Consider the following 288,358-nt stretch of genomic DNA (forward strand, 5'->3'; position numbering starts at 1 on the left):
GTAGTGGTCGTATAAACATATGAGTTTACCTACACTCACGTATGAGTGAGTGTAGGTTGTCCAGGGAGCTGGTTTTGAGACTTGCTAAGTTAGTTAGCCATCTTGGGCAGGCCAGTAAAGTTTGGGTGTCTCTGCAGTTTGTTTCCCTTAGTTTTATACTTTGCACAGCAACTTGGTTTTGTGTGAGATGGCTGCTTTTGTTTTGGTCATTTTGGTGATGTGTGGCTGTAATTAACATTTTGTGTGCAGTAACTTGTAGTTTGTGACCTTTGGTTGTGGTAATTGTACTCCACTGGTGTAAGCTGACAACATTCGTGTGTAGTGGTGACTACAGAGTGACACCTTTTGTGTGGTGGTTGTTGCAGTCAACTTTTGGTGTGGTGACTCAGGTGTTACTGCTTTAGTGTACTTAATTACAGTTAGTGTGTTTGGGATGGAGTCACTCCACAGATCAGTGGATCTTGAGTGGTGGGTGTGGCTTCCCAGTTTGTCCAGTCACTTTGTTTCTGGGTTACTATCTCCATTACAGTAACATGTGGTTGGAGACCACAAGGTGTCCATTTTGTGTTGTGGTAGTGGCAGTTCACTTGTGTTGGATCTATGTGTGCTGCTGTTAGTGGATGGCAGAAATTCTGTAGTTTAACTACTCGTTGTGACCCTTTCGTTTTGTGGCTGTTGCCCTCCACTGTTGTGTTGGTCGCCTGTTGCTGTTTTGTGGTGAGTGTTACCACAGTAATTATGTGTTTGGTTTTAGTGGGAGTGGCACCCACTGATTTTGGTCCTGTACAAAAGATGAAGTGTCATTTTTATGTAGATTGTGGGTGGGGGGGTGGGGGGGTTATAAACTGTGTGTGTGTGTGTGTGTGTGTGTGTGTGTGTGTGTGTGTGTGTGTGTGTGTGTGTGTGTGTGTGTGTGTGTGCCGTGCCCTCTGTGCTTAAATACTCTCTGTGCTTTAATTGCCCCTCTGTTACCTGAGTGTGTGGGTTAGGGCAAGAAGTACAGCAAGATGAGACACACAAGGGTGAAACTTCAAAGTAAAACAGGAAACAGAAACAAACAGACACAGAACCATGACACCTTTAAAAATGCTTCACTGCTGGTGGTGCTTGGGGGATGGGAAGAGGGGAGTCTCATTTTCATGTTGCGGCAGGTTTTCCCCCTGGTCGTAATAAATATTATACAAAAAGTCACAAAAATTTTGAGTTTTGCTGCAAAAAAGTCCACTTGTTCACAGGTCATACATAAAGAAAAGAACAAAAATAATAAACCTCACTATTCATAGTGAAGTGCAGAATGTCAGTTTTGTTTTGTATCTAATGTCCAACAGACACTTGCCTTCCAAAAACTAGAGTCCAGATGAGTCATTTCTAACAACTTCTCTGACCATTTGACTCGACATTCCTTCACTGCAGTCAGGATCAAAGAAAAAGGGGAGCGGGGCTGGTGACAAGTTATAAACCAAACTAAAGTGTCTTAAATAATCAAAGTAGTCGTAAGTCTTTGAAAACTACAAACCTCCAGAACAGTTTCAATGCTCTTTGGCATAATTTCTGTATGTCTTTAAACTTTATCACTCTATAGTCTCTATGTATGAGTAAAATAATCAAAAACATATTTAGTATTGATGTAATATAACTGCTAAAAAAAATTTATATGGTGTCAGATAAATCATACATTGTTTTGATTGAGCTTATTGAAAAATCATCTCTCTACCTCTGTTACATAGGTGATGGTGCAACCCTCGAAATTCCTGAATTCACTTTGTTTGAAGGAGACTTGGTGATTCTGCGCTGTAAGCATCGTACTTCAAGTAACATGATGACAGCTGCCTTTTACAAAGATGGATCACCTCTTCAAGACAGAAAGAATCTGTCATTTAGAAAAGGAGAAATGACCATTTATCATCTGTCAGTGTCAGATGAGGGCTGGTACAAGTGTGAGTTTGATGATGGGACAGAATCTGCAGACAGTTTGCTGAGAGTGAAAGGTAAGAAGCTGTCTCACTGTGATGAAAAAACATTATTATTGTTTTCAATGCTGCACCAAGAATCCAAAGAACAGGTCACAAAATCTCTAAACATCAAACATTCACTTATTAGCTTTTCTAAGCTTTCAGTTGCATTTCACTGTCTTCATCCAGTCGAGTTTTTTGTCTTCTTGCAGTAGATTCTACATGAAGTATTCACGATTCTCTTAAAATACTATCAAGTACTGAACAACAAGTTAAGCTTTCATCTGCCTTCAACTAACCGATCAATAAACAGCCTGACAGTCCTCAAAGTCAAGCAGCTCTTGTCACAAGAATCCTGGTGGCTGAGAGGCTGATTGCCTGATTGAATTATTTCAGATATTGGGTACACGTACTATCAGCCTTTTACTACTAGTGGTCCCTAGAAATGTGTTTGGTATTGAAACATATTTATCTTGATGTGAACAACTTTCCTCTGTTTTCTTGTGTTTTCTGTACTTGCAGCTGTTTGTGGGGTCAAAACTGTTCAACTAATCAGTTCATTGAAACAATAAGTGTTTTCATTGTGTTATGTAAAAATGATAACATGATGAATAACATTTTTGATGGCATGTCCATAACAGTAATTTCCTTGTTTTATTGTTTTTCTAAACCAAACAGCAGGTAGACGTACAGTCACACTGACAGCAGACAGGACAGTCATACCACCGGGAGGCAGTGTGACACTGACATGTGCTGTGGAGGATCCTGATGGCTTCAAATATCAGTGGATCAGACAGAAGACAGACTCTTCTGGAAAAACTTCTCTTCAGCCTGTTAAAGAATCAAACAGAGTTATCTCACAAGGAGGCACATACACCTGCAGAGGATGGAGAAGTGAATCAGATGTCATCACACCTGATAGTAATGCAGTCGTTATTGAGGAAACTGGTGAGTTTAGTATTTTCTAATGGAATAAACAACCTACAGTCTTTATGTTCTTAAACAATGTGCACAGTGTGAAGGGAAAGTGATTGTTAGTCATGTTAGCCCAGTACCTCTCACTTTACTGACAAAAATGTTTAAATATCCTTCATCAGGTCAAGAATGGGCTACTGGTTTGACCTCCTTCAATTTGTTAACAGAAACAAAGAGTTGAGGATGCTTCCTTTATGCTGTTCAGTTTAATTAATCAATATCTGGAATCAGGATATTGTTCATGAGGAAAAGTTTACACAGTACTGCTGCTAATACTGTAGTTGTGAACAAGAGGAAGTGGAGGTGGCTGAGAAAACACACAATCAGCATGTTGTGCTGGGAGTTAACATTAATGTTATTAATGCCAAAATCACTACATGGTTTTATTTTGAGCAGATTTTAATTGGAACAAACTTTAAATCCTAATGTTATAAAGGCCTTTTACCAAACAGTTTTTAAAAAAAATGTAGAATCCAGCCTGCATGATGAACTAGATATTAGACACAAGACTAACAAAGAGGGATAATGAAAATGTTCTTCCATATTGATGTGGTCAAAACAGTCTAGTGTCTGTACTAAATGCATCCTGTGAAAGGTTATTAACTGATAAAGCTAAACATATTGTTTGATGTCGATTAACCTTTTTGTCATTTTTACATTTTTGTCATTATCAAACTTATCCCAGGCTGAGGGACACCACTGGTTGTTGTGTATAATTTGGACACATGAAGCAGTCAGTGTGATCGCTGTGAACAGAAATACTGTGGTGGCACTTCTGCGTAATGCTGATGGATACATGGACTTTCTCTGTCCACTCACTGCTGAAGGACAACGTGAATGGAGCAATTAATAAGTGCTTTCCAACCTCCATCTCAGACACATACAACTTGTTTTCTGTGCCAGAATTATGCAGGCCGTGACTCACTGTTCACTGTAGAGAACCATTGATGAGAAGGCTGATAATACACAGTATTCCACTTGTGACACTAACAGCTGATTAGTGCCAAGTATGACATATTCCTCCCCAAAAGAAACCTGACAGTCATGTTACATAATCTGCTAACCTGTACTTGTAATAGATGCATCTTGTGTTCAGAGTGCAGAGAGCAATTAAAACTCCCCTGGAGGAACATGGATGACTTTCATCTTATTCAGGACATGAGTAGTGGTGCACTTCAGCCTCTTGTGGTCAAAATGAGTATTAGAGAAAGAAACACTTCGAAAAATGAGCCTTAATTTCCTCTTTTCACAGACACAGAAAAAAAAAAATCCATCCTGAAAAATGTTTTCACTCCTACTCAAACATGAAAAGAAAACTACATTTTACAACTCACACCATATAAAAAAATGTTTCACTTGCCTTTTGCACGGCTTCTGTACATTTTCTGTTTCCTTACTGTGAATTCTTAAACTTTAACAGATCCAAACAAGGCTGTTGTGACTCTGCAGCCAAACTGGTCTGAAATATACAGAGGAGAGACGATCACTCTCAGATGTGAGATCAAAGATGGAGGAGACACTGAGTGGGAGTATGAATGGAAAACAACCAACTCAGAAAAACCTTCAAATCAAAATGAACACAGAATAAGATTTGCTACTGAATCCCACAGTGGAGACTACAGGTGTAAGGGCAGAAAGAAAAGTGAAGAGTCTTCAACAGATTGGAGTGATCCCATCAAACTGACAGTATCACACAGTAAGTCACATCACATTTCTTTCAAAGTGAAGATTATACAGCTCATTAAAAGGCTGTTTTGGTTCAAATATATATTTAAAGTAAATCTTCAGTATGTACTGATTGTGCAGAATGTATTTGATCCACTATCAATACATGTTTTCATTCTGAAAATAATTTTCCAGCACCACCCCGGCCTGTCCTCACTGTGTCTCCATCATGGCTGAGTGCTGGAGCCTCAGTAACTCTGAGCTGCAGTGTTGAAGATCAATCTGCAGGATGGAGGTTCTACTGGTATAAGACTGTTCCTGATATATCAAACTACTATTACAGCTATGAGCTGCTACCTGGCAGCAGCAGTGGGACTGAACAGGATTCCTACATTGTTCATGGACAGACACACACAGCAGGATATATGTGCAGAGCTGGAAGAGGAGATCCAGTGTTGTACACTGATTGCAGTAAACCTAAGTTTGTCTGGTCTGCAGGTCAGTTTGTTTCTATCTCTTAAGAAACAGATGTTATATCAGCTCTGTTCATCTTTTTCCTAAATGATGATAAACATACAGTATCTTGAAAAAAAGAATATTAATTTACTGTGGTCTGATGAGCTTGTCTCTCTCACTACGTCAAGCTAAACTTCATGCTTTCCACCTTACAAAGCTAAAGACTATTTGAATTGAGACATTTTATATCTGAAGATCTCTGTGCTCTGTTCGACCTCTTATCACATGTTGTTTTTCAGATTTTCACTCATCAGTGTCTCTCACAGTGAGTCCTGACAGAGCTCAACACTTCACCTCTGACTCTGTCTCACTGAGCTGTGAGGGAAACTCTACTAAGTGGAGAGTGAAGTGGTTATCAGCTTACAACAGATACCCGTCAGACTGCACCATCTGGGGGACAATGACTGGATCTACATGCAAACCAAGGACTTACGGGCGCAGTGATGCAGTGTTCTGGTGTGAGTCTGGATCAGGAGAGTTCAGCAACGCAGTCAACATCACTATACAGGGTATGATTTCACTACATTACACTTTTTTTACATATCAATTAATTGATTAATTAATTTGGAGAAAAAAAATAATATTAATTTAAAATACATTAATAATTATTTAAAATAAACAGTCCATTGTGTGTTGAGAACAGTACACTGACATTTTAAGAGTTTTGCTCGTTAGCTGGCTTAATGATATCTTAAGTAATTAATTGTTTTCAATTAATAAAAATAGTTAAGTATTCATTTAAACTGTGATTTTAAACCTGTACTACACGTTAGCAGTGCCAACTTCACCTCACTATGATGAGGACTGGATGCAGTATACAGCAGGTTTGTGTAGGTTTATGGGTCATCTGTACTTCAGTTTTTATGTCAGTGAACATGTTTAAAGGTCCAGTGTGTAGGATTTAGTGGCCTCTAGCAGTGAGGTTTCACATTCAACCAACTGAATACCCCTCTCCCCACTTTTGGTTTCCAAGTGAGTCGGAGAAAACTAGAAACATAAAAACATGAAGGTCCTCTCTAGAGCCAGTGTTTGTTTTGTTCATTGTGATCTACTGTAGAAATATGGAGGTGTCACATGGCAGACTTAATGGAGGAGGACCTGCTGTCTGTACAAATAAAAGACTCATTCTTAGGTGAAAGATAACATTCTTAATTCAGGTGATTGTGCACTCATTTAAACATTATGTATATTATATCTTCCATTTCTGCCAATAGATCCCCCTAAATCCTACACACTGGACCTTTAAAGCACTGTGTGGTTTGTAGGACCCTGTTGACACCTGTTGTTTATTTGGTAAAAGGTGACTTGTACAGTAGGAGACTCAAGGTGTTTGATAAAACATCAGATTTTATGATCACTCTGTTAAATCAGTGAGCAATAAGCAGAAGAAAAACCCAGTATGTATCTTTTCTCATCTCTCTACATCCACTCATTCTCAAGTTCCTCGACCAGCTGATCTCTGACTGAAACCTCGTATTCTTTGACTGTTTAGCAGATGAAGATATGATCCTGCTGAGTCCTGCCCGTCCTGTGACTGAGGGAGAGTCTGTTAGTCTGAGCTGCAAATTAAGAAACCAAACATTTGGCTCCAGTGTGTTTTTCTATCACAATGAGAAACTGATTCAAAATGACAGCAGATGGGAGTTAAATATCTCTGCAGTGTCAAAGTCAGATGAAGGATTCTACAAGTGTCAACACTCAGGACAAGAGTCAGCACAGAGCTGGATGTCAGTTCAGGGTGAGTAGGATTAAAATAATTATTCCATTTTCTTTTATATGTGAACTGTTTCTGTCTGAGAAAGAAGTTTAGCTGAATACTGAACCAAATTCAAAGTAGTTTTAGTTTCAGACACCTTCACCTGTTGGTTTCCGTTGACTCTGATTAAAGCACTTTGTAAATTCAGTTTTAGAAACATGTTCATTAATAGTTAATATTTACTATTTATTACAGCAGTGTCCAGGCCTGAAAGCTCTCCATTTCCTGTACTGTTGATTGTTGGGCTGGTTTGTGGACTCGTTCTTGTTCTTCCTCTGCTCGTGTTGTTTTGCTACAAAGCGTCCAAGGGTGAGATCTTCTTCTTCTATTATTAAATGTTTTTTTAATTATTCAAATACACACACATACTCTGATCTCATGAGATAGAATAGCAGTATAACAACCATCTAACAACAAATGTCTTTTTCACAGATTCATGCTTTGTCAGGTAGGTGCAACACTCTCTCATCTCATTTTGAACATAACATCAACACATGTTTATGTTCCTATTTAAATGTATTGTATCTGATATATGTTGTAGACCAGTCCAGCCTGAGAGCGCCAACGCAGATCATGTGGTCTACGAGAATGATAATTACTCTGCTCTTCTCCATGGTAAGCAGTTAAACTAATCTTTATTTTTTACATATAATATTTTAAGTAATCTAAAAAAATCTTAGTTTGTTTAATAAGTATTGGAAACGAACCTTGACTTGATTTTCATTTCTCTGTAGGTGATGTTTGTCTCTATGAAACAGTCAGTGGCTGTCAAGAAGCTGAACATGGTACAGTTTATACCTTTTTATTTAACATGGAGCTGTTAGAAATATGAGACAATTTAATTTAACTGTAAATGACTTGTTGACAATCCTTGAGCGTATTTATTTGTCTGAATGACATATTTTAGACTGAGTTACACATCTAACAACAAATGTCTTTTTCACAGATTCAGTCTTTGTCAGGTAGGTGCAACACTCTCTCATCTCATTTTAAACATAACATCAACACATGTTTATGTTCCTATTTAAATGTATTGTATCTGATATGTGTTGTAGACCAGTCCAGCCGGAGAGCGCCAACGCAAATCATGTGGACTACGAGAATGATCATTACTCCTCTCTTCTCCATGGTAAGCAGTTAAACTAATATTATAAGTCTAATCTTACATATTTATACAGTGGGGTCCAAAAGTCTGAGGCCATTGAAAATCTCTAATATCACGTAAACCAGGAAATAATCAGAAAATGCTAAGAAAGTGTGAGTCTTAGCATCAAATCATTTCCAGACTCAAGGTTTCTAAAGGGGCAGTGCATGTAACAATATAAACTATAAAACACTTCACAGAAACTGGATCAGTTGTATCCAAAGACAGACCCAAAGTGGCCACACCATCAGAAGATCAAAAAATCAAGTTTGTTCCCTGAAAGATAGAAAAGCAACTTCATCACAGATACAGAATTTGATAAATACACAAGAATCCAATCAGGTGAAGTCTGTCAAAGGAAAGCTGTCTTGTAGTTGTCTCGAGGACGATTAGCCGTTCCTAAACCACTTCTTAGTTGGTGAAGCAAGACGAAAGACTGGAGGTGGGTTAAGAAATACCAGAATTCTTCAAAGAATCGACTTTTAACTCAAATTGTTCAGCTGATATTCCATCCATCCATCCATCCATTATCTGCCGCTTATCCGGAGCCGGGTCGCGGGGGCAGCTGCCTGAGCAGGGATACCCAGACTTCCCTCTCCCCGGACACTTCCTCCAGCTCCTCCGGATCCCAAGGCGTTCCCAGGCCAGCCGGGCGACATAGTCACTCCAGCGTGTCCTGGGTCTTCCTCGGGGTCTCCTCCTCCCGGTGGGGCATGCCTGGAACACCTCCCGAGGGAGGCGTCCAGGGGGCATCCGATACAGATGCCCGAGCCACCTCAGCTGACTCCTCTTGATGTGGAGGAGCAGCGGTTCTACTCCGAGCTCCTCCCGTGTGACAGAGCTCCTCACCCTATCTCTAAGGGAGCGCCCTGCCACCCTGCGGAGGAAACTCATTTCGGCCGCTTGTATCCGGGATCTTATTCTTTCGGTCATGACCCAAAGTTCATGACCATAGGTGAGGGTAGGAACATAGACTGACCGGTAAATCGAGAGCTTCGCCTTTCGGCTCAGCTCTCTCTTCACCACGACTGACCGATACAACGACCGCATTACTGCGGCCGCCGCACCGATCCGCCTGTCAATCTCACGCTCCATCCTTCCCTCACTCGTGAACAAGACCCCGAGATACTTAAACTCCTCCACTTGAGGCAGGAACTCTCCCCCAACCTGGAGGGAACAAGCCACCTTTTTCCGGTCGAGAACCATGGCCTCAGACTTGGAGGTGCTGATTCTCATCCCAGCTGCTTCACACTCGGCTGCAAACCGCCCCAGGACATGCTGAAGGTCCCGGCTCGAAGGAGCCAACAAGACAACATCATCTGCGAAAAGCAGGGATGAAATCCGGTGGCTCCCGAACCAGATCCCCTCCGGCCCATGACTGCGCCTAGAAATTCCGTCCATAAAAATAATGAACAGAACCGGTGACAAAGGGCAGCCCTGCCGGAGTCCAACATGTACTGGAAACAGGTCTGACTTACTGCCGGCAATGCGAATCAAGCTCCTGCTCCGGTCGTACAGGGACCGTACAGCCCTTAGTAGAGGGCCCTCGACCCCGTACTCCCGAAGCACCCCCCACAGAATGCCACGAGGGACACGGTCGAATGCCTTCTCCAAGTCCACAAAACACATGTGGACTGGTTGGGCAAACTCCCATGAACCCTCCAGCACCCTGCTGAGGGTATAGAGCTGGTCCAGTGTTCCACGGCCAGGACGAAAACCGCATTGTTCCTCCTGAATCCAATGTTCGACTATCGGCTGAATTCTCCTCTCCAGTACCCTGGAATAGACTTTACCAGGGAGGCTGAGGAGTGTGATCCCCCCCAGAATTTCCTCGAGGCCGACCGGTAGTCCTTCTCCATGGCCTCCCCGAACTTTTCCCAGACCCGAGTCTTTGCTTCCGCGACCGCCCGTGCTGCAGCACGCTTGGCCTGCCGGTACCCGTCAGCTGCCTCAGGAGTCCCCCGAGCCAGCCAGGCTCGATAGGACTCCTTCTTCAGCTTGACAGCATCCCTTACTGTCGGTGTCCACCACTGAGTTCGGGGATTGCCGCCACGACAGGCACCGGAGACCTTACGGCCACAGCTCCGAACAGCCGCGTCAACAATGGAGGCGGAGAACAAGGCCCATTCAGACTCAATGTCCCCAGCCTCCCTCGGGATCTGGTCAAAGCTCTCCCGGAGGTGGGAGTTGTAGACCTCCCCGACAGAGGGTTCCACCAGACATTCCCAGCAGACCCTCACAGTACGTTTGGGTCTGCCAAGTCTGTCCAGCTTCCTCCCCTGCCAGCGAAACCAACTCACCACCAGGTGGTGATCAGTTGACAGCTCAGCCCCTCTCTTTACCCGAGTGTCCAAGACATACGGCCGGAGGTCAGATGACACGACCACAAAGTCGATCATCGACCTCCGGCCTAGGGTGTCCTGGTGCCATGTGCACTGATGAACACCCTTATGCTTGAACATGGTGTTCGTTATGGACAAACTGTGACTGGCACAGAAGTCCAACAACAGAACACCACTCGGGTTCAGATCAGGGAGGCCGTTCCTCCCAATCACACCCCTCCAGGCAACACTGTTGCTGCCTATGTGAGCGTTGAAGTCCCCCAGCAGAACGATGGAGTCCCCAGTTGGAGCACTCTCCAGTACCCCTCCCAGGGACTCCAAGAAGGCCGGGTACTCTGCACTGCCGTTTGGCCCATAGGCCGAAACAACAGTGAGAGACCTATCCCCGACCCGGAGGCGCAGGGAAACGACCCTCTCGTTCACCGGGGAAAACTCCAACACATGGCGGCTGAGCTGGGGAGCTATGAGCAAGCCCACACCAGCTCGCCGCCTCTCACCGCGGGCAACTCCAGAGTAGAAGAGAGTCCAGCCTCTCTCAAGGAGTTGGGTTCCAGAGCCCAGACCGTGCGTGGAGGAGAGCCCGACTATCTCTAGCCGGTAGCGCTCAACCTCCCGCACCAGTTCAGGCAGCTGATATTATCATCTGCAATAAAAAATATTATTACATTCAAAACAAATGCAAAATAGAGTTGTCGCGTGGTCTCAGTCTTTTTGACTCTATAAACACATTTTAAATGATCAAAACAATCTGAGGAGTCACATGATTCATTTGTTGTTTACAGTTAAAGTGGTTAAATTAACCTTGACTTGATTTTCATTTCTCTGTAGGTGATGTTTGTCTCTATGACACAATCAGAGGCCGTCAAGAAGCTGAACATGGTACAGTTTATACCTTTTTATTTAACATGGAGCTGTTAGAAAAACTGAAATAGGACAATTAACTATAAATGGCTCATTAACAATTCTTTAAGTAAAAAAATATTTACATTTCAAATTAATCCAATGATGGATTAACATATTATTTTATTGATTGTAAAGAATCCTGACATAAACCTCAATCTCTTTTTGTTGACTTTGCTTTTTCTTTCAGGTCAATAAAGAAATCTGTATCAACTGAACCAATGGAGCGGACGACAACATGAAAAACTACATCTGTGTACTTTCACAGCTTTCATGTGATCACTGTGTGCAGCTGTGCTGTCCAAATAACAAACATTATTTGGTAAAGTGAATCTAATAGCAGGTCATTTAAAATAAATGTATCATATGGTTTTAATCTTCTGTTGTATTTGGTATAAATAGTTTAGATTATCACATATAATAATTGAAATGTTTTGTTGTTTACGTCCGGTATGTTCTGACACCTTTGTTGTTGTTGTTTGTTGTTGCAAAGAACAAATATTATGTGTCGACACTCGGTACGAGGTGATTGTGCAACTTTAAAGTCAGCATCTTTTGTAGTTTTTGATTAAATCGAGTTAAACATTTATAACATTTAATGTATTTTATGTGAAAAAAATCCTGTTACACAAAGAAGCTTTCTTCTGTCATTTTAAAAATGGCTTGATATTCTCTATATTTTATGTTTTGTTATATATATATATGTATATTTTTAAAAGGTCGTTGAACATTTTATGCATCAATAAACTTGTTCCAGCAATAAGCTGTCAGCAGTGTTCCTCATAGATTTAGAGGGGAAAAGGAATATAACTGTAGTTACTTCAGTTTGAAAAGTCTCATCATATTTGTGTCACTACTCACTCTTCATAATGTGTATTAGAGTCAAGCCCATTCAGGCATATGTTGTACTGCATGTCAATTATCTTAGTGTCTCAACATGATGTAGAGATGATGCCTTGACATTGGAAGCCAACAGAACTTTATGTGCTTGTGCCGGTAGGGGTCAGCATTCAACAGCTAAGCCTAAATCTATTTACATTTTTTACATAACTTGTAGTTACATAGCAATGGCAGATAGCAGTAATACCACTGTGCTGATGTTATATGACAGTTGCTTCAAATAAGTGGGGGGTTCAAAAATAGACTGCTCTGATTATCTGACTGTGTTCTGGTTGGACTAAGTTTCCTGCAGCTTCAGAGTGAAACTAGTTGTTTATGTTGTTTACCTTCCAGATTTCTCTCTTATGTATTGATATTTGTTTGAAGCATTAGAATTAAATCATAAAGACAGCTGCAGATGTTTCCCTACTCTCCACAGGAGTTTGCTCTGAAGTTTTCTTTATGTTTAAATGTAACTACATGATTTTATTTGACGTATTATTTTTTACCACTATAACGTATAATGCCAAATTAACAAGAAGGCACAAATAGTTAAGAATGTGTTGTAGACCAAGTGTATACAGTTCTTCTAAACGTAACAAGTCCCAAAATTGAGTGTTTTCTTAATGGAGTCTGGTGACTTTCTCCACGGACCACAGTTTATATTTGAAATGTTTACCGTGAAAATGTCATATTCTTAATTAGATTTGGTGTAAATGATGAAACGACGAATTTACAAGAAAGCATCAATGACTTAGACTGTGTCGTAGCTGTTTCACAAAGTTTGTTAAGTTTCTCCTCATGAACCAATACTTAAAATCACATGATTTGTAAAGGGAGTCTGGTGGTATTGTCCTTACTAGTCACTTCCCCTTTAACGTTGTCCAAAGCCGTGACTTTCACCCACAGATTGAAGGACTCAGGTGGGAACTGCTCCTGCTCTTCTCCTCTGCTGGCATGGAGGGGGAGATTGAGCGGGCTCCGGGCGCCCTCTGCTGGTCAAGGTTCTCCACGACCAGGTAAGAGCAGGGTCACACAGATGGAGGTGAACTTAAACTCTGAACAAACCATCCATGAAGTGGGAGATTATTGATGGAAAGCAGATTAAAGACAGTGACAGTTGTTCTGCTTGAAAAAAAAGGTGAAACACTTGAACTGTCTCAGTAATAAAACAGAGCTGTGCAGTGGGTTAGTGGAGCTGTCTGTGAGAAATGATTAACTTCATAAGAAGTGCAGTTCTTTTCCTGGATTAGACACATTCGCCAAGTTCATTGTTACACATGATTAAAACATTCAGGTGTCAAATGATAAAATGAGTTGGAAAAGTCCCTCAAGACTGAGGATGTTAAAAGAAAAATAACATTTATCAAATATTAAGAAAAAAAGAGGGATTTTCACAAGACACACAGGAGTTGGACAGTAAAAATTTATGTTTTCGCATCATATAAAACAGTCATATTTCATGTTTAAACACAGAGTTATAAAGTGCTTCACAGAGTCAGAAGTGATTTGCAGAAGATACAAATTCAGTTTGGTTTGAGAGATAATTTAAAAACGATACAAACAAAGACAAATAAATATGTGAACAAAAGGTTCCAGTTTCAAGGGGTTGCCTGCTGTCAGACACATTCACATATACATGTATGATCACTTTATTAAATATGAAATATATACAAACACTGACCACTACAGTGTACTTAGAATAATATGCAATAAAGTGAATGTTAGCAGATAAAAGTGCATGTATGGAGCACAAGCTTGTTTCAGTGCAGTTTGAGAAACAAGTTACAGAAACTTGTTAGAAATCATTAAAAACACGTTTGGCCACGGCGCTTCAGGTTTGAAGAGAGACTAATAATTTATCGATCCTGTTTGTGTCATGGATCACACATTTGATGTTTGTCAGGTTAACAGATAATGTTTAAGCCAATAAAATCTCAGTTTGTCATCAAACTAATGAAATATCAGACTGTTAAAATACGTCATCATGGACACTTTTCTTAATTCCTCCACTGTACTTTTGTTTGTTAGACAGACAGTGAATAAATACCATGTAACAAACAACCAACACAAGTACCACTGCTGCTGTCAGTCCCAGTCCACAGTAGAGGCCGATCATTTCCCAACTGACCATGTTGGGTCTCTCAGGTGTGTCTGTGTTGGGTTTCTCAGGTTCTGGCCAATCCCTCGCTGCTGTAAAGAGAGCAAACAACAGAACAGCTGAAGTTGTGACATATTTCTCGGATACTGTGAGAATGAAGTGAAGGATTGTGGATTGTGGTCGTCCTCAATACTTTTCTTCAGGTTCTTATTGATCCAAAAAAGCTGCTGAAATGAACTTGTTAATAAAGTTCTACTAACTTACCAGAGACGATGAGCCAACATTCACCAAAGTCCACACCATAGTTTGTCCTCACATCACACAGGTACCGGCCTGAGTCCTCAGTCCTGAGTCTGGACACATTAAGTCTGAGTCGTCCGTCTCTGATGACATCTTTGTCCCACTGGACTCGTCCTACAAACTGTTGATCTCGAGACTCTGGGACCACAACACCTCCACGTAGTTCAAACAGGACTGAGACTTTATGATCAGTTTTCATCTCACAGAAGGTAAAAAGGGACTTGGGAGAAGTATCAGTTGTGGTTGGGAACATCCATTCCAGTGTGATGTTGTGGTTCTCCTCTGCCTGATAGGAGGTCTGTGCCACATTCACTACAAATGTTCCTGTTGAGGAGACAGAGAGGGAAAGTGAGGAGCACTGACAACTTCAACATGGCAGCCTTTAAACTCCATCTACAAATGTTTCTGTGGACAGTTTAGTGACGTCTCAGAGCTGCAGAGGCTCATCAACATCAACTGTTTGCTCACATGTGGGCTACTTTAACTGATTCATTGAATCACGGTGTAATAAAGTGAAGCTGTAAACTAACCACAGACACAGTTGAGGCTGATGAGCAGCAGGATCCTGCAGATCATCTTCTTCCTGTGAGAGGAGACAGAGGTGAAGAGTCATGTGATCACAGTTCAGTCCTCACATGTACCACAACAGACATCTACAGTCTAAACAGAGTCAGTCAATAACATCCCTATAGTATAATAATAATAATGTCCCTCATACAGTTGACTGATTCTTGATGACTTCAACAAACACGGTTACTTACAGAGAGGAGCTGCTGAAGTCTTTGGTCAATTAAGAAAGAAATCATGAATAGCGGGTCGAGTAAGGTCAACTGGGTTAGGGGAGCTCTGTCTGTCTGTCAGAGATCGCTGTTACTGACTGGCTTTTATATGCCTGTGTTAACAGGCATCAGCTTTCATCCGATATGTCCAAGGCTATTTGCAGCCACACTCTTGTCACCTGATTCAGAATACTTTGTCAGTTACATTTTCTATTTTAGTCATCACAGACAGCTCCACTAACCCACTGCACAGCTCTGTTTTAATACTGAGACAGATCAAGTGTTTCACCTTTTCTCAAGCAGAACAACTCTCACTGTCTTAAATCAGCTTTCCATCAATAATCTCCCACTTCATGGATGGTTTGTTCGGGGTTTAAAGTTCACCTCCATGTGTGTGACCCTGCTCCTACCTGGTCCTGGAGAACTTTGACCAGCAGAGGGCGCCCTGAGCCCGCTCAATCCCCCCCCTCCATCACAGCAGAGGAGAAGAGCAGGAGTAGGATACTATCACCAGACTCCCTTGAAAATTTGCGTGATTTTAAGAGGTGGCGCATGAGGAGAAAGTTAAAGAAAACTTTGTGAAACAGCTACGACACATTTTACATCGCTGATACCTTCTTGTAAATTCAGCATTAAATACAAAACATCAAGATTTTTATTTCTTTGAAAAAATGCGTCATTTTTGCCTCATCGCTGTCAAAGCCTGTCTGCTTCTGTGTCTGAAGAGTTTCTTACTTCTCAGCAGCTGTACCTCAAGATTTACACCCCATGTATTAAAGAATGAAACATATTTACGGTAAACATGTCAAATTTTACAAATACAGTAAACTAACTACAATAAACTGCTTCTCGTGGTCCGTGGAGTAAGTCACCAGACTCCATTAGAAAAACACTCAATTTTGGGTCTTGTAGCGTTGAGGGGAACTGTACAAACTTGTGAAACGCTATCTACACCATATTCTTAACTATCTGGGCCTCCTTGTTAATTCGGCTAACGTTATAGTGGTAAAAAAAATAATAGGTCAAATAAAATCATGTAGTTACATTTAAACATAAAGAAAGCTTAAAATCAAACTTCTTTCCATCAGGAGAAAAGTGGAGTGTTTCCCATCATGCACTGTGTTCTGTGGAGAGGAGAGAGAAACATCTGCAGCTGTCTTTAAGATTTTATTCTGATGCTTCAAATACATATCGATATATGCGAGAGGACGCTGGGTGGGAAGCAAACAACTTCACTCTGACCATGCGCAGAAACAACACAGTCAGTAGACCTCCCTGAATGAGACAGGAATACCTCCCATCATCATCAAACTGGGTGGATGGTAAGTTTGACTTTGGTTCGTCTTCAGAAGCAACGTTCGTGCTGTGGCAAAGCCTGTTTTCTTGTAATATGTCTATAAACGTCTGGAGATATTGAAACTATCTCTCTCTAAGTAATCACGTTTGTTGGTGTCAGATGAATCAGTCAGCTGTAAGAGGGACATCTACCAGAAACATCATTTCCTCTTGAATAAATCTTGTGTGTGAGACGATTGTATTGATGGAACAAAACAGAGTCAGTGTTGATATTTACCTCCACCTTCATCTACATGAACAACAACATGAGCTTGTTTGTGTTTATTTGCAGTTGTTTTCTCGTGACTTTATATGGAGACACTGTTTAAATGTATTTCTAATGTATCAGTGTTACATTTGAGTTTTATACATCAGCTTCAATCTTTAAAGAAATACTAAATAAACACTGACGTCATGCTATGTGCAGCAGACTAGAGTAATTTCTGTTTTTCACCACTAGATGGCGCCATTGTTGCTCCCGGAGGTGTCCACATACATTTGGGTACTTTTGGGGGTGTTTTTATTATGAAGTTAAATGATTTTCTGTTTTCTTCGTTTAATTTGTTGAACCGCAGAGCTGCTGATGTGTTTTTACTGAGTCACCATCAAAGCTGTTGGACAGCAGGACAATAAAGACAAAGGAGTATTGTAAAGACTAAAGACAGGCTGTAGATGTCTGTTGTGGTACATGTGAGGACTGAACTGTGATCACATGACTCTTCACCTCTGTCTCCTCTCACAGGGAGAAGATGATCTGCAGGATCCTGTTGCTCATCAGCCTCAACTGTGTCTGTGGTTAGTTTACAGCTTCACTTTATTACACCGTGATTCAATGAATCAGTTAAAGTAGCCACATGTGAGCAAACAGTTGATGTTGATGAGCCTCTGCAGCTCTGAGACGTCACTAAACTGTCCACAGAAACATGTGTAGATGGAGTTTAAAGGCTGCCATGTTGAAGTTGTCAGTGTGTCTGCTCCTCACTTTCCCTCTCTGTCTCCTCAACAGGAACATTTGTAGTGAATGTGGCACAGACCTCCTATCAGGCAGAGGAGAACCACAACATCACACTGGAATGGATGTTCCCAACCACAACTCACACTTCTCCCAAGTCCCTTTTTACCTTCTGTGAGATGAAAACTGATCATAAAGTCTCAGTCCTGTTTGAACTACGTGGAGGTGTTGTGGTCCCAGAGTCTCGAGATCAACAGTTTGTAGGACGAGTCCAGTGGGACAAAGACGTCATCAGAGACGGACGACTCAGACTTAATGTGTCCAGACTCAGGACCGAGGACTCAGGCCGGTACCTGTGTGATGTGAGGACAAACTATGGTGTGGACTTTGGTGAATGTTGGCTCAATGTCTCTGGTGAGTTAGTAGAACTTTATTAACAAGTTCATTTCAGCAGCTTTTTTGGATCAATAAGAACCTGAAGAAAAGTATTGAGGACGACCACAATCCACAATCCTTCACTTCATTCTCACAGTATCCGAGAAATATGTCACAACTTCAGCTGTTCTGTTGTTTGGTCTCTTTACAGCAGCGAGGGATTGGCCAGAACCTGAGAGACCCAACACAGACACACCTGAGAGACCCAACAGGGTCAGTTGGGGAATGATCGGCCTCTACTGTGGACTGGGACTGACAGCAGCAGTGGTCGTTATGTGGTTCGTTCGTCGCCTTTTATGTGGTCACTGTGTGTCTGCTGAGTCCAGTGAAGGACCACAGGTAATAGCTTTATCAACACTGTAAATGTGACCGTTAAAACACATCCTGCCTTCATGTTGTTCAGTACGTGTCCATGATATAAGAGTCAGAGGAGATAAACAATAATGGAGTTGATGGAGGAAACGTTGTTCTTTACCTTTATGTTGTCCTTTATTTTGACAGGACGTCTCATCAAACTCTGTCACTTATTACACAGATCTGAAATCTGCTCTATGTTCACTTTACTAAAATAATGCTGAGAAACTCGACCTCGTACACCATGTGTATGTTACAACTGTATATATGTATTTATACTTTTCATTTCTCTACATGATGTATTTATCCATAATAAAATATGACATTATGATTCATGTCATCTCTCCTGTACTGGACCCCTGCAGGATGTCATGAAGCTTCAGCTGAACTGATCTGCCTGTTCTCATGTGTTGTATGATGTTACAGGACACACAGGAAGTGATGTCTTTATTTATTTTATCTTCATCTTCATCTTCTGATGAACATTGTTACAATGCACTGCCTTAAGTGCCTTAAATAAACAACTGTGGTTTCACTCTGAGCCTGCGCTGGAAACTTTACACCACAACAAACTCAGGTAGTCAGACCAGTGCGGGTGCGAAGTCCCTACTAATAAGATTTGTGGAACAGTTCCAAGCTGGCTGTTTCCCTCATTGGTGTAATAAGATAAGCTGAAGACTTGTGGATGAGGATGGGGAGGTGTGCAACAGAAAGGTGTCGCCAAAAGGAAATGACCTAGACCGGCAGCTGAGAATGTTTGTATAGTCAGTACTTGAAATAATTTCTCTCTTCTTGATGGTTATTCCATACAAATTGTCAGGGGCGACGACTTAGACATGTTACAAACCCAACATTAAGGTGTGTCTCCACTGTCGGCTCAGATAAACTCCCTCTCTGACAGAGAACACACTTGTATCGCAGATCACTGTTTTCTGTCCTCTCAACAGTTTCGTCCGCAAATGACCAAAGACTCACGAGTTCATCTGTGTGAGTAATCTGTTTATTGAAGTCGTATTAATCAGTCAGCTGTATGAGTGACATTCTACCAGAAATTACAGAAATAACGATGTCTATGCTGTGCAAGTATTTCATATACAGGAATTATTATGTATGACAGCATGATTGATAGATAGATACAAAAAAAACAACTATAAACCAAAGACCACACTCTACATACAGTATATGAAATCTAAATTAAAGTGAACATATTCACTGATGCTAAGCTTACAAAAGAGCACATGTGAAACAAAAGTACGGAGGATAAAACAATCAAAGATCATTCATTCATTCACCTTCAATCATCACAATGAAGCACTGTTACTCTGGGAGGTAGCACGGAAGAATATTAGTGTAACATTGAGATTAAATTTATACATAATACATCCATGATTTGAACTTGGTGTCCAGGCAGAGATTCATGAGGATAGTTAAACATCAGTTATATTGTCTCTCTGTCTACAATCTCAAGGTGTTGATAATGTTACAAATGGTGCTGACATTATAACACAGAAGTGAGTAATGCAGCAATTAGTATTGTTCTTATTTAAAGTCGTTAACAGAGATGAGGTATGCTGTACGGTCAGTGACGAGGACTTGTTTGACACTCAGACCAAAATGACTTGAGTCACATGTCTGGCAAGAGTTAAGGGAGGTAATGCCTCTCACTGAAATGACAAAAACTGAGTTTGACTGAGGTACTGGAGGCCTGGTCACATCAGAATTCTTTACAAAACAAATTAGGAAATTCAAATGAAATCACTCTGATTCATTTACAAGTAAATCATTTCAAAATACTCACAATAGGCTCAACTTTGGTGACTTCTGACACACCAGTTTTCACCTTTGATCAACAGTAAAACTGTTTTGACGGTGCTGCCGACTTTTGATGAAACAGACGGCCAGAAAGTCTAACGTAGAGGTAGTTATTGTACCTTTGTAGCTGTGTTGCACATCTGTTTTACCCTACTCTATCAAAGTATAAATGGCTAAGGTATTCCTAATAAACAGATTACACATAATAGCAACAGCAGCTTGAGAAGAAGAGGTAAACGGACTCTATTACATTAATATCAACTTGGTGAGGTAGCAAGGCCAAATACTTTGTTTGCATAGGATGTCACGTCATTCCGTAGCTAATGGCGCAAACTGCAGATGGAAGGCAGGAAGTGATTTATGATTCATAATGAGACATGTAGTGATACACAAGGTTCCTCTTTAAATACTTAATAGGCCATATTAACACATCTGACCCTGACATCAGGTTTAGGGTGCAAGGCTTGAATGCTGGAATAATGTAATGCTGCTGTTTTCTAGGTTGAAAGTTGTATACACGTAGGTAATGACAAAATGTTACCATTTCACCGCTTTGCAATTGATAAGGTGACGGGGAGTGAAAATCTAGAGGGACATCGGGCCATATTTCAATGTAAAACAGCATATTTGATAAACATTAGCTTTCATTAGAAAACAGATCATGTTGGCAATTAAAACCACTTCCTAGCTAATGTGACTAGGAAGTGGTTGAATGCTAACGTTAGCTAATGGGCTATCATATATGTTGTTTTATTTTGAAATATGGCCTGATGTCCCTCTAGATTTTCACTAATCATCATCTTTTCTGTTGCTGATCAATTCAGGAAGTGCTGAAATAATAACGATTCGTCAGATCTCCTGTGTTTATACGACAACATTACCTAACGTAAGCATTCAACTACTTCATAGATTACATTATTGTTTGATTAAAACCAGTGTGGTTCACTTTCAGGCTTAAATAAATCTGTCCGAGATGTGTGCGTTGATGTTTTAGAATTAATTCACGACTTTCCTGTCATATCGTGAAACACTATCAGACAGCAATGTTAACTAGGAAGTGGTTGAATTGCTAACATTAGCTGTTGTCTAACGGAAGCTAACGGTTAAAAAATATGTTGTTTTATCTTGAAATATTGCCTGATGTCTCTCTGGATTTTTACCATACATTGTCTTCAATGTCTCAAAACTGTTTCCTTACTTTGTAATGTTAAAGTTATTGTTTTTTTTTTCTTTCATTTGTGGAGTTTGGGCCACTGTAAATGAACAATAAGAACACATAAGAACAGTAGCTTTCCTATATCCTATCCATTCTGCTTTTCACTTCCGCTCCACATCTGAAATTCACGTCATTGGAATCACGTGACTGTAAATAACAAACATAGACCAACTATTGTGGTCTCATTTCTTCAAGTAGATTGACTGAGGTATAACACTAGCTTCATAATGACAAATCGAGTTCACTCTTCTGTGCATGAGGTATTTAAAGAATAAAAATTAGGGATGCATGATAAATTATTGGCCTGAATTTATCAACTATTAATTGTGTCTGTGAAAATATAGCCAATAATACGAAAAGTTGTTTTGTGATCTGCAAATTAACAGAGAAGAAGAAGGAAGATGAGGAGAAGAAGCAGAGGAAGAAGAGGAACGCTCTTTTCACGCTCAAACGGCTGCTAACAGGTTGTTAACTTCTTTCTAAAATAGAAAAATGTGAAATTATGGGTTGTTTTATCAGTATAAACAATCCATATCATGCATCCCCAAACAAAAAATAAATCACATTACTTCCCAGGTGTTCTCCTCGTTACAGTACGTATAAAAATCACATTATAACGTGTTTGAAAATCAAGTAAAGTGCAAGTGCTGCTTTTACTGCTGTAAACAAACCAAAACCTGTATAGAGTCCGATCCTTCCCCGGCTCACTGGGTTTGATGTCTCATTTACTGGTTGATTGCTGGCAGCTGTGAAGAGATTTAACAAATATTAGCCACTGTCTACAGATTTATGTTAACAGAAAATGAAGAATTATAATTATACACGTTTTTAGATTTAAATTATGATTGCATTAATATGTGAGCATGACCTTAATGTTGTGGCTGGTAAAGATGGGGCTAATTCTAATTACTTTATATACTTGAGTATAGAGTAGCTTAATCAAGAATAATATATCATAATTTGGTAATTGATTATAGAGAGCTGAAGCCACTCTCCTTCTGGTGGACCCCATGGGACCTTATTTCATGAAAACTTTGTATGTTAGTGAATAAAGAGAGACAAATAATTTATTGATTCTGTTTGAATTGTGTCATGAAACACACACACGATGTTTAAAAGATATTTTCTAAGACAATAAAATCTCAGTTTGTCATCAAACTAATGAAATATCAGACTGTGAAAATACGTCATTGCAAAGACGACACAGCCAACAGTGTCGTTAGTGACGTTGTCTCCTAACTTAAACTTTGTAGGGCTGCTCCTGTATATTAGCAGCTCGCAGAACTGAACCAGAACCAACTCTCCTTTCACATAACTGCAGTTGTCAATATGAGCAGATTTATTGTGATTTTTCATCTTTTTACGACCTTGTGGTGTTGGTGACGTGCGTTGAGTGAGACGATGTAGTTCACTGAGCGCTTTAACATAAAACTACATGAGATTTTACTTTAATTACAACAAACTGAGACTTTATTGACTTAAAAAAAAGTAGCACTCCACAAACTGGCAGCTACCAAGACTGTTGATGCTGATGACACACAGACACCACGTGATACCAATAGCGTTACTATTGGCTGACAAACCATGTTAGAAACCAACCATTTTTTCTTTTTCTTTTTTACCATTTGAAACAAGTCTCCAACTACTTCAGTTGTTTAGGAGAATGCTGCAACATTGTTTTTGCTGTGAAGCTCCAGAAATGTTTTGTGGAAACTTGACCTGACTTTCCATCAGCATGGAGGGAGGAGATAACTTTAGCTTTTAGTAATCAGACACCCATGATGCAGGTGTTAAATTAAATCAACACATTTACACTGTGGGTAATGCCGGGATCAGACTACATGGTATTTATGTCGTTCACAATGGTCACCATGTCAGATTAAGCAATAAAGTGGTATAAATTCTTGCCATATCTTGGTTGGAAGACTGGCAACGTGAGTTCATAGGTCATCGTTGAGGCGGGACAGGACGGTCTTGTGCTCAGACACAAACAAGAAAAAGAAAAAACATTGTGGACCCGTTCCTGGGTCTCACGAAGAGTGAACAGTGTGGCTTGTCTGTCCTTCAGAGAGAACTTGAGGTAAGTTAATGAACGTGTACATGTCAAAATCATTACATTACTGACAGCAGGGATGCTGCTGTCCCGACGTTCATAATCAGGCCCACGACCAGATCATGTTAAAATCTGCCTGAATTCGGGTCGTCTGATCCCGGCATAAGGGGAACAACAGTGGGGCTTTACTAATTTGTGTAACTAATAATGCAGTGGCCCTGGTATAACTGGGTTAATATCAATGTACATGATTGTGAAAACAACATACAACTTGTCAGTGATGTCATCTTACCTGTAACATTGAGGTTACATGCCTTGTGGTCAGAATCTTTATTGATGGCAACAATACACTGATAGGTGCCTGTGTCATTGAGCCTCAGATCCGTAAGTAGATATTCAATCCGTCCTTTCTTGGCGAGCTCTGGATCACACCACGCTCGACCTCTGTAGTGTTCATCTTGATATGGTTCGACGTCAGGTGGGCTGTTGTAGAGGAAAACTGTCCTTTGTTGGTTCACGCTCCAAATACGTATATGCAGTGAGGCAGAAGACATGTCAGTATTGACAGGGAAGAGCCATGTCAGCGTGATGTTACTGTGTTCCACTACCTCCCAGTCCTCCCTGGTCACATTCACAGTGAATGGCCTCTTACCTGCAGGGGTGAAAGGACAAAACACAAACACTGAGTGAAGGAACTTACACAAGAATTAAAGCTGCGCGTTATCAGTACGTTGATTAGCAGTTACTTTAGCAACAAGTAAAGCTATCTGTCCCAAGCTGCTTCCGAGACATGACCCGGTTTCACCTGAATCACTGGATGGAGTTATAGGGCCGCAAAGCGCAGCGCACTAGTGCGTTTAGGGCGTGTACATGTCCATTTTGCTTGTTAAATGGTGGAAAATCTGGGCGCAAAGAGGTGGTACTTAGACTCTGAATTTGTCATGGGTGTGTTTTGGGCGAAAAATAAATCAAACCAATCCAAGTAACGTCTCCCTGTAAGAGCCAGGTGTGCCAGGACTCGTCTTCAGTGAGGGACATGTGTGTGATCCTCGGCTGCTGGACCCTCTGCCCCGCTGTTTCACAACAACTCTGTTTGACTGCATATGAAGAAATAAACTGATGTTAAACTGAGGAGGAGGAGAAGCTGCTGCGTCCCTCTGTGTGGGCGCAGATCTAAGTCGGTGGATCAGGCGGGACGGATGATAAAAAGTATCATCCTGATCAATAACGGTGGGGTGACGGGAGAAATACGTCCTTAATGAGGAAAATATTAATGACATCACTTGCAGCGATCCTCCAGCAGCAGAAACAATATGTGTATTTGTACATTAATGTGAGGAACAGATAATAAACTTCATTGATTATTTAAAACTCCTTACGCGTTTCTTTCTGAGAGTTTATAACTACAGCTTTTAGTTTTGTTGATTAAATGAGCCACAATGTGTTACAGTGACATGACTGTGTTCAATGAAATGCTTAAAATAACTGAGAGCAGCCTCTCAAATCATAAAATCAGAGTGTATGAATGGTGTGAAGCTGCCTGTGTAGGCACATCTAACGTGTCCTCAAATAGCAGAAAACAGACTGTGCTTTGACTTTGACCAGTAGCAACAGTAAATAATCAGATACGATGAACGGCTACTCACCCACTGCGAGAGAGAAGAGGGTCACAGTTATCAAGAGCGGAGCCGTCCCGACTGGCATCTTTCATCGGGCCGACCTAAAGTGGGAAACAGAACATGATGCATCATTATTGAACTCATTCAGAGGGCCCTAGGATTTTAGAAATACTGAGGTCACCCATCAATCCAGAACATTTTGAAGACTATAAATCTATAATTCTAATTCTCTGCATTTTGAAAGCACCAATAATCACTTAGGAAATCATCACAGTGCCAGCACATAGATAAAAACTGAACTCAAATTAAGACAGAAGACAAATAAGAAGATAGGTAACAAATATGGTCAAATTTGACTTAAATGTATTAAACGTATCTAAACTTATCTCTATGCTAAAATAATTGATTAACATGGGTAACGCTTATTTAAACTATCCTTAATAAATGGTCAATTTATGGTTAGTTAGATAATTTCACTGTGTTTCAATGAAATGGTAAAGGTTAAAAACATCAGTTGCACCTCTCTAATGGCCATCCAAATAATGTTTATAAATGAACTACACAGTATTTATTAACCATTTACACAGTATTATGAACATCAATTGCAACTTTCCAATACACAATTGCTAATAAAAAGTTTATAAAGCATTTCATTGCTTGTTAACAGTGAAATAACTATTAACTACAGTTAATAACTATTAATTTTAATTTGCCATTTTTATTATGTCTAATTGTTTATTTTAATGAAATGATATTTAAAAAGTGTTACCAAATGTCACACACACTGTATGTAAGATATCAAAGACCCGAGAAATACCGAGGACATGAGCTCAGTTTCTTGAATGCTAGCTCGGCTCTGGGCTCAGGGGTGAGAAAAAAAAAAAGTTTTTTGTTTTTCATTATGCACTTCAAGGAAAAAGTGGAAATGTTCGAGAAAAAAGTTGAAATACAATACACGTCTTCTAAAATTGGGTGTTTTTCGAGTTTTCGATACGCGCTGTTTGGTTCAGTCTCAAATGGTCGACTCTAATCTTGAAATATCAAGTTTATAGTGATTAAGTGCGTGATGGAAAAGGGGGGAAAAAACGAGAAAAAACTTCCTCATTTTTCTTTCTCACCCCTGGCACTTCTCTTCCGTACCCGACCTCCCGACTATTTGCAAACACGTGTTACATAGTAAAGTTTACCTGAAGGACGTCGATGTGTTTCTTTGTTGTCTGCAGATTTCTCCCTCCTCTCTTCTGTCGCTGAAACGCTTCCAGTCACTACAGTCTGAGGAACATTACTGAGGAGACAGAGGTCCAGTTTGTTCTTCCTTTCTTGTTACATGCATGAGGACTGAGAGCAGAGATTTAAACTACTTTTTGAAACTAATCTGGAGGCCGCAAATCTAATTTATGAGCCGGTGGCGTTGGTTAAAATCCCCACATATCCTACCGACTGGTTGGTTTCGTTTTCACTGTCGCTCCTCAGTCTTCTCACTGTAAATATAACTTCCTTTTACACCACATCTCTTGTCCTCTGTCTCGACTGCGATGGTTAAATTTAGCAAAAGGCGACAACACATGCTCTTTCATTCCTTCACTCCATGGTTCACTTTGTCAACTGCGCACTCTTTTCACAGGAAGACTGTGAAGTGGGGAAGTGACAGGAGGATCACGTGACAAACAATATAACGATCACATTTTTAATCTCACTGTGTTTGTTTTGTTTCATATTTAATTTAAATAACTTGTTTTGAAGTACTTGATCTAATTGTTGTGTCTGTGTGGTTGTGTGTGGGTGGGTGTGTTTGAAACTCATGGACTCGTACCACGCACTGAAGTAAATTTACGGCATCATCACCAGACTCCCTTAACAATCAGGTGATTTTAAGAGTTGTCACATCGTGAGGAGAAACTTTAAAAACTTTGTGAAACGGCTACAATAAATTCTGAATCATTGGTGCCTTCTTGTAAATTCGGCATTAAATACAAAACATTCAGATGTTTCTTTCCCTGTAAAAAAAAAGTTCTCTTTTTTAAAGTGCATCCTGTCTGCTTCTGTGTCTGAAGTGTTTTATTACCTCCCAGCAGCTGTTTGAACTCACATTTTCAACTTATTTCATCATTCACACCAAATTGATTGAAAAGAATATAACATATTGATGGTAAACATGGAAAATTTAACATATCTAGTGAACACTAACAAGAGCTGCTTCTTTGGGGGAAAAAGACTCACCAGACTCCATTAAAAGATGCTCAATTTTAAGACTTGTTGCGTTAGGAGAAACTGTATACATTTCGTGAAGCTCTGTCTATAACACATTCTTAACTATCTAGGCCAACTTGTTAATTCGGCAAACATTATACATAAAGTTTTTCCTTTCTTTGTGTAGAAAACGTATTTGTTTTTTCCCAGTGCAATGACCTCATTTGAAACTGCTACTTCCTGCACTGTGGACCAATGTTACACATTTTAATGTGAACCTGGGTTGCTTTACACATTTAAAACTCATGTATTTCTTCTTTGCTTTTACAGAAACAGTTAAATGTTGTGCAGAGCCTCAGATGAAGACAGTGATGATGGCTGAGGACACTGGAGCCTGTGGTGACGGCTCCATTACACAACTCCCTTTTACAGTGCTGTGAGAGGGGTCTTTACATGAGAAGAATCATCTGATTCAGATGAGTAATTTTCTTCTTTCCAAACAGATGGAGTCCACTCGGCCTCCTGCTTAGGAAACTTTACGCTCAAGGAAATGTCTGTGAGGATGATTTCATACGAGACGGTCTTCATATAACCTCTCACTCAATCGTCTGCATATGACTGTTTCACCGTTCAACTTCACCAAACGTGACTGTAGGCTACATTAGCTTTTCTAGATTGACTGTACTATGCGTCATCATGACCTCGCAATTATACTGATCTGACTACTTCTTGACTGTGTTCTGGTGTAAAGCTTCCTGTTCAGGTTCATGATGGCAAACGCTCCACTTTTCTCCTGATCGAAAGAAGTTTGATCTGAAGTTTTCTTTATGTTTAAATGTAACTACATGATTTTATTTAAATGCTTAGGCGATCTGAGGGGGGATGAGGGAGGATGCCATCCCCCTTGTTAGCAAAATTACCAAAAAGCATCCCCCTTGTTAACCTGCCATCACTCTCCATCCGCTAGTAGGAGATAGTGTGTTACAATTCACAGGCGGCCGCGATCAGCTCCGGCTCACAGTGGAGTCAAGCCGTGCACGGCTTCATGTTTATTTTTTATTTTGTTTATTTCATGTTTATTTTCAGTAATGTTCAAGTTTTTTCAGAGATGAGTTTTTTCTTTAATATCAATAGTAAGTTTGCTGTTTATGTTGCTGTTTAATGTTACTTTTTGTAAGTGTTTTTAGTGTGTCTGTTCAGAACATGGTGGCTTATGTTATGTTGATAATTGTCACTTTTGTGCTGGTTTATAGTTTAACCATTAGTGAGGTAGCTGTTACATTTCCTGACACCAGCTGTTTTATCCCCTTTTGAAGTGCACTCTGCTGGGCAAACTATGTCATAACATCAATTTAAAATTACCCCAAGCATGTTTTTCTGCATTATAGTTTTTAAATGTAAGGTTTTCATATCAGTGCAGGTTGGACAATGTACACACCGATACTGATATATCTGTGATAGGCTAATATCGGCCGATAAAATCAGCCTACCGATAAATCGGTCGGGCTCTACTTTTTTGCACAATGTTCATTGTGTGTCCTTCAGGGAATTTAGATGGTAAAAAATTCCAAGGGGTCATGTAACTTAAAATGACCTTGCTTGTAGTGTATTGTGAGAAACATGAGAAAACCCTGCCTGAATAAACTCAGTCCACTGCATACAATTTAAAGTTGTATTTACTCATTACTTTAATACAGTTATGAAAAGACAACTGTAGTAGGGAGAGAAGGAAGATGACTGGATGAAATGGAGTTGTAGAATCAGAAATGTCACAGTTATGGTTAAGGCGTCCTGCAACAATGTCCTTTGGGAGGTGTACATAGGTGTGTCGGGGCAGGGTGGTGCTCCCATTGGGCCATCCCCCCGGTTAAAAATTAACAAATCACCTACTGGTTAAGTCCCAGGATGCCAAGTCAAGGTTACCTGTGAGCCTCATTCTCAAAAAGTTGTAGTCCGCTCTAAGTAATAACAACTTTGTGAACTTCTCTGATTTTAAACTTTTCATGTTCTTTGACTCTTTTGCAGCGGAAAATGTCACCCTGCTTTACTCGACTCAACTTCTACAAGATTAGATTTTCCCTCATGATTATCCTATTTGATATCTGGACTCATTGTAGTAACATGAGGTAAAAACAAAGGCATCTCAGTTTACAGACATCTTCACTCCATCTTATAAGGCTGCAGCTCACAGGCCAGGTTACGTCTTAAAGGTTAAAAGTTGTGAAACATTGATAGCTAATGTAATACTTGTCCTTTTTTAGATTAATATCTGAGGACACCCAACTGACAATCTTTTCTAATTTGTTAAATTTAATTCTTTAACTGAATAAAACACAGAAAATCCACAAATATGCTATAAAATGTTAGTATATGGTCTGACATGTGCAATAATCACTGTTAATGCCACTTTTTCATTTGACATTTTTTAGGTACCAGGAAGTAACTTTTGCACGAGAGACAACTTACATAAAATTAACTAATACTGTCTATAGCTTAATAAATAAGTTTGTTGTATAATGTGTTGCTCAAGAAATCAGTAACGAGTGTCAGGCCTGGACAAGGAAAGAGGACTCAGGAGCAGATTTAGAGCAATACGAGCAGGTTTTTATTTGAGATTTGATATCTTCACTTGAGCTCTTAAACCAGGTGACAAATAAACAGGCTATGAAACAATCTTATCTGAGGGCTATAAAACAAGAAATGAAACTACAATAAACTGGAGGCAAAACGACCTCAAAGAAAAAGACTAATGAAACAAAAAAATCACTCTTGACGAGGCACAGAAAAAGTACAAAGAACTAAACTACACTGGCACATACGGCTATAAAAACTTATAACAAAAAAATCACTCCAATCGGAGGAAAAAGGAAAAAGGCTATAAACAAATTCTACGCTATCGACTATCTCTGAAAACGAATGAAACAAGAGGCACTCCACTGGAGGCAAACAACAGGCTATGAAATTATCTATGAATACTCTGAAAAAAGATTATCAAACGAAAAGTCACTCATTTAAGAGGAAAAGTAAAAGAATACAAACTCGCAAATTTCGTGGCTTGGATCTAGGCTGTGGACGAGGGCTGGGGTGCGGGATGAACACAAACACTCTGGCACAAGACAAAGGGAGAACGCAGACTATAAGCACATGAGGGAATTGGGGAGCAGGTGCAAACAATCAGGGCTCAGGTGAGACAATCAGACCGGTGACACATGAGGAAGGGCAAGTGACCTGAAATGAGAGGAGAGTTAGGTTTCAAAATAAAACAGGAAGTTACGAGACAAAACCCAAGACAAGACAAACCTCACCGCGGTGTGACAACGAGTGTTGGAGAGGTCACATGATTTGTGAGGCTGCAGAGAAAGAGAGACAGTTTCCTTCCTGACATAGATTGGATCATCCTGTAGATTACTGCTGCCTCAGTTGGGAACATTTTATCTGATAATTCTTCAGTTTTAATCACACAATTTAAAGGCAGTACTGTAGAGGAGATTGTCTCCTCCCTCCAGCACAGAATCTTTACATACATACATTTACACTTTAAGGTGGTTTTGTCACAACTTCACCCATAGGAAGTAACTGAACTTGGAGAAAAACAGAAATAGTCCTATGAAGAGAAGTGAGCATGAAGAGAGCAGAAAGCCCTCTCTCACAGCTGCCCTCTGTTCCATTACTACTACTCTGGCTTTTACTTTACAAGGTACAAAAACATTAAGAGGACCAATATCAATTTTCAAATCTGATGCACCATGAGTAAATATTAAGAAAGAACAGTCATGGAAAACCCCCTTAAATTTAAAAGACAGTGGCATAACATAGGTCTACTTTAGGTAGAGACAAACATAAGTTTTAAAAAACTTCAAACATACTACAAGGAACATTTAACTGGTTATGAAACAGTCTCTGTTTAATAATGATGGCTCTATATGACCTACATACGCAAACAAGACCAGCAGTGAGAAGACGGACTGTTTCTGAATAGTTATTAGTTATTCTGAATGCAGAACAACTCAAACTGGATCAGAAATGAAATTTCTCTCTCACCATTCACTACTATACATTTTCTTTTCTGAAATAAGGTCCCATGAGGTCGACCAGAAGGGACTGACTTCTTTCTGCTATGACATATGTTTCTTAGATGTGAAATAAGGAGGAGGAACAAACCTTTGCAAGAGAGATGAGCTAAGAGTTTATTCACAGTGGACAGGAAATGTAAACATGCTGCGGTCAAAGCCACTGCAGTGGTTTGAGCTTTGTGTGAAAAGGAAGCAAGAACAGAGTCAGAACTGCACTCAGACGAGGAAGTTGATGAAAAACTCTGCTCTCACATTTATAAGAAATTTAACTTCTCTTTTCTTTCTGCTGCGTTTATATTAATACAAAGTAGGAAGTTTGATCAGAAGCAGAGCGACAGTGTCGGTGCTGGATGTGAAGATGGGGCCCACTCTGCTCGGTGTGCTCGGGTTACTCTGTGAGTACATCTGACTTTCTATGTGATGTTCAGTATTTATATCAGTGTAGTAGTTGTGTAGGCAGGACCTTTGTTGCTGATTTGGCTTGGTTCAGATTGGAGGATTATGTCCATACCTGGACAAAACATGTACAGTATATGATCTAAGGTGTTATGTATATAGCTGTGGAGTTACATTTATTGCTTATTTTACTGGGCCTCTATATATTGAAGAGTTTTTAAATGTGTTTCCCACCTCTGTAGCTCTGTAGCAGGATATCATCACAGAAATGTGTGATACTGTTGATTGATAAACAATAGTTACCACTGATGAAACTCCAGCTGGATTTTGTATTTGATTCTGGTCTAATGAAGTTTTCATCTTTATTTTAGTGCTGAATACACTCCTGTACGGACATGCTGAAGGTGACTAGTTATCTTTTCTATATTTACTGATTATTGCAGTTGTGTTTTTCCATATATGTTTCATTTTACTCAGTGCACATTATGAAATGACTGGATTAGTGCTCAATTGTTAAGGGAAGCTACTTGGAAAGCGTAGCTCTGCATGATACCACTGACTTCACACTGGAATAAGTTTAGTGTCTGTAAAGCTACTTTAGTTTGGTTCACTGAAGCTGTGTAGAAAAAGCTGTTCAAACTGCTTTGTTAGAAAGATCAAATGAACAAAACCTTATGCAAAATTAAAACAGAATTGTTACGACCGTAGTGGTCGTATAAACATATGAGTTTACCTACACTCACGTATGAGTGAGTGTAGGTTGTCCAGGGAGCTGGTTTTGAGACTTGCTAAGTTAGTTAGCCATCTTGGGCAGGCCAGTAAAGTTTGGGTGTCTCTGCAGTTTGTTTCCCTTAGTTTTATACTTTGCACAGCAACTTGGTTTTGTGTGAGATGGCTGCTTTTGTTTTGGTCATTTTGGTGATGTGTGGCTGTAATTAACATTTTGTGTGCAGTAACTTGTAGTTTGTGACCTTTGGTTGTGGTAACTGTACTCCACTGGTGTAAGCTGACAACATTTGTGTGTAGTGGTGACTACAGAGTGAAGCCTTTTGTGTGGTGGTTGTTGCAGTCAACTTTTGGTGTGGTGACTCAGGTGTTACTGCTTTAGTGTACTTAATTACAGTTAGTGTGTTTGGGATGGAGTCACTCCACAGATCAGTGGATCTTGAGTGGTGGGTGTGGCTTCCCAGTGTGTCCAGTCACTTTGTTTCTGGGTTACTATCTCCATTAGTTACCTGTGGTTGGAGACCACAAGGTGTCCATTTTGTGTTGTGGTAGTGGCAGTTCACTTGTGTTGGATCTATGTGTGCTGCTGTTAGTGGATGGCAGAAATTCTGTAGTTTAACTACTCGTTGTGACCCTTTCGTTTTGTGGCTGTTGCACTGTTGTGTTGGTCACCTGTTGCTGTTTTGTGGTGAGTGTTACGACAGTAATTATGTGTTTGGTTTTAGTGGGAGTGGCACCCACTGATTTTGGTCCTGTAGAAAAGATGAAGTGTCATTTTTATGTAGATTGTGGTTCTTTAGGGCAGAAATGTTTTAGGGGGGGTATAAACTCTCTCTCTCTCTCTGTCTGTGTGTGTGTGTGTGTGTGTGTGTGTGTGTGTGTGTGTATGTGTGTGTGTGTGTGTGTGTGTGTGCGCCATGCCCTCTGTGCTTAAATACCCTCTGTGCTTTAATTGCCCCTCTGTTACCTGAGTGTGTGGGTTAGGGCAAGAAGTAAAGCAAGATGAGACACACAAGGGTGAAACTTCAAAGTAAAACAGGAAACAGAAACAAACAGACACAGAACCATGACACCTATGACAAATATTATACAAAAAGTCACAAAAATTTTGAGTTTTACTGCAAAAAAGTCCACTTGTTCACAGGTCATACATAAAGAAAAGAACAAAAATAATAAACCTCACTATTCATAGTGAAGTGCAGAATGTCAGTTTTGTTTTGTATCTAATGTCCAACAGACACTTGCCTTCCAAAAACTAGAGTCCAGATGAGTCATTTCTAACAACTTCTCTGACCATTTGACTCGACATTCCTTCACTGCAGTCAGGATCAAAGAAAAAGGGGAGCGGGGCTGGTGACAAGTTATAAACCAAACTAAAGTGTCTTAAATAATCAAAGTAGTCGTAAGTCTTTGAAAACTACAAACTTCCAGAGCAGTTTCAATGCTCTTTGGCATAATTTCTGTATGTCTTTAAACTTTATCACTCTATAGTCTCTATGTCTGAGTAAAATAATCAAAAACATATTTAGTATTGATGTAATATAACTGCTAAAAAAAAATTATGTTGTCAGATAAATCATACATTGTTTTGATTGAGCTTATTGAAAAATCATCTCTCTACCTCTGTTACATAGGTGATGGTGCAACCCTCGAAATTCCTGAATTCACTTTGTTTGAAGGAGACTTGGTGATTCTGCGCTGTAAGCATCGTACTTCAAGTAACATGATGACAGCTACCTTTTACAAAGATGGATCACCTGTTCAAGACAGAACGAATCTGTCATTTAGAAAAGAAGAAATGACCATTTATCATCTGTCAGTGTCAGATGTGGGCTGGTACAAGTGTAAGTTTGATGATGGGACAGAATCTGCAGAAAGAGAGCTGAGAGTGAAAGGTAAGAAGCTGTCTCACTGTGATGAACAAACATTATTATTGTTTTCAGTGCTGCACCAAGAATCCAAAGAACAGGTCACAAACTCTCTAAAAATCAAACATTCACTTATTAGCTTTTCTAAGCTTTCAGTTGCATTTCACTGTCTTCATCCAGTTGAGTTTTCTTTCTTCTTGCAGTAGATTCTACATGAAGTATTCACGATTCTCTTAAAATACTATCAAGTGCTGAACAACAAGTTAAGCTTTCATCTGCCTTCAACTAACCGATCAATAAACAGCCTGACAGTCCTCAATGTCAAGCAGCTCTTGTCACAAGAATCCTGGTGGCTGAGAGGCTGATTGCCTGATTGAGTTATTTCAGATATTGGGTACACGTACTATCAGCCTTTTACTACTAGTGGTCCCTAGAAATGTGTTTGGTATTGAAACATATTTATCTTGATGTGAACAACTTTTCTCTGTTTTCTTGTGTTTTCTGTACTTGCAGCTGTTTGTGGGGTCAAAACTGTTCAACTAATCAGTTCATTGAAACAATAAGTGTTTTCATTGTGTTATGTTAAAATGTAAACACATTTTTAATGGCATGTCCATGACAGTAATTTCCTTGTGTTATTGTTTTTCTAAACCAAACAGCAGGCAGACGTACAGTCACACTGACAGCAGACAGGACAGTCATACCACTGGGGGACAGAGTGACACTGACATGTGCTGTGGAGGATCCTGCTGGCTTCAAATATCAGTGGTTCAGACAGACGTCAGACTCTTCTGATAAAACTCCTCTTCAGACTGAAAATGTTTCTGAATCAAACAGAGTTATCTCACAAGGAGGCACATACACCTGCAGAGGATGGAGAAGGGAACCAGATGTCATCTCACCTGATAGTAATGCAGTCATCATTGAGGAAACTGGTGAGTTTAGTATTTTCTAATGAAATAAACAACCTACAGTCTTTATGTTCTTAAACAATGTCCACAGTGTGAAGGGAAAGTGATTGTTAGTCATGTTAGCACAGTACCTCTCACTTTACTGACAAAAATGTTTAAATATCCTTCATCAGGTCAAGAATGGGCTACTGGTTTGAACTCCTTCAATTTGTTAACAGAAACAAAGAGTTGAGGATGCTTCCTTTATGCTGTTCAGTTTAATTAATCAATATCTGGAATCAGGAGATTGTTCATAAGAAAAAGTTTACACAGTACTGCTGCTAATACTGTAGTTGTGAACAAGAGGAAGTGAAGGTGGCTGAGAAAACACACAATCTGCATGTTGTGCTGGGAGTTAAACATTAATGTTATTAATGCCAAAATCACTACATGTTTTTATTTTAACCAGATTTTAAGCAGAACAAACTTTAAATCCTAATGTTATAAAGGTGTTGATGTGTTCATAAAGGCCTTTTACCAAACAGTTTTTTTTTGTTTTTTTTTAAATGTAGAATCCAGCCTGCATGATAAACTAGACATTAGCAACAAGACTAACAAAGAGGGATAATGAAGATGTTCTTCCATGTTGCTGTGGTCAAAACAGTCTAGTGTCTGTACTAAATGCATCCTGTGGAAGGTTATTGACTGATAAAGCTAAACATATTATGTTTGATGTTGATGAAACTTTTTGTCATTTTTACATTTTTGTCATTATCAAACTTCCATTTTCAAATGATATCTCAGGCTGAGGGACACCACTGGTTGTCGTGTATAATTTGGACACATGAAGTGTGATCGCTGTGAACAGAAATACTGTGGTGACACTTCTGCATAATGCTGATGGATACATGGACTTTCTCTGTCCACTCACTGCTGAAGGACAACGTGAATGGAGCAATTAATACGTGCTTTCCAACCTCCATCTCAGACACATACAACTTGTTTTCTGTGCCAGAATTATGCACTTTCTTCCTCTCAGTTGTGGCTGTGACTCACTGTTCACTGTAGAGAACCATTGATGAGAAGGCTGATAATACACAGTATTGCACCTGTGACACTAACAGCTGATTAGTGCCAAGTATGATATATTCCTCATCAAAAGAAACCTGACAGTCATGTTACATAACCTGCTAACATGTACTGTAATAGAAGCATCTTGTGTTCAGAGTGCAGAGAGAAATTAAAACTCCCCTGGAGGAACATGGATGACTTTCATCTTATTCAGGACATGAGTAGTGGTGCACTTCAGCCTCTTGTGGTCAAAATGAGTATTACAAAAAGAAATACTTCGAAAAATGAGCCTTAATTTCCTCTTTTCACAGACACAGAAAAAAAAAATTCCATCCTGAAAGATGTTTTCACTCCTACTCAAACATGAAAAGAAAACTACATTTTACAACTCACACCATATAAAAAAAATGTTTCACTTGCCCCTCAGGGCTTCTGTACATTTTTGTTTCCTTACTGTGAATTCTTAAACTTTAACAGATCCAAACAAGGCTGTTGTGACTCTGCAGCCAAACTGGTCTGAAATATACAGAGGAGAGAGGATCACTCTCAGATGTGAGATCAAAGATGGAGGAGACACTGAGTGGGACTATGAATGGAAAACAACCAGCTCAGAAAAACCTTCAAATCAAAATGAACACAGTATTAGATTTGCTACTGAATCCCACAGTGGAGACTACAGGTGTAAGGGCAGAAAGAAAAGTGAAAAGTCTTCAACAGATTGGAGTGATCCCTTCAAACTGACAGTATCAGACAGTAAGTCACATCACATTTCTTTCAAAGTGAAGATTATACAGCTCATTAAAAGGCTGTTTTGGCTCATATATATTTTTAAAGTAAATCCTCAGTATGTACTGATTGTGCAGAATGTATTTGATCCACTATCAATACATGTTTTCATTCTGAAAAATCATTTTCCAACAGAACCCCGGCCTGTCCTCACTGTGTCTCCATCATGGCTGAGTGCTGGAGCCTCAGTGACTCTGAACTGCAGTGTTAAAGATCAATCTGCAGGATGGAGGTTCTACTGGTATAAGACTGTTCCTGTTCAATCAAACAACTACTACAGCATTGAGCTGCTACCTGGCAGCAGCAGAGGGACTGAACAGGATTCCTACATTGTTCATGGACAGACACACACAGCAGGATATATGTGCAGAGCTGGAAGAGGAGATCCAGTGTCTTACACTCATTACAGTGAACCTAAGTTCGTCTGGTCTACAGGTCAGTTTGTTTCTATCTCTTAAGAAACAGATGTTATATCAGCTCTGTTCATCTTTTTTCTAAATGATGATAAACATACAGTATCTTGAAAAAAATTTAAATAATTTATTGTGGTCTGATGATCTTGTCTCTCTCACTACGTCAAGCTAAACTTCATGCTTTCCACCTTACAAAGCTAATGACAATTTGAATTGAGGCATTTCATATCTAAAGATCTCTGTGCTCTGTCTGACCACTTATCACATGTTGTTTTTCAGATTTTCACTCATCAGCGTCTCTCACAGTGAGTCCTGACAGAGCTCAACACTTCACCTCTGACTCTGTCTCACTGAGCTGTGAGGGAAACTCTACTAAGTGGAGACTGAAGAGGTTATCAACTGAGGACAGATACCTGTCAGACTGCTCCACCTGGAGGACAATGACTGGATCTACATGCAACATAAAAACTTTCTGGCTCAGTGATGCAGTGTTCTGGTGTGAGTCTGGATCAGGAGAGTTCAGCAACGCAGTCAACATCACTATACAGAGTATGATTTAATTATATTTTCTTTTTCTTTTACTTGTTATTTCAAACATCCCATTGTGTGTTGAGGAGTACAGGACACTGACATGTTACGAGTTTTGCCCAACACTCTGCTTCATGATCTCTCTAGTAATTAATTGTTTTCACTTAATAAACATAGTTAAGTATTTAATCACACTGTGATTTTAACCATGTATAAATATAGAATATAGATTTGTGGCTGATCTGTTCTTCAGGTTTTAGGTCCATGATCACCATTTAAAGTCCAGTGTGAAGGATTTAGTGACATTTAGCTGTGAGGTTGCAGATTCAGCCAACTGAAAGGGTTCTTGAACAGTAAGACACACAAGGTGTATGAAGATACAACGTCAGATTTTATGATCACTGTTAAATCAATGAGAAAAGTCAAAGAAAAAAACCCAGTATGTATCTTTTCTCATCTCTCTACATCCACTCATTCTCAGGTTCCTCGACCAGCTGATCTCTGACTGAAACCTCATATTCTTTGACTGTTTAACAGATAAAAACATGATCCTGCTGAGTCCTGCCCGTCCTGTGACTGAGGGAGAGTCTGTTAGTCTGAGCTGCAAATTAAGAAAACAAACATTTGACTCCATTGTGTTTTTCTATCACAATGAGAAACTGATTCAAAGTGACACCAGATGGGAGTTAAATATCTCTGCAGTGTCAAAGTCAGATGAAGGATTCTACAAGTGTCAATACTGGAGACAAGAGTCAGCACAGAGCTGGATGTCAGTTCAGGGTGAGTAGGATTAAAACAATTATTCCATTTTCGTTATGTGAACTGTGTTTCTGTCTGACAAAGAAACTTTGAATACTTAACTGAGTTTAAAGCAGCATTCATTTCAGATAACTTCCCCTGATAGTACAATATATACAAACATGTCAGAATACAGTGTGAATCTGTCAGTGTATCACAACATGTGTGGCATTGAAACAGGGATCTTCATTGTGTCTGTTCATGTGTATTTATACCTCTGAACAACAACTCTGATATTAATTAAATCACTTTGTAAATTCAGTTTTAGAAACGTGCTATATAAGTTTATTAACAGTTGTTATTTGTTATTTATTCCAGCAGTGTCCAGGCCTGAAAGCTCTTCATTTCCTGTACTGTTGATTGTTGGGCTGGTTTGTGGACTTGTTCTTGTTCTTCTTCTGCTCCTGTTGTATCGCTACAGACCTTCCAAGGGTGAGACCTTCTTCTTCTATTATTAGATGTTTGGTGTTGACATATTCTGGTCTGATGAGATAGAACAGCAGTACAACAACTTACAATACAAAACCATGTAACAACAAATCTTCATCTGTTTTACAGATACATGCTTCAATAGGTTGGTGCAAAACTGTTTTGTCACATTTTGAACATAACAGCAAGACATTCAATGTTCCTGTTTATTAAATGTTTTGTGTTGTCTTTATTTTTTAGGCCAATCCAGTTTGAGAGCTCCAACACAGATCAGAATGAGGCTCAGTGCAATGAATACTCCTCTTCTCAACATGGTAAACATAGAAAATAATCTTATTTACATAAGATATACAGTATATATGCCTTTTCTTTAGTATCATACAATTAAAAAGATGACTGACTGTGGCTTGTTTTCTCTGCTCTGTAGGTGTCTGTCTGTATGAATCAGTCAAACACTCTGAAGACACTGAAAATGGTACAGTTTATATCTTTTATTAACATGCATTGCAGAAACACTCTGTTAAATTTAAGTGAAAAGATTTATGGTTGACAGCAGTGAGATCACTTTCATTATTTCAGATTAGTCAGGATCATTGACTGTATATAAAGATGGGCGACATGACAGCTCCCCAAAAGTGAAGCCAGAACATCTTGAACTGCTGGTTAGCATTTAGCTCAAAGCATTGCTTTACCTCCAGCCTGAGAGGTGTGTTAGCATCAATTTACACAATTTCCTTATTATCAGTGTGCATCATGAAAATATCACCTTTGATGACACGTGACTATTAATGATGTAGTTACTTTGAAAATGTGTCTTTTTCATCACGTATCTACATCACTGTGTCTGCTGCACGTGTGTCATCATTGCTGTGTAGATGTACCATATGTTCTACTCTGGATCATGTACTGTTTCTGAATCTATTGAGGTTCTGCAGTGAACGTTAGAAATGCAACCACTGCATGAATTAAGAGAACTGATCCCAAGTGATCGATATAAAATCCTGTAACTAAATATGCACATTTCAGTTGCAGGTGGATCCCAGGACGTCACATATTCTTCAATTATACTTAAAAACATTGGCAAGAAGGGTGAGTTCTCTAAATAAAGGCAATAAATAGAATTATCTTTATTGTAAAAAGTTTTGATTTATTTTTTTTCTGTATGGATTCATGTGATTGTCTTCACAGGGAAGCAACATACACCAGAGGAGACATCAATTTACTCTGATGTGAGGACAGGAGCTGCAGGTACAGTCAGTTACAACAGTCATGTTCAAAGTTTGGTTTGAAATGTTGCATATCATTTTACTGGAGGTAATTATTTGTTGTTATTTGTTGTTAATCTTTGTCTCCTTGGGTAAGTATTAAAAACTACCACTAGGTGTCACCAGAGTTGTAAATCTCACACATTACTCTGGCCTTTCACACTTTGGTGTTGGTGTTGTGATGAGAACTCATTTGGAAATATTTTGATTTTCATTTAAACACTAGAAGCTGCTGAATTGTCATGAAATAAACACAAGAAGATCCAGAATGTATTTTATTTTTATTCTACCTGTCAATTCATCTGTTCATCCATCCAGCCGTACAGGGCCGTAGTGTGTACGTCTGTGGAGCAAACAAACCCTAACATCTGCCCTCTGTTTCAGACGACAATCTGTTGTATGCCCAAGTCTTCAGCCACAATAAAGACAAAGGCAAGAAGAAGAAAGGTCAGTAAAGTCTGCATCCACCTGCAGTCGTTATCATCCAACATGTTGGTCTTGGTTCAGCTGTTTGTTGTTACTTATTGTTTTTATGACTCATATTTCTTTTAAGTGATGTATTGTTTATTATCTGCATTGCTTAAGAACAATTTATTTTATTTTATACATAACTTATTCTGTAAAAATGTAAACTACTCCAGTGGAGACGTTAACACTGACAATGTTCATGTCTTATCTCCATTTATAGGAAAATCAGCTCCTGCAGCAACTGATGAAACTGTTTATTCTGAAGTCAGAGCGGGATCATCTCTCGGTAATAATGCTGCCCTTCTAGAGAAGTGAACAAACAAAAGATGAATCAACAAATGATTGTCTTTTGTGTTAAAATAGTAAGATAGAAAAATAGAGAATAACAGAGTCAATCTATTTCAGCTGAAAGGTCAGCGCTCTTCACATCAGGGCGTTCTGGGTGAGTCTGACAAAGAGCTACAGAGAAAGTCACAGTTTATAGAAGACTATGATAATAAGACACAAAGGGAGGTTCAGAGCAGAAGATGAGATGCTCTTGAAAACACCTCAGTACCTACGGTGAACTGATGAGTGTCCTGAGAACACAATGTTTATTCTGTACCAACACAGTTCCCTTAAATTAGCCGAGGTCACTGCTCACCCCACGTCAGATTGTTACTGACACAAGTTCACGTCAGGTCACATCATAACTCACACATATTCTGAGGTGTAATAATATGTAAGGTCAGAAGACAATGTCAATATGTAAGGTGAGTGATGGCTCTGCAAGGTGGAAAGGTAACGATTATATGTGAGGTTAAAGGTAATGAACACAGTTTGTATTACAGTTGGCAGCATTTCATTAGACTGCTATAGAAATATGAGACATGCTCAGTATTCTGTACAGTTAATTTGTTAGCAGATTATGTAAAATAATGGCTTCACATGGATTTTATTATTGTCTCTTTTAGCACAAGACTACTGAAGCAAAATCCCTGTTTTATTTACGCACTTCATCATTACTTTTCATTTTTATAGTTCTGTTGTCACCTGTTGTTTTTGTTAAGTGTTTGTAGGAAACATTGAATGTAAGTTTGATACAATATGTTTGAGCTTGTGTAGCAGGGCACCAGCTTTAGAGTCAGCATGTTTGTTAAGTGTTAGATCCAGGATAGACGTCAACACTTACTTTTGATAGAAGTAATAATCTGCTATCAAACAACATCTCCTATTGCATGTACAGTATGTATGTTTTTATGTCATTTTTAAGGCAACTGAGAGGTACTGTGTGTATTTTTTCACCTCAAAGTATTTTATATTCATCGTATTTTAAAATCTTGTGAATATTTTATACATCAATAAACAGTTTGTTTCCAGCAGTCAGCTGTCAGTTGTGTTTTTAATTCCTTTTTTGACTGCACAGCCAAACTGCCACAGAGCGCTGTAGCAATGATCATGTCCCTTAATGTCAGTGTGTCTTAAAGTTTTTATCTTTTTCATCCAAACATCCTGGTGGTTCAGATTTGGAAACTTCAAGACATCTATGTACAGGTTTGTTACAGGTCTGAGATTCATGACAGTGTTGTTGCACTCAGAACCTGGGGGGGGGGGGGGCGCCAAATCACACAAAATTCTAATTTTCTACATAATGTTGCTTTAATTTGTATTTTCTGTCATGGTTTTGTTTGTGTTTTTGTTGTTTCCTGTTTTATTTTGAAGTTCTGCCCTCATTGACTATAACAGTAAGTCCTGACGGTGTAGCACTGAGCTGTACAGGGAGTCTTCTTCTTCGTAAAGGATGGTAATACAGTGTACCAGTGTGAGTTTACCAGGTAGCAATGATAAGGATGTGTGATTTAAGTTAATACAGAGACAGGTCAATGAAACTTCTTAAACTTTATTTTATATTAACATGATCAGGTTGATGAGTAAGTCAGTCACTGTACTTGATAGACCTCAGTCACTGTGCAGTTGAAATAAAAGCTTTTTCCACAGGTCACCACAGGGGGGTGCCAAACCACACTAACTGATACCGACACAATGCATGTGCTCCTTTTGACCTCTGAGACGAGGGCGGCTGGAGTTAAGTCCCAGGATGCCAAGTCAAGGTTACCTGTGAGCCTCATTCTCAAAAAGTTGTAGTCCTCTCTAAGTAATAATAACTTTGTCAACTTCTCTGACTTTAAACTTTTCATGTTCTTTGACTCTTTTGCAGCTGAAAATGTCACCCTGCTTTACTCGACTCAACTTCTACCACAAGAGAAAAAACACTTCTGAGGTGTGAATAACGACCCTGTCGAGTTCTTGGTATTTCACCATAACATCCTTATGTGTTAAAATGAAACTGGAAACATATTTCAGTCATGCTGATGAGAACTGGCTTTCTGTGTTCCTTCTCACACTAAGACATGCTTCAGTTTATTTCAGTATTTTGTTTGTTTGATGTGATTTTCCCTCATGATTATCCTCTTTGATATCTGGATTCATTGTAGTAACATGAGGTAAAAACAAAGGCATCTCAGTTTACAGATATCTTTACTCCATCTTATAAGGCTGCAGCTCACAGGCTCAAAGTTGCAAAACATTGATAGCTAATATAATACTTGGCCTTTTTAGATTAATATCTGAAGACACCTGACTGATAATCTTTTCTAATTTGTCAAATTTAATTCTTTAACTGAATAAAACACCACTTTGTCTGTATTCTGAAGAAACAGCTGTTTTACTCTGGTGAGTATTTGCTGATGTAGTATTTGAAACAAAACTGTATGGGTGAAATAGTGTACACATAACACAGGCCCACAACAAAATGTGGGCGCACAACTGTCAGCATTAACTGCATAAAATGCACAAATATACCTGCAATAAAATGTTAGTACATGGTCACACAATTTAAAGGCAGTACTGTAGAGGAGAGTGTTTCATCCCCCCAGCACAGAATCTTTACATGGTCTCACTTTAAGGTGGTTTTGCAACCACTTCACCCACAGGAAGTGACAGAGCTCAGAGAAAAACAGAAACAGTTCTCATGAAGAGAAGTGAGCATGAAGAGAGCAGAAAGCTGTGCCCACTCTCACAGCTCCCCTCTGTTCCATCACTAGTACTCTGGCTCTGACTTTACAGGTTTTATCATGTTTTAGCAACAGTGAGGTGATTTAGTTGGTTCTGATGGTGCCAGTTTACAAAAACAATTAAGTGGACCAATATCAAGTTTCAAATCTGATGCACCATGAGAAAATATTAAGTACAGTCATGGAAAAACCCTTAAATTTAAAAGATGGTGGCATAACATAGGTCTACTTTATGTAGAGACAAACATAAGTTTTAAAAAACTTCAAACATACTACAAGTAACATTTAACTGATTATGAAACAGTCTCAATTTAATAATGATGGCTCTATATGACCTACATAAGCAAACAAGACCATCAGTGAGAAGAATAGTTATTAGTTATTTTGAATGCAGCACAACTCAACCTGGATCAGAAATTAAATTTGTCTCTCATCATTAACTACTGTACATTTTTTTTCTGTAATAAGGTCCCATGAGATCGACCAGAAGGGGCCTGACTTCTTTCTGCTTTGACATCATGAGTTACTGAGTGTAGATTGATGAGGGAAAACTGAATGTAATTGATTTTAGCATGAGGCTGCATCATAACAAAATGTGATAAAGGTGGAGGTACCTAAATACTTTCTGACTGCACTGTGTATACACACAACACACACCCTCATTGAAATACAGGTACTGTGGATGCAAGAACTGTTGGACGGCATAACATGTACAGATTAGCTAACAATAAAATGCTACTGTGATGCAATATGATAAAATTCAATGATCTTGTGTTTCTTGGATGTGAAATAAGGATGAGGAACAAACCTTTGCAAGAGAGATGAGCTAATAGTTTATTCACAGTGGACAGGAAGCATAAACATTTCAAAGTATGCTGCGGTCAAAGCCACTGCAGTTGTTTGAGCGTTGTGTGAAAGAGAAGAAAGAACAGAGTGAGAACTGCACTCAGAAGAAGAAGTTGATGATAAACTCTGCTCCCACATTTATAAGAAATTAAACTTCTATTTTCTTTCTGCTGCAGTTTTATCAATACAAAGTAGGAAGTTTGATCAGAAGAAGAGCGACAGTGTCGGTGCTGGATGTGAAGATGGGTCACACTCTGCTCGGTGTGATCGGGTTACTCTGTGAGTACATCTGACCTTCTATGTGATGTTCAGTATTTATATCAGTGTAGTAGTTGTGTAGGCAGGACCTTTGTTGCTGATTTGGCTTGGTTCAGATTGGAGGATTATGTCCATACCTGGACAATACATGTACAGTATATGATCTAAGGTGTTATGTATATAGCTGTGGAGTTACATTTATTGCTTATTTTACTGGGCCTCTATATATTGAAGAGTTTTTAAATGTGTTTCCCACCTCTGTAGCTCTGTAGCAGGATATCATCACAGACATGTGTGATACTGTTGATTGATAAACAATAGTTGCCACTGATGAAACTCCAGCTGGATTTTGTATTTGATTCTGGTCTAATGAAGTTTTCATCTTTATTTTAGTGCTGAATACACTCCTGTACGGACATGCTGAAGGTGACTAGTTATCTTTTCTATATTTACTGATCATGTTTGTCCTATATGTCACCTACTGTATCTCTCTTGATCACTTGTTTTTGCAGTTGTGTTTTTCCATATATGTTTCATTTTACTCAGTGCACATTGTGAAATGACTGGATTAGTGCTCAATTGTTAAGGGAAGCTACTTGGAAAGTGTAGCTCTGCAAGATACCACTGACTTGACACTGGAATAAGTTTAGTTACTGTAAAGCTACTTTAGTTTGGTTCAGTGAAGCTGTGTAGAAAAAGCTGTTCAAACTGCTTTGTTAGAAATGGAAATATTAAATCTAATATGAAATAAACAGAATATTACACAAAAAAGTCACCAGAATGCCACTCAGTTGAGCTTACTGCAGAAGTCCACTTGTTTACAGGTCATACATAAAGCAAAAAAACAAACAAAATACCTCACAATTCATGGGGAAGTGCAGAATGTCAATTTTGATTTTCAGAATCAGAATGCATCAATTGTCATTGTTAACTCGGCATACAACAAAATTAAAAGTGCACCTGTAGAATCCAGCCTGCATGATAAACTAGACATTAGACACAAGACTGACAAAGAGGGATAATGAAAATGTTCTTCTGTATTGCTGTGGTCAAAACAGTCTAGTGTCTGTACTAAATGCACCCTGTGGAAGGTTATTGACTGATAAAGCTAAACATATTATGTTTGATGTAGATTTAACTTTTTGTCATTTTTAACAGAAGCCCTGAGGGGCCAGTGAGAATTTTGTTTTTCTAGTGCGCCATTTTCTAAACATTCAAACCAGCAGTGTTACTCACGTACTTGCACTTCCGTGTTTGTTCATGTAGTGAAGTGTAATAATTATTCCATAAACACCTTTCAGTTGTAAAAATATCGGCCAACACAAATCTTAAATCAGTATTTCCTCAGTCAGTGCTGTGTCATCATCACATACAACAACAACTTGTTTTCTGTGCCAGAAATATGTACTTTCTTTGTCTCCCTCTCAGTTGTGGTTGTGACTCACTGTTAACTGCAGAGAACCATTGATGAGAAGGCTGATAATACACAGTATTCCACTTGTGACACTAACAGCTGATTAGTGCCAAGTATGACATATTCCTCGCCAAAATAAACCTGACAGTCATGTTACATAATCTGCTAACAGATACTGTAATAGATGCATCTTGTGTTCAGAGTGCAGAGAAAAATTAAAACTCCCCTGGAGGAACATGGATGCTTCTCATCTTATTCAGGACATGATGGTGGTGCACTTCAGCCTCTTGTGGTCAAAAAGAGTATTACAGAATGAAACACCTTCAAATCAAAATGAACACAAAAAGATTTGCTTCTGAATCCCACAGTGGAGACTACAGGTGTAAGGGCAGTGATCCCATCAAACTGACAGTATCAGACAATAAGTCACATCACATTTCTTTCAAAGTGAAGATTATACAGCTCATTAAAAATCTGTTATGCTTCATATATATTTTCAAAGTAAATCTTCAGTATGTACTGATTGTGCAGGATGTATTTGATCCACTATCAATACATGTTTTCATTCTGAAAACTCATTTTCCAACAGAACCCCGGCCTGTCCTCACTGTGTTTCCATCATGGCTGAGTGCTGGAGCCTCAGTAACTCTGACCTGCAGCGTTAAAGATCAATCTGCAGGATGGAGGTTCTACTGGTATAAGGCTGTTCCTGATCAATCAAACAACTACTACAGCATTGAGCTGCTACCTGGCAACAGCAGTGGGACTGAACAGGATTCCTACATTGTTCATGGACAGACACAAACAGCACGATATGTGTGCAGAGCTGGAAGAGGAGATCCAGTGTTTTACACTTATTACAGTGAATTTAAGTTTGTCTGGTCTGCAGGTCAGTTTGTTTCTCTTCTCTTAAGAAACAGATGTTATATCAGCTCTGTTCATCTTTTTTCTAAATGATGATAAACAAACAGTATCTTGAGAAAAAGAAAATTAATTTACTGTGGTCTGATGATCTTGACTCTCTTGCTAGCGTCAAGCTAAACTTTATGCTTTCCACCTTACTGGGTTTAATTTACTTGTTTCCTTCTGTCCTCACTCTTTAACATAAAACACAAAAGGGAGATATGTACGGAGCCCCTAAAGGGACATGGAAAAAAAAAAAAACTTAAACGTTTCTTGTGCGCTCGAGATACTTTCTCATGAACATGAAACTGGGCAGCCTGGGATATCGTTTGAAAATGGAAGTTTGATACGTGAACACTATTTATTCATTGAAGTGTAGTTAAGGTGAACTCGGCCTGCATCATGATCACGACTCACAATGAGGATGTGAAGTATAATGATTCTGTGAGAGCTGTCACTGACTTTATATACAGGCTTTGATAAATCAAAAATTCAACATTTCAGAAATCCAATATTAAATCAAAAAGATTTAAGAATGAATAGCCTACTGTTCATGTTTCATCAAATACGATTTTAGTTTTCATGTAGTTTGTGTGTGAAATCACTGCAGCGTACACACTGTGCTGTCAGGCGCACGCTGCACACTGGAGACAGCGCAGTCTCCGCACTGTTTTTTTCCCCATGTCCCTTTAGGGGCTCCATTGATATGATATCTTGGCTAAAACTTTATTCTCATTTGCAAAAAGTACTTTCAGTCCGGATACTTAAAGGAATAGTTCACTCTAGAACAAAATTCAGTCATTATCGACTCACCCTCATGCTGATGAGAAGTCCGGTGTAGTTTCTTATTCCTCAAAGTGCAGCTGGAGACCCACGGGGCTACCCTCCGGCAGCAATAATCCATATAACGGGCGTCAATTGTGCCCGAGAGGAAAAGGTCCATAAAACCACACAAAAACGTTGTGATATTCCTACATACTTCTCATCCACTGCAATGAGTGACCGAGCGACACACAAACACGAGGGATCTGCCTGCATGAGTGATTTGAAACTTTGACACTCACAGCAGGATGTATCTCTTGCGAGTCTCGTTCATCTTGTCCGGCGTGGCTTCCGTAGTGCAAACCGCTGTGAGGGAGACTCGCGTTCACGAGGGCGCGTGCCTCCAGGCAGATATAGCATAGTGACTGTTTAGGATAGAAAAATGTACTAAATGACGTCGTTTCGAGTAAACTCTGGATGTCGCCACTTCAGGACACTTGGATTGCAGCAGACGAGCAGTATGGAGGAATATTACAAAGTTTTTGTGTAGTTTTATGGACCTTTTTCTCGGGCTCTATTTACGCTCGTTATATGGATTATTGCTGCCGGAGGGTAGCCCCGTGGGTCTCCAGCTGCACTTTGAGGAATAAGAAAACTACACCGGACTTCTCATCAGCATGAGGGTGAGTCAATAATGACTGAATTTTGTTTTAGAGTGAACTATTCCTTTAAGCTCTTCTTCTTACAGCAGCTGTAGTCACTTGGTTGTCTATCATTTAAAATGTACTCAAAATTGTAGCAAGAGGTCAAAGTAGAAATCATAATTTTACCAAAATACTGAACTTTGTTGCAATAAAAACCAAACAAAGCTAAAGACTATTTGAATTGAGGCATTTCATATCTAAAGATCTCTGTGCTCTGTTTGACCTCTTATCACATGTTGTTTTTCAGATTTTCACTCATCAGCGTCTCTCACAGTGAGTCCTGACAGAGCTCAACACTTCACCTCTGACTCTGTCTCACTGAGCTGTGAGGGAAACTCTACTGAGTGGAGAGTGAGGAGGTTAACTAAGAACAGATACCTGTCAGACTGCACCACCTGGGGGACAATGACTGGATCAACATGTAACATAGACACCTACAGGCGCAGTGATGCAGTGTACTGGTGTGAGTCTGGATCAGGAGAGTTCAGCAACGCAGTCAACATCACTATACAGAGTATGATTTCATATATTTTGTTTTCTTTGACTTATTATTTTAAACATCCCATTGTGTGTTGAGGAGTACAGTACACCGTTAAATCAGTAAGAAAAGTCAAAGAAAAAAACCCAGTATGTATCTTTTCTCATCTCTCTACATCCACTTATTCTCAAGTTCCTCGACCAGCTGATCTCTGACTGAAACCTCGTATTCTTTGACTGTTTAACAGATAAAAATATTATCCTGCTGAGTCCTGCCCGTCCTGTGACTGAGGGAGAGTCTGTTAGTCTGAGCTGCAAATTAAAATGGCGAACACTTGAATCCATTGTGTTTTTCTATCACAATGAGAAACTGATTCAAAGTGACACCAGATGGGAGTTAAATATCTCTGCAGTGTCAAAGTCAGATGAAGGATTCTACAAGTGTCAACACTCAGGACAAGAGTCAGCACAGAGCTGGATGTCAGTTCAGGGTGAGTAGGATTAAAACAATTAGTCCATTTTCTTTATGTAAACTGTGTTTCTGTCTGAGAAAGAAACTTTGTATTTTTTGTGTGTTTTTGTCTTTACTATGGCTTAATGTGACACAACTGTCTCATTTATTAAAGGACTTTGTACATTTAGTTTTAGAAACGTGCTATATAAGTTGATTAACAGTTGTTATTTGTTATTTATTGCAGCAGTGTCCAGGCCTGAAAGCTCTTCATTTCCTGTACCGTTGATTGTTGGGCTGGTTTGTGGAATCGTTCTTATTCTTCTTCTGCTCCTGTTGTGTCGCTACAGACCTTCCAAGGGTGAGACCTTCTTCTTCTATTATTAGATGTTTGGTGTTCATGTTGAATTGAAATACACAGACAATTTCTGGTCTGATGAGATAGAACAGCAGTACAACAACTTACAATGCAAAACCATGTAACAACAAATCTTCATCTGTTTTACAGATACATGCTTCAATAGGTTAGTGCGAACCTGTTTGTCACATTTTGAACATAACAGCAAGACATTCAATGTTCCTGTTCATTAAATGTTTTGTATTTGCTTCATGTTTTAGGCCAATCCAGTCGGACAGCTCCAACACAGATCATGTGGTCAACCAGAATGAGGCCCAGTGCAATAGAAACAACTCTCTTCTCCATGGTAAGCATTAAAAATAATCTTATATACAAAAGACATATATATATATATATATATATATACATACATATATATATATGTAAAGATGACTCTGACTGTGGCTTGTTTTCTCTGCTCTGTATGTATCTGTCTGTATGAATCAATCAAACACTCTTAAGACAGTGAAAATGGTACAGTTTACACCTTTTATTAAGTGCATAAGTTTAAAGGAAAAGATTTATGGTTGACAAAAGTGAAGCCAGAACATCTTGAACTGCTGGTTAGCATTTAGCTCAAAGCATTGCTTTACCTCCAGCCTGAGAGGTGTGTTAGCATCGCTTTACACAATTTCCTTATTATCAGTGTGTGTTGTGAACATATCACCTTTGATGACACGTGACTATTAATGATGTAGTTACTTGGAAATGTGTCTTTTTCATCAAGTATCTACATCACTGTGTCTGCAGCACATGTGTCATCATTGCTGTCTAGATGTACCATATGTTCTACTCTGGATCATGTACTGTTTCTGAATCTACTGAGGTTCTGCAGTGAACGTTAGAAATGCAACCACTGCATGAATTAAGAGAACTGATCCCAAGTGATCGATATAAAATCCTTCAACTAAATATGTACATTTCAGTTGCAGGTGGATCCCAGGACGTCACATATTCTTTACTTGAACTTAAAAACATTAGGAAGAAGGGTGAGTTCTCTAAATAAAGGCAATACATAGAAATATCTTTAGTGTAAAAGTATTGATTTATTTTTTTTCTGTATGGATTCATGTGATTGTCTTCACAGGGAAGCAACATACACCAGAGGAGACATCAATTTACTCTGATGTGAGGACAGGAGCTGCAGGTACAGTCAGTTACAACAGTCATGTTCAAAGTCTGGTTTGAAATGTTGCATATCATTTTACTGGAGGTAATTATTTGTTGTTATTTGTTGTTAATCTTGGTCACCTTGGGTAAGTATTAAAAACTACCACTACGTGTCACCAGAGTTGTAAATCTCACACATTTCTCTGGCCTTTCACACTTTGGGGTTTTTTCTAAGTTTGACTTTTTCATGGACAGAATGTGATTGTTAATTTATGTTTTCTGTAATTTGTTTAAAATATATAAACAAAACAACAAAAGACACAGCAGCTGAGGTGTTGGTGTTGTGATGAGAACTAATTTGGAAATATTTTGATTTTCATTTAAACATCAGACGCTGCTGTATTGTCATGAAATAAACACAAGAAGAGCCAAAATGTATTTTATTTTTATTCTACCTGTCAATCCATCTGTTCATCCATCCAGCCGTACAGGGCCGTAGTGTGTACGTCTGTGGAGCAAACAAACCCTAACATCTGCCCTCTGTTTCAGACGACAATCTGTTGTATGCCCAAGTCTTCAGCCACAATAAAGACAAAGGCAAGAAGAAGAAAGGTCAGTAAAGTCTGCATCCACCTGCAGCCGTTATCATCCAACATGTTGGTCTTGGTTCAGCTGTTTGTTGTTACTTATTGTTTTTATGCTTCATATCTCATTTAAGCAATGTATTGTTTATTATCTGCATTGCTTAAGAACAATTTATTTTATTTTATACAAAACTGAATTCTGTAAAAATGTAAACTACTCCAGTGGAGACGTTAACACTGACAATGTTCATGTCTTATCTCCATTTATAGGAAAATCAGCTCCTGCAGCAACTGATGAAACTGTTTATTCTGAAGTCAAAGCGGGATCATCTCTCGGTAATAATGCTGCCGTATAATGTCCATACTGTGATGACATCTTCCACAGCTGATTAAATGGATAAAAGCCAGATTAACATGTCAGAAAGCATCTTGAGTAACCCAATACCTTTGTGTTATGTGGTTTTCTTCCAGGTCTGTAAGGAGAGACGAGAGGAGGAAGAGGAAAATTGTTGATGTGGTGAAAATTCTAACAAACAAAAGATGAATCAACAAATGATTGTCTTTTGTGTAAAAATACTAAGATAGAAAAATAGAGAATAACAGAGTCAATCTATTTCAGCTGAAAGGTCAGCGCTCTTCACATCAGGGCGTTCAGGGTGAGTCTGACAAAGAGCTACAGAGAAAGTCACAGTTTATAGAAGACTATGATAATAAGACACAAAGGGAGGTTCAGAGCAGAAGATGAGATGCTCTTGAAAATACCTCAGTACCTACGGTGAACTGATGAGTGTCCTGAGAACACAATGTTTATTCTGTACCAACACAGTTTCCTTAAATTAGCCGAGGTCACTGCTCACCCCACGTCAGATTGTTACTGACACAAGTTCACGTCAGGTCACATCATAACTCACACACATTCTGAGGTGTAATAATATGTAAGGTCAAAAGATAATGTCAATATATAAGGTGAGTGATGGCTCTGCAAGGTGGAAAGGTAACGATTATATGTGAGGTTAAAGGTAATGAACACAGTTTGTATTACAGTTGGCAGCATTTCATTAGACTGCTATAGAAATATGAGACATGCTCAGTATTCTGTACAGTTAATTTGTTAGCAGATTATGTAAAATAATGGCTTCACATGGATTTTATTATTGTCTCTTTTAGCACAAGACTACTGAAGCAAAATCCCTGTTTTATTTACGCACTTCATCATTACTTTTCATTTTTACAGTTATGTTGTCACCTGTTGTTTTTGTTAAGTGTTTGTAGGAAACATTGAATGTAAGTTTGATACAATATGTTTGAGCTTGTGTAGCAGGGCACCAGCTTTAGAGTCAGCATGTTTGTTAAGTCTTAGATCCAGGATAGACGTCAACACTTACTTTTGATAGAAGTAATAATCTGCTATCAAACAACATCTCCTATTGCATGTACAGTATGTATGTTTTTATGTCATTTTTAAGGTAACTGAGAGGTACTGTGTGTATTTTTTCACCTCAAAGTATTTTATATTCATCGTATTTTAAAATCTTGTGAATATTTTATACATCAATAAACAGTTTATTTCCAGCAGTCAGCTGTCAGTTGTGTTTTTAATTCCCTTTTTGACTGCACAGCCAAACTGCCACAGAGCCCTGTAGCAATGATCATGTCCCTTAATGTCAGTATGTCTTAAAGTTTTTATCTTTTTCATCCAAACATCCTGGTGGTTCAGATTCGGAAACTTCAAGACATCTATGTAACTTAAGTGAGAGGGATGGATCACAGCGTCATATACATGTTTATTCAACATACAAGTTTTCAACACATAACATTGTTATGACGTAATGAGTTTTGTTTGTAGTTAGCACCTACATTACATCTGACAGTTTGTTACAGGCCTGAGATTCATGACAGTGTTGTTGCACTCAGAAACTGTGGGGGGCGCCAAATCACACAAAATTCTAATTTTCTACATAATGTTGCTTTAATTTGTATTTTCTGTCATGGTTTTGTTTGTGTTTTTGTTGTTTCCTGTTTTATTTTGAAGTTCTGCCCTCGTTGACTATAACAGTAAGTCCTGACAGTGTAGCGCTGAGCTGTACAGGGAGTCTTCTTCTTCTTCTTAAAGGATGGTAATACAGTGTACCAGTGTGAGTTTACCAGGTAGCAATGATAAGGATATGTGATTTAAGTTAATACAGAGACAGGTCAGTGAAACTTCTTAACCTTTATTTTGTATTAACATGATCAGGTTGATGAGTAAGTCAGTCACTGTACTTGATAGACCTGCAGCTGAAATAAAAGCGTTTCCACAGGTCACCACAGGGGGGTGCCAAACCACACTAACTGATACCGACACAATGCATGTGCTCCTTTTGACCTCTGAGACGAGGGCGGCTGTAGTTAAGTCCCAGGATGCCAAGTCAAGGTTACCTGTGAGCCTCATTCTCAAAAAGTTGTAGTCCTCTCTAAGTAATAATAACTTTGTTTTGAACGTTTCATGTTCTTTGACTCTTTTGCAGCTGAAAATGTCACCCTGCTTTACTCGACTCAACTTCTACCACAAGAGAACAAAACACTTCTGAGGTGTGAATGATGACACTGTCTAATTCTTGATATCTCAGTATCACGTCATTATGTGTGAAATTGTCGAAAAATAGTCATACTGATACTGAACTGGCTTTATGTGTTCCTTCTCACACTAAGACACGCTACAGTTTATTTTAGTATTTTGTTTGTTTGATGTGATTTTCCCTTATGATTATCCTATTTGATGCATGTATGTTCAATAATTACTGTTAATGCCACTTTTTCATTTCACATTTTTTAGGGAACAGGAACCATGTCGTCACTTTAAGTTGGTGTTGTCATATCTTCACCACAGGAAGTGACTGAGCTTGGAGAAAAACAGAAATAGTCTCATGAGCATGAAGAGAGCAGAAAGTCCTCTCTCACAGCTCCCCTCTGTTCAATTGTCTCTCACCATTCACTACTGTACATTTTCTTTCTGTAATAAGGTCCCATGAGGTCGACCAGAAGGGGCCTGACTTCTTTCTGCTTTGACATCATGAGTTACTGAGCGTAGATTGATGAGGGAAAACTGAATGTAATTGATTTTAGCATAAGGCTGCAACATAACAAAAAGTGATAAAGGTTGAGGTACCTAAATACTTTCTGACTGCACTGTGTATACACACAACACACACCCTCATTGAAATACAGGTACTGTGGATGCAAGAACTGTTGGACGGCATAACATGTACAGATTAGCAAACAATAAAATGTTATTGTGATGTAATATGATTAAATCCAATGATCTTGTGTTTCTTGGATGTGAAATAAGGATGAGGAACAAACCTTTGTGAGGGAGATGAGCTAATAGTTTATTCACTGTGGACAGGAAGCTAGACGTGTCAAAGTATGCTGCGGTCAAAGCCACTTCAGTTGTTTGAGCTTTGTGTGAAAGGGAAGAAAGAACAGAGTCAGAACTGCACTCAGATGAGGAAGTTGATGAAAAACTCTGCTCTTACATTTATAAGAAATTTAACTTCTCTTTTCTTTCTGCTGCAGTTTTATCAATACAAAGTAGGAAGTTTGATCAGAAGCAGACAGTGTCGGTGCTGGATGTGAAGATGGGTCACACTCTGCTCGGTGTGATCGGGTTACTTTGTGAGTACATCTGACTTTCTATGTGATGTTCAATATTTATATCAGTGTAGTAGTTGTGTAGGCAGGACCTTTGTTGCTGATTTGGCTTGGTTCAGATTGGAGGATTATGTCCATACCTGGACAATACATGTACAGTATATGATCTAAGGTATTATGTATATAGCTGTGGAGTTACATGTATTGCTTATTTTACTGGGCCTCTATATATTGAAGAGTTTTTAAATGTGTTTCCCACCTCTGTAGCTCTGTAGCAGAATATCATCACAGAAATGTGTGATACTGTTGATTGATAAACAATAGTTGCCACTGATGAAACTCCAAGTGGATTTTGTATTTGATTCTGGTCTAATGAAGTTTTCATCTTTATTTTAGTGCTGAATACACTCCTGTACGGACATGCTGAAGGTGACTAGTTATCTTTTCTATATTTACTGATCACGTTTGTCCTATATGTCACCTACTGTGTCTCTCTTGATCACTTGTTTTTGCAGTTGTGTTTTTCCATATATGTTTCATTTTACTCAGTGCACATTCACACTGGAATAAGTTTAGTGACTGTAAAGCTGCTTTAGTTTGGTTCACTGAAGCTGTGTAGACAAAGCTGCTCAAACTGCTTTGTTAGAAAGATCAAATGAACAAAACTTTATCTAAACCTAATACCAAATTATAACAGAATATTACACAAAAAAGTCACAAAAATGGTGAGTTTTACTGCAAAAGAGTCCACTTGTTCACAGGTCATACATAAAGAAAAGAAAAAAAAAGAAAAAACTTCACTATTCATGGGGAAGTGCAGAATGTCAGTTTTGTTTTGTATCTAATGTCCAACAGACACTTGCCTTCCAAAAACTAGAGTCCAGATGAGTAATTTCTTAAAAAAGCACTCAACAACTTCTCTGAACATTTGACTCGACATTCATTCACTGCAGTCAGGATCAAAGAAAAAAGGGGAGCAGGGCTGGTACAGTAAAAGAGGACAGAGGAGAAGCAGTGGTAAAGTAAAAATAAGAACTTAATTCTTCTTATTATTATTGTTATTGTTATTATTATTATGGCCCAACACTGTTTGTAGTTGTGTGATACAGTCACATACAGTCTGTCACTCACTCAGTCACTTTGTGCAGTGACATGGTGTTTGCTGCCTCATGCTGTGTTTCCTGGTATTACCTCTGGGAGCTGCAACAGTCACAAGTTGCCAAATGCTTCACAAACAGATGGCTGACAAATTATAAACCAAAATAATAAAAGTAGTTGTAAGTCTTTGAAAACTACAAACCTCCAGATCAGTTTCAATGCTCTTTGGCATAATTTCTGTATGTCTTTAAACTTTATCACTCTATAGTCTCTATGTATGAGTAATAAAATCACTGTTAACTGTATCCAGCAGCTCAGTAAAGTTATTGTTACTATCACCAAGTTTAGCAGCAACAGTATTACTTATTTATAAGCCATGTTGATATAATCATGTTTTGCACTGTGCTCGTTGGATGTATGAACATAAACTCAATCGTTTCAGATCCTGAAACTTTAAACCTTGACTGGCTTAGTTTGTCATTTTTTGACATTTTCTCTCTCACACAGCTCAGTACACACTGTAATCTGAGGTGATTTGCTTCAAGAAGCTGTCTCATAGTAATGAAAAAAAATTATGATTGTTTTAAATGCTGCAACAAGAACCTAAATAATGTCACAAATTAGCCATCAAAGATCAAATGTCCACTTACTAGCTTTTCTGAGCTTTCAGCTGCATTGCACTGTCTTCATCCAATAGAGATTTTCTCTTGGTTTTGCAGTAAATGCTACATGAAGTATTCAAACTATGCAAAAAATTGCTAAATTGCTAAACAAGTCAATATTTCATCTGCCTCCAACTTACCAATCAATAAACTGACTGACTGTCTTCAATTTCAAGTAGCTTTTGTCTCAAAGCTGCAGGTGGCTCAGAGCGCTTAATGCACTGCAACTTAAGAAAACGCTGCAAATAAATTAAACTTGAGCAAATCAAGAAACACATTCACAGATGTGACACTAGGGGAACTGAAGACCATTTGCCAGAGATATTGGCAAGCTCACATTAGATTTCACAAACTGATTGCCTTCTTTAGTTATTTCAGATATTGAGTACACGTACTATCAACCTTTTACTACTAGTGGTCCCTAGAAATGTGTTTAGTATTGAAACATATTTATCTTGATGTGAACAACTTTCCTCTGTTTTCTTGTGTTTTCTGTACTTGCAGCTGTTTGTGGGGTCAAAACTGTTCAACTAATCAGTTCATTGAAACAATAAGTGTTTTCATTGTGTTATGTAAAAATGATAACATGATGAATAACATTTTTGATGGCATGTTCATGACAGTAATTTCCTTGTTTTATTGTTTTTCTAAACCAAACAACAGGTGGACATACAGTCACACTGACAGCAGACAGGACAGCCATACCACCGGGGGGCAGAGTGACACTGACATGTGCTGTGGAGGATCCTGATGGCTTCAAATATCAGTGGTTCAGACAGACGTCAGACTCTTCTGGAAAAACTCCTCTTCAGGCTGAAAATGTTTCTGAATCAAACAGAGTTATCTCACAAGGAGGCACATACACCTGCAGAGGATGGAGAAGTGAACCATATGTCGTCACACCTGATAGTAATGCAGTCGTCATCAAGGAAACTGGTGAGTTTAGTATTTTCTAATGGAATAAACAACCTACAGTCTTTATGTTCTTAAACAATGTCCACAGTGTGAAGGGAAAGTGATTGTTAGTCATGTTAGCCCAGTACCTCTCACTTTACTGACAAAAAGAAAAGTGTTTAAATATCCTTCATTATGTCAAGAATGGGCTACTGGTTTGACAGAAGGTGAATGAACAAAACCTAACGTAAACCTAATTCACAATTTTAACAGAATATTATACAAAATATTATACTGCAAGAGTCCACTTGTTCACAGGTCATACATAAAGAAAAAACAAAACAAAACAATGAACCTCACAATTCATGGGAAGGTGCAGAATGTCAGTTTTGGTTTTGAATCTAATGTCCAACAGACACTTGCCTTCCAAAAACTAGAGTCCAGATGAATAATTTCAAATGAAGCACTCAACAACTTCTCTGAACATTGGTTAAATAGCAATAATCAAGACTTAGGACTAATTGACACCTAATACATGTAAGTGATGAATGGATTGACTCAACATTCCTTCACTGCAGTCAGGATCAAAGCAAAAAGGGGAGCAGGGCTGGTACAGTAAAAGAGGACAGAGAAGAGAAGCAATGGTAAAATAAAAATAATCTTTTCATTCTTCTTATTATTATTTTGGCCCAATACTGTTAATAGTTGCGGTAATTAGCTGCAAAAATGGGAAATGGGATTTAACTACTTGGATTATGATGCACATATGAATGATTTTAAACTGTCAGCAAGTCACTGCAGAATGTATTTAAGCCACTAGTTTAATTATTATGTGTTATTATTATGTAGTTTACTTCTCCCAACACTTTGTGTCTCAGAGTTTTTGTTTGCATGTTTCTGTAGGGAGAGCTGATGCTGATCCTGATATGAAACTGTACATTTACCAAAGAGTCTGTTACCTTTTTGATCATTTAAACAGAGCAGAATTATGAAGAAGAAGATTCGTCTAATGAGGGGAAAGAAACAGATGGCTGACAAATTATAGACCAAACTAAAGTGTCTTAAGTAATCAAAGTCTTTCAAAACTACAAACCTCCAGATCAGTTACAATGATCTTTGGCATAATTTCTGTATGTCTTTAAACTTTATTACTCTATAGTCTCTATGTGTGAGTAATAAAATCACTGTTAACTGTATCCAGCAGAGAAACAATCAGAGAAGAAAAGTGAGAAAAGAAGGGCAGAGTTCAGCTGTTCACATCAAGAGATTCATATAAATAAATAAACGTTGGTTTTCACAACAAACCATCAGACATCTTTTCTTTGTGAAAGCCAAATACCGGACTCGACCATAAAAATAACCCGTCCTGTGTGTACACAGCAAAGCAACATTCTTATAACTGTTGTACCAAGTTAAATAGGTAAATAAACTTTAACTGCTTCCTCAAATCCTCCTTAATGTTGAATGTTCTTGATACAGTTTAGAAACATATTTTTTATTGATGTAATATCACTGCTAAATAACTTGGATGTTGTCAGATAAATCATATGTTCATTTGATTGAACGTATTAATAAAACATCTCTCTACCTCTGTTACATAGATGCTGATGCAGTCCTGGAAGTTCCTGAATTCACCTTGTTTGAAGGAGACTTGGTGACTCTTAGCTGTAAGAATCGTACTTCAAGACGTACGATGACAGCTACCTTTTACAAAGATGGATCAGTTATTGAAAATGACACAACCTATCAGTCTTCCGCTGTAGGAGAAATGAAAATTCGAGTGTCAGAGTCAGATGAGGGCTGGTACAAGTGTACGTTTGATGATGGGACAGAATCTGCAGAAAGAGACCTGAGAGTGAAAGGTAAGAAGCTGTCTCACTGTGATGAAAAAACATTATTATTGTTTTCAATGCTGCACCAAGAATCCAAAGAACAGGTCACAAAATCTCTAAACATCAAACATTCACTTATTAGCTTTTCTAAGCTTTCAGTTGCATTTCACTGTCTTCATCCAGTCGAGTTTTTTGTCTTCTTGAAGTAGATTCTACATGAAGTATTCATGATTCTCTTAAAATACTATCAAGTGCTGAACGACAAGTTAAGCTTTCATCTGCCTTCAACTAACCGATCAATAAACAGCCTGACAGTCCTCAATGTCAAGCAGCTTTTGTCACAAGAATCCTGGTGGCTGAGAGGCTGATTGCCTGATTGAATTATTTCAGATATTGGGTACACGTACTATCAGCCTTTTACTACTAGTGGTCCCTAGAAATATGTTTAGTATTGAAACATATTTATCTTGATGTGAACAACTTTTCTCTGTTTTCTTGTGTTTTCTGTACTTGCAGCTGTTTGTGGGGTCAAAACTGTTGAACAAATCAGTTCATTGAAACAATAAGTGTTTTCATTGTGTCATGTAAAAATGTAAAAACATTTTTGATGGCATGTCCATGACAGTAATTTCCTTGTTTTATTGTTTTTCTAAACCAAACAGCACGCAGACGTACAGTCACACTGACAGCAGACAGGACAATCATACCACTGGGGGGCAGTGTGACACTAACATGTGCTGTGGAGGATCCTGATGGCTTCAAATATCAGTGGTTCAGACAGACGTCAGACTCTTCTGGAAAAACTCCTCTTCAGCCTGAAAATGTTTCTGAATCAAACAGAGTTATCTCACAAGGAGGCACATACACCTGCTATGGATGGAGAAGTGAACCAGATGTCATCACACCTGATAGTGATGCAGTCATCATCCATAGTGGTGAGTATATACATTTCTAATAAATAAACAACCTACAGTCTTTATGTTCTTAAACAATGTCCACAGTGTGAAGGGAAAGTGATTGTTAGTCATGTTAGGCCAGTACCTCTCACTTTTCTGACAAAAATGTTTAAATATCCTTCATCATGTCAAGAATGGGCTACTGGTTTGACCTTCTTCAATTTGTTAACAGAAACAAAGATTTGAGGATGCTTCCTTTATACTGTTCAGTTTTATTTATCAATATTTGGAATCAGGAGATTGTTCATGAGGAAAAGTTTACACAGTACTGCTGCTAATACTGTAGTTGTGAACAAGAGGAAGTGGAGGCGGCTGAGAAAACACACAATCAGCATGTTGTGCTGGGAGTTAAACATTAATGTTATTAATGCCAAAATCACTACATCTTTTTATGTTTTATCAGATTTTAATTGGAACAAACTTTAAATCCTAATGTTAAAAAGGTGTTGATGTGTTCATAAAGGCCTTTTACCAAACTGTTTATAATAAAAAACCATCAGCCTGCATGATGAACTAGATATTAGACACAAGACTACCAAAGAGGGATAATGAAGATGTTCTTCCATATTGCTGTGGTCAAAACAGTCTAGTGTCTGTACTCAATGATTTGATTTTTGAAATGCTTGCTGCAAAACAGAACAACATGTATTCACATAATTAATACAGTGATTATAACAGAAGATGATGGCATTTTATTAGTTCAGTGTTTAATGCTGTTTGAATCCTATTTTTTATGTCAACAGTTTCCAAAGGGGCCACTTTGACCCTTCAACCCAACTGGCCTCAGATATTCAGTGGTGAGACGATCACCCTCAGATGTGAGATCAAATATGGAGGAGACACTGAGTGGACGTATGAATGGTATAAAGACAACTTAAAGACAACTACAACATCCAATGAATACAGGATTATCAGTGCTACTGAGGCTCACAGTGGAGAACACAGGTGTAAAGGAAGAAGAGACTCATATTTCTCAACACGGTGGAGTGACGTCATCAAACTGACAGTATCATGTAAGTTGGACTATCTGTCATTCATACTGAAAATGTCATGTTTCAATGTTTTCATTGAAGTCTCTTAAATGAACTGAATGATTTTTAAAAAATGTTTTAGCATTGGAACAAAATACCTGAAAAGCAGCCAGTAATCAGAGTACTGTAGTTTTTCCATCAGAAATGACAAAAGTATCTCAAATAACTTCCAGGCTGGAATGATGCTGCACTTTAACACTGTTCTCCACAGTAAGAAGGTTCTGGCTGTGAAAGAAACATTGGCCGACTGGTTGAGTTAACTCAGGTTAATCACAGTCAGGTTAGTTTAGATGAATCACTTGAGTCGTCTACATCTCCTGTAAGTGATAGTGTCGATGGTCGTCTGTGTTATGTGTTCACTCTGTGATAGACTGACAGTCTGTCCAGGATGTAACCTCGCTCTCATCAAATGTGAGCTGGGATAATCACCCTGTGACCCTGCAAAGGATAAGAGGCTACAGATCATTGATAATTAAACAGTTGTCCTTCAACAATGAAAAACCACAGTGAAAGTGTTCAACTTGGCTCTTCAACACTGAAACACAAGGTTTTACCTTCACAAATGTAACATTCAGTAGTGCAGCAGCTAATTCATTAAGAAACCCAGGAAAAGAGAGAGAGGCATGACATGCAAGAGAAGTTTAAACTAATATGTGTCCAGTATTTATAAATTAATTCAGTGATAATATTAATGCAAATGTAAGTCTTACAGTTCAAGTATTTCTTGTCTGTAGGGGCTGCACTATATAAACTGAAGTAAATCCCAGTGACATTAATTTCCTTGTTTATGTCTTTGTTCTAAATCAAACAGCAAACAGACCAAAGGCTGAACTGAGGGCTGATGACAGAGACATTCCTGTAGGGGGCAGTGTGACCCTGACCTGCTCTGTGAATCCATCAGCTGGTTGGAAATACTTCTGGTACAGAGGAGAGAAAACATCTGAACCTCTGACCACTCAACTCTCAGCTGGACGAATCAGAGTCTCAGAGGAAGGAGTCTACTGGTGCAGAGGAGGAAGAGGAGAGCCAGTTAACTACACCGAGTACAGTGATCCAATCACTATCAGCAAAAAGGGTGAGTTTGACATTTTTTTTAAATAGAATTTTAAAACATTTACTGTATTTATATTTGTTGATTGATTATTAAAAAAAACATGATGTAGATTTAACTCTTTGTCGTTTTTGTTTCCTTACTGTGAATTCTTGAACATGAACAGTTCACAACAAGGCTGTTGTGACTCTGCAGCCAAACTGGTCTGAAATATACAGAGGAGAGACGATCACTCTCAGATGTGAGATCAAAGATGGAGGAGACACTGAGTGGGAGTATGAATGGAAAACAACCAGCTCAGAAAAACCTTCAAATCAAAATGAACACAGAATATGGTTTGCTACTGAATCCCACAGTGGAGACTACTGGTGTAAGGGCAGAAAGAAAAGTGAAAAGTCTTCAACAGATTGGAGTGATCCCATCAAACTGACAGTATCAGACAGTAAGTCACATCATAAAAGGCTGTTTTGGTTCATATATATTTTTAAGTAAATCCTCAGTATGTACTGATTGTGCAGAATGTATCTGATCCACTATCAATACATGTTTTCATTTCAAAAAATCATTTTCCAACAGAACCCCGGCCTGTCCTCACTGTGTCTCCATCATGGCTGAGTGCTGGAGCCTCAGTAACTCTGAACTGCAGTGTTAAAGATCCATCTGCAGGATGGAGGTTCTACTGGTATAAGACTGTTCCTGATCCATCAAACTACTTCTACAGCTATGAGCTGCTACCTGGCAACAGCAGTGGGACTGAACAGGATTCCTACATTGTTCATGGACAGACACACACAGCAGGATATAGGTGCATAGCTGGAAGAGGAGATCCAGTGTCTTACACTGATTACAGTAAACCTAAGTTTGTCTGGTCTGCAGGTCAGTTTGTTTCTATCTCTTAAGAAACAGATGTTATATCAGCTCTGTTCATCTTTTTTCTAAATGATGATAAACAAACAGTAAAAAAAGAAAACATAATTTACTGTGGTCTTATGATCTTGTCTCTCTCACTAGCATCAAATTAAACTTCATGCTTTCCACCTCACTGGGTGGAATTTACTTGTTTCCTTCTGTCCTCACTCTTTAACCTGAAACATATGATATGATATCTTGGCTAAAACTTTACTCATTTGCAATAAGTACTTTAAGTCTGGATACTTAAGCAAGAGCTCAAAGTAGAAATCATAACTTTACCAAAATGCTGAACTTTGTTGCAATAAAAACAAAGCGTAGGACTTTTTGAATTGAGGCATTTCAAATCTAAAGATCTCTGTGCTCTGTTTGACCTCTTATCACATGTTGTTTTTCAGATTTTCACTCATCAGCGTCTCTCACAGTGAGTCCTGACAGAGCTCAACACTTCACCTCTGACTCTGTCTCACTGAGCTGTGAGGGAAACTCTGCTGAGTGGAGAGTGAAGTGGTTATCAACTGAGGACAGATACCTGTCAGACTGCTCCACCTGGAGGACAATGACTGGATCTACATGCAACATAGACACTTATTGGCGCAGTGATGCAGTGTACTGGTGTGAGTCTGGATCAGGAGAGTTCAGCAACGCAGTCAACATCACTATACAGGGTATGATTTAATTACATTACACTTTTTTGCATATCAATTAATTGATTAATTAATTTGGAGAAAAAAATAATATTTATTTAAAATACATTAATAATTATTTAAAATTAACAGTCCATTGTGTGTTGAGAACAGTACACTGACATTTTAAGAGTTTTGCTGGCTTAATGATATCTTAAGTAATTAATTGTTTTCAATAAATGAAAATAGTTAAGTATTCATTTAAACTGTGATTTTAAACCTGTACTACACGTTAGCAGTGCCAGCTTCACCTCACTATGATGAGGACTGGATGCAGTATACAGCAGGTTTGTGTAGGTTTATGGGTCATCTGTGCTTTAGTTTTTATGTCAGTGAACATGTTTAAAGGTCCAGTGTGTAGGATTTAGTGGCCTCTAGCAGTGAGGTTTCACATTCAACCAACTAAATACCCCTCTTCTCACTTTATGTGAAACATAAAAAACATGAAGGTCCTCTCTAGAGCCAGTGTTTGTTTTGTTCATTGTGATCTACTGTAGAAATATGGAGGTGTCACATGGCAGACTTAATGGAGGAGGACCTGCTGTCTGTACAAATAAAAGACTCATTCTAAGGTGAAAGATAACATTCTTAATTCAGGTGATTGTGCACTAATTTAAGCATTATGTATATTATATCTTCCATTTCTGCCAATAGATCCCCCTAAATCCTACACACTGGACCTTTAAAGCACTGTGTGGTTTGTAGGACCCTGTTGACACCTGTTGTTTATTTGGTAAAAGGTGACTTGTACAGTAGGAGACTCAAGGTGTTTGATAAAACATCAGATTTTATGATCACTCTGTTAAATCAGTGAGCAATAAGCACAAGAAAAACCCAGTATGTATCTTTTATCATCTATCTACATAGATTCATTCTCAAGTTCCTCGACCAGCTGATCTCTGACTGAAACCTCGTATTCTTTGACTGTTTAACAGATGGAGATATGATCCTGCTGAGTCCTGCCCGTCCTGTGACTGAGGGAGAGTCTGTTAGTCTGAGCTGCAAATTAAGAAGCCAAACATTTGACTCCAGTGTGTTTTTCTATCACAATGAGAAACTGATTCAAAGTGACACCAGATGGGAGTTTAATATCTCTGCAGTGTCAAAGTCAGATGAAGGATTCTACAAGTGTCAACACTCAGGACAAGAGTCAGCACAGAGCTGGATGTCAGTTCAGGGTGAGTAGGATTAAAACAATTATTCCATTTTCTTTATGTGAACTGTGTTTCTATCTGAGAAAGAAATTCTGTATTTTTTGTGTGTTTTTGTCTTTACTGTGGCTTAATGTGACACAACTCTGATATTTATTAAAGCACTTTGTAAATTGAGTTTTAGAAACGTGCTATATAAGTTTATTAACAGTTGTTAATTGTTATTTATTGCAGCAGTGTCCAGGCCTGAAAGCTCTTCATTTCCTGTACTGTTGATTGTTGGGCTGGTTTGTGGAATCGTTCTTATTCTTCTTCTGCTCCTGTTGTATCGCTACAGACCTTCCAAGGGTGAGACCTTCTTCTTCTATTATTAGATGTTTGGTGTTCATGTTGAATTGAAATACAGACATATTCTGGTCTGATGAGATAGAACAGCAGTACAACAACTTACAATGCAAAACCATGTAACAACAAATCTTCATCTGTTTTACAGATACATGCTTCAATAGGTTAGTGCAAAACTGTTTGTCACATTTTGAACATAACAGCAAGACATTCAATGTTCCTGTTTATTAAATGTTTTGTATTTGCTTCATGTTTTAGGCCAATCCAGTCTGAGAGCTCCAACACAGATCATGTGGTCAACCAGAATGAGGCTCAGTGCAACACATACAACTCTCTTCTCCATGGTAAGCATTAAAAATAATCTTATATACAAAATATATGTATATATATATATTTTATATATATATATATAAAAAGATGACTGACTGTGGCTTGTGTTCTCTGCTCTGTAGGTGTCTGTCTGTATGAATCAGTCAAACACTCTGAAGACACTGAAAATGGTACAGTTTATATCTTTTATTAACATGCATTGCAGAAACACTCTGTTAAATTTAAGTGAAAAGGTTTATGGTTGACAGCACTGAGATCACTTTCATTACTTCAGATTAGTCAGGATCATTGACTGTATATAAAGATGGACGACATGACAGCTCCCCAAAAGTGAAGCCAGAACATCTTGAACTGCTGGTTAGCATTTAGCTCAAAGCATTGCTTTACCTCCAGCCTGAGAGGTGTGTTAGCATCGCTTTACACAATTTCCTTATTATCAGTGTGTGTTGTGAAAATATCACCTTTGATGACACGTGACTATTAATGATGTAGTTACTTTGAAAATGTGTCTTTTTCATCAAGTATCTACATCACTGTGTCTGCAGCACATGTGTCATCATTGCTGTCTAGATGTGCCATATGTTCTACTTTAGATCATGTACTGTTTCTGAATCTATTGAGGTTCTGCAGTGAACGTTAGAAATGCAACCACTGCATGAATTAAGAGAACTGATCCCAAGTGATCGATATAAAATCCTGTAACTAAATATGCACATTTCAGTTGCAGGTGGATCCCAGCACGTCACATATTCTTCAGTTGAACTTAAACACATTGGGAAGAAGGGTGAGTTCTCTAAATAAAGGCAATACATAGAAATATCTTTAGTGTAAAAGTATTGATTTATTTTTTTTCTGTATGGATTCATGTGATTGTCTTCACAGGGAAGCAACATACACCAGAGGAGACATCAATTTACTCTGATGTGAGGACAGGAGCTGCAGGTACAGTCAGTTACAACAGTCATGTTCAAAGTCTGGTTTGAAATGTTGCATATCATTTTACTGGAGGTAATTATTTGTTGTTATTTGTTGTTAATCTTTGTCTCCTTGGGTAAGTATTAAAAACTACCACTAGGTGTCACCAGAGTTGTAAATCTCACACATTTCTCTGGCCTTTCACACTTTTTTTCTAAGTTTGACTTTTTCATAGACAGAATGTGATTGTTAATTTATGTTTTCTTTAATTTGTTTAAAATATATAAAAAACAACAAAAGACTCAGCAGCTGAGGTGTTGGTGTTGTGATGAGAACTAATTTGGAAATATTTTGATTTTCATTTAAACATCAGACGCTGCTGAATTGTCATGAAATAAACACAAGAAGATCCAGAATTTATTTTATTTTTATTCTACCTGTCAATCCATCTGTTCATCCATCCAGCCGTACAGGGCCGTAGTGTGTACGTCTGTGGAGCAAACAAACCCTAACATCTGCCCTCTGTTTCAGACGACAATCTGTTGTATGCCCAAGTCTTCAGCCACGATAAAGACAAAGGCAAGAAGAAGAAAGGTCAGTAAAGTCTGCATCCACCTGCAGTCGTTATCATCCAACATGTTGGTCTTGGTTCAGCTGTTTGTTGTTACTTATTGTTTTTATGCTTCATATCTCTTTTAAGCAATGTATTGTTTATTATCTGCATTGCTTAAGAACAATTTATTTCATTATATACATAACTTATTCTGTAAAAATGTAAACTACTCCAGTGGAGACGTTAACACTGACAATGTTCATGTCTTATCTCCATTTATAGGAAAATCAGCTCCTGCAGCAACTGATGAAACTGTTTATTCTGAAGTCAAAGCGGGATCATCTCTCGGTAATAATGCTGCCGTATAATGTCCATACTGTGATGACATCTTCCACAGCTGATTAAATGGATAAAAGCCAGATTAACATGTCAGAAAGCATCTTGAGTAACCCAGTACCTTTGTGTTTTGTGTTTTTCTTCCAGGTCTGTAAGGAGAGATGAGAGGAGGAAGAGGAGAATTGTCGATGTGGTGGAAATTCTTATTTCCGCTTGTAGAGAAGTGAACAAACAAAAGATGAATCAACAAATGATTGTCTTTTGTGTTAAAATAGTAAGATAGAAAAATAGAGAATAACAGAGTCAATCTATTTCAGCTGAAAGGTCAGCGCTCTTCACATCAGGGCGTTCTGGGTGAGTCTGACAAAGAGCTACAGAGAAAGTCACAGTTTATAGAAGACTATGATAATAAGACACAAAGGGAGGTTCAGAGCAGAAGATGAGATGGTCTTGAAAATACCTCAGTACCTACGGTGAACTGATGAGTGTCCTGAGAACACAATGTTTATTCTGTACCAACACAGTTTCCTTAAATTAGCCGAGGTCACTGCTCACCCCACGTCAGATTGTTACTGACACAAGTTCACGTCAGGTCACATCATAACTCACACACATTCTGAGGTGTAATAATATGTAAGGTCAAAAGATAATGTCAATGTGTAAGGTGAGTCATGGCTCTGCAAGCTGGAAAGGTAACGATTATATGTGAGGTTAAAGGTAATGAACACAGTTTGTATTACAGTTGGCAGCATTTCATTAGACTGCTATAGAAATATGAGACATGCTCAGTATTCTGTACAGTTAATTTGTTAGCAGATTATGTAAAATAATGGCTTCATATGGATTTTATTATTGTCTCTTTTAGCACAAGACTACTGAAGCAAAATCCCTGTTTTATTTACGCACTTCATCATTACTTTTCATTTTTACAGTTATGTTGTCACCTGTTGTTTTTGTTAAGTGTTTGTAGAAAACATTGAATGTAAGTTTGATACAATATGTTTGAGCTTGTGTAGCAGGGCACCAGCTTTAGAGTCAGCATGTTTGTTAAGTGTTAGATCCAGGATAGACGTCAACACTTACTTTTGATAGAAGTAATAATCTGCTATCAAACAACATCTCCTATTGCATGTACAGTATGTAAGTTTTTATGTCATTTTTAAGGTAACTGAGAGGTACTGTGTGTATTTTTTCACCTCAAAGTATCTTATATTTATCGTATTTTAAATCTTTTGAATATTTTATACATCAATAAACAGTTTGTTTTCCAGCAGTCAGCTGTCAGTTGTGTTTTTAATTCCTTTTTTGACTGCACAGCCAAACTAGATAACTTTATTAATCCCCAAGGGGAAATTAGGTTACCATAGCAGCTGGTACATTCATGTACAAATACAGTACAAATATAGAAACAGTAAGAGCAATAAAGTACTATATACAATATACAAAAAACAATAAAGTACTATATACAATAAAATACACTATGTAACTTCAGTGAGAGGGATGGATCACAGTGTTACATACATGTTGACTTCAACATACAAGTTTTCAACACATAACATTGTTATGACATAATGAGTTTTGTTTGTAGTTAGCACCTACATTACATCTGACAGTTTGTTACACACCTGAGATTCATGACAGTGTTGTTGCACTCAGAAACTGTGGGGGGCGCCAAATCACACAAAATTCCAATTTTCTACATAACGTTGCTTTAATTTGTATTTTCTGTCATGGTTTTAGTTGTGGTGTTGTGGTTTCCTGTTTTAGTTTGAAGTTCTGCCCTCGTGTCCTGTTTAACTTTCCATTTCCTCCCTTTCTGTGGTTTCCCGCCCTTTTTCTGTGTTCACCTGTGTCCTATTAGTTCATCAGCCCTTGTGTATATGGACTGTGTGCTTCCTGCTGTCTTTGTCAGTTCGTCTGTTCAGTCTCCTGTCTTGTTCTGCTCTGTTCCTGTCTCCTGGTTTCTGTCCCCGTCGTGTCTCTCTGGTTTTTATTCCCCGTGTCATTCCTGGTTTGTACCCTTGCCTTTTGATTTGATACTTATCTTTTGGTTGGTACTTTGCTCTTCTTGGTTTGAACTTTGTTTATCTTTTGTGGTTTGTCTTTGTATTCTGTATTTTTTGGATCTGGATCTCAGCTGTCATCAAAGCTCACTTGTTGTTCTTTACCTGCCAGCTTGATAGAGCAGCTTGTGTGTCTTGCGTTTGGGTCCTATTCTGTGTAACGTGACATTTTCTGTTTTCTGGAATGTGGATATGCCAAAACATACAAATCTAATACTCATGAAATATCTATTCACAAAAATGTTAAGAGAATTAATTTGAAACTTTGCAGCAACACACACATTAAGACCAGACAGGTCACATAATAAAAATAAGGTGAACTGCTCTGCAGAAGAAAACGATCAATTTTCTCCCATTCTCTTTCACACTGGCTGTCAATCAGGGCCGAGAGGACTATTTTAGTTTTTCAGAGCACTGTTCATTGACTATTCTTCAGTTTTAATCACATCATGTAAAGGCAGTACTGTAGAGGAGAGTATCTCCTCCCTCAAGCACAATCTTTACATGGTCTCACTTTAAGGTGGTTTTGTCACAACTTCACCCACAGGAAGTGACTGAGCACAGAGAAAAACAGAAATAGTCTCATGAAGAGAAGTGAGCATGAAGAGAGCAGAAAGCTGTGCCCTCTCTCACAGCCACCCTCTGTTCCATTACTACTACTCTGGCTCTGACCTCACAGGTTTTGTCACAGAGAATAAACATTTTTTAGCAACAGTGAGGTGATTTAGTTGTTTCTGATGGTGCCAGTTTACAAAAAACAAGTGGACCGATATCAGGTTTCAAATCCGACCCCTTAATCAAAAAAAACCCCCTCAAATGTAAAAGACAGTGGCATTACATAGGTCTACTTTAAGTAGAGACGAACATAAGTTTTAAAAAACTTCAAACATACTACAAGGAACATTTAACTGGTTATGAAACAGTGTCAGTTTAATAATGATGGCTGTATATGACCTACATAAGCAAGTTGTTGCGAGTTGGAGCTTAAAAGATTGGAGGTGGATGTGACGTTGGCTCTGCTGCTCCCATTAAGCAACATGCCTATCGCTGCACGCTCCCTAAAAGGGAGGAGATGAAGAAAGAGGCAGGATATCTGTTAGAAAATGGTTTAGTCAAGCCTCGTCGCAGCCCCTCAGCGTGTTAAAGCTGATGGCGCACCACGTTTCTGGGCTTGTTCTTATGGGAGGGGGTGTTGCAGCCCTAGTGTTGTGGGCGTGTTTGTGTTGTGCTTCCAGTCAGGCGTCGCCCTCGTTCTCCCCCTCCTCCTCCTCCTGTGTGGATGTCCACACCTGATCCTAATGGCCACTTAGGCCAGGTGATATAAAGTGCTGCTGGTGTCAGTGGGCTGGGCGGCTGTGGTGTGCAGGAACCAGAGTAGCTGAGCTACAGGCCACATTTTCTTTTGGAGACAAATCTTTCTGTGTTGACTAGTGTCTTCTTTTTTTTGTAAATAAGCAATTTTTCAGCTTGAATAACTACATCCTCTTTCTTCACAGTGGACAGGAAATGTAAACATGTCAAAGTATGCTGCGGTCAAAGCCACTGCAGTTGTTTGAGGCTTTGTGTGAAGAACAGAGTCAGAACTGCACTCAGACGAGGAGGTTGATGAAAAACTCTGCTCTCACATTTATAAGAAATTTAACTTCTCTTTTCTTTCTGCTGCAGTTTTATTAATACAAAGTAGGAAGTTTTATCAGAAGCAGAGCGACAGTGTCGGTGCTGGATGTGAAGATGGGTCAAACTCTGCTCGGTGTGCTCGGGTTACTCTGTGAGTACATCTGACTTTCTATGTGATGTTCAGTATTTATATCAGTGTAGTAGTTGTGTAGGCAGGACCTTTGTTGCTGATTTTGACTTGGTTCAGATTGGAGGATTGTGTCCATACCTGGACAATACATGTACAGTATATGATCTAAGGTATTATGTATATAGCTGTGGAGTTACATTTATTGCTTATTTTACTGGGCTTCTATATATTGAAGAGTTTTAAATGTGTTTCCCACCTCTGTATTTGATTTTGTATTTGATTCTGGTCTAATGAAGTTTTCATCTTTATTTTAGTGCTGAATACACTCCTGTACGGACATGCTGAAGGTGACTAGTTATCTTTTCTATATTTACTGATTATGTTTGTCCTATATGTCACCAACTGTATCACTGTATAACATTTCAACAGTTTCCAACAGGGCCACTTTGACCCTTCAACCCAACTGGCCTCAGATATTCAGTGGTGAGACGATCACCCTCAGATGTGAGATCAAAGATGGAGGAAACAAGTCATTCATACTGAAGATGTCATGTTTTGTTTTCATTAATCTAAATTAAGCAGCAGGAAACATTTCTCTCCAACAATAATGACGTCTCTTAAATAAAAAAAAATAGCATTGGAACAAAATACCTGAAAAGCAGCCAGTAATCAGAGTACTGTAGTTTTTCCATCAGAAATGACAAAAGCATCTCAAATAACTTCCAGGTTGCTGCACTTTCACACTGTTCTCCACAGTCAGAAGGTTCTGGCTGTGAAAGAAACATTTGGCCGACTGGTTGAGTTAACTCAGGTTAATCACAGTCAGGTTAGTTTAGATGAATCACTTGAGTCGTCTACATCTCCTGTAAGTGATAGTGTCAATGGTCGTCTGTGTTATGTGTTCACTCTGTGATAGACTGACAGTCTGTCCAGGATGTAACCTCGCTCTCATCAAATGTGAGCTGGGATAATCACCCTGTGACCCTGCAAAGGATAAGAGGCTACAGATCATTGATAATTAAACAGTTGTCCTTCAACAATGAAAAACCACAGTGAAAGTGTTCAACTTGGCTCTTCAACACTGAAACACAAGGTTTTACCTTCACAAATGTAACATTCAGTAGTGCAGCAGCTAATTCATTAAGAAACCCAGGAAAAGAGAGAGGGGCATGACATGCAAGAGAGGTTTAAACTAATATGTGTCCAGTATTTATGAATTAATTCAGTGTTAATATTAATGCAAATGTAAGTCTTATAATTCAAGTATTTCTTGTCTGTAGGGGCTGCACTATATAAACTGAAGTAAATCACAGTGACATTAATTTCCTTGTTTATGTCTTTGTTCTAAATCAAACAGCAAACAGACCAAAGGCTGAACTGAGGGCTGATGACAGAGACATTCCTGTAGGGGGCAGTGTGACCCTGACCTGCTCTGTGAACCCATCATCATCTGGTTGGAAATACTTCTGGTACAGAGGAGAGAAAACATCTGAACCTCTGACCACTCAACTCTCAGCTGGACGAATCAGAGTCTCAGAGGAAGGAGTCTACTGGTGCAGAGGAGGAAGAGGAGAGCCAGTTTACTACACAGAGTACAGTGATCCAATCACTATCAACAAAAATGGTGATTGATCTTCAACACTGCAGTGGACTCATAAACCTGAAGAAGTGAGACCAGCTGCTTCACTGATCCCACTGTACAGTGGTCTTCATGTGGCTGTTTCCTGGGGACAGAGTCTGCTCACCATGCTCGGCACTTCCCGAGAAGTTCGCCTCATCAGCACAGAAAAGTGTGAAATAACCATCTTCATGCGTTCTGTTTCAGAGCTGCTGCAGAGCTAATTGTTAAATGTTAATCGCTTTTGTTGATATTAATTAAGATTCCCCTTGATGCATTTTTAAATTGTTTTTGATAACAATCATTCATTCAGTCAGCAATAGTTTAATACCTACATTTACAATTCATTCATGCCTTATCATTGATCCACTCTTGTTGTACATGCAGTATGTGCAAATGTATATATGTTTAGTGATGCTTATTCATCATCCATGTCCCTGAGTAGCTCAATAAATATTAAAATAAGTTGTTTTAGGACAGAGGTGGTATTTGAATGTAACATTTTTTCCTCGACACAAACTTTTGCACAGAAATGAGTTAATATATCTTTGCAGTTGGCAGGAAGTGTACACATGTTGTAAGAGTTATGTGAAAAGGGGAAGGAAGATACGACACTTTATCAGATGATGACGTTGAAGAAAAATTCTGTTGTCATTAACTTCTCTATTTGAAGAAAACATTTCTCTCAGAAGCAGAGTGTTTGTGCCAGATGTGAAGATGGGGCACATTTTGCTATGTGCGCTGGGTTTATTCTGTGAGTACAATTGTCACTTTTTTCACTTTTTGACTTTCAGTGTCAGACTCATTAACATGTTTGTTTTACACATACGAGCTTTGTTGCTGATTGGGCTTTTGCCACAATGCATGTACAGTATTTAGTCCAACATATTGTAATGAATATGAGAGATCTTTTTATTTGTTTCTTTCCTCTGTGGTAGAATATCGTCACAGACATGTGTGATGCTGTCGATTGTTAAGTTAAGTTGATGAAGTTAAGTTGATGAAACTTCAGCTGGATTTTAAATACTTGTGATTATTGTCTAATCAACTTTACATCTTTATTTTAGTGCTGAGTTCACTCCTCTACGGACATGCTAAAGGTGAGCAATTGTCTTTTATCTGTTTACAAATATTGACTTATTTTTTTCCATTTTATCATCTATTGTATCACTCTCACTGATCAGTTCCTCTTTCTGCCTCTTTTTTCATGTACGTATCATTGTACTCCATGTATCAATGCACATTTTGCAATGACTACATTAATGCCTTCTTTCTGGTATGAGTGATTTTTTTCTAATTGTACAGGTTTGTTTGTTATTGAAATTATCATTTCATCGTTGAGTTATATAGTTAGTAATTACACTGAACTGTCAGCATGCGGTTCAAATAATCTCATGGCTCATGGCTGCCACAGTCTGTTTTTGAGTTTTATCTCTCAGAGCTGCAAAAGTCCAAAAGTGTCTATAATCAAATTATAAATCAAATCAAATTATAAAATATTCCTCCATACTGCTGCAGTCAAACAGTCGAGTCTCTGTACTTAATGCATCCTGTGGACGTCTGCTAGTATTTTGGTATTCTGGGAGACTGTTGTGACCCTCTGTAAGAATTTGCAGCCTTAACATTGTTTTAATGTAGCTGTTGAGCTGCGTTTGTCATATTGTTTTTAAATTTTGCTACAGAATAGAACACAAAGATTACATTTCATCTGTTTACTTTGTAATCCTGTTTGAACCCTGACTGTGTGTTTTTTTTATGTCAACAGTTCCCAACAGGGCCACTTTGATTCTTCAACCCAACCAGCCCCAGGTATTCATTGGTGAGAGGATCACCCTCAGATGTGAGATCCAGGGAGGTGGAGACACTGAATGGACATATGAATGGTCAAAGAACAATTTTGAAACACCGACAAGATACAATGAATCCAGGATTATCAGTGCTACTGAGGCTTACAGTGGAGAACACAGGTGTAAAGGCAGAAATGACACATATTCCTCAACAGAGTGGAGTGATGCCATCACATTGACAGTATTGTGTAAGTTGGACCATCTTTCATACATAATGACAATTTTATATAAATGAGGCAACAGAAAGATAGGCTTCTTTCTCCAACAATAATAATGCAGGAAAAGAGACAGGGTTATGACATGCAAGAGAGGTCCTTCGCCAGGTTTAAACTGATATGTATTCAGTATTCAAAAAATTGTTGTGTTAATATATTTGTGTTAATATTGTGTTAATATTAATGCAAATTTAAGTCTAACAATTCAAGTGTGTCTTACCTGTGTGAGCGGCACTAATTAATTGATTTCCTTTTTTATTTCTTTGTTCTTAATCAAACAGCAAACAGACCAAAGGCTGAACTGAGGGCTTATAACAAAGACATTCCTGTAGGGGGCAGTGTGACCCTGACCTGCTCTGTGAACCCATCATCATCTGGTTGGAAATACTTCTGGTACAGAGGAGAGAAACCCTCTGAACATCTGACCACTCAACTCTTAGCTGGACGAATCAGAGTCTCAGAGGAAGGAGTCTACTGGTGCAGAGGAGGAAGAGGAGAGCCAGTTTACTACACAGAGTACAGTGATTCAATCACTATCAGCAAAAATGGTAAGTTTGACATCTGTTTTGGAAACAGAATAAAAATATGTTCTATTCATAGTTACTGATTGATAAAGCTTAAGACATTATGTTTGATATAGATTTAACTCTTTGTCATTTTTGTTTCCTCCCTGTGAATTCTTGAACATGAACAGTTCACAACAAGGCTGTTGTGACTCTGCAGCCAAACTGGTCTGAAATATACAGAGGAGAGACGATCACTCTCAGATGTGAGATCAAAGATGGAGGAGACACTGAGTGGGAGTATGAATGGAAAACAACCAGCAAAAAAACCCCTTCAAATCAAATTGAACACAGAATTAGATTTGCTTCTGCATCCCACAGTGGAGACTACAGGTGTAAGGGCAGAAAGAAAAGTGAAAAGTCTTCAACAGATTGGAGTTACCCCATCAAACTGACAGTATCAGACAGTAAGTCACATCACATTTCTTTAAAAGAAGATCATACAGCTCATTAAAAGGCTGTTTGTGTTCATATGTATTTTAAATGCAAATCTTCCTGTTTGTACATTGTATTTGATCCACTATCAATGCATGTTTTAATTCTGAAAAATAATTTTCCTACAGAACTCGAACCTTATCTCACTGTGTCTCCATCATGGCTGAGTGCTGGAGCCTTAGTAACTCTGAACTGCAGTGTTGAAGATCCATCTGCAGGATGGAGGTTCTACTGGTATAAGGCTGTTCCTGATCAATCAGATGACAGCTACAGCATTGAGCTGCTACCTGGCAGCAGCGGTGGGACTGAACAGGATTCCTACATTGTTCATGGACAGACACACACAGCAGGATATAGGTGCAGAGCTGGAAGAGGAGATCCAGTGTCTTACACTTACTACAGTGAACCTGAATTCGTCTGGTCTGCAGGTCAGTTTGTTTCATGTTATATCATCAGCTCTGTGTATCTATCTTCTGTCTGTGATGAACAAATGTTTTCAAGATACTGGAGAGATACTGACATATCTTAATCGGTCCTTATTTATTTATTTGGTTAGTTAGTAATGCTGGAATGTGCTTTTATATTATAGAATGGCCTTTCTATCGTCAGTGCTTTTATTTTGATATATTTACTTTTACTTCTGGGTCACCTGACTTGGTTTTCTCCATGTATTTTTCAAAAGGAAAAACAAAACAAGGAATATCCAAAAAACATAATTGGGTCTGACCAAGTTATATGGATTCAATATTCTTGTTTTTCATTTGAAAACAAAAAAATGAAATTCATTTTTGATTTTGAATACCAAACACACACACACTACCCCCCCGCCCCCCCCCCACCCCCCACCCCAACATTTAATCTGTTTTTCGTTTCACAACAAAAAAACCCAAAAACAAATGTACAGTTATTTCTTTTTTAAATATTGAATTAATTAAGGATGATCTGATAATACCCAAACCAAGTTTATTGAAATGTTTGTCATAATCCTTAGCAATAAAAAATGAAAGCAAAACACTAACTGAATTGAGGAATCTAAAGATCTCTGTGCTCTGTTTGACTTCTTATCACATGTTGTTTTTCAGATTTTCACTCATCAGCGTCTCTCACAGTGAGTCCTGACAGAGCTCATCACTTCACCTCTGACTCTGTCTCACTGAGCTGTGAGGGAAACTCTACTAAGTGGAGAGTGAAGAGGTTATCAGCTGAGGACAGCTTCTCAACAGACTGCTCCAGCTGGAGGACAATGACTGGATCAACATGCAAACTAAGCACTTACGGACGCATTGATGCAGTGTTCTGGTGTGAGTCTGGATCAGGAGAGTTCAGCAATGCAGTCAACATCACTATACAGGGTATGATTTCACTACATTTGGTTTTTCTAATATGAATTATTTCAAACATCCCATTGTGTGTTTTGCCCAACACTCTGCTTCATGATCTCTCAAGTAATTAATTGTTTTCAATAAATAAAAATAGTTAAGTATTTAATTAAACTGTGATTTTAAACCTGTACTACACGTTAGCAGTGCCAGCTTCACCTCACTATGATGAGGACTGGAAGCAGTATACAGCAGGTTTGTGTAGGTTTATGGGTCATCTGTGCTTTAGTTTTTATGTCAGTGAACATGTTTAAAGGTCCAGTGTGTAGGATTTAGTGGCCTCTAGCAGTGAGGTTTCACATTCAACCAACTAGATACCCCTCTTCTCACTTTGTTTCCAAGCGAGTAGGAGAAAACTAGAAACATAAAAAACATGAAGGTCCTCTCTAGAGCCAGTGTTTGTTTTGTTCATTGTGATCTACTGTAGAAATATGGAGGTGTCACATGGCAGACTTAATGGAGGAGGACCTGCTGTCTGTACAAATAAAAGACTCATTCTTAGGTGAAAGATAACATTCTTAATTCAGGTGATTGTGCACTAATTTAAACATTATGTATATTATATCTTCCATTTCTGCCAATAGATCCCCCTAAATCCTACACACTGGACCTTTAAAGCACTGTGTGGTTTGTAGGACCCTGTTGACACCTGTTGTTTATTTGGTAAAAGGTGACTTGTACAGTAGGAGACTCAAGGTGTTTGATAAAACATCAGATTTTATGATCACTCTGTTAAATCAGTGAACAAAAAAACAAAAAACAAATGCATATGTACTCGTGCTGAAGTTCCTCGACCAGCTGATCTCTGACTGAAACCTCATCTTTTTGACTGTCTTACAGATAAAAATATTATCCTGCTGAGTCCTGCCCGTCCTGTGACTGAGAGAGATTCTGTTAGTCTGAGCTGCAAATTAAGAAAACAAACATTTGGCTCCACTGTGTTTTTCTATCACAATGAGAAACTGATTCAAAGTGACACCAGATGGGAGTTAAATATCTCTGCAGTGTCAAAGTCAGATGAAGGATTCTACAAGTGTCAACACTCAGGACGAGAGTCAGCACAGAGCTGGATGTCAGGTAAGGGTGAATTTAAAACAGTTAGTCTAAATTGTCTGTAGTAATAGACTAATGTCATGACACCTTAAATAACATCAACATTGCCTTTAAGTGACATAACTGACTGACTGACACTAAATAACAGTCATAAACATTCGTAAAGAATCATTACTGTTCATGACAGGTGTCATGTCAGTCTTATGCACACCTCTTCAAATAAAATGATATCAAACTTCATTATGTTATTCACACAGATCACAAACAGTAGCAGCGTCACATTTCACAAATTATTGTGGCTTGCTGATAAATTTGCATGTTCCTACAGAGCTCTGAATGCTGTGTCAAGATAAGGAAAATGTCCCATGTTGTCTTGTCTCATTCAGCTTGCTTATTGTAAATTTGGTGATTTTTTTCTCCTGGATAGTTAGATTCAAGGATATGACATCCATAATTAAACTAGTATGACTCCATTATGTATGAATTAATTTAATGTTGAAGTTAACAATATCAATCACTGCACGTTTGAGAAGTTTAAAAATTCAAGTATTTCTAATTTGTCTTACCTGTAGGGGATGCACTATTTCATTTTGACTATATCACAGTGACATTAATTTCCTTGTTTATGTCTTTGTTCTAAATCAAACAGCAAACAGACCAAAGGCTGAACTGAGGGCTGATAACAGAGACATTCCTGTAGGAGGCAGTGTGACCCTGACCTGCTCTGTGAACCCATCATCATCTGGTTGGAAATACTTCTGGTACAGAGGAGAGAAAACCTCTGAACATCTGACCACTCAACTCTCAGCTGGACAAATCAGAGTCTCAGAGGAAGGAGTCTACTGGTGCAGAGGAGGAAGAGGAGAGCCAGTTTACTACACAGAGTACAGTGATCCAATCACTATCAACAAAAAGGGTGAGTTTGACATTTGTTTTTTAAACAGAATTAAAAATGTATGTTGTAATCATAATAATTGATTTATGAAGCTGAAGATATTATGATTTGATGAAGATCCAACTTTTTGTCGTTTTTGTTTCCTTACTGTGAATTCTTGAACATGAACAGTTGCAAACAAGGCTGTTGTGACTCTGCAGCCAAACTGGTCTGAAATATACTTTGGAGAGATGATCACTCTCAGATGTGAGATCAAAGATGGAGGAGACACTGAGTGGGAGTATGAATGGAAAACAACCAGCTCAGAAAAACCTTCAAATCAAAATGAACACAGAATAAGATTTGCTGCTGCATCCCACAATGGAGACTACAGGTGTAAGGGCAGAAAGAAAAGTGAAAAGTCTTCAACAGATTGGAGTGATCCCTTCAAACTGACAGTATCAGACAGTAAGTCACATCACATTTCTTTCAAAGTGAAGAATATACAGCTCATTAAAAGGCTGTTTGTGTTCATATATATTTTAAAGTAAGTCTTCGGTATGTACTGATTGTGCAGAATGTATTTGATCCACTATCAATACATGTTTTCATTTAAAAAAATCATTTTCCAACAGAACCCCGGCCTGTCCTCACTGTGTCTCCATCATGGCTGAGTGCTGGAGCCTCAGTAACTCTGAACTGCAGTGTTGAAGATCAATCTGCAGGATGGAGGTTCTACTGGTATAAGGCTCTTCCTGATTCATCAGATGACAGCTACAGCTCTGAGATGCTACCTGGCAGCAGCAGTGGGACTAAACAGGATTCCTACATTGTTCATGGACAGACACACACAGCAGGATATATTTGCAAAGCTGGAAGAGGAGATCCAGTGTCTTACACTGATTATAGTGAACCTAAGTTTGTCTGGTCTGGAGGTAAGTTTGTTTCATGTTATATCATCATGTCAGAATTTCTTTTTTTCTTTTGTCCTTTTCCTTTAACTTTTTTTGCACAAAAAACAAATGACACTTTGTTTTTCGTACATTTGATTTTACCCAAAAATAGGGAATTAATAAAACGGGCCAAGGGCAAAATTAGATTTTCATATATAATTTCTCCGATTTTGTGTGACTATAATGACTCACACAGTAGGTCTGGCTCATAAACTACTCTGTTTATGCCAGTTTATGAGCTGTAGATTTGCTGGTTTAACACAACATTTTTTTTGGCCCTTTCCCTGGTCTTCTTCTTCACTTCTCAGGGTCACTCATCCTCCTTCGCTTTGTCTGCAGTGTCTCTGTGCTCGTTGGGTAGAGCAGACAGGTCGGGTGATGGAGCAATGGCAGGGCAGCCCATCTCAGCTGTCTGGCCTGTTCACTGTGGTGGCAAAGTCAACTCAGTTCAACTGCATCAGCTCTTTAGCTAGCATTAACCCCAGACATCCACTGAACACACAGTCAGGAAATAGCATATTAGATAGGTAAATTCTTGGTCTGATTAAACAGTAAATTCATTGGTTTGTAAAAACAGCCAGCCAGCTGCAGAGTTGATGCTACAGATTATGAGCCACCTGCCCCACCACTACAGCGAACAGGCCGGATGGAAGAGATGGGCTGCCCTGCCACTGCTCGGCCTGTCCGCTCTACCCAACCAGCCCAGAGACACTGCAACTGGAGGATGGCCCTAACAGGAGCAGCAAAAGGCTGGGAGAAGGGCCTAAAAGATCAGTGTGTTTATCCGCAAAGCTACAGGTCATAAACTGCCATAAACAGGGCAGTTTCTGAACCATATAAGACATAATTTGTTCATTTTCTGTTTTTCGATTCTCAATTGAACATGAAATAAGCGAATGACACAACTTGTTGCAACGTTTGCACTAATCCTCAGCAATAAAGAATTAAAGCAATGGAATATTTGAATTATGGAGTTTATAATATGAAGATCTCTGTGCTCTGTTTGACCTCTTATCACATCTTGTTTTCAGATTTTCACTCATCAGTGTCTCTCACAGCGAGTCCTGACAGAGCTCAACACTTCATCTCTGATTCTGTCTCACTAAACTGCGAGGGAAACTCTGGTGAGTGGAGAGTGAAGAGGTTAGCCACGGACAGCCGCCTGTCAGACTGCTCCAGCTTTGGGACAATGATTCGATCCACATGCAGTCTACACACTGTCAGGCAAAGTGATGCAGTGTACTGGTGTGAGTCTGAATCAAGAGAGTTCAGCAACGCAGTCAACATCACTATACAGGGTACGGTTTCATTACAGCTTCTTTTTCTTATTTAAAATTTTTCAAACATCCCATTGTGTGTTGAGGAGTACAGTCGACTGATATTTAAGAGTTTTGCCCAACACTCTGGCTACTGATCTCTTAATTAATTGATTTAAATGAATGAAAATAGTTACATATTTAATTAAACTGTGATTTGATTTGTGATAGATAGATAGATAGATAGATAGATAGATAGATAGATAGATAGATAGATAGATAGATAAAAGGTATATATCTATTTTTATCATTATACATCTACATATGCTGAAGTATTTTGTCAACCAGCTGATCTCTGACTGAAACCTCGTATTCTTTGACTGTTTCACAGATACAAATATGATCCTGCTGAGTCCTGCCCGTCCTGTGACTGTCGGAGACTATGTTAGTCTGAGCTGTTATTTGAGAAGACAAACATTTGGCTCCATTGTGTTTTTCTATCACAATGAGAAACTCATTCAAAATGACACCAGATGGGAGTTAAAAATGTCTTCAGTGTCAAAGTCAGATGAAGGATTCTACAAGTGTCAACACACAAGAAAAGACTCAGCACGGAGCTGGATGTCAGTTCAGGGTGAGTTGAGGAGTACAGGACACTGACATTTCAAGAGTTTTGTCCAACACTCTGCTTCATGATTTCTCAAGTAATAAAATGTTTTCAATTAATAAACATATTTAGAATTCAAAGTAGTTTTAGTTTCAGACAACTTCACCTGTTGGATTCAGCACTTTGTAAATTCAGTTTTAGAAACATGCCGTGATACAAGTTCATTAACGCTTCATTTTTACTATTTATTGCAACAGGGCCTGAAAGGTTTCCTGTACTGTTGATTGTTGGGCTGGTTTGTGGAATCGTTCTCGTTATGCCTCTGCTCGTTTTGTTTTGCTACAAAGCGTGCAATGGTGAGACCTTCTTCTTCTATTATTAGATGTTTTTGAATTATTCAAATACACACACATACTCTGATCTCATGAGATAGAATAGCAGCGTAACAACCATCTAACAACAAATGTCTTTTTCACAGATTTATGCTTTGACAGGTAGGTGCAACACTCTCTCATCTCATTTTGAACATAACATCAACACATGTTTATGTTCCTATTTAAATGTATTGTATCTGATACGTGTTGTAGACCAGTCCAGTCTGAGAGCGCCAACACAGATCGTGTGGACTGCCAGAATGATAATTACTCCAATCTTCTCCATGGTAAGCAGTTAAACCAATCTTTATGTTTTAGATAATATATTTTGCACAATCAAAACATCTGAGGATGTTTAATTAGTATCACAAACTAACCTTGTCTTGATTTTTACTTCTCTGTAGGTGATGTTTGTCTGTATGAAACAATCAGAGGCCGTCAAGAAGCTGAACATGGTACAACTGATGCCTTGACCATCCTTTAAGTTTCAAAATATATTTACATTTCAAATTGGACCAATGATGTTTCATATTCTTTGATTAATCTTTTAAAAAAAACTGCTAAAAAGAGTGAGTACTTTATTTTGTGTGGTGAGAATTACATGCAATAGTTGAGAACTCTTTGTAGGCCAGCAGTGTCTAAACAAAGTACAGGAAGTTGTTTTTCATGCATTCATCTGATTTTTTCTCCAGTGGCAGATGATGAACCAGAAGACAGCGCTGTTTACATGAATGTACAGATGAGATCAGCTGCAGGTACAGTCAAGTACAACAGACAGTACTAAATGTAAATATAATACCACCGTGATAGTTGTATTCAAACAATTCAAACTCAAAATTGTTTTTTCCTTTGCTTTTTCTTTCAGGTCAATAAAGAAATCTGTATCAACAAAACCAATGGAGCCGACGACAACATGAAAAACGACATCTGTGAATTTGCAGCTTCTAATGTAATCACTGTGTGCAACAGTGCTGTTCAAATATCAGACAGTATTTTGTGAAGTCAGTCTAATAGCAGGTCATTTAAGAGAAATATATCATATGGTTTGATTTTTCAACAGATGACATATATAATAATTAGTACGAGTGTTTGTGTTCTCTATTTCTTCTTTGGTGTATCATACTGTCACTTCATTTCTTTTTAAAAAACTCCTGTAGACACTGTTATGCAACTATAAACTCACCATCTTTTGTAGTTTTTGATTGATTGAACATTTAAACATTTATAACATTTAATATTATATCTATTTAATAGTTTTGTTTAATCCGGATGGTTTTATGTTTTGTTGTATATTTTTTAACAGTTTGGTTGACCACTTTATGCATCTGTAGCAGAACATGTTATCATTTTGATCTTATGAAACTCAAACTCTGCTTCAAAAGCTGCTCATTTACAGGATTCCGCTCTGCTAGCTGATGAGCTTTCGTGATAACTTTTTTAAGATAATGATAGAAGGAAATGTACGTACCACATGAGTGTACATCCATTCTTGTAATGTGTATATGTTTAGTGCTCCTTATTTATCATCCATGTCGCTGAGTAGCTCAATAAATATCAAGTGAAGTTGTTTGTATTTGTGTTTTCTTTTAGGACAGAGGTGGAGGTCAATGTCATCAGAATTTACAACCTTCAGATGTATGACTGATTCATTTGATGTGAATAATTTTCCTCTGAATTGATGAATCAGTTGATGAGTTAATTGATGGAGGTGTTGACCTTTCTAACAAGAGTTTAATTATATCTCATATACTTTGTGGTGAGAACGCTAAAAAGGGAATGTAACTATGATATAACTTAAAGTTGAAGAGTGTCTACATATTTGTGTCACAACTTACTGTACATAATGGAGGGGGTCCCTGTGTCCCCATACCAGGTGACATTCTTCCTATTTCACCGATTCTTACCATATTTTAATGTAACATTTTATCCTCAACACAAACTTTTGCACGGAAATGAGGTGATGTATCTTGCAATTGGCAGGAAGTGTATACGTGTTGTAAGAGCTATGTGTGAAAAAAGGGATGGAAGATACGACACTTTATCAGATGATGACGTTGAAGAAAAATTCTGTTTTCATTAACTTCTCTTTTTGAAGAAAACATTTCTCACAGAAGCAGAGTGTTTGTGCCAGATGTGAAGATGGGGCACATTTTGCTCTGTGCGCTGGGGTTATTCTGTGAGTACATCTGTCACTTTTTTCATTTTTTGACTTTCAGTGTCAGACTCATTAACATGTTTGTTTTACACATACGAGCTCTGTTGCTGATTGGGCTTTTGCCACAATGCATGTACAGTATTTAGTCCAAGATATTGTAATGAATATGAGAGATCTTTTTATTTGTTTCTTTCCTCTGTGGTAGAATATCATCACAGAAATGTGTGATGCTGTTGATTGATAAGAAGTTGATGCAACTTCAGCTGGATTTTAAATACTTGTGATTATTGCCTCATCAACTTTTCATCTTTATTTTAGTGCTGAATACACTCCTCTACGGACATGCTAAAGGTGATCAATTTTCTTTTATCTGTTTACAAATATTTACTTATCACATTTCTTTCAAAGTGAAGATTATACAGCTCATTAAAAGGCTGTTTTGGTTCACATAAATTTTAACTGGAAATCGTCCAGTTTGCATTTTGTTCAGGATGTTTTTGATTTGTTCACATTAACATACATGTTTGTATTTCAAAAAATCATTTTCCAACAGAACCCCGGCCTGTCCTCACTGTGTCTCCATCATGGCTGAGTGCTGGAGCCTCAGTAACTCTGAACTGCAGTGTTAAAGATCAATCTGCAGGATGGAGGTTCTACTGGTATAAGACTGTTCCTGATCAATCAAACAACTTCTACAGCTATGAGCTGCTACCTGGCAGCAGCAGTGGGACTGAACAGGATTCCTACATTGTTCATGGACAGACACACACAGCAGGATATATGTGCAGAGCTGGAAGAGGAGATCCAGCGTCTTACACGTATTACAGTGAACCTAAGTTCGTCTTGTCTGGAGGTCAGTCTGTTTCATGTTATGTTATCAGCTCTGTAATTAACATACAGTAACTTGGCAGTTGACAAATAACTGGTTGTGTATGTTCATACTGCTCATATGGAAGAAATTAATTGCTTGTTGTGACCTTATGATCTTTACTGTCTCAGTAGCATCTAGTCAAACTTTCTATTTTCCACCTTACTGGGTGATTTTACAGACTGGATGGGACAGAATTTACTCTTTTTTTTGTCCTTTTCTTTTGACTTTTATAGAGTACTTTTACTTTGGATACTGATTGCTTTTACTTACACAACAGGCAGGACATGTAGTGTCAAAACACATTTGGTTAGTGGTCGTGTAGGTGTTGAGACAGACAAAACTGTCAAATTCAGGAAATGAAAAACCAAAGAAGTAAACCATATTTTAAGTTTCAAGATAAAAATTATGATTTCACCAAAACTGCAGCTTGTTTCAATGTTTGCACTAATCCTCAGCAAATGAATATTTGAATTGTGGACTTTATAATCTAAAGATCTCTGTGCTCTGTTTGACCTCTTATCACATGTTGTTTTTCAGGTTTTCACTCATCAGCATCTCTCACAGTGAGTCCTGACAGAGCTCAACACTTCACCTCTGACTCTGTCTCACTGAGCTGTGAGGGAAACTCTACTGAGTGGAGAGTGAGGAGGTTATCAACTGAGGACAGCTACCTGTCAGACTGCACCATCTGGGGGACAATGAATGGATCAACATGCAACATAGACACCTACAGGCCCAGTGATGCAGTGTACTGGTGTGAGTCTGGATCAAGAGAGTTCAGCAACGCAGTCAACATCACTATACGGGGTATGATTTTATTACATTTGTTTTTTCTAACATAAATGATCCCATTGTGTGTTGAGGAGTACAGGACACTGACATATAAAGAGTTTTGTCCAATACTCTGCTTCATGATCTCTCAAGTAATAAAATGTTTTCAATGAATAAACGTAGTTAAATATTTAATTTAACTTGTACTGCATGCTGGCAGTGCCAGCTTTACCTCATTATGATAAAGATTCAATGCAGCATGCATTAGGTTTGTGGGTGATCTGTACTTCAGTTTTAATGTCAATGTGTGTAGGATTTAGTGGCCTCTCACAGCATGCAGTTCCAATCATCTCTCTCATTTTAGGTACTTACATGGCTGCCACAGTCTGTTTTTAAGTTTTATCTCTCAGAGCTGCCAAAGTCCAAAAGTGTCAGTGCTATAATCAAATTATAAAATATTCCTCAATACTGCTGCAGTCAAACAGTCGAGTCTCTGTACTAAATGTATCCTGTGGAAGGCTACTAGTATTTTGGTATTCTGGGAGACTGTTGTGACCCTCACAGTCAGAATGCAGTTGTCTTTCAACAATGACACAAGATTTTTTCTGCACAAATTTAGCATTCAGTAGTGCAACTTAAATATTAGATAAGGAAATACAGGAAAAGAGAGAGGGGTATGACATGTCAGAGAGGCTCTTCACCAGGTTTAAACTGATATGTATTCAGCACTCAAAAAAATCAGTGTTAATATTATTAATGCAAATTTAAGTCTAACAATTAAAGTAATTCTTTCCTGTGTGGGCTGCACTACTTCATACATTTCCTTGTTTATGTCTTTGTTCTAAATCTAACAGCAAACAGACCAAAGGCTGAACTGAGGGCTGATGACAGAGACATTCCTGTAGGGGGCAGTGTGACCCTGACCTGCTCTGTGAACCAATCATCATCTGGTTGGAAATACTTCTGGTACAGAGGAGAGAAACCCTCTGAACATCTGACCACTCAACTCTCAGCTGGACGAATCAGAGTCTCAGAGGAAGGAGTCTACTGGTGCAGAGGAGGAAGAGGAGAGCCAGTTAACTACACAGAGTACAGTGATCCAATCACTATCAACAAAATTAGTAAGTTTGACATTTGTTTTTTTTAAAAACATAATTAAAAAATAATGTTGTAATCATAATTATCGTTTGATAGAGCTGAAGATATTATAATTTGATGTAGATCCAACTCTTTGTCATGTTTGTTTCCTTACTGTGAATTCTTGAACATGAACAGTTCACAACAAGGCTGTTGTGACTCTGCAGCCAAACTGGTCTGAAATATACAGAGGAGAGACGATCACTCTCAGATGTGAGATCAAAGATGGAGGAGACACTGAGTGGGAGTATGAATGGAAAACAACCAGCAAAAAAAAAACTATAAGTAAAAAAACACCTATATTTAAGACTCAATCCCACAGAGGAGACTACAGGTGTAAGGGCAGAAACAAAAGTGAAAAGTCTTCAACAGATTGGAGTGATCCCTTCAAACTGAGAGTATCAAACAGTAAGTCACATCACATTTCTTTCAAAGTGAAGATTATACAGCTCAATAAAAGGCTGATTTGGTTCACATAAATTTTAACTGGAAATCGTCCAGTTTGCATTTTGTTCAGGATGTATTTGATTTGTTCATGTTAACATACATGTTTGTATTTCAAAAAATCATTTTCCAACAGAACCCCGGCCTGTCCTCACTGTGTCTCCATCATGGCTGAGTGCTGGAGCCTCAGTAACTCTGAACTGCAGTGTTAAAGATCCATCTGCAGGATGGAGGTTCTACTGGTATAAGACTGTTCCTGATCCATCAAACTACTTCTACAGCATCAAGCTGCTACCTGGCAGCAGCAGTGGGACTGAACAAGATTCCTACATTGTTCATGGACAGACACACACAGCAGAATATATGTGCAGAGCTGGAAGAGGAGATCCAGCGTCTTACACGTATTACAGTGAACCTAAGTTCGTCTTGTCTGGAGGTCAGTCTTTTTCCTGTTATGTCATCAACTCTGTAATTAACATACAGTAACTTGGCAGTTGACAAATAACTGGCTGTGTATGTTCATACTGCTCATATGGAAGAAATTAATTGCTTGTTGTGACCTTATGATCTTTACTGTCTCGGTAGCATCAAGTCAAACTTTCTCTTTTCCACCTTACTGGGTGATTTTACAGACTGGATGGGACAGAATTTCCTTTTATCTTTTGTCCTCTTCTTTTGACTTTTATAGAGTACTTTTACTTTGGATGCTGATTGCTTTTACTTACACAACAGGCAGGACATGTAGGGTCAAACCAGATTTGGTTAGTGGTCATGTAGGTGCTGAGACAGACAAAACTGTCAAATTCAGGAAATGGAAAACCAAAGAAGTAAACCATATTTTAAGTTTCAAGATAAAAATTATAATTAAACCAAAACTGCAGCTTGTTTAAATGTTTGCACTAATCCTCAGCAAATGAAGATTTGAATTGTGGAGATTTCTGTGCTCTGTTTGACCGCTTATCACATGTTTTTCAGATTTTCACTCATCAGCGTCTCTCACAGTGAGTCCTGACAGAGCTCAACACTTCACCTCTGACTCTGTCTCACTGAGCTGTGAGGGAAACTCTACTGAGTGGAGAGTGAGGAGGTTAACTGAGGACAGCTACCTGTCAGACTGCACCATCTGGGGGACAATGAATGGATCAACATGCAACATAGACACCGACAGGCCCAGTGATGCCGTGTACTGGTGTGAGTCTGGATCTGGAGAGTTCAGCAACGCAGTCAACATCACTATACAGAGTATGATTTCACTACATTTGTTTTTTCTAATATCAATGATCCCATTGTGTGTTGAGGAGTACAAGACACTGACATATAAAGAGTTTTGTCCAACACTCTGCTTCATGATTTCTCAAGTAATAAAATGTTTTCAATTAATAAACACAGTTAGAATTCAAAGTAGTTTTAGTTTCAGACAACTTCACCTGTTGGATTCAGCGCTTTGTAAATTCAGTTTTAGAAACATGCCGTGATACAAGTTCATTAACACTTCATTTTTACTATTTATTGCAACAGGGCCTGAAAGATTTGCTGTACCGTTGGTTGTTGGGCTGGTCTGTGGAATCGTTCTCGTTATGCCTCTGCTTGTTTTGTTTCACTACAGAGCGTCCAAGGGTGAGACCTTCTTCTTCTATTATTAGATGATTTTTAATTATTCAAATACACACACATACTCTGATCTCATGACGTAGAATAGCAGTATAACAACCATCTAACAACAAATGTCTTTTTCACAGATTCATGCTTTGTCAGGTAGGTGCAACACTCTCATCTCATTTTGAACTTAACATCAACACATCTTTATGTTCCTATTTAAATGTATTGTATCTGATACGTGTTGTAGACCAGTCCAGTCTGAGAGCGCCAACACAGATCGTGTGGACTGCCAGAATGATAATTACTCCAATCTTCTCCATGGTAAGCAGTTAAACCAATCTTTATGTTTTAGATAATATATTTTGCACAATCAAAACATCTGAGGATGTTTAATTAGTATCACAAACTAACCTTGTCTTGATTTTTTTTTCTCTGTAGGTGATGTTTGTCTGTATGAAACAATCAGAGGCCGTCAAGAAGCTGAACATGGTACAACTGATGCCTTGACAATCCATTAAGTTTCAAAATATATTTACATTTCAAATTGGACCAATGATGTTTCATATTCTTTGATTGATCTTTAAAAAAAACTGCTAAAAACAGTGAGTACTTTATTTTGTGTGGTGAGAATTACATGCAATAGTTGAGAACTCTTTGTAGGCCAGCAGTGTCTAAACAAAGTACAGGAAGTTGGTTTTCATGCATTCATCTGATTTTTTTAAAGTGGCAGATGATGAACCAGAAGACAGCGCTGTTTACATGAATGTACAGATGAGATCAGCTGCAGGTACAGTCAAGTACAACAGACAGTACTAAATGTAAATATAATACTACCGTGATAGTTGTATTCAAACAATTCAAACTCAAAATTGTTTTTTCCTTTTGCTTTTTCTTTCAGGTCAATAAAGAAATCTGTATCAACAAAACCAATGGAGCTGACAACAACATGAATAATGACATCTGTGAATTTGCAGCTTCTAATGTAATCACTGTGTGCAACAGTGCTGTTCAAATATCAGACAGTATTTTGTAAAGTCAGTCTAATAGCAGGTCATTTAAGAGAAATATATCATATGGTTTGATTTTTCAACAGATGACATATATAATAATTAGTACGAGTGTTTGTGTTCTGTGTTTTTCTTTGGTGTATCATACTGTCACTTCATTTCTTTTTTCAAAACTCCTGTAGACACGGTTATGCAACTATAAACTCACCATCTTTTGTAGTTTTTGATTGATTGAACATTTAAACATTTATAACATTTAATATTATATCTATTTAATAGTTTTGTTTAATCCGGATGGATTTATGTTTTGTTGTATATTTTTTAACAGTTTGGTTGACCACTTTATGCATCTGTAGCAGAACATGTTATCATTTTGATCTTATGAAACTCAAACTCTGCTTCAAAAGCTGCTCATTTACAGGATTCCGCTCTGCTATCTGATGAGCTTTGGTGATAACTTTTTTAAGATAATGATAGAAGGAAATGCATGTACCGCATGAGTGTACATCCATTCTTGTAATGTGTATATGTTTAGTGCTCCTTATTTATCATCCATGTCGCTGAGTAGCTCAATAAATATCAAGTGAAGTTGTTTGTATTTGTGTTTTCTTTTAGGACAGAGGTGGAGGTCATTGTCATCAGAATTTACAACCTTCAGATGTATGACTGATTCATTTGATGTGAATAATTTTCCTCTGAATTGATGAATCAGTTGATGAGTTAATTGATGGAGGTGTTGACCTTTCTAACAAGAGATTAATTATATCTCATATACTTTGTGCTGAGAACGCTAAAAAGGGAATGTAACTATGATATTACTTAAAGTTGAAGAGTGTCTACATATTTGTGTCACAACTTACTGTACATAATGGAGGGGGTCCCTGTGTCCCCATACCAGGTGACATTCTTCCTATTTCACCGATTCTTATACCATATTTTAATGTAACATTTTATCCTCAACACAAACTTTTGCACGGAAATGAGTTGATATGTCTTGCAATTGGCAGGAAGTGTAAGCGTATTTTAAGAGTTACGCGGAAAAACGGAAGGAAGATACAACACTTTATCAGATGATGAAGTTGAAGAAAAATTCTGTTTTCATTAACTTCTCTATTTGAAGAAGATATTTCTATCAGAAGCAGACTGTTTGCCCCAGATGTGAAGATGGGGCACATTTTGCTCTGTGCGCTGGGGTTATTCTGTGAGTACATCTGTCACCTTTTGACTTTCAGTGTCGGACTCATTAACTTATTTTGTTTCTTTCCTCTGTGGTAGAATATCATCACAGAAATGTGTGATGCTGTCGATTGATAAGAAGTTGATGCAACTTCAGCTGGATTTTAAATATTTGTGATTATTGCCTCATCAACTTTTCATCTTTATTTTAGTGCTGAATACACTCCTCTACGGACATGCTAAAGGTGATCAATTTTCTTTTATCTGTTTACAAATATTTACTTATCACATTTCTTTCAAAGTGAAGATTATACAGCTCATTAAAAGGCTGTTTTGGTTCACATAAATTTTAACTGGAAATCGTCCAGTTTGCATTTTGTTCAGGATGTATTTGATTTGTTCACATTAACATACATGTTTGTATTTCAAAAAATCATTTTCCAACAGAACCCCGGCCTGTCCTCACTGTGTCTCCATCATGGCTGAGTGCTGGAGCCTCAGTAACTCTGAACTGCAGTGTTGAAGATCAATCTGCAGGATGGAGGTTCTACTGGTATAAGACTGTTCCTGATCAATCAAACAACTCCTACAGCTATGAGCTGCTACCTGGCAGCAACAGTGGGACTGAACAGGATTCCTACATTGTTCATGGACAGACACACACAGCAGGATATATGTGCAGAGCTGGAAGAGGAGATCCAGCGTCTTACACGTATTACAGTGAACCTAAGTTCGTCTTGTCTGGAGGTCAGTCTGCTTCATGTTATGTCATCAACTCTGTAATTAACATACAGTAACTTGGCAGTTGACAAATAACTGGCTGTGTATGTTCATACTGCTCATATGGAAGAAATTAATTGCTTGTTGTGACCTTATTATCTTTACTGTCTCAGTAGCATCTTGTCAAACTTTCTATTTTCCACCTTACTGGGTGATTTTACAGACTGGATGGGACAGAATCTCCTTTTTTCTTTTGTCCTTTTCTTTTGACTTTTATAGAGTACTTTTACTTTGGATGCTGGTTGCTTTTACTTACACAACAGGCAGGACATGTAGAGTCAAAACACACTTGGTTAGTGGTCATGTAGGTGTTGAGACAGACAAAACTGTCAAATTCAGGAAATGAAAAAACAAAGAAGTAAACCATATTTTAAGTTTCAAGATAAAAATTATGATTTCACCAAAACTGCAGCTTGTTTCAATGTTTGCACTAATCCTCAGCAATTGAATATTTGAATTGTGGACTTTATAATCTAAAGATCTCTGTGCTCTGTTTGACCACTTATCACATGTTGTTTTTCAGATTTTCACTCATCAGCGTTTCTCACAGTGAGTCCTGACAGAGCTCAACACTTCACCTCTGACTCTGTCTCACTGAGCTGTGAGGGAAACTCTACTGAGTGGAGAGTGAGGAGGTTATCAACTGAGGACAGCTACCTGTCAGACTGCTCCACCTGGGGGACAATGAATGGATCAACATGCAACATAGACACCTACAGGCCCAGTGATGCAGTATACTGGTGTGAGTCTGGATCTGGAGAGTTCAGCGATGCAGTCAACATCACTATACAGGGTATGATTTTATTACATTTGTTTTTTCTAACATAAATGATCCCATTGTGTGTTGAGGAGTACAAGACACTGACATATTACGAGTTTTGTCCAATACTCTGCTTCATGATCTCTCAAGTAATAAAATGTTTTCAATGAATAAACGTAGTTAAATATTTAATTTAACCTGTACTGCATGCTGGCAGTGTCAGCTTTACCTCATTATGATAAAGATTCGATGCAGCATGCATTAGGTTTGTGTAGGTTTGTGGTTGACCTGTACGTCAGTTTTAATGTCAATGTGTGTAGGATTTAGTGGCCTCTCACAGCATGCAGATCCAATCATCTCTCTCACTTGAGGTACTTACATGGCTGCCACAGTCTGTTTTTAAGTTTTATCTCTCAGAGCTGCCAAAGTCCAAAAGTGTCAGTGCTATAATCAAATTATAAAATATCCCTCCATACTGCTGCAGTCAAACATTTGAGTCTCTGTACTAAATGCATCCTGTGGAAGGCTACTAGTATTTTGGTATTCTGGGAGACTGTTGTGACCCTCTGTAAGAATTTGCAGCATTAATTGTTTTAATGTAACTGTTGAGTTACATTTGTCATATTACACAGTACTGCATCTTTAGAAACATAATCATACACAGGCAAATGTACAGTAAGTTACCTACATCGTGGAACAATGGTGCAGTTTACACTGTTCTTCACAGTCAGAATGCAGCTGTCTTTAAACAATGAGACAAGGTTTTGCCTTCACAAATTTAGCATTCAGTAGTGCAACTTAAATATATTAAATAAAGAAATGCAGGAAAAGAGAGAGGGATATGACATGCCAGAAAGGTTCTTCCCCAGGTTTAAACTGATATGTATTCAGTATTCAAAAAAATCAGTGTTAATATTAATGCAAATTTAAGTCTAACAATTCAAGTAATTCTTTCCTGTGTGGGCTGCACTACTTTATACATTTCCTTTTTTATGTCTTTGTTCTAAATCAAACAGCAAACAGACCAAAGGCTGAACTGAGGGCTGATGACAGAGACATTCCTGTAGGGGGCAGTGTGACCCTGACCTGCTCTGTGAACCCATCATCTGGTTGGAAATACTTCTGGTACAGAGGAGAGAAAACATCTGAACCTCTGACCACTCAACTCTCAGCTGGACAAATCAGAGTCTCAGAGGAAGGAGTCTACTGGTGCAGAGGAGGAAGAGGAGAGCCAGTTAACTACACAGAGTACAGTGATCCAATCACTATCAGCAACAATGGTGAGTTTGACATTTGTTTTTTAAACAGAATTAAAAAATAATGTTGTAATCATAATTATTGTTTGATTAAGTTAAATCTATTATCATTTGATGTAGATCCAACTTTTTGTCATTTTTGTTTCCTTACTGTGAATTCTTGAACATGACCAGTTCACAACAAGGCTGTTGTGACTCTGCAGCCAAACTGGTCTGAAATATACAGAGGAGAGACGATCACTCTCAGATGTGAGATCAAAGATGGAGGAGACACTGAGTGGGAGTATGAATGGAAAACAACCAGCAAAAAAAAAACTATAAGTAAAAAAGAACTTAGATTTAAGACTGAATCCCACAGTGGAGACTACAGGTGTAAGGGCAGAAAGAAAAGTGAAAAGTCTTCAACAGATTGGAGTGATCCCTTCAAACTGACAGTATCAAACAGTAAGTCACATCACATTTCTTTCAAAGTGAAGATTATACAGCTCATTAAAAGGCTGTTTTGGTTCACATATATTTTAACTGGAAATCGTCCAGTTTGCATTTTGTTCAGGATGTATTTGATTTGTTCATGTTAACATGCATGTTTGTATTTCAAAAAATCATTTTCCAACAGAACCCCGGCCTGTCCTCACTGTGTCTCCATCATGGCTGAGTGCTGGAGCCTCAGTAACTCTGAACTGCAGTGTTGAAGATCAATCTGCAGGATGGAGGTTCTACTGGTATAAGACTGTTCCTGTTCAATCAAAAAAAGTATACAGCCTCAAGCTGCTACCTGGCAGCAGCAGTGGGACTGAACAAGATTCCTACATTGTTCATGGACAGACACACACAGCAGGATATATGTGTAAAGCTGGAAGAGGAGATCTAGTGTATAAAACTCGTTACAGTACATCTAAGTTCGTCTGGTCTGGAGGTCAGTCTGTTTCATGTTATGTCATCAACTCTGTAATTAACATACAGTAACTTGGCGGTTGACAAATAACTGGCTGTGTATGTTCATACTGCTCATATGGAAGAAATTAATTGACTGTTGTGACCTTATGATTTTTACTGTCTCAGTAGCATCAAGTCAAACTTTCTCTTTTCCACCTTACTGGGTGATTTTACAGACTGGATGGGACAGAATCTCCTTTTTTCTTTTGTCCTCTTCTTTTGACTTTTATAGAGTACTTTTACTTTGGATGCTGGTTGCTTTTACTTACACAACAGGCAGGACATGTAGGGTCAAACCACACTTGGTTAGTGGTCATGTAGGTGTTGAGACAGACAAAACTGTCAAATTCAGGAAATGAAAAAACAAAGAAGTAAACCATATTTTAAGTTTCAAGATAAAAATCATAATTTCACCAAAACTGCAGCTTGTTTCAATGTTTGCACTAATCCTCAGCAAATGAATATTTGAATTGTGGAGTTTATAATCTAAAGATCTCTGTTTGACCTCTTATCACATGTTGTTTTTCAGATTTTCACTCATCAGCGTCTCTCACAGTGAGTCCTGACAGAGCTCAACACTTCACCTCTGACTCTGTCTCACTGAGCTGTGAGGGAAACTCTACTGAGTGGAGAGTGAGGAGGTTAATTGAGGGCCACCCCGCATCAGACTGCTCCTACTGGGGGACAATGAATGGATCAACATGCAACATAGACACCGACAGGCCCAGTGATGCAGTGTACTGGTGTGAGTCTGGATCTGGAGAGTTCAGCAACGCAGTCAACATCACTATACAGAGTATGATTTCACTACATTTGTTTTTTCTAATATCAATGATCCCATTGTGTGTTGAGGAGTACAAGACACTGACATATAAAGAGTTTTGTCCAACACTCTGCTTCATGATTTCTCAAGTAATAAAATGTTTTCAATTAATAAACACAGGTAGAATTCAAAGTAGTTTTAGTTTCAGATAACTTCAACTGTTGGATTCAGCGCTTTGTAAATTAAGTTTTAGAAACATGCCGTGATACAAGTTCATTAACGCTTCATTTTTACTATTTATTGCAACAGGGCCTGAAAGATTTGCTGTACCGTTGATTGTTGGGCTGATCTGTGGACTCGTTCTCGTTATGCCTCTGCTTGTTTTGTTTCGCTACAGAGCGTCCAAGGGTGAGACCTTCTTCTTCTATTATTAGATGATTTTTAATTATTCAAATACACACACATACTCTGATCTCATGACGTAGAATAGCAGCGTAACAACCATCTAACAACAAATGTCTTTTTCACAGATTTATGCTTTGACAGGTAGGTGCAACACTCTCTCATCTCATTTTGAACATAACATCAACACATCTTTATGTTCCTATTTAAATGTATTGTATTTGATATGTGTTGTAGACCAGTCCAGTCTGAGAACGCCAACACAGATTGTGTGGACTACCAGAATGATAATTACTCCGCTCTTCTCCATGGTAAGCAGTTAAACTATTCGATATTTTTTTCACACATTATATTTTAAATAATCAAAAAAATCTGAGTTGATGTTCAGTTAGTATCATAAACTAACCTTGTGTTGATTTTTATTTCTCTGTAGGTGATGTTTGTCTCTATGAAACAATCAGAGGCCATCAAGAAGCTGAACATGGTACAGTTTATGCTTTGAAAATTCTTTCAGTTTAAAATATTTTTACATTTTAAATGAACCAAATTATGTTTCATATTCTTTGATTGGTCTTAAAAACTGCTGAGAAGAGTGAGTACTTTATTTTATGTGGTGAGAATTATATGCAATAGTTGAGAACTCTTTGTAGGCCAGCAGTGTCTAAACAAAGTACAGGAAGTTGGTTTTCATGCATTCATCTGATTCTTCTGAAAGGGACTGATGATGAACCAGAAGACAGCGCTGTTTACATGAATGTACAGATGAGATCCGCTGCAGGTACAGTCAAGTACAACAGACTTTGTACAAAATAGAAATGTAATACCACCATAGATAGCATGGTTCAGAAATGGTCTGTCACTGTCACATTATATGAAATAACAGGTTAAAATGTCATATCCTTGAATGTTAGATTACCCTTTGCTTTGGTTTTCTTCTAGGTCAATAAAGAAATCTCCATCAACAAAACCGATGGAATGGATGACAACATGGTAAACTACATGTTTGTATTTAGAGCTTTTATGTTATCATTATGTGCACCTCTGCTGTTCAAATACCGCACAGCATTTTGTGAAAGTTAATCTTATAGCAGGTCATTTAAAAGAAATATATCATATGGTTTGAATCTTCTACAGATTATCACATGTAATAATTGAGATGTTTTGTTGTTTAGGTTCAGTATTTCTTCTTTTGTTGTGTTTTGTTTATTTTTTTAAAAACTCTTTTTTCAAAACTCAAAACTCTTTGCTATTGTTTGTTGTTCCAAAAAACAAATATTTTGCGCCTCGATACTCTTGACTTTAAAGTTGGCATCTTTTGTAGTTTTTTGATTAAAGTGCCTTACATATTGACATCAATTAATGTATTATACATGAAAAACACATTCTGTTACACATACAAGTTGTCTTCTGTCATTCTGAAAATGGTTTGATACTTTCTGTATTTTAGTTTCACCTGGATGGATTTTACTTTTTATATTGTGTTTTTAAAAGTTTGGTTGACTATTTTAAGCATCAATAAACTAAAAATTTCATTCATTACATTTTTTTTTAGATAAAAACACTATTATTGTAAACAAATGTATATTTATGTCAGCATATCACTTTAGGTGTTGACATTTTCAAGAGATTCCTCATCTAATCTGAATTAAATAAGATAATTTATTTGGCATGTTGTTATACTGGCACATAGGCTACTCGTCCAGATAAATCATATGCTTTGGTAACAGCAGATACAACTGGGAGAAATTAACAATCGGGAGAACAGTGGGACAAATCTTAAGTGTTGGCAGGCATGTATCTATACAAGTTTAACAAGAGTGAAAATACACTTACATAGTTACAAGCCATCTAACCTGCAAAATTATTACATAATTGCAACAAAATAAAACATGTACATACAAAATGAGTATAAACACAAAAGCAAATTCAGCAGAAATCAGTAGAAAATGAAATCAAACATAACAGTTGAATATCTTTCATATAATCTGCTGTCAGATCGCTCACAAAATTGTTCACCTCCTGTTTTTCAATGGCAGCAGCTGAATAAGTCCGATAAACATGTTCAAACATGAATGTTTATCATGTTGTTGTCCATATGTGTCTCATTTTGCTGATGATGCACTTCTCTTTATGAACCTGGAACAAAATCACAATATATACAGTAGAAACATGTGTACTTTTTACATTAACCCCAAAACATGATCAAGGCTGTTCCCAGTTATACTGCCTTCAGGAATTATGTAACATTTTCCCTCAAATTGTTTTTGTCCCTCCATACTGGTCTACACATATATATATACCTCTGGTGTATTTAATAATGTTGATATCATACAGTTCTATTAAAAAATGTAATTCCAATGCAAAATATCTAGATGATAAATATATAGTGTTAATATTTGTATCTAATATGGGAATTTTCAACTTTCAGATATATGACTGATTCATTTGATGTGAATAATTTCCCTCTGAATTAATTAATTGATGGTTAATTGATGGAGGTGGTGACCTTTCTAACAAGTGTTTAATTATATCTCATATACTTTGTGGTGAGAACGCTAAAAATGGAACGTAACTATGATTTTATGTAACCGTTGTATGGTGTTTGAGTCTGTGTGACCCGTTTTCATTTTTTAACAAAAGAAAAATGATACGATTAATTATTTTTTCAAACTCGGACTCATTGGCCTTGGCTCATTTTCTGTGAAGAACATACACCGATTAGGCATAACATTATGACCACCTGCCTAATATTGTGAATTTTCCCCTTGTGCAGCAAAAACAGCTCTGACCTGTCAAGGCATGGACTTAAGACCTCTGAGGGTGTCCTGTGGTGTCTGGCACCAGGGCATTTTATAGTGGATCCTCTGGGTCCTGTATGTTGGGGGGTGGGGCCTCCATGGATCAGACCTGCTCCAGCACATCTTACAGATGCTCGATCAGATTGGGATCTGGGGAATTTGGAGGCCCGGTCAGCACCTTGGGCCCTTTGTGTTCCTCGAGCTGTTCCTGAGCAGTGTTTGCGGTGTGTCAGGGCACATTGTCCTGTTGGGGGGCCACTGCCATCGGGTAGTGTTGTTGTGATGTGGGGGTGTACTTGGTCCACAACAGTGTTTGGATAGGTGGTGCGTGTCAAGTGGTACTCACATGAATGCCAGCACCCAAGGTTTCCCAGCAGAACATCGCATTGTGATGAGATGATCAATGTTATTCATGTCACCTGTCAGTGGTTTTAATGTTGTGTGATCGGTGTATATCAGAACACATTTTTAAAGACCACATGTCACACCACACAATTAAAAATAGAAGTTAAAAGGTTCTGGAACTTGGACTGGTTAGGAACCACGTTGAGTTAAAATAGCAAGACACAGGGTTGAAGTAAAAAAGGGAAAACACCATTTATTTACAATAAAGTGTGCATTTCTGGTGGGCTGGGTTTAAGATGATTGCAGCACAGCCTTCAATCAAGGGGGGAAGCGGGGCAATATATTCCTAAGAAGTCACAGCAAAGATTAAAAAAAAAAAAAGTCCAGGTAGATGGTTCATGATAAAACCAAAATAGATCGACAGAGGTCTTGTTACCTCAACTCCTCGCTAGACTCTTCTAATTAGGAGGCCTTAGTGGTACTCCAAGGGGGGAGGAGGGCCCACTTCTCCACAATCCCACACCGTCTGATGCCTCAGCCTTTATTGAGCTTGGTCTCCTACAGCCTGCTGATCTCTAGGAAAGAGTTAGAGTCAGAAAGAGATGAACAGGGAAAATTATTCGACTTTCCTCTTCTTTTGGGTGCCAGCGATCCTGAGAGGAACGGGGGGGGGGGGGGGTTTCCAGGTAAGTGGGTAGTCCTCTTTTGCCCAACACAGCCCAGTACAGCAGCCAGTCTTCACACTGAATGCCTGAAAAACACAGTCTTCATACCACTCCACTCCACACCGATTAGTTCATTGAATTCAGCTGTCACCTCACGCTCCTCACGGTGCATTCAGGTGCACTGACACTGTAGGACATCCATCTCTTGGAAGAAAACACACTAAGGCTGGTTCAAAACACCATGTTATGACACACACACTGTACAGCCCCCTACACATTTATATTACATACACGATGTTTGGGTCCACTGGACCCGGGGGTAATAAAAGTGTGGAAATTGTACGAACACTGGCTGAATAACAAAAATATGAACACCACACAAGAGTCTCTTCATATTTGAGTCACAACTTCGTGACTAATAAGGATGCAGCCCCTGAATTGAGACACAGCCACTGTCCTGCTGGGGGGTCACTGCCATTGGATAGTGTTGTTGTGATGTGGGGGTGTACACCACACAAGTCTCTTCATATTTGAGTCACAACTTTGTGACTAATAATAATGGCTCCAGGAGGGGGTCCCCGTGTCCCCATATCAGGTACTTCACTATTGGCGCTGGTGCTTATGCCATATTTTAATGTAACATTTTTTCCTAGGCACAAACTTTTGCACAAAATTGAGTGAATATATCTTTGCAGTTGGCAGGAAGTGTAAACATGTGTTGTAAGAATTATGTAAAAAAGGGAAGGAAGATACGACACTTTATCAGATGATGACGTTGAAGAAAAATTCTCTTGTCATTAACTTCTCTATTTGAAGAAAACATTTCTCTCAGAAGCAGACTGTTTGTGCCAGATGTGAAGATGGGACACACTTTGCTCTGTGTGCTGGGTTTATTCTGTGAGTACATCTGTCACTTTTTTCATTTTTTGACTTTCAGTGTCAGACTCATTAACATGTGTTTTACACACATGAGCTCTGTTGCTGATTTGGCTTTTGCCGCAATGCATGTACAGTATTTAGATACAGATACAGATATTGTAATGAATATGAGAGATCTTTTTATTTGTTTCTTTCCTCTGTGGTAGAATATCATCACAGACATGTGTGATGCTGTCGATTGTTAAGAAGTTGATGAAACTCCAGCTGCATTTTTAAATACTTGTGATTATTGTCTAATCAACTTTACATCTTTATTTTAGTGCTGAGTTCACTCCTCTACGGACATGCTAAAGGTGATCAATTGTCTTTTATCTGTTTACAAATATTTACTTATATTTTTTTTTTCCTGTTTATCACCTATTGTATCACTCTCACTGATCAGTTCCTCTTTTTGCATTTGTTTTTTCATGTACGTATCATTGTACTCCATGTAACAATACACATTTTGCAATGACTACATTCATGATTTCTTTAAGGTATGAGTGGTTTTGTTCAAATTGTACAGGTTTCTTTGTTATTTGAATTATTATTTCATCGTGGAGTAATATAGTTTGTAGTTACACTTAACTGTCAACATGCGGTTCCAATCATCTCTCTCATTTTAGGTACTTACATGGCTGCCACAGTCTGTTTTTGAGTTTCATCTCTCAGAGCTGCAAAAGTCCAAAAGTGTCAGTGCTATAATCAAATTATAAAATATCCCTCCATACTGCTGCAGTCAAACAGTCGAGTCTCTGTACTTAATGCATCCTGTGGAAGGCTACTAGTATTTTGGTATTCTGGGAGTCTGTTGTGACCCTCTGTAAGAATTTGCAGCATTAATTGTTTTAATGTAACTGTTGAGTTACATTTGTCATATTACACAGTACTGCATCTTTAGAAACATAATCATACACAGGCAAATGTACAGTAAGTTACCTACATCATGGAACAATGGTGCAGTTTACACTGTTCTTCACAGTCAGAATGCAGTTGTCTTTTAACAATGAGACAAGGTTTTGCCTTCACAAATGTAGCATTCAGTAGAGCAACTTAAATATTAAATCAAAGCTGCAAGCAGCGATGAATGGGCCCTCGCCTACGTACATCGGGCCGTGGCGCCGTCGGAGGCCCCGCGCCCAGATATGTGCTGGGATACGTGTCACACAAAACACAACAGTGACATCTTCAGTGACTTCCTCTGTCCAGTGGGTAGCGCTATGGATATGATGCAGTATTGATGCATAGAAGGACTGAGGGTTAAACCCTCTACATGTGTGAGCAATTTGGTGTAGATGGGAACTTTTATGTTGAAGTTGTAAGGAATTCCTGCTTATGGCGAGGGATCGAAATTGACCACCCCCCGCCACGCCCATCAGGTGCAACGTAGGCGAAAGCTTTTGACAACACATCATCTTCAAGGTATGAGGATGCTACTGAGTGAATGTGAAGTCTGTGGTGTTGAATCTGTAGGACGAGTTAGTTAACGTACGAGGCTTAGAAATGCCCACCAGGTACATTGGAGGCGAAAGCTTTTGACAAGGTGTCATCATCAATGTCTGAAGACGATATTTAGTGAGTGTGAAGTCTGTGGCGTTAAATCTGTAGGACAAGTTAAATAATGTACAAGGCATAGAAATGGGTGTAAATGTGAGCGAAATCTCAAATTTGAACCAAAATGGCAAACTTCCCGTTAGACTGAGGGTATGGGTCCAACAGGATTTTTTGTGTGTCTGGTCATGACAGATTTGCATACCGAATTTCGTTCATGTATGTGCATGTAGGAGGCGGAGCTTCAAGTTAGAAGTATTCCAGGGGGCGCTATGGAGCCTTTTCTTAACTTAAAAGGCCCAGACCAATATCAATTATCAATGTGGGTGACTTGTGATGCGTGTGCAAAATTTGGTGTGCGTAGGTGTTTGTCTGTATGTACGAAATGGGAAAAGCCATTAGGGGGTGCTACTGAGCTGTCGTGCCACGCCTGAGGCCAGTGATGGTATTGAATTAACGTATTGATGGGTTAAAAGCAATGTGCCAAATTTGGTGAGTCTGAAACCATCCTAAAGTCCCGAAAACAGTATCGGAAAAATGAAAATCGCCACATGCCATTCAAGATGGCCGACTTCCTGTTGCGGTAAAAATTCCGACAAAAATAACTAATGGCTAAATTGATGAGACCTATGACTCCTGCGAATTTCATGACGATCCAAGAACTTTTTTGGTCATATGACTCGACGTTAGGTGGCGCTATGGAGTCCCCTGGCCACACCCACCCCCAATAATTTTTAATTCTAATAGCAGCACACCAATGTGACGTATGTTCCGAGTTTGGTGAGTTTTGGGGTATGTTCAGGCTGCCAAATATGCAGTCGAATGGAAGGAAAAAGAAAAAGAAAAAGAAAAATTAAAGCTGCAAGCAGCGATGAACGGGCCCTCGCAGGCCACGCGGGTCGGGCCGTGCTGCTGTCGGGGCGTGCTCCTTACCCGGACCCATTGCCCCGTTATTGTGCGCGCATGTCTTAACTGATAGCCAAAAAGCGGTTTTGTGTTGATAATAGCGCCACCTGCTGGTGATTTTTGGTGTGTGAGTTACAGATGCCAGTCTATACCGGCCCAATCAGTTTCATATCCATAAGTGTTATGGTGTGGGCACAGTGCCAATTATAAAATGAAACTGCCACCAGAGCGCCACCTAGTGTCAGATCGGTAACACCTTCGTCAGCTGTCCTCAGGAGGCCATTGGCAATCAGTGTACCAAGTTTCGTGTTAATCCGACCAACTGACGTCGAGATATAAAATACTTCAATTTAAATAGCGCCACCTAGTGGTCATGGGCCAAGATTTTGCACAGAGCCTTAGGGGCTCATGGGGAAGTAGTGTCCTCAGTTTCACGTCATTTGGACACACCAATGTGGAGATATGCAACACTTCCTGTTTTGACCCGAATCCACAGGAAGTTGTTATTTAATAACTTGAGTATTCTTTGGCCTATCAAAATTCTTTTAATAACTTTTTGTCAGAAGGGTCCACTGATGCTGTGTGCAAAGTTTGGTGAAAATCGGTGAAATTGCCTGGGAGGAGTTCGAAAAAGTAGGTTTGCGACATTTCGCGAGCTAGAGAAAAAAAACGCTAGGCGCAAATGGGCGTGGCCTATATCAGGAGATTCAGCAAGATTCACTGAACGCGTGGATATAAGGTTTTTGAATGTGCGACAAAGTATGTGGGAGTTATTAGGCAAAAACGGTTTGTGTTGATGATAGCGCCACCTGCTGGTCATTTTTGGTGTGTGAGTTACAGGGGCCTGTCTATACCACCCCTGTCAATTTCATATCCATAAGTGTTATGGTGTGGGCACAGTGCCAAATATAAAATGAAACTGCCACCAGAACGCCACCTAGTGTCAGATCACTAACCCCTTTGTCAGCTGTCATCAGGAGGGCATTGGCAATGAGTGTAACAAGTTTTGTGTTCATCCGACCAACCGATGTCGAGATATAAAATACTTCAATTTAAATAGCGCCACCTAGTTGTCATCGGCCACAATTTCGCACAGAGCCTTTGGGCCTCATGAGCAAGTAGTATCCTGAGTTTCACGTCATTTGGACAAACCAATGTGGAGATATGCAACACTTCCTGGTTGGAACGAAATCTGCAGGAAGTTGTTATTTAATAACTTGAGTATTTTTTGGAATATCAAAATTCTTTTGATAACTTTTTGTCAGGAGGGTCCACAGATGCTGTGTGCAAAGTTTGGTGCAAATTGGTGAAATTGCCTGGGAGGAGTTCGAAAAAGTAGGTTTGCGACATTGCGCGAGCTAGTGAAAAAAACGCAAAGCAGAAATGGGCGTGGCCTATATCAAGAGATTCAGCACAATTCACTGAACGCGTGGATATAAGGTTTTCGAAGGTGCGACAAAGTATGTGGGAGTTATTAGCCAAAACGCACTTTCCTTGATAATAGCGCCACCTAGTGGTGCACATTCACAACAACAACAGATTATAAAATTTTTCGCCAAGCCTAATGACTTTGCCAAATAAAATCGACTTTTCATTCACATTCAGGCAGTGAAAAATGCGATCATTTTGGACGAAGGAATAAAATAATAATAATAATTAAAGCTGCAAGCAGCGATGAACGGGCCCTCGCAGTCCACGCGGGTCGGGGCGTGCTGCTGTCGGGGCGTGCTCCTTACCCGGACCCATTGCCCCGTTATTGTGCGCGCATGTCTTAACTGATAGCCAAAAACGGTTTTGTGTTGATAATAGCGCCACCTGCTGGTGGTTTTTGGTGTGTGAGTTACAGATGCCAGTCTATACCACCCCAATCAGTTTCATATCCATAAGTGTTATGGTGTGGGCACAGTGCCACTTATGAAATGAAACTGCCACCAGAGCGCCACCTATTGTGAGATCGGTAACACCTTCGTCAGCTGTCCTCAGGAGGCCATTGGCAATGAGTGTACCAAGTTTTGTGTTAATCCGACCAACCAATGTCGAGATATAAAATACTTCAATTTAAATAGCGCCACCTAGTGGTCATGGGCCAAGATTTTGCACAGAGCCTTAGAGGCTCATGGGGAAGTAGTATCCTGAGATTCACATCATTTGGACACACCAATGTGGAGATATGCAACACTTCCTGTTTTGACTCGAATCCACAGGAAGTTGTTATTTAATAACTTGAGTATTCTTTGGCATATCAAAATTCTTTTAATAACTTTTTGTCCAAAGGGTCCACAGATGCTGTGTGCAAAGTTTTGTGCAAATTGGTGAAATTGCCTGGGAGGAGTTCGAAAAAGTAGGTTTGCGACATTTCGCGAGCTAGCGAAAAAAAACGGTAGGCGGAAATGGGCGTGGCCTCTATCAGGAGATTCAGCAGAATTCACAGAACGCGTGGATATAAGGTTTTTGAATGTGCGACAAAGTATATGGGAGTTATTAGCCAAAACACACTTTCCTTGATTGTAGCGCCACCTAGTGGTGAAAATTCTGAACGACAACAGATTATAAAATTTTTCGCCAGGTCTGATCTATATTCCAAGTTTGGTGACTTTTGGGGTATGTTCAGGCAGTGAAAAATGCGATCATTACGGACAAAGGAAAATAATAATAATAATAATAATAATAATTAAAGCTGCAAGCAGCGATGAACGGGCCCTCGCAGTCCACGCGGGTCGGGGCGTGCTGCTGTCGCGGCATGCTGCCGTCGTCACGTGCTGCTGTCGGGACATGCTGCTGTCATTACGTGCTGCTGTCGAGGCATCCTGCTATCGGGCTTTGTTCATGCAACAACTTCTGTTGAGGAATCAAAACTGAAGGCAGTGAAGCTGTCATTTCGTCATTTAGCAATAAAAGCGCCACCTATTGGTCGATTTGCACGAAATTTTGTAGAAATGCTCATCGTGCCATGGAACACAATTGCCAAAAGTTTTGTGTTAATCGGACTCTATTTCATCAAGATACACAAGAATGTCTGTTTGACCACAATGTGCAGGAAATTGTTGTTTTATATTTTGGGCGTTCTGTGGACTAGCACATTTCTTTTAATAACTTTTTGTCAGGAGGGTCCACAGATGCTGTGTGCAAAGTTTGGTGCAAATCGATGAAATTGCCTGGGAGGAGTTCGAAAAAGTAGGTTTGCAACATTTGGCGAATTTGCGAATGGAAATTCAGTGCAAACGTGGGCGTGGCCTACATCACACGGTTCGGCCGTATTCAGGGAACATATAGATATAATGTTTAACAATGTGCACCATATTATGTGGGAGTAATTAGCAAAAAACGTTTTTTCTTGATAATAGCGCCACCTGCTGGTGATTTTTGGTATGTGAGTAACAGGGGCCAGTGTATACCACCCCAATCAGTTTCATATCCATAAGTGTTATGGTGTGGGCACAGTGCCAATTATAAAATGAAACTGCCACCAGAGCGCCACCTAGTGTCAGATCGGTAACACCTTCGTCAGTTGTCCTCAGGAGGGCATTGGCAAAGACTGTAACAAGTTTCGTGTTAATCCGACCAACCGATGTCGAGATATAAAATACTTCAATTAAAAGAGCGCCACCTAGTGGTCATGGGCCAAGATTTTGCACAGAGCCTTAGGGGCTCATGGGGAAGTAGTATCCTGAGTTTCATGTCATTTGGACACACCAATGTGGAGATATGCAGCACTTCCTGTTGTGACCCGAATCCACAGGAAGTTGTTATTTAATAACTTGAGCTGTCTTTGGCGTATCAAAAATCTTTTAATAACTTTTTGTCAGGAGCATCCACAGATGCTGTGTGCAAAGTTTGGTGAAAATCGGTGAAATTGCCTGGGAGGAGTTCGAAAAAGTAGGTTTGCGACATTTCGCGCGCTAGCGAAAAAAAACGGTAGGCGAAAATGGGCGTGGCTTATATCAGGAGATTCAGCAAGATTCACTGAATGCGTGGATATAAGGTTTTTGAATGTGCGACAAAGTATGTGGGAGTTATTAGCCAAAACACACTTTCCTTGATTATAGCGCCACCTAGTGCTGAAAATTCACAATGACAACAGATTATAAAATTTTTCGCCAGGTCTGATCTATATTCCAAGTTTGATGAGTTTTGGGGTATGTTCAGGCAGTGAAAAATGCGATCATTTTGGCAGAAAAATAATAATAATAATAATAAGAATCGATACGATTACAATAGGGACCTCGCAGGTTTCCTGCTCGGGCCCTAATTAAAGCTGCAAGCAGCGATGAACGGGCCCTCGCAGTCCACGCGGGTCGGGGCGTGCTGCTGTCAGGACGTGCTGCTGTCGGGGCATGCTGCTGTCGTTACATGCTGCTGTCGGGGCTTGTTCATGCAACAACTTCCATAGAGGAATCAAAACTGAAGGCAGTGAAGCTGTCATTTCGCCATTTAGCAATAAAAGCGCCACCTATTGGTCGATTTGCACGAAATTTTGTAGAAATGCTCATCGTGCCATGGAACACAAGTGCCAAAAGTTTTGTGTTCATCGGACTGTATTTCATCAAGATACACAAGAATGTCTGTTTGACCACAATGCGCAGGAAATTGTTGTTTTATATTTTGGCCGTTCTGTGGACTAGCACATTTCTTTTAATAACTTTTTGTCAGGAGGGTCCAGAGATGCTGCGTGCAAAGTTTGGTGCAAATTGGAGAAAGTGCCTGGGAGGAGTTCGAAAAAGTAGGTTTGCGACATTTGGCGAATTTGCAAATGGAAATTCAGTGCGAACGTGGGCGTGGCCTACATCACACGGTTCGGCTGTATTCAGGGAACATATAGATATAATGTTTAACAATGTGCACCATATTATGTGGGAGTAATTAGCAAAAAACGTTTTTTCTTGATAATAGCGCCACCTGCTGGTGATTTTTGGTGTGTGAGTTACAGATGCCAGTCTATACCACCCCAATCAGTTTCATATCCATAGGTGTTATGGTGTGGGCACAGTGCCAATTATAAAATGAAACTGCCACCAGAGCGCCATCTTGTGTCAGATCGGTAACACCTTCGTGAGTTGTCCTCAGGAGGCCATTGGCAATCAGTGTACTAAGTTTTGTGTTAATCTGACCAACCGATGTTGAGATATAAAATACTTCAATTTAAATAGCGCCACCTAGTGGTCATGGGCCAAGATTTTGCACAGAGCCTTAGGGGCTCATGGGGAAGTAGTGTCCTGAGTTTCACGTCATTCAGACACACCAATGTGGAGATATGCAACACTTCCTGTTGTGACCCGAATCCACAGGAAGTTGTTATTTAATAACTTGAGTGTTCTTTGGCGTACCAAAATTCTTTTAATAACTTTTTGTCAGAAGGGTCCACAGATGCTGTGTGCAAGGTTTCGTGCAAATCGGTGAAATTGCCTGGGAGGAGTTCGAAAAAGTAGGTTTGCGACATTTCGCGAGCTAGCAAAAAAAAACGGTAGGCGGAAATGGGCGTGGCCTATATCAGGAGATTCAGCAGAATTCACTGAACGCGTGGATGTAAGGTTTTTGAATGTGCGACAAAGTATGTGGGAGTTATTAGCCAAAACGCACTTTCCTTGATTATAGCGCCACCTAGTGCTGAAAATTCATAACGACAGCAGATTATAAAATTTTTCGCCAGGCCTAATGTGTTTGCCAAATAAAATCGCGTTTTCATACACGTTCAGGCAGTGAAAAATGCGATCATTTGGGACGAAGGAAAACTAAAAATAATAAATAATAATAATAATCATTACAATTACAATAGGGACCTCGCAGGTTCCCTGCTCGGGCCCTAATTAAAGCTGCAAGCAGCGATGAACGGGCCCTCGCAGTCCACGCGGGTCGGGGCGTGCTGCTGTCGCGGCATGCTGCCGTCGTCACGTGCTGCTGTCGGGACATGCTGCTGTCATTACGTGCTGCTGTCGAGGCATCCTGCTATCGGGCTTTGTTCATGCAACAACTTCTGTTGAGGAATCAAAACTGAAGGCAGTGAAGCTGTCATTTCGTCATTTAGCAATAAAAGCGCCACCTATTGGTCGATTTGCACGAAATTTTGTAGAAATGCTCATCGTGCCATGGAACACAATTGCCAAAAGTTTTGTGTTAATCGGACTCTATTTCATCAAGATACACAAGAATGTCTGTTTGACCACAATGTGCAGGAAATTGTTGTTTTATATTTTGGGCGTTCTGTGGACTAGCACATTTCTTTTAATAACTTTTTGTCAGGAGGGTCCACAGATGCTGTGTGCAAAGTTTGGTGCAAATCGATGAAATTGCCTGGGAGGAGTTCGAAAAAGTAGGTTTGCAACATTTGGCGAATTTGCGAATGGAAATTCAGTGCAAACGTGGGCGTGGCCTACATCACACGGTTCGGCCGTATTCAGGGAACATATAGATATAATGTTTAACAATGTGCACCATATTATGTGGGAGTAATTAGCAAAAAACGTTTTTTCTTGATAATAGCGCCACCTGCTGGTGATTTTTGGTATGTGAGTAACAGGGGCCAGTGTATACCACCCCAATCAGTTTCATATCCATAAGTGTTATGGTGTGGGCACAGTGCCAATTATAAAATGAAACTGCCACCAGAGCGCCACCTAGTGTCAGATCGGTAACACCTTCGTCAGTTGTCCTCAGGAGGGCATTGGCAAAGACTGTAACAAGTTTCGTGTTAATCCGACCAACCGATGTCGAGATATAAAATACTTCAATTAAAAGAGCGCCACCTAGTGGTCATGGGCCAAGATTTTGCACAGAGCCTTAGGGGCTCATGGGGAAGTAGTATCCTGAGTTTCATGTCATTTGGACACACCAATGTGGAGATATGCAGCACTTCCTGTTGTGACCCGAATCCACAGGAAGTTGTTATTTAATAACTTGAGCTGTCTTTGGCGTATCAAAAATCTTTTAATAACTTTTTGTCAGGAGCATCCACAGATGCTGTGTGCAAAGTTTGGTGAAAATCGGTGAAATTGCCTGGGAGGAGTTCGAAAAAGTAGGTTTGCGACATTTCGCGCGCTAGCGAAAAAAAACGGTAGGCGAAAATGGGCGTGGCTTATATCAGGAGATTCAGCAAGATTCACTGAATGCGTGGATATAAGGTTTTTGAATGTGCGACAAAGTATGTGGGAGTTATTAGCCAAAACACACTTTCCTTGATTATAGCGCCACCTAGTGCTGAAAATTCACAATGACAACAGATTATAAAATTTTTCGCCAGGTCTGATCTATATTCCAAGTTTGATGAGTTTTGGGGTATGTTCAGGCAGTGAAAAATGCGATCATTGTGGCAGAAAAATAATAATAATTAAAGCTGCAAGCAGCGATGAACGGGCCCTCGCAGGCCACGCGGGTCGGGGCGTGCTGCCGTCGGGGCGTGCTCCTTACCCGGACCCATTGCCCCGTTATTGTGCGCGCATGTCTTAACTGATAGCCAAAAACGGTATTGTGTTGATAATAGCGCCACCTGCTGGTGATTTTTGGTGTGTGAGTTACAGATGCCAGTCTATACCACCCCAATCAGTTGCATATCCATAAGTGTTATGGTGTGGGCACAGTGCCAATTATAAAATGAAATTGCCACCAGAGCGCCACCTATTGTCAGATCGGTAACACCTTCGTCAGCTGTCCTCAGGAGGCCATTGGCAATCAGTGTACCAAGTTTTGTGTTAATCCGACCAACCAATGTCGAGATATAAAATACTTCAATTTAAATAGCGCCACCTAGTGGTCATGGGCCAAGATTTTGCACAGAGTCTTAGGGGCTCATGGGGAAGTACTGTCCTGAGTTTCACGTCATTTGGACAAACCAATGTGGAGATATGCAACACTTCCTCTTTTGACTGTAATCTACAGGAAGTTGTTATTTAATAACTTGAGTATTCTTTGGAATATCAAAATTCTTTTAATAACTTTTTGTCAGGAGGGTCCACAGGTGCTGTGTGCAAAGTTTGGTGCAAATCAGAGAAATTGTCTGGGAGGACTTCGAAAATGTAGGTTTGTGACATTTTGCGCATTTGCGAATGGAAATTTAGCGCAAACGTGAGCGTGGCCTACATCATATAATTCAGCTGAATTCAGGGAACACGTAGATATAAGGTTTAACAATGTCTGACAAATTATGTGGGAGTTATTGGTCAAAAACTGCTTTGTGTTGATAATAGCGCCACCTGTTGGTCATCTTTGGTGTGTGAGTTACAGGGGCCAGTCTTTACCACCCCTATGAATTTCATATCCATAAGTGTTATGGTGTGGGCACAGTACCAAATCTAAAAATAAACTGCCACCAGAGCGCCACCTAGTGTCAGATCAATAACACCTTCGTCAGCTGTCCTCAGAAGGGCAGTGGCAAGAATTGTACCAAGTTTTGTGTTAATCCGACCCACCAATGTCGAGATATAAAATACTTCAATTTAAAGAGCGCCACCTAGTGGTCGTCCACCACAATTTCGCACAGAGCCTTATGGGCTCATGGGAAAGTGGTATCCTCAGTTTCATGTCATTTCGACAAAGCAATGTGAAGATATGCAACACTTCCTGTTTTGACCCGATTTTATAGGAAGTTGTTATTTAATAACTTGAGTATTGTTTGGAATTCCAAAATTCTTTTAATAACTTTTTGTCATGAGGGTCCCCTGATGCTGTGTGCAAAGTTTCGTGCAAATCGGTGAAATTGCCTGGGAGGAGTTCGAAAAAGTAGGTTTGCGACATTTTGCGAGCTAGCATAAAAAACCGTAGGCGGAAATGGGCGTGGCCTATATCAAGAGATTCAGCCCGATTCACTGAACGCGTGGATATAAGGTTTTTGAATGTGCGACAAAGTATGTGGGAGTTATTAGCCAAAACGCACTTTCCTTGATTGTAGCGCCACCAAGTGGTGAAAAATCACAACGACAACAGATTATAAAATTTTTCGCCAAGCCTAATGTGTTTGCCAAATAAAATTGACTTTTCATTCACATTCAGGCAGTGAAAAATGCGATCATTTTGGACAAAGAAAAAAAACTAAAAATAAAAATAATAATAATAATAATAATCATTGCAATTACAATAGGGACCTCGCAGGTTCCCTGCTCGGGCCCTAATTAAAGCTGCAAGCAGCGATGAACGGGCCCTCGCAGTCCACGCGCGTCGGGGCGTGCTGCTGTCGGGCGTGCTGCTGTCGGGGCATGCTGCTGTCGTGACATGCTGCTGTCGGGGCTTCTACTTGCAACAACTTCCATTGAGGAAATGAAAGTGAAGGCAGTCAAGCTGTCATTTCGTCATTTAGCAATAAAAGCGCCACCTATTGGTGGATTTGCACCAAATTTGGCACAAACCTTCATGTGGGCATGGAAGACAAATCAAAAAAGTTTTGTGTTAATCGGACTGTATTTCATCAAGATATGCAAGACTATGTGGTTTACCACAACGTGCAGGAAATTGTTGTTTTATATTTTGGTCGTTCTTTAGGCTATCACAATTCTTTTAATAACTTTTTGTCAGGAGAGTCCACAGATGCTGTGTGCAAAGTTTGGTGCAAATTGGAAAAATTGCCTGGGAGGAGTTCGAAAAAGTAGGTTTGCGACATTTGGCGAATTTGCGAATGGAAATTCAGTGCGAACGTGGGCGTGGCCTACATCACACGGTTCGGCTGTATTCAGGGAACATATAGATATAATGTTTAACGATGTGCACCATATTATGTGGGAGTAATTAGCAAAAAACATTTTTTCTTGATAATAGCGCCACCTGCTGGTCATTTTTGGTGTGTGAGTTACAGGGGCCAGTCTATACCACCCCTATGAATTTCATATCCATAAGTGTTATGGTGTGGGCACAGTGCCAAATATAAAAAGAAACTGCCACCAGAGCGCCACCTAGTGTCAGATCGGTAACCCCTTTGTCAGCTGTCCTCAGGAGGGCATTGGCAATGAGTGTACCAAGTTTTGTGTTAATCCGACCAACCGATGTTGAGATATAAAATACTTCAATTTAAATAGCGCCACCTAGTGGTCATGGGCCAAGATTTTGCACAGAGCCTTAGGGGCTCATGGGGAAGTAGTGTCCTGAGTTTCACGTCATTCGGACACACCAATGTGGAGATATGCAACACTTCCTGTTGTGACCCGAATCCACAGGAAGTTGTTATTTAATAACTTGAGTGTTCTTTGGCGTATCAAAATTCTTTTAATAACTTTTTGTCAGAAGGGTCCACAGATGCTGTGGGCAAAGTTTGGTGCAAATCGGTGAAATTGCCTGGGAGGAGTTCGAAAAAGTAGGTTTTCGACATTTCGCGAGCTAGCGAAAAAAAACGGTAGGCGAAAATGGGCGTGGCCTATATCAGGAGATTCAGCACAATTCACTGAACGCGTGAATATAAGGTTTTTGAATGTGCGACAAAGTATGTGGGAGTTATTAGCCAAAACACACTTTCCTTGATTATAGCGCCGCCTAGTGGTGAAAGTTCACAACGACAACAGATTATAAAATTTTTCGCCAGGTGTGACATATATTCCAAGTTTGATAAGTTTTGGGGTATGTTCAGGCAGTGAAAAATGCGATCATTTTGGCAGGAAAAAAAAAAAAAAAAAAATAATCACTACAATTACAATAGGGACCTCGCAGGTTCCCTGCTCGGGCCCTAATTAAAGCTGCAAGCAGCGATGAACGGGCCCTCGCAGTCCACGCGCGTCGGGGCGTGCTGCTGTCGGGCGTGCTGCTGTCGGGGCGCGCTGCTGTCGGGGCATGCTGCTGTCGTGACATGCTGCTGTCGGGGCTTCTACTTGCAACAACTTCCATTGAGGAAATGAAAGTGAAGGCAGTCAAGCTGTCATTTCGTCATTTAGCAATAAAAGCGCCACCTATTGGTGGATATGCACCGAATTTGGCACAAACCCTCATGTGGTCATGGAAGACAAATCAAAAAAGTTTTGTGTTAATCGGACTGTATTTCATCAAGATATGCAAGACTGTGTGGTTTACCACAACGTGCAGGAAATTGTTGTTTTATATTTTGGTCGTTCTTTAGGCTATCACAATTCTTTTAATAACTTTTTGTCAGGAGAGTCCACAGATGCTGCGTGCAAAGTTTGGTGCAAATCGGAAAAATTGCCTGGGAGGAGTTCGAAAAAGTAGGTTTGCGACATTTGGCGAATTTGCGAATGGAAATTCAGTGCGAACGTAGGCGTGGCCTACATCACACGGTTCGGCTGTATTCAGGGAACATATAGATATAATGTTTAACGATGTGCACCATATTATGTGGGAGGAATTAGCAAAAAACGTTTTTTCTTGATAATAGCGCCACCTGCTGGTCATTTTTGGTGTGTGAGTTACAGGGGCCAGTCTATACCACCCCTATGAATTTCATATCCATAAGTGTTATGGTGTGGGCACAGTGCCAAATATAAAATGAAACTGCCACCAGAGCGCCACCTAGTGTCAGATCGGTAACCCTTTTGTCAGCTATCCTCAGGAGGGCAGTGGCAATGAGTGTACCAAGTTTTGTGTTAATCCCACCAACCGATGTGGAGATATAAAATACTTCATTTTAAATAGCGCCACCTAGTGGTCATGGGCCAAGATTTTGCACAGAGCCTTAGGGGCTCATGGGGAAGTAGTATCTTGAGTTTTACGTCATTCGGACACACCAATGTGGAGATGTGCAACACTTCCTGTTGTGACCCAAATCCACAGGAAGTTGTTATTTAATAACTTGAGTATTCTTTGGTGTATCAAAATTCTTTTAATAACTTTTTGTCAGACGTGTCCACAGATGCTGTGTGCAAAGTTTGGAGCAAATTGGTGAAATTGCCTGGGAGGAGTTCGAAAAAGTAGGTTTTCTACATTTCGCAAGCTAGCGAAAAAAAACGGTAGGCGGAAATGGGCGTGGCCTACATCAGAAGACTCAGCACAATTCACTGAACGTGTGGATATAAGGTTTTTGAATGTGCGACAAAGTATATGGGAGTTATTAGCCAAAACGCTCTTTCCTTGATTATAGCGCCACCTAGTGGTGAAAATTCACAATGACAACAGATTATAAAATTTTTCGCCAGGTCTGATCTATATTCCAAGTTTGGTGAGTTTTGGGGTATGTTCAGGCAGTGAAAAATGCGATCATTTGGGACAAAGAAAAACAAATAATAAAAAAAATAATCACGAGAAAAACAATAGGGACCTCGCAGGTTTCCCTGCTCGGGCCCTAATTAAAGCTGCAAGCAGCGATGAACGGGCCCTCGCAGTCCACGCGCGTCGGGGCGTGCTGCTGTCGGGACATGCTGCCGTCGGGGCATGCTGCTGTCGTGACATGCTGCTGTCGGGGCTTGTACTTGCAACAACTTCCATTGAGGAAATGAAAGTGAAGGCAGTGAAGCTGTCATTTCGTCATTTAGCAATAAAAGCGCCACCTATTGGTCGATTTGCATGAAATTTTGTAGAAATGCTCATCGTGCCATGGAACACAATTGCCAAAAGTTTTGTGTTGATCGGACTGTATTTCATCAAGATACACAAGAATGTCTGTTTGACCACAATGCGCAGAAAATTGTTGTTTATATTTTGGCCGTTCTGTGGACTAGCACATTTCTTTTAATAACTTTTTGTCAGGAGGGTCCACAGATGCTGCGTGCAAAGTTTGGTGCAAATTGGAAAAATTGCCTGGGAGGAGTTCGAAAAAGTAGGTTTGCCACATTTGGCGAATTTGCAAATGGAAATTCAGTGCGAACGTGGGCGTGGCCTACATCACACTGTTCGGCTGTATTCAGGGAACACGTAGATATAATGTTTAACAATGTGCACCATATTATGTGGGAGTAATTAGCAAAAAACGTTTTTTCTTGATAATAGCGCCACCTGCTGGTCATTTTTGGTGTGTGAGTTACAGGGGCCAGTCTATACCACCCCTATGAATTTCATATCCATAAGTGTTATGGTGTGGGCACAGTGCCAATTACAAAATGAAACTGCCACCAGAGCGCCACCTAGTGTCAGATCGGTAACCCCTTTGTCAGCTGTCCTCAGGAGGGCAATGGCAATGAGTGTACCAAGTTTTGTGTTCATCCGACCAACCAATGTTGAGATATAAAATACTTCAATTTAAATAGCGCCACCTAGTGGTCATCGGCCAATATTTCGCACAGAGCCTTAGGGGCTCATGGGGAAGTAGTATCCTGAGGTTCACGTCATTCGGACACACCAATGTGGAGATATGCAACACTTCCTGTTTTGACCCAAATCTACAGGAAGTTGTTCTTTAATAACTTGAGTATTGTTTGGAATATCAAAATTCTTTTAATAACTTTTTGTCAGGAGTGTCCACAGATGCTGTGTGCAAAGTTTCATGCACATTGGTGAAATTGCCCGGGAGGAGTTCGAAAAAGTAGGTTTGCGACATTTTGCGAGCTAGCGAAAAAAAACGGTAGGCGGAAATGGGCGTGGCCTATATCAGGAGATTCAGCAAGATTCACTGAACGCGTGGATATAAGGTTTTTGAACGTGCGACAAAGTATGTGGGAGTTATTAGCCAAAATGCACTTTCCTTGATTATAGCGCCACCTAGTGCTGAAAATTCACAATGACAACAGATTATAAAATTTTTCGCCAGGTCTGATCTATATTCCAAGTTTGATGAGTTTTGGGGTATGTTCAGGCAGTGAAAAATGCGATCATTTTGGCAGAAGAAAAAAAATAAAAATAATAATAATCAATACAATTACAATAGGGTCCTCGCAGTTTCACTGCTCGGGCCCTAATAATAATAAGAATCGATACGATTACAATAGGGACCTCGCAGGTTTCCTGCTCGGGCCCTAATTAAAGCTGCAAGCAGCGATGAACGGGCCCTCGCAGTCCACGCGGGTCGGGGCGTGCTGCTGTCGGGCGTGCTGCTGTCGGGGCATGCTGCTGTTGGGGCATGCTGCTGTCGTGACATGCTGCTGTCGGGGCTTCTACTTGCAACAACTTCCACTGAGGAAATGAAAGTGAAGGCAGTCAAGCTGTCATTTCGTCATTTAGCAATAAAAGCGCCACCTATTGGTGGATATGCACCGAATTTGGCACAAACCCTCATGTGGGCATGGAAGACAAATCAAAAAAGTTTTGTGTTAATCGGACTGTATTTCATCAAGACATGCAAGACTGTCTGTTTGACCACAAAGTGCAGGAAATTGTTGTTTTATATTTTGGCTGTTCTTTAGACTATCACATTTCTTTTAATAACTTTTTGTCAGGAGAGTCCACAGATGCTGTGTGCAAAGTTTGGTGCAAATTGGAAAAATTGCCTGGGAGGAGTTCGAAAAAGCAGGTTTGCGACATTTGGCGAATTTGCGAATGGAAATTCAGTGCGAACGTGGGCGTGGCCTACATCACACGGTTCGGCTGTAATCAGGGAATGTATAGATATAATGTTTAACAATGTGCACCATATTATGTGGGAGTAATTAGCAAAAAACGTTTTTTCTTGATAATAGCGCCACCTGCTGGTGATTTTTGGTGTGTGAGTTACAGATGCCAGTCTATACCACCCCAATCAGTTTCATATCCATAAGTGTTATGGTGTGGGCACAGTGCCAATTATAAAATGAAACTGCCACCAGAGCGCCACCTAGTGTCAGATCGGTAAGCCCTTTGTCAGTTCTCCTCAGGAGGCCATTGGCAATCAGTGTACCAAGTTTTGTGTTAATCCGACCAACCAATGTCGAGATATAAAATACTTCAATTTAAATAGCGCCACCTAGCGGTCATGGGCCAAGATTTTGCACAGAGCCTTAGAGGCTCATGGGGAAGTAGTATCCTGAGTGTGACGTCATTTGGACAAACCAATGTGGAGATATGCAACACTTCCTGTTTTGACCCGATTTTACAGGAAGTTGTTATTTAATAACTTGAGTAATCTATGGCATATCAATATTATTTTAATAACTTTTTGTCAGAAGGGTCCACAGATGCTGTGTGCAAAGTTTGGAGCAAATCGGTGAAATTGCCTGGGAGGAGTTCGAAAAAGTAGGTTTGCGACATTTCGCGAGCTAGCGAAAAAAAACGGTAGGCGGAAATGGGCGTGGCCTATATCAGGAGATTCAGCACAATTCACTGAACGCGTGGATGTAAGGTTTTTGAATGTGCGACAAAGTATGTGGACGTTATTAGCCAAAACACACTTGCCTTGATTGTAGCGCCACCTAGTGGTGAAAATTCAGAATGACAACAGATTATAAAATTTTTCGCCAGGTGTGACATATATTCCAAGTTTGATGCGTTTTGGGGTATGTTCAGGCAGTGAAAAATGCGATCATTTTGGCCTAAAAATAATAATAATAATAATAAGAATCACAAGAAAAACAATAGGGACCTCGCAGGTTCCCTGCTCGGGCCCTAATTAAAGCTGCAAGCAGCGATGAACGGGCCCTCGCAGTCCCCTCGGGTCGGGGCGTGCTGCCGTCGCGGCATGCTGCCGTCGTTACATGCTGCCGTTGTTACATGCTGCTGTCGTGACATGCTGCTGTCGGGGCTTGTACTTGCAACAACTTCCATTGAGGAAATGAAAGTGAAGGCAGTCAAGCTGTCATTTCGTCATTTAGCAATAAAAGCGCCACCTATTGGTCGATTTGCATGAAATTTTGTAGAAATGCTCATCGTGCCATGGAACACAATTGCCAAAAGTTTTGTGTTGATCGGACTGTATTTCATCAAGATACACAAGAATGTCTGTTTGACCACAATGCGCAGGAAATTGTTGTTTTATATTTTGGGCGTTCTGTGGACTAGCACATTTCTTTTAATAACTTTTTGTCAGGAGGGTCCAGAGATGCTGCGTGCAAAGTTTGGTGCAAATTGGAAAAATTGCCTGGGAGGAGTTCGAAAAAGTAGGTTTGCGACATTTGGCGAATTTGCAAATGGAAATTCAGTGCGAACGTGGGCGTGGCCTACATCACACTGTTCGGCTGTATTCAGGGAACACGTAGATATAATGTTTAACAATGTGCACCATATTATGTGGGAGTAATTAGCAAAAAACTTTTTTTCTTGATAATAGCGCCACCTGCTGGTGATTTTTGGTGTGTGAGTTACAGGGGCCAGTCTATACCACCCCTATGAAATTCATATCCATAAGTGTTATAGTGTGGGCACAGTGCCAATTATAAAATGAAACTGCCACCAGAGCGCCACCTAGTGTCAGATCAATAACCCCTTTGTCAGCTATGCTCAGGAGGGCATTGGCAATGAGTGTACCAAGTTTTGTGTTCATCCAACCAAGCGATGTTGAGATATAAAATACTTCAATTTAAATAGCGCCACCTAGTGGTCGTCGGCCAAAATTTCGCACAGAGCCTTTGGGGCTCATAAGCAAGTAGTATCCTGAGTTTCACGTCATTCGGACAAACCAATGTGGAGATATGCAACACTTCCTGTTTTGACCCGATTTTACAGGAAGTTGTTATTTAATAACTTGAGTGTTCTTTGGCGTATCAAAATTCTTTTAATAACTTTTTGTCAGAAGGGTCCACAGATGCTGTGTGCAAAGTTTGGTGAAAATCGGTGAAATTGCCTGGGAGGAGTTCGAAAAAGTAGGTTTGCGACATTTTACGAGCTAGCGGAAAAAAACGGTAGGCGGAAATGGGCGTGGCCTATATCAGGAGGTTCAGCAAGATTCACTGAACGCGTGGATATAAGGTTTTTGAATGTGCGACAAAGTATATGGGAGTTATTAGCCAAAACGCACTTTCCTTGATTGTAGCGCCACCTAGTGGTGAAGATTCACAACGACATCAGATTATCAAATTTTTCGCCAAGCCTAATGACTTTGGCAAAAAAAATCGCGTTTTCATACATGTTCAGGCAGTGAAAAATGCGATCATTTGGGACGAAGGAAAACTAAAAATAATAAATAATAATAATCAATACAAAAACAATAGGGACCTCGCAGGTTCCCTGCTCGGGCCCTAATAATAATAATAATAATAATAATAATCATTCGAAAAACAATAGGGACCTCGCAGGTTCCCTGCTCGGGCCCTAATAATCCTTACAGATACAATAGGACCTTGCACGAGATTCGTGCTCGGGCCCCAATAAAGAAATGCAGGAAAAGAGAGAGGGGTATGACATGCCAGAGAGGTTCTTCCCCAGGTTTAAACTGATGTGTATTCAGTGTTCAAAAACTTCAGTATTAATATTAATGCAAATGTAAATCTAACAATTCAAGTAATTCTTTCCTGTGTGGGCTGCACTACTTTATACATTTCCTTTTTTATGTCTTTGTTCTAAATCAAACAGCAAACAGACCAAAGGCTGAACTGAGGGCTGATGACAGAGACATTCCTGTAGGGGGCAGTGTGACCCTGACCTGCTCTGTGAACCAATCATCATCTGGTTGGAAATACTTCTGGTACAGAGGAGAGAAAACATCTGAACATCTGACCACTCAACTCTCAGCTGGACAAATCAATGTCTCAGAGGAAGGAGTCTACTGGTGCAGAGGAGGAAGAGGAGAGCCAGTTTACTACACAGAGTACAGTGATCCAATCACTATCAACAAAATTAGTGAGTTTGACATTTGTTTTGAAAACAGAACTAAAAGAATGTATGTTGTATTCATAATTATCCTTTGATAAAGCTGGAGATATTATTGGATTTGATGTAGATCCAACTCTTTGTCATTTTTGTTTCCTCACTGTGAATTCTTGAACATGAACAGTTCACAACAAGGCTGTTGTGACTCTGCAGCCAAACTGGTCTGAAATATACAGAGGAGAGACGATCACTCTCAGATGTGAGATCAAAGATGGAGGAGACACTGAGTGGGAGTATGAATGGAAAACAACCAGCTCAAAAAAACCTACAAATCAAAATGAACACAGAATAGGATTTGCTACTGAATCCCACAGTGGAGACTACAGGTGTAAGGGCAGAAAGGAAAGTGAAACATCTCCAACAGATTGGAGTGATCCCTTCAAACTGACAGTATCAGACAGTAAGTCACATCATAAAAGGCTGTTTTGGTTCATATATATATTAAATTGAAATCTTCCAGTTTGTATGTTGTTCAAGATGTATTTGATTTGTACATGTTTGCATACATTTTTTCTTTTTGAAAAATTATTTTCCAGAGGCACCCCGGCCTGTCCTCACTGGGTCTCCATCATGGCTGAGTGCTGGAGCCTCAGTAACTCTGAACTGCAGTGTTAAAGATCAATTTACAGGATGGAGGTTCTACTGGTATAAGACTGCTCCTAAACTATCAAAAAATGTCTACAGCGCTGAGCTGCTACCTGGCAGCACCAATGGAACTAAACACGACTCCTACATTGTTCATGGACAGACACACACAGCACGATATGTGTGTAAAGCTGGAAGAGGACGTCCAGTGTATAAAACTGATTACAGTACATCTAAGTTCGTCTGGTCTGGAGGTCAGTCTGTTTCATGTTATGTCATCAACTCTGTAATTAACATACAGTAACTTGGCGGTTGACTAATAATTGGCTGTGTACGTTCATACTGCTCATATGATCTTTACTGTCTCAGTAGCATCAAGTCAAACTTTCTCTTTTCCACCTTACTGGGTGATTTTACAGACTGGATGGGACAGAATTTACTTTTATCTTTTTTCCTTTTCTTTTGACTTTTATAGAGTACTTTTACTTTGGATACTGATTGCTTTTACTTACACAACAGGCAGGACATGTAGGTTCAAACCAGATTTGGTTAGTGGTCATGTAGGTGTTGAGACAGAGAAAACTGTCAAATTCAGGAAATGGAAAACCAAAGAAGTAAACCATATTTTAAGTTTCAAGATAAAAATCATAATTTCACCAAAACTGCAGCTTGTTTCAATGTTTGCACTAATCCTCAGCAAATAAATATTTGAATTGTGGAGTTTATAATAATATATAATAATATAATCTAAAGATCTCTGTGCTCTGTTTGACCTCTTATCACATGTTGTTTTTCAGATTTTCACTCATCAGCGTCTCTCACAGTGAGTCCTGACAGAGCTCAACACTTCACCTCTGACTCTGTCTCACTGAGCTGTGAGGGAAACTCTACTGAGTGGAGAGTGAGGAGGTTAGTTGAGGGCCACTTTGCGTCAGACTGCTCCCACTGGGGGACAATGAATGGATCAACATGCAAACTAAAGAGCTACTGGCAGAGTGATGCAGTGTACTGGTGTGAGTCTGGATCAGGGGAGTTCAGCAATGCAGTCAACATCACTATACATGGTATGATTTCACTACATTTGGTTTTTTTTAATATTAATGATCCCATTGTGTGTTGAGGAGTACAGGACACTGACACTTTAAGAGTGTTGTCCAATACTCTGCTTCATGATCTCTCAAGTAATAAAATGTTTTCAATAATAAAAATAGTTAAGTATTTAATTAAACTGTGATTTTAAACCCTTACTAGCAGTGCCAGCCTCATCTCATTATGATGAGGATTGGATGTTAGGTTTGTGTAGGTTTATGGGTGATCTGTACTTCAGTTTTAATGTCAGTGTGTGTAGGATTTAGTGGCCTCTCACAGTGAGGTTTCAAATTCAACCAACAGTTAATTTTTACTATTTCATTGAAACAGGGCCTGAAAGGTCTTCGTTTGCTGTACCGTTGGTTGTTGGGCTGGTTTGTGGACTCGTTCTTGTTATTCCTCTGCTCGTTTTGTTTCGCTACAGAGCGTCCAAGGGTGAGACCTTCTTCTTCTATCATTAAGATGTTTTTTAATTATTCAAATACACACACATACTCTGATCTCATGAGATAGAATAGCAGCGTAACAACCATCTAACAACAAATGTTTTTTTCACAGATTCATGTTGCGACAGGTAGGTGCATCACTCTCTCATCTCATTTTGAACATAACATCAGTACATTTTTATGTTCCTTTATAAATGTATTGCATTTGATATGTGTTGTAGACCAGTCCAGTCTGAGAGCGCCAACACAGATTGTGTGGACTATGAGAATGTTAATTACTCCAATCTTCTCCATGGTAAGCAGTTAAACTATTCAATATTTTTTTCACATATTATATTTTAAATAATCAAAAAAATCTGAGTTGATGTTCAGTTAGTATCATAAACTAACCTTGTGTTGATTTTTATTTCTCTGTAGGTGATGTTTGTCTCTATGAAACAATCAGAGGCCGTCAAGAAGCTGAACATGGTACAGTTTATGCTTTGAAAATTCTTTCAGCTTAAAATATTTTTACATTTCAAATGAATCAAATTATGTTTCATATTCTTTGATTGGTCTTAAAAACTGCTGAGAAGAGTGAGTACTTTATTTTATGTGGTGAGAATTATATGCAATAGTTGAGAACTCTTTGTAGGCCAGCAGTGTCTAAACAAAGTACAGGAAGTTGGTTTTCATGCATTCATCTGATTCTTCTGAAAGGGACTGATGATGAACCAGAAGACAGCGCTGTTTACATGAATGTACAGATGAGATCCGCTGCAGGTACAGTCAAGTACAACAGACTTTGTACAAAATAGAAATGTAATACCACCATAGATAGCATGGTTCAGAAATGGTCTGTCACTGTCACATTATATGAAATAACGGGTTAAAATGTCATATCCTTGAATGTTAGATTACCCTTTGCTTTGGTTTTCTTCTAGGTCAATAAAGAAATCTCCATCAACAAAACCGATGGAATGGATGACAACATGGTAAACTACATGTTTGTATTTAGAGCTTTTATGTTATCATTATGTGCACCTCTGCTGTTCAAATACCACACAGTATTTTGTGAAAGTTAATCTTATAGCAGGTCATTTAAAAGAAATATATCATATGGTTTGAATCTTCTACAGATTATCACATGTAATAATTGAGATGTTTTGTTGTTTAGGTTCAGTATTTCTTCTTTTGTTGTGTTTTGTTTATTTTTTTAAAAACTCTTATTTCAAAACTCAAAACTCTTTGCTATTGTTTGTTGTTCCAAAAAACAAATATTTTGCGCCTTGATACTCTTGACTTTAAAGTTGGCATCTTTTGTAGTTTTTGATTAAAGCGCCTTACATATTGACATCAATTAATGTATTATACATGAAAAACACATTCTGTTACACATACAAGTTGTCTTCTGTCATTCTGAAAATGGTTTGATATTTTCTGTATTTTAGTTTCACCTGGATGGATTTTACTTTTTATTTTGTGTTTTTAAAAGTTTGGTGACCATTTTAAGCATCAATAAAGTTGCTGTCAGCAGAGTCTAACAATTTCTTTCATTAAAAAAAAACTTTTTGGATAAAAACACTTTTTTATTATTGTAAACAAATGTATATTTGTGACAGCATATCACTTTAGGTGTTGACATTTTCAAGAGATTCCTCAACTAATCACCCAAACCACCCAACCAAACTCCATTACTGATGTAATAATACACTTACATAGTTACAAGCCATCTAACCTGCAAAATTACATTAACATTGACATTTACATTTAAGGCATTTAGCAGACGCTTTTGTCCAAAGCAACTTACAATAAGTACATTTGTCACAAGAAAGAAACCACAACATATCACTGTCGATAAAGCAAGAATGAATTATTACATTATTGCAACAAAATAAAAAAAGTATATACAAAATGAGTATAAACACTAAAGCAAATTCAGCAGAAATCAGGAGAAAATTAAATCCAACATAACAGTTGAATATCTTTCATATAATCTGCTGTCAAATTGCTCACAATATTGTTCATCTGATGTTTGGATGGCAGCAGCTGAATAAGTCCGATAAACACTGTTCAAACATGAATGTTTATCATGTTGTTGTCCACATGTCTCTTATTTTGCTGATGATGCACTTCTCTTTATGAACCTGGAACAAAATCACAATATATACAATTGAAACACATGTACTTTTTACATGAACTACAGGGATTACATAACATTTTCCTCAAATAGTTTTTGTCCCTCCATACTGATCTACATATATATATATATATATATATATATATATATATATATATATATATATATATATATGTATGTATGTATATATATGTGTGTATGTATGTATATATATATATATATACACACACATATATATATTATATATATACATATCTGGTGTATTTAATAATGTTGATATCATACAATTCTAATAAAAAAACTATTCAAATGCAAATTATCTTGAAGCTGAATATACAGTGTTAATATTTGTACCTGTTGAATCTGGATTTACGTTACTGTAGTCAGAGCTCTCTGCTGAATCATCACGTATTCCTGTTAAAACAATATGAAAAAATAAATAAAATTAACACACAAAGTGTGTGGATACCAATGTGGGGCTGTATTTCATGGTTCGGTTCCAGCTAAGGTAAATCTTAATGTTATTTTAAACAATAGCCTGATTCCAACTTTTTTTGGTAAAAGTTTGGGGAAGGCCCTTTCTTGTTTCAAATGGCCTGCCACATAAAGAACGGAAATTTGAAGAAGTCATTTTCCAAGTTTTGTGTGGAGGAACTTGAAAGACTGGCCTGCACAGAGTGACCTCAGCCCCATCCAACACCTCTAAGATGACATCAACTGTGAACCATGCCTTATTAACCAACATCAGTGGATAACCTCACTGATGCTCTTTGGCTGAATGGGAGCAAAATCCCTTCAGTCAGGTTCCCAAATTCTGCGGTTTTGAAATTAGATGTATGAGTGCGATTATTCAGCCATCCACATACTTTTGTGCCATGCAAAATATGTACATTTGGACTGCTGTTTAAATTAACAATCTATAATTTTATTTTTCATATTTCACATTTTGTGTACTCACCCCTCTTTCCAAGACCTTTGAGCTGAATCTGAGATGTGACATTTCTGTATTCATCTGAACGTTCACCTGAAATTAAAATGTTTTTAACGACTTAAATAGCAATCACTCCATTAAAATCAGTATCATTTTGGGCTAAGTTTATACAGTACCACTTCCAGTGTTTCCTGAGTCACTGATTGTTTCATAGACGCAAACATCACCTTTAAATCAATAAAAATCAAGACAATGTAAAATTAGTCACGTCTGCATCATAGCATGGTTCTTTGGTGAAGCGTTTGGTTCGACAATGTTGAATCTGCAGTACTAGATATGAATTAAGAAGAGCATTACAAACAGCTGTGAAAGCTTTCATGATTAGATGGAAGACTGACCATGGAGAAGAGAGGAGTATACTTGCTGTTCATTTTTATCTTGGTTGACAGTTTGAGCTGTAGCAGAGCTCTGATTGGTTCCCTGACACTGGATGAGCCTGAAGCATGTAGTATTACAAAAATAAACAAAAGAAGTAATATGCAGAAATGTAGAGAAAAAGTAAAAAGTAATTAAATCATCTTATGTATAAGATGAGACAAGAGTGTATTGTACCAACCTGTGACAACATGTATCTGTGAAAAAGAAAGTAATTATTACGCTATATGATGTAATTTTGCAAACTGAACCACTGCTTCGTGTCATGACATCAGAATTTTGAATAAGAAAGCATCACACCTTTTGACTTTCTGTACCAACACAGTAGTAACAGTGGCAGGAGAACAATTAGTAAGATGCCAACAACCAGCCCAACGATCAATGGCACAGGAAATGCAGAGTCGGAAGCTGCAATGATAAAGAATAGGTATCAATTCAAACCTGTTACAATTTCTGTAAAAATTATGCAAAATTATCCTAAAACGCCAATCCCAGTCTCACCCAAAGTAAATTCAAAGCTATCGTTGAACCATTTGGAATACATGCATGGTTTTGGGCTCTTTTGAAAGGTTACAATTAGAAGCTCTTTGGGTGCTTCTGGTATTCATCTATAGTAATAATCAACACACAGAAATATTTATTATTTTTTCATGCCTGAATTTTTTTTAGACAAAGATAAGCCTGCAGATGAACTACCCCTTTAACTACCCCTATTAGCAGGAAAACACAATGTGTTCCCACCATGTAGTCTTACATGGTCCGAGATCAAATTCGATTGTGCATATAAAATAGTCAAAAACAAGTGCTTCGGTGGAAAACCAGACTATACAAAGAGCAAACTTGCATACAATAATAAGTTAAGGCCTTAGAAACCACATGGCTAAACATCAGTCATCCGGTGACTGGTGTGTAAGTGGCTCAGGAGAGGGGGGGGCAACGGAGAGTGGGTCTGCTTTCTATGCAATCACTCATTGGCTGTTGTAGGCTCCAGGGAGGGCATATAAGCTCCTATCTGACCAAATCAGGTGTCAATCATGGTCAGAGGTCGGCAGCCATCTCAGTATTAGTCGTATCGCTGAAGAGTGTAATGGAAAGAGTTTTGGACATATACAGTAGGGCATAAAAAAGTATATGTGATGTTAGTTTGTTGCTGTTTCATCGCTATTGTATTGCTTGATGGTTTGCTGATTGTACCTGCCTGATGTGGTTGTATCTTTTAAATACTTTGCATGAATCGAATAACAAGTATCTAAGCTTTCTGATATATGTTATGAGTACCCATTTGAACTGCGGAGCTGTTTACATGTTTGCATTGTCCTGCAAATGAGCTGGACCATCGGAATGTTTATGTTATCCGTAAAAGGAGTACACAAGAGGGAACCCCAATCAAGGGTTTAGTGGTCAGCATGACCAAAAGCAGATTGATGATGTGGAAAAAACACATCAAAGAACAGAAAACATCATCAGCATTAACATCCTTTTCTAATTGTGTGACTTGTGTGCTTTTTTCTGATTAATTCTAGTAATGCCCCTTTAAAAGCATCATATTCTTGGGGGCAAACCATTGTAAAGCATAAGCAATTAACCTTTTGATCACTATATTTCAGAATTTTGCTGATAATGATGATTCATTTACTTCAATCATACTCACATTTTACTGACATCCAACTCTCTGGTGACACATCACCTGAATATTCACATTTGTAGAAGCCTTCGTCTGACTCTGAGACTCCAGAGATTTTCAGCTCCGCGCTGAAGTCGTTTTGGATGAGTTTGTTATTTTTATAGAAAGTGACATTGGAGACTAATTCTTCTGTTTCCAAGTTGCAGCCAAGAGTAACAGAGTCTCCCTTAGTCACAGGATGGACCGGGCTCACCAGGATAATATTAACTGTAAAACAGTTAAATAATATGATCAATAAGGAAGACCTGACTTTCAGATTGTATATTTACAAATTATTTGTATCAAAAGCCAAAATTAGTTTGGTTAATGCTAGTTATTGAAATTTCTCATGTTATAGATGGGCAAGCGCACTTCTTGGTATGTCAAATGAATATCTATTCATTACAATTATAAAACAAGGTATATCACAAACTGTTCAAAATATGGAAGAGGAAATGTAAGGAAAACCTACATCCTGTTGTGATGTTGACTGCGTTGCTGAACTCTCCTGATTCAGACTCACACCAGTACACTGCATCACTGTACCATCCTTCTATGTTGCATGTAGATCCATTCATTGTCCCCCAGTAGGAGCAGTCTGACAGGTATCTGATCTGAGTTGACGACCTCACTCTCCACTCAGTAGAGTTTCCCTCACAGCTCAGTGAGACAGAGTCAGAGGTGAAGTGTTGAGCTCTGTCAGGACTCACTGTGAGAGACGCTGATGAGTGAAAATCTGAAAAAACAACATTAAGAAAGAGTAAAACAATAAATACAGATACTATAAGATTATAAAGACAACAATCCAGCAAATTCTTTAATCTTACTGTGTTTACATTATTTCAAACCATTGAGCAATAAAAATGCTAGGAAAAAAACTGCAGTGCTTTGGAAAAACTGCTGCAGGAGTTAACTGTGTTGCCTGATTTTTTTTCCATCCCTTTGTCCATCTGTGCGACTGTCGAGATTATAGTCTCCTTTAAAGCAATATCATGTAACTTTCTTACTTTAAAATAACAACTTCAAAATCATTTTGATGGTACAGTGTGTTATTATAGGGTGAATGGTGTCTCAGCCACTTCGCCCCCCTATCACTTGTTTCTGCACTATGTAACTTCAGTGAAAGGGCCGGATCACAGCATTACAGACATGTTGACTTCAACATGCAAGTTTTCAACACATTACATTGTTATGACGTAATGAATTCTGTTTGTAGTTAGCACCTACTTTATGTCTGACAAATTGTTGCAGACCTGGGATCTGTATTTACAACTCTGGTGCTGCACTCAGCAACTGTGGGGGTCGGCAAATCGCACAAAATGACAATTTTCAGAATAAAAAAGTTGTGTGTTAAATTAGTAGGTAATTACTTCAAATTAGAGCCCGACTGATAGTGAATTTTTTGGTGCCCATGCTGATACCGATATTAGGGAGTGAAAAAATTCCAATATCAATGTATATTGGCCTATATGTTTTTATTCACATAACATATACATGAACACATTTTTTTATGATTACTCAAATATCAAATACTTGTGACAAAGATGTGTACGTAATGTGGTTCAGATTTCTACAGTTAAATGATAAACTTTATTGTCCAAGTGCACTGAAACAATAGACTTGACTGGGAATTAATTCATTATACATTACCCCACGCATCTTTTGCTGCATTGTTTCCATCAAAAACAGTTTTCATATTGGCCAAATTATACACTGATATAAATATATCTGTGATAGGCCAATATTTGCTAAATGGTAATAAATAAAAATCTGTGGTGTTGTTAAGGTGCAGATATTTTGAATCTAGCCCATATGGGTATTAGTTTTCAAGACACATTGGTAACAAACCAACATTTGACTGACAATGAACAAAAAACACAAAATCTGCTTTTTGAGAAAAGGTAGGAAGAAACAAACAGACTGACCTCCAGACCAGACAAACTTAGGTTCACTGTAATGAGTGTACACCACTAGATCTCCTCTTCCACCTCTGCAGGAATATGCTGCTGAGTGTGTCTGTCCATGAACAATGTAGGAATCCTGTTCAGTCCCACCGCTGCTGCCAGGTAGCAGCTCATAGGTGTAGTTGTCATCTGATGGATCAGGAACAGCCTCATACCAGTAGAACCTCCATCCTGCAGATGGATGTTCAACCTCACACTTCAGAGTTACTGAGGCTCCAGCACTCAGCCATGATGGAGACACAGTGAGAACAGGCTCAGGTTTATCTGTTGGAGAATGATTTTCTCAGAACGAAAATATGTTTTGATGTATAGCCTAGACTTGGTGGTGGATTACTTGCACTGCTGAGTGATACAGATTTAACACAACAACCTGGAGGTTTTTATGAATTTATAGTGTGAATAAAATTGAATCTACTTACGAGATACTGTTAATTTTAAGGAATTACTCCACCCTGTTGAATTCTGTTGGGCTCCTTTCATTCTGCCTTTACACCAGTAGTCTTCACTGTCGGATGGAGAAGCAGAAGTAATCCAGTATTCATTTACATTTGGAGGTTGGTGTGAGCTGGTTGTTGTCCATTCATACTCCCACTCAGTGCCTCCTCCCTGGATCTCACATCTGAGAGTGATCGTCTCTCCTGAGTATATCTCAGACCAGTTGGGTTGCAGAGTCACAACAGCCTTGTTTGTAACTGATTGTGTTCACCAACATGGACACAAAAATTTAAAGTAAAAAGTGAAACATATTATATGAATGGTTATTGCCATGATCCATAATCAGCAATCATTACCACAGATTCAATTTTCTTACAAAAATGTGTAATATTTTAATGCCACTCACCATTTTTGCTGATAGTGATTGGATCACTGTACTCTGTGTAGTAAACTGGCTCTCCTCTTCCTCCTCTGCACCAGTAGACTCCTTCCTCTGAGACTCTGATTTGTCCAGCTGAGAGTTGAGTGGTCAGAGGTTCAGAGGTTTTTTTGCCTCTGTACCAGAAGTATTTCCAACCAGATGATGATGGATTCACAGAGCAGGTCAGGGTCACACTGCCCCCTACTGAAAAGGCTCTGTTGTCAGCACTTAGGTTAGCCTTTGGTCTGTGTGCTGTTCAGTACAAAGATATAAAAAGAACTGAACATACTGCGACTCAGGAAAACACATGCAAATATACAAAATGCAAGCAAATTGAGAAAATAGTCACGCAAACACGCTGTAAGTAGCCCAAACAACAGGGTTGGGTAGGCTTCCAGTTTTGCCAGTCCAATCTGGTGTACAAGCATTTGTCGTGGTGTTTGTTTAGGTGTAATGTAATGTGTGTAAAGAGTTGGTGCCGAGCCCCCGGGAAGAGCATCAGGCTTTGAAGCCAGTTTTCATAGTGGCCAAACTGTGCAATTACAACGTCACGTGATGCACTGGGACCCATAAAAACATTTCCCAAAAGCTAACATTGTGAAAGAAGCAGCTGTGCAATGGTGGATAGATTTTTTTGGAGCATCACAACTCCTGCGAAATGACTTGTTCGACTATCAGAATTTGGGCCGTCCAGTGCAGTAAGATTTCGAAAGCCTAGAAGAGTTGGGTGCTAAAGTAGAAGTTAGCCGGTTTGGTCGTTGGAGTCTAGAGAAATCTCAAAGTCATAGAAAGTGACATGTATGTGTGAAATACATGAAGTGCACGGACAGGTCAACTTACCTGAAACTGTCAATGTGATGACATCACTCCACTCTGTTGAGGAATACAAGTCCTGTCTCAGTTTACCCATACACCTGTAGTTTCCACTGTTGGACACAGTCGCACTTCTAATCCTGTATTCATCGTCTGTTGGGACTGTGTCTGAGTTGGGACTGCTCCATTCATACTCCCACTCAGTGTTTTTATACTCCAGCCCATAGTCAAAAAACTCCATTCTAAAATACTCCCACTCAGAGTATCTAAGTCGATGTATGTCACATCTAACAGTGATTGTCTCACCACTGAATATAAGAGGCCAGTTGGGTTGCAGAGACACGACAGCCTTGTCGGAAACTGTAAACAGAAAATAAACAGATAAAACTTTAGAGCATTAAGTCTGCATGCTGTATTAGTCCAAACTAAAGCACTAACGATTCGTGTCCACACAGGAGTTTCTGGACGCAAGGGCACACAATGCTTCCCAGCTTTGACCAACACATGCTACACCCTCCCACAACCATGACAATTTTACTGGCCTTGCCTGATTGGACTATGGCCAACTCTTAGGCTGTCTGAAATCATCTAGAAACTTTGTCTTATTTTACCCAAAATGTTTCACTGTTTTCAACTGCTTACATAGACAACAAACGGGAAGCGTAAAAACATCAGATCCTGTGGACACGTACAGTAACACTCACCTCTTTTCTCAATGGTGACTGCGTCGCTGTCCTCTGTGAAGAAAACTGGGTTTCCTCTCCCACCTTTGCAGCTGTAGATCCCTCCTTGTGAGATACTGATATCTGTGTTTGGTTCACCATCTCTTATCATCTGACTTTCTGAAAAAACCGAGGCACGTCTGAACCAGTAGTATTTCCACTCAGCGGGCTCTTCCAAAGAGCAGATCATTGTTTCGTCGCCATCAGCTGGTATGGTTTGCCTGTTGGCTGTAACTGTCGGCCTGGGTTTATTAGCTGTTAATTTTTGTGAAGAAAAGTAATGTTTTTATAGATTGGCATATGGAATAACACAAAAACGTGACACATTATAAATGAAAGACAGATTGACTTACATGATACTTTCAGTGGGAGGGCAACACTCCACTCTGTAGAGGAGTACAGGTCCTTCCTACCCTTACACCAGTAGTGTCCGCTGTGGGAAACAGAAGCATGGCTAATCCTGTATTCACTGTGTGTTGGAGGTGTGTTTGGGCTGGTTGTTCTCCACTCATACTCCCACTCAGTGTCTCCTCCTCCCTCGATCTGACATATGACAGCAAAAGTCTCACCGCTGAATATCTGAGTCCAGTTGTGTTGAAGCGTCACAAAGATCCCGTTGGGCACTGTTCACACCACAGTTAACATTCAAATAGAAATCAGAAGAATCAACAGAGAAAACTTGATACTTTTCAGTAGTCAATGCTGTTAGACATATAATGAATGCATGTCGTTCTAAAAAAAAAAAATAGAAAGGTGCTCAACTTACAAGTTATCTCAATGCGAAACACATCACTTTGCTCTGTAAAGAAAACTGGGTTTCCTCGTCTTCCCTGGCACCAGTAGATGCCTTCTTGTGTGATACTGATGATTTCCATTCCATTCCCATCTGCTATGACCATATCTTCATCAGAGTCTGAGGTACGTCTGAACCATTCGTAATTCCAGCCAGTAGAGCCTTCCACAGAACAGGTCAGAGTCACAGTGCCCCCTACTGGTATAGCTGTCCTATCAGCTCTCAGAGTTGCCCTGGGTCTGTGTGCTAGATATAGATATATACAGAATATATATTTTCAAATATCTTTCTGAAGTACATTTCTTAAAATTACTTTCCATCTAACTATAAAGCAAGGAATCTCTGTTCATCTGTGTGTTGTTTAGATCGTATCTTTAGAACTGTTTGTCCGAACTACATTAAACTTGGCAGGTTTGTTGCTGAGGACCCAAGGAAATGCATCGCCAAATTTGGTGCAATTTGGACAAGTGATGTGTTTAATATAAATACATTCTGAATAAACCTCAAACACCGCTTTGTGCACCAGCGGGAGCGCTGAATCGCTGATCTCATGGGGAAGCAGACTTAAACAAAATGGAGATTAGCGTGGTGCAACAACTTGCTTCAGTAATGCGATGCAGTGAGAAAAAAAGACAAAAGTAGGAAGTTAAACCGTTCTGGAAGAGTGGGAAGATGCGGTCAGCACAGGATTTCTTTTCTTCAGCGAGAGCTGGAGGTGAGATTTTAAGTTTCTGTCATCAGTAGTATGCTAGCTAACGTTAGCCTCAATGATTACCATTGCTCAGCGGGATGCCTCTCTCATTGGATGTTGTTGTTCCGGCTCGGAGACTACGGATGTAATCAACCAGATTCTAAATTACAAATTTCAAACATGTGTAACAGTTGAAATTGTGATATGTACCTTTAAGACCTACTGGGTTGCTTACTTACGAGGGGAGCAACGTCAACAGACAACATCTTGTTTTTCCTTGAATTAGATTTTCTTTTATCTTTTGCTTCTGAACTCAACAGTAACGTTAGGGTTACTTGTTGCTACGGTTTTGTTCATGTATGATAGAATAGTAGCTTAACCAAGATACGCAGACCCAAACTGTTACACATGTTTGATGTTATCAGAGCTGTCCTTAAGACTGGATCTGTAAACCTCTCAGAAAACTATGTTTTGAATGGGCACTGCACTAGCACACATATAGGATGACTTACAGAACTGAATCCTGTGAGGTATTACACAGCCAACTGGAGTCTACTATAACTAAGTCCTTTCTTTGCAACATACACTTTGTGCATTTTATGCGCCTTTTGCTACTTGACAGTGAACTTAAACCGTCTGTGTTCACTCTTAAGCTGTTGTGCCTTCCTGTTGCCACAAAACACTCAGCTAAAAGCTATGTCGTAACTGTATGGAAACAGGAAGCACTTTACTCTGTGGCTGGAAGATGCAGACAATTCTTGCTCAATTTTATTTTTAGTTTCTATTATATGTTAATAGAAACAACATTTTACTGTTACTGTAACATTTTACTGTTACTGTTCAAATAAATGATCAAGTATTATTCAAATAAATTTGATATCTTACCTGATACAGATAGAGTGACATTATTGGTCCGTTTTTTCAAATCTGTTGAGCTTTTGTGACGACCAATGCACTGATAATCACCACTCAAGTCAGGCGTCAGTTTAAGTGAGTGCCAGTTGTTTGTATTGAAGGAGACAATCTGTTGACCGTTCCTGTTGAATCTGTACTGCCAGTCAGTGTCAGTTCCTTCCCCCATGTCACATACGAAGGTGACAAACTCTCCATTAAATAAAGAAGATGAGTTGGGCGCAAAGGTCAGCTCAGCATCTAGAAACCAACATGCATACACATGCATGACACACTCTTCAGCCCTATAGTTTGTGTTGGTACTTGAAAAGAGATTATAAATATATCCATAATAACAAAGTTGGTGGAAATTCATCTTGAATGACTAAACACAAAGACAGAAAGAAAACTGGTCACTCACCTTGAGTGTGTCCACAGTAGAGGAGTGTATTCAGCACTATAATAAAGAAGAAAACTCATCAGATGAAAAAAAAACAAAGGTATTAAAAATAAACACTTTCACTAGTGATGGCTATGGTTGAAAAAATATCTCATACTGTGCTCTTCTCACAAAATGTTCCTAAATCTGTACCATTCAAACAAACAAAGTCACCGATGTACTCACAGAATAATGGCAGCACACAGAATAAAGTGTGCCTCATCCTCACATCCAGCACCGACACACTTTTACTCTACTGTATGATCAGGAAAATCGAGTCTTCAACAGGAACAGAAACAGAGAACTACGCAGAAAGGAAGTTACATTTCTTATAAATATGAGACGAGAGGTTTTCAACAACCTCTTTTTCAGCCTATCTCTGCTTCCTTCTTGTGCCACTTCACTGAGTATGACCACACATTTTGTACACAAATGGACATCATACAGTGCCTGCACATAAGACCAAACCAGGATCGCACAAAATAATTATTAATCTGACACTTTTTTTCTCACAATTCTGACTTTTTTTATTCTGAGAAAAAAGTCAGAACTCTAAATATTTTTCTACAGTGTAAAACTTGTAGTCTTATGAATGATATTTCTCCTGCAGGTAATATTCTCAGATTTGTATGTTGGCTAAATTCATAACTGTCTTGAGATCAAAATACCACAAAAACCAAACGGTATTTGTTTGGTTAGGTGTAGGCACTTAAATAAACTTTTGCCATTTGTTTGGGTTTGGCCACGTAAACTACTTGGTTAGGTTTAGGCACAAAAAGTAAACATCACAGTAATAATAATACATTTTAGACTTATTTTTTACCTAAAACAGAAAGAAAACTAAACATGCGAACCGAGTAGGAAGGGCAGCACAACAACAGTGGTGTCTGTGTTGTCACAGATCACCGTATGTGGTGAAGTTTTAGCTTCTTCCGCACACACATGCGTGTAACAAACTGAATTTGAAGTTTAATAAGTGAGCCAGCAACATCCAATATTTTTTAACAAACATGATAAAACATACAGCGTCACTCTGGGTACCAAATGTTACTTCCTTGAGCTGCTTTTTCTGCAACTGGAGCCTGAGAAAAAACAAGACAAGGCACTGCATGTCAGTTTGACATGACTGACCTCAGCTTCACTTCCTTTTCACACATACAAAATGTGTGACAAGATGGACGATTAGACAGCCTGACACCAAACCTTGTTTTTCTACAAGCAACAAATCCCCTTAGAGTTACTGTACACAGATCAGCTGTGCAATCAAAAAATGATGCAGTTATACTGTGGGTTCAATGCATATCAGTAGATAACACTGCAATAAAAACAGCTATCATTATTGTGGCTTTAAATGCACCATCTATTCTTAGTGTCTGTTTTGAAAAATGAGGAAGGGGATGGCTGAAGTGTTCCAACAATCACAAAACCTGTGAAAGAACGGTTTTATTTCTTGTCTGCACATCGATACAGCAAAACATCATTTGAACGGGCTTGACACTGAAAGATTACTATGTATACACTAAGTCAGATATAAAAAAATAAAAAAAGTTTTTCTAAATAATTTTAGTTGACATATTTACAGAATTTAACCATATTTTTAGTTTCCTCAAATAATTTCAACATAAGATCAGAATTTGAGACAAGGAGAAGACAAAGAAACAACCAGCCAAGACACTGCTGGTCAGCATGAGTTGACTCCCCTTAGTTTGTCATTTCCTCTTCACACATACAGAGATGTGTCCTTGTTATAGCCAAATTTAGACAGTGCTGACACCACACCTAATACGTTCACACCATTGACCGCATATGAAGATGGCAGCATGACTGCCAAAACATCTTAAACGCCCCTGGTGGCTGCAGTATAGATCATAAACCCCTCCCCCTCCATGTTAGCAGATGGGAAGTGAGCCAAACTCAAATCTCAAAGTACAAGTCATAACATTATTTTACATATACGGCATGAAAACATGCTCACTCAGGTCCATACATACATGTGAAACTACATATAACAAGATATGAACTTGGGTTCTATTTATGTAGTTTTTGCCTCTATTACAGTTAGTCACAATTTAAATGTTTGTCGCGTCACTTCTTATATAATTTGCTTTAGCATCTTGTTTCGGTCAGTATGGATGCTGTGTTTCGATTACTAAAGACAACTGATGAAGAGACACATTAAATTGTGGGGAGAGTAAGTTACATTTCATACGAACATGCGTCCTTCTCATGCCACTAAACAAAACTCATGACTTTTTTTCCTTGCAATTCTGACTTTTTTTTCTTCTTAGAATTAAAGTCAGAGAAAAAAAAATTTGACTTCAATCTCAGAAATTCAGAATTGTCCAGCCAAGTTTGTGCTCGTGGAGATGGGTGAGTCTTGAATTGATGGGCGAATTCACAATGACGCAATGACTGGTCACATGTCTGGCTTTCACATAGAGGAAACTGTGGCAGCTTACTGAAGCAACTATAAATACACAAAACTTGTGATGATATATGTCCTGATCCTCGACTATATATAGCACAACACATCACTCTGGGTTACGCCATCTCCTGATCTTTACACCTACATGTTGAAACCGGTTCAAAAGAACAGAATAAGATAAAACACATCCTGAATATCTGCATCATAAGGTCTTTTATTTACATCATCACTGCTTTTTCTTACATGATTATTACTTTGACTGTAAATGATCATGTATTCAATACCATCCCAGTCACCAGGATAAAATGTTAGCACACAACATTCCTGCAAACCACAGATACATTCACATGGACGGTAATAATAATAATTATTCTTGCCACACAGACATTTCGGGCAAGACGCCCTTCTACGCTGACGAAGGGCATGTATTCATACACGCTAAAGTGTATTTATCCATAAAATATGATCCAGTTTCACCCAAATCAGTGAATAAAGTTATAAAATGTCTTTTCTGAGCCTACCAATGTCAATGAAACTGCAGCTGTGTCCCAAATCCACACTCTATATTCAACGTATGCAGGTTTTCAGCACAATATGTGTTTTGTTAACTCTAAAAAATGAACAACCAAAAAATATACCCAAAAAAATGGACATGCATTCTAAAAACTCTCAATGTTTTCATGTGTGCTGTTGATCAACACTTTTTTCTCCTACAGTGTTTTTCACAAAGGAAACAGGGCATACTGTTTATCTTGTGTACATGCAATAACATTGAAATACAGCGTTCAACATCTATTACCAATGTTTTATTTGGAAGCATCACAAAAGGAAAACATTTTACAAAGATTTAATACTTATTTTTGTTTCTTCACAACATTCCTGGTTTTATGTCTTCACTGAAAATTACATAAAAGCCATAAAAGAACAACCACAGCCACACGACTAAAAAACAATGTTACTTCTGTATAAAATGATTGAAGACAAAAGTGTTAAAGGTGCAGAATAACCATCAGGTACAAAGTAAATACTGTACAGTTTCAAACCATGTTTGAAAGACAAAGGTAAGTTCATTATATGTGACAAATGCACGACTCTTCATGGACCTGGAAGAAAACCAGAGAAAGCTGAGATTAAAGGTTATTAAAGATGTAGTTGCTTATAATTAAAGACACAAATCACAACATCAACATTATATGGCAGCATTATTACCAAGAGCTGTTCCGAATTTGACTTCAGAATAAACAGTTTCACCAGTTAGTCCAGGAGATAAATTTCCTAGAAATGATTAGAGAGAGATGATTAGTTTACCTGTGAAACACCAGATACATCTACCTGATACATCTATACGTTTTTTCTGAGATCACCAGGGTGATTTGAACCACGCAGACCCGTAATTATGTACAGGGTCTATTTTAATGATCTTAAAACAAAATATTTGATGGACTTTTATAAGTGATCGTTCCTGCAGCTGATCCTATTTTCACAGTGGAGTAAACAGAGCTCTCCTCTGGTTTGTTGTGCCGTCCTGTTAAAGTGATCATATACATGAAAAAAAATCACATTTTCTTTTATTCAGGCATTGCCAACCTCAAAAAGATCTTTTTTACAATAGTACTTACTGCTTGTACTTTGAGTACTCACCCTTATTTCTAAAGTTTTTGAGTTGAATCAAAGAGTATGTGACATCGCTGGATTCATCAGCACCTGAAATGTACAGTAGTGGAATGTCAAATATGATCAGTCATCTTAAATCATTGTCTTTGAGTGTTTCTGACTGTTCTGTGTAAATAAATTAACTACTATTTTACCTCAGTATCACCGCACCTCAGTAAAACAGATAATTTCAATTTCCTGATACCCACTGAATTGCATTATTATTTGGTGTGTAGCTCAAATTGCCTTCAGGGTATTTTTGAACAATACTGGTGTTTTAATGTCTTATTATTTAGTACTGTAATGGAAGGGCTAATAATATTTGTGGGGATTTTTTCTGTAGACAGAATAAAGCTTTTCAATTTGTTTTTTCAACAGGAAACAATGTGAAAAAAGTCTAAACCACCACCAACTCTGATCTTTTGTGCTTGTTGTAGATGAGTTGAGTGTTTGATAAACCAACTGACTGGTTGATTTTGGTGCCAGTCGGATGGATTGTGGCTTTTTACGACAACAATTATCCATAAAATCCACCTACCCGAGAATAAGTATGATGAGATCAAAAGTCAAAATTAACAGCCCAGTTTCCAGGACAAAATGTTGGCAGTTAACATTTCCGCAAACCACTGAAAAATATGTACGTGTCATGGGCAACGTAACGTATTGTTTCAACATTTGTGACCGTGACACCACTGGATATTTTTGCAGTGACCTCAGGACAATTTACAGCCATGTTTGTGGCAACCAAAACAGATATTTTAAGTCAAACCAGGATATTTTCCTAACCCTTACCAAGTGTTTTTTGTGCCTAAACCTAACCAGAGCATAAGCACAGCGTTATGACGAGAGGAATAGAAAATAAATCCAAAGTTGCAACATAATTAACTCATCTGTGGTTTTGCAGAAGCGTACTTTGTCAACATTCATTCTGGAGATTGGGTTGTAAATGATCAATAACAGTTCATGAAATGAATCTCGATAATCTTTAAAGGCTGACCGCTGTGATGAGATGAGTTCACTTCTGGTTGTCCTGATTGGTTGTCCTGATTGGTTTTCTGGGACGGCGTTGTCCTAAAGAATATTGTTAAAACAGTCAGGTTAATAAGGGAACATTCGCTGCTTTGAAGTTCAAGAGAGTAGAGAGTGTTGTACCGACCTGGCAAAGAGTGAATCTGTGGGAAAAAAAAAGATAATTGGACTTCAGAATTGATCTGTGACTTTAAATAATCCGATTGTAATCAATCAAATATTAGAAGTTAAAGGTCTCACACTTTGACTTTCTGCAGCAACACAACAGCAGCAGGACAATACTCAGTAAAATCCCACAAACCAGCCCGATGATCACTGGCAGAATAACTGAAGAGGTTTCAGGCCTGGACACTGCAGTGAAAGTCAGAGTTATTAAATGTTATCTGTAGTTTGCAGGTCAAAGGTCAAAAACAAAATACTCATCATAGCTGTACACATTTGTACTCATTATTAGACTGTATGAGACATTTACAGTAAATTAGACATTTTCCAGCCATCATTACTTCTAGGAAGGTGACGTATTTGACACCATTTCTTTAAAAACTGTGACAGATTCTGAAAAGGGAAGTTTTAATCATACTCACATTTGATGGCCACCCAACTCTGCGGTGACACATTTCCTGAGTATTCACACCAGTGGAAGCCTTCGTCTGACTCTGACGCTTCAGGGATATTCAGCTGCCCTCTGGTGTCATTTTGGATGAGAAGTCCATTTCGATAGAAGAGCACATTAGAAACCACATTTTCTGTCCTCGATTTGCAGCCAAGAGTGACAGGATGTCCCTCGGCCACAGGATGGACAGGGCTCAGCAGGATAATAGTTGTATCTGTGAAACAGTAAAAAAATCACATTTGTCACACATACACTTACATTCTGCTGTTATTCTTACATTAATCAAACCTCCCTAATAGAAAAGCCTTGGTGGTGACAGGTTGTGACTGACATAAGGAGTCAGAGGAAAGAAAAATTACAAGTTTATTTATTTTGATTGATTTACACATGAGCAGCAAGAATGTAATTACTTTGCGCAGTGATGTTGACTGCATTGCTGATTTGACCTGATCCAGACTCGCACCAGTACACTGCTGTATTTTTAATGAATTTGTGGACGTTGCACGTGGATCCATTCACCGTCCCAAAGTCAGAACAGTTGGACAGACGATCTGTTTTGGATAACCTCATTACTCTCCACTCAGCAGAGTTTCCCTCACAGCTCAGAGACACAGACTCAGAGGGAAAGTGCTGCGCTCTGTCAGGGCTCACTCTGAGTGATGCTGCATGAAAATCTGCAAAATAACATTGCAGGAATATGATGAGATTAAGGACAGCACAGTTCAAATGATCTTTCAAACTTCTTTCAATGTTCGGTCTCAGTACTGTACACTGGCGGCTCCAACCCAATCTACAGAATAAATGCTGGCAAAGTGCATTTCTGCACAGATATGTTGAAACTTTACATTCTTCACGGTGCAATTTTACGTTTCTTCAGGTGCAGTTACATACAATTTTATGTTGTGCCAATGTTGTGCTTAAGGTTGGGTTAGGTCTAAGCACAAAAAGAACTAAGAGTTAGGAAAAGATCATGTAAAGGTAAAGAAAAGCTAAACAGACAGACTGACCTGCAGACCAGACAAACTTTGGTTTGCTGTAGTAAGTATAAAACACTGGATCTCCTCTTCCAGCTCTGCACGCATATCCTGCTGTGTGTGTCTGTCCATGAACAATGTAGGAATCCTGTTCAGTCCCACTGCTGCTGCCAGGTAGCAGCTCATAGCTGTAGGAGTTGTTTGATTGATCAGGAAGAGCCTTATACCAGTAGAACCTCCATCCTGCAGATTGATCTTCAACACTGCAGTTCAGAGTTACTGACGCTCCAGCACTCAGCCATGATGGAGACGCAGTGAGGTTAGGCCGAGTGTAAACTGTTGGAAAGCAATTTCACAGAATGAAAAACAGTAAAGTCAAGTCTTGTTGGTGGAGTGCAGTGTTTGGATCCTGCACATTTAACACATTTATTTTAAAACATGTTGGTCAATCAATTGATTAAATATGTCTCATGAGGAACCTGAGTGGTGACAAACAACTGCTAAATGTAACGTTTGTAAAGTATGAAATTATAATCTCGATTACCATTAAAGAATAAGTTCACCCAAAGTGAATTTTTCAGATATTTTCTTTTCTGGAGCGTCACAGCAAAACAGCGTTGCAGCATTCTCCAAAACAACTGAAGTAGATGGGGGGCTACTTGTATTTAAAATGTGTGAAAACAAACAAAAACAAAAACCTAAAATGGCTCCATGCCAGTGGTGGGCACCCTTATCTACTAAAAAAAGAAATCTTTAATGTAGTTGCAAGGCTAAAGCGTTAGCGCGCACCCCTAATGAGGGTTGTGTGCAAGCCTCACCGCACGTCAAGGTTGTAAATATCGTCTTTTCAAATCACCGGGGAAGTATGGGATTAAACCAGACAAGCTGTATGGAGCCTTTTTATGTTTTATGTTGTTAACAAGTCCCAATCGACTTCAGCTGTGGACTTAAACCAGTTCTCCATCAGTATGACAGTGAGTAGATACTGACTGAATTTACATTTTTGGGTGAACTGTTCCTTTTTACATTTAAGGGCATTTAGCAGACGCTTTTGTCCAAAGGGACTTACAGTAATTCATACATAGATTCATACACCGATGGCGGTGGCTGCCATGCAAGGTGCACATCAGGAGCAGCTTGTAGTTCAGTATCTTGCCCAAGGACACTTCCACATGCAGACCAGGGGAATCGAACCAGTGACCTTCCGATTACAAGACTCTGGCTCTACCCCTGAGCCACAGCCGCCTTTTAGTTGAATTCAGAAGAAGCTGCAGAAGTCTCACATTAAAATACATTTAGAAAATAAACATCGGATCACCTACCTGAGACATTTAGAGTGACTTTCTTACTCTCAGCTGTGAGATTTCTGCTCGTGTGACGACCTGTGCACTGATATTCACCACTGCTGTTTTTCATTAGCTTATATGAGCAGGACTTTTTTGTACTGCAGGATCTAAGTCGTTGACCATTCCCGGTGAATGTGTAATTCCAGTCTGTGTGCTTTCCTTCTGTTACATCACATGTGAATGTAACTGACTCACGATTGAATAAAGTGGACCAGTTTGGTTTAACGGTCAGTAAGGCATCTAGACCTAAACACAAACACACACGACATTAGAAAATAAAGTACAACCACATCACAAGTTAACACTTTGAAGCACTTGTTTTTCATATCTTAATTCGCGGTAACGCAAGGATTAAAGTGACGCATGCACTGACGGAAACAGACAGATGATGCCACTGAGAGTGATGTAAAAGGTGTGAAAACCCTTGAAGAGAATAAATAAAGCAACAGACAACAAGGAAATTGTGCAATTACCTTCAGCACGTCCACAGTTGAGGACTGTATTCAGCACTAAAATCAAGATTGAAACCTCATCAGACATTGTAAAACCAACAGAAACTGTCATAATATGAATCATTATTATTAAATTCAAAGTTTCACGAATTGAAATTATAGTCGGAGAAAATTCTAAGCATCAAATCATTATTGCATATCAACCACGATGAACAAAAAATGTGAAAATCTATAAAACGCGTTAAGTTAGCATAGTAAGATCATATATAAGTACAGTATCACACAGTGTATCACACAAAGCCTTTTTTCAAACTTTCTGAGAAACCAAACAATCAGAGAGACTAAACAAAGTAAATTTACTGCTGTACTCACAGAACAGCCCCAGCACACAGAGCGAAGTGTGTCCCATCTCTACATCCAGCACTGACAGTGTGCCAGCCTGCCTGTCGAGTGCAAGACTAAGAGGAAACTGTGGCAGAAAAGAAGTGATGTCTCAATTCACTATGAGCTCATACATTTGTTTTTCTAAATATGGCCTCTCAGCTGTCCATCCTTCCTGTTTTTGCACAAAACCCACACAACTACAATTTGACAGGCAGAGATGGGAAGTATGCTGTACTTAAGTAGAGTTTTCAGCTATCTGTACCTTACTTGAGTATTTACTTTTGACTTTTGCTCCCTACATTTTGACGCATTTTCTACTCCTTACATTTTCAAAACATGCTCATTACTATAGTTGTATTGTATTTCAGGGGAATTATCGATTATTTCTATTTTTGCGTCATTGCACGCCGCCTCCTCAACATCACAAGACCGATTTCAACTTGTCAGTGCATAAACATACTGCAGAAGCAGCAAAATGAAATGACGTAACAGACCGAGAAGGAGACTGGGATAGGGAGAAAAGGCGCTTCAGTGTCTCGGATCTGCAGAGACTCTGCAGCCCTCTGCCTGGATTTTCTTATATTCTCTGTTTGTTGCTGCTTGGGACCCTTTACCAACCCAAAATGTTGGTATTTGACCCATTTCCACATAATGTTGCTTTAAAAAACTGAGAAAAATATTAGTATTTCTATGTAATGCTCAATTTTGTGAGTTGTTGCGTTAGGAGAAACTTTCTAAACTTTTTGAAATGCTCTCTACAACAAATTCTTATCTATTTGGGCCTTCTTGTGTAATGCGGCAAACGTTGCACTTGAAGATATTTCTATCTTTGTGCAGAAAAACGTTGTTTTTTTTTGTTCTAGGGGTGTACGTGTATATTTGCACAGAGCGGGGAGATGCATGGAGATGCATGTTGATGCCAGGTGTGAAGTGACAGACCTAAAGCTGTCTACAGTACTTTTGCTCGGATCACTCAGGGAGCATGTTGATACCAAGTGTAAGCAGCCTGTATGTTTGCAACCACAACCACAATTTCTGCGCATGAGTGAGACTGAATTGCAGTTCCTCTTTACACATTCAAAGATTTGTTGCTATGATAGCAGTCATCACACAGTCACCACACTGACGCCAGCTCTGCTGATGTGCACCCACACAGTCAGGATTTCTGTGAAATTCAAATTCATTCACTTGGCAGAAACCCATAGAGAGTTCCCAAAGCATCCCAATAGACAACACGACCATTAAACCATGAATATGCGACTGTGGTTTCGAATACAACCACTTCTGACACCACTTAGGTAAACAAAAAAAGAGGAAATGGACGTGAAAATATATTTCACAGTCACATCATGATAAGACGCTGAGAGAACAGACAGTTCAACCATGCAAAAAGGACAAAAATGTGTTTTGAACAGGCTCAAGGCCAAATAATATATAAAGACTTTTCATATTTTCATTTCTGCGACCATTTTCTGGCCGATTGGATTTTATCATACTAGATAAAGCTGAATATGACCTGATTACATTCATAACAAGCAACATAAGATTCTTGCATCTTAACAGTAGTTGAAGAGACACAAAACCCAAATGTACTTCAGTAAGTATTTTATTATTTTAAAGTATTTTAAAGGGCCATTTTACTCATTTTAAGTCTTACAGGTTCATTATGACATGGACATTCTTGTGTTCCTGTGTCTTCCTGTTGTCTTCACTGCACTTTTACCGATTTCACTAACAAAGACCATGCCATCGTTTAGCAAAAGGTAGTTTTATTTGAATTGGTAATAGACTTGATGAGGATAGGGAAGAGGTCGAGGGCGGAGGATGAAGGAAAAAGGGGTTGAGGGTGGAGGATGAAGGATAAGGTGGTTGAGGGGCGTGGATGAGGTGTCGATGCCAAACGCTGAGCTGCCGAGTGATCCTGTGAGAGAGGATAGAGGAGGAGGAGAGGGTCTGGGGGGGACGGTTGTGAGAACTTGAGACTTACAGGAGAGGAATGGTTAGGCTCACCTATATAGGTCTGCACAGGTGGTTGAATTAAAAAGGTACAGGTGGTGATGTTAATGAGGTGGTGGTGGTTTCATTAAATAGGCCCGGGTGGAAAATAGCTTTGTTTATAATCATTTAGGCATTTGGATCAATATCAGAGATGTACCTGATGGTACATCGTCCTCCAAAAAGAGGCCATAAGTCTCTCTGCTGTAAGAGCATCTCTGCTCCCTGGCTCTAGGTTTTGGAGCTTTTGCACATCTACATTCCTTCTGTCCCCAAAAGCTTTATAAAACAAACTAAAGTGAAGAAACACAACTGAAAACTTACAGCTGGAGCAAGTTTATTGGTCCAAAATTATTAAACAACACAGTAACTACAAACCATTAAAAAAAGGCACAGGAAGTCTAAAGATATATCACATAACATATAATGTAATAAATTAAATGTTATAAATCTGAGAAGGTTTTTCATCAAAATATGAAAAGAACTGACTTCAGTTCAAATATTGAAACTGTCTTTTGGAGCAGCCTGTTTACAAAGTTGTCTACACTCGGTTTAAAAAAATAAAGTGACACTTTATTGAGCTAAAAAAGAAATACAGAACATAAATACGCTGTAGGATCATTTAAATCTTCATAATAGCTATGTACAACAAAAGATTAAAACCATATGATGCATTTCTTTGAAATGACTGGCTATAAGTTTAACTTTACAAAATACTGTCTGATATTTGGATTTCATTGATTTTAGTGATACAGATCTCTTTATTGACCTGGAAGAAAACCATATTAGAAAAAGAGATGTTTCACAACATTTTACTTCCAATTACAACCCATTTAACTGAATCCTTACAGTGGCTTATTCCATTATGCACATTATTTTATCTCTTCATTATTACCCAAAGGTGCTCCTGGTTTGACTTCAGAATAGACAGTTTCATCCGCTGCTGCAGGACTTGATTTCCCTAAGAAAGGACAGAAGATTTGTTTTTTGTTTGCCATGATGTGACTGCCAGTGCGTGTGTACACAATGTAAATGAAATAATAAACTAACTAAATAAATAAAGATAACAGATTACAGCTACTACTTTTGTCCAAGACAAACTGTACAGTAACAGCTGCAGGTGGATGGAGGCTTTACTTACTATTGTCTTTCATGGCTTTATTGCGGCAGTGCACCTTGGCGTACATCACATCGTCATCTAAAACAGAGATTTTATTTACACAAAGACACATTGAAAAGGTAGACTGGCTGCAACTTTATAAAAGTAATGTTAACTTTGTAACCCAGTCAATTTAAAATCATATTTCAGCCATTTTAAGGCCTAAAATATTGAGTTTATTTTAACATTTTGACATTTTGATTACAGCTATCTATGATTGATCAGCTATCCAACAAATTTGCAGAAGACAGAAGAAATTTCACAAAAGAAAATTGTGTCTATAAAATGATCAAATCCTACACATACAGTATATAAAAGAGTTTTTAGACTTTGGGGGTATTTTTGTTTGTCTTTTGCTGGCCAAGTGTTTATATTAAAAAATTACACTACAGCACACAGCACAGCATCCAACGTAAACCTCTGTTGAACTTGACTGTACCTGCAGCTGACTCCACAGCGCCCTCTTCTGGTCCATTATTCTTCCCTTTTAGATGGATCAAATGAATGCGTTAAAAAGGCAGTTTCCCACACTTTTAAGGCAGTGCCGGCCTACGAGAGTATTCTCACTACATGAAATAAAGTACTCACTCTACTTACCAATGTTTCTGAGCTCAATCGAAGAATATGTGCCATCATTTGATTCCTCTGAAATACAGATGTTTTCAGAATTAAGGGGTTGCCAATGAATCGCTTATAGTTAGATCATGTTATCATAGTATTTTTAACCGCTCGGTGTCAACCAAAAGCTGTAAACTGTACCATGTTCAGCTTCTTCAAGGCATTTGATTGATTCATAGAGAACGGCATCACCTACAGAGCAGTTAAAATCAATCCAAAGTCATATTAATCATTTTAATACCATTATACGAATTCCCAAAAACTTCGACAAAAGATAACCAGAATCAGAATTAAAGCTGACCATAGAGAGAAGAAGGCACATCTCTGAATTGAGTTTCATCCTGGTTGATCATGTGGTCTGTAGCAGAGCCCCGATTGGTGCTCTGTGACCTGGTGGGATCAAAACGTGAATTAAATACAGTGTATTTAATAAGGAGCATGTAACGTACTGCTGTAATGTTGAGAATAAGAGAAGAGTGTTGTAACAACCTGATGAAATATGATTCTGTAAAAAAAGAAAAAAGAAAGATACCTGCTGTTACATGTCTTTGTACGACATACGTCTTAGATTTTGACTGATATCCGAAGTAAATATCTCACCTTTTGACTTTGTGCAGTGGTGATACCGACACACCAGTAGTAGTAGTAGTAGGAGAATAATCAGTAAAACTCCACAAACCGGCCCAACAATCCACAGCACGGGAAATAAGGAGCTTTCAGATCTGGTCACAGCTATAATACATAATCATACATCATACATACATCTCTTTTAATATTTGTTTATATAGAACCTCTTCAAAATAGTTTAGTTTTCAAAAAAGTTACACAGCTTACAAAAAAATCCTGACAGAGACGGCTAATCATACTCACATTTTACTGACATCCAACTCTCTGGTGATGTCCAACTCTGCCAACCATGCGGTGAATCTTGTCCTTTGCATTTATAGAGGCCTTCATCTGATTTTGACACTGCGGGGATAGTCAGCTCCCTCCCGGTACCATTTTGGATGAGTTGTCCATCTTTGTAGAAGTCCACATTAGAAAGAACAGTTTCTGTCTTCAACTTGCAGCCAAGAGTGACAGGATGTCCCTCGGCCACACGATGGACGGGGCTCACCAGGATTATTTCACCGTCTGTAGAAAGACCAAAGAATGTGAAGGTTTGGTCAGAGATCAGCTGCAGGTTGAGCAAACTGATGTACAAAGATGAGAGTTAAACAAATATTTTCTCATTTGTTTTACAGATGAGGTACAGGGCGATAGTCATTTAGACTAGAGACATGGTCAGGGATGTTATCAGGCCCAGCATGCATTAACTTCAGCTGGCAACCTGGCCTTTGACATAATAGGGGTGCTCCTTATTTTCTTAGACTGTTCTGGTCTGGATCTCCTGCCACATGTCTTCAGTGTTGTTGGTGTTGACCTCTCCGGTCTTCTGGTCTCCAGCCTCTTCTGATGACTTTGTTTTGCCTCCTTGATGCCCTCTTGCAGTCTCGCTCTGGCGGCGCCGTAACCTTCCTTGTCACCTGACCGAATGGCAGCTGGACCTCGGCTCTGGACAGAGTCTTCACACTAACACACTGATGATACATATTCCTAACGACTGATGTGGTACAGCTGTGTGGCATCATCTCTGAACATGTGCCAGTCTGTGCACTGACAACAGTCCTACAGAGCTCCTGTAGCTTCATCTATCCACAGTTGAACTGTCTTTTTCTGATGGCTTGACCCTTGTAATCAGCTGGGCGTTACATTGCAGGAGAAGCAGGGAAATGTGGTCTGATTGTCCAAAGTGTGTCAGGGTAGGGCTATGACATAATAGCATTGTGAAAGCAAGGCTCACAGGGAACCAATCTGAAGTCCCCAGGCTTGAAAGCCAATGGTGTCATTATTCTATATCCATTACATTGTGCAATCAATATTTACTTCATAATGATACATTTAAGGAAAAATAATGGTCTATTGCTGATTTAAATTCTAAAACTAATGCAGTGTTGAAATAATTCTGATACAAAAAATGTGATTTAAACTCACACTGTCCGGTGATGTTGACTGCATTGCTGAACTGTCCCGTTTCAGACTCACACCAGTACACTCCATTAATGTACTGTGATGTATGGGTCTTGCATGTGGATCCAGTCATTTTCCCCCAGATAGAACATTGTGTCACATGGCCATATTCATTAAACTTCACCACTCTCCAACTAGTAGAGTTTCCATCACACTTCAGTGTCACTGAATCTTGAAAGAAATGCTGCACTCTGTCAGGACTCACTGTGAGAGACGCTGCTGGATGAGAATCTGAAAATCAACACACAAAAATATTGATTAAAAAGACCTTACAACAAACAGTCCCTTGGTTTTATTGTGTTTTGAATCGTTTTAGATGGTGGATGATAGAAACAACAAAAAGAGGTAAACAATGGGAATAAACATTTTGATTATTAGTGGATTAACTCATTTCTTTTGCTGAGGCTGAAACTGTTTTGAATTGTGCACAGTGCACATTTACACCATAAGCACAGGCTGAAGAGGTACACATTTGCAAACTTTTAAGTGTTCATAAATTGCATTACTGCCCTCTGGGTGCATGTTCTAATCCACCGAATGAGACCACCATTCACATTCATCTCAAAGAGTCCTTCTAAAGAGTCTCAATTTGCACAGCATTTGAGGCATGAAATAGGCTTAAATAGATTAAAAGAACGCAAGCAGCATTAAGTCAAAACAAACTGACCTGCAGACCAGACAAACTTAGGTGCACTATAATCAGAGTAATACACTGGATCTCCTCTTCCAGCTCTGCACACATATCGTGCTGTGTGTGTCTGTCCATGAACAATGTAGGAATCCTGTTCAGTCCCACTGCTGCTGCCAGGTAGCAGCTCAACGCTATAGTAGTTGTTTGATAGTTTGGAAACAGCCTTATACCAGTAGAACCTCCATCCTGCAGATTGATCTTTAACACTGCAGTTCAGAGTTACTGAGGCTCCAGCACTCAGCCATGATGGAGACACAGTGAGGACAGGCTGGGGTTCTGTTGGAAAATGATTTTCCCAGATTGAAAACATTATGTACGGTTAGTCTGATTTCCAACATTAAATACAAATGTGAGGATGATCTTAAATTACAGTAAATAAAATAGCACTTCTCATTTTTTGACTGATGACTTACTGTGAGATATCATCAATCTGAAAGGATCACTCCACTCTGTTTGGGACTGTCCACTTTTCTCTTTGCCTGTACACCTGTAGTCTCCAGCGTCTGATGTCTGAGCATCTCTAATCATGTATTCATTTTGATTATGATGTGGCAGGTATGGGTTGGGTAATACCCATGTATACTCCCACTCAGTGTCCCCTCCATTCTCAATTTCACATTTAAGAGTGATCGTCTCTTGATAGTATATCTCAAGCCAGCTGGGTTGCAAGGTCACAACAGCCTTGTTTGTGGCTGCTCAATGGGACAAAAATAATAGAAATAAGAGAAAGTTAAATTAAATAAACAACATTTTACGCCTTAATCTTAACACATAAGCATGTATTTAAATCAATCATGTCAATACCGATTGAATCGCTGTACTCTGTGTAGTAAACCGGCTCTCCTCTTCCTCCTCTGCACCAGTAGAGGGCTCCCTGCGAGACACTGATTTTATCATTAGAGATGAAGAAAACATCTTGTGCTGTCAGAGGTTTAGAGGCTTTCTTGCCTCTGTACCAGAAGTACTTCCAACCAGGTGATGATGGGTTCACTGAGCAGGTCAGGGTCACGTTGGCTCCTACAGAGGCTCTGTCGTCTTTTTTCAGATTGGCCTTTGGTCTGTTTGCTGTTTAATGTAGAACAAAGACATAAAAATGTAAGTGTTATCGATGTGAATTAGAAAAGTTAGAAAGATTATTAAATGAGTAAAATGGATGGAAATCAAGAACAACTACACTTATGCACTTATTAACCACTGGAATGAACCTTACCATGGATTAAAGTGAGTACAAACACATTTAAAAATGGACGCCAATGTAAACACTCTCCTTTTCTTTAATAGTGTTCCTAAGATAATGCAGAGATAAAAACTCTACTTACGTTCCACTTTGAGTCGTATTGGTTGGGATTCTTCATCCTCATCAAATTTACACATGTAAGAGCTCCCATCTGACAGCAATTGAATGGTTATTTCAACTGTGTTATTTGATAGTATAAGTGATCCGTCTCTGTAGAAGGAAGCATTCTTCTCCTTTCTCTGAGTCTGATGTCGACAGCGCAGAGTCACTGATTCTCCTTGATACATAGTGGATGCAGGACTTGCCAGGATGACATCTTTATCTGGATAAGTAAATAAGCAAGATTTTATTTATGTAGCTTCTTACAAAGCCAATGTTACAAAGGGCTTTACAAGAGAATAAAAGGTTAAAAGGTCAAGAGTGTGTGTGGTGATAAAGCTCAGTGTTTTCAATGAGACCTCGGGACATTTCCGGCCATGTTTGTGGTCTCAAAAAAAGGATATTTTTGACAAGAAGTCAAGGAGGTGTTTTTTTTATGAGACCGCAAGACATTTTCAAGGCGTGTGTGGTCGACAAAACAGGTTGTTTTTTAACGAGACCTCTGGGCATTTCCAGCTGTGTTTATGGTGCTCGAAACAAGTACTTTAAGCCAAACCGTGATGTTTTCCTAACCCTAACCATGTAGCTTCTGGGCCTAAACCTAACCAGAGCATAAGCACAGCGTTGTGACAGGAGAGCAATAGAAAATTGAATCTAAAGAAATGTAAGAATCTTAACTTTTCTGCGGTTTTGCAGAAACGTACTCTGCTAACATTTACTCTGGCCATAGGGTTGCCGTACCCCCCTCCCCATCTGATACATGACTGTTATCACATTCGTAAATGTATTGTCATGTATTAATTTTTTACAAGAAAAACAATATCAGATGGTTTGTGAGTAAAGCCTTAATATCATAACGTAAACCCTTGATGTGAACAGCTGCTTGAATCTCAAGGTGGTTTCTACACAACATTAAATTCCAACAGCATTTACAGATTAAGTAGCACAATGCAAAACAGGACGATCATATAAACATGGCTCATAAATAAGTGCTTTCAGTGAATTGGTCATGTTGGTAATACATTGATGACTTACCTGATACAGTAAGAGAGACTTTATTACTTTCTTTTGTTAACAATGTTGAGCCCTTGTAGCGGCCAAAGCACTGGTATTCACCACTCTGGCCCATAACAAGATTTTGTAATGTATAGATCTTATTTGTCAGGTGGTAGACATATTCTTGACCGTCCTTGAGGATCGTGTAATACCAGTCAGTTTCTAGTCCCGCCCTCATGTCACATATGAGGGTCACAGACTCTTTGGTGAAAAAAGTGGACCAGTTTGGCTCAATGTTCAGCACAGAATCTAGACAACAACACAAGATACAAAGAGGGAAATGATAAATACTTTGAAGAAAAGAAAACAGGAAGAGGTTGTGTTAAAGAGTGATACAGTTGGTGATGCATCATCTAGAATGAATTTGTGAAAAGAAAGAAAAATGTATAATAACCTTGAGCATGTCCACAGTACAGGAGTATATTTAGCACTGAAAGAAAGTTTGAAACAGATGCGTCAAACTGACAGAAACAATGTTATAACCTCAGGCATTCAAAAATGGGTGAGGTTGGGGTTTTAAAAACAGAGAAAGTCACTGATGTACTCACAGAAAAACCACAGCACACGGAGAAAAGCGAGTCCCATCGTCACTTTCAGCACTGATTCCCACAGTGTCTGCCGCTCTTCTTCTGAGAAATCCTATGTTGTGTGAAAACAAAGCTTGAAACTGCAGCAGATGAAGAGAAACGAGGAACTGTGGCGACAGAACATTTATGTCGCACAAAGGCTGGATCGGAAGTTTTCTCCAACTGCTTCTTCTTTCTGAATTTAGCTGCTTCCCTTTCTTTTACATACAGCTCAGAAAACTTAACTATGATTTTGTTACAATCATACAATATACGACAAGGAATGAATGAGTTTTTAAGTCATTATATCAGTACTTTGGATGCATTCATTTACCAACACAGAGGCACATTTAATAACCTAAGAAATCCTTTAAAACCCTTGTACGCAACCTCGGTATTTTGCTGTTCATGCAACTGTCAGTTGGTGGGAATTTTTAGAGTGTGACACATCAACGGCCCTGATTGGCAGCCAGTGTGAAAGAGGATGGGGAAAATGGATCGTTTCCTTCTGCAGAGCAGTTCACCTTATTTTTAATTATGTGACCTGTCTGGTCTAAATGTGTGTGTTGCTGCAAAGTTTCAAATTAATTCTCTAATCATTTTTGTGAATAGATATTTCATGAGTATTAGATTTGTATGTTTTGGCATATCCACATTCCAGAAAACAGAAAATGTCACGTTACGCAGAATGGGACCCAAATTCAAGACACAGGTAAAGGACAAAAAGCGAGCTTTGATGACAGCTGAGATCCAGATCCAAAAAATACTAAATACAAAGACGAACTACAAAAGCTAAACAAAGTTCAAACCAAGAAGAGCAAAGTACCAACCAAAAGCAAAGTATCAAATCAAAAGGCAAGGGTACAAACCAAGAATGACACGGGGAATAAAAACCAGAGAGACATGACGGGGACATGAAACCAGAAGACAGGAACAGAGCAGAACAAGACAGGAGACTGAACAGACGAACTGACAAAGACAGCAGGAAACACTCTGGCTGTGTCCAAATTCAGGGGCTGCATCCTTCAAGGACCCGGCCTTTGCGGCCCACGAAGGCCGGGTACGTCGGAGAGACCTTGAAGGCCGCGTCCACCGTAAATGGGACGGTCTAGCCTTCGGAGTATTTCCTGGTTGCGTCACCAGGTGTTCATGCATTAAAGTCTGTTTTGGTTCAAATCTATCAAACGTGTACATTTATGTGTGTGTGTACACACATGAACTGAACTAATGAACCATTGGTGAATAACAACTATATTTACCATAGCATTACCAGCGTCACGTATTTTAACTGAAAGTTGAAATTTGGAGGTTTTATAGTCCCTTGAAGTTTAACATATCTGGCGTTGGATGTTCAAATGAGTGAAAACTGAGTATAAACCCATTACTTAAATTTGAATGTCATGTCTGCGCCACTTGATGTCGCCATTTTCTCTTGCTTCTTCTTCTGTTTCGGGACTGAGCAGCGGTGCGCAAAGGATCTTGGGATATGGGAGGCCGCGAAGGATAGGAGCGGTGCGTCCTCCAAAAAGAGGGAAGGGCAGGCTGCATTTGTGGGCTGCATTTGAAGGAGCCTTCGAATTTGGTCAGCCTTTGCGCGGCGTTGTGACGTAATTGGCCTTTAAATGCGCCCTTCGAAGGCTGCAGCCCCTGAATTTGGACACAGCTACAGACTATATACACAAGGGCTGATTAACTAATAGGACACAGGTGAACACAGAAAAAGGGCGGGAAACCACACAAAGGGAGGAAATGGAAAATTAAACAGGACACATAACGGCAGAACTTCAAAATAAAAGAGGAAGCAACAAAAACACATGAAAAACAACTAAAACCGTGACAGAAAATACAAATACAAATTAAAGCAATATTATTTAGGCATTAGCAATTTGTGGGATTTGGCGCCCCCGACAGTATCTAATTCCATCATAACAATGTTATGTGTTGAAAACTTGTATTTTGAAGTAAACATGTCTGTAACGCTGTGATCCTGCCCTCTCACTGAAGTTACAGTCAGAAACAAGTGATAGGGGGGCGGAGTGGCTGAGACAGAGACACTATTCACCCTGTTACAAGACACTGTACCCTCAACATGATTTTGAGGCTGTTATTATAAATCATGTTATGTTTCTTTAAAGAAATACAGAGTAGAAATCAGAAAGTAGAACAAAATGAATGCTTTCAGAATGTGGGCATGTTGATTTTACAGGTGTTAAAGCACCCTCTTTCCTTAGACCCTCGATTCACAAAAAGGTTATTGTGACAATACCTTTAAACTAGAACACAACAGACTGTGTATTGCAACACACATTCAGAAAAAAGTGACTTTCTGGTTTGTGAGGCCTCAGAGAGATAGACATTTCAATTTCCTTCCTAATATAGATGTGATCATACTGCTACCTCAGAAAGGCTTAGTCATTTTTGATGCTACTGAAAAGGCTTCCGCATAAAACGGGAAATATACAAAATTAATAAATTAATAAAGTGCCTACCTGTCAACAACACGGTTTATGAAGAACTCATTCGGTAATCAATGGGCTTTCTCGCCCCAACAGGGGAAAAAAGTATCCAGAAGTTTGTTCATCCTTCAGCTTTAATCACAAAGTTGAAGCGAAGTACTTCAGAGGAAAGTGTCCCCTCACCCCAGCACAGAATTATTACACATCATCGCTTTATTGTGAAACCCTGGTTTCAAGTTTGGTCACAATGACACCCACAGGAAGTGACTGAGCTCCAGCAAAAGGGAAATCATCTCATGAACAGACAACACCCTGCCCCCCTCTCAAAGCTGGCCTCTATTCAGTCAGTTATCCTGCAGCTGTGACTCAATGAGTTTAGTCAAAGAGAATAAAGTAATAGCATCAAAGGCTTTATATATACCGCTATCTTGAAGTTTCCGAATCTGAACCACCAGGATGTTTGGATGAAAAAGATGAAAACTTTAAGACATACTGACATTAAGGGACATGATCATTGCTACAGGGCTCTGTGGCAGTTTGGCTGTGCAGTCAAAAAAGAAATTAAAAACACAACAGACAGCTGACTGCTGGAAACAAACTGTTTATTGATGTATAAAATATTCACAAGATTTTAAAATACGATAAATATAAAATACTTTGAGGTGAAAAAAATACACACAGTACCTCTCAGTTACCTTAAAAATGACAGAGCGAAAACATACATACTGTACATGCAATAGGAGATGTTGTTTGATAGCAGATTATTACTTCTATCAAAAGTAAGTGTTGACGTCTATCCTGGATCTAACACTTAACAAACATGCTGACTCTAAAGCTGGTGCCCTGCTACACAAGCTCAAACATATTGTATCAAAGTTGCATTCAATGTTTCCTACAAAAACTTAACAACAACATAACTGGAAAAATAAAAAGTAACGATGAAGTGCATACATTTTTTTTTGTGCTATCACAGACAATAATAAAATCCATATGAAGCAATTATTTTACATGATCTGCTAACAAATTAACTGTACAGAATACTGAGCGTGTCTCATATTTCTATAGCAGTCGAATGAAATGCTGCCAACCATTTTCCTCTTCCTCCTCTCCTCTCTCCTTACAGACCTGGAAGAAAACCACAAAAACAAAGATACAGTTTAAGGATGCTTTCTGACATGTTATTCTGGCTGACGCCTCGACACTGTGCAGCTTGATGGATGAACAGATGGATTGACAGGTAGGACAAAAATAAAGGAAATGTTGGATGCCCTTGTGTTTATTTCACGACAATACAGCAGCATCTGATATTTAAATGAAAATCAAAATACTTCGGAATGAGATTTGATCACCACAGCTAATGTGTCTTTTGATTGTCTTTTTTTATTTTACATAAACAATTAAGTTTTTTTGCCATATCTGCAATATGGAAATGTATTTAATGTGTTACAGAAAACATTGACAAACACAGACAAACATAGAAATACCCAAAAGTCTGAAAGGCATTAGGTATGTGTCAATTTCCAACTCTAGTGGCACCTAGTGGTAGGTGACCGACATTAACTGAACTGCATGTGCACCCATAATTACCTGCAGTGTTATGATGTGCATGCAAACGACTGTTGTAACTGACTGTACCTGCAGCTCCAGTCCCCACATTAGAGTAAATTGATGTCTCCTCTGGTGTATGTTGCTTCCCTGTGAAGACGATCACATGAATCCATACAGAAAAAAAATAAATCAATACTTTTTACACTCAAGGTATTTCTATTTACTGGCTTTATTTAGAGTACTCAACCTTCTTCCAGTTCAACCGAAGAATATGTGACGTGCTGGGATCCACCTGCGACTGAAATGTACATATTTAGTTACAGGATTATATATCGATCACTTGGAAACAGTTCTCTTTATTCATGCAGTGGTTGCATTTCTAACGTAATGTTAAAGTTAATAAAAGGTGTAAACTGTACCATTTTCAGTGTCTTCAGAGCGTTTGATCACTTCATACAGACAGACATCAGCTACAGAGCAACGAAAACAAGCCACAGTCAGAGTCATCTTTTAAATGTTACGATACTTAAAAAAAGGACCCTCAGTTCATGTGTGTCCTTTAGAAGTGTGAATATACCAAGATTATTGCATGCTTACCATGGAGAAGAGAGTCGTATGTGTTGCACTGAGCCTCATTCTGATCTGTGTTGGAGCTCTCAGACTGGATTGGCCTAAAACATGAAGCAAATACAAAACATTTAATAAACAGGAACATTGAATGTCTTGCTGTTATGTTCAAGATGTGACAAAACAGTTTTGCACCAACCTATTGAAGCATGTATCTGTAAAACAGATGAAGATTTGTTGTTACATGGTTTTGTATTGTAAGTTGTTGTACTGCTGTTCTATCTCATCAGGTCAGAATATGTCTGTATTTCAATTCAACATGAACACCAAACATCTAATAACAGAAGAAGAAGGTCTCACCCTTGGAAGGTCTGTAGCGACACAACAGGAGCAGAAGAAGAATAAGAACGATTCCACAAACCAGCCCAACAATCAACAGTACAGGAAATGAAGAGCTTTCAGGCCTGGACACTGCTGTAATAAATAACAAATAATAACTGTCAATAAACTTATATAGCATGTTTCTAAAACTCAATTTACAAAGTGCTTTAATGGATATCAGAGTTGTGTTACATTAATCCATAGTAAAGACAAAAACACAAAAAATACAAAGTTTCTTTCTCAGACAGAAACACAGTTCACATAAAGAAAATGGAATAATTGTTTTAATCCTACTCACCCTGAACTGACATCCAGCTCTGTGCTGACTCTCGTCTCCAGTATTGACACTTGTAGAATCCTTCATCTGACTTTGACACTGCAGAGATATTTAACTCCCATCTGGTGTCATTTTGAATCAGTTTCTCATTGTGATAGAAAAACACACTGGAGTCAAATGTTTGGCTTCTTAATTTGCAGCTCAGACTAACAGAGTCTCCCTCAGTCACAGGACGGGCAGGACTCAGCAGGATCATATCTCCATCTGTTAAACAGTCAAAGAATACGAGGTTTCAGTCAGAGATCAGCTGGTCGAGGAACTTGAGAATGACTGGATGTAGAGAGATGAGAAAAGATACATACTGGGTTTTTCTTGTGCTTATTGCTCACTGATTTAACAGAGTGATCATAAAATCTGATGTTTTATCAAACACCTTGAGTCTCCTACTGTATAAGTCACCTTTAACCAAATAATTGATGTTTCTAGTTTTCTCCTACTCACTTGGAAACAGAAAGTGAGGAGAGGGGTATTCAGTTGGTTGAATGTGAAACCTCACTGCTAGAGGCCACTAAATCCTACACATTGGACCTTTAAACATGTTCACTGACATAAAAACTAAAGTACAGATGACCCATAAACCTACACAAACCTGCTGTATACTACATCCAGTCCTCATCATAGTGAGGTGAAGCTGGCACTGCTAACATGTAGTACAGGTTTAAAATCACAGTTTAATTAAATATGTTACTATTTTTACTAATTGAAAACAATTAAATACTTAAGATATCATTAAGCCAGTTGATGAGCAATACTCTTTAAGTGTCAGTGTACTTTACTCAACACACAATGCATGGTTTATTTTAAATAATTATTCATTTATTCAAAATTAATATTATTCCAAATTAGTTAATCAATTCATCTATATGCAAAAAACAAAATATATGAAATCATACCCTGTATAGTGATGTTGACTGCGTTGCTGAACTCTCCTGATCCAGACTCACACCAGTACACTGCATCACTGCGCCTGTAAATTCTTAGTTTGCATGTTGATCCAGTCATTGTCCCCCAAGTGGTGCAGTCTGACGGGTATCTGTCCTCAGTTGATAACCTCTTCACTCTCCACTCAGTAGAGTTTCCCTCACAGCTCAGTGAGACAGAGTCAGAGGTGAAGTGTTGAGCTCTGTCAGGACTCACTGTGAGAGACGCTGATGAGTGAAAATCTGAAAAACAACATGTGATAAGAGGTCAAACAGAGCACAGAGATCTTTAGATATGAAATGCCTCAATTCAAATAGTCTTTAGCTTTGTTTTGTTTTATTGCAACAAAGTTCAGTATTTTGGTTAAATTATGATTTCTACTTCGACCTCTTGCTACAATTTTGAATACATTTTAAATGATAGACAACCAAGTGACTACAGCTGCTGTAAGCAGAAGAAGAGCTCAAGTATCCAGACTTAAAGTACTTTTTGTAAATGAGAGTAAAGTTTTAGCCAAGATATCATATCTCTCTTTTTGTGTTTTATGTTAAAGAGTTACGACAGAAGGAAACAAGTAAATTCCACCCAGTAAGGTGGAAAGTGTGAAGTTTAGCTTGACGCAAGTGAGAGAGACAAGATCATGAGACCACAGTGAATTATTTTTTCTTTTTTAACTGTTTGTTTATCATCATTTAGAAAAAAGATGAACAGCGCTGATATAACATCTGTTTCTTAAGAGATAGAAACAAACTGACCTGCAGACCAGACAAACTTAGGTTTACTGTAATCAGAGTAATACACTGGATCTCCTCTTCCAGCTCTGCACACATATCCTGCTGTGTGTGTCTGTCCTTGAACAATGTAGGAATCCTGTTCAGTCCCACTGCTGTTGCCAGGTAGCAGCTCATAGCTGTAGTAGTTGTTTGATGGATCAGGAACAGTCTTATACCAGTAGAACCTCCATCCTGCAGATTGATCTTCAACACTGCAGTTCAGAGTTACTGAGGCTCCAGCACTCAGCCATGATGGAGACACAGTGAGGACAGGCCGGGGTTCTGTTGGAAAATGAGTTTTCAGAATGAAAACATGTATTGATAGTGGATCAAATACATCCTGCACAATCAGTACACACTGAGGATTTACTTTAAAAAGATATATGAGCCAAAACAGCCTTTTAATGAGCTGTATAATCTTCACTTTGAAAGAAATGTGATGTGACTTACTGTGTGATACTGTCAGTTTGAAGGGATCACTCCAATCTGTTGAAGACTTTTCACTTTTCTTTCTGCCCTTACACCAGTAGTCTCCTCTGTGGGATGCAGTAGCAAATCTAATACTGTGTTCATTTAGATTTGAAGGTTTTTCTGAGCTGGTTGTTTTCCATTCATACTCCCACTCAGTGTCTCCTCCATCTTTGATCTCACATCTGAGAGTGATCGTCTCTCCTCTGTATATTTCAGACCAGTTTGGCTGCAGAGTCACAACAGCCTTGTTGTGAACTGTTCATGTTCAAGAATTCACAGTGAGGAAACAAAAATGACAAAATTAAATCTTCAACATGTCTTTTTTCTAATAAATCAACAAATATAAATACAATATATGTCAAACTCACCATTGTTGCTGATAGTGATTGGATCACTGTACTCTGTGTAGTAAACTGGCTCTCCTCTTCCTCCTCTGCACCAGTAGACTCCTCCATGTGAGACACTTCTTCGTCCAGCTGAGAGTTGAGTTGTCAGATGTTCAGAGGTTTTCTCTCCTCTGTACCAGAAGTATTTCCAACCAGCTGATGGGTCCACAGAGCAGGTCAGGGTCACACTGCCCCCTACAGGAATGTCTCTGTCATCAGCCCTCAGTTCAGCCTTTGGTCTGTTTGCTGTTTGATTTAGAACAAAGACATAAACAAGGAAATTAATGTCACTGTGATTTACTTCAGTTTATATAGTGCAGCCCCTACAGACAAGAGATACTTAATTTATAAGACTTACATTTGCATTAATATTATCATTGAATTAATTTATAAATACTGGACACATATTAGTTTAAACCTCTTGCATGTCATGCCCCTCTCTCTTTTCCTGGGTTTCTTAATGAATTAGCTGCTGCACTACTGAATGTTACATTTGTGAAGGTAAAACCTTGTGTTTCAGTGTTGAAGAGCCAAGTTGAACACTTTCACTGTGGTTTTTCATTGTTGAAGGACAACTGTTTAATTATCAATGACCTGTAGCCTCTTATCCTTTGCAGGGTCACAGGATGATTATCCCAGCTCACATTTGATGAGAGCGAGGTTACATCCTGGACAGACTGTCAGTCTATCACAGAGTGAACACATAACACAGACGACCATTGACACTATCACTTACAGGAGATGTAGACGACTCAAGTGATTCATCTAAACTAACCTGACTGTGATTAACCTGAGTTAACTCAACCAGTCGGCCAAATGTTTCTTTCACAGCCAGAACCTTCTGACTGTGGAGAACAGTGTTAAAGTGCAGCATCATTCCAGCCTGGAAGTTATTTGAGATGCTTTTGTCCTTTCTGATGGAAAAACTACAGTACTCTGATTACTGGCTGCTTTTCAGGTATTTTGTTCCAATGCTAAAACGTTTTTTTTTTAAAATCATTCAGTTCATTTAAGAGACTTCAATGAAAACATTAAAACATGACATTTTCAGTATGAATGACAGATAGTCCAACTTACATGATACAGTCAGTTTGATGGCGTCGCTCCACTCTGTTGAGAAATATGAGTCTCTTCTTCCTTTACACCTGTATTCTCCACTGTGAGCCTCAGTAGCACTGATGATCCTGTATTCATTGGATGTTGTAGTTGTCTTTAAGTTGTCTTTATACCATTCATACGTCCACTCAGTGTTTCCTCCATATTTGATCTCACATCTGAGGGTGATCGTCTCACCACTGAATATCTGAGGCCAGTTGGGTTGAAGGGTCAAAGTGGCCCTGTTGGAAACTGTTGACATAAAAAATACACAGTTAGGATTCAAACAGGATGAAACACTGAGGAGATAAAATGCTGTCATCTTCTGTTATAATCACTGTATTAATTATGTGAATGCATGTTGTTCTGTTCTGCAGCAAACATTTCAAAAATCAAATCATTTAGTACAGACACTAGACTGTTTTGACCACAGCAATGTGGAAGAACATCTTCATTATCCCTCTTTGGTAGTCTTGTGTCTAATATCTAGTTTATCATGCAGGCTGATAGTTTTTTATTTAAAATGGTTTGATGGTAAAAGGCCTTTATGGACACATCAACACCTTTATAACATTAGGATTTAAAGTTTGTTCGAATTAAAATCTGCTGAAAATAAAAACATGTAGTGATTTTGGCATTAATAACATTAATGTTTAACTCCCAGCACAACATGCTGATTGTGTGTTTTCCCAGCCACCTCCACTTCCTCTTGTTCACAACTACAGTATTAGCAGCAGTACTGTGTAAAATTTTCCTTATGAACAATCTCCTTATAAAAGATTATTTGCAAAAGATAAAAAAAAAGGGGAGTTAATAAGGAAAGATGTTCATCTGACATCACTGCTTGACCACATTTTGAAATATATTTAACAAAACAACACAGGCTCCATTCCAGCTGTTTAAATCTAGAATAAAACAAGACAAAACAATCTCAGCCACTGAAAAGCATTTGGCAGAACAGTGTTTGATGTCAACGCAGACAGTCCACAAATCCTACATTCAGCTCTACGTCTTTCACCCAATTCCAGATATTTAAAAATAAATCTGAACAGCATAAAGGAAGCATCCTCAACTCTTTGTTTCTGTTAACAAATTGAAGGAGGTCAAACCAGTAGCCCATTCTTGACCTGATGAAGGATATTTAAACATTTTTGTCAGAAAAGTGAGAGGTACTGGGCTAACATGACTAACAATCACTTTCCCTTCACACTGTGGACATTGTTTAAGAACATAAAGACTGTAGGTTGTTTATTCCATTAGAAAATACTAAACTCACCAGTTTCCTCAATGATGACTGCATCACTATCAGGTGTGATGACATCTGGTTCACTTCTCCATCCATAGCAGGTGTATGTGCCTCCTTGTGAGATAACTCTGTTTGATTCAGAAACATTTTCAGTCTGAAGAGGAGTTTTTCCAGAAGAGTCTGATGTCTGTCTGAACCACTGATATTTGAAGCCAGCAGGATCCTCCACAGCACATGTCAGTGTCACTCTGCCCCCCGGTGGTATGACTGTCCTGTCTGCTGTCAGTGTGACTGTACGTCTACCTGCTGTTTGGTTTAGAAAAACAATAAAACAAGGAAAATACTGTCATGAACATGCCATCAAAAATGTTTTTACATTTTTACATAACACAATGAAAACACTTATTGTTTCAATGAACTGATTTGTTGAACAGTTTTGACCCCACAAACAGCTGCAAGTACAGAAAACACAAGAAAACAGAGAAAAGTTGTTCACATCAAGATAAATATGTTTCAATACCAAACACATTTCTAGGGACCACAAGTAGTAAAAGGCTGATAGTACATGTACCCAATATCTGAAATAATTCAATCAGGCAATCAGCCTCTCAGCCATATTTATACATATTCTATTTTTTTTGTTGCATGCTCTTTCTTATTTTACTATTTTATTATCTTCTTACACGGGGGTTGCAATGGAAATTTCATTGACATGTTAATGTCCAATGACAATGAAGGCAATCTTGAATCTTGAATCTTGAACCAGGATTCTTGTGACAAGAGCTGCTTGACATTGAGGACTGTCAGGCTGTTTATTGATCGGTTAGTTGAAGGCAGATGAAAGCTTAACTTGTTGTTCAGTACTTGATAGTATTTTAAGAGAATCATGAATACTTCATGTAGAATCTACTGCAAGAAGACAGAAAACTCGACTGGATGAAGACAGTGAAATGCAACTGAAAGCTTAGAAAAGCTAATAAGTGAATGTTTGATGTTTAGAGATTTTGTGACCTGTTCTTTGGATTCTTGGTGCAGCATTGAAAACAATAATAATGTTTTTTCATCACAGTGAGACAGCTTCTTACCTTTCACTGTCAGCTCTCTTTCTGCAGATTCTGTCCCATCATCAAACTTACACTTGTACCAGCCCACATCTGACACTGACACTTGAATTGTCATTTCTCCTGTTCTGGATGTCCAATGGTTTCTGTCCATTTTAATAAGTGATTCATCTTTGAAAAAGGTAGCTGTCATCGTACGTCTTGAAGTACGATTCTTACAGCGCAGAGTCACCAAGTCTCCTTCAAACAAGGTGAATTCAAGAACTTCCAGGACTGCATCAGCATCTATGTAACAGAGGTAGAGAGATGTTTTATTAATACGTTCAATCAAATGAACATATGATTTATCTGACAACATACAAGTTATTTAGCAGTGATATTACATCAATACTAAATATGTTTCAAAATTGTATCAAGAACATTCAACATTAAGGAGGATTTGAGGAAGCAGTAAAAGTTTATTTACCTATTTAACTTGGTACAACAGTTATAAGAATGTTGCTTTGCTGTGTACACACAGGACGGGTTATTTTTATGGTCGAGTCCTGTATGTGGCTTTCACACAGAAAAGATGTCTGATGGTTTGTTGTGAAAAACAACGTTTATTTATTTATATGAATCTCTTGATGTGAACAGCTGAACTCTGCCTTTCTTTTCTCACTTTTCTTCTCTGATTGTTTCTCTGCTGGATACAGTTAACAGTGATTTTATTACTCATACATAGAGACTATAGAGTAATAAAGTTTAAAGACATACAGAAATTATGCCAAAGAGCATTGAAACTGTTCTGGAGGTTTGTACTTTTTCAAAAACTTACGATTACTTAGATTATTTAAAACATTTTGGCTTATAATTTGTCAGTCATCTCTTTGTGAAGCATTTGGAAACTTGTGACTGTTGCAGCTCCCAGAGGTAATACCAAGGAACACAGCATGAGGCAGCAAACACACCATGTCACTGCCCAAAGTGACTGAGTGAGTGAGACTGTTGTAAATGACTGTATCACCTGTTGGTTCTTTCCCCTCATCAGACTAATCTCCTTCTTCATAATTCTGCTCTATTAAAATGATCAAATAGGTAACAGACTCATCATTTTTGTGACTTTTTTGTGTAATATTCTGTTATAATTTTGTATCAGGTTTAGATAATGTTTTGTTCATTTGATCTTTCTAACAAAGCAGTTTGAACAGCTTTTTCTACACAGCTTCAGTGAACCAAACTAAAGTAGCTTTACAGTCACTAAACTTATTCCAGTGTGAAGTCAGTGGTATCATGCAGAGCTACGCTTTCCAAGTAGCTTCTCTTAACAATTGAGCACTAATCCAGTCATTTCATAATGTGCACTGAGTAAAATGAAACATATATGGAAAAACACACTGCAAAAACAAGTGATCAAGAGTGACACAGTAGGTGACATATAGGACAAACATGATCAGTAAATATAGAAAAGATAACTAGTCACCTTCAGCATGTCCGTACAGGAGTGTATTCAGCACTAAAATAAAGATGAAAACTTCATTAGACCAGAATCAAATACAAAATCCAGCTGGAGTTTCATCAGTGGCAACTATTGTTTATCAATCGACAGTATCACACATTTCTGTGATGATATTCTGCTACAGAGTTTCAGAGGTGGGAAACACATTTAAAAACTCTTCAATATATAGAGGCCCAGTAAAATAAGCAATAAATGTAACTCCACAGCTATATACATAACACCTTAGATCATATACTGTACATGTATTGTCCAGGTATGGACATAATCCTCCAATCTGAACCAAGCCAAATCAGCAACAAAGGTCCTGCCTACACAACTACTACACTGATATAAATACTGAACATCACATAGAAAGTCAGATGTACTCACAGAGTAACCCGAGCACACCGAGCAGAGTGTGACCCATCTTCACATCCAGCACCGACACTGTCACTCTGCTTCTGATAAAACTTCCTACTTTATATTAAAATGCAGCAAAAAGAAAATAGAAGTTAAATTTCTTATAAATGTGAGAGCAGAGTTTTTCATCAACGTCTTCTTCTGGATGCAGTTCTGACTCTGTTCTTACTTCCTTTTCACACAAAGCTCAAACAACTGCAGTGGCTTTGACCGCAGCATACTTTGACATATTTACGCTTCCTGTCCACTGTGAATAAATTATTAGCTCATCTCCCTCACAAAGGTTTGTTCCTTGTCCTTATTTCACATCCAAAAAACAAAATGTTAGTGTGATTTAATCTGATTAAATCACACTAACATTTTATTGTTAGCTAATCTGTACATGTTATGTTGTCCATCAATTCTTGCATCCACAGTACCTGTATTTCAATGAGGGTGTGTGTTGTGTGTATACACAGTGCAGTCAGAAAGTATTTAGGTACCTCGACCTTTATCACATTTTCTTATGTTGCAGCCTCATGCTTAAATCCATTAGATTCAGTTTTCCCTCATCAATCTACACTCAGTAACTCATGATGTCGAAGCAGAAAGAAGTCAGGCCCCTTCTGGTCGACCTCATGGGACCTTATATCAGAAAGAAAATGTACAGTAGTGAATGATGAGAGACAATTGAACAGAGTGGAGCTGTGAGAGAGGGCTTTCTGCTCTCTTCATGACACTATTTCTGTTTTTACCGAGCTCAGCCACTTCCTGTGGGTGAAGTGGTGGCAAAACCACCCTAAAGTGATGACACGCAAAGGTTTCTTGCTCGTCCATAAATAATGTGAAATGAAAAAGTGGCATTAATAGTAATTATTGCACGTAATGAAACACAACATTAATCATATCAGACCACATACTAACATTTTATTGCAGGTATATTTGTGCATTTTATGCAGTAAAAGCTGACAGTTCATGCATCCACACTGCCTGTGTTTTGTTGTGGGCCTGTGTTATGTGTACACTATGTCACCTATACAATTTTCTTTAAAATACTACATTGGCAAACACTCACCAGAGTAAAATAGCTTCTTGTTTGACTTCAGAATAAGGAATTTCAGTAAAATAATTAAATTTAACAAATTAGAAAAGATTGTCAGTCAGGTGTCCTCAGATATTAATCTAAAAGGGCCAAGTATTATATTAGCTATCAATGTTTCACAACTTTTGATCTTTAAGATGTAACCTGGCCTGTGAGCTGCAGCCTTATAAGATGGAGTAAAGATATCTGTAAACTGAGTTGCCTTTGTTTTTGCCTCATGTTACTACAATGAGTCTAGATATCAAATAGGATAATCATGAGGGAAAATAACATCAAATGAACAAAATACTAAAATAAACTGTGAGCGTGAGAAGGAACACACAAAGTCAGTTCTCATCAGCATGACTATTTTTTGACAATTTCACACAAAGACGTGATGCTGACATACCAAGAATTAGACAGTGTCATCATTCACACCTTCGAAGTTGTTGTTTTTTTCTCTCTTGTGGTAGAAGTTGAGTCGAGTAAAGCAGGGTGACATTTTCAGCTGCAAAAGAGTCAAAGAACATGAAAAGTTTAAAATAAGAGAAGTTCACAAAGTTGTTATTACTTAGAGAGGACTACAACTTTTTGAGAATGAGGCTCACAGGTAACCTTGACTTGGCATCCTGGGACTTAACTACAGCCGCCCTCGTCTCAGAGGTCAAAAGGAGCACATGCATTGTGTCGGTATCAGTTAGTGTGGTTTGGCACCCCCCTGTGGTGACCTGTGGAAAAAGCTTTTATTTCAACTGCACAGTGACTGAGGTCTATCAAGTACAGTGACTGACTTGCTCATCAACCTGATCATCTTAATATAAAATAAAGTTCAAGAAGTTTCATTGACCTGTCTCTGTATTAACTTAAATCATATATCCTTATCATTGCTACCTGGTAAACTCACACTGGTACACTGTATTACCATCCTTTAAGAAGAAGAAGACTCCCTGTACAGCTCAGTGCTGCACCGTCAGGACTTACTGTTATAGTCAATGAACAGTGGTCTGAAAAACTAAAATATTCCTCTTCTTGATTTACCACTGAGTATAGTCACGGCACTCTTGGAAATGGTAATGATACAATGATAATGATATATGTATAATACATGTCAAGGAAGTAATATGTAACATTTCTACATTAAAATGTCTAAAATGACCAGACCTTTTTCATATACTTTGTTGAGTTTTGCGCTAATATTATCTTAAATGTTTCAAACAATGTTCAAACCCCCAAAATGGTTTCATTTAGTCGCCTGACTTTGATTTTGAAACTAAAAAACAAAACAAAACATGAAATATAGAGAATATCAAACCATTTTTAAAATGACAGAAGAAAGCTTGTTTGTGTAACAGGATTTTCTTTTCACATAAAATACATTAAATGTTATAAAAGTTTAACTCTTTTTAATCAAAAACTACAAAAGATGCTGACTTTAAAGTTGCACAATCACCTCGTACCGAGTGTCGACACATAATATTTGTTCTTTGCAACAACAAACAACAACAACAAAGGTGTCAGAACATACTGGACGTAAACAACAAAACATTTCAATTATTAAATGTGATAATCTAAACTCTTTATACCAAATACAACAGAAGATTAAAACCATATGATACATTCATTTTAAATGACCAGCTATTAGATTAACTTTACCAAATACTGTTTGTTATTTGGACAGCACAGCTGCACACAGTGATCACATGAAAGCTGTGAAAGTACACAGATGTAGTTTTTCATGTTGTCGTCCGCTCCATTGGTTCAGTTGATACAGATTTCTTTATTGACCTGAAAGAAAAAGCAAAGTCAACAAAAAAGAGATTGAGGTTTATGTCAGGATTAAAAATGCTTTGTGACATTTTACTCTGTCCTCTCTCTCTCTCTCTCCCACCACTATCCCTCCATGTTAAATAAAAAGGTATAAACTGTACCATGTTCAGCTTCTTGACGGCCTCTGATTGTGTCATAGAGACAAACATCACCTACAGAGAAATGAAAATCAAGTCAAGGTTAATTTTATCAGTTTAACTGTAAACAACAAATGAATCATGTGAGACCTCAGATTGTATTGATCATTTAAAATGTGTTTATAGAGTCAAAAAGACTGAGACCACGCAACAACTCTATTTTTCATTTGTTTTGAATGTAATATTATTTTTTATATAACAATTTGAGTTAAAAGTTGATTCTTTGAATAATTCTGGTATTTCTTAACCCACCTCCAGTCTTTCGTCTTGCTTCACCAACTAAGAAATGGTTTAGGAACGGCTAATCACCCTCCAGACAACTACAAGACAGCTTTCCTTTGACAGACTTCACCTGATTGGATTCTTGTGTGTGTATTTATCAAATTCTGTATCTGTGATGAAGTTGCTTTTTTATCTTTCAGGGAACAACTTGATTTATTGATCTTCTGAAAGTGTCTTGTGGAATTTCGGCTCGCTGAGAGATGAAGAAAACTCAGAGACACCGACGACTTACGTCGAAGTAGTTTATACAAACATGATCATGGAGGAACAAAATAACAGCACAACTGTCTGCACAGTGCATTGTCAAGTCAATCCTCCCAAACCTTCTCTAGTTTCAGGTTATGTCCTCTAAGCTCAGGAAGCAGTCCTCCCATACATAGTTATCTGTTTAACAACAAATAAGTGGGAAGTTACTGCAGAGCTTCTCACCTCTGACTTAGTGAGGAATACAAAGAAAATGTGTAGAAGACAGTAAGTCTGCTACTGCAGATGGATCAAAGGCCATCCTATGAGTTTACACAAACAACAGCCTTGGTTAGTCAGAGATCCGTTTTGTAAACATGTCTACAGCAGCTTCCAACTGCTAAGTTTGCAAAGACCATGAGATATAAACTCATAGATCAGACGTCACTATGCCCTCATCCATACATTATCGGGCCTAACCTTTATACAGGGTATGTAGGACATCTTTCTCCCACAGTGTGCTCACTTTGGGTCTGTCTTTGGATACAACTGATCCAGTTTCTGTGAAGTGTTTTACAGTTTATATTGTTACATGCACTGCTCCTTTAGAAACCTTGAGTCTGGAAATGATTTGATGCTAAGACTCACACTTTCTTAACATTTTCTGATTATTTCCAGGTTTACGTGACAATATTAGAGATTTTCAATGGTCTCAGACTTTTGGACCCCACTGTATAAATATGTAAGATTAGACTTATAATATTAGTTTAACTGCTTACCATGGAGAAGAGTGGAGTAATGATCATTCTCGTAGTCCTCACGATTTGCGTTGGCGCTCTCAGACTGGACTGGTCTACAACACGTATCAGATACAATACATTTAAATAGGGACATAAACATGTGTTGATGTTATGTTCAAAATGAGATGAGGGAGTGTTGCACCTACCTGACAAAGCATGAATCTGTGAAAAAGACATTTGTTGTTAGATGTGTAACTCAGTCTAAAATATGTCATTTCAGACAAATAAATATGCTCAAGGATTGTCAATAAGTCATTTACAGTTAAATTAAATTGTCTCATATTTCTAACAGCTCCATGTTAAATAAAAAGGTATAAACTGTACCATGTTCAGCTTCTTGACGGCCTCTGACTGTTTCATAGAGACAAACATCACCTACAGAGAAATGAAAACCAAGTCAAGGTTAATTAACAATACTTATTAAACAAACTAAGATTTTTTTAGATTACTTAAAATATTATATGTAAAAAATAAAGATTAGTTTAACTGCTTACCATGGAGAAGAGCAGAGTAATTATCATTCTCGTAGTCCACACGATCTGTGTTGGCGCTCTCAGACTGGACTGGTCTACAACATATATCAGATACAATACATTTAAATAGGAACATAAACGTGTTGATATTACGTTCAAAATGAGATGAGAGAGTTGCACCTACCTGACAAAGCATGAATCTGTGAAAAAGACATTTGTTGTTAGATGGTTGTTATACTGCTGTTCTATCTCATGAGATCAGAGTATGTGTGTGTATTTGAATAATTAAAAAACATCTAATAATAGAAGAAGAAGGTCTCACCCTTGGACGCTCTGTAGCAGAACAACACCAGCAGAGGAATAACAAGAACGAGTCCACAAACCAGCCCAACAACCAACAGTACAGGAAATGGAGAGCTTTCAGGCCTGGACACTGCTGTAATAAATAGTAAATATTAACTATTAATGAATAAAACTGAATTAGTGCTTTAATCAGAGTCAACGGAAACCAACAGGTGAATGTGTCTGAAACTAAAACTACTTTGAATTTAGTTCAGTATTCAGCTAAATTTCTTTCTCACACAGAAACAGTTCACATATAAAAGAAAATGGAATAATTGTTTTAATCCTACTCACCCTGAACTGACATCCAGCTCTGTGCTGACTCTTGTCCTGAGTGTTGACACTTGTAGAATCCTTCATCTGACTTTGACACTGCAGAGATATTTAACTCCCATCTGGTGTCATTTTGAATCAGTTTCTCATTGTGATAGAAAAACACACTGGAGTCAAATGTTTGGCTTCTTAATTTGCAGCTCAGACTAACAGACTCTCCCTCAGTCACAGGACGGGCAGGACTCAGCAGGATCATATCTCCATCTGTTAAACAGTCAAAGAATACGAGGTTTCAGTCAGAGATCAGCTGGTCGAGGAACTTGAGAATGACTGGATGTAGAGAGATGAGAAAAGATACATACTGGGTTTTTCTTGTGCTTATTGCTCACTGATTTAACAGAGTGATCATAAAATCTGATGTTTTATCAAACACCTTGAGTCTCCTACTGTATAAGTCACCTTTAACCAAATAATTGATGTTTCTAGTTTTCTCCTACTCACTTGGAAACAGAAAGTGAGGAGAGGGGTATTCAGTTGGTTGAATGTGAAACCTCACTGCTAGAGGCCACTAAATCCTACACATTGGACCTTTAAACATGTTCACTGACATAAAAACTAAAGTACAGATGACCCATAAACCTACACAAACCTGCTGTATACTACATCCAGTCCTCATCATAGTGAGGTGAAGCTGGCACTGCTAACGTGTAGTACAGGTTTAAAATCACAGTTTAATCAAATATATTACTATTTTTACTAATTGAAAACAATTAAATACTTAAGATATCATTAAGCCAGTTGATGAGCAATACTCTTTAAGTGTCAGTGTACTTTATTCAACACACAATGGATGGTTTATTTTAAATAATTATTCATTTATTCAAAATTAATATTATTCCAAATTAGTTAATCAATTCATCTATATGCAAAAAACAAAGTATAATAAAATCGTACTCTGTATAGTGATGTTGACTGCGTTGCTGAACTCTCCTGATCCAGACTCACACCAGTACACTTCATCACTGGGCCTGTAGGTGTCTATGTTGCATGTAGATCCAGTCATTGTCCCCCAGATGGTGCAGTCTGACGGGTATCTGTCCTCAGTTGATAACCTCTTCACTCTCCACTCAGCAGAGTTTCCCTCACAGCTCAGTGAGACAGAGTCAGAGGTGAAGTGTTGAGCTCTGTCAGGACTCACTGTGAGAGACGCTGATGAGTGAAAATCTGAAAAACAACATGTGATAAGAGGTCAAACAGAGCACAGAGATCTTAAGATATGAAATGCCTCAATTCAAATAGTCTTTAGCTTTGTTTTGTTTTTTATCGCAACAAAGTTCAGTATTTTGGTTAAATTATGATTTCTACTTTGACCTCTTGCTACAATTTTGAATACATTTTAAATGATAGACAACCAAGTGACTACAGCTGCTGTAAGCAGAAGAAGAGCTCAAGTATCCAGACTTAAAGTACTTTTTGTAAATGAGAGTAAAGTTTTAGCCAAGATATCATATCTCTCTTTTTGTGTTATATGTTAAAGAGTGAGGACAGAAGGAAACAAGTCAATTCTACCCAGTAAGGTGGAAAGTGTGAAGTTTAGCTTGAAGCAAGTGAGAGAGTCAAGATCATGAGACCACAGTGAATTATTTTTTCTTTTTTAACTGTTTGTTTATCATCATTTAGAAAAAAGATGAACAGAGCTGATATAACATCTGTTTCTTAAGAGATAGAAACAAACTGACCTGCAGACCAGACAAACTTTGGTTCACTGTAATCAGTGTAAGACACTGGATCTCCTCTTCCAGCTGTGCACACATAACCTGCTGTGTGTGTCTGTCCATGAACAATGTAGGAATCCTGTTCAGTCCCACTGCTGCTGCCAGGTAGCAGCTCAATGCTGTAGGAGTTGTCTGATTGATCAGGAACAGTCTTATACCAGTAGAACCTCCATCCTGCAGATTGATCTTCAACGCTGCAGTTCAGAGTTACTGAGGCTCCAGCACTCAGCCATGATGGAGACACAGTGAGGACAGGCCGGGGTGGTGCTGGAAAATGTTTTTTGAAATGAAAACATGTATTGATAGTGGATCAGATACATTCTGCACAATCAGTACATACTGATGATTTACTTTATTTTCTTTTTTTTTAATGAGCTGTTTAATCTTCACTTTGAAAGAAATGTGATGTGACTTACTGTCTGATACTGTCAGTTTGAAGGGATCACTCCAATCTGTTGAAGACTTTTCACTTTTCTTTCTGCCCTTACACCAGTAGTCTCCACTGTGGGATGCAGAATCAAATCTAATTCTGTATTCATTTTGATTTGTAGGTTTTTCTGAGCTGGTTGTTTTCCATTCATACTCCCACTCAGTGTCTCCTCCATCTTTGATCTCACATCTGAGAGTGATCGTCTCTCCTCTGTATATTTCAGACCAGTTTGGCTGCAGAGTCACAACAGCCTTGTTGTGAACTGTTCATGTTCAAGAATTCACAGTAAGGAAACAAAAATGACAAAGTTAAATCTACATTATGTTTTTTTAATAATCAATCAACAAATATAAATACAGTAAATGTTTTAAAATTATTTTTCCAAAACAAATATCAAACTCACCATTTTTGTTGACAGTGATTGGATCACTGTACTCTGTGTAGTAAACTGGCTCTCCTCTTCCTCCTCTGCACCAGTAGACTCCTTCCTCTGAGACTCTGATTCGTCCAGCTGAGAGTTGAGTGGTCAGATGTTCAGATGTTTTCTCTCCTCTGTACCAGAAGTATTTCCAACCAGCTGATGGGTTCACAGAGCAGGTCAGGGTCACACTGCCCCCTACAGGAATGTCTCTGTCATCAGCCCTCAGTTCAGCCTTTGGTCTGTTTGCTGTTTGATTTAGAACAAAGACATAAACAAGGAAATTAATGTCACTGTGATTTACTTCAGTTTATATAGTGCAGCCCCTACAGACAAGAGATACTTAAACTGTAAGACTGAAATTTGCATTAATATTATCACTGAATTAATTTATAAATACTGGACACATATTAGTTTAAACCTCTCTTGCATGTCATGCCCCTCTCTCTTTTCCTGGGTTTCTTAATGAATTAGCTGCTGCACTACTGAATGTTACATGTGTGAAGGTAAAACCTTGTGTTTCAGTGTTGAAGAGCCAAGTTGAACACTTTCACTGTGGTTTTTCATTGTTGAAGGACAACTGTTTAATTATCAATGATCTGTAGCCTCTTATCCTTTGCAGGGTCACAGGGTGATTATCCCAGCTCACATTTGATGAGAGCGAGGTTACATCCTGGACAGACTGTCAGTCTATCACAGAGTGAACACATAACACAGACGACCATTGACACTATCACTTACAGGAGATGTAGACGACTCAAGTGATTCATCTAAACTAACCTGACTGTGATTAACCTGAGTTAACTCAACCAGTCGGCCAAATGTTTCTTTCACAGCCAGAACCTTTTTACTGTGGAGAACAGTGTTAAAATGGAATATCATCATCATCGTTTCCTGCTGCTTAATTTAGATTAATGAAAACATTGAAACATGACATTTTCAGTATGAATGACAGATAGTCCAACTTACACCATACAGTCAATGTGATGGCGTCACTCCACTCTGTTGAGGAATATGAGTCTCTTCTTCCTTTACACCTGTGTTCTCCACTGTGAGCCTTAGTAGCACTGATAGTCCTGTATTCATTGGATGTTGTAGGTGTGTTTAAGTTGTCTGGTGACCATTCATACGTCCATTTATTATCTCTTCCCCTCTGGATCTCACATCTGAGGGTGATCGTCTCTCCACTGAATATCCAGCTGTGAGGAGTCCAGATGGGTTGAAGGGTCAAAGTGGCCCTGTTGGAAACTGTTCAGATAAAATATGCAGTTAGGATGCAAACAGGATTAAAATTATCCAGATAAACATTTTCCACTATAATCTTGATACCTATTACTTGAATACGTTTCAAAAATCATACAAATACAACTCAACAGCTATGAGAACATAATAGTTTCCTAAATTGTGACAAGAAACTACTCAAAGGCCAGTGACGTGCCAAGCAGTGTTAATAGTAGCAGCTGCTGAAGGGATGAGAGCTTTCAGAGTTTAACAACAGTCTCCCAAAATACTAGCAGCCTTCCACAGGATGCATTTAGTGCAGACATAGACTGTTTTGACCACAGCAACATGGAAGAACATTTTCATTATCCCTCTTTGTTAGTCTTGTGTCTAATGTCTAGTTCATCATGCAGGCTGGATTCTATATTTTTATAAACAGTTTGGTAAAAGGCCTTAATGAACATATCAACACATTTATAACATTAGGATTTAAAGTTTGTTCTGCTTAAAATCTTTTAAAAATAAAAATATGTAGTGATTTTGGCATTAATAACATTAATGTTTAACTCCCAGCACAACATGCTGATTGTGTGTTTTCCCAGCCACCTCCACTTCCTCTTGTTCACAACTACAGTATTAGCAGCAGTACTGTGTAAACTTCTCCTCATGAACAATCTCCTAATACAGATATTGATAAATAAATCTGAACAGCATAAAGGAAGCATCCTCAAATCTTTGTTTCTGTTAACAAATTGAAGGAGGTCGAACCAGTAGCCCATTCTTGCCAGGATGAAGTATATTTAAACTTTTTTTTTTTCTCTCAGTAAAGTGAGAGGTACTGGGCTAACATGACTAACAATCACTTTCCCTTCACACTGTGGACATTGTTTAAGAACATAAAGACTGTAGGTTGTTTATTCCATTAGAAAATACTAAACTCACCAGTTTCCTCAATGACGACTGCATTACTATCAGGTGTGATGACATCTGGTTCACTTCTCCATCCAAAGCAGGTGTATGTGCCTCCTTGTGAGATAACTCTGTTTGATTCAGAAACATTTTCAGTCGGAAGAGGAGTTTTTCCAGAAGAGTCTGACGTCTCTCTGAACCACTGATATTTGAAGCCAGCAGGATCCTCCACAGTACATGTCAGTGTCACACTGCCCCCCGGTGGTATGACTGTCCTGTCTGCTGTCAGTGTGACTGTACGTCCACCTGCTGTTTGGTTTAGAAAAACAATAAGACAAGGAAATTACTGTCATGGACATGCCATCAGAAATGTGTTTACAGTATTACATAACACAATGAAAACACTTATTGTTTCAATGAACTGATTTGTTGAACAGTTTTGACCCCACAAACAGCTGCAAGTACAGAAAACACAAGAAAACAGAGAAAAGTTGTTCACATCAAGATAAATATGTTTCAATACTAAACACATTTCTAGGGACCACTAGTAGTAAAAGGCTGATAGTACGTGTACCCAATATCTGAAATAACTAAATCAGGCAATCAGTTTGTGAAATCTAAAATTAACTTCAATATGACTGGCAAGTGGTCGAGATATTTGATATTCAGTATTCATATTATTGGTCTTCAGTTCCCCTAGTGTCACATCTGTGAATGTGTTTCTTGATTTGAGTTTAATTTATTTGCAGCATTTTCCTTAAGTTGCAGTGCGTTAAGCGCTCTGAGCCACCTGCAGCTTTGAGACAAAAGCTGCTTGAAATTGAGGACGGTCAGTCAGTTTATTGATTGGTAAGTTGGAGGCAGATGAAATATTGACTTGTTAAGCAATTTTTTGCATAGTTTGAATAATTCATGAAGCATTTACTGCAAAACCAAGAGAAAATCTCTGTTGGATGAGGACTCAGAAAAGCGGACATTTGATCTTTGACGGCTAGTTTGTGACATATTATTAAGATTTTTGGTGCAGCATTGACAACAATCCTATTTTTTTTTTTCCATTACTTTGACACAACTTCTTGAAACAAATCACCTCAGATTACAATGTGTACTGAGCTGTGTGAGACAGAAACTGTCAAAAAATGACAAACTAAGCCAGTCAAGGTTTAAAGTTTCAGGACATGAAAACAAGATTCAGTTTATGTTCATACATCATACGAGCACAGTGCAAAACATGATCATATCAACATGGCTTATAAATAACTTATACTGTTGCTGCTGAACTTGGTGATAGTAACAATAACTTTACAGAGCTGCTGGATACAGTTAACAATGTTTTATTACTCATACATAGAGACTATAGAGTGATAAAGTTTAAAGACATATATGGCAAAATATGCCGAAGAGCATTGAAACTGATCTGGAGATTTGTAGTTTTCAAAGACTTACGACTACTTTTGTTATTTAAGACACTTTAGTTTGGTTTATAATTTGTCAGCCAAGCATTTGACAACTTGTGACTGTTGCAGCTCCCAGAGGTAATACCAAGAAACACAGAATGAGGCAGCAAACACACCATGTCACTGCCCAGAATGACTGAGTGAGTGACAGACTGTTGTAAGTGACTGTATCACCTGTTGGTTCTTTCTCCTCATCAGACTAATCTCCTTCTTCATAATTCTGCTCTGTTAAAATGATCAAATAGGTAACAGACTCATCATTTTTGTGACTTTTTTGTGTAATATTCTGTTATAATTGTGTATTAGGTTTAGATAATGTTTTGTTCATTTGATCTTTCTAACAAAGCAGTTTGAACAGCTTTTTCTACACAGCTTCAGTGAACCAAACTAAAGCAGCTTTACAGTCACTCAACTTATTCCAGTGTGAAGTCAGTGGTATCATGCAGAGCTACGCTTTCCAAGTAGCTTCCCTTAACAATTGAGCACTAATCCAGTCATTTCATAATGTGCACTGAGTCAAATGAAACATATATGGAAAAACACAACTGCAAACACAAGTGATCAAGAGAGACACAGTAGGTGACAGATAGGACAAACATGATCAGTAAATATAGAAAAGATAACTAGTCACCTTCAGCATGTCCGTACAGGAGTGTATTCAGCACTAAAATAAAGATGAAAACTGCATTAGACCAGAATCAAATAAAAAATCCAGCTGGAGTTTCATCAGTGGCAACTATTGTTTATCAATCAACAGTATCACACGTCTGTGATGATATCCTGCTACAGAGCTACAGAGGTGGGAAACACATTTAAAAACTCTTCAATACATAGAGGCCCAGTAAAATAAGCAATAGATGTAACTCCACAGCTATATACATAATACCTTAGATCATATACTGTACATGTATTGTCCAGGTATGGACATAATCCTCCAATCTGAACCAAGCCAAATCAGCAACAAAGGTCCTGCCTACACAACTACTACACTGATATAAATACTGAACATCACATAGAAAATCAGATGTACTCACAGAGTAACCCGAGCACACCGAGCAGAGTGTGCCCCATCTTCACATCCAGCACCGACACTGTCGCTGTGCTTCTGATCAAACTTCCTACTTTGTATTAAAATGCAGCAGAGAGAAAAGAGAAGTTAAATTTCTTATAAATGTGAGAGCAGAGTTTTTCATCAACATCTTCTTCTGAGTTCAGTTCTCACTGTTTTTACTTCCCTTTCACACAAAGCTCAAACTGCAGTGGCTTTGACCGCAGCATACTTAGACATATTTACGCTTCCTGTCCACTGTGAATAAATTATTAGCTCATCTCCCTCACAAAGGTTTGTTCCTTGTCCTTATTTCACATCCAAAAAACACAAGATCATTTAATCATATTACATCACACTAACATTTTATTGTTAGCTAATCTGTACATGTTATGCCGTCCAACAGTTCTTGCATCCACAGTACCTGTATTTCAATGAGGGTGTGTGTTGTGTGTATACACAGTGCAGTCAGAAAGTATTTAGGTACCTCCACCTTTATCACATTTTCTTATGTTGCAGCCTCATGCTAAAATCCATTAGATTCAGTTTTCCCTCATCAATCTACGCTCAGTAACTCATGATGTCAAAGCAGAAAGAAGTCAGGCCCCTTCTGGTCGACTTCATGGGACCTTATTTCAGAAAGAAAATGTACAGTAGTGATGATGAGAGACAATTGAACAGAGGGGAGCTGTGAGAGAGGGCTTTCTGCTCTCTTCATGAGAACTGTTTTCACCGAGCTCAGTCACTTCCTGTGGGTGAAGTGGTGACAAACCCGCCCTAAAGTGACGACATGCAAAGGTTTCTTGCTCGTCCATAAACAATGTGAAATGAAAAAGTGGCATTAATAGTAATTATTTATGAACAAAATACTAAAATAAACTGTGAGCCTAAGAAGAACACACAAAGTCAGTTCTCATCAGCATGTGTGAAACATGTTTCCAGTTCCATTTCACACATAATGACGTGATGCTGACATACCAAGAATTAGACAGTGTCATCATTCACACCTTAGAAGTGTTGTTTTTTTTCTCTTGTGGTAGAAGTTGAGTCGAGTAAAGCAGGTTGACATTTTCAGCTGCAAAAGAGTCAAAGAACATGAAAAGTTTAAAATAAGAGAAGTTCACAAAGTTGTTATTACTTAGAGAGGACTACAACTTTTTGAGAATGAGGCTCACAGGTAACCTTGACTTGGCATCCTGGGACTTAACTACAGCCGCCCTCGTCTCAGAGGTCAAAAGGAGCACATGCATTGTGTCGGTATCAGTTAGTGTGGTTTGGCACCCCCTGTGGTGACCTGTGGAAAAAGCTTTTATTTCAACTGCACAGTGACTGAGGTCTATCAAGTACAGTGACTGACTTACTCATCAACCTGATCATGTTAATATAAAATAAAGTTTAAGAAGTTTCATTGACCTGTCTCTGTATTAACTTAAATTACATATCCTTATCATTGCTACCTGGTAAACTCACACTGGTACACTGTATTACCATCCTTTAAGAAGAAGAAGACTCCCTGTACAGCTCAGTGCTACACCGTCAGGACTTACTGTTATAGTCAATGAACAGTGGTTTAAAAAACTAAAATATTCCTCTTCTTGATTTACCACTGAGTATAGTCACGGGCACTCTTGGAAATGGTGATGATACAATGATAATGATATATGTATAATACATGTCAAGGAAGTAATATGTAACATTTCTACATAAAAATGTCTAAAATGACCAGACCTTTTTCATATACTTTGTTGAGTTTTGTGCTCATATTATCTTAAATGTTTCAAACAATGTTCAAACCCCCAAAATGGTTTCTTTTAGTCACCCTTTGATTTTGAAACTACCTCTGGTGCCAGTTTAGTAAAAAACAAAGAAACGTAAATGAGATATAAAACAACTCCACAGTATGAAGCATCATGTTGAGACACTAACATAATTGACATGCAGTACAACATATGCCTGAATGGGCTTGACTCTAATACACATTATGAAGAGTGAGTAGTGACACAAATATGATGAGACTTTTCAAACTGAAGTAACTACAGTTATATTCCTTTTTCCCTCTAAATCTATGAGGAACACTGCTGACAGCTTATTGCTGGAAAAAGTTTATTGATGCATAAAATGGTCAACGACCTTTTAAAAATATACATTTATATAAAACAAAACATAAAATACAGAGAATATCAAACCATTTTTAAAATGACAGAAGCTTGTTTGTGTAACAGGATTTTTCTTTCACATAAAAGACATTAAATGATATAAATGTTTAACTCTTTTTAATCAAAAACTACAAAAGATGCTGACTTTAAAGTTGCACAATCACCTCGTACCGAGTGTCGACACATAATATTTGTTCTTTGCAACAACAAACAACAACAACAAAGGTGTCAGAACATACCGGACGTAAACAACAAAACATTTCAATTATTATATGTGATAATCTAAACTCTTTATACCAAATACAACAGAAGATTAAAACCATATGATACATTCATTTTAAATGACCTGCTGTTAGATTCACTTTACCAAATACTGTTTGTTATTTGGACAGCACAGCTGCACACAGTGATCACATGACAGCTGTGAAAGTACACAGATGTAGTTTTTCATGTTGTCGTCCGCTCCATTGGTTCAGTTGATACAGATTTCTTTACTGACCTGAAAGAAAAAGCAAAGTCAACAAAAAGATTGAGGTTTATGTCAGGATTCTTTACAATCAATAAAATAATATGTTAGATCATTGGATTAATTTGACATGTAAATATTTTTTTACTTAAAGAATTGTAAATGAGTCATTTACAGTTAATTGTCCTATTTCAGTTTTTCTAACAGCTCCATGTTAAATAAGAAGGTATAAACTGTACCATGTTCAGCTTCTTGACAGCCTCTGATTGTGTCATAGAGACAAACATCACCTACAGAGAAATGAAAATCAAGTCAAGGTTAATTTAATCACTTTAACTGTAAACAACAAATGAATCATGTGAGACCTCAGATTGTTTTGATCATTTAAAATGTGTTGATAGAGTCAAAAAGACTGAGACCACGCAACAACTCTATTTTGCATTTGTTTCGAATGTAATAATATTTTTTATTGCAGATGATAATATCAGCTGAACAATTTGAGTTAAAAGTTGATTCTTTGAAGAATTCTGGTATTTCTTAACCCACCTCCAGTCTTTTGTCTTGCTTCACCAACTAAGAAGTGGTTTAGGAACGGCTAATCGTCCTCGAGAAAACTACAAGACAGCTTTCCTTTGACAGACTTCACCTGATTGGATTCTTGTGTGTGTATTTATCAAATTCTGTATCTGTGATGAAGTTGCTTTTCTATCTTTCAGGGAACAAACTTGATTTATTGATCTTCTGATGGTGTGGCCACTTTGGGTCCGTCTTTGGATACAACTGATCCAGTTTCTGTGAAGTGTTTTATAGTTTATAATGTTACATGCACTGCTCCTTTAGAAACCTTGAGTCTGGAAATGATTTGATGCTAAGACTCACACTTTCTTTGCATTTTCTGATTATTTCCAGGTTTATGTGACAATATTAGAGATTTTCAATGGTCTCAGACTTTTGGACCCCACTGTATAAATATGTAAGTTTAGACTTATAATATTAGTTTAAGTGCTTACCATGGAGAAGAGAGGAGTAATGATCATTCTCGTAGTCCCCACGATCTGCGTTGGCGCTCTCCAGCTGGACTGGTCTACAACACGTATCAGATACAATACGTTTAAATAGGAACATAAACATGTGTTGATGTTATGTTCAAAATGAGATGAGAGAGTGTTGCACCTACCTGACAAAGCATGAATCTGTGGAAAAGACATTAGTTTTTAGATGTGTAACTCAGTCTAAAATATGTCATTCAGGCAAATAAATATGCTCAAGGATTGTCAATAAGTCATTTACAGTTAAATTAAATTGTCTCATATTTCTAACAGCTCCATGTTAAATAAAAAGGTATAAACTGTACCATGTTCAGCTTCTTGACGGCCTCTGACTGTTTCATAGAGACAAACATCACCTACAGAGAAATAAATATCAAGCCAAGGTTAGTTTCCAATACTTATTAAACAAACTAAGATTTTTTTAGATTACTTAAAATATAATATGTAAAAAAATAAAGATAAGTTTAACTGCTTACCATGGAGAAGAGCAGAGTAATTATCATTCTCGTAGTCCACACGATCTGCGTTGGCGCTCTCAGGCTGGACCGGTCTACAACACGTATCAGATACAATACATTTAAATAGGAACATAAACATGTGTTGATGTTATGTTCAAAATGAGATGAGAGAGTGTTGCACCTACCTGACAAAGCATGAATCTGTGAAAAAGACATTTGTTGTTAGATGGTTGTTATACTGCTATTCTATCTCATGAGATCAGAGTATGTGTGTGTATTTGAATAATTAAACAACATCTAATAATAGAAGAAGAAGGTCTCACCATTGGACGCTCTGTAGCAAAACAACACCAGCAGAGGAATAACAAGAACGAGTCCACAAACCAGCCCAACAACCAACAGTACAGGAAATGAAGAGCTTTCAGGCCTGGATACTGCTGTAATAAATAGTAAATATGAACTATTAATGAACATGTTTCTAAAACTGAATTTACAAAGTGCTTTAATCAGAGTCAACGGAAACCATCAGATGAATGTGTCTGAAACTAAAACTACTTTGAATTTAGTTCAGTATTCAGCTAAACTTCTTTCTCACACAGAAACAGTTCACATATAAAAGAAAATGCAGCAATTGTTTTAATCCTACTCACCCTGAACTGACATCCAGCTCTGTGCTGACTCTTGTCCTGAGTGTTGACACTTGTAGAATCCTTCATCTGACTTTGACACTGCAGAGATATTTAACTCCCATCTGGTGTCACGTTGAATCAGTTTCTCATTGTGATAGAAAAACACAGTGGAGTTAAATGTTTGGTTTCTTACTTTGCAGCTCAGACTAACAGAGTCTCCCTCAGTCACAGGACGGGCAGGACTCAGCAGGATCATATCTCCATCTGTTAAACAGTCAAAGAATATGAGGTTTCAGTCAGAGATCAGATGGTCGAGGAACTTGAGAATGAGTGGATGTAGAGAGATGAGAAAAGATACATACTGGGTTTTTTTCTTTGATTTTATTCATTGATTTAACAGTGATCATAAAATCTGACGTTGTATCTTCATACACCTTGTGTGTCTTACTGTTCAAGAACCCTTTCAGTTGGCTGAATCTGCAACCAAACAGCTAAATGTCACTAAATCCTTCACACTGGACTTTAAATGGTGATCATGGACCTAAAACCTGAAGAACAGATCAGCCACAAATCTATATTCTATATTTATACATGGTTAAAATCACAGTGTGATTAAATACTTAACTATGTTTATTAAGTGAAAACGATTAATTACTAGAGAGATCATGAAGCAGAGTGTTGGGCAAAACTCTAACATGTCAGTGTCCTGTACTCATCAACACACAATGGGATGTTTGAAATAACAAGTAAAAGAAAAACAAATATAATAAAATCATACCCTGTATAGTGATGTTGACTGCGTTGCTGAACTCTCCTGATCCAGACTCACACCAGTACACTGCATCACTGGGCAAGTAGGTGTCCATGTTGCATGTAGATCCAGTCATTGTCCTCCAGGTGGTGCAGTCTGACAGGTATCTGTCCTCAGCTGATAACCTCTTCAGTCTCCACTCAGTAGAGTTTCCCTCACAGCTCAGTGAGACAGAGTCAGAGGTGAAGTGTTGAGCTCTGTCAGGACTCACTGTGAGAGACGCTGATGAGTGAAAATCTGAAAAACAACATGTGATAAGAGGTCAAACAGAGCACAGAGATCTTAAGATATAAAATGTCTCAATTCAAATAGTATTTAGCTTTGTTTTGCTTTTATTGCAACAAATTTTAGTATTTTGGTAAAATTATGATTTCTACTTTGACCTCTTGCTACAATTTTGAGTACATTTTAAATGATAGACAACCAAGTGACTGCAGCTGCTGTAAGCAGAAGAAGAGCTTAAGTATCCAGACTAAAAGTACTTTTTGCAAATGAGAGTAAAGTGTTAGCCAAGATATCATAAGTTTAGAATCTAAGAATCTAAGTTTAGCTTGACGTTAGCGAGAGAGACAAGATCATAAGACCACAGTAAATTAATTAACTTTTTTTCAAGATACTTTAGGTTTATCATCTTTTAGAAAAAAAGATGGACAGAGCTGATATAACATCTGTTTCTTAAGAGATAAAAACAAACTGACCTCCAGACAAGACGAACTTAGATTCACTGTAATCAGTGTACAACACTGGATCTCCTCTTCCAGCTCTGCACATATATCCCGCTGTGTGTGTCTGTCCATGAACAATGTAGGAATCCTGTTCAGTCCCACTGCTGCTGCCAGGTAGCAGCTCATAGCTGTAGAAGTAGTTTGATATATCAGGAACAGTCTTATACCAGTAGAACCTCCATCCTGCAGATTGATCTTTAACACTGCAGCTCAGAGTTACTGAGGCTCCAGCACTCAGCCATGATGGAGACACAGTGAGGACAGGCCGGGGTTCTGTTGGAAAATGATTTTTTTAAATGAAAACATGTATTGATAGTGGATCAAATACATTCTGCACAATCAGTACACACTGAAGATTTACTTTAAAAATATATATGAACCAAAACAGCCTTTTAATGAGCTGTATAATCTTCACTTTGAAAGAAATGTGATGTGACTTACTGTCTGATACTGTCAGTTTGAAGGGATCACTCCAATCTGTTGAAGACTTTTCACTTTTCTTTCTGCCCTTACACCTGTAGTCTCCTCTGTGGGATTCAGTAGCAAACCATATTCTGTGTTCATTTTGATTTGTAGGTTTTTCTGAGTTGGGTGTTTTCCATTCATACTCCCACTCAGTGTCTCCTCCATCTTTGATCTCACATCTGAGAGTGATCCTCTCTCCTCTGTATATTTCAGACCAGTTTGGCTGCAGAGTCACAACAGCCTTGTTGTGAACTGTTCATGTTCAAGAATTCACAGTAAGGAAACAAAAATGACAAAGAGTTGGACCTACATCAAATTATAATATCTTCAGCTTCATCAAACAATAATTATGATTACAACATTATTTATTTTTTTAATTCTGTTTAAAAAAAACAAATATCAAACTCACCATTTTTGTTGATAGTGATTGAATCACTGTACTCTGTGTAGTAAACTGGCTCTCCTCTTCCTCCTCTGCACCAGTAGACTCCTTCCTCTGAGACTCTGATTCGTCCAGCTGAGAGTTGAGTGGTCAGATGTTCAGATGTTTTCTCTCCTCTGTACCAGAAGTATTTCCAACCAGCTGATGGGTTCACAGAGCAGGTCAGGGTCACACTGCCCCCTACAGGAATGTCTCTGTCATCAGCCCTCAGTTCAGCCTTTGGTCTGTTTGCTGTTTGATTTAGAACAAAGACATAAACAAGGAAATTAATGTCACTGTGATTTACTTCAGTTTATATAGTGCAGCCCCTACAGACAAGAAATACTTGAATTATAAGACTTACATTTGCATTAATATTATCACTGAATTAATGTATAAATACTGGACACATATTAGTTTAAACCTCTTGCATGTCATGCCTCTCTCTCTTTTCCTCGGTTTCTTAATGAATTAGCTGCTGCACTACTGAATGTGACATGTGTGAAGGTAAAACCTTGTGTTTCAGTGTTGAAGAGCCAAGTTGAACACTTTCACTGTGGTTTTTCATTGTTGAAGGACAACTGTTTAATTATCAATGATCTGTAGCCTCTTATCCTTTGCAGGGTCACAGGGTGATTATCCCAGCTCACATTTGATGAGAGCGAGGTTACATCCTGGACAGACTGTCAGTCTATCACAGAGTGAACACATAACACAGACGACCACTGACACTATCACTTACAGGAGATGTAGACGACTCAAGTGATTCATCTAAACTAACCTGACTGTGATTAACCTGAGTTAACTCAACCACTTTAACAGTGTTATACTGTACCATCATTTCACCCTACAGGTTACTAGATATTTTTTAATTAATGTACATTTATATATATTTCAAAAGATGCAGTACTGATTATTAACAGAATGTGTTACTGCGTGCCTTGAAGAGAGTTACTCTACATTATTGTTGAAGAAAGAAGTGTGTCTTGTTGCTTTATTGTCATTATGTATGGAAGATGGTCCAACTTACACCATACTGTCAATGTGATGACATCACTCCACTCTGTTGAGAAATATGAGTCTCTTCTTCCTTTACACCTGTATTCTCCACTGTGAGCCTCAGTAGCACTGATAATCCTGTATTCATTGTATGTTGTAGGTGTGTTTAAGTTGTCTTTAGTCCATTCATACGTCCATTTATTATCTCTTCAGATAAACTGTTCAGATAAAATATGCAGTTGGGATGTAAACAGGATTATAATTAAAAAGATAAACATTTTCCACTATAATCTTGATACCTATTACTTGAATACATGTTTCAAAAATCATACAAATACTCAACAGCTATGAGAACACAATAATATTTTCCCAAATTGTGACAAGAAACTACTCAAAGGCCAGTGAAGTGCCAAGCAGTGTTAACAGTAGCAGCTGCTGAAGGGATGAGAGCTTTCAGAGTTTAACAACAGTCTCCCAAAGTACTAGCAGCCTTCCACAGGATGCTTTTAGTACAGATATTAGACTGTTTTGACCACAGCAACATGGAAGAACATTTTCATTATCCCTCTTTGTTAGTCTTGTGTCTAATATTTAGTTCATCATGCAGGCTGGATTCTCAAAGGCCTTTATGAACAAATCAACACCTTTATAACATTAAGATTTAAAGTTTGTTCTGCTTAAAATCTGTTTAAAATAAAAACATGTAGTGATTTTGGCATTAATAACATTAATGTTTAACTCCCAGCACAACATGCTGATTGTGTGTTTTCTCAGCCACCTACACTTCCTCTTGTTCACAACTACAGTATTGTAGCAGCAGTACTGTGTAAACCTTTCCTTATGAACAATCTCCTAATACAGATATTGATAAATAAAACTGAACAGCATAAAGGAGAATCCTCAAATCTTTGTTTCTGTTAACAAAGTGAAGGAGGTCAAACCAGTAGCCCATTCTTGACCTGATGAAGGATATTTAAACTTTTTTCTTTTTGTCATAAAAGTGAGAGTTACTGGGCTAACATGACTAACAATCACTTTCCCTTCACACTGTGCACATTGTTTAAGAACATAAAGACTGTAGGTTGTTTATTCCATTAGAAAATACTAAACTCACCAGTTTCCTCAATGACGACTGCATTACTATCAGGTGTGACGACATATGGTTCACTTCTCCATCCTCTGCAGGTGTATGTGCCTCCTTGTGAGATAACTCTGTTTGATTCAGAAACATTTTCAATCTGAAGAGGAGTTTTTCCAGAAGAGTCTGACGTCTGTCTGATCCACTGATATTTGAAGCCAGCAGGATCCTCCACAGCACATGTCTGTGTCACACTGCCCCCCGGTGGTATGATTGTCCTGTCTGCTGTCAGTGTGACTGTACGTCTACCTGCTGTTTGGTTTAGAAAAACAATAAAACAAGGAAATTACTGTCATGGACATGCCATCAAAAATGTGTTTACATTTATACATAACACAATGAAAACACTTATTGTTTCAATGAACTGATCTGTTGAACAGTTTTGACCCCACAAACAGCTGCAAGTACAGAAAACACAAGAAAACAGAGGAAAGTTGTTCACATCAAGACAAATATGTTTCAATACTAAACTCATTTCTAGGGACCACTAGTAGTAAAGGGCTGATAGTACGTGTACCCAATATCTGAAATAACTCAATCAGGCAATCAGCCTCTCAGCCACCAGGATTCTTGTGACAAGAGCTGCTTGACATTGAGGACTGTCAGGCTGTTTATTGATCGGTTAGTTGAAGGCAGATGAAAGCTTAACTTGTCGTTCAGTACTTGATAGTATTTTAAGAGAATCATGAATACTTCATGTAGAATCTACTGCAAGAAGACAAAAAACTCGACTGGATAAAGACAGTGAAATGCAACTGACAGCTTAGAAAAGCTAATAAGTGAATGTTTGATGTTTAGAGAGTTTGTGTCCTGTTCTTTGGATTCTTGGTGCAGCATTGAAAACAATAATAATGTTTTTTCATCACAGTGAGACAGCTTCTTACCTTTCACTCTCAGCTCTCTTTCTGCAGATTCTGTCCCATCATCAAACTCACACTTGTACCTGCCCACATCTGACACTGACACATGATAAATGGTCATTTCTCCTGTTCTGGATGACCAATGGGTTCTGTCCATTTTAATAACTGATCCATCTTTGTAAAAGGTAGCTGTCATCGTACGTCTTGAAGTACGATGCTTACAGCTCAGAGTCACTAAGTCTCCTTCAAACAAAGTGAATGCAGGAACTTCCAGGACTGCATCAGCATCTATGTAACAGAGGTAGAGAGATGTTTTATTAATATGTTCAATCAAAGGAACATATGATTTATCTGACAGCATACAAGTTATTTAGCAGTGATATTACATCAATAAAAAATATGTTTCTAAACTGTATCAAGAACATTCAAGATAAAGGAGAATTTGAGGAAGCAGTAAAAGTTTATTTACCTATTTAACTTGGTACAACAGTAATAAGAATGTTGCTTTGCTGTGTACAGCACAGTGCAAAACATGATCATATCAACATGGCTTTTAAATAAGTAATACTGTTGCTGCTAAACTTGGTGATAGTAACAATAACTTTACTGAGCTGCTGGATACAGTTAACAGTGATTTTATTACTCATACATAGAGACTATAGAGTGATGAAGTTTAAAGACATACAGAAATTATGCCAAAGAGCATTGAAACTGTTCTGGAGGTTTGTAGTTTTCAAAGACTTACGACTACTTTTATTATTTAAGACACTTTAGTTTGGTTTATAATTTGTCAGCCATCTGTTTGTGAAGCATTTGGCAACTTGTGACTGTTGCAGCTCCCAGAGGTAATACCAAGAAACACAGCATGAGGCAGCAAACACACCATGTCACTGCCCAGAATGACTGAGTGAGTGACAGACTGTTGTAAGTGACTGTATCACCTGTTGGTTCTTTCTCCTCATCAGACTAATCTCCTTCTTCATAATTCTGCTCTGTTAAAATGATCAAATAGGTAACAGACTCATCATTTTTGTGACTTTTTTGTGTAATATTCTGTTATAATTGTGTATTAGGTTTAGATAATGTTTTGTTCATTTGATCTTTCTAACAAAGCAGTTTGAACAGCTTTTTCTACACAGCTTCAGTGAACCAAACTAAAGCAGCTTTACAGTCACTCAACTTATTCCAGTGTGAAGTCAGTGGTATCATGCAGAGCTACGCTTTCCAAGTAGCTTCCCTTAACAATTGAGCACTAATCCAGTCATTTCATAATGTGCACTGAGTCAAATGAAACATATATGGAAAAACACAACTGCAAACACAAGTGATCAAGAGAGACACAGTAGGTGACAGATAGGACAAACATGATCAGTAAATATAGAAAAGATAACTAGTCACCTTCAGCATGTCCGTACAGGAGTGTATTCAGCACTAAAATAAAGATGAAAACTGCATTAGACCAGAATCAAATACAAAATCCAGCTGGAGTTTCATCAGTGGCAACTATTGTTTATCAATCAACAGTATCACACGTCTGTGATGATATCCTGCTACAGAGCTACAGAGGTGGGAAACACATTTAAAAACTCTTCAATACATAGAGGCCCAGTAAAATAAGCAATAGATGTAACTCCACAGCTATATACATAATACCTTAGATCATATACTGTACATGTATTGTCCAGGTATGGACATAATCCTCCAATCTGAACCAAGCCAAATCAGCAACAAAGGTCCTGCCTACACAACTACTACACTGATATAAATACTGAACATCACATAGAAAATCAGATGTACTCACAGAGTAACCCGAGCACACCGAGCAGAGTGTGCCCCATCTTCACATCCAGCACCGACACTGTCGCTGTGCTTCTGATCAAACTTCCTACTTTGTATTAAAATGCAGCAGAGAGAAAAGAGACGTTAAATTTCTTATAAATGTGAGAGCAGAGTTTTTCATCAACATCTTCTTCTGAGTTCAGTTCTCACTGTTTTTACTTCCCTTTCACACAAAGCTCAAACTGCAGTGGCTTTGACCGCAGCATACTTAGACATATTTACGCTTCCTGTCCACTGTGAATAAATTATTAGCTTATCTCTCTTGCAAAGGTTTCTTCCGCATCTTTATTTCACATCCAAGAAACACAAGATCATTTAATCATATTACATCACACTAACATTTTATTGTTAGCTAATCTGTACATGTTATGCCGTCCAACAGTTCTTGCATCCACAGTACCTGTATTTCAATGAGGGTGTGTGTTGTGTGTATACACAGTGCAGTCAGAAAGTATTTAGGTACCTCCACCTTTATCACATTTTCTTATGTTGCAGCCTCATGCTAAAATCCATTAGATTCAGTTTTCCCTCATCAATCTACGCTCAGTAACTCATGATGTCAAAGCAGAAAGAAGTCAGGCCCCTTCTGGTCGACTTCATGGGACCTTATTTCAGAAAGAAAATGTACAGTAGTGATGATGAGAGACAATTGAACAGAGGGGAGCTGTGAGAGAGGGCTTTCTGCTCTCTTCATGAGAACTGTTTTCACCGAGCTCAGTCACTTCCTGTGGGTGAAGTGGTGACAAACCCGCCCTAAAGTGACGACATGCAAAGGTTTCTTGCTCGTCCATAAACAATGTGAAATGAAAAAGTGGCATTAATAGTAATTATTTATGAACAAAATACTAAAATAAACTGTGACCTTAGAAGAACACACAAAGTCAGTTCTCATCAGCATGTGTGAAACATGTTTCCAGTTCCATTTCACACATAATGACGTGATGCTGACATACCAAGAATTAGACAGTGTCATCATTCACACCTTAGAAGTGTTGTTTTTTTTCTCTTGTGGTAGAAGTTGAGTCGAGTAAAGCAGGTTGACATTTTCAGCTGCAAAAGAGTCAAAGAACATGAAAAGTTTAAAGTCAGAGAAGTTCACAAAGTTATTATTACTTAGAGAGGACTACAACTTTTTGAGAATGAGGCTCACAGGTAACCTTGACTTGGCATCCTGGGACTTAACTACAGCCGCCCTCGTCTCAGAGGTCAAAAGGAGCACATGCATTGTGTCGGTATCAGTTAGTGTGGTTTGGCATACCCCTGTGGTGACCTTTGGAAAAAGCTTTTATTTCAACTGCACAGTGACTGAGGTCTATCAAGTACAGTGACTGACTTACTCATCAACCTGATCATGTTAATATAAAATAAAGTTCAAGAAGTTTCACTGACCTGTCTCTGTATTAACTTAAATCACATATCCTTATCATTGCTACCTGGTAAACTCACACTGGTACACTGTATTACCATCCTTTAAGAAGAAGAAGACTCCCTGTACAGCTCAGTGCTACACCGTCAGGACTTACTGTTATAGTCAACGAGGGCAGAACTTCAAAATAAAACAGGAAACAACAAAAACACAAACAAAACCATGACAGAAAATACAAATTAAAGCAATATTATGTAGAAAATTAGCATTTTGTGTGATTCGGCGTCCCCCACAGTTTCTGAGTGCAACAACACTGTCATGAATCTCAGGCCTGTAACAAACTGTCAGATGTAATGTAGGTGCTAACTACAAACAAAACTCATTACATCATAACAATGTTATGTGTTGAAAACTTGTATGTTGAATAAACATGTATATGCTGTGATCCATCCCTCTCACTTAAGTTACATAGATGTCTTGAAGTTTCCAAATCTGAACCACCAGGATGTTTGGATGAAAAAGATAAAAACTTTAAGACACACTGACATTAAGGGACATGATCATTGCTACAGGGCTCTGTGGCAGTTTGGCTGTGCAGTCAAAAAAGGAATTAAAAACACAACTGACAGCTGACTGCTGGAAATAAACTGTTTATTGATGTATAAAATATTCACAAGATTTTAAAATACGATAAATATAAAATACTTTGAGGTGATAAAATACACACAGTACCTCTCAGTTACCTTAAAAATGACATAAAAACTTACATACTGTACATGCAATAGGAGATGTTGTTTGATAGCAGATTATTACTTCTATCAAAAGTAAGTGTTGACGTCTATCCTGGATCTAACACTTAACAAACATGATGACTCTAAAGCTGGTGCCCTGCTACACAAGCTCAAACATATTGTATCAAACTTACATTCAATGTTTCCTACAAACACTTAACAAAAACAAAAGGTGACAACATAACTGTAAAAATGAAAAGTAATGATGAAGTGCGTAAATAAAACAGGGATTTTGCTTCAGTAGTCTTGTGCTAAAAGAGACAATAATAAAATCCATGTGAAGCCATTATTTTACATAATCTGCTAACAAATTAACTGTACAGAATACTGAGCATGTCTCATATTTCTATAGCAGTCTAATGAAATGCTGCCAACTGTAATACAAACTGTGTTCATTACCTTTAACCTCACATATAATCGTTACCTTTCCAGCTTGCAGAGCCATCACTCACCTTATGTATTGACATTATCTTTTGACCTTACATATTATTACACCTCAGAATATGTGTGAGTTATGATGTGACCTGACGTGAACTTGTGTCAGTAACAATCTGACATGGGGTGAGCAGTGACCTCGGCTAATTTAAGGGAACTGTGTTGGTACAGAATAAACATTGTGTTCTCAGGACACTCATCAGTTCACCGTAGGTACTGAGGTATTTTCAAGAGCATCTCATCTTCTGCTCTGAACCTCCCTTTGTGTCTTATTATCATAGTCTTCTATAAACTGGGACTTTCTCTGTAGCTCTTTGTCAGACTCACCCAGAACGCCCTGATGTGAAGAGCGCTGACCTTTCAGCTGAAATAGATTGACTCTGTTATTCTCTATTTTTCTATCTTACTATTTTAACACAAAAGACAATCATTTGTTGATTCATCTTTTGTTTGTTCACTTCTCTACAAGCGGAAATAAGAATTTCCACCACATCAACAATTTTCCTCTTCCTCCTCTCGTCTCTCCTTACAGACCTGGAAGAAAAACACAAAACACAAAACACAAAGGTATTGGGTTACTCAAGATGCTTTCTGACATGTTAATCTGGCTTTTATCCATTTAATCAGCTGTGGAAGATGTCATCACAGTATGGACATTATACGGCAGCATTATTACCGAGAGATGATCCCGCTTTGACTTCAGAATAAACAGTTTCATCAGTTGCTGCAGGAGCTGATTTTCCTATAAATGGAGATAAGACATGAACATTGTCAGTGTTAACGTCTCCACTGGAGTAGTTTACATTTTTACAGAATAAGTTATGTATATAATGAAATAAATTGTTCTTAAGCAATGCATATAATAAACAATACATCACTTAAAAGAAATATGAGTCATAAAAACAATAAGTAACAACAAACAGCTGAACCAAGACCAACATGTTGGATGATGATGACTGCAGGTGGATGCAGACTTTACTGACCTTTCTTCTTCTTGCCTTTGTCTTTATCGTGGGTGAAGACTTGGGCATACAACAGATTGTCGTCTGGAACAGAGGGCAGATGTTAGGGTTTGTTTGCTCCACAGACGTATACACTACGGCCCTGTGCAGCTGGATGGATGAACAGATGGATTGACAGGTAGAATAAAAATAAAATACATTTTGGCTCTTCTTGTGTTTATTTCATGACAATACAGCAGCGTCTGATGTTTAAATGAAAATCTTAATATTTCCAAATTAGTTCTCATCACAACACCAACACCTCAGCTGCTGTGTCTTTTGTTGAGTTTGTTGTTGTTTATATATTTTAAACAAATTACAGGAAACATAAATTAACAATCACATTCTGTCTATGAAAAAGTCAAACTTAGAAAAAAAGTGTGAAAGGCCAGAGAAATGTGTGAGATTTACAACTCTGGTGACACGTAGTGGTAGTTTTTAATACTTACCCAAGGAGACAAAGATTAACAACAAATAACAACAAATAATTACCTCCAGTAAAATGATATGCAACATTTCAAACCAGACTTTGAGCATGACTGTTGTGACTGTTGTAACTGACTGTACCTGCAGCTCCTGTCCTCACATCAGAGTAAATTGATGTCTCCTCTGGTGTATGTTGCTTCCCTGTGAAGACGATCACATGAATCCATACAGAAAAAAAATAAATCAATACTTTTACACTAAAGATATTTCTATGTATTGCCTTTATTTAGAGAACTCACCCTTCTTCCTAATGTGTTTAAGTTCAACTGAAGAATATGTGACTTCCTGGGATCCACCTGCAACTGAAATGTACATATTTAGTTACAGGATTTTATATCGATCACTTGGAATCAGTTCTCTTAATTCATGCAGTGGTTGCATTTCTAACGTTCACTGCAGAACCTCAATAGATTCAGAAACAGTACATGATCCAGAGTAGAACATATGGCACATCTAGACAGCAATGATGACACATGTGCTGCAGACACAGTGATGTAGATACTTGATGAAAAAGGCACATTTTCAAAGTCACCACATCATTAATAGTCACGTGTCATCAAAGGTGATATTTTCACAACACACACTGAAAATAAGGAAATTATCTAAATCTATGCTAACGCACCTCTCAGGCTGGAGGTAAAGCAATGCTTTGAGCTAAATGCTAACCAGCAGTTCAAGATGTTCTGGCTTCACTTTTGGGGAGCTGTCATGTCGTCCATCTTTATATACAGTCAATGATCCTGACTAATCTGAAGTAAGTGTGTGAGTGTGAGTGTTTCTGCAATGCATGTTAATAAAAGGTATAAACTGTACCATTTTCAGTGTCTTCAGAGTGTTTGACTGATTTATACAGACAGACATCACCTACAGAGCAGAGAAAACAAGCCACAGTCAGTCATCTTTTTAATTGTATGATACTAAAGAAATGGCATATATACTGTATATCTTATGTAAATAAGATTATTTTCAATGTTTACCATGTTGAGGAGAGGAGTATTCGTTGCACTGAGCCTCATTCTGATCTGTGTTGGAGCTCTCAGACTGGGTTGGCCTAAAATATAAAGACAACACAAAACATTTAATAAACAGGAACATTGAATATCTTGCTGTTATGTTCATAATGTGACAAAACAGTTTTGCACCAACCTATTGAAGCATGTATCTGTAAAACAGATGAAGATTTGTTGTTACATGGTTTTGTATTGTAAGTTGTTGTACTGCTGTTCTATCTCATCAGACCAGAATATGTCTGTATTTCAATTCAACGTGAACACCAAACATCTAATAACAGAAGAAGAAGGTCTCACCCTTGGAAGGTCTGTAGCGATACAACAGGAGCAGAAGAAGAATAAGAACGATTCCACAAACCAGCCCAACAATCAACGGTACAGGAAATGAAGAGCTTTCAGGCCTGAACACTCCTGGAATAAATAACAATTAACAACTGTTAATAAACTTATATAGCATGTTTCTAAAACTCAATTTACAAAGTGCTTTAATGGATATCAGAGTTGTGTCACATTAAGCCACAGTAAAGACAAAAACACAAAAAATACAAAGTTTCTTTCTCACACAAAAACAGTTCACATAAAGAAAATGGAATAATTGTTTTAATCCTACTCACCCTGAACTGACATCCAGCTCTGTGCTGACTCTTGTCTCCAGTATTGACACTTGTAGAATCCTTCATCTGACTTTGACACTGCAGAGATATTTAACTCCCATCTGGTGTCACTTTGAATCACTTTCTCATTGTGATAGAAAAACACAGTGGAGTCAAATGTTTGGCTTCTTAATTTGCAGCTCAGACTAACAGAGTCTCCCTCAGTCACAGGACGGGCAGGACTCAGCAGGATTATATCTTCATCTGTTAAACAGTCAAAGAATACGAGGTTCAGTCAGAGATCAGCTGGTCGAGGAACTTGAGAATGAGTGGATGTAGAGAGATGAGAAAAGACACATATTGGGTTTTTTTCTTTGACTTTTCTCATTGATTTAACAGTGATCATAAAATCTGACATTTTATCTTCATACACCTCGTGTGTCTTACTGTTCAAGAACCCTTTCAGTTGGCTGAATCTGCAACCTCACAGCTAAATGTCACTAAATCCTTCACACTGGACTTTAAATGGTGATCATGGACCTAAAACCTGAAGAACACATCAGCCACAAATCTATATTCTATATTTATACATGGTTAAAATCACAGTGGGATTAAATACTTAACTATGTTTATTAAGTGAAAACAATTAATTACTAGAGAGATCATGAAGCAGAGTGTTGGGCAAAACTCTAACATGTCAGTGTCCTGTACTCCTCAACACACAATGGGATGTTTGAAATAACAAGTAAAAGAAAAAGAAAATATAATAAAATCATACCCTGTATAGTGATGTTGACTGCGTTGCTGAACTCTCCTGATCCAGACTCACACCAGTACACTGCATCACTGGGCCTGTAAGTTTTTATGTTGCATGTAGATCCAGTCATTGTCCTCCAGGTGGTGCAGTCTGACAGGTATCTGTCCTCAGTTGATAACCTCTTCACTCTCCACTCAGTAGAGTTTCCCTCACAGCTCAGTGAGACAGAGTCAGAGGTGAAGTGTTGAGCTCTGTCAGGACTCACTGTGAGAGACGCTGATGAGTGAAAATCTGAAAAACAACATGTGATAAGTGGTCAAACAGAGCACAGAGATCTTTAGATATGAAATGTCTCAACTCAAATAGTCCTTAACTTTGTTTTGTTTTTATTGCAACAAAGTTCAGTATTTTGGTAAAATTATGATTTCTACTTTGACCTCTTGCTACAATTTTGAGTAGATTTTATTTGATAGACAACCAAGTGACTACAGCTGCTGTAAGCAGAAGAAGAGCTTAAGTATCCAGACTAAAAGTACTTTTTGTAAATGAGAGTAAAGTTTTAGCCAAGATATCTATCTCTCTTTTTGTGTTTTATGTTAAAGAGTGAGGACAGAAGGAAACAAGTCAATTCCACCCAGTGAGGTGGAAAGCGTGAAGTTTAGCTTGACGGTAGTGAGAGAGTCAAGATCATCAGACCACAGTAAATTAATTTACTTTTTTCAAGATACTCTTTGTTTATCATCATTTAGAAAAAAGATGGACAGAGCTGATATAACATCTAAAAACAAACTGACCTGCAGACCAGACAAACTTAGATTCACTGTAATGTGTGTAAGACACTGGATCTCCTCTTCCAGCTCTGCACATATATCCTGCTGTTTGTGTCTGTCCATGAACAATGTAGGAATCTTGTTCAGTCCCACTGCTGCTGCCAGGTAGCATCTCATAGCTGTAGTAGTTGTTTGATGGATCAGGAACAGTCTTATACCAGTAGAACCTCCATCCTGCAGATGGATCTTTAACACTGCAGTTCAGAGTTACTGAGGCTCCAGCACTCAGCCATGATGGAGACACAGTGAGGACAGGCCGGGGTTCTGTTGGAAGATTGAAAACATATTGATATTGGATCAAATCAGCCATCAGACTGTTTAACTCAAGCACTACATGAACAGTCACTTTCCACCCACTTGTTTGCTTTTGTAAATATCTTGTGTTTTTCTATTTATTTTCTATTTAATATTTCAATGCATATTTTTCTGATTCTACTTGTACTGTTGCTCCTCGAGCTGTTGTAACATGTGAATTTCCCCGTTGTGGGATAAATAAAGACAATCTTAATCTTGATCTTAAATACATTCTGCACAATCAGTACATATTGAAGATTTACTTTAAAAATATATATATGAACCAAAACAGCCTTTTAATGAGCTGTAAAATCTTCACTTTGAAAGAAATGTGATGTGACTTACTGTCTGATACTGTCAGTTTGAAGGGATCACTCCAATCTGTTGAAGACTTTTCACTTTTCTTTCTGCCCTTACACCTGTAGTCTCCTCTGTGGGATTCAGTAGCAAACCATATTCTGTGTTCATTTTGATTTGAAGGTTTTTCTGAGCTGGTTGTTTTCCATTCATACTCCCACTCAGTGTCTCCTCCATCTTTGATCTCACATCTGAGAGTGATCGTCTCTCCTCTGTATATTTCAGACCAGTTTGGCTGCAGAGTCACAACAGCCTTGTTGTGAACTGTTCATGTTCAAGAATTCACAGTAAGGAAACAAAAATTACGAAGTTAAATCTACATCATGTCTTTTTTCTAATCAATCAACAAATACAAATACAGTAAATGTTTTGAAATTATTTTTCCAAAACAAATATCAAACTCACCATTTTTGTTGACAGTGATTGGATCACTGTACTCTGTGTAGTAAACTGGCTCTCCTCTTCCTCCTCTGCACCAGTAGACTCCTTCCTCTGAGACTCTGATTGGTTCAGCTGAGAGTTGAGTGGTCAGATGTTCAGATGTTTTCTCTCCTCTGTACCAGAAGTATTTCCAACCAGATGATGATGGGTTCACAGAGCAGGTCAGGGTCACACTGCCCCCTACAGGAATGTCTCTGTCATCAGCCCTCAGTTCAGCCTTTGGTCTGTTTGCTGTTTGATTTAGAACAAAGACATAAAAAAGGAAATTAATGTCACTGTGATTTACTTCAGTTTATATAGTGCAGCCCCTACAGACAAGAAATACTTGAATTGTAAGACTTACATTTGCATTAATATTATCACTGAATTAATTTATAAATACTGGACACATATTAGTTAAACCTCTCTTGCATGTCATGCCTCTCTCTCTTTTCCTAGGTTTCTTAATGAATTAGCTGCTGCACTACTGAATGTTACATGTGTGAAGGTAAAACCTTGTGTTTCAGTGTTGAAGAGCCAAGTTGAACACTTTCACTGTGGTTTTTCATTGTTGAAGGACAACTGTTTGATTATCAATGATCTGTAGCCTCTTATCCTTTGCAGGGTCACAGGGTGATTATCCCAGCTCACATTTGATGAGAGCGAGGTTACATCCTGGACAGACTGTCAGTCTATCACAGAGTGAACACATAACACAGACGACCATTGACACTATCACTTACAGGAGATGTAGACGACTCAAGTGATTCATCTAAACTAACCTGACTGTGATTAACCTGAGTTAACTCAACCATTTGAACAGTGTTATACTGTACCATCATTTCACCCTACAGGTTACTAGATATTTTTTAATTAATGTACATTCATATATATATTTCAAAAGATGCAGTACTGATTATTAACAGAATGTGTTACTGCGTGCCTTGAAGAGAGCTACTGTACATAATTGTTGAAGAAAGAAGTGTGTCTTGTTGCTTTATTGTCATTATGTATGAAAGATGGTCCAACTTACACCATACAGTCAATGTGATGGCGTCGCTCCACTCTGTTGAGGAATATGAGTCTCTTCTTCCTTTACACCTGTGTTCTCCACTGTGAGCCTCAGTAGCACTGATAATCCTGTATCCATTGTATGTTGGAGGTGTGTTTAAGTTGTTTGGTGACCATTCATACGTCCATTTATTATCTCTTCCCTTCTGGATCTCACATCTGAGGGTGATCTTCTCTCCACTGAATATCCAGCTGTCAGGAGTCCAGCTGGGTTGAAGGGTCAAAGTGACCCTGTTGGAAACTGTTCAGATAAAATAGCAGTTAGGACACAAACAGGATTAAAATTAACCAGATAAACATTTTTTCACTATAATCTTCAAATCAATTACTTGAATACATGTTTCAAAAATCATACAAATACAACTCAACAGCTATGAGAACGCAATATTTTCCCAAATTGTGACAAGGAATTACTCAAAGGCCAGTGAAGTGCCAAGCAGTGTTAACAGTAGCAGCTGCTGACGGGATGAGAGCTTTCAGAGTTTAACAACAGTCTCCCAAAATACTAGCAGCCTTCCACAGGATGCATTTAGTACAGATATTAGACTGTTTTGACCACAGCAACATGGAAGAACATCTTCATTATCCCTCTTTTTTAGTCTTGTGTCTAATGTCTAGTTCATCATGCAGGCTGAATTCTCAAAGGCCTTTATGAACAAATCAACACCTCTTAACATTAGGATATAAAGGTTGTTTAAATTAAAATCTGGTTAAAATAAAAACATGTAGTGATTTTGGCATTAATAACATTAATGTTTAACTCCCAGCACAACATGCTGATTGTGTGTTTTCTCAGCCACCTCCACTTCCTCTTGTTCACAACTACAGTATTAGCAGCAGTACTGTGTAAACTTTTCCTCATGAACAATCTCCTAATACAGATATTGATAAATAAAACTGAACAGCATAAAGGAAGAATCCTCAAATCTTTGTTTCTGTTAACAAATTGAAGGAGGTCGAACCAGTAGCCCATTCTTGACATGATGAAGGATATTTAAACATTTTTCTTTTTGTCAGTAAAGTGAGAGTTACTGGGCTAACATGACTAACAATCACTTTCCCTTCACATTCTGGGCATCTTTTAAGAACATAAAGACTGTAGGTTGTTTATTCCATTAGAAAATACTAAACTCACCAGTTTTCTTAATGACGACTGCATCACTTTCAGGTGTGATGACATATGGTTCACTTCTCCATCCTCTGCAGGTGTATGTGCCTCCTTGTGAGATAACTATGTTTGATTCATGAACATTTTCAGCCTGAAGAGGAGTTTTTCCAGAAGAGTCTGACGTCTGTCTGATCCACTGATATTTGAAGCCAGCAGGATCCTCCACAGCACATGTCAGTGTCACACTGCCCCCCGGTGGTATGACTGTCCTGTCTGCTGTCAGTGTGACTGTACGTCTACGTGCTGTTTGGTTTAGAAAAACAATAAAACAAGGAAATTACTGTCATGAACATGCCATCAAAAATGTTTTTACATTTTTACATGACACAATGAAAACACTTATTGTTTCAATGAACTGATTTGTTGAACAGTTTTGACCCCACAAACAGCTGCAAGTACAGAAAACACAAGAAAACAGAGAAAAGTTGTTCACATCAAGATAAATATGTTTCAATACCAAACACATTTCTAGGGACCACAAGTAGTAAAAGGCTGATAGTACATGTACCCAATATCTGAAATAATTCAATCAAGCAATCAGTTTGTGAAATCTAATGTGAGCTCGCCAATATCTCTGGCAAATGGTCTTCAGTTCCCCTAGTGTCACATCTGTGAATGTGTTTCTTGATTTGCTCAAGTTTAATTTATTTGCAGCATTTTCCTTAAGTTGCAGTGCATTAAGCGCTCTGAGCCACCTGCAGCTTTGAGACAAAAGCTACTTGAAATTGAAGACAGTCGGTCAGTTTATTGATTGGTAAGTTGGAGGCAGATGAAATATTGACTTGTTTAGCAATTTAGCAATTTTTTGCATAGTTTGAACACTTCATGTAGCATTTACTGCAAAACCAAGAGAAAATCTCTATTGGATGAGGACAGTGCAATGCAACTGAAAGCTCAGAAAAGCTAGTAAGTGGACATTTGATCTTTGATGGCTAATTTGTGACATATTATTTAGATTCTTGTTGCAGCATTTAAAACAATCATAATTTTTTTTTTTTTGATTACTATGAGACAGCTTCTTGAAACAAATCACCTCAGATTACAGTGTGTACTGAGCTGTGTGAGAGAGAAAATGTCAAAAAAAATGACAAACTAAGCCAGTCAAGTTTCAGGATCTGAAACGATTGAGTTTATGTTCATACATCCAACGAGCACAGTGCAAAACATGATTATATCAACATGGCTTATAAATAAGTTATACTGTTGCTGCTAAACTTGGTGATAGAAACAATAACTTTACAGAGCTGCTGGATACAGTTAACAGTGATTTTATTACTCATACATAGAGACTATAGAGTGATAAAGTTTAAAGACATACAGAAATTATGCCAAAGAGCATTGAAACTGTTCTGGAGGTTTGTAGTTTTCAAAGACTTATAACTACTTTTATTATTTAAGACACTTTAGTTTGGTTTATAATTTGTCAGCCATCTGTTTGTGAAGCATTTGACAACTTGTGACTGTTGCAGCTCCCAGAGGTAATACCAAGAAACACAGCATGAGGCAGCAAACACACCATGTCACTGCCCAAAGTGACTGAGTGAGTGACAGACTGTTGTAAATGACTGTATAACCTGTTGGTTCTTTCTCCTCATCAGACTAATCTCCTTCTTCATAATTCTGCTCTGTTAAAATGATCAAATAGGTAACAGACTCATCATTTTTGTGACTTTTTTGTATAATATTCTGTTATAATTTTGTATTAGGTTTAGATAATGTTTTGTTCATTTGATCTTTCTAACAAAGCAGTTTGAACAGCTTTTTCTACACAGCTTCAGTGATCAAGAGTGACACAGTAGGTGACATATAGGACAAACATGATCAGTAAATATAGAAAAGATAACTAGTCACCTTCAGCATGTCCGTACAGGAGTGTATTCAGCACTAAAATAAAGATGAAAACTTCATTAGACCAGAATCAAATACAAAATCCAGCTGGAGTTTCATCAGTGGCAACTATTGTTTATCAATCGACAGTATCACACATTTCTGTGATGATATCCTGCTACAGAGCTACAGAGGTGGGAAACACATTTAAAACTCTTCAATATATAGAGGCCCAGTAAAATAAGCAATAAATGTAACTCCACAACTATATACATAACAGCTTAGATCATATACTGTACATGTATTGTCCAGGTATGGACATAATCCTCCAATCTGAACCAAGCCAAATCAGCAACAAAGGTCCTGCCTACACAACTACTACACTGATATAAATACTGAACATCACATAGAAAGTCAGATGTACTCACAGAGTAACCCGATCGCACCGAGCAGAGTGTGCCCCATCTTCACATCCAGCACCGACAGTGTCGCTCTGCTTCTGATCAAACTTCCTACTTTGTATTGATAAAACTGCAGCAGAAAGAAAATAGAAGTTAAATTTCTTATAAATGTGAGAGCAGAGTTTTTCATCAACGTCTTCTTCTGGATGCAGTTCTGACTCTGTTCTTACTTCCTTTTCACACAAAGCTCAAACAACTGCAGTGGCTTTGACCGCAGCATACTTTGACATATTTACGCTTCCTGTCCACTGTGAATAAATTATTAGCTCATCTCCCTCACAAAGGTTTGTTCCTCATCCTTATTTCACATCCAAAAAACAAAATGTTAGTGTGATTTAATCTGATTAAAGGCTGGGGGTGTGTGTTGTGTGTATACACAGTGCAGTCAGAAAGTATTTAGGTACCTCCACCTTTATCACATTTTCTTATGTTGCAGCCTCATGCTAAAATCCATTACATTCAGTTTTCCCTCATCAATCTACGCTCAGTAACTCATGATGTCAAAGCAGAAAGAAGTCAGGCCCCTTCTGGTCGACTTCATGGGACCTTATTTCAGAAAGAAAATGTACAGTAGTGAATGATGAGAGACAATTGAACAGAGGGGAGCTGTGAGAGAGGGCTTTCTGCTCTCTTCATGAGAACTGTTTTCACCGAGCTCAGTCACTTCCTGTGGGTGAAGTGGTGACAAACCCACCCTAAAGTGACGACATGCAAAGGTTTCTTGCTCGTCCATAAACAATGTGAAATGAAAAAGTGGCATTAATAGTAATTATTTATGAACAAAATACTAAAATAAACTGTGAGCCTAAGAAGAACACACAAAGTCAGTTCTCATCAGCATGTGTGAAACATGTTTCCAGTTCCATTTCACACATAATGACGTGATGCTGACATACCAAGAATTAGACAGTGTCATCATTCACACCTTAGAAGTGTTGTTTTTTTTCTCTTGTGGTAGAAGTTGAGTCGAGTAAAGCAGGGTGACATTTTCAGCTGCAAAAGAGTCAAAGAACATGAAAAGTTTAAAGTCAGAGAAGTTCACAAAGTTATTATTACTTAGAGAGGACTACAACTTTATGAGAATGAGGCTCACAGGTAACCTTGACTTGGCATCCTGGGACTTAACTCCAGCCGCCCTCGTCTCAGAGGTCAAAAGGAGCACATGCATTGTGTCGGTATCAGTTAGTGTGGTTTGGCATACCCCTGTGGTGACCTTTGGAAAAAGCTTTTATTTCAACTGCACAGTGACTGAGGTCTATCAAGTACAGTGACTGACTTACTCATCAACCTGATCATGTTAATTTAAAATAAAGTTCAAGAAGTTTCATTGGCCTGTCTCTGTATTAACTTAAATCACACATCCTTATCATTGCTACCTGGTAAACTCATACTGGTACACTGTATTACCATCCTTTAAGAAGAAGAAGACTCCCTGTACAGCTCAGTGCTACACCGTCAGGACTTACTGTTATAGTCAATGAGGGCAGAACTTCAAAATAAAACAGGAAACAACAAAAACACAAACAAAACCATGACAGAAAATACAAATTAAAGCATTATTATGTAGAAAATTAGCATTTTGTGTGATTTGGTGCCCCCCACAGTTTCTGAATGCAACAACACTGTCATGAATCTCAGGCCTGTAACAAACTGTCAGATGTAATCTAGGTGCTAACTACAAACAAAACTCATTACGTTATAACAATGTAATGTGTTGAAAACTTGTATGTTGAAGTTTCCAAATCTGAACCACCAGGATGTTTGGATAAAAAAGATAAAAACTTTAAGACATACTGACATTAAGGGACATGATCATTGCTACAGGGCTCTGTGGCAGTTTGGCTGTGCAGTCAAAAAAGAAATTAAAAACACAACTGACAGCTGACTACTGGAAACAAACTGTTTATTGATGTATAAAATATTCACAAGATTTTAAAATACGATGAATATAAAATACTTCGAGGTGAAAAAATACACACAGTACCTCTCAGTTACCTTAAAAATGACATAAAAACATACATACTGTACATGCAATAGGAGATGTTGTTTGATAGCAGATTATTGCTTCTATCAAAAGTAAGTGTTGACGTCTATCCTGGATCTAACACTTAACAAACATGCTGACTCTAAAGCTGGTGCCCTGCTACACAAGCTCAAACATATTGTACCAAACTTGCATTCAATGTTTCCTACAAACACTTAACAAAAATAAAAGGTGACAACATAACTGTAAAAATGAAAAGCAATGATGAAGTGCGTAAATAAAACAGGGATTTTGCTTCAGTAGTCTTGTGCTAAAAGAGACAATAATAAAAATCCATGTGAACCCATTATTTTACATAATCTGCTAACAAATTAACTGTACAGAATACTGAGCATGTCTCATATTTCTATAGCAGTCTAATGAAATGCTGCCAACTGTAATACAAACTGTGTTCATTACCTTTAACCTCACATATATTCGTTACCTTTCCACCTTGCAGAGCCATCACTCACCTTATATATTGACATTATCTTTTGACCTTACATATTATTACACCTCAGAATATGTGTGAGTTATGATGTGACCTGACGTGAACTTGTGTCAGTAACAATCTGACGTGGGGTGAGCAGTGACCTCGGCTAATTCAGGGGAACTGTGATGGTACAGAATAAACATTGTGCTCTCAGGACACTCATCAGTTCACCGTAGGTACTGAGGTATTTTCAAGAGCATCTCATCTTCAGCTCTGAACCTCCCTTTGTGTCTTATTATCATAGTCTTCTATAAACTGGGACTTTCTCTGTAGCTCTTTGTCAGACTCACCCTGAACGCCCTGATGCGAAGAGCGCTGACCTTTCAGCTGAAATAGATTGACTCTGTTATTCTCTATTTTTCTATCTTACTATTTTAACACAAAAGACAATCATTTGTTGATTCATCTTTTGTTTGTTCACTTCTCTACAAGGGGAAATAAGAATTTCCACCACATCAACAATTTTCCTCTTCCTCCTCTCGTCTCTCCTTACAGACCTGGAAGAAAAACACAAAAAACAAAGGTATTGGTTTACTCAAGATGCTTTCTGACATGTTAATCTGGCTTTTATCCATTTAATCAGCTGTGGAAGATGTCATCACAGTATGGACATTATACGGCAGCATTATTACCGAGAGATGATCCCGCTTTGACTTCAGAATAAACAGTTTCATCAGTTGCTGCAGGAGCTGATTTTCCTATAAATGGAGATAAGACATGAACACTGTCAGCGTTAACGTCTCCACTGGAGTAGTTTACATTTTTACAGAATTCAGTTATGTATAAAATAAAATAAATTGTTCTTAAGCAATGCAGATAATAAACAATACATCACTTAAAAGAAATATGAGTCATAAAAACAATAAGTAACAACAAACAGCTGAACCAAGACCAACATGTTGGATGATAACGACTGCAGGTGGATGCATTCTTCTTGCCTTTGTCTTTACTGTGGCTGAAGACTTGGGCATACAACAGATTGTCGTCTGAAACAGAGGGCAGATGTTAGGGTTTGTTTGCTCCACAGACGTACACACTACGGCCCTGTACGGCTGGATGGATGAACAGATGGATTGACAGGTAGAATAAAAATAAAATACATTTTGCCGTCTGATGTTTAAATGAAAATCAAAATATTTCAAAATTATTTCTCATCACAACACCAACACCAAAGTGTGAAAGACCAGAGAATATGCAACATTTCAAACCAGACTTTGAACATGACTGTTGTAATTGACTGTACCTGCAGCTCCTGTCCTCTCATCAGAGTAAATTGATGTCTCCTCTGGTGTATGTTGCTTCCCTGTGAAGACGATCACATGAATCCATACAGAAAAAAAATAAATCAATACTTTTACACTAAAGATATTTCTATTTATTGCCTTTATTTAGAGAACTCACCCTTCTTCCCAACGTGTTTAAATTCAACTGAAGAATATGTGACGTCCTGGGATCCACCTGCAACTGAAATGTACATATTTAGTTACAGGATTTTATATCGATCACTTGGAATCAGTTCTCTTAATTCATGCAGTGGTTGCATTTCTAACGTTCACTGCAGAACCTCAATAGATTCAGAAACAGTACATGATCCAGAGTAGAACATATGGTACATCTAGACAGCAATGATGACACATGTGCTGCAGACACAGTGATGTAGATACGTGATGAAAAAGACACATTTTCAAAGTAACCACATCATTAATAGTCACGTGTCATCAAAGGTGATATTTTCACAACACACACTGAAAATAAGGAAATTGTCTAAATCGATGCTAACACACCTCTCAGGCTGGAGGTAAAGCAATGCTTTGAGCTAAATGCTAACCAGCAGTTCAAGATGTTCTGGCTTCACTTTGGGGAGCTGTCATGTCGTCCATCTTTATATACAGTCAATGATCCTGACTAATCTGAAGTAATGAAAGTGATCTCACTGCTGTCAACCATAAATCTTTTCACTTAAATTTAACAGTGTTTCTGCAATGCATGTTAATAAAAGATATAAACTGTACCATTTTCAGTGTCTTCAGAGTGTTTGACTGATTCATACAGACAGACATCACCTACAGAGCAGAGAAAACAAGCCACAGTCAGTCATCTTTTTAATTGTATGATACTAAAGAAAAGGCATATATATACTGTATATCTTATGAAAATAAGATTATTTTTAATGTTTACCATGTTGAGGAGAGGAGTATTCGTTGCACTGAGCCTCATTCTGATCAGTGTTGGAGCTCTCAAACTGGATTGGCCTAAAACATGAAGCAAATACAAAATATTTAATAAACAGGAACATTGAATGTTGTGCTGTTATTTTCAAAATGTGACAAAACAGTTTTGCACCAACCTATTGAAGCATGTATCTGTAAAACAGATGAAGATTTGTTGTTACATGGTTTTGTATTGTAAGTTGTTGTACTGCTGTTCTATCTCATCAGACCAGAATATGTCTGTGTATTTCAATTCAACATGAACACCAAACATCTAATAATAGAAGAAGAAGGTCTCACCCTTGGAAGGTCTGTAGCGATACAACAGGAGCAGAAGAAGAAAAATAAGAACGATTCCACAAACCAGCCCAACAATCAACGGTACAGGAAATGAAGAGCTTTCAGGCCTGGACACTGCTGCAATAAATAACAATTAACAACTGTTAATAAACTTATATAGCACGTTTCTAAAACTGAATTTACAAAGTGCTTTAATGGATGTCAGAGTTGTGTACATTAAGCCATAGTAAAGACAAAAACACAAACAAATACAAAGTTTCTTTCTCAGACAGAAACACAGTTCACATAAAGAAAATGGAATAATTGTTTTAATCCTACTCACCCTGAACTGACATCCAGCTCTGTGCTGACTCTTGTCCTGAGTGTTGACACTTGTAGAATCCTTCATCTGACTTTGACACTGCAGAGATATTTAACTCCCATCTGGTGTCACTTTGAATCAGTTTCTCATTGTGATAGAAAAACACAGTGGAGTCAAATGTTTGGCTTCTTAATTTGCAGCTCAGACTAACAGAATCTCCCTCAGTCACAGGACGGGCAGGACTCAGCAGGATCATATTTTTATCTGTTAAACAGTCAAAGAATACGAGGTTTCAGTCAGAGATCAGCTGGTCGAGGAACTTGAGAATGAGTGGATGTAGAGAGATGAGAAAAGATACATACTGGGTTTTTTTCTTTGACTTTTCTCATTGATTTAACAGTGATCATAAAATCTGACTTTTATCTTCATACACCTTGTGTGTCTTACTGTTCAAGAACCCTTTCAGTTGGCTGAATCTGCAACCTCACAGCTAAATGTCACTAAATCCTTCACACTGGACTTTAAATGGTGATCATGGACCTAAAACCTGAAGAACAGATCAGCCACAAATCTATATTCTATATTTATACATGGTTAAAATCACAGTGTGATTAAATATTTAACTATGTTTATTAAGTGAAAACAATTAATTACTAGAGAGATCATGAAGCAGAGTGTTGGACAAAACTCTTAACATGTCAGTGTCCTGTACTCCTCAACACACAATGGGATGTTTGAAATAACAAGTAAAAGAAAAAGAAAATATAATAAAATCATACCCTGTATAGTGATGTTGACTGCGCTGCTGAACTCTCCTGATCCAGACTCACACCAGTACACTGCATCACTGCACCTGTAAGTTTTTATGTTGCATGTAGATCCAGTCTTTGTCCCCCAGGTGGAGCAGTCTGACAGGTATCTGTCCTCAGCTGATAACCTCTTCACTCTCCACTCAGTAGAGTTTCCCTCACAGCTCAGTGAGACAGAGTCAGAGGTGAAGTGTTGAGCTCTGTCAGGACTCACTGTGAGAGACGCTGATGAGTGAAAATCTGAAAAACAACATGTGATAAGAGGTCAAACAGAGCACAGAGATCTTTAGATATGAAATGCCTCAATTCAAATAGTCTTTAGCTTTGTTTTGTTTTTATTGCAACAAATTTCAATATTTTGGTAAAATTATTATTTCTACTTTGACGTCTTGATACCATTTTGAATACATTTTTAATGATAGACAACCAAGTGACTACAGCTGCTGTAAGCAGAAGAAGAGCTTAAGTATCCAGACTAAAAGTACTTTTTGCAAATGAGAGTAAAGTTTTAGCCAAGATATCATATCTGTTTGTGTTTTATGTTAAAGAGTGAGGACAGAAGGAAACAAGTAAATTCCACCCAGTAAGGTGGAAAGTGTGAAGTTTAGCTTGACGCAAGTGAGAGAGACAAGATCATGAGACCACAGTGAATTATTTTTTCTTTTTTAACTGTTTGTTTATCATCATTTAGAAAAAAGATGAACAGCGCTGATATAACATCTGTTTCTTAAGAGATAGAAACAAACTGACCTGCAGACCAGACAAACTCAGGTTTACTGTAATACGTGTAAGACACTGGATCTCCTCTTCCAGCTCTGCACACATATCCTGCTGTGTGTGTCTGTCCATGAACAATGTAGGAATCCTGTTCAGTCCCACTGCTGCTGCCAGGTAGCAGCTCATAGCTGTAGTAGTTGTTTGATGGATCAGGAGCAGTCTTATACCAGTAGAACCTCCATCCTGCAGATGGATCTTCAACACTGCAGTTCAGAGTTACTGAGGCTCCAGCACTCAGCCATGATGGAGACACAGTGAGGACAGGCCGGGGTTCTGTTGGAAAATGATTTTTCAGAATGAAAACATGCATTGATAGTGGATCAAATACATTCTGCACAATCAGTACACACTGAGGATTTACTTTAAAAATATATATGAGCCAAAACAGCCTTTTAATGAGCTGTATAATCTTCACTTTGAAAGAAATGTGATGTGACTTACTGTCTGATACTGTCAGTTTGAAGGGATCACTCCAATCTGTTGAAGACTTTTCACTTTTCTTTCTGCCCTTACACCAGTAGTCTCCACCATGGGATGCAGTAGCACATATTCTGTGTTCATTTAGATTTGAAGGTTTTTCTGAGCTGGTTGTTTTCCATTCATACTCCCACTCAGTGTCTCCTCCATCTTTGATCTCACATCTGAGAGTGATCGTCTCTCCTCTGTATATTTCAGACCAGTTTGGCTGCAGAGTCACAACAGCCTTGTTGTGAACTGTTCATGTTCAAGAATTCACAGTGAGGAAACAAAAATGACAAAATTAAATCTTCAACATGTCTTTTTTCTAATAAATCAACAAATATAAATACAATATATGTCAAACTCACCATTGTTGCTGATAGTGATTGGATCACTGTACTCTGTGTAGTAAACTGGCTCTCCTCTTCCTCCTCTGCACCAGTAGACTCCTCCATGTGAGACACTTCTTCGTCCAGCTGAGAGTTGAGTGGTCAGATGTTCAGAGGTTTTCTCTCCTCTGTACCAGAAGTATTTCCAACCAGCTGATGGGTTCACAGAGCAGGTCAGGGTCACACTGCCCCCTACAGGAATGTCTCTGTCATCAGCCCTCAGTTCAGCCTTTGGTCTGTTTGCTGTTTGATTTAGAACAAAGACATAAACAAGGAAATTAATGTCACTGTGATTTACTTCAGTTTATATAGTGCAGCCCCTACAGACAAGAGATACTTGAATTATAAGACTAACATTTGCATTAATATTATCACTGAATTAATTTATAAATACTGGACACATATTAGTTTAAACCTCTCTTGCATGTCATGCCCCTCTCTCTTTTCCTGGGTTTCTTAATGAATTAGCTGCTGCACTACTGAATGTTACATTTGTGAAGGTAAAACCTTGTGTTTCAGTGTTGAAGAGCCAAGTTGAACACTTTCACTGTGGTTTTTCATTGTTGAAGGACAACTGTTTAATTATCAATGATCTGTAGCCTCTTATCCTTTGCAGGGTCACAGGGTGATTATCCCAGCTCACATTTGATGAGAGCGAGGTTACATCCTGGACAGACTGTCAGTCTATCACAGAGTGAACACATAACACAGACAACAATCGACACTATCACTTACAGGAGATGTAGACGACTCAAGTGATTCATCTAAACTAACCTGACTGTGATTAACCTGAGTTAACTCAACCAGTCGGCCAATGTTTCTTTCACAGCCAGAACCTTCTGACTGTGGAGAACAGTGTTAAAGTGCAGCATCATTCCAGCCTGGAAGTTATTTGAGATGCTTTTGTCCTTTCTGATGGAAAAACTACAGTACTCTGATTACTGGCTGCTTTTCAGGTATTTTGTTCCAATGCTAAAACGTTTTTTTTTTTTAAATCATTCAGTTCATTTAAGAGACTTCAATGAAAACATTAAAACATGACATTTTCAGTATGAATGACAGATAGTCCAACTTACATGATACAGTCAGTTTGATGACGTCACTCCACTCTGTTGAGAAATATGAGTCTCTTCTTCCTTTACACCTGTGTTCTCCACTGTGAGCCTCAGTAGCACTGATGATCCTGTATTCATTGGATGTTGTAGTTGTCTTTAAGTTGTCTTTATACCATTCATACGTCCACTCAGTGTTTCCTCCATATTTGATCTCACATCTGAGGGTGATCGTCTCACCACTGAATATCTGAGGCCAGTTGGGTTGAAGGGTCAAAGTGGCCTTGTTGGAAACTGTTGACATAAAAAATACACAGTTAGGATTCAAACAGGATGAAACACTGAGGAGATAAAATGCTGTCATCTTCTGTTATAATCACTGTATTAATTATGTGAATGCATGTTGTTCTGTTCTGCAGCAAACATTTCAAAAATCAAATCATTTAGTACAGACACTAGACTGTTTTGACCACAGCAATGTGGAAGAACATCTTCATTATCCCTCTTTGGTAGTCTTGTGTCTAATACCTAGTTTATCATGCAGGCTGATAGTTTTTTATTTTAAATGGTTTGATGGTAAAAGGCCTTTATGAACACATCAACACCTTTTTAACATTAGGATTTAAAGTTTGTTCGAATTAAAATCTGCTGAAAATAAAAACATGTAGTGATTTTGGCATTAATAACATTAATGTTTAACTCCCAGCACAACATGCTGATTGTGTGTTTTCCCAGCCACCTCCACTTCCTCTTGTTCACAACTACAGTATTAGCAGCAGTACTGTGTAAAATTTTCCTTATGAACAATCTCCTTATAAAAGATTATTTGCAAAAGATAAAAAAAGGGGAGTTAATAAGGAAAGATGTTCATCTGACATCACTGCTTGACCACATTTTGAAATATATTTAACAAAACAACACAGGCTCCATTCCAGCTGTTTAAATCTAGAATAAAACAAGACAAAACAATCTCAGCCACTGAAAAGCATTTGGCAGAACAGTGTTTGATGTCAACGCAGACAGTCCACAAATCCTACATTCAGCTCTACGTCTTTCACCCAATTCCAGATATTTAAAAAATAAATCTGAACAGCATAAAGGAAGCATCCTCAACTCTTTGTTTCTGTTAACAAATTGAAGGAGGTCAAACCAGTAGCCCATTCTTGACCTGATGAAGGATATTTAAACATTTTTGTCAGAAAAGTGAGAGGTACTGGGCTAACATGACTAACAATCACTTTCCCTTCACACTGTGGACATTGTTTAAGAACATAAAGACTGTAGGTTGTTTATTCCATTAGAAAATACTAAACTCACCAGTTTCCTCAATGACGACTGCATTACTATCAGGTGTGATGACATCTGGTTCACTTCTCCATCCATAGCAGGTGTATGTGCCTCCTTGTGAGATAACTCTGTTTGATTCAGAAACATTTTCAGTCTGAAGAGGAGTTTTTCCAGAAGAGTCTGATGTCTGTCTGAACCACTGATATTTGAAGCCAGCAGGATCCTCCACAGCACATGTCAGTGTCACACTGCCCCCCGGTGGTATGATTGTCCTGTCTGCTGTCAGTATGACTGTACGTCTACGTGCTGTTTGGTTTAGAAAAACAATAAAACAAGGAAACTACTGTCATGAACATGCCATCAAAAATGTGTTTACATTTTTACATAACACAATGAAAACACTTATTGTTTCAATGAACTGATTTGTTGAACAGTTTTGACCCCACAAACAGCTGCAAGTACAGAAAACACAAGAAAACAGAGAAAAGTTGTTCACATCAAGATAAATATGTTTCAATACCAAACACATTTCTAGGGACCACTAGTAGTAAAAGGCTGATAGTACGTGTACCCAATATCTGAAATAATTCAATCAGGCAATCAGCCTCTCAGCCATATTTATACATATTCTATTTTTTTTGTTGCATGCTCTTTCTTATTTTACTATTTTATTATCTTCTTACACGGGGGTTGCAATGGAAATTTCATTGACATGTTAATGTCCAATGACAATGAAGGCAATCTTGAATCCTGAATCTTGAACCAGGATTCTTGTGACAAGAGCTGCTTGACATTGAGGACTGTCAGGCTGTTTATTGATCGGTTAGTTGAAGGCAGATGAAAGCTTAACTTGTTGTTCAGCACTTGATAGTATTTTAAGAGAATCATGAATACTTCATGTAGAATCTACTGGAAGAAGAAAGAAAACTCGACTGGATGAAGACAGTGAAATGCAACTGAAAGCTTAGAAAAGCTAATAAGTCTTTGGATTCTTGGTGCAGCATTGAAAACAATAATAATGTTTTTTCATCACAGTGAGACAGCTTCTTACCTTTCACTGTCAGCTCTCTTTCTGCAGATTCTGTCCCATCATCCAACGTACACTTGTACCAGCCCTCATCTGACACTGACACTTGAATTTTCATTTCTCCTGTTCTGGATGTCCAATCAAAGGAACATATGATTTATCTGACAACATACAAGTTATTTAGCAGTGATATTACATCAATACTAAATATGTTTCAAAATTGTATCAAGAACATTCAAAATTAAGGAGGATTTGAGGAAGCAGTAAAAGTTTATTTACCTATTTAACTTGGTACAACAGTTATAAGAATGTTGCTTTGCTGTGTACACACAGGACGGGTTATTTTTATGGTCGAGTCCTGTATTTGGCTTTCACAAAGACAAGATGTCTGATGGTTTGTTGTGAAAAACAACGTTTATTTATTTATATGAATCTCTTGATGTGAACAGCTGAACTCTGCCTTTCTTTTCTCACTTTTCTTCTCTGATTGTTTCTCTGCTGGATACAGTTAACAGTGATTTTATTACTCATACATAGAGACTATAGAGTAATAAAGTTTAAAGACATACAGAAATTATGCCAAAGAGCATTGAAACTGATCTGGAGGTTTGTACTTTTTCAAAAACTTACGATTACTTAGATTATTTAAAACATTTTGGTTTATAATTTGTCAGTCATCTCTTTGTGAAGCATTTGGAAACTTGTGACTGTTGCAGCTCCCAGAGGTAATACCAAGGAACACAGCATGAGGCAGCAAACACACCATGTCACTGCCCAGAATGTCTGAGTGAGTGACAGACTGTTGTAAGTGACTGTATCACCTGTTGGTTCTTTCCCCTCATCAGACTAATCTCCTTCTTCATAATCCTGCTCTATTAAAATGATCAAATAGGTAACAGACTCATCATTTTTGTGACTTTTTTGTGTAATATTCTGTTATAATTTTGTATCAGGTTTAGATAATGTTTTGTTCATTTGATCTTTCTAACAAAGCAGTTTGAACAGCTTTTTCTACACAGCTTCAGTGAACCAAACTAAAGTAGCTTTACAGTCACTAAACTTATTCCAGTGTGAAGTCAGTGGTATCATGCAGAGCTACGCTTTCCAAGTAGCTTCTCTTAACAATTGAGCACTAATCAAGTCATTTCATAATGTGCACTGAGTAAAATGAAACATATATGGAAAAACACAACTGCAAAAACAAGTGATCAAGAGTGACACAGTAGGTGACATATAGGACAAACATGATCAGTAAATATAGAAAAGATAACTAGTCACCTTCAGCATGTCCGTACAGGAGTGTATTCAGCACTAAAATAAAGATGAAAACTTCATTAGACCAGAATCAAATACAAAATCCAGCTGGAGTTTCATCAGTGGCAACTATTGTTTATCAATCAACAGTATCACACATTTCTGTGATGATATTCTGCTACAGAGTTTCAGAGGTGGGAAACACATTTAAAAACTCTTCAATATATAGAGGCCCAGTAAAATAAGCAATAAATGTAACTCCACAGCTATATACATAATACCTTAGATCATATACTGTACATGTATTGTCCAGGTATGGACATAATCCTCCAATCTGAACCAAGCCAAATCAGCAACAAAGGTCCTGCCTACACAACTACTACACTGATATAAATACTGAACATCACATAGAAAGTCAGATGTACTCACAGAGTAACCCGAGCACACCGAGCAGAGTGTGACCCATCTTCACATCCAGCACCGACACTGTCGTTCTGCTTCTGATCAAACTTCCTACTTTGTATTAAAATGCAGCAAAAAGAAAATAGAAGTTAAATTTCTTATAAATGTGAGAGCAGAGTTTTTCATCAACGTCTTCTTCTGGATGCAGTTCTGACTCTGTTCTTACTTCCTTTTCACACAAAGCTCAAACAACTGCAGTGGCTTTGACCGCAGCATACTTTGACATATTTACGCTTCCTGTCCACTGTGAATAAATTATTAGCTCATCTCCCTCACAAAGGTTTGTTCCTTGTCCTTATTTCACATCCAAAAAACAAAATGTTAGTGTGATTTAATCTGATTAAATCACACTAACAATTTATTGTTAGCTAATCTGTACATGTTATGTTGTCCATCAATTCTTGCATCCACAGTACCTGTATTTCAATGAGGGTGTGTGTTGTGTGTATACACAGTGCAGTCAGAAAGTATTTAGGTACCTCCACCTTTATCACATTTTCTTATGTTGCAGCCTCATGCTTAAATCCATTAGATTCAGTTTTCCCTCATCAATCTACACTCAGTAACTCATGATGTCGAAGCAGAAAGAAGTCAGGCCCCTTCTGGTCGACCTCATGGGACCTTATATCAGAAAGAAAATGTACAGTAGTGAATGATGAGAGACAATTGAACAGAGTGGAGCTGTGAGAGAGGGCTTTCTGCTCTCTTCATGACACTATTTCTGTTTTTACCGAGCTCAGCCACTTCCTGTGGGTGAAGTGGTGGCAAAACCACCCTAAAGTGATGACACGCAAAGGTTTCTTGCTCGTCCATAAATAATGTGAAATGAAAAAGTGGCATTAATAGTAATTATTGCACGTAATGAAACACAACATTAATCATATCAGACCACATACTAACATTTTATTGCAGGTATATTTGTGCATTTTATGCAGTAAAAGCTGACAGTTCATGCATCCACACTGCCTGTGTTTTGTTGTGGGCCTGTGTTATGTGTACACTATGTCACCTATACAATTTTCTTTAAAATACTACATTGGCAAACACTCACCAGAGTAAAATAGCTTCTTGTTTGACTTCAGAATAAGGAATTTCAGTAAAATAATTAAATTTAACAAATTAGAAAAGATTGTCAGTCAGGTGTCCTCAGATATTAATCTAAAAGGGCCAAGTATTATATTAGCTATCAATGTTTCACAACTTTTGATCTTTAAGATGTAACCTGGCCTGTGAGCTGCAGCCTTATAAGATGGAGTAAAGATATCTGTAAACTGAGTTGCCTTTGTTTTTGCCTCATGTTACTACAATGAGTCTAGATATCAAATAGGATAATCATGAGGGAAAATAACATCAAATGAACAAAATACTAAAATAAACTGTGAGCGTGAGAAGGAACACACAAAGTCAGTTCTCATCAGCATGACTATTTTTTGACAATTTCACACAAAGACGTGATGCTGACATACCAAGAATTAGACAGTGTCATCATTCACACCTTCGAAGTTGTTGTTTTTTTCTCTCTTGTGGTAGAAGTTGAGTCGAGTAAAGCAGGGTGACATTTTTAGCTGCAAAAGAGTCAAAGAACATGAAAAGTTTAAAATAAGAGAAGTTCACAAAGTTGTTATTACTTAGAGAGGACTACAACTTTTTGAGAATGAGGCTCACAGGTAACCTTGACTTGGCATCCTGGGACTTAACTACAGCCGCCCTCGTCTCAGAGGTCAAAAGGAGCACATGCATTGTGTCGGTATCAGTTAGTGTGGTTTGGCACCCCCCTGTGGTGACCTGTGGAAAAGCTTTTATTTCAGCTGCACAGTGACTGAGGTCTATCAAGTACAGTGACTGACTTGCTCATCAACCTGATCATCTTAATATAAAATAAAGTTCAAGAAGTTTCATTGACCTGTCTCTGTATTAACTTAAATCATATATCCTTATCATTGCTACCTGGTAAACTCACACTGGTACACTGTATTACCATCCTTTAAGAAGAAGAAGACTCCCTGTACAGCTCAGTGCTGCACCGTCAGGACTTACTGTTATAGTCAATGAACAGTGGTCTGAAAAACTAAAATATTCCTCTTCTTGATTTACCACTGAGTATAGTCACGGCACTCTTGGAAATGGTAATGATACAATGATAATGATATATGTATAATACATGTCAAGGAAGTAATATGTAACATTTCTACATTAAAATGTCTAAAATGACCAGACCTTTTTCATATACTTTGTTGAGTTTTGCGCTAATATTATCTTAAATGTTTCAAACAATGTTCAAACCCCCAAAATGGTTTCATTTAGTCGCCTGACTTTGATTTTGAAACTAAAAAACAAAACAAAACATGAAATATAGAGAATATCAAACCATTTTTAAAATGACAGAAGAAAGCTTGTTTGTGTAACAGGATTTTCATTTCACATAAAATACATTAAATGTTATAAAAGTTTAACTCTTTTTAATCAAAAACTACAAAAGATGCTGACTTTAAAGTTGCACAATCACCTCGTACCGAGTGTCGACACATAATATTTGTTCTTTGCAACAACAAACAACAACAACAAAGGTGTCAGAACATACCGGACGTAAACAACAAAACATTTCAATTATTAAATGTGATAATCTAAACTCTTTATACCAAATACAACAGAAGATTAAAACCATATGATACATTCATTTTAAATGACCAGCTATTAGATTAACTTTACCAAATACTGTTTGTTATTTGGACAGCACAGCTGCACACAGTGATCACATGAAAGCTGTGAAAGTACACAGATGTAGTTTTTCATGTTGTCGTCCGCTCCATTGGTTCAGTTGATACAGATTTCTTTATTGACCTGAAAGAAAAAGCAAAGTCAACAAAAAAGAGATTGAGGTTTATGTCAGGATTAAAAATGCTTTGTGACATTTTACTCTGTCCTCTCTCTCTCTCTCTCCCACCACTATCCCTCCATGTTAAATAAAAAGGTATAAACTGTACCATGTTCAGCTTCTTGACGGCCTCTGATTGTGTCATAGAGACAAACATCACCTACAGAGAAATGAAAATCAAGTCAAGGTTAATTTAATCACTTTAACTGTAAACAACAAATGAATCATGTGAGACCTCAGATTGTATTGATCATTTAAAATGTGTTTATAGAGTCAAAAAGACTGAGACCACGCAACAACTCTATTTTTCATTTGTTTTGAATGTAATATTATTTTTTATATAACAATTTGAGTTAAAAGTTGATTCTTTGAATAATTCTGGTATTTCTTAACCCACCTCCAGTCTTTCGTCTTGCTTCACCAACTAAGAAATGGTTTAGGAACGGCTAATCACCCTCCAGACAACTACAAGACAGCTTTCCTTTGACAGACTTCACCTGATTGGATTCTTGTGTGTGTATTTATCAAATTCTGTATCTGTGATGAAGTTGCTTTTCTATCTTTCAGGGAACAACTTGATTTATTGATCTTCTGAAAGTGTCTTGTGGAATTTCGGCTCGCTGAGAGATGAAGAAAACTCAGAGACACCGACGACTTACGTCGAAGTAGTTTATACAAACATGATCATGGAGGAACAAAATAACAGCACAACTGTCTGCACAGTGCATTGTCAAGTCAATCCTCCCAAACCTTCTCTAGTTTCAGGTTATGTCCTCTAAGCTCAGGAAGCAGTCCTCCCATACATAGTTATCTGTTTAACAACAAATAAGTGGGAAGTTACTGCAGCGCTTCTCACCTCTGACTTAGTGAGGAATACAAAGAAAATGTGTAGAAGACAGTAAGTCTGCTACTGCAGATAGATCAAAGGCCATCCTATGAGTTTACACAAACAACAGCCTTGGTTAGTCAGAGATCCGTTTTGTAAACATGTCTACAGCAGCTTCCAACTGCTAAGTTTGCAAAGACCATGAGATATAAACTCATAGATCAGACGTCACTATGCCCTCATCCATACATTATCGGGCCTAACCTTTATACAGGGTATGTAGGACATCTTTCTCCCACAGTGTGCTCACTTTGGGTCTGTCTTTGGATACAACTGATCCAGTTTCTGTGAAGTGTTTTACAGTTTATATTGTTACATGCACTGCTCCTTTAGAAACCTTGAGTCTGGAAATGATTTGATGCTAAGACTCACACTTTCTTAACATTTTCTGATTATTTCCAGGTTTACGTGACAATATTAGAGATTTTCAATGGTCTCAGACTTTTGGACCCCACTGTATAAATATGTAAGATTAGACTTATAATATTAGTTTAACTGCTTACCATGGAGAAGAGTGGAGTAATGATCATTCTCGTAGTCCTCACGATTTGCGTTGGCACTCTCAGACTGGACTGGTCTACAACACGTATCAGATACAATACATTTAAATAGGAACATAAACATGTGTTGATGTTATGTTCAAAATGAGATGAGAGAGTGTTGCACCTACCTGACAAAGACTGAATCTGTGGAAAAGACATTTGTTGTTAGATGTGTAACTCAGTCTAAAATATGTTATTCAGACAAATAAATATGCTCAAGGATTGTCAATAACTCATTTACAGTTAAATTAAATTGTCTTATATTTCTAACAGCTCCATGTTAAATAAAAAGGGATAAACTGTACCATGTTCAGCTTCTTGACGGCCTCTGACTGTTTCATAGAGACAAACATCACCTACAGAGAAATAAATATCAAGCCAAGGTTAATTAACAATACTTATTAAACAAACTAAGATTTTTTTAGATTACTTAAAATATAATATGTAAAAAATAAAGATAAGTTTAACTGCTTACCATGGAGAAGAGCAGAGTAATGATCATTCTCGTAGTCCACACGATCTGCGTTGGCGCTCTCAGACTGGACTGGTCTACAACACGTATCAGATACAATACATTTAAATAGGAACATAAACATGTGTTGATGTTATGTTCAAAATGAGATGAGAGAGTGTTGCACCTACCTGACAAAGTATGAATCTGTGAAAAAGACATTTGTTGTTAGATGGTTGTTATACTGCTATTTTATCTCATGAGATCAGAGTATGTGTGTGTATTTGAATAATTAAAAAAACATCTAATAATAGAAGAAGAAGGTCTCACCATTGGACGCTCTGTAGCAAAACAACACGAGCAGAGGAATAACAAGAACGAGTCCACAAACCAGCCCAACAACCAACAGTACAGGGAATGAAGAGCTTTCAGGCCTGGACACTGTTGTAATAAATAGTAAATATGAACTATTAATGAATAAAACTGAATTAGTGCTTTAATCAGAGTCAACGGAAACCAACAGATGAATGTGTCTGAAACTAAAACTACTTTGAATTTAGTTCAGTATTCAGCTAAATTTCTTTCTCACACAGAAACAGTTCACATATAAAAGACAATGGAATAATTGTTTTAATCCTACTCACCCTGAACTGACATCCAGCTCTGTGCTGACTCTTGTCCTGAGTGTTGACACTTGTAGAATCCTTCATCTGACTTTGACACTGCAGAGATATTTAACTCCCATCTGGTGTCACTTTGAATCAGTTTCTCATTGTGATAGAAAAACACAGTGGAGTCAAATGTTTGGCTTCTTAATTTGCAGCTCAGACTAACAGACTCTCCCTCAGTCACAGGACGGGCAGGACTCAGCAGGATCATATTTTTATCTGTTAAACAGTCAAAGAATACGAGGTTTCAGTCAGAGATCAGCTGGTCGAGGAACTTGAGAATGAGTGGATGTAGAGAGATGAGAAGAGATAAATACTGGGTTTTTTTCTTTGACTTTTCTCATTGATTTAACAGTGATCATAAAATCTGACGTTTTATCTTCATACACCTTGTGTGTCTTACTGTTCAAGAACCCTTTCAGTTGGCTGAATCTGCAACCTCACAGCTAAAAAAACAAAAGATAATTAAATCATACCCTGTATAGTGATGTTGACTGCGTTGCTGAACTCTCCTGATCCAGACTCACACCAGTACACTGCATCACTGCGCCTGTAGGTGTCTATGTTGCATGTAGATCCAGTCATTGTCCTCCAGGTGGAGCAGTCTGACAGGTATCTGTCCTCAGCTGATAACCTCTTCACTCTCCACTCAGCAGAGTTTCCCTCACAGCTCAGTGAGACAGAGTCAGAGGTGAAGTGTTGAGCTCTGTCAGGACTCACTGTGAGAGACGCTGATGAGTGAAAATCTGAAAAACAACATGTGATAAGAGGTCAGACAGAGCACAGAGATCTTTAGATATGAAATGCCTCGATTAAAATAGTCTTTAGCTTTGTTTTGTTTTTATTGCAACAAATTTTAGTATTTTGGTGAAATTATGATTTCTACTTTGACCTCTTGCTACAATTCTGAGTACATTTTAAATGATAGACAACCAAGTGACTACAGCTGCTGTAAGCAGAAGAAGAGCTTAAGTATCCAGACTAAAAGTACTTTTTGCAAATGAGAGTAAAGTTTTAGCCAAGATATCATATCTCTGTGTTTGTGCTTTATGTTAAAGAGTGAGGACAGAAGGAAACAAGTAAATTCCACCCAGTAAGGTGGAAAGCATGAAGTTTAGCTTGACGCTAGTGACAGACAAGATCATCAGACCACAGTGAATTATTTTTTCTTTTTTTACTGTTTGTTTATCATCATTTAGAAAAAAGATGAACAGAGCTGATATAACATCTGTTTCTTAAGAGATAGAAACAAACTGACCTGCAGACCAGACAAACTTAGGTTCACTGTAATAAGTGTAAGACACTGGATCTCCTCTTCCAGCTCTGCACATATATCCTGCTGTGTGTGTCTGTCCATGAACAATGTAGGAATCCTGTTCAGTCCCACTGCTGCTGCCAGGTAGCAGCTCATAGCTGTAGTAGTTGTTTGATGGATCAGGAACAGTCTTATACCAGTAGAACCTCCATCCTGCAGATTGATCTTCAACACTGCAGTTCAGAGTTACTGAGGCTCCAGCACTCAGCCATGATGGAGACACAGTGAGGACAGGCCGGGGTTCTGTTGGAAAACGAGTTTTCAGAATGAAAACATGTATTGATAGTGGATCAAATACATTCTGCACAATCAGTACATACTGAAGATTTACTTTCAAAATAAATATGAACCAAAACAGCCTTTTAATCAGCTGTGTAATCTTCACTTTGAAAGAAATGTGATGTGACTTATTGTCTACAATGAAGATCCCCATTTCAAAACACATGTTGTGATACACAAGTAAACACTGACAGTACAATATATACAAACATGTCAGAATACAGTGTGAAATTAGAAACTTTCTTCAGCTCAATGGAAACACTCTTTTCTACTGAATCTATCAGAGGAAGTTATCTGAAATGAATGCTGCTTTAAACTCAGTTAAGTATTCAACGTCTCTTTCTCAGACAGAAACACAGTTCACATAAAGAAAATGGAATAATTGTTTTAATCCTACTCACCCTGAACTGACATCCAGCTCTGTGCTGACTCTTGTCCTGAGTGTTGACACTTGTAGAATCCTTCATCTGACTTTGACACTGCAGAGAGATTTAACTCCCATCTGGTGTCACTTTGAATCAGTTTCTCATTGTGATAGAAAAACACAATGGAGTCAAATGTTCGTCTTCTTAATTTGCAGCTCAGACTAACAGAGTCTCCCTCAGTCACAGGACGGGCAGGACTCAGCAGGATCATATCTCCATCTGTTAAACAGTCAAAGAATACGAGGTTTCAGTCAGAGATCAGCTGGTCAAGGAACTTGAGAATGAGTGGATGTAGAGAGATGAGAAAAGACACATACTGGGTTTTTTTTCTTTGACTTTTCTCATTGATTTAACAGTGATCATAAAATCTGACGTTGTATCTTCATACACCTTGTGTGTCTTACTGTTCAAGAACCCTTTCAGTTGGCTGAATCTGCAACCAAACAGCTAAATGTCACTAAATCCTTCACACTGGACTTTAAATGGTGATCATGGACCTAAAACCTGAAGAACAGATCAGCCACAAATCTATATTCTATATTTATACGTGGTTAAAATCACAGTGGGATTAAATACTTAACTATGTTTATTAAGTGAAAAGAATTAATTACTAGAGAGATCATGAAGCAGAGTGTTGGGCAAAACTCTTAACATGTCAGTGTCCGGTACTCCTCAACACACAATGGGATGTTTGAAATAACAAGTAAAAGAAAACAAAATATATGAAATCATACCCTGTATAGTGATGTTGACTGCGTTGCTGAACTCTCCTGATCCAGACTCACACCAGTACACTGCATCACTGGGCCTGTAAATTCTTAGTTTGCATGTAGATCCAGTCATTCTCCTCCAGGTGGTGCAGTCTGACAGGTATCTGTCCTCAGTTGATAACCTCCTCACTCTCCACTCAGTAGAGTTTCCCTCACAGCTCAGTGAGACAGAGTCAGAGGTGAAGTGTTGAGCTCTGTCAGGACTCACTGTGAGAGACACTGATGAGTGAAAATCTGAAAAACAACATGTGATAAGAGGTCAGACAGAGCACAGAGATCGTTAGATATAAAAAATGCCTCAATTCAAATAGTCTTTAGCTTTGTTTTTGTTTTTATTACAACAAAGTTCAGTATTTTGGTAAAATTATGATTTCAACTTTGACCTCTTGATATAATTTTTAATACATTTTAAAATGATAGGCAACCAAGTGACTACAGCTGCTGTAAGCAGAAGAAGAGCTTAAGTATCCAGACTTAAAGTACTTTTTGCAAATGAGAGTAAAGTTTTAGCCAAGATATCATATCTGTTTGTGTTTTATGTTAAAGAGTGAGGACAGAAGGAAACAAGTCAATTCCACCCAGTGAGGTGGAAAGCATGAAGCTTAGCTTGACGGTAGCGAGAGAGACAAGATCATCAGACAACAGTAAATTAATTTACTTTTTTTCAAGATACTGTTTGTTTATCATCGTTTAGAAAAAAGATGAACAGAGCTGATATAACATCTGTTTCTTAAGAGAGAAACAAACTGACCTGCAGACCAGACGAACTCAGGTTCACTGTAATATGTGTAAGACACTGGATCTCCTCTTCCAGCTCTGCACATATATCCTGCTGTGTGTGTCTGTCCATGAACAATGTAGGAATCCTGTTCAGTCCCTCTGCTGCTGCCAGGTAGCAGCTCATAGCTGTAGAAGTAGTTTGATATATCAGGAACAGTCTTATACCAGTAGAACCTCCATCCTGCAGATTGATCTTTAAAACTGCAGTTCAGAGTTACTGAGGCTCCAGCACTCAGCCATGATGGAGACCCAGTGAGGACAGGCCGGGGTTCTGTTGGAAAATGATTTTTTGAAATGAAAACATGTATTGATAGTGGATCAAATACATTCTGCACAATCAGTACATACTGAAGATTTACTTTAAAAATATATATGAACTAATTCAGCCTTTTAACGAACTGTATAATCTTCACTTTGAAAGAAATGTGATGTGACTTACTGTCTGATACTGTCAGTTTGAAGGGATCACTCCAATCTGTTGAAGACTTTTCACTTTTCTTTCTGCCCTTACACCTGTAGTCTCCACTGTGGGATTCAGTAGCAAATATTCTGTGTTCATTTAGATTTGAAGGTTTTTCTGAGCTGGTTGTTTTCCATTCATACTCCCACTCAGTGTCTCCTCCATCTTTGATCTCACATCTGAGAGTGATCGTCTCTCCTCTGTATATTTCAGACCAGTTTGGCTGCAGAGTCACAACAGCCTTGTTGTGAACTGTTCATGTTCAAGAATTCATAGTGAGGAAACAGAAAATACAAAGCTAAATCTTCAACATGTCTTTTTTCTAATAAATCAACAAATATAAATACAATATGTCAAACTCACCACTGTTGCTGATAGTGATTGGATCACTGTACTCTGTGTAGTAAACTGGCTCTCCTCTTCCTCCTCTGCACCAGTAGACTCCTCCAAGTGAGACTCTGATTCGTCCAGCTGAGAGTTGAGTGGTCAGAGGTTCAGATGTTTTCTCTCCTCTGTACCAGAAGTATTTCCAACCAGATGATGGGTTCACAGAGCAGGTCAGGGTCACACTGCCCCCTACAGGAATGTCTCTGTCATCAGCCCTCAGTTCAGCCTTTGGTCTGTTTGCTGTTTGATTTAGAACAAAGACATAAACAAGGAAATAAATGTCACTGTGATTTACTTCAGTTTATATAGTGCAGCCCCTACAGACAAGAAATACTTGAATTATAAGACTTACATTTGCATTAATATTATCACTGAATTAATGTATAAATACTGGACACATATTAGTTTAAACCTCTCTTGCATGTCATGCCTCTCTCTCTTTTCCTGGGTTTCTTAATGAATTAGCTGCTGCACTACTGAATGTGACATGTGTGAAGTTAAAACCTTGTGTTTCAGTGTTGAAGAGCCAAGTTGAACACTTTCACTGTGGTTTTTCATTGTTGAAGGACAACTGTTTAATTATCAATGACCTGTAGCCTCTTATCCTTTGCAGGGTCACAGGGTGATTATCCCAGCTCACATTTGATGAGAGCGAGGTTACATCCTGGACAGACTGTCTATCACAGAGTGAACACATAACACAGACGACCATCGACACTATCACTTACAGGAGATGTAGACGACTCAAGTGATTCATATAAACTAACCTGACTGTGATTAACCTGAGTTAACTCAACCAGTCGGCCAAATGTTTCTTTCACACCCAGAACCTTCTGACTGTGGAGAACAGTGTTAAAGTGCAGTATCATTCCAGCCTGGGAGTTATTTGAGATGCTTTTGTCATTTCTGATGGAAAAACTACAGTACTCTGATTACTGGCTGCTTTTCAGGTATTTTGTTGCAATGCTAAAAAATATAAATAGAAAAAAATCATTCAGTTCATTTAAGAGAAATCATTATTGTTGGAGAGAAATGTTTCCTGCTGTTTAATTTAGATTAATGAAAACATTAAGACATGACATTTTCAGTATGAATGACAGATAGTCCAACTTACATGATACAGTCAGTTTGATGGCGTCGCTCCACCGTGTTGAGGAATATGAGTCTCTTCTTCCTTTACACCTGTGTTCTCCACTGTGAGCCTCAGTAGCACTGATAATCCTGTATTCATTGGATGTTGTAGTTGTCTTTAAGTTGTCTTTATACCATTCATATGTCCACTCAGTGTCTCCTCCATCTTTGATCTCACATCTGAGGGTGATCGTCTCACCACTGAATATCTGAGGCCAGTTGGGTTGAAGGGTCAAAGTGGCCCTGTTGGAAACTGTTGACATAATAAATACACAGTTAGGATTCAAACAGGATGAAACACTGAACTGATAAAATGCCGTCATCTTCTGTTATAATCACTGTATTAATTATGTGAATGCATGTTGTTCTGTTCTGCAGCAAACATTTCAAAAATCAAATCATTTAGTACAGACACTAGACTGTTTTGACCACAGCAGTATGGAAGAACATTTTCATTATCCCTCTTTGTTAGTCTCGTGTCTAATATCTAGTTTATCATGCAGGCTGAATTCTATATTTTTTATAATCTCCTTATAAAAGATTATTTGCAAAAGATAAAAAAAAAAAGGGGAGTTAATAAGGAAAGATGTTCATTTGACATCACTGCTTGACCACATTTTGAAATATATTTAACAAAACAACACAGGCTCCATTCCAGCTGTTTAAATCTAGAATAAAACAAGACAAAACAATCTCAGCCACTGAAAAGCATTTGGCAGAACAGTGTTTGATGTCAACGCAGACAGTCCACAAATCCTACATTCAGCTCTACGTCTTTCACCCAATTCCAGATATTTAAAAATAAATCTGAACAGCATAAAGGAAGAATCCTCAACTCTTTGTTTCTGTTAACAAATTGAAGGAGGTCAAACCAGTAGCCCATTCTTGACATGATGAAGGATATTTAAACTTTTTTGTCAGAAAAGTGAGAGGTACTGGGCTAACATGACTAACAATCACTTTCCCTTCACACTGTGGACATTGTTTAAGAACATAAAGACTGTCGGTTGTTTATTCCATTAGAAAATACTAAACTCACCAGTTTCCTCAATGACGACTGCATCACTATCAGGTGTGACGACAGCTGGTTCACTTCTCCATCCAAAGCAGGTGTATTTGCCTCCTTGTGAGATAACTCTGTTTGATTCAGAAACATTTTCAGTCGGAAGAGGAGTTTTATCAGAAGAGTCTGATGTCTGTTTGAACCACTGATATTTGAAGCCAGCAGGATCCTCCACAGCACATGTCAGTGTCACTCTGCCCCCAGGTGGTATGACTGTCCTGTCTGCTGTCAGTGTGACTGTACGTCTACCTGCTGTTTGGTTTAGAAAAACAATAAAACAAGGAAATAACTGTCATGGACATGCCATCAAAAATGTTTTTACATTTTTACATGACACAATGAAAACACTTATTGTTTCAATGAACTGATTTGTTGAACAGTTTTGACCCCACAAACAGCTGCAAGTACAGAAAACACAAGAAAACAGAGAAAAGTTGTTTACATCAAGATAAATATGTTTCAATACTAAACACATTTCTAGGGACCACTAGTAGTAAAAGGCTGATAGTACGTGTACCCAATATCTGAAATAATTCAATCAGGCAATCAGCCTCTCAGCCACCAGGATTCTTGTGACAAGAGCTGCTTGACATTGAGGACTGTCAGGCTGTTTATTGATCGGTTAGTTGAAGGCAGATGAAAGCTTAACTTGTTGTTCAGCACTTGATAGTATTTTAAGAGAATCATGAATACTTCATGTAAAATCTACTGCAAGAAGACAGAAAACTCGACTGGATGAAGACAGTGAAATGCAACTGAAAGCTTAGAAAAGCTAATAAGTGAATGTTTGATGTTTAGAGAGTTTGTGACCTGTTCTTTGGATTCTTGGTGCAGCATTGAAAACAATAATAATGTTTTTCAATCACAGTGAGACAGCTTCTTACCTTTCACTGTCAGCTCTCTTTCTGCAGATTCTGTCCCATCATCAAACTTACACTTGTACCAGCCCACATCTGACACTGACACTTGAATTTTCATTTCTCCTGTTCTGGATGACCAATGGGTTCTGTCCATTTTAATAAGTGATTCATCTTTGTAAAAGGTAGCCGTCATCCTACGTCTTGAAGTACGATTCTTACATCTCAGAGTCACCAAGTCTCCTTCAAACAAAGTGAATGCAGGAACTTCCAGGACTGCATCAGCATCTATGTAACAGAGGTAGAGAGATGGTTTATTAATATGTTCAATCAAAGGAACATATGATTTATCTGACAACATACAAGTTATTTAGCAGTGATATTACATCAATACCAAATATGTTTTTAAACTGTATCAAGAACATTCAACATTAAGGAGGATTTGAGGAAGCAGTAAAAGTTTATTTACCTATTTAACTTAGTGCAACAGTTATAAGAATGTTGCTTTGCTGTGTACACACAGGACGGGTTATTTTTATGGTCGAGTCCTGTATTTGGCTTTCACAAAGAAAAGATGTCTGATGGTTTGTTGTGAAAACCAACGTTTATTTATTTATATGAATCTCTTGATGTGAACAGCTGAACTCTGCCCTTCTTTTCTCACTTTTCTACTCTGATTATTTCTCTGCTGGATACAGTTAACAGTGATTTTATTACTCATACATAGAGACTATAGAGTGATAAAGTTTAAAGACATACAAAAATTATGCCAAAGAGCATTGAAACTGTTCTGGAGGTTTGTAGTTTTGAAAGACTTTGATTACTTAAGACACTTTAGTTTGGTTTATCATTTGTCAGCCATCTGTTTCTTTCCCCTCATCAGACGAATCTTCTTCTTCATAATTCTGCTCTGTTTAAATGATCAAATAGGTAACAGACTCTTTGGTAAATGTACAGTTTCATATCAGGATCAGCATCAGCTCTCCCTACAGAAACATGCAAACAAAAACTCTGAGACACAAAGTGTTGGGAGAAGTAAACTACATAATTATAACACATAATAATTAAACTAGTGGCTTAAATACATTCTGCAGTGACTTGCTGACAGTTTAAAATCATTCATATGTGCATCATAATCCAAGTAGTTATATCACTTTTTTCCCATTTTTGCAGCTAATTACCGCAACTATTAACAGTATTGGGCCACAATAATAATAATAAGAATGAAATGATTATTTTTATTTTACCATTGCTTCTCTTCTCCATCCTCTTTTACTGTACCAGCCCTGCTCCCCTCTTTGCTTTGATCCTGACTGCAGTGAAGGAATGTCGAGTCAATCCATTCATCACTTACAGGTGATTAGGTGTCAATTAGTCCTAAGTCTTGATTATTGCTATTTAACAAATGTTCAGAGAAGTTGTTGAGTGCTTCTTTTGAAATGACTCATCTGGACTCTAGTTTTTGGAAGGCAAGTGTCTGTTGGACATTAGATACAAAACCAAAACTGACATTCTGCACCTTCCCATGAATTGTGAGGTTTATTGTTTTTTCTTTATGTATGACCTGTGAACAAGTGGACTCTTGCAGTATAATATTTTGTATAATATTCTGTTAAAATTGTGAATTAGGTTTAGGTTAGGTTTTGTTCATTCACCTTCTGTCGAACCAGTAGCCCATTCTTGACATAATGAAGGATATTTAAACACTTTTATTTTTTTCAGTAAAGTGAGAGGTACTGGGCTAACATGACTAACAATCACTTTCCCTTCACACTGTGGACATTGTTTAAGAACATAAAGACTGTAGGTTGTTTATTCCATTAGAAAATACTAAACTCACCAGTTTCCTCAATGACGACTGCATTACTATCAGGTGTGAAGAAATATGGTTCACTTCTCCATCCTCTGCAGGTGTATGTGCCTCCTTGTGAGATAACTCTGTTTGATTCTTCGACATTTTCAGCCTGAAGAGGAGTTTTTCCAGAAGAGTCTGGCGTCTGTGTGAACCACTGATATTTGAAGCCATCAGGATCCTCCACAGCACATGTCAGTGTCACTCTGCCCCCCGGTGGTATGATTGTCCTGTCTGCTGTCAGTGTGACTGTACGTCTGCCTGCTGTTTGGTTTAGAAAAACAATAAAACAAGGAAATTACTGTCATGGACATGCCATCAAAAATGTTATTCATCATGTTATCATTTTTACATAACACAATGAAAACACTTATTGTTTCAATGAACTGATTTGTTGAACAGTTTTGACCCCACAAACAGCTGCAAGTACAGAAAACACAAGAAAACAGAGAAAAGTTGTTCACATCAAGATAAATATGTTTCAATACTAAACACATTTCTAGGGACCACTAGTAGTAAAAGGCTGATAGTACGTGTACCCAATATCTGAAATAACTAAATAAGGCAATCAGTTTGTGAAATCTAATGTTAGCTTGCCAATATCTCTGGCAAGTGGTCTTCAGTTCCCCTAGTGTCACATCTGTGAATGTGTTTCTTGATTTGCTCAAGTTTAATTTATTTGCAGCGTTTTCTTAAGTTGCAGTGCATTAAGCGCTCTGAGCCACCTGCAGCTTTGAGACAAAAGCTGCTTGAAATTGAAGACAGTCAGTCAGTTTATTGATTGGTAAGTTGGAGGCAGATGAAATATTGACTTGTTTAGCAATTTTTTGCATAGTTTGAATAATTCATGTAGCATTTACTGCAAAACCAAGAGAAAATCTCTATTGGATGAAGACAGTGCAATGCAACTGAAAGCTCAGAAAAGCTAGTAAGTGGACATTTGATCGTTGATGGCTAATTTCTGACATATTATTTAGATTCTTGTTGCAGCATTTAAAACAATCATAATTTTTTTTTTCATTACTATGAGACAGCTTCTTGAAGCAAATCACCTCAGATTACAGTGTGTACTGAGCTGTGTGAGAGAGAAAATGTAAAAAAAAAATGACAAACTAAGCCAGTCAAGGTCATACAAGCACAGTGCAAAACATGATTATATCAACATGGCTTATGAATAAGTTATACTGTTGCTGCTAAACTTGGTGATAGTAACAATAACTTTACAGAGCTGCTGGATACAGTTAACAGGGATTTTATTACTCATACATAGAGACTATAGAGTGATAAAGTTTAAAGACATACAGAAATTATGCCAAAGAGCATTGAAACTGTTCTGGAGGTTTGTAGTTTTCAAAGATTTATGACTACTTAGATTATTTAAGACACTTTAGTTTGGTTTATAATTTGTCAGCCATCTGTTTGTGAAGCATTTGGCAACTTGTGACTGTTGCAGCTCCCAGAGGTAATACCAAGAAACACAGCATGAGGCAGCAAACACACCATGTCACTGCACAAAGTGACTGAGTGAGTGACAGACTGTTGTAAGTGACTGTATCACCTGTTGGTTCTTTCCCCTCATCAGACTAATCTCCTTCTTCATAATTCTGCTCTGTTAAAATGATCAAGTAGGTAACAGACTCATCATTTTTGTGACTTTTTTGTATAATATTCTGTTATAATTTTGTATTAGGTTTAGATAAGTTTTTGTTCATTTGATCTTTCTAACAAAGCAGTTTGAACAGCTTTTTCTACACAGCTTCAGTGATCAAGAGTGATACAGTAGGTGACATATAGGACAAACATGATCAGTAAATATAGAAAAGATAACTAGTCACCTTCAGCATGTCCGTACAGGAATGTATTCAGCACTAAAATAAAGATGAAAACTTCATTAGACCAGAATCAAATACAAAATCCAGCTGGAGTTTCATCAGTGGCAACTATTGTTTATCAATCAACAGTATCACACTTGTCTGTGATGATATTCTGCTACAGAGCTACAGAGGTGGGAAACACATTTAAAACTCTTCAATATATAGAGGCCCAGTAAAATAAGCAATAAATGTAACTCCACAGCTATATACATAACACCTTAGATCATATACTGTACATGTATTGTCCAGGTATGGACATAATCCTCCAATCTGAACCAAGCCAAATCAGCAACAAAGGTCCTGCCTACACAACTACTACACTGATATAAATACTGAACATCACATCGAAAGTCAGATGTACTCACAGAGTAACCCGATCACACCGAGCAGAGTGTGACCCATCTTCACATCCAGCACCGACACTGTCGCTCTGTTTCTGATCAAACTTCCTACTTTGTATTAAAATGCAGCAAAAAGAAAATAGAAGTTAAATTTCTTATAAATGTGAGAACAGAGTTTTTCATCAACTTCTTCTTCTGGGTGCAGTTCTGACTCTGTTCTTACTTCCCTTTGACACAACGCTCAAACAACTGCAGTGGCTTTGACCGCAGCATACTTTGACATATTTACTCTTCCTGTCCACTGTGAATAAATTATTAGCTCATCTCCCTCACAAAGATTTGTTCCTCGCCCTTATTTCACATCCAAAAAACAAAATGTTACTGTGATGTAATATGATTAAATCCATTACTGGATTTAATCAGATTACATCACACTAACATTTTATTGTTAGCTAATCTGTACATGTTATGCCGTCCAACAGTTCTTGCATCCACAGTACCTGTATTTCAATGAGGGTGTGTGTTGTGTGTATACACAGTGCAGTCAGAAAGTATTTAGGTACCTCCACCTTTATCACATTTTGTTATGTTGCAGCCTTATGCTTAAATCCATTAGATTCAGTTTTTCAATCTACGCTCAGTAACTCATGATGTCGAAGCAGAAAGAAGTCAGGCCCCTTCTGGTCGACCTCATGGGACCTTATTTCAGAAAGAAAATGTACAGTAGTGAATGATGAGAGACAATTGAACAGAGGGGAGCTGTGAGAGAGGGCTTTCTGCTCTCTTCATGAGACTATTTCTGTTTTTACCGAGCTCAGTCACTTCCTGTGGGTGAAGTGGTGGCAAAACCACCCTAAAGTGATGACACACAAAGGTTTCTTGCTCGTCCATAAATAATGTGAAATGAAAAAGTGGCATTAATAGTAATTATTGCACGTAATGAAAAACAACATTAATCATATCAGACCACATACTAACATTTTATTGCAGGTATATTTGTGCATTTTATGCAGTAAAAGCTGACAGTTCGTGCATCCACACTGCCTGTGTTATGTGTACACTATGTCACCTATACAATTTTCTTTAAAATACTACATCGGCAAACACTCACCTGAGTAAAACAGCTTCTTGTTTGACTTCAGAATAAGGAATTTAAGTTTTCAAAGTGGCGTTTTATTCAGTTAAAGAATTAAATTAGCTATCAATGTTTCACAACTTTTAATCTGTAAGACGTAACCTGGCCTGTGAGCTGCAGCCTTATAAGATGGAGTAAAGATGTCTGTAAACTGAGATGCCTTTGTTTTTGCCTCATGTTACTACAATGAGTCCAGATATCAAATAGGATAATCATGAGGGAAAATAACATCAAATGAACAAAATTTCTCTCTTGTGGTAGAAGTTGAGTCGAGTAAAGCAGGGTGACATTTTCAGCTGCAAAAGAGTCAAAGAACATGAAAAGTTTAAAATCAGAGAAGTTCACAAAGTTATTATTACTTAGAGAGGACTACAACTTTTTGAGAATGAGGCTCACAGTTAACCTTGACTTGGCATCCTGGGACTTAACTACAGCCGCCCTCGTCTCAGAGGTCAAAAGGAGCACATGCATTGTGTCGGTATCAGTTAGTGTGGTTTGGCACCCCCCTGTGGTGACCTGTGGAAAAAGCTTTTATTTCAGCTGCACAGTGACTGAGATCTATCAAGTACAGTGACTGACTTACTCATCAACCTGATCACCTTAATATAAAATAAAGTTCAAGAAGTTTCATTGACCTGTCTCTGTATTAACTTAAATCACATATCCTTATCATTGCTACCTGGTAAACTCACACTGGTACACTGTATTACCATCCTTTAAGAAGAAGAAGACTCCCTGTACAGCTCAGTGCTACACTGTCAGGACTTACTGTTATAGTCAATGAACAGTGGTTTAAAAAACTAAAATATTCCTCTTCTTGATTTACCACTGAGTATAGTCACGTGCACTCTTGGAAATGGTAACGATACAATGATAATGATATATGTATAATACATGTCAAGGAAGTAATATGTAACATTACTACATTAAAATGTCTAAAATGACCAGACCTTTTTCATATACTTTGTTGAGTTTTGTGCTCATATTATCTTAAATGTTTCAAACAATGTTCAAACCCCCAAAATGGTTTCATTTAGTCGCCTGACTTTGATTTTGAAACTACCTCTGGTGCCAGTTTAGTAAAAAACAAAGAAACGTAAATGAGATATAAAACAACTCCACAGTATGAAGCATCATGTTGAGACACTAAGATAATTGACATGCAGTACAACATATGCCTGAATGGGCTTGACTCTAATACACATTATGAAGAGTGAGTAGTGACACAAGTATGAAGAGACTTTTCAAACTGAAGTAACTACAGTTATATTCATTTTTTTCCCCTCTAAATCTATGAGGAACACTGCTGACAGCTTATTGCTGGAAAAAGTTTATTGATGCATAAAATGGTCAACGACCTTTTAAAAATATACATTTATATAAAACAAAACATAAAATACAGAGAATATCAAACAATTTTTAAAATGACAGAAGAAAGCTTGTTTGTGTAACAGGATTATTTTTTTCACATAAAATACATTAAATGATATAAATGTTTAACTCTTTTTAATCAAAAACTACAAAAGATGCTGACTTTAAAGTTGCACAATCACCTCGTACCGAGTGTCGACACATAATATTTGTTCTTTGCAACAACAAACAACAACAACAAAGGTGTCAGAACATACCGGACGTAAACAACAAAACATTTCAATTATTATATGTGATAATCTAAACTCTTTATACCAAATACAACAGAAGATTAAAACCATATGATACATTCATTTTAAATGACCTGCTGTTAGATTCACTTTACCAAATACTGTTTGTTATTTGGACAGCACAGCTGCACACAGTGATCACATGAAAGCTGTGAAAGTACACAGATGTAGTTTTTCATGTTGTCAGCCGTTCCATTGGTTCAGTTGATACAGATTTTTTTATTGACCTGAAAGAAAAAGCAAAGTCAACAAAAAAGAGATTGAGTTTGATGTCAGGATTAAAAATGCTTTGTGACATTTTACTCTGTCCTCTCTCTCTCCCCCTCTTCCCCTCTCTGTCTCCCCCCGACCACTCTCCCAATAAAGTCACTCTTAGTGTGTCTGTGATCAATAACAACAGCTCCATGTTAAATAAAAAGGTATAAACTGTACCATGTTCAGCTTCTTGACGGCCTCTGATTGTGTCATAGACACAAACATCACCTACAGAGAAATGAAAATCAAGTCAAGGTTAATTTAATCACTTTAACTGTAAACAACAAATGAATCATGTGACTCCTCAGATTGTTTTGATCATTTAAAATGTGTTTATAGAGTCAAAAAGACTGAGACCACGCAACAACTCTATTTTTCATTTGTTTTGAATGTAATAATATTTTTTATTGCAGATGATAATATCAGCTGAACAATTAGAGTTAAAAGTTGATTCTTTGAAGAATTCTGGTATTTCTTAACCCACCTCCAGTCTTTTGTCTTGCTTCACCAACTAAGAAGTGGTTTAGGAACGGCTAATCGTCCTCGAGACAACTACAAGACAGCTTTCCTTTGACAGACTTCACCTGATTGGATTCTTGTGTGTGTATTTATCAAATTCTGTATCTGTGATGAAGTTGCTTTTCTATCTTTCAGGGAACAAACTTGATTTATTGATCTTCTGATGGTGTGTTGTGGAATTTCGAGAGAGAGATGCAGAAAACTCAAAGACACCGACGACGTCGAAATAGTTTATACAAACATGATCATGGAGGAACAAAATAACAGCACAACTGTCTGCACAGTGCATTGTCAAGTCAATCCTCCCAAACCTTCTCTAGTTTCAGGTTTTGTCCTCTAAGCTCAGGAAGCAGCCCTCCCATACATGGTTATCTGTTTAACAACAAATAAGTGGGAAGTTACTGCAGAGCTTCTCACCTCTGACTTAGTGAGGAATACAAAGAAAATGTGTAGAAGACAGTAAGTCTGCTACTGCAGATAGATCGAAGGCCATCCTATGAGTTTACACAAACAACAGCCTTGGTTAGTCAGAGATCCGTTTTGTAAACATGTCTACAGCAGCTTCCAACTGCTAAGTTTGCAAAGACCATGAGATATAAACTCATAGATCAGACGTCACTATGCCCTCATCCATACATTATCGGGCCTAACCTTTATACAGGGTATGTAGGACATCTTTCTCCCACAGTGTGCTCACTTTGGGTCTGTCTTTGGATACAACTGATCCAGTTTCTGTGAAGTGTTTTATAGTTTATATTGTTACATGCACTGCTCCTTTAGAAACCTTGAGTCTGGAAATGATTTGATGCTAAGACTCACACTTCCTTAGCACTTTCTGATTATTTCCAGGTTTACGTGACAATATTAGAGATTTTCAATGGTCATTTTCAATGATTAGATTTATAATATTAGTTTAACTGCTTACCATGGAGAAGAGAGGAGTAATGATCATTCTCGTAGTCCTCACGATTTGCGTTGCCGCTCTCCGGCTGGACTGGTCTACAACACGTATCAGATGCAATACATTTAAATAGGAACATAAAGATAAAGAGAAAGATCAGAAGACGAGAGAGTGTTGCACCTACCTGACAAAGCATGAATCTGTGAAAAAGACATTTGTTGTTAGATGTGTAACTCAGTCTAAAATATGTCATTCAGACAAATAAATATCCTCAAGGATTGTCAACAAGGCATTTACAGTTAAATTAAATTGTCTCATATTTCTAACAGCGCCATGTTAAATAAAAAGGTATAAACTGTACCATGTTCAGCTTCTTGACGGCCTCTGATTGTTTCATAGAGACAAATATCACCTACAGAGAAATGAAAATCAAGCCAAGGTTAGTTTCCAATACTTATTAAACAAACTAAGATTTTTTTAGATTACTTAAAATATAATATGTAAAAAATAAAGATTAGTTTAACTGCTTACCATGGAGAAGAGCAGAGTAATGATCATTCTCGTAGTCCACACGATCTGTGTTGGCGCTCTCAGGCTGGACTGGTCTACAACACGTATCAGATACAATACATTTAAATAGGAACATAAACATGTGTTGATGTTATGTTCAAAATGAGATGAGAGAGTGTTGCACCTACCTGACAAAGCATGAATCTGTGAAAAAGACATTTGTTGTTAGATGGTTGTTATACTGCTATTCTATCTCATGAGATCAGAGTATGTGTGTGTATTTGAATAATTAAAAAAACATCTAATAATAGAAGAAGAAGGTCTCACCCTTGGACGCTCTGTAGCAAAACAACACCAGCAGAGGAATAACAAGAACGAGTCCACAAACCAGCCCAACAATCAACAGTACAGGAAATGAAGAGCTTTCAGGCCTGGACACTGTTGTAATAAATAGTAAATATGAACTATTAATGAATAAAACTGAATTAGTGCTTTAATCAGAGTCAACGGAAACCAACAGATGAATGTGTCTGAAACTAAAACTACTTTGAATTTAGTTCAGTATTCAGCTAAATTTCTTTCTCACACAGAAACAGTTCACATATAAAAGACAATGGAATAATTGTTTTAATCCTACTCACCCTGAACTGACATCCAGCTCTGTGCTGACTCTTGTCCTGAGTGTTGACACTTGTAGAATCCTTCATCTGACTTTGACACTGCAGAGATATTTAACTCCCATCTGGTGTCATTTTGAATCAGTTTCTCATTGTGATAGAAAAACACAATGGATTCAAGTGTTTGTCTTCTTAATTTGCAGCTCAGACTAACAGACTCTCCCTCAGTCACAGGACGGGCAGGACTCAGCAGGATCATATCTCCATCTGTTAAACAGTCAAAGAATACGAGGTTTCAGTCAGAGATCAGCTGGTCCAGGAACTTGAGAATGACTGGATTTAGAGAGATGAGAAACAATACATACTGGGTTTTTTTCTTTGACTTTTCTCATTGATTTAACAGTGATCATAAAATCTGACGTTCTATTTCGTCCCTACTTCATCCAGGACTCATAGAACCGTAGTTACAACTGTAACTTTCGTTTTATCTTCATACAAATAAAAAAATACAATATATGTCAAATGTCAAACTCACCATTTTTGCTGATAGTGATTGAATCACTGTACTCTGTGTAGTAAACTGGCTCTCCTCTTCCTCCTCTGCACCAGTAGACTCCTTCCTCTGAGACACTTCTTCGTCCAGCTGAGAGTTGAGTGGTCAGAGGTTCAGATGTTTTCTCTCCTCTGTACCAGAAGTATTTCCAACCAGCTGATGGGTTCACAGAGCAGGTCAGGGTCACACTGCCCCCTACAGGAATGTCTCTGTCATCAGCCCTCAGTTCAGCCTTTGGTCTGTTTGCTGTTTGATTTAGAACAAAGACATAAACAAGGAAATTAATGTCACTGTGATTTACTTCAGTTAATATAGTGCAGCCCCTACAGACAAGAAATACTTGAATTATAAGACTTACATTTGCATTAATATTATCACTGAATTAATTCATAAATACTGGACACATATTAGTTTAAACCTCTCTTGCATGTCATGCCTCTCTCTCTTTTCCTGGGTTTCTTAATGAATTAGCTGCTGCACTACTGAATGTTACATTTGTGAAGGTAAAACCTTGTGTTTCAATGTTGAAGAGCCAAGTTGAACACTTTCACTGTGGTTTTTCATTGTTGAAGGACAACTGTTTAATTATCAATGATCTGTAGCCTCTTATCCTTTGCAGGGTCACAGGGTGATTATCCCAGCTCACATTTGATGAGAGCGAGGTTACATCCTGGACAGACTGTCAGTCTATCACAGAGTGAACACATAACACAGACGACCATTGACACTATCACTTACAGGAGATGTAGACGACTCAAGTGATTCATCTAAACTAACCTGACTGTGATTAACCTGAGTTAACTCAACCAGTCGGCCAAATGTTTCTTTCACAGCCAGAACCTTCTTACTACGGACAACAGTGTTAAAATGGAATATCATCATCATCGTTTCCTGCTGCTTAATTTAGATTAATGAAAACATTGAAACATGACATTTTCAGTATGAATGACAGATAGTCCAACTTACATGATACAGTCAGTTTGATGGCGTCGCTCCACCATGTTGAGGAATATGAGTCTCTTCTTCCTTTACACCTGTATTCTCCACTGTGAGCATTAGTAGCACTGATGATCCTGTATTCATTGGATGTTGGAGGTGTGTTTAAGTTGTCTTTAGTCCATTCATACGTCCATTTATTATCTCTTCCCCTCTGGATCTCACATCTGAGGGTGATCCTCTCTCCTCTGTATATTTCAGACCAGTTTGGCTGCAGAGTCACAACAGCCTTGTTGTGAACTGTTAATGTTCAAGAATTCACAGTAAGGAAACAAAAATGACAAAGTTAAATCTACATCATGTCTTTTTTAATAATCAATCAACAAATATAAATACAGTAAATGTTTTAAAATTATTTTTCCAAAACAAATATCAAACTCACCATTTTTGTTGATAGTGATTGGATCACTGTACTCTGTGTAGTAAACTGGCTCTCCTCTTCCTCCTCTGCACCAGTAGACTCCTCCATGTGAGACACTTCTACGTCCAGCTGAGAGTTGAGTGGTCAGAGGTTCAGATGTTTTCTCTCCTCTGTACCAGAAGTGTTTCCAACCAGCTGATGGGTTCACAGAGCAGGTCAGGGTCACACTGCCCCCTACAGGAATGTCTCTGTCATCAGCCCTCAGTTCAGCCTTTGGTCTGTTTGCTGTTTGATTTAGAACAAAGACATAAAAAAGGAAATTAATGTCACTGTGATTTACTTCAGTTTATATAGTGCAGCCCCTACAGACAAGAGATACTTAATTTATAAGACTTAGATTTGCATTAATATTATCACTGAATTAATTTATAAATACTGGACACATATTAGTTTAAACCTCTCTTGCATGTCATGCCTCTCTCTCTTTTCCTGGGTTTCTTAATGAATTAGCTGCTGCACTACTGAATGTGACATTTGTGAAGGTAAAACCTTGTGTTACAGTGTTGAAGAGCCAAGTTGAACACTTTCACTGTGGTTTTTCATTGTTGAAGGACAACTGTTTAATTATCAATGATCTGTAGCCTCTTATCCTTTGCAGGGTCACAGGGTGATTATCCCAGCTCACATTTGATGAGAGCGAGGTTACATCCTGGACAGACTGTCAGTCTATCACAGAGTGAACACATAACACAGACGACCATTGACACTATCACTTACAGGAGATGTAGACGACTCAAGTGATTCATCTAAACTAACCTGACTGTGATTAACCTGAGTTAACTCAACCAGTCGGCCAAATGTTTCTTTCACAGCCAGAACCTTCTTACTGTGGAGAACAGTGTTAAAATGGACTATCATCATCATCGTTTCCTGCTGCTTAATTTAGATTAATGAAAACAAAACATGACATTTTCAGTATGAATGACAGATAGTCCAACTTACATGATACAGTCAGTTTGATGGCGTCGCTCCACTCTGTTGAGGAATATGAGTCTCTTCTTCCTTTACACCTGTGTTCTCCACTGTGAGCCTCAGTAGCACTGATAATCCTGTATTCATTGGATGTTGGAGGTGTGTTTAAGTTGTCTTTAGTCCATTCATACGTCCATTTATTATCTCCACCTCCCTGGATCTCACATCTGAGAGTGATCCTCTCTCCTCTGTATATTTCAGACCAGTTTGGTCGCAGAGTCACAACAGCCTTGTTGTGAACTGTTCATGTTCAAGAATTCACAGTGAGGAAACAAAAATGACAAAAAGATAAATCTTCATCATGTTTTTTTTAATAATCAATCAACAAATATAAATACAGTAAATGTTTTAAAATTATTTTTCCAAAACAAATATCAAACTCACCATTTTTGTTGATAGTGATTGGATCACTGTACTCTGTGTAGTAAACTGGCTCTCCTCTTCCTCCTCTGCACCAGTAGACTCCTCCATGTGAGACACTTCTTCGTCCAGCTGAGAGTTGAGTGGTCAGAGGTTCAGAGGTTTTCTCTCCTCTGTACCAGAAGTATTTCCAACCAGATGATGATGGGTTCACAGAGCAGGTCAGGGTCACACTGCCCCCTACAGGAATGTCTCTGTCATCAGCCCTCAGTTCAGCCTTTGGTCTGTTTGCTGTTTGATTTAGAACAAAGACATAAACAAGGAAATTAATGTCACTGTGATTTACTTCAGTTTATATAGTGCAGCCCCTACAGACAAGAAATACTTGGACTGTAAGACTGAAATTTGCATTAATATTATCACTGAATTAATTTATAAATACTGGACACATATTAGTTTAAACCTCTCTTGCATGTCATGCCTCTCTCTCTTTTCCTGGTGTCTTAATGAATTAGCTGCTGCACTACTGAATGTTACATTTGTGAAGGTAAAACCTTGTGTTTCAGTGTTGAAGAGCCAAGTTGAACACTTTCACTGTGGTTTTTCATTGTTGAAGGACAACTGTTTAATTATCAATGATCTGTAGCCTCTTATCCTTTGCAGGGTCACAGGGTGATTATCCCAGCTCACATTTGATGAGAGCGAGGTTACATCCTGGACAGACTGTCAGTCTATCACAGAGTGAACACATAACACAGACGACCATCGACACTATCACTTACAGGAGATGTAGACAACTCAAGTGATTCATCTAAACTAACCTGACTGTGATTAACCTGAGTTAACTCAACCAGTCGGCCGAATGTTTCTTTCACAGCCAGAACCTTCTTACTGTGGAGAACAGTGTTAAAATGGACTATCATCATCATCGTTTCCTGCTGCTTAATTTAGATTAATGAAAACATTGAAACATGACATTTTCAGTATGAATGACAGATAGTCCAACTTACATGATACAGTCAATGTGATGGCGTCACTCCACTCTGTTGAGGAATATGAGTCTCTTCTTCCTTTACACCTGTGTTCTCCATTGTGAGCCTCAGTAGCACTGATGATCCTGTATTCATTGGATGTTGGAGGTGTGTTTAAGTTGTCTTTAGTCCATTCATACGTCCATTTATTATCTCTTCCCTTCTGGATCTCACATCTGAGGGTGATCGTCTCTCCACTGAATATCCAGCTGTGAGGAGTCCAGATGGGTTGAAGGGTCAAAGTGGCCCTGTTGGAAACTGTTCAGATAAAATATGCAGTTGGGATGTAAACAGGATTATAATTAAAAAGATAAACATTTTCCACTATAATCTTGATAGCTATTACTTGAATACATGTTTCAAAAATCATACAAATACTCAACAGCTATGAGAACAAAATATTTTCCCAAATCGTGAAAAGAAACTACTCAAAGGCCAATGAAGTGCCAAGCAGTGTTAACAGTAGCAGCTGCTGAAGGGATGAGAGCTTTCAGAGTTTAACAACAGTCTCCCAAAGTACTAGCAGCCTTCCACAGGATGCATTTAGTACAGACATAGACTGTTTTGACCACAGCAACATGGAAGAACATCTTCATTATCCCTCTTTGTTAGTCTTGTGTTCATCATGCAGGCTGGATTCTCAAAGGACTTTATGAACAAATCAACACCTCTTAACATTAGGATATAAAGGTTGTTTAAATTAAAATCTGGTTAAAATAAAAACATGTAGTGATTTTGGCATTAATAACATTAATGTTTAACTCCCAGCACAACATGCTGATTGTGTGTTTTCCCAGCCACCTCCACTTCCTCTTGTTCACAACTACAGTATTAGCAGCAGTACTGTGTAAACTTTTCCTCATGAACAATCTCCTAATACAGATATTGATAAATAAAACTGAACAGCATAAAGGAAGCATCCTCAAATCTTTGTTTCTGTTAACAAAGTGAAGGAGGTCAAACCAGTAGCCCATTCTTGACATGATGAAGTATATTTAAACATTTTTCTTTTTGTCAGTAAAGTGAGAGGTACTGGGCTAACATGACTAACAATCACTTTCCCTTCACACTGTGGACATTGTTTAAGAACATAAAGACTGTAGGTTGTTTATTCCATTAGAAAATACTAAACTCACCAGTTTTCTTAATGACGACTGCATCACTTTCAGGTGTGATGACATCTGGTTCACTTCTCCATCCAAAGCAGGTGTATTTGCCTCCTTGTGAGATAACTCTGTTTGATTCAGAAACATTTTCAGCCTGAAGAGGAGTTTTATCAGAAGAGTCTGTCGTCTGTCTGTACCACTGATATTTGAAGCCAGCAGGATCCTCCACAGCACATGTCAGTGTCACACTGCCCCCCAGTGGTATGACTGTCCTGTCTGCTGTCAGTGTGACTGTACGTCTGCCTGCTGTTTGGTTTGGAAAAACAATAAAACAAGGAAATTACTGTCATGGACATGCCATCAAAAATGTTTTTACATTATTACATAACACAATGAAAACACTTATTGTTTCAATGAACTGATTTGTTGAACAGTTTTGACCCCACAAACAGCTGCAAGTACAGAAAACACAAGAAAACAGAGAAAAGTTGTTCACATCAAGATAAATATGTTTCAATACCAAACACATTTCTAGGGACCACTAGCAGTAAAAGGCTGATAGTACGTGTACCCAATATCTGAAATAATTCAATCAGGCAATCAGCCTCTCAGCCACCAGGATTCTTGTGACAAGAGCTGCTTGACATTGAGGACTGTCAGGCTGTTTATTGATCGGTTAGTTGAAGGCAGATGAAAGCTTAACTTGTTGTTCAGCACTTGATAGTATTTTAAGAGAATCATGAATACTTCATGTAAAATCTACTGCAAGAAGACAGTAAACTCGACTGGATGAAGACAGTGAAATGCAACTGAAAGCTTAGAAACGCTAATAAGTGAATGTTTGATGTTTAGAGAGTTTGTGACCTGTTCTTTGGATTCTTGGTGCAGCATTGAAAACAATAATAATGTTTTTTCATCACAGTGAGACAGCTTCTTACCTTTCACTCTCAGCTCTCTTTCTGCAGATTCTGTCCCATCATCAAACTTACACTTGTACCAGCCCACATCTGACACTGACACTCGAATTTTCATTTCTCCTGTTCTGGATGACCAATGGGTTCTGTCCATTTCAATAGGTGATCCATCTTTGAAAAAGGTAGCTGTCATCGTACGTCTTGAAGTACGATGCTTACAGCTCAGAGTCACCAAGTCTCCTTCAAACAAAGTGAATGCAGGAACTTCCAGGACTGCATCAGCATCTATGTAACAGAGGTAGAGAGATGTTTTATTAATACGTTCAATCAAATGAACATATGATTTATCTGACAACATACAAGTTATTTAGCAGTGATATTACATCAATACCAAATATGTTTTTAAACTGTATCAAGAACATTCAACATTAAGGAGGATTTGAGGAAGCAGTAAAACTTTATTTACCTATTTAACTTGGTGCAACAGTTATAAGAATGTTGCTTTGCTGTGTACACACAGGACGGGTTATTTTTATGGTCGAGTCCTGTATTTTGCTTTCACAAAGAAAAGATGTCTGATGGTTTGTTGTGAAAACCAACGTTTATTTATTTATTTATATGAATCTCTTGATGTGAACAGCTGAACTCTGCCCTTCTTTTCTCACTTTTCTTCTCTGATTGTTTCTCTGTCTGGATACAGTTAACAGTGATTTTATTACTCACACATAGAGACTATAGAGTGATAAAATTTAAAGACATACAGAAATTATGCCAAAGAGCATTGAAACTGTTCTGGAGGTTTGTAGTTTTGAAAGTCTTTGATTACTTAAGACACTTTAGTTTGGTTTATAATTTGTCAGCCATCTGTTTCTTTCCCCTCATCAGACGAATCTTCTTCTTCATAATTCTGCTCTGTTAAAATGATCAAAAAGGTAACAGACTCTTTGGTAAATGTACAGTTTCATATCAGGATCAGCATCAGCTCTCCCTACAGAAACATGCAAACAAAAACTCTGAGACACAAAGTGTTGGGAGAAGTAAACTACATAATTATAACACATAATAATTAAACTAGCGGTTTAAATACATTCTGCAGTGACTTGCTGACAGTTTAACATCATTCATATGTGCATCATAATCCAAGTAGTTAAATCCCATTTCCCATTTTTGCAGCTAATTACCGCAACTATAAACAGCGTTGGGCCAAAATTATAATAATAAGAATGAAATGATTATTTTTATTTTACCATTGCTTCTCTTCTCTGTCCTCTTTTACTGTACCAGCCCTGCTCCCCTCTTTGCTTTGATCCTGACTGCAGTGAAGGAATGTCGAGTCAATCCATTCATCACTTACATGTATTAGGTGTCAATTAGTCCTAAGTCTTGATTATTGCTATTTAACAAATGTTCAGAGAAGTTGTTGAGTGCTTCTTTTGAAATTACTCATCTGGACTCTAGTTTTTGGAAGGCAAGTGTCTGTTGGACATTAGATACAAAACCAAAACTGACATTCTGCACCTTCCCATGAATTGTGAGGTTTATTGTTTTTTCTTTATGTATGACCTGTGAACAAGTGGACTCTTGCAGTATAATATTTTGTATAATATTCTGTTAAAATTGTGAATTAGGTTTAGGTTAGGTTTTGTTCATTCACCTTCTGTCAAACCAGTAGCCCATTCTTGACCTGATGAAGGATATTTAAACTTTTTTATTTTTTTCAGAAAAGTGAGAGGTACTGTGCTAACATGACTAACAATCACTTTCCCTTCACACTGTGGACATTGTTTAAGAACATAAAGACTGTAGGTTGTTTATTCCATTAGAAAATACTAAACTCACCAGTTTCCTCAATGACGACTGCATCACTTTCAGGTGTGATGACATCTGGTTCACTTCTCCATCCTCTGCAGGTGTATGTGCCTCCTTGTGAGATAACTCTGTTCGATTCATGAACATTTTCAGTCTGAAGAGGAGTTTTATCAGAAGGGTCTGACGTCTGTCTGAACCACTGATATTCAAAGCCAGCAGGATCCTCCACAGTACATGTCAGTGTCACACTGCCCCCCAGTGGTATGACTGTCCTGTCTGCTGTCAGTGTGACTGTACGTCTACCTGCTGTTTGGTTTAGAAAAACAATAAAACAAGGAAACTACTGTCATGGACATGCCATCAAAAATGTTATTACTTTTTTACATGACACAATGAAAACACTTATTGTTTCAATGAACTGATTAGTTGAACAGTTTTGACCCCACAAACAGCTGCAAGTACAGAAAACACAAGAAAACAGAGGAAAGCTGTTCACATCAAGATAAATATGTTTCAATACTAAACACATTTCTAGGGACCACTAGTAGTAAAAGGCTGATAGTACGTGTACCCAATATCTGAAATAATTAAATCAGGCAATCAGTTTGTGAAACCTAATGTTAGCTTGCCAATATCTCTGGCAAGTGGTCTTCAGTTCCCCTATGTCACATCTGTGAATGTGTTTCTTGATTTGCTCAAGTTTAATTTATTTGCAGCGTTTTCTTAAGTTGCAGTGCATTAAGCGCTCTGAGCCACCTGCACCTTTGAGACAAAAGCTACTTGAAATTGAAGACAGTCAGTTTATTGATTGGTAAGTTGGAGGCAGATGAAATATTGACTTGTTTAGCAATTTTTTGCATAGTTTGAATAATTCATGTAGCATTTACTGCAAAACCAAGAGAAAATCTCTATTGGATGAAGACAGTGCAATGCAACTGAAAGCTCAGAAAAGCTAGTAAGTGGACATTTGATCTTTGATGGCTAATTTCTGACATATTATTTAGATTCTTGTTGCAGCATTTAAAACAATCATAATTTTTTTTTTCATTACTATGAGACAGCTTCTTGAAGCAAATCACCTCAGATTACAGTGTGTACTGAGCTGTGTGAGAGAGAAAATGTCAAAAAAATGACAAACTAAGCCAGTCAAAGTTTAAAGTTTCAGGATCTGAAACGATTGAGTTTATGTTCATACATCCAACGAGCACAGTGCAAAACATGATTATATCAACATGGCTTATAAATAAGTAATACTGTTGCTGCTAAACTTGGTGATAGTAACAATAACTTTACAGAGCTGCTGGATACAGTTAACAGTGATTTTATTACTCATACATAGAGACTATAGAGTAATAAAGTTTAAAGACATACAGAAATTATGCCAAAGAGCATTGAAACTGTTCTGGAGGTTTGTAGTTTTCAAAGACTTATGACTACTTTTATTATTTAAGACACTTAAGTTTGGTTTATAATTTGTCAGCCATCTGTTTGTGAAGCATTTGGCAACTTGTGACTGTTGCAGCTCCCAGAGGTAATACCAAGAAACACAGCATGAGGCAGCAAACACACCATGTCACTGCACAAAGTGACTGAGTGAGTGACAGACTGTTGTAAATGACTGTATCACCTGTTGGTTCTTTCCCCTCATCAGACTAATCTCCTTCTTCATAATCCTGCTCTGTTAAAATGATCAAATAGGTAACAGACTCATCATTTTTGTGACTTTTTGTATAATATTATGTTATAATTTTGTATTAGGTTTAGATAAGGTTTTGTTCATTTGTTCATTTCATTTCTTTCTAACAAGGCAGTTTGAACAGCTTTTTCTACACAGCTTCAATGAACCAAGCTAAAGCAGCTTTACAGTCACTAAACTTATTCCAGTGTGAAGTCAGTGGTATCATGCAGAGCTACGCTTTCCAAGTAGCTTCTCTTAACAATTGAGCACTAATCCAGTCATTTCATAATGTGCACTGAGTAAAATGAAACATATATGGAAAAACACAACTGCAAAAACTAGTGATCAAGAGTGATACAGTAGGTGACAGATAGGACAAACATGATCAGTAAATATAGAAAAGATAACTCGTCACCTTCAGCATGTCCATACAGGAGTGTATTCAGCACTAAAATAAAGATGAAAACTTCATTAGACCAGAATCAAATACAAAATCCAGCTGGAGTTTCATCAGTGGCAACTATTGTTTATCAATCAACAGTATCACACATTTCTGTGATGATATTCTGCTACAGAGCTACAGAGGTGGGAAACACATTTAAAACTCTTCAATATATAGAGGCCCAGTAAAAAAAGCAATAAATGTAACTCCACAGCTATATACATGATACCTTAGATCATATACTGTACCTGTATTGTCCAGGTATGGACATAATCCTCCAATCTGAACCAAGCCAAATCAGCAACAAAGGTCCTGCCTACACAACTACTACACTAATATAAATACTGAACATCACATAGAAAGTCAGATGTACTCACAGAGTAACCCGAGCACACCGAGCAGAGTGTGACCCATCTTCACATCCAGCACCGACACTGTCGCTCTGCTTCTGATCAAACTTCCTATTTTGTATTAAAATGCAGCAGAGAGAAAAGAGAAGTTAAATTTCTTATAAATGTGAGAGCAGAGTTTTTCATCAACGCCTTCTTCTGAGTTCAGTTCTCACTGTTTTTACTTCCCTTTCACACAAAGCTCAAACAACTGCAGTGGCTTTGACCGCAGAATACTTTGACACGTCTAGCTTCCTGTCCACTGTGAATAAATGATTAGCTTGTCTCTCTTGCAAAGGTTTCTTCCGCATCTTTATTTCACATCCAAGAAACACAAGATCATTTAATCATATTACATCACACTAACATTTTATTGTTAGCTAATCTGTACATGTTATGTTGTCCATCAATTCTTGCATCCACAGTGCCTGTATTTCAATGAGGGTGTGTGTTGTGTGTATACACAGTGCAGTCAGAAAGTATTTAGGTACCTCCACCTTTATCACATTTTGTTATGTTGTAGCCTCATGCTTAAATCCATTAGATTCAGTTTTCCCTCATCAATCTACGCTCAGTAACTCATGATGTCGAAGCAGAAAGAAGTCAGGCCCCTTCTGGTCGACTTCATGGGACCTTATTTCAGAAAGAAAATGTACAGTAGTGAATGATGAGAGACAATTGAACAGAGTGGAGCTGTGAGAGTGGGCTTTCTGTTCTCTTCATGAGAACTGTTTTCACCGAGCTCAGTCACTTCCTGTGGGTGAAGTGGTGGCAAAACCACCCTAAACTGATGACACGCAAAGGTTTCTTGCTCGTCCATAAACAATGTGAAATGAAAAAGTGGCATTAATAGTAATTATTGCACGTAATGAAACACAACATTAATCATATCAGACCACATACTAACATTTTATTGCAGGTATATTTGTGCATTTTATGCAGTAAAAGCTGACAGTTCGTGCATCCACACTGCCTGTGTTATGTGTACACTATGTCACCTATACAATTTTCTTTAAAATACTACATCGGCAAACACTCACCAGAGTAAAACAGCTTCTTGTTTGACTTCAGAATAAGGAATTTAAGTTTTCAAAGTGGCGTTTTATTCAGTTAAAGTATTATATTAGCTATCAATGTTTCACAACTTTTAATCTGTAAGACGTAACCTGGCCTGTGAGCTGCAGCCTTATAAGATGGAGTAAAGATGTCTGTAAACTGAGATGCCTTTGTTTTTTACCTCATGTTACTACAATGAGTCCAGATATCAAATAGGATAATCATAACAGAAAATCACATCAAATGAACAAAATACTAAAATAAACTGTGAGCATGAGAAGAACATGCAAAGTCAGTTCTCATCAGCATGACTATTTTTTTGACAGTTTCACACATAATGACATGATGCTGAGATACCAAGAATTAGACAGTGTCATCATTCACACCTCAGAAGTGTTATTTTTTTTCTTTTGTGGTAGAAGTTGAGTCGAGTAAAGCAGGGTGACATTTTCAGCTGCAAAAGAGTCAAAGAACATGAAAAGTTTAAAATCAGAGAAGTTCACAAAGTTATTATTACTTAGAGAAGACTACAACTTTATGAGAATGAGGCTCACAGGTTACCTTGACTTGGCATCCTGGGACTTAACTACAGCCGCCCTCGTCTCAGAGGTCAAAAGGAGCACATTCATTGTGTCGGTATCAGTTAGTGTGGTTTGGCACCCCCCTGTGGTGACCTGTGGAAAAAGCTTTTATTTCAGCTGCACAGTGACTGAGGTCTACCAAGTACAGTGACTGACTTACTCATCAACCTGATCATGTTAATTTAAAATAAAGTTCAAGAAGTTTCATTGACCTGTCTCTGTCTTAACTTAAATCACATATCCTTATCATTGCTACCTGGTAAACTCACACTGGTACACTGTATTACCATCCTTTAAGAAGAAGAAGACTCCCTGTACAGCTCAGTGCTTCACCGTCAGGACTTACTGTTATAGTCAATGAACAGTGGTTTAAAAAACTAAAATATTCCTCTTCTTGATTTACCACTGAGTATAGTCACGGTCACTCTTGGAAATGGTAACGATACAATGATAATGATATATGTATAATACATGTCAAGGAAGTAATATGTAACATTTCTACATTAAAATGTCTAAAATGACCAGACCTTTTTCATATACTTTGTTGAGTTTTGTGCTCATATTATCTTAAATGTTTCAAACAATGTTCAAACCCCCAAAATGGTTTCATTTAGTCGCCTGACTTTGATTTTGAAACTACCTCTGGTGCCAGTTTAGTAAAAAACAAAGAAACGTAAATGAGATATAAAACAACTCCACAGTATGAAGCATCATGAGACACTAAGATAATTGACATGCAGTACAACATATGCCTGAATGGACTTGACTCTAATACACATTATGAAGAGTGAGTAGTGACACAAATATGAAGAGACTTTTCAAACTGAAGTAACTACAGTTATATTCCTTTTTTTCCCTCTAAATCTATGAGGAACACTGCTGACAGCTTATTGCTGGAAAAAGTTTATTGATGCATAAAATGGTCAACGACCTTTTAAAAATATACATTTATATAAAACAAAACATAAAATATAGAGAATATCAAGCCATTTTTAGAATGACAGAAGAAAGCTTGTTTGTGTAACAGGATTTTTCTTTCACATAAAATACATTAAATGATATAAATGTTTAACTCTTTTTAATCAAAAACTACAAAAGATGCTGACTTTAAAGTTGCACAATCACCTCGTACCGAGTGTCGACACATAATATTTGTTCTTTGCAACAACAAACAACAACAACAAAGGTGTCAGAACATACCGGACGTAAACAACAAAACATTTCAATCATTATATGTGATAATCTAAACTCTTTATACCAAATACAACAGAAGATTAAAACCATATGATACATTCATTTTAAATGACCTGCTGTTAGATTCACTTTACCAAATACTGTTTGTTATTTGGACAGCACAGCTGCACACAGTGATCACATGACAGCTGTGAAAGTACACAGATGTAGTTTTTCATGTTGTTGTCCGTTCCATTGGTTCAGTTGATACAGATTTCTTTACTGACCTGAAAGAAAAAGCAAAGTCAACAAAAAGAGATTGAGGTTGATGTCAGGATTAAAAATGCTTTGTGACATTTTACTCTGTCATCTCTCTCTCCCCCTCTTCCACTCTCTGTCTCCCCCCGACCACTCTCCCAATAAAGTCACTCTTAGTGTGTCTGTGATCAATAACAACAGCTCCATGTTAAATAAGAAGGTATAAACTGTACCATGTTCAGCTTCTTGACAGCCTCTGATTGTGTCATAGAGACAAACATCACCTACAGAGAAATGAAAATCAAGTCAAGGTTAATTTAATCACTTTAACTGTAAACAACAAATGAATCATGTGAGACCTCAGATTGTTTTGATCATTTAAAATGTGTTGATAGAGTCAAAAAGACTGAGACCACGCAACAACTCTATTTTGCATTTGTTTCGAATGTAATAATATTTTTTATTGCAGATGATAATATCAGCTGAACAATTAGAGTTAAAAGTTGATTCTTTGAAGAATTCTGGTATTTCTTAACCCACCTCCAGTCTTTCGTCTTGCTTCACCAACTAAGAAGTGGTTTAGGAACGGCTAATCGTCCTCGAGAAAACTACAAGACAGCTTTCCTTTGACAGACTTCACCTGATTGGATTCTTGTGTGTGTATTTATCAAATTCTGTATCTGTGATGAAGTTGCTTTTCTATCTTTCAGGGAACAAACTTGATTTTTTGATCTTCTGATGGTGTGGCCACTTTGGGTCCGTCTTTGGATACAACTGATCCAGTTTCTGTGAAGTGTTTTATAGTTTATATTGTTACATGCACTGCCCCTTTAGAAACCTTGAGTCTGGAAATGATTTGATGCTAAGACTCACACTTTCTTAGCACTTTCTGATTATTTCCAGGTTTACGTGACAATATTAGAGATTTTCAATGCTCTCAGACTTTTGGACCCCACTGTATAAATATGTAAGTTTAGACTTATAATATTAGTTTAACTGCTTACCATGGAGAAGAGCAGAGTAATGATCATTCTCGTAGTTCACATGATTTGCGTTGGCGCTCTCCGGCTGGACTGGTCTACAATACATATCAGATAAAATACATTTAAATAGGAACATAAAAATGTGTTGATGTTATGTTCAAAATGAGATGAGAGAGTGTTGCACCTACCTGACAAAGACTGAATCTGTGGAAAAGACATTTGTTGTTAGATGTGTAACTCAGTCTAAAATATGTTATTCAGACAAATAAATATGCTCAAGGATTGTCAATAACTCATTTACAGTTAAATTAAATTGTCTCATATTTCTAACAGCTCCATGTTAAATAAAAAGGTATAAACTGTACCATGTTCAGCTTCTTAACGGCCTCTGACTGTTTCATAGAGACACACATCACCTACAGAGAAATGAAAATCAAGTCAAGGTTAGTTTCCAATACTTATTAAACAAACTAAGATTTTTTTTAGATTACTTAAAATATAATATGTAAAAAATAATGATTAGTTTAGCTGCTTACCATGGAGAAGAGCAGAGTAATGATCGTTCTCGTAGTCCACACGATTTGCGTTGGCGCTCTCAGACTGGACTGGTCTACAACACGTATCAGATACAATACATTTAAATAGGAACATAAACATGTGTTGATGTTATGTTCAAAATGAGATGAGAGAGTGTTGCACCTACCTGACAAAGCATGAATCTGTGAAAAAGACATTTGTTGTTAGATGGTTGTTATACTGCTATTTTATCTCATGAGATCAGAGTATGTGTGTGTATTTGAATAATTAAAAAACATCTAATAATAGAAGAAGAAGGTCTCACCCTTGGACGCTTTGTAGCAGAACAACACGAGCAGAGGAATAACAAGAACGAGTCCACAAACCAGCCCAACAACCAACAGTACAGGAAATGAAGAGCTTTCAGGCCTGGACACTGCTGTAATAAATAGTAAATATGAACTATTAATGAATAAAACTGAATTAGTGCTTTAACCAGAGTCAACAGAAACCAACAGGAGAATGTGTCTGAAACTAAAACTACTTTGAATTTGGTTCAGTATTCAGCTAAATTTCTTTCTCACACAGAAACAGTTCACATATAAAAGAAAATGGAATAATTGTTTTAATCCTACTCACCCTGAACTGACATCCAGCTCTGTGCTGACTCTCGTCCTGAGTGTTGACACTTGTAGAATCCTTCATCTGACTTTGACACTGCAGAGATATTTAACTCCCATCTGGTGTCATTTTGAATCAGTTTCTCATTGTGATAGAAAAACACAGTGAAGTCAAATGTTTGTCTTCTTAATTTGCAGCTCAGACTAACAGAATCTCCCTCAGTCACAGGACGGGCAGGACTCAGCAGGATCATATCTTCATCTGTTAAACAGTCAAAGAATACGAGGTTTCAGTCAGAGATCAGCTGGTCGAGGAACTTGAGAATGAGTGGATGTAGAGAGATGAGAAAAGACACATACTGGGTTTTTTTCTTTGACTTTTCTCATTGATTTAACAGTGATCATAATATCTGACGTTTTATCTTCATACACCTTGTGTGTCTTACTGTTCAAGAACCCTTTCAGTTGGCTGAATCTGCAACCTCACAGCTAAATGTCACTAAATCCTTCACACTGGACTTTAAATGGTGATCATGGACCTAAAACCTGAAGAACAAATCAGCCACAAATCTATATTCTATATTTATACATGGTTAAAATCACAGTGGGATTAAATATTTAACCATGTTTATTAAGTGAAAAGAATTAATTACTAGAGAGATCATGAAGCAGAGTGTTGGGCAAAACTCTTAACATGTCAGTGTCCTGTACTCCTCAACACACAATGGGATGTTTGAAATAATAAGTCAAAGAAAAACAAAATATATGAAATCATACCCTGTATAGTGATGTTGACTGCGTTGCTGAACTCTCCTGATCCAGACTCACACCAGTACACTGCATCACTGGGCCTGTAAATTCTTAGTTTGCATGTAGATCCAGTCATTGTCCTCCAGGTGGTGCAGTCTGACAGGTAGCTGTCCTCAGTTGATAACCTCCTCACTCTCCACTCAGTAGAGTTTCCCTCACAGCTCAGTGAGACAGAGTCAGAGGTGAAGTGTTGAGCTCTGTCAGGACTCACTGTGAGAGACGCTGATGAGTGAAAATCTGAAAAACAACATGTGATAAGAGGTCAGACAGAGCACAGAGATCGTTAGATATAAAATGCCTCAATTCAAATAGTCTTTAACTTTGTTTTGTTTTTATTGCAGTATTTTGGTAAAATTATGATTTCAACTTTGACCTCTTGATATAATTTTTAATACATTTTAAAATGATAGGCAACCAAGTGACTACAGCTGCTGTAAGCAGAAGAAGAGCTTAAGTATCCAGACTTAAAGTACTTTTTGCAAATGAGAGTAAAGTTTTAGCCAAGATATCATATCTGTTTGTGTTTTATGTTAAAGAGTGAGGACAGAAGGAAACAAGTCAATTCCACCCAGTGAGGTGGAAAGCATGAAGCTTAGCTTGACGGTAGCGAGAGAGACAAGATCATCAGACCACAGTAAATTAATTTACTTTTTTTCAAGATACTGTTTGTTTATCATCATTTAGAAAAAAGATGAACAGAGCTGATATAACATCTGTTTCTTAAGAGATAGAAACAAACTGACCTGCAGACCAGACAAACTTAGGTTCACTGTAATCAGTGTAATACACTGGATCTCCTCTTCCAGCTCTGCACATATATCCTGCTGTGTGTGTCTGTCCATGAACAATGTAGGAATCTTGTTCAGTCTCGCTGCTGTTTCCAGGTAGCAGCTCATAGCTGTAGAAGTAGTTTGATTGATCAGGAACAGTCTTATACCAGTAGAACCTCCATCCTGCAGATTGATCTTTAACACTGCAGGTCAGAGTTACTGAGGCTCCAGCACTCAGCCATGATGGAGACACAGTGAGGACAGGCCAGGGTTCTGTTGGAAAATGATTTTTTGAAATGAAACCATGTATTGATAGTGGATCAAATACATTCTGCACAATCAGTACATACTGAAGATTTACTTTAAAAATATATATGAACCAATTCAGCCTTTTAACGAACTGTTTGAGCTTCACGTTAAAGAAATGTGATGTGACTTACTGTCTGATACTGTCAGTTTGAAGGGATCACTCCAATCTGTTGAAGACTTTTCACTTTTCTTTCTGCCCTTACACCAGTAGTCTCCACTGTGGGATGCAGTAGCACATATTCTGTGTTCATTTAGATTTGAAGGTTTTTCTGAGCTGGTTGTTTTCCATTCATACTCCCACTCAGTGTCTCCTCCATCTTTGATCTCACATCTGAGAGTGATCGTCTCTCCTCTGTATATTTCAGACCAGTTTGGCTGCAGAGTCACAACAGCCTTGTTGTGAACTGTTCATGTTCAAGAATTCACAGTAAGGAAACAAAAATGACAAAATTAAATCTTCAACATGTCTTTTTTCTAAAAAATCAACAAATATAAATACAATATATGTCAAACTCACCATTGTTGCTGATAGTGATTGGATCACTGTACTCTGTGTAGTAAACTGGCTCTCCTCTTCCTCCTCTGCACCAGTAGACTCCTCCATGTGAGACACTTCTTCGTCCAGCTGAGAGTTGAGTGGTCAGAGGTTCAGATGTTTTCTCTCCTCTGTACCAGAAGTATTTCCAACCAGCTGATGGGTCCACAGAGCAGGTCAGGGTCACACTGCCCCCTACAGGAATGTCTCTGTCATCAGCCCTCAGTTCAGCCTTTGGTCTGTTTGCTGTTTGATTTAGAACAAAGACATAAACAAGGAAATTAATGTCTCTGTGATTTACTTCAGTTTATATAGTGCAGCCCCTACAGACAAGAAATACTTGAATTATAAGACTTACATTTGCATTAATATTATCACTGAATTAATTTATAAATACTGGACACATATTAGTTTAAACCTCTTGCATGTCATGCCCCTCTCTCTTTTCCTGGGTTTCTTAATGAATTAGCTGCTGCACTACTGAATGTTACATTTGTGAAGGTAAAACCTTGTGTTTCAGTGTTGAAGAGCCAAGTTGAACACTTTCACTGTGGTTTTTCATTGTTGAAGGACAACTGTTTAATTATCAATGATCTGTAGCCTCTTATCCTTTGCAGGGTCAAAGGGTGATTATCCCAGCTCACATTTGATGAGAGCGAGGTTACATCCTGGACAGACTGTCAGTCTATCACAGAGTGAACACATAACACAGACAACAATCGACACTATCACTTACAGGAGATGTAGACGACTCAAGTGATTCATCTAAACTAACCTGACTGTGATTAACCTGAGTTAACTCAACCAGTCGGCCAATGTTTCTTTCACAGCCAGAACCTTCTTACTGGAAGGTTTATGGAAAAACTACAGTACTCTGATTACTGGCTGCTTTTCAGGTATTTTGTTCCAATGCTAAAACGTTTTTTTTTTAAATCATTCAGTTCATTTAAGAGACTTCAATGAAAACATTAAAACATGACATTTTCAGTATGAATGACAGATAGTCCAACTTACATGATACAGTCAGTTTGATGACGTCACTCCACTCTGTTGAGAAATATGAGTCTCTTCTTCCTTTAAACCTGTATTCTCCACTGTGAGCCTCAGTAGCACTGATGATCCTGTATTCATTGGATGTTGTAGTTGTCTTTAAGTTGTCTTTATACCATTCATACGTCCACTCAGTGTTTCCTCCATATTTGATCTCACATCTGAGGGTGATCGTCTCACCACTGAATATCTGAGGCCAGTTGGGTTGAAGGGTCAAAGTGGCCTTGTTGGAAACTGTTGACATAAAAAATACACAGTTAGGATTCAAACAGGATGAAACACTGAGGAGATAAAATGCCGTCATCTTCTGTTATAATCACTGTATTAATTATGTGAGTGCATGTTGTTCTGTTCTGCAGCAAACATTTAAAAAATCAAATCATGTAGTACAGTCACTAGACTGTTTTGACCACAGCAATGTGGAAGAACATCTTCATTATCCCTCTTTGGTAGTCTTGTGTCTAATATCTAGTTTATCATGCAGGCTGATAGTTTTTTATTTTAAATGGTTTGATGGTAAAAGGCCTTTATGAACACATCAACACCTTTATAACATTAGGATTTAAAGTTTGTTCGAATTAAAATCTGCTGAAAATAAAAACATGTAGTGATTTTGGCATTAATAACATTAATGCTTAACTCCCAGCACAACATGCTGATTGTGTGTTTTCCCAGCCACCTCCACTTCCTCTTGTTCACAACTACAGTATTAGCAGCAGTACTGTGTAAAATTTTCCTTATGAACAATTTCCTTATAAAAGATTATTTGCAAAAGATAAAAAAAGGGGAGTTAATAATGAAAGATGTTCATCTGACATCACTGCTTGACCACATTTTGAAATATATTTAACAAAACAACACAGGCTCCATTCCAGCTGTTTAAATCTAGAATAAAACAAGACAAAACAATCTCAGCCACTGAAAAGCATTTGGCAGAACAGTGTTTGATGTCAACACAGACAGTCCACAAATCCTACATTCAGCTCTACGTCTTTCACCCAATTCCAGATATTTAAAAATAAATCTGAACAGCATAAAGGAAGCATCCTCAACTCTTTGTTTCTGTTAACAAATTGAAGGAGGTCGAACCAGTAGCCCATTCTTGACCTGATGAAGGATATTTAAACATTTTTGTCAGAAAAGTGAGAGTTACTGGGCTAACATGACTAACAATCACTTTCCCTTCACACTGTGGACATTGTTTAAGAACATAAAGACTGTAGGTTGTTTATTCCATTAGAAAATACTAAACTCACCAGTTTCCTCAATGACGACTGCATTACTATCAGGTGTGATGACATCTGGTTCACTTCTCCATCCATAGCAGGTGTATGTGCCTCCTTGTGAGATAACTCTGTTTGATTCAGAAACATTTTCAGTCTGAAGAGGAGTTTTTCCAGAAGAGTCTGATGTCTGTCTGAACCACTGATATTTGAAGCCAGCAGGATCCTCCACAGCACATGTCAGTGTCACACTGCCCCCCGGTGGTATGATTGTCCTGTCTGCTGTCAGTGTGACTGTACGTCTACGTGCTGTTTGGTTTAGAAAAACAATAAAACAAGGAAACTACTGTCATGAACATGCCATCAAAAATGTGTTTACATTTTTACATGACACAATGAAAACACTTATTGTTTCAATGAACTGATTTGTTGAACAGTTTTGACCCCACAAACAGCTGCAAGTACAGAAAACACAAGAAAACAGAGAAAAGTTGTTCACATCAAGATAAATATGTTTCAATACCAAACACATTTCTAGGGACCACTAGTAGTAAAAGGCTGATAGTACGTGTACCCAATATCTGAAATAATTCAATCAGGCAATCAGCCTCTCAGCCATATTTATACATATTCTATTTTTTTTGTTGCATGCTCTTTCTTATTTTACTATTTTATTATCTTCTTACACGGGGGTTGCAATGGAAATTTCATTGACATGTTAATGTCCAATGACAATAAAGGCAATCTTGAATCCTGAATCTTGAACCAGGATTCTTGTGACAAGAGCTGCTTGACATTGAGGACTGTCAGGCTGTTTATTGATCGGTTAGTTGAAGGCAGATGAAAGCTTAACTTGTTGTTCAGCACTTGATAGTATTTTAAGAGAATCATGAATACTTCATGTAGAATCTACTGGAAGAAGAAAGAAAACTTGACTGGATGAAGACAGTGAAATGCAACTGAAAGCTTAGAAAAGCTAATAAGTCTTTGGATTCTTGGTGCAGCATTGAAAACAATAATAATGTTTTTTCATCACAGTGAGACAGCTTCTTACCTTTCACTGTCAGCTCTCTTTCTGCAGATTCTGTCCCATCATCCAACATACACTTGTACCAGCCCTCATCTGACACTGACACTTGAATTTTCATTTCTCCTGTTCTGGATGTCCAATGGTTTCTGTCCATTTTAATAAGTGATTCATCTTTGAAAAAGGTAGCTGTCATCGTACGTCTTGAAGTACGATTCTTACAGCGCAGAGTCACCAAGTCTCCTTCAAACAAGGTGAATTCAAGAACTTCCAGGACTGCATCAGCATCTATGTAACAGAGGTAGAGAGATGTTTTATTAATACGTTCAATCAAAGGAACATATGATTTATCTGACAACATACAAGTTATTTAGCAGTGATATTACATCAATACTAAATATGTTTCAAAATTGTATCAAGAACATTCAACATTAAGGAGGATTTGAGGAAGCAGTAAAAGTTTATTTACCTATTTAACTTGGTACAACAGTTATAAGAATGTTGCTTTGCTGTGTACACACAGGACGGGTTATTTTTATGGTCGAGTCCTGTATTTGGCTTTCACAAAGACAAGATGTCTGATGGTTTGTTGTGAAAAACAACGTTTATTTATTTATATGAATCTCTTGATGTGAACAGCTGAACTCTGCCCTTCTTTTCTCACTTTTCTTCTCTGATTGTTTCTCTGCTGGATACAGTTAACAGTGATTTTATTACTCATACATAGAGACTATAGAGTAATAAAGTTTAAAGACATACAGAAATTATGCCAAAGAGCATTGAAACTGATCTGGAGGTTTGTACTTTTTCAAAAACTTACGATTACTTAGATTATTTAAAATATTTTGGTTTATAATTTGTCAGTCATCTCTTTGTGAAGCATTTGGAAACTTGTGACTGTTGCAGCTCCCAGAGGTAATACCAAGGAACACAGCATGAGGCAGCAAACACACCATGTCACTGCCCAAAGTGACTGAGTGAGTGAGACTGTTGTAAATGACTGTATCACCTGTTGGTTCTTTCCCCTCATCAGACTAATCTCCTTCTTCATAATCCTGCTCTATTAAAATGATCAAATAGGTAACAGACTCATCATTTTTGTGACTTTTTTGTGTAATATTCTGTTATAATTTTGTATCAGGTTTAGATAATGTTTTGTTCATTTGATCTTTCTAACAAAGCAGTTTGAACAGCTTTTTCTACACAGCTTCAGTGAACCAAACTAAAGTAGCTTTACAGTCACTAAACTTATTCCAGTGTGAAGTCAGTGGTATCATGCAGAGCTACGCTTTCCAAGTAGCTTCTCCTAACAATTGAGCACTAATCCAGTCATTTCATAATGTGCACTGAGTAAAATGAAACATATATGGAAAAACACAACTGCAAAAACAAGTGATCAAGAGTGACACAGTAGGTGACATATAGGACAAACATGATCAGTAAATATAGAAAAGATAACTAGTCACCTTCAGCATGTCCGTACAGGAGTGTATTCAGCACTAAAATAAAGATGAAAACTTCATTAGACCAGAATCAAATACAAAATCCAGCTGGAGTTTCATCAGTGGCAACTATTGTTTATCAATCAACAGTATCACACATTTCTGTGATGATATTCTGCTACAGAGTTTCAGAGGTGGGAAACACATTTAAAAACTCTTCAATATATAGAGGCCCAGTAAAATAAGCAATAAATGTAACTCCACAGCTATATACATAACACCTTAGATCATATACTGTACATGTATTGTCCAGATATGGACATAATCCTCCAATCTGAACCAAGCCAAATCAGCAACAAAGGTCCTGCCTACACAACTACTACACTGATATAAATACTGAACATCACATAGAAAGTCAGATGTACTCACAGAGTAACCCGAGCACACCGAGCAGAGTGTGACCCATCTTCACATCCAGCACCGACACTGTCACTCTGCTTCTGATAAAACTTCCTACTTTATATTAAAATGCAGCAAAAAGAAAATAGAAGTTAAATTTCTTATAAATGTGAGAGCAGAGTTTTTCATCAACTTCTTCTTCTGGATGCAGTTCTGACTCTGTTCTTACTTCCTTTTCACACAAAGCTCAAACAACTGCAGTGGCTTTGACCGCAGCATACTTTGACATATTTACACTTCCTGTCCACTGTGAATAAATTATTAGCTCATCTCCCTCACAAAGGTTTGTTCCTTGTCCTTATTTCACATCCAAAAAACAAAATGTTAGTGTGATTTAATCTGATTAAATCACACTAACATTTTATTGTTAGCTAATCTGTACATGTTATGTTGTCCATCAATTCTTGCATCCACAGTACCTGTATTTCAATGAGGGTGTGTGTTGTGTGTATACACAGTGCAGTCAGAAAGTATTTAGGTACCTCGACCTTTATCACATTTTCTTATGTTGCAGCCTCATGCTTAAATCCATTAGATTCAGTTTTCCCTCATCAATCTACGCTCAGTAACTCATGATGTCGAAGCAGAAAGAAGTCAGGCCCCTTCTGGTCGACCTCATGGGACCTTATATCAGAAAGAAAATGTACAGTAGTGAATGATGAGAGACAATTGAACAGAGTGGAGCTGTGAGAGTGGGCTTTCTGCTCTCTTCATGACACTATTTCTGTTTTTACCGAGCTCAGCCACTTCCTGTGGGTGAAGTGGTGGCAAAACCACCCTAAAGTGATGACACGCAAAGGTTTCTTGCTCGTCCATAAATAATGTGAAATGAAAAAGTGGCATTAATAGTAATTATTGCACGTAATGAAACACAACATTAATCATATCAGACCACATACTAACATTTTATTGCAGGTATATTTGTGCATTTTATGCAGTAAAAGCTGACAGTTCATGCATCCACACTGCCTGTGTTTTGTTGTGGGCCTGTGTTATGTGTACACTATGTCACCTATACAATTTTCTTTAAAATACTACATTGGCAAACACTCACCAGAGTAAAACAGCTTCTTGTTTGACTTCAGAATAAGGAATTTCAGTAAAATAATTAAATTTAACAAATTAGAAAAGATTGTCAGTCAGGTGTCCTCAGATATTAATCTAAAAGGGCCAAGTATTATATTAGCTATCAATGTTTCACAACTTTTGATCTTTAAGATGTAACCTGGCCTGTGAGCTGCAGCCTTATAAGATGGAGTAAAGATATCTGTAAACTGAGTTGCCTTTGTTTTTGCCTCATGTTACTACAATGAGTCTAGATATCAAATAGGATAATCATGAGGGAAAATAACATCAAATGAACAAAATACTAAAATAAACTGTGAGCGTGAGAAGGAACACACAAAGTCAGTTCTCATCAGCATGACTATTTTTTGACAATTTCACACATACCACCCTATTTTTTGACAATTTCACACATACCAAGAATTAGACAGTGTCATCATTCACACCTTCGAAGTTGTTGTTTTTTTCTCTCTTGTGGTAGAAGTTGAGTCGAGTAAAGCAGGGTGACATTTTCAGCTGCAAAAGAGTCAAAGAACATGAAAAGTTTAAAATAAGAGAAGTTCACAAAGTTATTATTACTTAGAGAGGATTACAACTTTTTGAGAATGAGGCTCACAGGTAACCTTGACTTGGCATCCTGGGACTTAACTACAGCCGCCCTCGTCTCAGAGGTCAAAAGGAGCACATGCATTGTGTCGGTATCAGTTAGTGTGGTTTGGCACCCCCTGTGGTGACCTGTGGAAAAGCTTTTATTTCAGCTGCACAGTGACTGAGGTCTATCAAGTACAGTGACTGACTTGCTCATCAACCTGATCATCTTAATATAAAATAAAGTTCAAGAAGTTTCATTGGCCTGTCTCTGTATTAACTTAAATCACATATCCTTATCATTGCTACCTGGTAAACTCACACTGGTACACTGTATTACCATGCTTTAAGAAGAAGAAGACTCCCTGTACAGCTCAGTGCTACACTGTCAGGACTTACTGTTATAGTCAATGAACAGTGGTCTAGAAAACTAAAATATTCCTCTTCTTGATTTACCACTGAGTATAGTCACGGGCACTCTTGGAAATGGTAACGATACAATGATAATGATATATGTATAATACATGTCAAGGAAGTAATATGTAACATTTCTACATTAAAATGTCTAAAATGAGCAGACCTTTTTCATATACTTTGTTGAGTTTTGTGCTCATATTATCTTAAATGTTTCAAACAATGTTCAAACCCCCAAAATGGTTTCATTTAGTCGCCTGACTTTGATTTTGAAACTACCTCTGGTGCCAGTTTAGTAAAAAACAAAGAAATGTAAATGAGATATAAAACAATTCCACAGTATGAAGCATCATGTTGAGACACTAAGATAATTGACATGCAGTACAACATATGCCTGAATGGGCTTGACTCTAATACACATTATGAAGAGTGAGTAGTGACACAAGTATGAAGAGACTTTTCAAACTGAAGTAACTCGTTATATTCCTTTTTCCCTCTAAATCTATGAGGAACACTGCTGACAGCTTATTGCTGGAAAAAGTTTATTGATGCATAAAATGGTCAACGACCTTTTAAAAATATACATTTATATAAAACAAAACATAAAATACAGAGAATATCAAACCATTTTTAAAATGACAGAAGCTTGTTTGTGTAACAGGATTTTTCTTTCACATAAAAGACATTAAATGATATAAATGTTTAACTCTTTTTAATCAAAAACTACAAAAGATGCTGACTTTAAAGTTGCACAATCACCTCGTACCGAGTGTCGACACATAATATTTGTTCTTTGCAACAACAAACAACAACAACAAAGGTGTCAGAACATACCGGACGTAAACAACAAAACATTTCAATTATTATATGTGATAATCTAAACTCTTTATACCAAATACAACAGAAGATTAAAACCATATGATACATTCATTTTAAATGACCTGCTGTTAGATTCACTTTACCAAATACTGTTTGTTATTTGGACAGCACAGCTGCACACAGTGATCACATGAAAGCTGTGAAAGTACACAGATGTAGTTTTTCATGTTGTCGTTCGTTCCATTGGTTCAGTTGATACAGATTTCTTTATTGACCTGAAAGAAAAAGCAAAGTCAACAAAAAAGAGATTGAGGTTGATGTCGGGATTAAAAATGCTTTGTGACATTTTACTCTGTCCTCTCTCTCTCCCCCTCTTCCACTCTCTGTCACCCCCCGACCACTCTCCCAATAAAGTCACTCTTAGTGTGTCTGTGATCAATAACAACAGCTCCATGTTAAATAAGAAGGTATAAACTGTACCATGTTCAGCTTCTTGACGGCCTCTGATTGTGTCATAGAGACAAACATCACCTACAGAGAAATGAAAATCAAGTCAAGGTTAATTTAATCACTTTAACTGTAAACAACAAATGAATCATGTGAGACCTCAGATTGTTTTGATCATTTAAAATGTGTTTATAGAGTCAAAAAGACTGAGACCAAGCAACAACTCTATTTTGCATTTGTTTTGAATGTAATAATATTTTTTATTGCAGATGATAATATCAGCTTAACAATTTGAGTTAAAAGTTGATTCTTTGAAGAATTCTGGTATTTCTTAACCCACCTCCAGTCTTTTGTCTTGATTCACCAACTAAGAAGTGGTTTAGGAACGGCTAATCGTCCTCCAGACAACTACAAGACAGCTTTCCTTTGACAGACTTCACCTGATTGGATTCTTGTGTGTGTATTTATCAAATTCTGTATCTGTGATGAAGTTGCTTTTCTATCTTTCAGGGAACGAAGCTTGATTTATTGATCTTCTGATGGTGTGGCCACTTTGGGTCTGTCTTTGGATACAACTGATCCAGTTTCTGTGAAGTGTTTTACAGTTTATATTGTTACATGCACTGCCCCTTTAGGAACCTTGAGTCTGGAAATGATTTGATGCTAAGACTCACACTTTCTTAGCATTTTCTGATTATTTTCAGGTTTACGTGACAATATTAGAGATTTTCAATGGTCTCAGACTTTTGGACCCCACTGTATAAATATGTAAGATTAGATTTATAATATTAGTTTAACTGCTTACCATGGAGAAGAGCGGAGTAATGATCATTCTCGTAGTCCTCACGATTTGCGTTGGCGCTCTCCGGCTGGACTGGTCTACAACACGTATCAGATACAATACATTTAAATAGGAACATAAACATGTGTTGATGTTATGTTCAAAATGAGATGAGAGAGTGTTGCACCTACCTGACAAAGCATGAATCTGTGAAAAAGACATTTGTTTTTAAATGTGTAACTCAGTCTAAAATGTCATTCAGACAAATAAATATGCTCAAGGATTGTCAATAAGTCATTTACAGTTAAATTAAATAGTCTCATATTTCTAACAGCTCCATGTTAAATAAAAAGGTATAAACTGTACCATGTTCAGCTTCTTGACGGCCTCTGACTGTTTCATACAGACAAACATCACCTACAGAGAAATAAATATCAAGCCAAGGTTAATTAACAATACTTATTAAACAAACTAAGATTTTTTTAGATTACTTAAAATATTATATGTAAAAAATAAAGATTAGTTTAACTGCTTACCATGGAGAAGAGCAGAGTAATTATCATTCTCGTAGTCCACACGATCTGTGTTGGTGCTCTCAGGCTGGACTGGTCTACAACACGTATCAGATACAATACATTTAAATAGGAACATAAACGTGTTGATATTACGTTCAAAATGAGATGAGAGAGTGTTGCACCTACCTGACAAAGCATGAATCTGTGAAAAAGACATTTGTTGTTAGATGGTTGTTATACTGCTATTCTATCTCATGAGATCAGAGTATGTGTGTGTATTTGAATAATTAAAAATCATCTAATAATAGAAGAAGAAGGTCTCACCCTTGGACGCTTTGTAGCAAAACAACACGAGCAGAGGAATAACAAGAACGAGTCCACAAACCAGCCCAACAATCAACAGTACAGGGAATGAAGAGCTATCAGGCCTGGACACTGCTGTAATAAATAGTAAATATTAACTGTGAATAAACTTATATAGCATGTTTCTAAAACTGAATTTACAAAGTGCTTTAATCAGAGTCAACCGAAACCAACAGGAGAAGGTGTCTGAAACTAAAACTACTTTGAAATTAGTTCAGTATTCAGCTAAATTTCTTTCTCACACAGAAACAGTTCACATATAAAAGAAAATGGAATAATTGTTTTAATCCTACTCACCCTGAACTGACATCCAGCTCTGTGCTGACTCTTGTCCTGAGTGTTGACACTTGTAGAATCCTTCATCTGACTTTGACACTGCAGAGATATTTAACTCCCATCTGGTGTCATTTTGAATCAGTTTCTCATTGTGATAGAAAAACACAGTGGAGTCAAATGTTTGATTTCTTAATTTGCAGCTCAGAGTAACAGACTCTCCCTCAGTCACAGGACGGGCAGGACTCAGCAGGATCATATCTCCATCTGTTAAACAGTCAAAGAATACGAGGTTTCAGTCAGAGATCAGCTGGTCGAGGAACTTGAGAATGAATCTATGTAGATAGATGATAAAAGATACATACTGGGTTTTTTTCTTTGACTTTTCTCATTGATTTAACAATGATCATAAAATCTGACGTTCTATTTCGTCCCTACTTCATCCAGGACTCATAGAACCGTAGTTACAACTGTAACTTTCGTTTTATCTTCATACAAATAAAAAAATACAATATATGTCAAATGTCAAACTCACCATTTGTGTTGACAGTGATTGGATCACTGTACTCTGTGTAGTAAACTGACTCTCCTCTTCCTCCTCTGCACCAGTAGACTCCTCCATGTGAGACTCTGATTCGTCCAGCTGAGAGTTGAGTGGTCAGAGGTTCAGATGTTTTCTCTCCTCTGTACCAGAAGTATTTCCAACCAGCTGATGGGTTCACAGAGCAGGTCAGGATCACACTGCCCCCTACAGGAATGTCTCTGTCATCAGCCCTCAGTTCAGCCTTTGGTCTGTTTGCTGTTTGATTTAGAACAAAGACATAAAAAAGGAAATTAATGTCACTGTGATTTACTTCAGTTTATATAGTGCAGCCCCTACAGACAAGAAATACTTGAACTGTAAGACTTACATTTGCATTAATATTATCACTGAATTAATTCATAAATACTGGACACATATTAGTTTAAACCTCTCTTGCATGTCATGCCCCTCTCTCTTTTCCTGGGTTTCTTAATGAATTAGCTGCTGCACTACTGAATGTTACATTTGTGAAGGTAAAACCTTGTGTTTCAGTGCTGAAGAGCCAAGTTGAACACTTTCACTGTGGTTTTTCATTGTTGAAGGACAACTGTTTAATTATCAATGATCTGTAGCCTCTTATCCTTTGCAGGGTCACAGGGTGATTATCCCAGCTCACATTTGATGAGAGCGAGGTTACATCCTGGACAGACTGTCAGTCTATCACAGAGTGAACACATAACACAGACGACCATTGACACTATCACTTACAGGAGATGTAGACGATTCAAGTGATTCATATAAACTAATCTGACTGTGATTAACCTGAGTTAACTCAACCAGTCGGCCAAATGTTTCTTTCACAGCCAGAACCTTCTGACTGTGGAGAACAGTGTTAAAGTGCAGCATCATTCCAGCCTGGAAGTTATTTGAGATGCTTTTGTCATTTCTGATGGAAAAACTACAGTACTCTGATTACTGGCTGCTTTTCAGGTATTTTGTTCCAATGCTAAAACATTTTTTAAAAATCATTCAGTTCATTTAAGAGACTTCATTGTTGTTGGAGAGAAATGTTTCCTGCTGTTTAATTTAGATTAATGAAAACATTAAGACATTTTCAGTATGAATGACAGATAGTCCAACTTACATGATACAGTCAGTTTGATGACATCACTCCACCGTGTGGAGAAATATAAGTCTCTTCTTCCTTTACACCTGTGTTCTCCACTGTGAGCCTCAGTAGCACTGATAATCCTGTATTCACTGGATGTTGGAGGTGTGTTTAAGTTGTCTTTATACCATTCATACATCCACTCAGTGTTTCCTCCATATTTGATCTCACATCTGAGGGTGATCGTCTCACCACTGAATATCTGAGGCCAGTTGGGTTGAAGGGTCAAAGTGTTCCTGTTGGAGACTGTTGACATAAAAAATACACAATTAGGGTTCAAACAGGATTAAACACTAAACTGATAAAATGCCGTCATCTTCTGTTATAATCACTGTATTAATTATGTGAATACATGTTGTTCTGTTCTGTAGCAAACATTTCAAAAATCAAATCATTTAGTACAGACACTAGACTGTTTTGACCACAGCAATGTGGAAGAACATCTTCATTATCCCTCTTTGTTAGTCTTGTGTCTAATATCTAGTTTATCATGCAAGCTGATGTTTTTTTATTTTAAATGGTTTGATGGTAAAAGGCCTTTATGAACACATCAACACCTTTTTAACATTAGGATTTAAAGTTTGTTCCAATTAAAATCTACTTAAAATAAAAACATGTAGTGATTTTGGCATTAATAACATTAATGTTTAACTCCCAGCACAACATGCAGATTGTGTGTTTTCTCAACCACCTCCACTTCCTCTTGCAACTACAGTATTAGCAGCAGTACTTTGTAAACTTTTCCTTATGAACAATCTCCTTACAAAAGATGATTTGCAAAAGATAAAAAAAGGGGGAGTTAATAAGGAAAGATGTTCATCTGACATCACTGCTTGACCACATTTTTAAATATATTTAACAAAACAACACAGGCTCCATTCCAGCTGTTTAAATCTAGAATAAAACAAGACAAAACAATCTCAGCCACTGAAAAGCATTTGGCAGAACAGTGTTTGATGTCAACAGAGACAGTCCACAAATCCTACATTCAGCTCTACGTCTTTCACCCAATTCAAGATATTTAAAAATTAAACTAAACAGCATAAAGGAAGAATCCTCAACTCTTTGATAGTATATGTTTACACATTGTTTTGACCTTCTGTCAAACTAATAAGTCCATTCTTGCCATGATGAAGGATATTTGAACTTTTTGTTCTTGTTTTCAGTAAAGTGAGAGGTACTGGGCTAACATGACTAACAATCACTTTCCCTTCACACTGTGGACATTGTTTAAGAACATAAAGACTGTAGGTTGTTTATTCCATTAGAAAATATTAAACTCACCAGTTTCCTCAATGATGACTGCATTACTTTCAGGTGTGACGACATATGGTTCACTTCTCCCTCCTCTGCAGGTGTATTTGGCTCCAAGTGAGATAACTCTGTTTGATTCTTCAACAGTCTGAAGAAAAGATTTTCCATAATAGCCTGAAATCTCCCTGAACCACTGATATTCGAAGCCATCAGGATCCTCCACAGCGCATGTCAGTGTCACACTGCCCCCCAGTGGAATGACTGTCCTGTCTGCTGTCAGTGTGACTGTACGTCTACGTGCTGTTTGGTTTAGAAAAACAATAAAACAAGGAAATTACTGTCATGGACATGCCATCAAAAATGTTTTTACATTTTTACATAACACAATGAAAACACTTATTGTTTCAATGAACTGATTTGTTGAACAGTTTTGACCCCACAAACAGCTGCAAGTACAGAAAACACAAGAAAACAGAGAAAAGTTGTTCACATCAAGATAAATATGTTTCAATACCAAACACATTTCTAGGGACCACTAGTAGTAAAAGGCTGATAGTACGTGTACCCAATATCTGAAATAATTCAATCAGGCAATCAGCCTCTCAGCCACCAGGATTCTTGTGACAAGAGCTGCTTGACATTGAGGACTGTCAGGCTGTTTATTGATCGGTTAGTTGAAGGCAGATGAAAGCTTAACTTGTCGTTCAGCACTTGATAGTATTTTAAGAGAATCATGAATACTTCATGTAAAATCTACTGTAAGAAGACAAAAAACTCGACTGGACAGTGAAATGCAACTGAAAGCTTAGAAAAGCTAATAAGTGAATATTTGATGTTTAGAGATTTTGTGACCTGTTCTTTGGATTCTTGGTGCAGCATTGAAAACAATAATAATGTTTTTTCATCACAGTGAGACAGCTTCTTACCTTTCACTCTCAGCTCTCTGTCTGCAGATTCTGTCCCATCATCAAACTCACACTTGTACCAGCCCACATCTGACACTGACACTTGAATTGTCATTTCTCCTACAGTGGAAGACTGATGGGTTGTGTCACTTTTAATAAGTGATCCATCTTTGAAAAAGGTAGCTGTCATCGCATTTCTTGAAGTACGATTCTTACAGCTCAGAGTCACCAAGTCTCCTTCAAACAAAGTCAATTCAGGAACTTCCAGGACTGCATCAGCATCTATGTAACAGAGGTAGAGAGATGTTTTATTAATATGTTCAATCAAATGAACATATGATTTATCTGACAACATCAATACTAAATATGTTTTTAAACTGTATCAAGAACATTCAACATTAAGGAGGATTTAAGGAAGCAGTAAAAGTTTAGTAAAATGAAACATATATGGAAAAACACAACTGCAAAAACAAGTGATCAAGAGAGATACAGTAGGTGACATATAGGACAAACATGATCAGTAAATATAGAAAAGATAACTAGTCACCTTCAGCATGTCCGTACAGGAGTGTATTCAGCACTAAAATAAATATGAAAACTTCATTAGACCAGAATCAAATACAAAATCCAGCTGGAGTTTCATCAGTGGCAACTATTGTTTATCAATCAACAGTATCACACATGTCTGTGATGATATCCTACTACAGAGCTACAGAGGTGGGAAACACATTTAAAACTCTTCAATACATAGAGGCCCAGTAAAATAAGCAATAAATGTAACTCCACAGCTATATACATAATACCTTAGATCATATACTGTACATGTGTTGTCCAGGTATGGCCATAATCCTCCAATCTGAACCAAGCCAAATCAGCAACAAAGGTCCTGCCTACACAACTACTACACTGATATAAATACTGAACATCACATAGAAAGTCAGATGTACTCACAGAGTAACCCGAGCACACCGAGCAGAGTGTGCCCCATCTTCACATCCAGCACCGACACTGTCGCTCTGTTTCTGATCAAACTTCCTACTTTGTATTAATAAAACTGCAGCAGAAAGAAAATAGAAGTTAAACTTTTTATAGATGTGAGAGCAGAGTTTTTCATCAACTTCCTCATCTGGATGCAGTTCTGACTCTGTTCTTTCTTCCCTTTCACACAGACCTCAAACAACTGCAGTGGCTTTGACCGCAGCATACTTAGACATGTTTACATTTCCTGTCCACTATGAATAAACTATTAGCTCATCTCCCTCACAAAGGTTTGTTCCTCATCCTTATTTCACATCCAAGAAACACAAGATCATTGGATTAAATCAGATTACATCACACTAACATTTTATTGTTAACTAATCTGTACATGTTATGCCGTCCAACAGTTCTTGCATCCACAGTACCTGTATTTCAATGAGGGTGTGTGTTGTGTGTATACACAGTGCAGTCAGAAAGTATTAAGGTACCTCCACCTTTATCACATTTTGTTATGTTGCAGCCTCATGCTTAAATCAATTAGATTCAGTTTTCCCTCATCAATCTACGCTCAGTAACTGATGACATGCGATGATGTCGAAGCAGAAAGAAGTCAGGCCCCTTCTGGTCGACCTCATGGGACCTTATTTCAGAAAGAAAATGTACAGTAGTGAATGTTGAGAGACAATTGAACAGAGGGGAGCTGTGAGAGAGGGCTTTCTGCTTTCTTCATGAGACTATTTCTGTTTTTACCAAGCTCAGTCACTTCCTGTGGGTGAAGTGGTGACAACACCAACTTAAAGTGACGACATGGTTCCTGTTCCCTAAAAAATGTGAAATGAAAAAGTGCCATTAACAGAAACTATTGAACATACATGCATCAAATAGGATAATCATAAGGGAAAATCACATCAAATGAACAAAATACTAAAATAAACTGTGAGCGTGAGAAGAACACATAAAGCCAGTTCTCATCAGCATGACTATTTTTTTGACAATTTCACACGTAATGACGTGATGCTGACATACCAAGAATTAGACAGTGTCATCATTCACACCTTAGAAGTGTTTTGTTCTCTTGTGGTAAAAGTTGAGTCGAGTAAAGCAGGGTGACATTTTCAGCTGCAAAAGAGTCAAAGAACATCAAAAGTTTAAAGTCAGAGAAGTTCACAAAGTTATTATTACTTAGAGAGGACTACAACTTTATGAGAATGAGGCTCACAGGTAACCTTGACTTGGCATCCTGGGACTTAACTACAGCCACCATCGTCTCAGAGGTCAAAAGGAGCACATGCATTGTGTCGGTATCAGTTAGTGTGGTTTGGCACCCCCCTGTGGTGACCTGTGGAAAAAGCTTTTATTTCAACTGCGCAGTGACTGAGGTCTATCAAGTACAGTGACTGACTTACTCATCAACCTGATCATGTTAATTTACAATAAAGTTCAAGAAGTTTCATTGACCTGTCTCTGTATTAACTTAAATCACACATCCTTATCATTGCTACCTGGTAAACTCACACTGGTACACTGTATTACCATCCTTTAAGAAGAAGAAGACTCCCTGTACAGCTCAGCGCTACACCGTCAGGACTTACTGTTATAGTCAACGAGGGCAGAACTTCAAAATAAAACAGGAAACAACAAAAACACAAACAAAACCATGACAGAAAATACAAATTAAAGCAATATTATGTAGAAAATTAGAATTGTGTGTGATTTGGCGCCCCCCACAGTTTCTGAGTGCAACAACACTGTCATGAATCTCAGGCCTGTAACAAACTGTCAGATGTAATGTAGGTGCTAACTACAAACAAAACTCATTACGTCATAACAATGTTATGTGTTGAAAACTTGTATGTTGAATAAACATGTATATGGCGCTGTGATCCATCCCTCTCACTGTAGTTACATAGATGTCTTGAAGTTTCCAAATCTGAACCACCAGGATGTTTGGATGAAAAAGATAAAAACTTTAAGACACACTGACATTAAGGGACATGATCATTGCTACAGGGCTCTGTGGCAGTTTGGCTGTGCAGTCAAAAAGGGAATTAAAAACACAACTGACAGCTGGAAAACAAGCTGTTTATTGATGTATAAAATATTCACAAGATTTTAAAATACGATAAATATAAAATACTTTGAGGTGAAAAATACACACAGTACCTCTCAGTTACCTTAAAAATGACAGAGAGAAAACATACATACTGTACATGCAATAGGAGATGTTGTTTGCTGGCAGATTATTACTTCTATCAAAAGTAAGTGTTGACGTCTATCCTGGATCTAACACTTAACAAACATGCTGACTCTAAAGCTGGTGCCCTGCTACACAAGCTCAAACATATTCTATCAAACTTACATTCAATGTTTCCTACAAACACTTAACAAAAACAGAAGGTGACAACATGACTGTAAAAATTAAAAGTAATGATGAAGTGTGTCAATAAAACAGGGATTTTGCTTCAGTAGCCTTGGGCTAAAAGAGACAATAATAAAATCCATTATTTTACATAATCTGCTAACAAATTAACTGTACAGAATACTGAGCATGTCTCATATTTCTATAGCAGTCTAATGAAATGCTGCCAACTGTAATACAAACTGTGTTCATTACCTTTAACCTCACATATAATCGTTACCTTTCCACCTTGCAGAGCCATCACTCACCTTATGTATTGACATTATCTTTTGACCTTATATATTATTACACCTCAGAATATGTGTGAGTTATGATGTGACCTGACGTGAACTTGTGTCAGTAACAATCTGACGTGGGGTGAGCAGTGACCTCGGCTAATTTAAGGGAACTGTGTTGGTACAGAATAAACATTGTGCTCTCAGGACACTCATCAGTTCACCGTTCAAGAGCATCTCATCTTCTGCTCTGAACCTCCCTTTGTGTCTTATTATCATAGTCTTCTATAAACTGGGACTTTCTCTGTAGCTCTTTGGCAAACTCACCCAGAACGCCCTGATGTGAAGAGCGCTGACCTTTTTAGCTGAAATAGATTGACTCTGTTATTCTCTATTTTTCTATCTTAGTATTTTAACACAAAAGACAATCATTTGTTGATTCATCTTTTGTTTGTTCACTTCTCTACAAGCAGAAATAAGAATTTCCACCACATCAACAATTTTCCTCTTCCTCGTCTCCTCTCTTCTTACAGACCTGGAAGAAAAACACAAAACACAAAGGTACTGGGTTACTCAAGATGCTTTCTGACATGTTAATCTGGCTTTTATCCATTTAATCGGCTGTGGAAGATGTCATCACAGTATGGACATTATACGGCAGCATTATTACCGAGAGATGATCCCGCTTTGACTTCAGAATAAACAGTTTCATCAGTTGCTGCAGGAGCTGATTTTCCTATAAATGGAGATAAGACATGAACATTGTCAGTGTTAACGTCTCCACTGGAGTAGTTTACATTTTTACAGAATAAGTTATGTATATAATGAAATAAATTGTTCTTAAGCAATGCATATAATAAACAATACATCACTTAAAAGAAATATGAGTCATAAAAACAATAAGTAACAACAAACAGCTGAACCAAGACCAACATGTTGGATGATGATGACTGCAGGTGGATGCAGACTTTACTGACCTTTCTTCTTCTTGCCTTTGTCTTTATCGTGGGTGAAGACTTGGGCATACAACAGATTGTCGTCTGGAACAGAGGGCAGATGTTAGGGTTTGTTTGCTCCACAGACGTATACACTACGGCCCTGTGCAGCTGGATGGATGAACAGATGGATTGACAGGTAGAATAAAAATAAAATACATTTTGGCTCTTCTTGTGTTTATTTCATGACAATACAGCAGCGTCTGATGTTTAAATGAAAATCTTAATATTTCCAAATTATTTCTTATCACAACACCAACACCTCAGCTGCTGCGTCTTTTGTTTATTTTGTTGTTGTTTATATATTTTAAACAAATTACAGAAAACATAAATTAACAATCACATTCTGTCTATGAAAAAGTCAAACTTAGAAAAAAAGTGTGAAAGGCCAGAGAAATGTGTGAGATTTACAACTCTGGTGACACGTAGTGGTAGTTTTTAATACTTACCCAAGGAGACAAAGATTAACAACAAATAACAACAAATAATTACCTCCAGTAAAATGATATGCAACATTTCAAACCAGACTTTGAGCATGACTGTTGTAACTGACTGTACCTGCAGCTCCTGTCCTCACATCAGAGTAAATTCCAGAGAAATACTCAAAAGTCTGAAAGGCATTAGGTATGTGTAGCATTCGTCAATTTCCAACTCTAGTGGCACCTAGAGGTAGGTGACCGACATTAACTGAACTGCATGTGCACCCATAATTACCTGCAGTGTTATGATGTGCATGCAAACGACTGTTGTAACTGACTGTACCTGCAGCTCCTGTCCCCACATTAGAGTAAATTGATGTCTCCTCTGGTGTATGTTGCTTCCCTGTGAAGACAATCACATGAATCCATACAGAAAAAAAATAAATCAATACTTTTACACTAAAGATATTTCTATTTATTGCCTTTATTTAGAGAACTCACCCTTCTTCCTAATGTTTTTAAGTTCAAGTAAAGAATATGTGACGTCCTGGGATCCACCTGCAACTGAAATGTACATATTTAGTTACAGGATTTTATATCGATCACTTGGGATCAGTTCTCTTAATTCATGCAGTGGTTGCATTTCTAACGTTCACTGCAGAACCTCAATAGATTCAGAAACAGTACATGATCCAGAGTAGAACATATGGCACATCTAGACAGCAATGATGACACATGTGCTGCAGACACAGTGATGTAGATACTTGATGAAAAAGACACATTTTCAAAGTAACTACATCATTAATAGTCACGTGTCATCAAAGGTGATATTTTCACAACACACACTGATAATAAGGAAATTGTGTAAAGCGATGCTAACACACCTCTCAGGCTGGAGGTAAAGCAATGCTTTGAGCTAAATGCTAACCAGCAGTTCAAGATGTTCTGGCTTCACTTTTGGGGAGCTGTCATGTCGTCCATCTTTATATACAGTCAATGATCCTGACTAATCTGAAGTAATGAAAGTGATCTCACTGCTGTCAACCATAAATCTTTTCACTTAAATTTAACAGAGTGTTTCTGCAATGCATGTTAATAAAAAGTATAAACTGTACCATTTTCAGTGTCTTCAGAGTGTTTGACTGATTCATACAGACAGACATCACCTACAGAGCAGAGAACACAAGCCACAGTCAGTCATCTTTTTAATTGTATGATACTAAAGAAAAGGCATATATACTGTATATCTTATGTAAATAAGATTATTTTCAATGTTTACCATGTTGAGGAGAGGAGTATTCGTTGCACTGAGCCTCATTCTGTTCTGCGTTGGAGCTCTCAAACTGGATTGGCCTGAAATATAAAGACAACACAAAACATTTAATAAACAGGAACATTGAATGTCTTGCTGTTATGTTCATAATGTGACAAAACAGTTTTGCACCAACCTATTGAAGCATGTATCTGTAAAACAGATGAAGATTTGTTGTTACGTGGTTTTGTATTGTAAGTTGTTGTACTGCTGTTCTATCTCATCAGACCAGAATATGTCTGTGTATTTCAATTCAACATGAACACCAAACATCTAATAACAGAAGAAGAAGGTCTCACCTTTGGAAGGTCTGTAGCGATACAACAGGAGCAGAAGAAGAACAAGAACGATTCCACAAACCAGCCCAACAATCAACGGTACAGGAAATGAAGAGCTTTCAGGCCTGGACACTGCTGCAATAAATAACAAATAACAACTGTTAATAAACTTATATAGCATGTTTCTAAAACTCAATTTACAAAGTGATTTAATGGATGTCAGAGTTGTGTCACATTAAGCCACGGTAAAGACAAAAACACAAAAAATACAAAGTTTCTTTCTCAGACAGAAACACAGTTCACATAAAGAAAATGGAATAATTGTTTTAATCCTACTCACCCTGAACTGACATCCAGCTCTGTGCTGACTCTCGTCTCCAGTGTTGACACTTGTAGAATCCTTCATCTGACTTTGACACTGCAGAGATATTTAAGTCCCATCTGCTGTCATTTTGAATCAGTTTCTCATTGTGATAGAAAAACACAGTGGAGCCAAATGTTTGGCTTCTTAATTTGCAGCTCAGACTAACAGACTCTCCCTCAGTCACAGGACGGGCAGGACTCAGCAGGATCATGTTTTTATCTGTTAAACAGTCAAAGAATACGAGGTTTCAGTCAGAGATCAGCTGGTCGAGGAACTTGAGAATGAGTGGATGTAGAGAGATGAGAAAAGATACATACTGGGTTTTTTTCTTTGACTTTTCTCATTGATTTAACAGTGATCATAAAATCTGACGTTGTATCTTCATACACCTTGTGTGTCTTACTGTTCAAGAACCCTTTCAGTTGGCTGAATCTGCAACCTCACAGCTAAATGTCACTAAATCCTTCACACTGGACTTTGAATGGTGATCATGGACCTAAAACCTGAAGAACAGATCAGCCACAAATCTATATTCTATATTTATACATGGTTAAAATCACAGTGTGATTAAATACTTAACTATGTTTATTAAGTGAAAACAATTAATTACTAGAGAGATCATGAAGCCGAGTGTTGGGCAAAACTCTTAACATGTCAGTGTCCTGTACTCCTCAACACACAATGGGATGTTTGAAATAACAAGTAAAAGAAAACAAAATGTAGTGAAATCATACCCTGTATAGTGATGTTGACTGCGTTGCTGAACTCTCCTGATCCAGACTCGCACCAGTACACTGCATCACTGCGCCAGGAAGTTTTTATGTTGCATGTAGATCCAGTCATTGTCCCCCAGGTGGTGCAGTCTGACAGGTATCTGTTGTCAGTTGTTAACCTCTTCAGTCTCCACTCAGTAGAGTTTCCCTCACAGCTCAGTGAGACAGAGTCAGAGGTGAAGTGTTGAGCTCTGTCAGGACTCACTGTGAGAGACGCTGATGAGTGAAAATCTGAAAAACAACATGTGATAAGAGGTCAAACAGAGCACAGAGATCTTTAGATATAAAATGCCTCGATTCAAATAGTCTTTGAATTTGTTTTGTTTTTATTGCAACAAAGTTCAGTATTTTGGTAAAATTATGATTTCTACTTCGACCTCTTGCTACAATTTTGAACACATTTTAAATAATTGACAACCAAGTGACTACAGCTGCTGTAATCAGAAGAAGAGCTTAAGTATCCAGACTTAAAGTACTTTTTGTAAATGAGAGTAAAGTTTTAGCCAAGATATCATATCTGTTTGTGTTTTATGTTAAAGAGTGAGGACAGAAGGAAACAAGTCAATTCCACCCAGTAAGGTGGAAAGTGTGAAGTTTAGCTTGACGCAAGTGAGAGTCAAGATCATCAGACCACAGTAAATTATTTTTTTCTTTTTTAACTGTTTGTTTATCATCATTTAGAAAAAAGATGAACAGCGCTGATATAACATCTGTTTCTTAAGAGATAGAAACAAACTGACCTGCAGACCAGACAAACTCAGGTTCACTGAGATCAGTGTAAGACACTGGATCTCCTCTTCCAGCTCTGCACATATATCCTGCTGTGTGTGTCTGTCCATGAACAATGTAGGAATCCTGTTCAGTCCCACTGCTGTTGCCAGGTAGCAGCTCAATGCTGTAGGAGTTGTTTGATGGATCAGGAACAGTCTTATACCAGTAGAACCTCCATCCTGCAGATTGATCTTTAACACTGCAGGTCAGAGTTACTGAGGCTCCAGCACTCAGCCATGATGGAGACACAGTGAGGACAGGCCGGGGTTCTGTTGGAAAATTGAAAAAATATTGATATTGGATCAAATCAGCCATCAGACTGTTTAACTCAAGCACTACATGAACAGTCACTTTCCACCCACTTGTTTGCTTTTGTGAATATCTTGTGTTTTTCTATTTATTTTCTATTTAATATTTCAATGCATATTTTTCTGATTCTACTTGTACTGTTGCTCCTCGAGCTGTTGTAACATGTGAATTTCCCCGTTGTGGGATAAATAAAGACAATCTTAACCTTGATCTTAAATACATTCTGCACAATCAGTACATATTGAAGATTCACTTTAAAAATATATATATGAACCAAAACAGCCGTTTAATGAGCTGTAAAATCTTCACTTTGAAAGAAATGTGATGTGACTTACTGTCTGATACTGTCAGTTTGATGGGATCACTCCACTCTGTTGAGGAATATGAGTCTCTTCTTCCTTTACACCTGTATTCTGCACTGTGAGCCTCAGTAGCACTAATAATCCTGTATTCATTGTGTGTTGTAGGTGTCTTTAAGTTGGCTGGTGACCATTCATACGACCATTTATTATCTCCACCTCCCTGGATCTCACATCTGAGAGTGATCCTCTCTCCTCTGTATATTTCAGACCAGTTTGGTCGCAGAGTCACAACAGCCTTGTTGTGAACTGTTCATGTTCAAGAATTCATAGTGAGGAAACAAAAATGACAAAAAGATAAATCTTCATCATGTTTTTTTTGATAATCAATCAACAAATATAAATACAGTAAATGTTTTAAAATTATTTTTCCAAAACAAATATCAAACTCACCCTTTTTGTTGATAGTGATTGGATCACTGTACTCTGTGTAGTAAACTGGCTCTCCTCTTCCTCCTCTGCACCAGTAGACTCCTTCCTCTGAGACTCTGATTTGTCCAGCTGAGAGTTGAGTGGTCAGAGGTTCAGATGTTTTCTCTCCTCTGTACCAGAAGTATTTCCAACCAGATGATGATGGATTCACAGAGCAGGTCAGGGTCACACTCCCCCATACAGGAATGTCTCTGTCATCAGCCCTCAGTTCAGCCTTTGGTCTGTTTGCTGTTCGATTTAGAACAAAGACATAAAAAAGGAAATTAATGCCACTGTGATTTACTTCAGTTTATATAGTGCAGCCCCTACAGACAAGAAATACTTGAATTATACGACTTACATTTGCATTAATATTATCACTGAATTAATTCATAAATACTGGACACATATTAGTTTAAACCTCTCTTGCATGTCATGCCCCTCTCTCTTTTCCTGAGTTTCTTAATGAATTAGCTGCTGCACTACTGAATGTTACATGTGTGAAGGTAAAACCTTGTGTTTCAGTGTTGAAGAGCCAAGTTGAACACTTTCACTGTGGTTTTTCATTGTTGAAGGACAACTGTTTAATTATCAATGATCTGTAGCCTCTTATCCTTTGCAGGGTCACAGGGTGATTATCCCAGCTCACATTTGATGAGAGCGAGGTTACATCCTGGACAGACTGTCAGTCTATCACAGAGTGAACACATAACACAGACGACCATTGACACTATCACTTACAGGAGATGTAGACGACTCAAGTGATTCATCTAAACTAACCTGACTGTGATTGACCTGAGTTAACTCAACCAGTCGGCCAATGTTTCTTTCACAGCCAGAACCTTCTTACTGTGGAGAACAGTGTTAAAATGGAATATCATCATCATCGTTTCCTGCTGCTTAATTTAGATTAATGAAAATATTGAAACATGACATTTTCAGTATGAATGACAGATAGTCCAACTTACATGATACAGTCAATGTGATGACATCACTCCACCGTGTTGAGGAATATGAGTCTCTTCTTCCTTTACACCTGTATTCTGCACTGTGAGCCTCAGTAGCACTGATAATCCTGTATTCATTGGATGTTGTAGGTGTGTTTAAGTTGTCTTTAGTCCATTCATACGTCCATTTATTATATCCACCTCCGTGGATCTCACATCTGAGAGTGATCCTCTCTCCTCTGTATATTTCAGACCAGTTTGGTCGCAGAGTCACAACAGCCTTGTTGTGAACTGTTCATGTTCAAGAATTCACAGTAAGTAAACAAAAATGACAAAGAGTTAAATCTTCATCAAACATACAATGTTTTTCAATCAATAAATAAAACATATATTTTTATCCTGTTTCCAAAACAAATATCAAACTCACCATTTTTGTTGATAGTGATTGGATCACTGTACTCTGTGTAGTGAACTGGCTCTCCTCTTCCTCCTCTGCACCAGTAGACTCCTCCATGTGAGACACTGATTGGTCCAGCTGAGAGTTGAGTGGTCAGAGGTTCAGATGTTTTCTCTCCTCTGTACCAGAAGTATTTCCAACCAGCTGATGATGGATTCACAGAGCAGGTCAGGGTCACACTGCCCCCTACAGGAATGTCTCTGTCATCAGCCCTCAGTTCAGCCTTTGGTCTGTTTGCTGTTTGATTTAGAACAAAGACATAAACAAGGAAATTAATGTCACTGTGATTTACTTCAGTTTATATAGTGCAGCCCCTACAGACAAGTGATACTTGAACTGTAAGACTTACATTTGCATTAATATTATCACTGAATTAATTTATAAATACTGGACACATATTAGTTTAAACCTCTTGCATGTCATGCCTCTCTCTCTTTTCCTGGGTTTCTTAATGAATTAGCTGCTGCACTACTGAATGTTACATTTGTGAAGGTAAAACCTTGTGTTTCAGTGTTGAAGAGCCAAGTTGAACACTTTCACTGTGGTTTTTCATTGTTGAAGGACAACTGTTTAATTATCAATGATCTGTAGCCTCTTATCCTTTGCAGGGTCACAGGGTGATTATCCCAGCTCACATTTGATGAGAGCGAGGTTACATCCTGGACAGACTGTCAGTCTATCACAGAGTGAACACATAACACAGACGACCACTGACACTATCACTTACAGGAGATGTAGACAACTCAAGTGATTCATCTAAACTAACCTGACTGTGATTAACCTGAGTTAACTCAACCAGTCGGCCAAATGTTTCTTTCACAGCCAGAACCTTCTTACTGTGGAGAACAGTGTTAAAATGGACTATCATCATCATCGTTTCCTGCTGCTTAATTTAGATTAATGAAAACATTGAAACATGACATTTTCAGTATGAATGACAGATAGTCCAACTTACATGATACTGTCAATTCGATGGCGTCGCTCCATTCTGTTGAGGAATATGAGTCTCTTCTTCCTTTACACCTGTATTCTCCACTGTGAGCCTCAGTAGCACTGACAATCCTGTATTCACTGTGTGCTGTAGGTGTGTTTAAGTTGTCTGGTGACCATTCATACGTCCATTTATTATCTCTTCCCCTCTGGATCTCACATCTGAGGTTGATCGTCTCTCCACTGAATATCCAGCTGTGAGGAGTCCAGCTGAGTTGAAGGGTCAAAGTGGCCCTGTTGGAAACTGTTCAGATAAAATATGCAGTTAGGACACAAACAGGATTAAAATTATCCAGATAAACATTTTCCACTATAATCTTGATACCTATTACTTGAATACATGTTTCAAAAATCATACAAATACAACTCAACAGCTATGAGAACACAATATTTTCCCAAATTGTGACAATAAACTATAAAGGCCAGTGAAGTGCCAAGCAGTGTTCATAGTAGCAGCTGCTGAAGGGATGAGAGCTTTCAGAGTTTAACAACAGTCTCCCAAAATACTAGCAGCCTTCCACAGGATGCATTTAGTACAGACATAGACTGTTTTGACCACAGCAACATGGAAGAACATTTTCATTATCCCTCTTTGTTAGTCTTGTGTCTAATGTCTAGTTTATGTTCAATTTAAAATTTGCTTAAAATAAAAACATGTAGTGATTTTGGCATTAATAACATTAATGTTAACTCCCAGCACAACATGCTGATTGTGTGTTTTCTCAGCCACCTCCACTTCCTCTTGTTCACAACTACAGTATTAGCAGCAGTACTGTGTAAACTTTTCCTCATGAACAATCTCCTAATACAGATATTTATAAATCAAACTGAACAGCATAAAGGAAGCATCCTCAAATCTTTGTTTCTGTTAGCAAATTGAAGGAGGTCGAACCAGTAGCCCATTCTTGACCTGATGAAGTATATTTAAACATTTTCCTTTTTGTCAGAAAAGTGAGAGTTACTGGGCTAGCATGACTAACAATCACTTTCCCTTCACACTGTGGACATTGTTTAAGAACATAAAGACTTTAGGTTGTTTATTCCATTAGAAAATACTAAACTCACCAGTTTCCTCAATGACGACTGCATTACTATCAGGTGTGAAGACATATGGTTCACTTCTCCATCCAAAGCAGGTGTATTTGCCTCCTTGTGAAATAACTCTGTTTGATTCATGAACATTTTCAGCCTGAAGAGGAGTTTTATCAGAAGAGTCTGATGTCTGTCTGAACCACTGATATTTGAAGCCAGCAGGATCCTTCACATAACATCTCAGTGTCACTCTTCCCCCCAGTGGTATGACTGTCCTGTCTGCTGTGAGTGTGACTGTACGTCTACCTGCTGTTTGGTTTAGAAAAACAAGAAAACAAGGAAACTACTGTCATGGACATGCCATCAAAAATGTTTTACATTATTACATAACACAATGAAAACACTTATTGTTTTAATAAATGATTTGTTGAACAGTTTTGACCCCACAAACAGCTGCAAGTACAGAAAACACAAGAAAACAGAGAAAAGTTGTTCACATCAAGATAAATATGTTTCAATACTAAACATATTTCTAGGGACCACTAGTAGTAAAAGGCTGATAGTACGTGTACCCAATATCTGAAATAATTCAATCAGGCAATCAGCCTATCAGCCACCAGGATTGTTGTGACAAGAGCTACTTGACATTGAGGACTGTCAGGCTGTTTATTGATCGGTTAGTTGAAGGCAGATGAAAGCTTAACTTGTCGTTCAGCACTTGATAGTATTTTAAGAGAATCATGAATACTTCATGTAAAATCTACTGCAAGAAGACAGAAAACTCGACTGGATGAAGACAGTGAAATGCAACTGACAGCTTAGAAAAGCTAATAAGTGAATGTTTGATGTTTAGAGATTTTGTGACCTGTTCTTTGGATTCTTGGTGCAGCACTGAAAACAATAATAATGTTTTGTTCATCACAGTGAGACAGCTTCTTACCTTTCACTCTCAGCTCTCTTTCTGCAGATTCTGTCCCATCATCAAACTTACACTGGTACCAGCCCTCATCTGACACTGACACTGGATAAATGGTCATTTCTCCTGTTCTGGATGACCAATGGGTTGTGTCCATTTTAATAAGTGATCCATCTTTGAAAAAGGTAGCTGTCATCGTACGTCTTGAAGTACGATGCTTACAGCTCAGAGTCACCAAGTCTCCTTCAAACAAAGTGAATTCAGGAACTTCCAGGACTGCATCAGCATCTATGTAACAGAGGTAGAGAGATGTTTTATTAATATGTTCAATCAAAGGAACATATGATTTATCTGACAACATACAAGTTATTTAGCAGTGATATTACATCAATAAAAAATATGTTTCAAAATTGTATCAAGAACATTCAACATTAAGGAGGATTTGAGGAAGCAGTAAAAGTTTATTTACCTATTTAACTTAAGTTAACTTTAAGTTATTTTTATGGTCGAGTCCTGTATTTGGCTTTCACAAACTAATGATGTCTGATGGTTTGTTGTGAAAACCAACGTTTATTTATGTATATGAATCTCTTGATGTGAACAGCTGAACTCTGCCCTTCTTTTCTCACTTTTCTTCTCTGATTGTTTTGTGATAGTCTGTCATTTGAAGCAAATCACCTCAGATTACAGTGTGTACTGAGCTGTGTGAGAGAGAAACTGTCAAAAAAATCGTGAAAGATAGATATAAGTTATTGTTACATTATGTTGTTAATAAATGTTTTAAATTTGACAATGTAGTGTGGTACATTGCTAACAAAGGTCAGATATTATATTGCATAAAAGT

At 38.1% G+C, this 288,358-nt stretch overlaps 14 protein-coding genes and 6 long non-coding RNA genes across 24 annotated transcripts; 9 read left to right on the forward strand and 11 right to left on the reverse strand.

Moving 5' to 3' along the window:
• The first annotated feature begins 1,891 nt into the window (after nt 1-1,891).
• On the forward strand, nt 1,892-11,448 carry LOC141004112 (high affinity immunoglobulin gamma Fc receptor I-like). Its single transcript, XM_073475607.1, has 13 exons — nt 1,892-1,988; nt 4,348-4,623; nt 4,788-5,090; nt 5,348-5,617; nt 6,604-6,850; nt 7,079-7,173; nt 7,297-7,312; nt 7,406-7,479; nt 7,599-7,649; nt 7,811-7,826; nt 7,920-7,993; nt 11,179-11,229; nt 11,441-11,448. Exons 1-13 carry the CDS (start codon nt 1,892-1,894, stop codon nt 11,446-11,448), a joined length of 1,578 nt encoding a protein of 525 aa, XP_073331708.1.
• Nucleotides 11,449-19,363: 7,915 nt separating this feature from the next.
• LOC141003413 (programmed cell death 1 ligand 1-like) lies at nt 19,364-26,661 on the reverse strand. Of its 5 annotated transcripts, XM_073474744.1 has the most exons (5): nt 26,523-26,661; nt 26,273-26,370; nt 25,113-25,186; nt 23,759-24,118; nt 19,364-22,159 (listed from the first exon to the last, which is right to left on the reverse strand). In XM_073474744.1, the coding sequence occupies exons 3-5, from the start codon at nt 25,168-25,170 to the stop codon at nt 22,020-22,022; spliced, it is 558 nt and encodes a 185-aa protein (XP_073330845.1). In that variant the 5' UTR covers nt 25,171-25,186; nt 26,273-26,370; nt 26,523-26,661; the 3' UTR covers nt 19,364-22,019. The 5 variants fall into 5 exon arrangements, 4 of the variants coding, with proteins under 4 accessions (XP_073330845.1, XP_073330844.1, XP_073330846.1 ...); XR_012179714.1 differs by having other exon boundaries at nt 23,759-24,563; nt 26,273-26,661; XM_073474743.1 differs by having other exon boundaries at nt 26,273-26,661.
• A 7,607-nt stretch (nt 26,662-34,268) lies between these two features.
• Nucleotides 34,269-40,359, forward strand: LOC141004113 (Fc receptor-like protein 4). Its single transcript, XM_073475608.1, has 10 exons — nt 34,269-34,365; nt 36,777-37,052; nt 37,221-37,520; nt 37,778-38,047; nt 38,564-38,810; nt 39,162-39,256; nt 39,383-39,398; nt 39,494-39,567; nt 39,681-39,728; nt 40,280-40,359. Exons 1-10 carry the CDS (start codon nt 34,269-34,271, stop codon nt 40,357-40,359), a joined length of 1,503 nt encoding a protein of 500 aa, XP_073331709.1.
• A 10,823-nt stretch (nt 40,360-51,182) lies between these two features.
• Nucleotides 51,183-52,476, forward strand: LOC141003414 (uncharacterized). Its single transcript, XR_012179715.1, has 5 exons — nt 51,183-51,240; nt 51,339-51,398; nt 51,911-51,973; nt 52,216-52,281; nt 52,417-52,476. It is a non-coding gene; the product is annotated as an uncharacterized lncRNA (long non-coding RNA).
• A 7,446-nt stretch (nt 52,477-59,922) lies between these two features.
• LOC141004114 (obscurin-like) lies at nt 59,923-83,316 on the forward strand. The gene is made up of 18 exons (XM_073475609.1): nt 59,923-60,091; nt 61,761-62,030; nt 63,266-63,541; nt 63,676-63,975; nt 64,407-64,676; nt 73,492-73,758; nt 75,518-75,787; nt 76,096-76,362; nt 76,509-76,784; nt 76,941-77,240; nt 77,895-78,164; nt 79,032-79,268; nt 79,894-80,160; nt 80,311-80,586; nt 80,754-81,053; nt 82,103-82,369; nt 82,719-82,961; nt 83,192-83,316. Exons 1-18 carry the CDS (start codon nt 59,923-59,925, stop codon nt 83,314-83,316), a joined length of 4,650 nt encoding a protein of 1,549 aa, XP_073331710.1.
• Nucleotides 67,264-69,503, forward strand: LOC141003415 (uncharacterized). The gene is made up of 5 exons (XR_012179716.1): nt 67,264-67,304; nt 67,403-67,462; nt 67,967-68,029; nt 68,271-68,336; nt 68,472-69,503. It is a non-coding gene; the product is annotated as an uncharacterized lncRNA (long non-coding RNA).
• Nucleotides 83,317-83,519: 203 nt separating the features above from the next.
• Nucleotides 83,520-84,396, forward strand: LOC141003416 (uncharacterized). Its single transcript, XR_012179717.1, has 4 exons — nt 83,520-83,595; nt 83,713-83,763; nt 84,001-84,063; nt 84,174-84,396. It is a non-coding gene; the product is annotated as an uncharacterized lncRNA (long non-coding RNA).
• A 1,670-nt stretch (nt 84,397-86,066) lies between these two features.
• On the forward strand, nt 86,067-90,547 carry LOC141004115 (Fc receptor-like protein 5). Its single transcript, XM_073475611.1, has 9 exons — nt 86,067-86,316; nt 86,872-87,141; nt 87,960-88,226; nt 88,381-88,650; nt 88,823-89,046; nt 89,495-89,513; nt 89,662-89,928; nt 90,293-90,303; nt 90,533-90,547. The coding sequence occupies exons 1-9, from the start codon at nt 86,244-86,246 to the stop codon at nt 90,545-90,547; spliced, it is 1,416 nt and encodes a 471-aa protein (XP_073331712.1). The 5' UTR covers nt 86,067-86,243.
• Nucleotides 90,548-90,552: 5 nt separating this feature from the next.
• On the forward strand, nt 90,553-91,326 carry LOC141003418 (uncharacterized). Its single transcript, XR_012179719.1, has 4 exons — nt 90,553-90,606; nt 90,724-90,774; nt 91,010-91,072; nt 91,184-91,326. It is a non-coding gene; the product is annotated as an uncharacterized lncRNA (long non-coding RNA).
• Nucleotides 91,327-93,932: 2,606 nt separating this feature from the next.
• On the forward strand, nt 93,933-125,372 carry LOC141003293 (Fc receptor-like protein 5). The gene is made up of 11 exons (XM_073474618.1): nt 93,933-94,041; nt 95,025-95,288; nt 95,439-95,712; nt 121,824-122,083; nt 122,238-122,513; nt 122,650-122,952; nt 123,496-123,762; nt 124,455-124,528; nt 124,651-124,701; nt 125,157-125,207; nt 125,352-125,372. The coding sequence occupies exons 1-11, from the start codon at nt 93,933-93,935 to the stop codon at nt 125,370-125,372; spliced, it is 1,950 nt and encodes a 649-aa protein (XP_073330719.1).
• An 831-nt stretch (nt 125,373-126,203) lies between these two features.
• LOC141003294 (Fc receptor-like protein 5) lies at nt 126,204-136,773 on the reverse strand. The gene is made up of 19 exons (XM_073474619.1): nt 136,737-136,773; nt 136,533-136,568; nt 136,106-136,372; nt 134,503-134,775; nt 134,090-134,359; nt 133,719-133,991; nt 133,042-133,374; nt 132,187-132,453; nt 131,765-132,037; nt 131,307-131,609; nt 129,854-130,117; nt 129,370-129,609; nt 128,019-128,126; nt 127,900-127,915; nt 127,682-127,779; nt 127,460-127,510; nt 127,311-127,376; nt 126,707-126,766; nt 126,204-126,359 (listed from the first exon to the last, which is right to left on the reverse strand). The coding sequence occupies exons 1-19, from the start codon at nt 136,771-136,773 to the stop codon at nt 126,352-126,354; spliced, it is 3,243 nt and encodes a 1,080-aa protein (XP_073330720.1). The 3' UTR covers nt 126,204-126,351.
• A 10,968-nt stretch (nt 136,774-147,741) lies between these two features.
• LOC141003295 (sialoadhesin-like) lies at nt 147,742-168,081 on the reverse strand. Its single transcript, XM_073474620.1, has 28 exons — nt 168,027-168,081; nt 167,622-167,654; nt 165,129-165,404; nt 163,835-164,104; nt 162,740-163,003; nt 162,351-162,626; nt 161,883-162,182; nt 161,100-161,369; nt 160,168-160,410; nt 159,849-159,962; nt 159,688-159,703; nt 159,519-159,592; nt 159,341-159,391; nt 159,169-159,219; nt 159,009-159,068; nt 153,279-153,518; nt 152,764-153,024; nt 151,936-152,235; nt 151,233-151,499; nt 150,069-150,332; nt 149,799-149,930; nt 149,688-149,703; nt 149,500-149,588; nt 149,340-149,390; nt 149,178-149,225; nt 149,020-149,064; nt 148,563-148,619; nt 147,742-148,382 (listed from the first exon to the last, which is right to left on the reverse strand). The coding sequence occupies exons 1-28, from the start codon at nt 168,061-168,063 to the stop codon at nt 148,294-148,296; spliced, it is 4,194 nt and encodes a 1,397-aa protein (XP_073330721.1). The 5' UTR covers nt 168,064-168,081; the 3' UTR covers nt 147,742-148,293.
• Nucleotides 154,568-154,986, reverse strand: LOC141003133 (uncharacterized). Its single transcript, XR_012179674.1, has 3 exons — nt 154,900-154,986; nt 154,746-154,781; nt 154,568-154,600 (listed from the first exon to the last, which is right to left on the reverse strand). It is a non-coding gene; the product is annotated as an uncharacterized lncRNA (long non-coding RNA).
• Nucleotides 168,082-170,893: 2,812 nt separating the features above from the next.
• LOC141003296 (Fc receptor-like protein 5) lies at nt 170,894-180,714 on the reverse strand. Its single transcript, XM_073474622.1, has 16 exons — nt 180,678-180,714; nt 178,220-178,495; nt 177,026-177,304; nt 176,042-176,305; nt 175,625-175,900; nt 175,173-175,475; nt 174,388-174,657; nt 173,455-173,697; nt 173,141-173,251; nt 173,003-173,018; nt 172,840-172,913; nt 172,670-172,720; nt 172,492-172,507; nt 172,325-172,398; nt 171,045-171,095; nt 170,894-170,901 (listed from the first exon to the last, which is right to left on the reverse strand). Exons 1-16 carry the CDS (start codon nt 180,712-180,714, stop codon nt 170,894-170,896), a joined length of 2,349 nt encoding a protein of 782 aa, XP_073330723.1.
• A 2,624-nt stretch (nt 180,715-183,338) lies between these two features.
• On the reverse strand, nt 183,339-200,020 carry LOC141003297 (Fc receptor-like protein 5). Its single transcript, XM_073474623.1, has 14 exons — nt 199,941-200,020; nt 199,168-199,437; nt 187,860-188,123; nt 187,427-187,702; nt 186,959-187,258; nt 186,228-186,497; nt 185,471-185,713; nt 185,006-185,021; nt 184,839-184,912; nt 184,668-184,718; nt 184,491-184,506; nt 184,324-184,397; nt 183,553-183,603; nt 183,339-183,346 (listed from the first exon to the last, which is right to left on the reverse strand). Exons 1-14 carry the CDS (start codon nt 200,011-200,013, stop codon nt 183,339-183,341), a joined length of 1,986 nt encoding a protein of 661 aa, XP_073330724.1. The 5' UTR covers nt 200,014-200,020.
• On the reverse strand, nt 194,748-197,627 carry LOC141003169 (uncharacterized). Its single transcript, XR_012179677.1, has 6 exons — nt 197,600-197,627; nt 197,026-197,088; nt 196,868-196,927; nt 196,283-196,345; nt 195,976-196,041; nt 194,748-195,833 (listed from the first exon to the last, which is right to left on the reverse strand). It is a non-coding gene; the product is annotated as an uncharacterized lncRNA (long non-coding RNA).
• A 10,237-nt stretch (nt 200,021-210,257) lies between the features above and the next one.
• On the reverse strand, nt 210,258-231,427 carry LOC141003298 (basement membrane-specific heparan sulfate proteoglycan core protein-like). The gene is made up of 24 exons (XM_073474624.1): nt 231,334-231,427; nt 230,426-230,698; nt 229,370-229,639; nt 228,232-228,495; nt 227,848-228,120; nt 225,098-225,397; nt 224,316-224,585; nt 223,816-224,058; nt 223,363-223,378; nt 223,196-223,269; nt 223,026-223,076; nt 222,849-222,864; nt 222,682-222,755; nt 221,402-221,452; nt 215,705-215,980; nt 214,412-214,681; nt 213,315-213,578; nt 212,929-213,201; nt 212,461-212,760; nt 211,681-211,950; nt 210,923-211,165; nt 210,601-210,717; nt 210,438-210,453; nt 210,258-210,342 (listed from the first exon to the last, which is right to left on the reverse strand). The coding sequence occupies exons 1-24, from the start codon at nt 231,425-231,427 to the stop codon at nt 210,258-210,260; spliced, it is 4,383 nt and encodes a 1,460-aa protein (XP_073330725.1).
• A 6,942-nt stretch (nt 231,428-238,369) lies between these two features.
• On the reverse strand, nt 238,370-247,517 carry LOC141003299 (Fc receptor-like protein 5). The gene is made up of 14 exons (XM_073474625.1): nt 247,349-247,517; nt 245,284-245,562; nt 244,298-244,564; nt 243,884-244,153; nt 242,903-243,166; nt 242,491-242,760; nt 241,507-241,770; nt 241,186-241,238; nt 240,996-241,073; nt 240,543-240,558; nt 240,376-240,449; nt 240,206-240,256; nt 238,602-238,652; nt 238,370-238,396 (listed from the first exon to the last, which is right to left on the reverse strand). The coding sequence occupies exons 1-14, from the start codon at nt 247,515-247,517 to the stop codon at nt 238,370-238,372; spliced, it is 2,133 nt and encodes a 710-aa protein (XP_073330726.1).
• Nucleotides 247,518-254,731: 7,214 nt separating this feature from the next.
• LOC141003300 (B-cell receptor CD22-like) lies at nt 254,732-273,684 on the reverse strand. The gene is made up of 21 exons (XM_073474626.1): nt 273,591-273,684; nt 271,582-271,656; nt 270,255-270,518; nt 269,270-269,285; nt 269,105-269,178; nt 268,935-268,985; nt 268,760-268,775; nt 268,593-268,666; nt 267,821-267,871; nt 260,268-260,537; nt 258,850-259,122; nt 258,383-258,682; nt 257,607-257,876; nt 256,845-257,091; nt 256,535-256,629; nt 256,397-256,412; nt 256,230-256,303; nt 255,882-255,897; nt 255,715-255,788; nt 254,944-254,994; nt 254,732-254,739 (listed from the first exon to the last, which is right to left on the reverse strand). Exons 1-21 carry the CDS (start codon nt 273,682-273,684, stop codon nt 254,732-254,734), a joined length of 2,409 nt encoding a protein of 802 aa, XP_073330727.1.
• Nucleotides 273,685-277,626: 3,942 nt separating this feature from the next.
• On the reverse strand, nt 277,627-285,908 carry LOC141003301 (Fc receptor-like protein 5). Its single transcript, XM_073474627.1, has 18 exons — nt 285,899-285,908; nt 285,532-285,810; nt 284,547-284,813; nt 284,141-284,410; nt 283,155-283,421; nt 282,738-283,010; nt 282,063-282,362; nt 281,284-281,553; nt 280,526-280,768; nt 280,207-280,320; nt 280,044-280,059; nt 279,875-279,948; nt 279,711-279,761; nt 279,097-279,153; nt 278,939-278,998; nt 278,159-278,221; nt 277,852-277,917; nt 277,627-277,716 (listed from the first exon to the last, which is right to left on the reverse strand). The coding sequence occupies exons 1-18, from the start codon at nt 285,906-285,908 to the stop codon at nt 277,709-277,711; spliced, it is 2,688 nt and encodes an 895-aa protein (XP_073330728.1). The 3' UTR covers nt 277,627-277,708.
• Nucleotides 285,909-288,358: the final 2,450 nt, after the last annotated feature.

The sequence above is a fragment of the Pagrus major genome, chromosome 10 (assembly GCF_040436345.1).
Source record: "Pagrus major chromosome 10, Pma_NU_1.0".
NCBI classification, from domain to species: Eukaryota; Metazoa; Chordata; class Actinopteri; order Spariformes; family Sparidae; genus Pagrus; species Pagrus major.

Coding starts and splice junctions, on each gene's coding strand:
- LOC141003299 (XM_073474625.1), bottom strand. CDS start 247,517: ATGACAGCTACCTTTTTCAAAGATGGATCACCTATTGAAATGGACAGA. Junction 238,653..240,205: donor CCGTCAAGAAGCTGAACATG/GTACAGTTTATA, acceptor ATTTCTCTGTAG/GTGATGTTTGTGTCTATGAC. Junction 238,397..238,601: donor CCGTCAAGAAGCTGAACATG/GTACAGTTTATA, acceptor TTTTTCTTTCAG/GTCAATAAAAAAATCTGTAT.
- LOC141004114 (XM_073475609.1), top strand. CDS start 59,923: ATGACAGCTACCTTTTACAAAGATGGATCAGTTATTGAAAATGACACA. Junction 81,054..82,102: donor TAAGTTTGTCTGGTCTGGAG/GTAAGTTTGTTT, acceptor TCTTGTTTTCAG/ATTTTCACTCATCAGTGTCT. Junction 82,370..82,718: donor AGTCAACATCACTATACAGG/GTACGGTTTCAT, acceptor ACTGTTTCACAG/ATACAAATATGATCCTGCTG.
- LOC141003301 (XM_073474627.1), bottom strand. Junction 280,769..281,283: donor AGTCAACATCACTATACAGG/GTATGATTTCAC, acceptor ACTGTTTAACAG/ATAAAAACATGATCCTGCTG. Junction 278,222..278,938: donor TGTGGGGACAGGAGCTGCAG/GTACAGTCAGTT, acceptor CCTCTGTTCCAG/ACGACAATCTGTTGTATGCC.
- LOC141003300 (XM_073474626.1), bottom strand. CDS start 273,684: ATGACAATTCAAGTGTCAGTGTCAGATGTGGGCTGGTACAAGTGTGAG. Junction 268,986..269,104: donor TTACTCTGCTCTTCTCCATG/GTAAGCAGTTAA, acceptor ATTTCTCTGTAG/GTGATGTTTGTCTGTATGAA. Junction 258,683..258,849: donor CAAACTGACAGTATCAGACA/GTAAGTCACATC, acceptor ATTTTCCAACAG/AACCCTGGCCTGTCCTCACT.
- LOC141003294 (XM_073474619.1), bottom strand. CDS start 136,773: ATGAGGCACACTTTATTCTGTGTGCTGCCATTATTCT. Junction 134,360..134,502: donor GTTTCGCATTGAGATAACTT/GTAAGTTGAGCA, acceptor TGGTGTGAACAG/TGCCCAACGGGATCTTTGTG. Junction 127,377..127,459: donor CTCAGGAAACACTGGAAGTG/GTACTGTATAAA, acceptor TTTTAATTTCAG/GTGAACGTTCAGATGAATAC.
- LOC141004113 (XM_073475608.1), top strand. CDS start 34,269: ATGACCATTTATCATCTGTCAGTGTCAGATGTGGGCTGGTACAAGTGT. Junction 37,521..37,777: donor TAAGTTCGTCTGGTCTACAG/GTCAGTTTGTTT, acceptor GTTGTTTTTCAG/ATTTTCACTCATCAGCGTCT. Junction 38,811..39,161: donor TGGATGTCAGTTCAGGGTGA/GTAGGATTAAAA, acceptor CAGGCCTGAAAG/CTCTTCATTTCCTGTACTGT.
- LOC141003295 (XM_073474620.1), bottom strand. CDS start 168,063: ATGGGTCACACTCTGCTCGGTGTGCTCGGGTTACTCT. Junction 163,004..163,834: donor CATCAAACTGACTGTATCAT/GTAAGTTGGACT, acceptor TAAATCAAACAG/CAAACAGACCAAAGGCTGAA. Junction 148,383..148,562: donor TAAAGCCATGAAAGACAATA/GTAAGTAAAGCC, acceptor GTCCTTTCTTAG/GGAAATCAAGTCCTGCAGCA.
- LOC141003296 (XM_073474622.1), bottom strand. CDS start 180,714: ATGGGGCACACTCTGCTCGGTGTGCTCGGGTTACTCT. Junction 175,476..175,624: donor CAAACTGACAGTATCAGACA/GTAAGTCACATC, acceptor AACATTTTCCAG/CACCACCCCGGCCTGTCCTC. Junction 173,252..173,454: donor GAGCTGGATGTCAGTTCAGG/GTGAGTAGGATT, acceptor TTATTACAGCAG/TGTCCAGGCCTGAAAGCTCT.
- LOC141003413 (XM_073474744.1), bottom strand. CDS start 25,170: ATGCCAGTCGGGACGGCTCCGCTCTTGATAACTGTGACCCTCTTCTCT. Junction 24,119..25,112: donor CCTCTTCTCTCTCGCAGTGG/GTGAGTAGCCGT, acceptor TCACCCCTGCAG/GTAAGAGGCCATTCACTGTG. Junction 22,160..23,758: donor ATGTAACCTCAATGTTACAG/GTAAGATGACAT, acceptor ATCTCTTCACAG/CTGCCAGCAATCAACCAGTA.
- LOC141003297 (XM_073474623.1), bottom strand. CDS start 200,013: ATGTGCAGAGCTGGAAGAGGAGATCCAGTGTCTTACACACATTACAGT. Junction 199,438..199,940: donor TAAGTTTGTCTGGTCTGCAG/GTCAGTTTGTTT, acceptor GTTGTTTTTCAG/ATTTTCACTCATCAGCGTCT. Junction 187,703..187,859: donor AATCACTATCAACAAAAATG/GTGAGTTTGATA, acceptor GAACATGAACAG/TTCACAACAAGGCTGTTGTG.
- LOC141003293 (XM_073474618.1), top strand. CDS start 93,933: ATGAATGGATCAACATGCAACATAGACACCTACAGGCCCAGTGATGCA. Junction 95,289..95,438: donor AATCACTATCAGCAACAATG/GTGAGTTTGACA, acceptor GAACATGACCAG/TTCACAACAAGGCTGTTGTG. Junction 122,953..123,495: donor TAAGTTCGTCTGGTCTGGAG/GTCAGTCTGTTT, acceptor GTTGTTTTTCAG/ATTTTCACTCATCAGCGTCT.
- LOC141004112 (XM_073475607.1), top strand. CDS start 1,892: ATGACCATTTATCATCTGTCAGTGTCAGATGAGGGCTGGTACAAGTGT. Junction 1,989..4,347: donor CAGTTTGCTGAGAGTGAAAG/GTAAGAAGCTGT, acceptor AAACTTTAACAG/ATCCAAACAAGGCTGTTGTG. Junction 7,994..11,178: donor TTACTCCTCTCTTCTCCATG/GTAAGCAGTTAA, acceptor ATTTCTCTGTAG/GTGATGTTTGTCTCTATGAC.
- LOC141003298 (XM_073474624.1), bottom strand. CDS start 231,427: ATGAAAATTCAAGTGTCAGTGTCAGATGTGGGCTGGTACAAGTGTAAG. Junction 214,682..215,704: donor AGTCGTCATTGAGGAAACTG/GTGAGTTTAGTA, acceptor TTATGTCAACAG/TTTCCAACAAGGCCACTTTG. Junction 210,718..210,922: donor GAGCTGGATGTCAGTTCAGG/GTGAGTAGGATT, acceptor TATTTATTGCAG/CAGTGTCCAGGCCTGAAAGC.
- LOC141004115 (XM_073475611.1), top strand. CDS start 86,244: ATGTGCAGAGCTGGAAGAGGAGATCCAGCGTCTTACACGTATTACAGT. Junction 88,227..88,380: donor AATCACTATCAACAAAATTA/GTAAGTTTGACA, acceptor GAACATGAACAG/TTCACAACAAGGCTGTTGTG. Junction 88,651..88,822: donor CAAACTGAGAGTATCAAACA/GTAAGTCACATC, acceptor ATTTTCCAACAG/AACCCCGGCCTGTCCTCACT.